Source organism: Xenopus laevis, chromosome 6S, assembly GCF_017654675.1.
Source record: "Xenopus laevis strain J_2021 chromosome 6S, Xenopus_laevis_v10.1, whole genome shotgun sequence".
Classification (NCBI taxonomy): domain Eukaryota; kingdom Metazoa; phylum Chordata; class Amphibia; order Anura; family Pipidae; genus Xenopus; species Xenopus laevis.
The window spans coordinates 93,309,688-93,598,045 of NC_054382.1; the positions used below are offsets into that span (position 1 = coordinate 93,309,688).

At 37.9% G+C, this 288,358-nt stretch overlaps 3 protein-coding genes and 1 long non-coding RNA gene across 9 annotated transcripts; 1 reads left to right on the top strand and 3 right to left on the bottom strand.

Moving 5' to 3' along the window:
- Positions 1-1,735: 1,735 nt before the first annotated feature.
- On the bottom strand, positions 1,736-81,136 carry emilin2.S (elastin microfibril interfacer 2 S homeolog). 4 transcript variants are annotated; one of them, NM_001097085.1, is given in 11 exon segments: positions 1,736-1,943; positions 16,726-16,857; positions 17,879-17,911; positions 19,796-19,831; positions 20,306-20,341; positions 21,383-21,412; positions 22,355-22,852; positions 30,292-32,199; positions 36,502-36,674; positions 58,838-58,960; positions 62,701-63,076. In NM_001097085.1, coding segments are annotated over 11 exon segments (3,123 nt in total). In that variant the 5' UTR covers positions 62,820-63,076; the 3' UTR covers positions 1,736-1,908.
- A 6,148-nt stretch (positions 81,137-87,284) lies between these two features.
- On the bottom strand, positions 87,285-95,506 carry LOC121395153. Of its 2 annotated transcripts, XR_005962291.1 has the most exons (7): positions 95,296-95,505; positions 92,313-92,393; positions 89,681-89,742; positions 88,397-88,484; positions 88,159-88,291; positions 87,631-87,801; positions 87,285-87,466 (listed from the first exon to the last, which is right to left on the bottom strand). It is a non-coding gene; the product is annotated as an uncharacterized LOC121395153 (long non-coding RNA). The 2 variants fall into 2 exon arrangements; XR_005962292.1 differs by lacking the exon at positions 89,681-89,742 and having other exon boundaries at positions 95,296-95,506.
- Positions 95,507-96,903: 1,397 nt separating this feature from the next.
- LOC108695257 (structural maintenance of chromosomes flexible hinge domain-containing protein 1-like) lies at positions 96,904-101,881 on the bottom strand. The gene is made up of 4 exons (XM_041568298.1): positions 101,691-101,881; positions 100,289-100,448; positions 97,957-98,039; positions 96,904-97,869 (listed from the first exon to the last, which is right to left on the bottom strand). The coding sequence occupies exons 2-4, from the start codon at positions 100,431-100,433 to the stop codon at positions 97,609-97,611; spliced, it is 489 nt and encodes a 162-aa protein (XP_041424232.1). The 5' UTR covers positions 100,434-100,448; positions 101,691-101,881; the 3' UTR covers positions 96,904-97,608.
- Positions 101,882-109,299: 7,418 nt separating this feature from the next.
- mettl4.S (methyltransferase like 4 S homeolog) lies at positions 109,300-175,962 on the top strand. 2 transcript variants are annotated; one of them, XM_018223646.2, is made up of 9 exons: positions 109,300-109,447; positions 120,545-120,780; positions 122,225-122,287; positions 133,926-134,298; positions 137,709-137,775; positions 140,660-140,834; positions 142,236-142,342; positions 142,462-142,553; positions 175,677-175,962. In XM_018223646.2, exons 2-9 carry the CDS (start codon positions 120,547-120,549, stop codon positions 175,820-175,822), a joined length of 1,257 nt encoding a protein of 418 aa, XP_018079135.1. In that variant the 5' UTR covers positions 109,300-109,447; positions 120,545-120,546; the 3' UTR covers positions 175,823-175,962. The 2 variants fall into 2 exon arrangements, with proteins under 2 accessions (XP_018079135.1, XP_018079136.1); XM_018223647.2 differs by lacking the exon at positions 109,300-109,447 and adding an exon at positions 109,908-110,670.
- Positions 175,963-288,358: the final 112,396 nt, after the last annotated feature.

Sequence of the window (288,358 nt, forward strand, 5' to 3'; positions counted from 1 at the left end):
ATCGTGGATCGGAGTTTGGTGGATACAACAGCAAGTTGAATACAGAAAACAAATGGCTACACCACCCTTAAAGGGCATGTAGAGTCTAAAATAGAATAAGGCTAGAAATGCTGTATTTTGTATACTAAATATAAACAATCGACTTACTGCACCACAAGCCTAATCAAACAAATAATTTATGCTTCAAATTTGGCTACAGGGGGTCACCATCTTGTAACTTTGTTAAACATCTTTGCAAGACTAAGACTGTGCACATGCTCAGTGTGGTCTGGGCTGCTTAGGGATCGTCATAAACAAAGCTGCTTGAGTTCTGCATGGATGGGAAGTAAGGCGGGGGCTCCCCCTGCTGTTCATAAGTATGATTGTTTCCCTGCTCAGCAGTTAGGGACCATCTGACAATTCCTATCAACAGCAGTAAATGAAGGGAGAATTTCACTGCATACAGTCAGGTTTCTTATAAAAACGGTACACATTTTTTAATTAAAGTATATTGGAGATAGGTTAAAATGGGGTTTTATTTTTTTGCCTTTACATGCCCTTTAAATTATCTATGATAACACATCTATGAAAGCATTGTCATATCGCTCACCCTTTCTCTTCTAGTTCCAAGCTAGATTTCAAAAGGATTTTCTAGTAGTAGTAGTGGTAGTAGTAAATGTTAGTGAGAATTTCATTATACAGCAAAATAGGACACGTCACATAGATACCAAGTAATACATAAACACACAGGAAAGCAACTATAACATTTTCAGAAGAAAAGTAAACCATTAAACCTCCTCCCCATAACTACACCAGTTTACATAACATTACTGCTTAGTTTTGTGCATAAGAAACGATTTAATTCTGACAGTGTTTGCCCTTGAAGGCATTGTGTCACTCTTTTATTGAAAACAAATGTTGCAGAATTCTGCTTCAACTTGCATTGTTTTCATTAGAAAGCTGCAGGAACGCTGCTGACATCAGCTCGAATGTACAGATGTAAAGGGGCCCCCTTTTTCCACCTAAGGCTGTTTGGTTAAAATGTAGCCCTGCCCCAGTAGTAGCTGTTAGCCCTGTATATATGTTATATATTTAATAATTGGTGTGCAAACTGGTGTATTTATATATGAAATGCAGCAGGGGAGAAGCTGGATTCCTCCATTTGATATGGGATTGCCCAAGGGTGGCAGTGTACTGGACAGAAGTCATGCTCTATACTAATATATCCCTATCCTCTCCTGGAATCAAGTCCCCTAAGACTTGCTTATTGGGTATTATAGATGAGGCAGTGCCCCTACAAAAATCCAGAACACTTTTACGGTCTATTTAGTATTATGCCAAAATAATAATAAAATGGATGAGCCCCAACCCCCCTACACTTCAGCAATGGATTGACTTATTAAATATTAATTACCCCCAAATTGGAGAGGCTTCAGATGGGATTTTTTGCCTTCCTCTGGATCAGCTGGCAGTTAGGCAGGTTAAAAAAAGTTAAAAGGTTGAACTTGATGGACCTGTGTCTTTTTTCAACCTAACTTACTATGTTACCTCTAATCAAACTGACGTACAATACTAGGGGAACTTTGAGAAAATATGGGAACCTTAGTTGGATGCCAACCCTCATGCATCCCTACCAGATGACTGAACTATAGGTTTGCCCCGAACTAAAAGCTGATAACCGGTTACTATGTTACATGCTCCTCTATGCTTCCAAACTGTCACTGTACATACAAAATTATTATAAACAGTAGTCAAGTAAGTGTCAAGCTTGTTTGTTGTTTATTCTTGTCTTTGGCTTTATGTTTACAAATGCAAAATAAAAACCTTTAAAAAAAAAATTTGTAGATAATAGCTAGAGCCTTGCACACTGGACGTCTGTTATTTATTCAATTTTATTGAACGTAGGGTCCCAAGTCTTCATGAATAGTCTCATGTCCCAAACAATCTGGGCCTTTGTTTTAGTCCTGAAGAAGAGCCAAAACCAAAAAGATTATTCTCTTTTATTTCTGCTATTATACTTGCTATGTGCCATAAACCCAGGGTACATTGAGCAGATGTTATGGCTTGATGACCCCTAGTAAGTCGTAAGGATTTTGTTTTGCCCTGTGGGTTTGTACCTATGGGAGAGAACACCTCAACACAGAAACAACTGATCACTGCCAATTTCCCTTGCATTAATCATTCGTGTATGTTTCCTTGAGTATAGTCCCACATGGCACAATGAAATACAGTTAAACTTATCCATCACATGGGGCCATATTTATCTTAGGCACTTCAGCAAAATTCAACAGGGAGTTTGAGTTCTATAGGAAATGGAGCTGTGGAGTTTGCTTGTGGAAATTGTCACCCTTTGATAAATCTCTCTCTCTGCATATATACCAGTTACATATATATATATATATATATATATATATATATATATATATATATATATATATATATACATACAGTATACTGTATATATTTATTTCCAGCTTCACTGAAGTGACTGAGCAATGGAAACTAAGGTCCCAAATGGGAACACGCATTGCCCATACAGACCGTTTATCCGTCAGCAGCTGATGTACACTGCTTTAGATTACTGGATTTCTGTGGTCATTTACAGGCAACTGAAGTTCTGTTTACGTTTACCCACAGCAAAGTCTTTCATTTAGAAAAAAGAAATATATCTCCGTCACTGGAGCACATCTGACACTTTTAGTATGTTTAAGCCCGTGTTTCCAGCCCCCGAGGGCACATATCATCCATGAAGATAATTATACAATGTCGAAGTTAGAAACACCTTCTTCTTTTTAAGAGCAAAAGCCCCTGACCTACAGCAGAAGAATACAAGGCTAATTGTGGCTGCTTCCTAGTATTGTATGAACAATAAATGAGCAAATATGGAAAGGGATATTGTACTTTTAATCATCTTTTCAATTTTAGGCAAACTTAAAGGGCATGTAAAGTCTAAAATAGAATAAGGCTAGAAATGCTGTATTTTGTATACTAAATATAAACATGAACTTACTGCACCACAAGCCTAATCAAACAAATAATTTATGCTTTCAAAGTTGGCTACAGGGATCACCATCTTGTAACTTTGTTAAACATCTTTGCAAGACTAAGACTGTGCACATGCTCAGTGTGGTCTGGGCTGCTTAGGGATCGTCATAAACAAAGCTGCTTGAGTTCTGCATGGCTGGGAAGTAAGGCGGGGGCTCCCCCTGCTGTTCATAAGTATGATTGTTTCGCTGCTCAGCAGTTAGGGGCCGTCTGACAATTCCTATCCACAGCAGTAAATGAAGGGAGAATTTCACTGCATACAGTCAGGTTTCTTATAAAAACAGTACACATTTTTTAATTAAAGTATATTGGAGATAGGTTTCTTTTTCATTAAAGAAAGTAAAAATGGGGTTTTATTTTTTTGCCTTTACATGCCCTTTAATCATATCCTGAATTCTTAGGATCTGGAGTTTTCTGGATAAGGGGTCTTTCTGTAATATGGATCTCGATTGCTACAAATCATATAAACATTAAATAAACCCAATAATATTGTTTGCCCTCAATAAGGGTTAATTATATCTTAGCTGGGATCAAGATCAAGGTACTGTTTTATTATTACAGGGAAAGGAAATTACATGTAATAGACAAGAAACAATGTAAATCTTTCTGTATTTAGTATCTAACCCCTCCATTGAAAAGTATTCATTTTACAACACATGGAGTTTTCTAAATAATATGGGGAGCCTATTTTCTGGTGGTCTGGTGGCAAACTTGGGAACTTTGTGCTGCAGTAATGGGAGACACCATGAAACATGGGATAACAATAAACAGTTCCTCCACAAAATGAGCTTCAAAGGCTACACTTACAAGGGGTGTTATATATTAAAAAACGATGAATACATACAGTATAGTAACAGAAACAAGTATAGAAAATTGAGAAAGTATCAGGCATATACTATAATAGTTACAACATCTACTGTATAATGGTGTCTTGTCTGTAGCTGGTCACGTGAGGGTCTTGTGTGGGAATGAGGACCAAGGATGATACTTAGGGGCATATTTATCAAGGGTCAAATTTCGAATTGAAAAAACTTCGAAATGCAAAAAGACCAACCGAAATTAATTAAAAGGTTTTACTGGGTCGAATATGTCTGTTTTCGATAAAATAGGTCCGTATTCGGCCGAATTCAAATCATTCGAATCAAAGGAATAGCGTATTTGATTGAATTCGATTCTGTCTTGTATAAAAAAGGGCATTAACTCAAGGGATGAAAACATAATTTTGCCTCTTTATAGGTCCCTGATGAGGCCTCATCTGGAGCATGCAGTGCAGTATTGGACTCCAGTCCTTAAGAGGGATATAAATGAGCTGGAGAGAGTGCAGAGACGTGCAACTAAATTGGTTAGAGGGACGGAAGACTTAAATTATGAGGGGAGACTGTCAAGGTTGGGGTTGATTTCTCTGAAAAAAAGGCGCTTGCGAGGGGACATGATTACACTTTATAAGTACATAAGAGGAAATTATAGACAAACAGCAGGGGACCTTTTTACCCATAAAGTGGATCACCGTACCAGAGGCCACCCCTTTAGACTAGAAGAAAAGAACTTTCATTTGAAGAAACGTAGGTGGTTCTTCACAGTCAGGACAGTGAGGTTGTGGAATGCACTGCCGGGTGATGTTGTGATGGCTGATTCAGTTAATGCCTTTAACAATGGCTTGGATGATTTTTTGGACAGACATAATATCAAGGGCTATTGTGATACTAAACTCTATAGTTAGTATAGGTATGGGTATATATAATTTAATTAAAAGTAGGGAGGGGTGTGTGTATGGATGCTGGGTTTTCATTTGGAGGGGTTGAACTTGATGGACTTTTTTCAACCCAATTTAACTATGTAACTATGTAACAAACCTTTGATTTGTCAAAGTCCACAAATGGGTTCTAGGAGGGCCCACATAGGCTAAAACAGCAATTCAGCAGGTTTTAGATGGTGAACGTTCAAAGTCGAATTTTTAAAGAGACAGTACATGATACATTTCAAAATTCGAATTTGGACTATTCCCTAGTCGAAGTACACAAAAATAGCTCGAAAGTCAAATTTTTTCAATTCAGAAATTCACCTCGAACTTTGATAAATCTGCCCCTTACTGTTCCCTTTCCATTTTATATACAGGTATAGGATCTGTTGTCTGGAAACCAGTTTTACAGACTTAAATAATTCCACATTTTTAAACATATTCATATACTGTAAGTCTTACTTGAAGCAGGTTATACGTTGCCAATATAACTATGATTTGCATGAAAACGTCAGACATGTCCTTTCTGCAGAGTATTCGCGGAGGTATAACTACATTTGTACTGCATTAGATGTATTTGTATTCCATGTAACCATGGAGTTATGTGTTTGAATTACGTGTCACTGGTGGTTGGACCCATGTTTGTTCAGATACTCAAGTTCTATTTATTATTTCCCTTTATCCAGTGAGTTACATAAATCATTAGTTATTTTTGTTGGCCAGACAGTAGGAATGAATGAGCTGTCTGCAAAAAAAAAAATCCTCTTGTACTCATGAGCAAGTTGTGCCAAAAAGAGCTTGGTGCCACCAAAAATGGCATTGTTTATAAATAAAAGTTCTTATTACTTTTCTACATATTTTACTACATTTCCAGTGTTATAAGAGGCAGGATCAACATGAGTGTATATAGTGTATATAGTGTATATAGTGTATATAGTGTATATAGTGTATATAGTGTATATAGTGTATATAGTGCTTGAGCTGAACATACTTTTTGCCTATTGTTTTAATTATGACTGGCGCCCTGCCTAGCAAATCTAAAATTAGAAATTGCACCTGACGCGTTTCACTTGGCAAAAGCTGGTACTTTTGCCTTAATGGGGAAACCTGTGGTAGGGAGGGCACTTGATTGGGAACGGGGGCGGTGGGGAAATCGGAAATAAGTGGGTGCAATGGTGCACTGGACCACTGCTAGACACCACCATAGCTGCCTATATTTAGTGGTGCCCTCATTGCTCGAACATAGAGACTGCCGCACTCAAGCCAGCTGACTGGATAGCTGCTAACTACATTTACCCCAAGGAGTTTTTTCTGTAACGCTACTGCCTATGCTGATTTTAATTCATCTGGACGCACTTATTTTAAAATGTAATCAAAGTTAAGTTTTATGGTTATATAGAGGAATCGGATGAATATGGGGGTGCAAATAATATGGGTCATTCTTTTTCCTTTTGCATTCTTGGATAATGAAATTACCAGTGTATGTCCCCATTCGCCCTTTGTTTTGATGTTTTTCTTTTAGCAGGAGTCCATTATGCATCGGGTGCACTGGTAATGTAATTAACTACCTCGTTAGTGCCAAACAAGGAGTAGCCTTAAACAAAAAAATAGATATTTTACAGATTAAAATAATTTGAACAAAAAAAAGAAGTATAGCCGGTTCTAATCCCTCATAAAACTGATTAAAAGCCATACATTTCTGTACTCTGCTTCCTTAGGTATATTGGGATTTGTTATCAAGAAAGCTCCAAATTATGGAAAAGCCATCTCCCATAGATTCCATTTTCTCCAAATTATCACATTTTTTTTTTTAAATGATTTCCTTTTTCTCTATAATAATAATACTGTGCCTTTTACTTGATCCAAACTAAGGTAAATTTAATCCCTATTGGAAGCAAAAACAGCCTATTGGGCTTATTTAATGTTAGCATTTTTTTCTAGTAGATTTAGGGGGTTATTTATCAAAGTCCGAATATACCTCAATATTTTCTGAAAAAAACTCCCCTCAGGTTTTTTGGGCTTATTTATTAATACAAAAATCAGATTTTCACGATTTTTTCGGATTTTTTGTCCGATTTTCAAATTTTTTTTCGGAAAAACTTCAGGGTATTGCCAAAAACCCAGCGCACATCAATAAATCATTGGGACTTGGGAAGAAGCATGCAAAAGACAAGTTGTAAAATAGTTCAATCTTTAATATTTAAAATAGTTATTCCAATTTGACATCAAAGTAAAAAAAACCTGGGGGAATGCATAGACGAGTAAAAGTGTAACTGCTTTGGTAGAGGTCAGGAAAAGGGGTTTCCCTATGGCAGAACTATACAAAGTGGTTGGCACAATGAGGCAAGCAGGCAGTTAAATCACAGTGGTGTGTATCTTACCACAAACACATATATTAACTAAAGACAACCTGAAAACATACATTGAGTCACTAAGAAAGGGCTTGAGTGCATTTTGGTTTTTAATAATCACAGACAAGCAAGAATGTTTCAGGAAAGCCACAATGTGATTGTACACTAAGGGCTGGATTTTACACCCACCAGGAAGCTTGCATTGGTTTCTACTCATGTTGAAGAGCTTGCCAGCAGATCTTGGCTGAATGCTCCAGCACTCCATAATGAAGAACATGTTACGGTGCACAGACAGAATTTCTATAGCACAATATAAAGAATTGAAGTAGCCTTAATACATATACATAGTTTATCTGCAGGTATACATACTATATGGTGATTTACCCAAGTTGGTGCAATCGTGAAGCTTTCTTGCCATTATCTCAAGGAATAATAATGCTCTCTTGCTTTCCACATATACATATTCTTTTTAATAAAGTTCAGTGAGGGGGTAGCCTTTAATTTATTGAATGGTTGTATTACACCCAGTGTTGGCAAGAAGAAGATACTAATATACTGTAAATGGTGAGTGTCAAATACGTGAAGGGTAACAGCATTATTATTTTTCAATTCTTTTTGAAATGTGGGTCTGTGGTTTTCCTGGTCTGATCGATACGTGAGTCTACCACTGTGCCTTGCACCAACTTATGTGTGCTTCATATACGGATTGTCCGCTCCCTTGAGCTGAGGGCCTGGGGCAGGAGCACCTGGGCCACGTTTCTATTGTGGTGAATGATTCCACAGTTTTATACTTAATATGCTTTGAATTATTTGTTGCAGACTGTGGTTACAGAGGGCAGTACAGTTTCCAATTGTTTCCTCTGTGATGCAAGAAGGAAAGGGAACATTTAAATAAACCATCGTGATCCCTGATTTCTACCACAAAAGCTCTAGAAGGAAAGAATAAGTAAACAGCACGAGTATAGTACAATCACTTCTCCCATTTACAGTAGATGCCTGATGCTTCAATACAGTAAATACAAAATATAGAATAAGACACATGAAAGCTTCTGTTATGTCTCCAGATAAGGTTAGGGCAGGCATGGCAAAAATATGCATTCCCCTTGCTGTTTCTATACAACTCCCTTAGGCTGAAGATGCTACACCAGGGGCCTCATCAATGTTGATTCCATACATAAAGCTTTAGGGTGGCCATTGCATTATTGCCGCCATTGCCTACGATAAATTGAATCCAGAGCAAGTTAGAAAGCCCAGTCTACCTGTGGCCACATCTACCTGTAAGTGCTTCCAGTGGTCACAGTGTCTGATATATTTGTTCCATTCATAAAGACCTTTGCCTGAACTTCTGGCTCCATCATGTTTGGCCCACTTCATTTCACCCAGCCAAACACAGATTCACGAGCCCAGTTCAACGAGAGCTCCTCAGGGACCAATCAGATGTTTCACTTTATAATTTTGTCTGTGCTGGATGAGTAAAACATAACTGCTGATTGGCTGCTAGAGATATCTGTCACAGCAGTATATAAGAATTTGTAAAAGCGCACCCTTTATACTTTGGCTACAAGGGTAGATCAGTTAGAGAGTGAGAAGAAATAGACGAAATATCAGACACTAAATATTAAATTACTATATTGTTGGCACTTGCTTAAACAAGTTCAGGATAATTTACAAAAAAAAGAAATATATATATAAAAACATCTTCAATTGAATAAAAAACCTCTTACATTCCTTAACAGTGCACTATGCTGTGTTTATAACAAAGTGTTCAGGAAACTGTTGCTAATACTGAGCACAAAGCAGACATTTATAGCCATGGTGATGTAAATGTATCAGGGTACAGAATGAAGAAAAAAAGCAACGGTTCACAAATTAAGTAATTTGTAAATATTATATATTAACACCCCCAACTGAACGGCAGTGAAGATCTTTCCTAAATGTCTCTTCTGTTTCATGTGGAATAAAATTATCTGTATGAAGATGAATAAGGATATAAAAAGACTCCACTGAATGTGGAATACATTTCGTCTGAGCTGGAGCTGGCGAGCTTGCCTCCGGTCTGTACAATACTGACTTCATCTCCAGATTTCAGATGCAGGATGAGATGGAAAGTGCCCACTCCCCCACATATGGGTCTCCCGGGTTTGTGATATTCCAGAATTTCTCTTCGGTAGCCAGACGTGTCCATCTGTGCCACGCTGATGTTGGACACTGACAAGATGGCCTCAACGTGATGGTCTTGTTCAGGAGTGAGGACTGCTGTAATCATGTAACGGCCCTCAATAGGAGCAGTGAAGATACCTAGCCAAAAAAGGAAAACAAGTAGCTGAATACAAATTGTCTTTATTTGCATATGAAGAAGGACGTCCATACTGTTTATTAGAGCAGAGCAATATGGGAGGGTATTTTCTGTAAAACAGGTTCTGTCGTCCTGAAGCAGTGGATGGGGGGTACAAGTCCAAAGAGCAATTAGAGTAAATGCTGCTTTTGTTGCCCTAGATACACATAGCAGCAAATTCATTGAGCGCCAAAAATGCGCTAGCGTCAGCTTCGCCACATTAGCCAGGCATAGTTTCGCCAGGGCTGCTCAAATTCACTAAAATCCAAAGTTGCGAAGGTGTGCTAGCGTTAATTCGTGAAGCAAAGTGAAGTTACGTGATGCCTAATTTGCATACGGCACCAAGTTAAAGTACAATGGATGTGTATGCAGCATAAACTACATCACACTACACAAGCCTGGGAAACATTCATTAAATAAAATAGAGGTGTTATATTGCCCTACACATGTACCCACTGTATAGTTTAGGTGCCATATGTTAGGTAATGTAGGGGAGAAGGAGGGTACCCCCAAAAAATGTTCAATCTTTTTCAGCCTATCATCCTGATAAATGTAAAAGACGCCAGCGTTTTTTGGGACTTGTAAAAATTTCAACTATTTTTGAAGATCCTCCTATCTACTCTATTGCACTTTGCCTGGTCTGAGCTGGCGAAGTCAAGTCTGGCGCAATAGGTAACGTTCAGTAAAATCCGCAAGTTAGTGAATTAGCGTAGTTACGTCCCTTCGACAGAGCGCAACTTCATCTGGCGTTAAGGTGCGAAGTAGCGCTAGAGTATGTCCACTTCGCTAGTGAATTTACACCAGCGGCCGTTAGTAAATCGGTGAAGTGCTAAAATGACGTCACGCTGGCGAATTTTCACTAGCGTTAGCCACTTTGCCCTTTAGTAAATTTCGCCCATAGAATTTGAGCAGTATATTGTTGGCAAAAAGATCTCAGCTGTATAACTACTGTATAACTAGTCCACACGCTGAAAATGAAGAAACATATTTTTGCTTTGAAACATTTGTGATACAGTCTATTAGTGCACAAACAAGGGATTCATTCACAGAAGAGGAAAACCCATTCCGTTTATATCTTGTGATTTCAAAAGTACAAATAAACAAGAAGACAGCAGCTAATCACATGGTAGATTTTATCATACTGTGTAAAACGATAAACACCAAAAAACGGTATAATAAACGGTGTAAAATACATGGTGAATTTATCAAGGTGTTTGGAAGACTAATGGGGGAATGTAATAAAAGTCGGTAACGGGAAAAAAAATTTGCAATGCGAAGAGTTATGCCTTTAGTTTAATATAGCTTTTGTGCTCTAAAAGATTATGAGACCTTCAAGCACTTCTTAAAATGTGCAATTAAAACTCACAATGTGCAATAAATATTTGCAATGTAATAACAGTTTAAAAAAGAATTTTACATTTCAAAATGCAAATTATTTGCGCAAATTGTTTTTCTCTTTGCAACTTTTATTATATTCCCCCATAAGAGCCTTTAGAAACAATCAGAACTTAAGGATAAAATGAAGTACGATTCTACAGGGCTGATTATAAACTCTTCTGCAGAATGTACTGGGTTATATGTTGCACTATATCTAAATTAACTGTCAAAGAGCAATGTATGTTTAATATAATATAGATGTACTGTATGTTGTGTGTTGTTCCCTAAGTTCAGGTAAGTGACAGAAGCCCAGAGCATGTAAATCAAAAAAAGGGTAGAGGGGAGCTTCTGAGGGCATATTCTTAGGTACAGTACCGTATATACTCGAGTATAAGCCGTCCCGAGTATAAGCCGAGGTACCTAATTTTACCTCCAAAAACTGGGAAAGCTTATTGACTCGAGTATAAGCCTAGGGTGAGAAATGCAGCAGCTTCTGGTAAGTTTCAATCAAAAAATTGAGGGTTCTGCTCCCATTGGAGGTGCCGGTGTCTCGTTTTTTGATGCCGGCGACCATTCTTGGACGCCAGAGAAATATTCTTGGAGACTATTCTTAGGCGCCGACGACCGTTTTCACGCTTGACCCGAGTATAAGCCGAGGTAGAGTTTTCCAGCATATTTTGGGGGCTGAAAAACTCGGCTTATACTCGAGTATATACGGTACATATCTTTCTATTTAAAGGGATACTGTCATGGGAAAACATGTTTTTTCAAAACTCATCAGTTAATAGTGCTGCTCCAGCAGACTTCTGCACTGAAATTCATTATTTTTCCTAACTGTAAAAAGTCCATTCCTTTGCTGATGTTGGAACTACCCATTCTTCACCTTCAGGGTATGCCCTCTTATGTTCTTATCTAACTGAAATGTTATACAATAATTCTTTATACCAAATATCCATCCACGCCAGAAGAAGTAAGGCTGGCCACACATGGGACAATTTATACACAATCTGATTGTCTATCTTAAAATCTTCTGATAGTACAGGTATGTGATCTGTTATCCAGAAACCCATTATCCAGGAAGCTCCAAATTACAAAACATAGACTTAATTTTATCCAAATTATCCAAATTTTCTTTTTCTTGGTAATAACAAAACTGTATCCTGTACTTGGTCCCTAAAATATACTGTTGTTAATCCTTAATGGAAGCAAAACCACCCTATTGGGTTTATTCAATATTTATATGATTTTCTAGTAGACTTAGGGCATAGACGCACGCTCAGATTCGGGGAGATTAGTCACCCTGCGACAAATCTCCTCTTCTTCGGGGCGACTAATCTCCCCTAACTGCCTTCCCAGCGGATAGAATGTAAATTGCCAGCAGAATGGCACTCGGAGCGTTTCGTATTCCGAAGTTGCCTCACAAGGACTTTGGAAAACGAAGTGCTCCTAGTGCCATCCCGCCGACTATTTACATTCTATCTGCTGGGAAGGCAGTTCGGGGAGATTAGTCGCCCCAAAGAAGAGGAGATTTGTTATCGGGCGACTAATCTCCCCGAATCTGAGAGTGTGTCTCTGCCCTTAAGGTAGGAATAGCCAAATTACCCAGGTCCCAAACGTTCTGGATAACAGGTTTCATACCTGTATGTGATGTGGCCTCATTACAATGATCTATAGAAACAGCAAAAGAGTAGGTTCTGTATATTTTTAATGACTGAAGGCTTAGACGTTAGTCTAAAAGCCTGGATAATCTTCCAACCAGATCTTGGGTTTGTTGGGAAAGGATTACATGCTTCCTAATCAACAATAAAAATCCCACTGGCTTAGGTAACTGTTCCTTTAAACAGTACAGCTTCCAAAGAAATCAGATCCACACAACCACTGCATAAACGCTTGCTTTTCTGTTCTTGTTCTTAAATTCTTACCCCCTCCTTGTAATGTATAGAGATCAGCCAGCACTGCACACAGACAGAGATGGAATGCAGTCGAATAATTGATGATTCATGCACTAATGTCCCACTAAGTGTTCCCGCATGGTGAATTCCTATATTTCACCAGATGAGGTAATGAGCTTTTCCTTTTTTTTTATTTAAATATAGACTCCACAGGAAAACGCACATTTATGAATACACTAGTAAAATTAAGGAATTAAAACGAACTACATAATTTGCTGAATTCTAACTTCTATATTCATCTGAAAAGTGAATGCACCTTTTAACAGATCGGGGTTGGAACTAGGGGTAGGCACATGGTGCAGGAGCAGAGAGTTTTGCAGGTTAGAAAGAAGAAAAGCCTGTGTCTTTTAGTGTTTTGTTTTTTTGCTACAGACACGCATGGGGGAGTGAGTACAGTCAGAAGTATTGCCTAGGGCACAATATTACTTAACCCAGCCCTGGCTGTGTTCTAAGGCTTATAGCATAATAGTCCTGTTGAATGTTGCTGCCCCTGGTGGAAAACAGTGAATCTACCCCATCATCACTCCTTATACTACCCTATTGGGCACTCAAGATGATCCTCAATACCAAAACACTCAAGTTAACATTTTAGTGCCAAGGTCAACCTGTCCCTGCTACGTTGTTGCGTCATATTAATTAGTATCGGGAGCGGTGGGAGGCAGAAAGATGTGTTTTGACCTCCACTGTTGCTGGAGTGCATGAGTGATCATAAGTTACATAGATTATTACTTCGACTGTGATAGCTAAAAGCCTAAGGGGTCATAAACGGGAAAAATCATTTGAATAAATCTGAACAAAAATGTGTATTTCACAGTGTAATATTGTACACTTGACATAAAACAATGTCATTTTTTATTAGGGTCGGACTGGGTCTGTGAGACATTGGGAAAATACTAGGTGGGCCCCACTGACCCAGGCCTTCTCCCTGTTTGTAAACTGTGACCGCTCCTCTGCAACCCATCACTTCCACTTGGAGGAAATAAAAGTTAAAAAGGTACATGAAGGGCGGAGGGTCAGCTTGTCGCTAGGGCGGCTGCAACTGGGCTTTCTGAGACGGCAGCCCTATACATTCCAGTCTGACGCTGCACATAGTGTATTTTTTAAGACCTGCTTAAAGAGATACTAACACATTCCTGTAAAAATCATAGGAACGTGTCAGTATCAATGAAGAGATGCTGCATGCAAAATATTCAAAGCCACCACCAACCCAGCGAACCCTTAGTGAAGGCGACTTTCTGACACAGCTAAGGGATCTTCTGAATTTGTCACGCTGGGCTGGGGGCTGCGCAATCTTTCTATTGGCTAATTACGAATGAAACCAGTACTCGAGCCTATGGAGCCATCTGCAGTGAGATAGTGTAGAACATGCACAGTGCACTGGCGCAAACAGTAGAACCCCCAATCTTTTCTCCACCGCTGAAAAGGGTCACACAATACTTTCTGGGTTTACAAAAAGTTATATTAAACAACCGCTTTTATTACATTCCCCCAGTAGACTGCAAAGAGCAACAAAAATATTACCAAACATTCTCCTTTTAAATAAACTGCCCCCACTGTTACATATACATTGACTGTTTTAGTGCTTCTAGAGCATTGGGGGATAAATACTATTAAGTAATATAGTAATCTCAGCTGATTTACGAAAGAGAAGTGTAAAGAGCTGTAAAGTTAATGCTTTCCATTGAGGTGACACTGACCTCTGCATATGTCATTTTAGCTGTTACTCATAAATCCAGGGGGTGAGTTATTAATGCTTGATATTTATAAGCAAGTAGTATTGATGGTGACAGGAAAACTATTGCTTGCATCCCACTTGGGGATTATTGATCCAGAGGGATTCTAGAGTTCAGAAATGTTACTGAGCTCTAACACCCCAAACATATCTGCATAAATCGGCCAGTTCATTAAGGGGCCGATTCACTAAGGGTCGAATATCGAGGGTTAATTAACCCTCGATATTCGACTAGGAATTAAAATCCTTCGACTTCGAATATCGAAGTCGAAGGATTTAGCGCAGATAGTTCGATCGAATGATTGAAGGATAATTCCTTCGATCGAATGATAAAATCCTTCGAATCGAACGATCGTTAATCCAACGATCGAAGTTAGCCAAGCCTATGGGGACCTTCCCCATAGGCTAACATTGACTTCGGTAGCTTTTAGATGGCGAACTAGGGGGTCGAAGTTTTTTTTAAAGAGACAGTACTTCGACTATCGAATGGTCGAATAGTCAAACGATTTTTACTTTGAATCCTTCGCTTCGAAGTCGTAGTCGAAGTTCGAAGTAGCCCACTCAATGGTCGAAGTAGCCCAAAAAAAACTTAGAAATTCGAAGTTTTTTTACCTTCGAATCCTTCACTCGAAGTTAGTGAATCGGCCCCTAACCCTTTATGACTTGTCAGGGAGAGACGACAGAACCTAAATTCAACTAAATAAATACATTAGTTGGTGCATATTATCAGTCTTGTTCTTACAGATCATTGTGTTAATAAGTAACTACTTAATTAAAATATGACTTGCAGCTAGGGTTGCCACCTTTTCTGGAAAAAACACCGGCCTTCCTATATATTTATCTTTTTTCCCTATTAATAACATTGGGATCAACAATCATTTTTACCGGCCAGGCTGGTAAAATACTGGTAAGGTGGCAACCCTACTTGCAGCAGGACTAGTTACAAACATTGGTGCGTCATTACATGCTGTGTATTAAACAAACGCATATTTGCAGTCAGTCCTGCTTCATATTTGCCTGAATTATTAGTTAATTGGTGAATCATCCTCGGTACAGTACATTCTCTTGGCAGCTGGATAAATAAGGATCTGGTTAAAGGACACAACAAAAACGCATTCAGTGAATATAAAATATGCTGCTGTTCTAAAAGAAAATTCTTATTTAAAGTCAGAAGGGCTCTACGGAACATGTCAGTAGTAAGCCTGGAATTGGGATTCATGACATTTGAATGAAATGAAACTGAGCTGAACAATAGCCATTAGTGATGGGCGAATAAATTAGACAGGCGCAAATTCGCTGTGAATTTCCATGTTTCACCGCTGGCGAATCAATTTGCGAAACTGCCAAACAATTTGCCAGAAAAAAATCTTCCGCATCAAAAAAATTTGGGCACGCATCAGCATAGTTGCGAGCATGAATATCAAAATTATTTGGACGCCCGTTGACTGTAATGCATTTGCCCAAAATAGGTGCACGTATAACAATTGTCACGGGAGTCGGAATTTATGTGCGTCAAAATAATTTTTATGCCCATTGACATCACAAATTTTTCTCAGTGTCACGGAAACGGGACAAATCCGCCCATCACTAATAACCATACATACAGGAAAGTAAAAGCGATTAGTCAAACTCTTAGCACATGTATATGTAAGCATGTTTGTGTAGAAGAAAGCAAATTCTCACCTCTAGGTATTGATATTAATATTTACACACGTGTAGCAGCCACGTCATAAAGGTTTTTTTATAACTATTTAATTGAGTGTATCCGCACATTTCAAGTAAAACATGTCAAGCCATTTTGTGTACACTGTTATTAAGACAAGCTTTAGATCATGCCAAAAGCGTGTTTATGCACCAAAATGGGGCACCTGATGCCAATGCCCTCGCACTGGCTACAAAATAAGCTGTTGAGGGCACGGGATGTGCGGAGGGAAGAGACATTTAGTAAGTGTAGAATGAAAAGCGAAAGTAATTGCCAAAGGCATAGCGGCAGGGCAGGTAGTATATGATTGACAGCTGAGAGTTTTAAATGTGTTTATAAGAGGTATGAAAGTTTTAATTAAATACGAATCTGGGTTTCATGTTTAATTTTAGAAGGACTTTAATATTAAAGCTTTTTTTATGTCTGGGTGACAGGTCCCCTTTAAAGAAACAAAGTATTGCAGTTCTCTCTAGCATTGATATCTTATCATAAAACCTGTTCATGTGCACATTACCTGTTAATGGATTATAGTGTTCACCATCGTTGACCAAAATGTTGTTAAAATGGATGACTCCAACCTCATAAGGCTCCCTCTTTCCATTCAGCCCAGCAGAGAAGGAAATCAAAGCTGTTGTTGTAGTGGCTCCTGGGAAAATGGAACAACTCATTATAATATCACCAAAAAGGAAAGCGCAAATATTGGTATATTGTTAGGTCAAGTTTAAAGGTGGCCATACACGGGCAGATAAAGCTGCCGATATCGGTCATTTGGACGAATTTGACAGCTTATCTGCCCCTGTATGGGGGCTTCCGACGGGTCTTCCCGATCGATATCTGGCCACGATATCGATCAGGAAGGTTTAATTTTTAACCGTCGGAGCCCCTTGGCGTATCGTAAGTTGATCGTTCGGCCATATGGCTGAACGTTCGAATTACTCCCGATATAGCCATGCGGTTAGTGGCATATCGGGAAAAGATCCACTTGTTTGGCGATGTCGCCAAACGAGCGAATATTTGAGTCTATGGCCAGCTTTAGTCTTTGTTCAAATGGGTGTTCAAAAACCAATTACCCACGGCTGGAACCGAGGCGTTCCATGACCACAAGCACAAGGCTGAACACTAAGGGCTTATTATTAGGAACGTTTCCCTGAATAGGCATTGTTAAAAATAGCATATGAGTATATAACATGACTAAAACGAGGTGAAGCTAATTAACATATCTTCCCTTTTCTGACCCAATGCAATCATCTTTTTGCAATCAAAATGACAAATCAAACTAACAAGAACCGGCTGCGTGTGAGAACTGGCAGTAGAATTTGTACAGAACTGTTGCCCAGCAATGATGAGATAAAGCAAAACACTGATTTTTTTTTTTTTATTTTCCAACACTTCACCAAGAAATCTAAGAACAGAGAGACGATTACTCATTGAACAGTCATGGACTGTGGAGCTCTGTAACAGTATTAGAAAGAGACAAAAAAGGGAAAAAAATTCTCCGCAGACGTTTCCAAAGGTAATTCTACTCTAACGTTACTAATGAGTGAATCAGTTTGCGTAACCCGCGGGAGTATTTACCCTCACTGAGGTTTTATTAAGGTCAATACACTATAACAATATGTAGCTGGGCTCAGTCTCTTTGTAATTCTGATAATACCTACAATCTTTACCTTGTGATTCCGAAAAGGATACTTTGAGATTCTCTGCAAAATAAAACAAAGTCCATCACTTACTTACATTTTATTTTCCTTGATGGTCATATGTCATTTAACTATAGAAAGAGTTTATTTAGGAATTAACCTTCAATGAACTAGCAACCATGCACTGATTTGAATAAGAGACTGGAATATGAATAAGAAAGGACCTGAATAGAAAGAAGAGTAATAAAAAGTAGCAATAACAATACATTTGTAGCCTTACAGAGCATTTGTTTTTTAGATGGAGTCAGTGACTCCCATTTGAAAGCTCGAAAAAGTCAGAAGAAGTCAAATATTTAAAAAAACTATAAAAAATAAATAATTGAATAGTTTCTTAAGGTGGCCATAGACGTAGAGATCCACTCGTTTGGCAATGTCCTCAAAAGAGCGGATCTCTCCCCGCTATCCCCAACGATCGGATCATAATGGATCTGATACGGTCGTTGGGATTGCGGGACCACATAGATGCACAGATGCAGCCACCATCCGAAGGGATTTTTTAACCTGCCCGATCGAGATTGATATTGATCGGGGAAGCCCGTCGGATGACCCCTCACACGGGCCAATAAGCTGCACGGCAGCTTTTATCGGCCCGTGTATGGGGGGCCTTTAGAATTAGCCATTTTATAACAGTTAACTTAAAGGTGAACCACCCCTTTAATCCATTACAAAGACTTAAGCCAAATACCACTGCCCGAAACATTTCCTACAACAAGCCCAGAGTTACATCGGTCCTATATCTATGAGGGTTTCCTACAGATCATTGTATAAGACCACTTACTTGGCCAGTCTTTATGACATTATATCACAAATAAACAGATCTATGGCACTTGGCAGGTCCACTGACAGACTTGGGTAGAGGCTAGGGTTGCCACCTGCCCGTTATTTTACCGGCATGGCCAGTAAAAATTAAGCTTGATCCCAATGTTATTAAGAGGAAATTCATGAAAATATAGGAAGGCCGGTATTTTTTTCAAGAAAAGGTGGCAAACCTAGTAGAGGCTAAGGGTAGGATATACATTATGAGAGCAGATTAGTTGTTATGCTGCATTCCTAAAGCAGCCCAGAGACATGGGCTAAACTTATAGGCAATTATAGTACTTATAGTGCCAGATTGCACTTGTTCTTTAATTATACACTTTAATCTTTTGGGCTATTGGGCTTATTCGGAATTCATATATATTAGGTTCACATGAATATACAGTATATGAACATATTTTTTTCTGCAGAACACACTTTGATCCAGAATAAGACTAGCGAAACCCCCAGTTGGACACTTCAGATTCATTTGTGGAGAGAAGAACCACTTCTTTTCTATTTCTTATGAACTCATGGTGTCAGTGCAGGCCTATGAGAGTAACTAGCCCACAGGACTTTGAGCGCTAAGTATATAGGGTTCAACCAACAGTATTAGAAACCCATTGTGAAGTTAAGATAGCTTTAATCTCCTAATGAGCCAGCATAATATTGCATGCTTTATCACAATATAAATAGGCTGAAAGTACTAGTTGAGCCAGTTGAGTGCCTTTCATGCACTCAACTGGCAGTTTCAGTACAGTATTTTTTCAGGCATTTCCTGTTGGGGTCAATGGGAGGAAAGGAGGGGGGTTACCATCAGAAAAGCATCCCATGTATCACCAACTTTCAGAGAGCTACACACAGGGCCATTTCTGCCATGAGGCAAGGTGAGCACATTTAAGAGCTGAATTTTCGGTTATGAAACTGGAAATTCATCTTTTCGCTCTCTGTGCTAGCGATGACCCCCGTCTGCAATCTTAAGGTAAGCGCGACGGGCAGGGGGCTGCATTGTGAACATTTACTGACTGAAATGCGCCTGGCTACACACTATATAAATATGTCTCTTTCTCTTAAATGCACACTATGTATTACCTTGTGCTTCTGAAAATGCTGGTATGTTAAAAAGATCTATTTAAAAGAAAAAAAAACAAATAATTAGCAATCAACAAACAGTCAAGACAGAAACAAGAAGCCAAACATATCAGCCCAAAAATGTTTGTAATTCCTTCGTAAGCCAGAACATGTATTTTCAACTTTGAATGAATGATCGTAATAAGTTAGGTTGAAAAAAATGATACACGTCCATCAAGAATAACTTTTGAGAACAACATTATGAACTCATTTATTCATTGCAGTGCCAAAAGAAAAGACTCATTTTAGTAGCCACTGGCCAGTTTGGAAAAGGCTAACGCAAACCTTACTTGGGCAACCTTTATACAGTATAAATAACAAGGGCATTCAACAAATGTGTTGAACAGTGTTGCTTTCTAGCTTTCTAGATATATGTCCTGGAAATCCCCCCTGTTTTAAGGGATAATACACCATATACAATACACAATGCCCTATATAGGTAGAAGAACATGTACAAATCTTAGGAACTACCTTGTGATGCTGAAACACCGGGTCTTTTAGCTTGATCTAAAAAGAAAAAAGAAAATAGAAATGTAATCTGTCAGTTTACAGTTTTTAATATTTTAAAAGCATAAGAAGAGTGAAGTGCAGTGAGGAGTGCTCGGACTTGTATGTGAAAGAAACGAAACAACCGTTACACAAACACATGGCGAAACACAGAAGAGCCAGCTCCTCTGGTCAGGACTGGTCAGCTTTCTATCTACATCTAAAGGAAAAAGCAGAGTCTTGGGGGCCCACAGGGAGCTGCAAAATGAAGGGTCCTCCTGCCAGTCCCTGGGGGCCCCCTCCTGACCTCAAAACTCCAGGCCTTGGTTCGCATGCACAAACGCCGACACGGCACAACAGCAGCTCTTTATGGGGCAGCCAGGGGAGCAGGTCTGGGCCAGCTAGTCTGACCCTGGAATAAATTTGAAGCCATTTTGGATAGGGAGGCGGATTGGTTCAATTGAGGGGTCAAAGAAGCCATATTTGTAAAAATGGAAAACCCAAGTTTGAACAGGGGGGTGCAATACCTTTTGTCTTCCACATACAATGCTTTTTCAGCACCTCTCCCTTGACACCTCATAGCTCTAATCATATTAATACAATCAACACTTCACCTCCATGAGGTTTCTGATCCCATGCTGGTCATACTAAACAGATTATGCTGATTAGAGTAAGAATTCAGGGTATATAAACACAAATATTTGTACAGGCCATTCTGAATTGTGAAAGCTAGTTGGATGACTTGGCAAAATTCAAGGTCTTCAAAGAAAAACATACAGCAAGTCCAGTTGATTTATTACTATATATATAACATGGCCTGGATGATTGAAAACAATCCTTAGCTTGCAGCTATAATTCGGACCTTGGTTGTAAACTTCACTGGGGAAGGAACTCATATGACTGATGTATAATCAGAAAATGTTGGTGATAGAAATAATAATAGGTGTTTTAAGACAAGGATGGGCATATTATTCCATATATGATGGCATTTATTGGACAACTACAGTTTTAAGTGACAATCATCTGGGTTACAGAATTACAGTTGACAAAAAATGACATTACCTCTTGCATTTACATTTTTTTGTGGATATCCTGAAAAAGAACAAACAAATATGTTAAAGAGATGATTTGATAGCAGTGTTGCATTTATAGAGGCTTTGACTAAGGACACACAGGGAACTCACCACTGACTGCTTTGCTCTGTAATCCACATGAAGCCTTTGACTAATGGCTCACATAAAATGTATTGCCTGAAAACTATTACCTTTAACTTTTAGTCTGACATAGAAAGTGGTATTTGAGACAATTGGTCTCTATTATTTGTGTTTTTTTAAATTATTTTTAAATTATTTAGCTTTGTTCTGCTGCTCTTCAGTTTGGAATTTCAGCAGCTATATGGTTGCTAGGGTTCAAATTACTCTAGCAACCAGGTAGTGGTTTGAATGTGAGAAGGAAATATGAATAGGAGAGGGCCTGAGTAGAAAGATAAATAACAAAAAATATATTTATGGACTACCATTTGAAAGCTCGAAAGAGTCAGAAGAAGAAAGCAAATCATTCAACAACTATAATAAAATGAAGTCCAATGAATTGTTGGTAATTATTGGCCATTCTATAATATGAGGATATGAAATGGAGTAGACATGCCGAAGATTAACAAAACAGGCCATCTAAAGGAAGCAGTAAAAAACAAATTTATATTTACACCAGGCTGTTTTAATAATGATATAAATAAAGGATTTTCTATTTGTTTACTGCTTCTTTTGGATGGCCTGTTTTGGTGATCTTCAGTGTGACTACTACTTTTAGCATCCTTTTGGTTTCATCCACTTCCCTCCCTGAGGGTCAAGGGCTTGAGCACTTTAAAATACTAGTGAGTTACTGACTATGAATTGTGTTTCAGTGCCTGCCTTTACTTTTCTGTGAATGCATCCTATAACACACATAATATACATAATGTTTCATTGCAAAACACGGAAAGAGAAAATGAAAAAGATGGAATAATTAAATGGAATAATTAATTAATCATCTCACCTGGTGCTCCTGCAAATCCTTTGGAAACTGGTATATCCTGTTGCCCATCTGCACCATGAGGACGTTCAGATCCAGACTTAAGTATTTTTGTTGCTGAGCCTGTTGACTTTAAGATTTTTTCCAGTCCATTTGAACCTTGAGACTGTCTTGACTCAGTCTTGATCATTCTTCCTGGGGGTCCAGCCTCACCAGTCTCAACAATGATGCCATCCCTTCCGGGATGCACAGGGATGGTGAAAACAGAATCTGGCAAGAAAGGTTGCCTTGGTTGTGATGGTTGCTGGTGTGGTTTTGAGACACTTGGTTCCTGAGGTAGCTTTGGTTGTGCTGCATGTTCTGTTACTTTAGGCTGTGTTGGGTACTGAGGTATTTGTGGTATCACAGGTTGTTGTGGGATATTCGGTTGTTGTGGATCTTGGGGATATGATGGCTTCTGAGGTTCTCTTGGTGGGAGCAGAGGTATAATTCTTGTTTGCAATGTCTGCTCTGGTTCTTTTCCTAGGTTATTAGAAGACATTATATTGTGAGTTAACACATTAGTGAAGAAGAAAAATGCAATCTGCTGTTTTTACTTTTTTAACACAAATTCAAAGCCAGTAAATATCTGGTAGACATAGTTGAATATATAAAAGTGCTTCAATATAAACTCTCAATTTTCCATGCATTGGTTTGGGCCTATTGGTATGCTATGTCATGGGTCTATTACATGCAACAACATGACTTTAACATTAAAGCTGAGTTTCCAAAAAAGAGAACATTTCAATACATACAAGTAGAAGTGGTAATGCCTCAGTTATCTTTAAAGTGACCTCTTAGAAATCACTGCATCAAAACAAAAGGCCAAGTGATTTCTCGAGGGTTGAACAATGCACCAGATTGTTTGCTCCTTCATGAAAAATACATGTTTTAATAATATGTAATAATATATTCCACATGATAATTCCATATTGAAACACTTTATAGATGTTAGTAAATGAGGGGAGGAAGCAATGTATGTTAAACTGCTCAGCTTCATCTGACTCTAATCTTAGCAGCAGAGTTGGTGATCAATTGATACTACAAATGATTTGGATGGAGGTCTCTGAATATTTGTTTAACGATTGTTTAAAACCACCATGTAAACACTGCCTGTCAGTTGATCAACACCGCTGGTCAAATATGAGCCAGTGATGTTCCAGACTGGGAAATGATGAGGTATAATGATCAGACTGTCTCACCCTCCTAACATGGCCAAATTACAAAGTATTTATTAGATTGTTAAACTATTGTGCCTATCACATATCAGGAGTCTAGTAACCATACAAGACTCTGTTAAGGAGTCTTGTATAGTCTTGGAGTGTGGGATGAAATCAAAGTACCCAGAGGAAAACCATTTAAGCTCAAGAAGAGCAAATCCTTGCAGACAGTGGCCTTGTTGGAATTGCTGTTATTTATTACGTAATTAGTGACCACATATAGCTAGAAAATCTAACTGTTGCCTTCACACGCATGGCATGTCTGATGCCAATTCTTTTTCTACAACAATGACATCTCTTAAGCTGGCCATAGACGCAAAGATCTGATCATACGAATCGAGGATTCGTACGATTTTCGGACCGTGTGTGGAGAGTCCAGAAATTTTTTGTCTGGCGGAGATCGGTCGTTTGGTCGATCAGACAGGTTAGAAAATTTCTGTCGGCTGCCGATAATATCTCTGCATGTATTGCCGATCGTATGATTTTCAGAGGGGACTGTCACCAGCTTTGTCGGACTTAACTTTCGTACGATTGCGATCTTTTCTACTTTATTTAATCTGAATGGTTAGTGGCAGGTCGGGAGATTGGGAAGTCCGATTGTACATTGATTCGTACGATCGGATCTTTGTGTCTGTGGCCAGCTTAAGGTAGCAATCTTTAAGTCAACTATATGCCAAGCTAATCTGTGCTGTCAGGTATATGACAATATCTGTGCATTTATGGCACAGACAATAGACAGACTATTAGAAGGCGTAGACTCAATATTCACTCACTTATAGCCTTGAGAAAGTGCTTAATGTAGCAAAACCAAATGAAATAGTAGCCAGGACACTAACTGCAAGGAATATGTATGTTCTATCTATGCTTATGTAGGATTTCTCCAGTTACTCCAGCAGAAAACACATACCTCCCAAAAAGAGGGACAAAAAAGTTGCAGCGAGTAGCGTGGTGATTGTGGCCACACCCCCTAATTACCATGTTCATTTCACAAAATTTGTCAGGTTATAAAATTTGAACATATTTCTGTGTTTTCTTTCAGTTGTCACAGTTTTGCTAATGAAGGTGAATTGCCCTTTAAGCTGTGAGCCTAACTTCTACCAAGGGACCTGTATATTGTTACAATTTCTTATTTGCTTCTCTCAAAATTGTTACAAAAGTATCTTATCGGCTGCTGTGGCTGTTCTGGGTTCTCTGCCAAAAGCCAATTAAGTTAGAAATTTTGTTTCTTTTTCTAGCTGTTCAGTATAGAGAAAAACAGGACTTTCCAGTACAAACGAGGGACTGTGGGTTGAGCTGTGAAAAGAGGGACTATCCCTCTAAAAACAGTTGGGAGGTGTGGAAAACATACTGGTAGGTTAACTGGCTCTGGATACAACAATCATAGTGTGTGAGAAGGATGTGTAATCTCTGTAAAGGGATACAGAATATGCTGCTGCTATATAAATAGGGCATAACAATAATAAACAATATACACTATAGGGCACATTTACTAAGGGTCGAAGTGAATTCTACATGAATATTTGAATTGAAAAACTTAAAATTTCTAAGTAATTTTTGGGTACTTCGACCATCGAATAGGCCAAATTCGACTTCGATTCGAAGTGAAAATGCTTTGATTATTCGAACCTTTGATAATCGAAGTACTGTCTCTTTAAAAAACTTCGACTTCGACACTTCGCCACCTTAAACCTGCCGAATTGCTATGTTAGCCTATGGGGACCTCCTAGAACATATAGCCAAGATTTGGCTACGTTTTTAGAAGTCGAAGTGAAATCGTACGATCGTACGATTAAATCGTTCGAATCGTTCGTTTTGAAGTATGATCAGAGTACGATCGTAGTAAATCTTTCGAATTCGACTTCGAATGTCGGACTAGCCTATTGAGTGTTGGCTCCAGCTCAATAAAATGACCTTTCCCCATTGCCCTTCAGATGTGTGTTCATCTAGCTCTCTTTTGTTTTGTTGTGGTACCTAGCAATATAACGCTTGCTGCATTTTGCAGTAGCAATACTGACTTCTAGGAAAGGGAAGGTGATGCCATGGGATGGGGTGGCTGCATCAAAGGATGTTGAATGGCCATATCAGAGGCAGAGAATGGGTGTTTGTATGTGTGGGAGCAGGGATGAAGCACTTAAAAAGCTGAGGAACAGTCCAAGTAGAGAGGAAGGGGTGAGTAATTACAAATTTACTGATAAGGGCACTGCATGTAATTTTATAATATAGGTGTGGCACCTGTCATCCAGAATTTTCAGAACCTGTGGTTTTCCAAATAAGGGATCTTTCCATGATTTGGATCTCCACACCTTAAGTCTACTAGAAAATCATTTAAACATTAATTAAACCCAATAGGTTGGTTTTGCCTCCAATAAGGATTAATTGTAACCTAGTTTGGATCAAGTATAAGGTACTGGTTCATTATTACAGAGAAAAAGGAAATCATTTTGGATTTTTTGATTATAACTGAGTCTATGGGAGACAGCCTTTCTGTAATTCGGAGCTTTCTGGATAATGGGTTTCCGGATAACGGATCCCATACCTGTACTGGTCCTGGCCCTAGTTGGTGAGTCCTGGCCCTAGTTGGTGATTGAATAGTCAAATACCAACTGGTTGGTAACCCTAGGTAAAGAGTATCTGAACTTTGACATAAATGCACTTCTTCAATAAATATTTGCTCAACATGATTCGGTTCATAACACTCAAAAGAAAATTATGCTATAAAGGAACTATGTATTGTGATGACATAATTCCTGTACTGTCTTCCATATAGTCTATGAAAAGTATATTGCATTGGTAACTCTCTCTTCAAAACTGATCTTCACCCAATACAATATGCTTCCCATAGACCTAGCCTGGTGTTTTTGCATCCCAAAACACAGTGCACACAGAAGAGGGCGGACTAAAACAGATTTGTTTAGTCTAGGTAAATGAAGAACAGAAATTAAAGTAAAAACTTTGTATTTGTAAACAGATGAAAAATAGATGAAACCAGATGAAAATCTGGTTCTTCGAAAGAACACCAAGTTCAAACAAGGACTGTTGAATCACTTGGCTTTGTCTATACAAAGGCAGAACTGTTTTATAGGAGGCAAGAAACTAAGAGGCTTTGAAGAACAAAGGATTCTGAGAGGAGACTGGAACAGCATTGCCAAATCTTGGAGATGAGCAGAACTGAAGATTCGGCAGTAAAAGTTATATTGAAAAATTATACTGGAGCCTTCTCTAAAAAGCCAAGATTGGTTAAAAGGGATCTTTTATATAATGAATAATGAAGTGGGAATCATGATTAGGTTGCACTGCATGTTATAATAAAACTCTTTGGGACCAAGGACCTAGGAAGGCCTGAAATGTCACCACTTAATCCTTTTCAGCCAGTTAAGCATAATCAGTCTTGACAAAGGGCCAAAACTTTACTAGCTATTCTATGCTGTTAGTAGAGTCCCCAATTAATAATTGCAGGGCCTACAGGTATATTATTATGGTAGAAGCACTCCAGCATACATTAAGGGCTGAACTAAACAGGAGATTTTCGTTACATTTTGTGGGTCAGATTTTATCTGATCTTGGCATGCAACATAATTATTATTATTTATTATTAACATGTATTTATATAGCGCCAACATTTTGCGTAGCACTGTAAAGTAAATGTGATTATACAACTAAATCACATGAATTATGTACATAGAACATATGGAGTAACAAACATCACAATCAATACTGGTACAAAAGGTGAGGAAGGCCCAATTCAAAAGAGCTTACACTCTATAGGGAAGGGAGTAATACACAAGGTGTGGGAGTGGGCAAGATCGAATTAAGTGGGTGAAAAATGTGGTACTGCATGTGGTGTTGCATTTGGTAGTTACGCAGAGTGAGGGTAGGCTTCTCGAAAGAAGTGCGTTTTAAGAGATTACTTGAAAGCAGAAAGGTTGGGAGAAAGTCGGACAGACCGTGGGAGAGAGTTCCAGAGGAGAGGTGCAGCCTTGAATGTGAGTATGTGAGGAGGTAATGAGAGAAGAGTTGAGTAGCAGGTCAGTAGAGGAGTGTAGTAAGCGGTTGGGTGAGTATATAGAGATGACTCCAGAGATGTAGGGTGGGGCAGAGTTATGAAGTGCTTTGAATGTCAGGGTCATTAATTTGAATTTGATTCTGAAAGGTAGTGGAAACCAGTGCAGGGATTGACAGAATAGCGAGATAGAGGAGGGGCGGTTGCGGAGGTGTAGGAGCCTCACAGCAGTGTTCATTATGGACTGGAGAGGTGACAGTCTCTGGAGGGGAAGGCCAATTAAAAGAGAGTTACAGTAGTCTAGACGTAATATGACGAGAGAGTGAATAAGAATTTTGGCAAAATCACGCAAAAGCACATGATTTTGTAGGATCCTACAAAACATGATCCTCATAGCTCTAATATTAAGTTGGATCAGTTAAAGTTGGATGATGTGGTTTGTTTACGCATCCCATAGGCATGTTGCATCAGATGGCAAATCTTTTTTTTATATCAGTCCCACTTTATTGTGCCCCATACAACTACATGTGACATGTAGGATGTGATCTATTTATCCAACACCATCCTACAAACTCTCCCCGTGTAGTTTAGCGCTTAAGGACCAACAACACAGCATTATTTTGTATTGTAATTAGTTGTGGTTTGGATCCTACTACTGGGTTGCAAGTTATTGCTGACTCTATTTTTGGTTTCTGGAGGGATTAGAGCACCATCATGTAATCATTCAGTCTGACAAGAGTACATGGGGCACACATTATATTTTCTTTTGGTTAGCTAGAATAATGAAACACAAGAAAAAAAATAATTTTCATTATTTAAAAGAATCTTTACAGACGCCTTCATGATGAGAGAGTGGGGATTACAATGGAGACCTTTTTATGTTATACTAGATTCAGTGGCAATAAATAAACTGGAATTAGTAGCAAACGACATTGCACCAAATAACCAAGTTTTTATTACAGAATGTTCAGCAAGGAACTAAAATGATAAAAGACACTATTCCCATGAAACAATGTTACATGAAACAGAGTCATAAAGAGATTCTCCCCATAATACCAAACATGGATATCCCCACGGTGAAGTAATATCAGATTTATTCTGTACAGGGACGTCTACCAGAAAGTTAAAACAATTGAGAACAGATGTGCCTTCCTGTAATGAGGATACCAAATTACAAAGCATTACAAATATGCAAAATAAATTAACATCCTCAGATATGTAAAAGCAATCAAACAGGAAACCACAGGGTATGCTGCTCTTATTACAGTAACACAGAAACTATTGCTTTATACTTATACCAATCGTTTTAGTGAATATATTCCTAAGAACGCCAACATGCAAAACTTACTGGTGTTAGCTTAAAATGAACAAATTCATATATATATATATATATATACACACACTATATTTTATATATATATATATATCTATATATATATATATATATATATATATATATATATATATATATATATATATAAATATACATATATCTATATATATATATATATATATATAAATGAACACACAATGCCACTGTTGAGGATGTAAGCCAATAAGATAGACTTATACTTATTATGAATAAGCCAGTGCTGTTGCGTTCATGAAGTTCCAAGGAAAGATATTCCTATACCCAAAAAAGGTCTTGTGTGCCAAAAGCTTTTGATATAAATGACTGCATGAAGGTCATTAGTCAAAAAGGGGTCTATTACATGCAGGATAAGGAAGTATCAACAACGGTTGCGTTGCAGTGCATATTATAACATATTCATAGGGGTGAAGGTGGCCTATTTTTACCTTAATTTAATAACAGGCATAGATTCCCATGTACATTCAACACTTCCCACAGAAATTGTGAAAAGTAAATGAGAAAGAGATCCGTTAAGTCTTACTGCTGAGATTATGTTTCTTGGCGCTTGATAAATAGGTCCCTTAGTGAAATTCCAGCCCTCGCCAATTTACTTGTGTCAATCCCCAACACAGCTTTATGAAGTTGCAATTCATGTTGGGCTTCATTGCAGGGCAAAGGACTGATAATTATATCAGTACTTTGCTTCACAATCAAGCCTGACATGAATTGCAGCTTCCCTGCTGTCTTACAAGCCCATCTTCAATCACAACTTTCCTGTTCTTACAGGGATTTCACAAGTAAGCAGCGGAGGATTTGGGGTGAAGGCATATGTACCTTACAAATGCAGGATTAAAGCTGAACACTAGTGATGTGCAGGGTCAATCCGATACTTGTAGGACCCGCAGGTTTGGGCCAACTTCTACACACATTTTGTGGGTTGCAGATGGGTTTGGGATGAGCTCTTCTTCAGCTCTCCCCACCCACAACCTTAATCTGCTGGCTTTCGGCTCCAGCAGCCTCCATTTATAGATGTACACCTGCCCCTCCCCCATTCATGATGTGAGAGATGGGCAGGTTGGGTGCAGGTCTACAAATGGAGGAGCCAACCAGGTTGGGTTGGGCTGCACATGCATCAGCCCAAAGTCATCCAAGAACAAAAGAGAGGAAGAAGAGCATCACCCCATGGTTCTCATTCAGTAGTACTCCAGGCCATTAAAGTTTTCTGCTAACTGAAGCACTGACCTGAGGTAAGTGATTATGATCACTGGGGAGGGGTGCATTTATCTTACTCTTCATATTAATGATATTACTGCACCAAAACAAACTGATATAGAGTGATAAAAACACTTACCTAATGCAGGTTGGCTCTTTATAAGATTGTCGAGATCAGAAGTAATTTTGGAGACCTGGCTGTGAAACACCTGGACTGAATTCTTTAGGCCATAAATGTCATTGGAATGTGACTTTACTGTTCCATTTATAGTATGTATACAGTTCCACAAACTGGTAACATGCTTATTAAGGCCATCTTTTATCCTCTGCATACTGCCGGAGATGGTGTCAAGCTTCCCACAAACATTCTCCAACTTTGAGAGTCTATCATCCACATTAGACATCTCCTTTTGAATTCCCTGAGTATGTTCAGTACATTTTCCTTTGTCAACAGTTATTTCACTGCTCAGTAGTTCAAATTTGCTCTGAAGGTCATTACAGCATTCATTGTTTGTTGCTGAGTATGAGGTATCTTTGCAAAGTCTTTCAACTTCTTCTACTTTTTTATGAAGTCCTGTTTCAGTATATTTAACAGTGGACTTTATATCCAGTAGCTGATTGTTAAACACACTCACCCCATCTTTTAACAGATTCAAATCCTCTTCATTGCTGTTTAGTTTATGCTGTAGTTTACGCAGGTCACCTCTCACTGTTTCTAGACCTACTTTGTTCAGCTGGATTAGGTCAAACTTCTCATTTATTGTGTCATTCAAGGATTTTAAAAGAATAACATTATCATTTTCTTTATGTCCATCATTGTGGTTGGAATAGTCTTCACTAGAGTGCAAAATGGAGTACATTTGGCCTTCAAGTTGTTGTACTGCATCCTTCAGGCCCTTTATTTCAGTTACAAGATGTCCACTGACAGATCCTGACTCACGGTGAGTCGTTGACCCAATACTAGAATGCACAACATCAGGAGAAGATGCATTTGTGATTTCCCATACAATGTCTTCCATTTTCTGCAGCCTTGTATCAAGTAGATCCTTCATTTCATTGGAATTTGCAGTAATTAGCGCCCTCAGAGTCTCCTCAATATAAAAGCAATGCTCCTCAGCATTCTTTTCTGTAACGTTAATTTTAAAATCCAATTCAGTCAATCTTTCCTCATAAATGCTGTCTGGTGATAGATTGTTTATACGCTGTATCTCATTGTCTATCCTGCTATTGAGAACTTTGTGTGCTTCAGAAATTCTCTCAACCTTTTGATCCAAGTGTTTTATTTTATTGTCAAGATCGCCATTATTTGTGCAACAGCTCTGACTGTCTCCTTGTACGCCTCCCTGGGACTTTACTGCATTTATTTCCTTTCTGAGTTCTGTCTCTTTCTCCCTAAGAAGCTCTATCACACCCAAACAGCTGGTCTCATGGTCCTCACATTGTTGCTGAACACTTGTTAATTTATAATCACAAGAATTTTTCATATCTGCCATTTTTATGTCCAGTCCATCGAACATTTCATTTCTAAGTGCTTCTAATTTTTCATCTATAGATTTCTCTGGTGCATTGATAATGTGCATTGTAGGGGCAGGTCCATGTGATGCCTCCTGAAACTGCCCTAAACGTTCTTCATATATATTTAATTTTTCATTGAGTTGGTCAATCAAAAGACTTTTGCTCTGCAAGGCTTCCTTCACCCCATTTAATTCAGAAATAATGTCCCTTACACCATCTTCTCTTTCTGTACTTCCAGAAAATCCTGGGAAAGTAATAGTCTCGGTTTTACCACCGGAGAAACTTTCTGGTCGTGGCAAGTTGTTGAGCAATGAAACTAGATTCTTACTCACATCCTCTTGAATAGTAATCTTTAGGTTCTCATTTACACCTGCCAGAGATGTTTGCATGTCAATCACTGTCTGGGTTAGACGAAGCATTTCATCTTCAAGGAACTGAATTTTTTTCTCTTGTGCTTCATTTAAATTCTGCAGTTCCTGCAATTCCCTTTTGGCCTCTTGTGGTTTTGGCCTCTCTGGTATTACCCCAGTTCCTGTAGAGAATAGAATAGAAAAACTTTTTTAAATCTTAGTTTAAAATTGATTGTGTATATATTTGCAAATACTGAGTTAACAGGTAGGGACAACATTTCTACATTTTCTTTTGGTTTCTTGTACTTATGTAAATTTGGCAAAGCACATTAAAATCCAAATGTGAGCACAAGTCCTAAACTTTGCCTAGTTTGGGCCACATCCCTTTTCTAATGTTTCCCTCAATCAAAGAGATTTTCCATCCAACCCAGTGATTATCTGAATGAGAATGGATTAGATATCATTTGGGCTACCAGATTAATAGCTCAGAAGAGCCACAGTCGGTGACCTATGACTTCCTGTTTTATAGGCACACTTAATTAATGGACATTGATTGGTTGGCTGAATGCCAAAAAATGCCTTGAAGAGTGAAGGTGCAAACTGTTCATTGACATCTGGTTGGACAGCCCTTACTGTAGGGAATGCACAAGAATTTGTGGGGACTGGTTGGAGAATAAGGCGATATTGACATCTGGCAAAGAAGTATTTTCTACTAAATTAGAAGGCAGGGTTCATTTTAAATAAGCAGAATTAGAAAGATCATTCTCATGATTTATACATATTTGACATGTTGATTGTGGGTTCATTTACAGGGGATTACATTTAAAATAGGACATCATTAGTGTAGCTCTTCTTCAGTAATTAGGCATCATGTTCTTATCAAATGAGTCGTTATTATATTTATATATATATATATATATCTATATATATATCTATATATATATATATATATATATATATATATATATATATACATAAATATAAAATAAATTTAGCATAAATATAAAATAAAGCCTAAACCTAGTCAGCAGTACCAGTCCTGTATAATGAGTTTATACCTGCCCAACCCAAACCCCATGATCTAACCAAATTAATTTATTTTAATGCAGACATTGTAAGTGTAAATTTGCTGTTGAACCCCAGCTCCTGTAGACATTTATACAGCATCCAGAGTAAAGCACTGAAAGCATTCAGCAGTTTCCTCTTTACTTCACATGGGTAGTTTTGCCAACCTCTACCACTGGGCATATGCCAATTATCAACCACACTCCAAGACAGAGAGATGGATATTTACACCAGTCAACAGTTTAGAAAGATAAAACGTTAACAAGGGAACAAAACCTTCTCCTACTTTTTTGAAAGGTAGGACCAATGTGAGGTGTCCACCCCAGCCATGTTATAGCAAATCACTGCCAGTTCCTCTAAACCAAATCTATTCCAACTAATGTCTATTTTTCTGCTAATTGCAATCTAAATCACCCCTAACCAGTCATCCTACCATCCTCTGCAAATCTCTGGAGGAACAAATTTAGAGTTCTGTCATCCCGTGTGTATCAGGAAATACTGCAGATGGGGATGTCGCTAGGTCAAGGCCAGTTCACACAAATATAACTGTGGGGGTGATTCACATTTCCCTTTTCCAAGTAACCTTAAAAATACACACACACACACTTGCAGGCCCCATTTAAACTGATGTGTTCTGTAACTCAGGAAATTACAGATAAAATATTACCAACGGAAATGAAGGCTAACGAAGAGCAAAATAGACCGAAGATTCATTGTGTGGAAAATAGAGGGGAAAGGGGGAAGCTGGCAGGAAGGAAGTACTGTACTGTTCAGAGAAAAAAGGACAATAAGGACAGGAGGCCATGCTCCCAAACTGGAAGATGCTAGACTTATGGGCAATATTAAGAAGTATTACTTTACAGAATAGGAAAAGTAAACATAACAGGGGAATTCAGGAATGTCCTGAATAGTATTAAGGCTCTCCTGAGCATGAAAATAAATAAAACATCAACGCTTGTTTTAGGGACCTGACAGACCTAATGAACCAATGTATTCATATCGTCTAATACAGTATAAGGTTTCCAGCTATCATACATTATTATTTTCTCCTAACAGCGGGTATACTTAGATCAAAATATATATATAATATATAATGTCTTTGCTTCAAAATCACTACCATTCAAATAAATAAGCTTGTTAGTTGCATTGAGGGTGGCCTTGCTGGGCTATAGTGAATGTTTCTCAGAGCAGGTAGCAACTAAGCTATTTATAATAGAATGGCATAAGCACCAAGATCATTGGCACCGAGGAAAGTCTTGGGCCCAACACGTGCGGTCATGACAAATAAAAATGCCACAATTCACCTCTCCATTGCCCTCTCTGAGAATTGCCTGGAAATATGCTTCTCATTGAACAAAGATTGAGCTTGATGGATTTTCCTTTTTTTTACCCCACCCTTTACATCTATGTAATTACAGCATTTAAAATAGAAAAGGAAATATTCTAGAGCCTTGTTTAGTGTTAAAGGACAGGAGATTAACTACTTCAAAAATATGTTCTTAGTCATAGAAAAACTGAGCCTCACAGTTTGAGAACACTGATCTACAGTATAGTCATGAAGAATCTACAAGAATCAAATATCTAGTATTTACTTAACTAGCAGTCAACCCACAGAGTTATAGACATGTGTTGAACCATTGATAGAGATGTTAACACCAACACATAATAATAGTATAAACTCATTGAATAAGTGCTGACTGATGAACATTCTACTGACATGAAAAGTATGAACAAAGAAAAATGTTGTGACATTATTATTATTATTATTATTATCGTAAAGTATTTCTAGAGCGCCAACATATTGTGCAGCGCTGAAGCATAAAATATACACTGAGTACACATATCAATCAGACTAACCTAGATTTTTACTCAAGGAATAACAGAATCAGCAAAATAAAACAAATACTTGAAATTGTTCAAAGAAACTCTTGGTAGTAATTGTTTGTACAGTAACCCTACTGGTTCTACTCTATGGTCTACAGCTCACAAATTCATCCCCTGCTGCCTGTTGTTTTTGATTTGGAAACCTGCTACCACTGGCACTTTTCCGGAGACTGTTGATTGCAATAGGGGCAATGTTTGTCATTTTGTAGCTGAACTGATAATCATTTGCGTGTGATTGTCCATTACATCATTCATCAATAGGAATGTCATGTATGGAACAGTACATATTTAGAAATCAGATCAAAAGATTAGCGAACCACTAACTAAACATAAAGGAATAGCGTGCAGGGACAAAAATCTTGACTAATGATGGAGAAAGCTGTGCCCTATTCAGTTAGTCTAATAGGCACAACTTTTATTGCATAATAAAAGTTAAGTCTAACATATATATAATTAGAAGGGACTGCTGCCTTTTAATATGTTGCTCATCCAAGTTACGCTCTTCCCAAAACATGAAAAATTAATGATATACTGTGTTAACTCTGTATTACTGCATTTCCCCCCATATGCATGAGAAAACAACAAGTTCAAGCTCCAATAAGTTCAAGAAACAGAAACAGAAATACAGGCAAGAGGAGGAATTTTCAGGGAGTACAATATACAGTCTCTGTGGCCCTATGTTACTAGGAGATGAAGCCATCTTAATAGGCAACTTGAAAATAGGCAAAAATTAACGTAAAGGGATACTGTCATGGGAAAAAAACATATTTTCAAAATTAATCAGTTAATAGTGCTACTCCAGCAGAATTCTGCACTGAAATCCAGATATTTTTATATTCAATTTTAAAATCTGACATGGGGCTAGACATTTTGTCAATTTCCCAGCTGCCCCAGTCATGTGACTTGTGCCTGCACTTTAGGAGAGAAATGCTTTCTGGCAGGCTGCTGTTTTTCCTTCTCAATGTAACTGAATGTGTCTCAGTGGGACATGGGTTTTTACTATTAAGTGTTGTTCTTAGATCTACCAGGCAGCTGTTATCTTGTGTTAGGGAGCTGTTATCTGGTTACCTTCCCATTATTCTTTTGTTTGGCTGCTGGGGGGGAAAAGGGAGGAGGTGATTTCACTCCAACTTGCAGTACAGCAGTACTTGAAGTTTATCAGAGCACAAGTCACATGACTTGGGGCAACTGGGAAATTGACAATATGTCTAGCCCCATGTCAGATTTCAAATTTGAATATAAAAAAATCTGTTTGCTCTTTTGAGAAATGGATTTCAGTGCAGAATTCTGCTGGATCAGCACTATTAACTGATGCATTTTGAAAAAAAATTTTTTCCCCATGACAGTATCCCTTTAATAAAATGCTCTCTCCCTAGGACTATAGTAGGAGATTTTGTGGCTAGTAACTGACAAGTAAAAAATCATATAACTGTGAAGTAAGACCCCTTTTGCGATTTCTCTCTCTCTGTCTCTCTTTACCAAGAAATACAAAATGACATTTGTTACTAATAGAAAAGTGCAAACTTAATTCTCACCAATATCTGTGTTCCCAAGGGCAGGCCTTGAGGTCTGCAGAGGAATATACTTGGGCTCTTCTGAAGGACCCTGTTTGCAGTCCACCCCCTTATAGCCAGGGCAGCACCTCCACTCTAACTCTGTGACAACTTTGTACGACGTAGTATATCTTGGTCGGAAGCTCACTTTATAGCTGTAGAAAAAAAGAATTACAAATAAAAGATATGAAATAACAAAATAGGCAAAATTGTTTCCATTATCTTCTCTTAAGTAGTTACAATAGATGCAGAGATTACAATCCAAGGTACAGGTCTGCAAAATTGATCTGCTTCCCAAGGAGGATATTTATTTGAATGCCAGAGAAGGTGCAAAGGGATTGTTCAAATTATACAAGAAAAATCACTTCCACAGAAATCAGAGGAATGGTTTCTTGTGATTAACAGTCAATGTCTACACCAGAATTACTATTGAAACATCGTGTATACATTGCCATGTAAATGGCAAATGCTTATTTTCAATATATGAAGAACTACCAACTTGCTAAGTGCGGATAAGAAATAATGTAAGATCAGATGATGTACCTACCTCTGCAAAATGCATGGTCAGACTAGTACCCTTGAAGGGTAAGAGTAGGCACTTAAAAAGAAAATGACACATACCGACATGACTGTAAGAGAACTGCAAGCCTTTTGCACAAATAAAATTTGTCACAAATGTACTGATGCAGAATTGGAATTCAAGTGATCTGGACTGAAACCAACCACCAAAATGCTTTTCCAGTCCGGAATGTTAAATGAGGAATGAAAGGAGCATATTTTCAAAGCTTTTCCTTTATTCCCACCGGTTGTGGTGTCAATTCCCAACTGACTTTAATCCTAGAAGTCTGTTCCCATACCCCATCCAAGATACATAATATGGTCAATATAAGCAGGTTGGGTGGAGACAGACCAGGAAAACACAGAGCTTTGCTGCGAAATATCCTTTGTCAGCATTTAATTTAGTGTCCAATAAAGGATATTTTGCAGCAAAGCACTGCGTTTTCCTGGTCAGTCTCCACCGAACCTGCTTATATTATCAAAGCTTGCCACTGTCATTTCCAAACTAATTGTATTTTTTTGTGCAATGACCTCCTAATTCTTCCAGGAAACTGCAGGGAAGTAGTTAAACTTAAACAATGATTAATGAAGCAGTTGCTCAGCCCTTGCAGTGGTGATTATAACAGCAAGAAATAGTTGATCTCAGGGGTGTTTCCTGTCCAGGTGTGATCTGCCTTTTATTATTTCATGAGACAGACTGAAAAAGAATGATATTTTACGTAGAGAAGACTTTTTTCATATAGAATATATGGACATCCATATGGTAAGTGTATCGGCATTACGTGGCTTGTGCCTTTGATAAAATGAACCTAAAAACATGATTATACCGTAGTGATCAGAACATATACATTGTTTCATGCATGTGGAATTAATGATGCAAAGGCAAAGGAGTGAAGGCAAAATCCCATTGGGGGTGTAGATTGAATGTATTCAACATATCTGACTTCATTTCCAGGAAATGCCATTCATCAGGTCCCACTCTGTATAACCACATTGACCTGCAACCCCTTTGGGCTCCTTAAAATGCTCCATTGGAAAAAATCAGATTCTTATTGTCTCATTCATGCTAACTGCAATTGTACAGTATACGAGAAAGCCTTGATAAGAAAATCTGTTTCCTCCACCCACAGATAAAGATGCTCTTATATCAATAAAGTGTCTGGGGGTATTTTTCCTTACATGCTATCTTATCTGAGACAAAGCAAGACTACATTTCATTTACACCTCTCTGACTGGTGAAATATTTGATAATGTGATCAGTGTAAATAGTAAATAGTGATGTATTTGTACATTGAGGTTACAAATTCAAACCCTTGGGAGAAAGTGATTTGTGCAAAGACAGCAGGATCTTAAGAGCTGGTTAATTTTGAACTCTTCCACCATAACACTGCCATTGTAAGAGCATTTAATCGACATGTTTTATGGCAATGTACTGGATAAAATGCCCATGCATAATGTTTAATTATACTGGACAATTGTCCACTATGTCCATTTCTGATAACAAATTCCCTTTAGCAAAAGGCAATGGTTTTTAATTTTTCCCAAAGTCATCTTATAAAATGCAGTCGCAATAAGAGATGCTCTCTTTTGAACAAAACATATTGTATCTGAAATTAGCAAAATATGGAACATTTTATCAGCCGTGTGGCCAAGTAGTTGTGGCTTTACAGTGTCAACCAGTAACGTGGCATACCTATGTCAGATAGGAAAATATAGGCCAACATTTCCTATTGGTTCCCAAATAAATTTATGGAGCCTGAAACAGTTTGCAAAAATCCTAGATTCATTGATGGTTTGTGTTATTTACCAAATATGGGCTTGTTATGTGGAGGTAAAAATGGTCATTGTTGAGCTTAGTCCTAGCTTAGAAAAGGAAGAAAGAGAATTACACTGGCCACAATTCAGACAGTTATCTTGTAGCTATAAATATATATATATATATATATATATATATATATTTTTTTTTTTTTTTACTGAAGTACTTCCAATAAAGGCTTCCAATAAATTCCAATTGGAATTGTGTGTGATCCTAGTTGGACTACATATATATATATATATATAAATATATATATATATATATTTTTTTTTTGTTTCCTCTGCACTCAGCCCATTATCAATATATTAAGGACATTGAAACATTTTGTGCCTTAAGCTACTAAAACTCCCAAACTTGGCTGCCCTTTTATTAGACACCGGCTGTACTGTGGGATCACCAACTATAGTCAGGGGATCCCACTGGTGTCTAATAAAAGGGCAGCCAATTTTGGAAGTTTTACTTTGAAAGCAGCAAGTAAGTTGCAGGTAAAACTTAGTCCCTTTGTAAAATGTATAATTAAGCAATTGAATTCTTAATGAATCAGATGAAAATTGAGCATAGGACTGGCCAGATATGGGATGACTTTGACGTAGTTGGCCAGTTTAAATATATTGCAATATATGGACAAACAATCCCTGTTTTGTTTAAAGGGTAAGGCATTTTTAGTAGCTTAAGGCACAAAATGTTTCAATGTCCTTAATATATTGATAATGTGTTGAGTGCAGAGGACTCTTGCATTTGTCTGTTAATTTTGTGGTCGCAGCCTCATTGCACCCCCGCTTAATGTTTTTAAAAATTAGTGGTGAGCACAACTTTCCTTTGTTTGTTATATCTATAAATCAGCCCAGAAGTCATAGAGGAAAAATCTTAAAGCAACGCATTGAAGTTCTCACAAGTTCTTTTCATTTCATTCTTTTTCATACAAACAATTATTAATATGTATTTAGATAGCGCCAACATATTTTGCATCGCTGTCAATGCTGGTGCCCCCCACAGCAGTACTGACAGGATAATCCCCTTAGTACTTACCCTCCCGTACACACTCGCAGGACTGAAAACCAGAACTGTTTATTATTTTAGTTTAAAACGTGTTTATTCGCCAAATCCCAATTGTACTCGTATACTTAAGTTAATGAAGTTAAAGGCAGGCATTTGTATTATGATAAAACTGTGTTGATAAAGACGAAGGCAAACCAACAACTGTAATCTTCTGTCAGTACAGTAATTATGTTTCAAAAGGGGACGCATGATTTAGAACCATTAAAATGAACTGGAGATATTTTACAGAATTTCTAAAAGATTTATTGCAGCTTTAAATATTCTGTGTTAGCAACCGACACAGCACATAATATGAACCTTTAGGCTGCAATAAGTTATGTCATTTTAAGCCATATTTATTGCTAGGGTTTTTTTCTCATTTAACATGCCTTCTATCTAATAAATCACTTCCTTTCCTTTAAATAAATGCTGACACATAGGGGCTGATTTATCAGTGTATGAATTAAATTATTTCCATGATTCAAATTTTTTTTGCACAAAAATGTACAAATTCGAAATGATGTTCTCAAAAACATGCATGTTTGGTATTTATTATACAGGTATGGGACCTGTTATCCAGAATGCTCGGGACCTGGGGTTTTCCAGATAACGGATCTTTCCGTAATTTGGGTCTTCATGCCTTAAGTCTACTAGAAATTCATTTAAAGGAAAACTATACCCCCCAAACAATGTAGGTCTCTATAAAAAGATATTGCATAAAACAGCTCATATGTAAAATCCTGCTTCATGTAAATAAACCATTTTCATAATAATATACTTTTCTAGTAGTATGTGCCATTGGGTAATCATAAATAGAAAATTGCCATTTTAAAAAATAAGGGCCGCCCCCTGGGATCGTAGGATTCACTGTACTCTCAAACATAAAAACAACCATACATGTTAGGTCACATGAGCCAATTAACAGACAGAGTTGTGTCTTTTGCTTCCACACTTCTTCCTGTTACAGTTAAAGTTGTAGTATTTCTGGTCAGGTGATCTCTGAGGCAGCACACAGACCATCACAAAATGGTGGCTCAAGGCAAGAGATGTAAAAGGGCAATATTTACTTAAATATATATTCCAGTTTGGTAAGATTCTTTAATATGCCACTTAATATGATATGAACTATCTGTTGCTTAAGTGTTCATTTTGGGGGTATAGTTTTCCTTTAAACATTAAATAAACCCAATGGGCTGGTTTTGCTTCCAATAAGGATTAATTATATTTTAGTTGGGATCAAGAACAAGCTACTGTTTTATTATTACAAAGAAAAAGGAAATCATTTTTAAAAATGTGGATTATTTGGATAAAATGGCGTCTATTCGGAGCTTTCTGGATATCAGGTTTCCGGATAAGGGATCCTATACCTGTACAAAGAAAACCCAAAAAACTCAAATGTAAAAGCTTGCGAGTTCATGCAGAAGTCAATATGAGTTGTCTTAATTCAAGCCATCTTTGTATTTTTTCAAGTTTCTTTTAGCTTGTAAACTGACAAATTCAACATATTAGAGTTTCTTTTCCAATTATTGTATTCAATCAAGATTTTTATTGTTGGAATTTTTAATAAGTAAGTAAACATTCAAGTTCATTTTTTTAATGGTGATTTTATAAAAAGTAGAAAAAACCTCTAAAACCTCACAAATTTAATTTTTAATAAATAAGCCCATCAGTTTTAACCTGTTAAAAAAAACCCAGGTTTCATATTATACGTTTTTCGGTTTCATGGAGTGAATTATGCTGTTGTTGTTAACAATAAGACTATATCCAAGCATTAGCATGTTTGCTTTTGTGGCTGCATGTCACGTTATGGTCCATTGTGTTGTTGTTCCGGAAGGCACAGGAGATAGAAAACGATCATGAGTACACTGGAAACTTCTACTGAAAAAACTTCAAGGGCAGAAAAAAACCCCAAACAGAATCAGTTGGTTGAAACATAAGTTGTGCAGGAAACCATCTGACCACAGAAATAGTCATAAAAGGACAATAGAAACCTGAGATATTTTCCCCAGTTGTTGCCAATTATTTGCTCAACAAGAAATGACACAGTATTCCTGTTTATTTCAGTAGTGACTCCACTATATTTTGTTTTATTAATAGAAAGCTATAAAGAATTAAAGGCCGCATGCCTACTGTCACCCGGGCACATCAATTGATTGAAATTTGCCATGACAGTAATTACAATTGCTGTGCCAATGAGGCTTCTATTTAGCCCTGAGTCTGACAGATAAGCCACATGAAAGTTCCTATGATGGCGTGGGCACAGACATAATCATTGGTTTATAGCTGAAGCCAGCCTGCTCCTCTTGGCAAACCAGCATCAAGGGCTTCCTAAGCCTCAGGGCAGGTCTGGGTAAGATAAAAAAAATAAAAAAGAGTAGCAGAAGCCTATTTTGTGACCCACTATCTGAGCCTCTGACCTACATCAGATCCTGCCACTCAACTTTGGGATGCTCTGTGTTTCACCCATTTATTTAGCACTTAATGACTTCTTGTTGCTTCTTATATTCTGCCTTTATATAGCAATATATATAGCAACCCCTAACACTCCAATGAAATGATTGTAGTAGGTACATCACCCTTTAAATGAAAGGAGAACTAAACCATAAAAAAAGAATGTGGCTAAAAATGCCAAATCTAATATACTGAACTTATTACATCAGCCTAAAGTTTCAGCTTGTCAATAGCATCAATGATCCAGGACTTCAAACTTGTCACAGGGGGTCACCATCTTGGAAAGTGTCTGCAACACTCACATGCTCAGTGGGCTCTGAGCAGCTGTTGAGAAGCTAAGCTTAGGGGTTGTCACAAATTATCAAGCAGAAAATGAGTTTGGTCTATAATATAAGCTGATGCTACAGGACTGATTATTATATTCTAATGCTAATTGTGCTGGTTTCTGAGCTGACATGTAGTAATTATCTGTATTAATTACTAATCAGCCTTAAATTGTGACATTTCTGTTCTATGTGTACTGTATATTGTGAGTGGGTCCCTAAGCTCAGTAAGTGACAGCAGGATAGAGCATGTGCAGTAAATCAGTAGAAAAGAAGATGGGGAGCTACTGGGGCATCTTTGGAGAAACAGATCTTTACTGCTAAAGGGCTGCGGTTGCCTTGGGCTGGTACAGAATCCCAAAACATAATGTACAACATTTCTAGCCAACGTGAGCTTTAGTTCTCCTTTAAACAATAGAAACATTTCCTGTTTCTATGCTCCCAGATTTCTGATGTGAGCTCATATATGTAAAGTCCATACCTCATTTTTGTGCATAATACATATTCTAGTTTTTTTTGTATTATACAAGATGTTCTGTATGTTTTGATTACAGGAAATGATATTATTATAAGGAGACATTCAGTAATACAAGTTACAAAAAAAAAACGTGTTAATATCCATTACAGAACATATTTGCCTGATTCTGGCTCACCCTTGGCTGGATTGCTTAGTGAACAGCACAGAAGGGCAGCACTGGGGCAACACTTATTGGAATGATTAGATGAAATGGAATACTTGCACTGATCAGTTTATGTAACTAATTGCAGGTCCAGCCCAGCATGTCCAGATGTTATCGAACTAAAAACATTCCTCAACAACCATCTGGGCTTTAGCATTAATACAGAGCTACAAGTTGACACCCTTTACTTATATTGTCAAAAATCCTTCCGTAAAGAGCATAACTATTAACTGGATATGGAATATATTCCTATATGGCCCCATCCAATTTCTGCTTTAAATAAATTGATATGAAAGAATGGCCATGGCCTTCTTTTTGTATAAGATTGGCACCATTCCTCCCCTAGCCCAACAGCATACAACACTGACATAGCAGAGGTTTCTGGAAGCAAAGTGCCAGTTGTTATCAGCCATACACAGGCCAATAAAAGCTGCCGACAGATTACGTTGGAGGCTTATTGGCCCAAGTATGGGGTTCTCTGATGAGCTTTCCCTAAACAATATCTGGGTGAAAACCAGGATGTTGATGTGGTCCTTGATGCAATTTTCGGCTAAAGGAGGGTTTGAAGATATATCATTAGTGAAGGGCGAAAATTTGCCTGCTAATTTTTGCCAGCATCAAAAATGTTTTGACGCTGGTGTCAATTCCGACGCCGGCAAAACTTCCGATGCCCGCAACAATTAAAGGCGCCCATTGACGCCCATTGACTTTAATGCACGTCGGAATTGTTGCCGGTGACACAAATTTTGGCAAAAATTGCGTTTCGCCGATTTTTTGCCTTTTCACAAATTTTCCAGGAAATTCACAAATTTTCGGTTGAAGCGAAATCGGAGAAATTTGCCCATCACTATATACAGTATCATGTCTATAACAGTATAGACAAAAAAGGGCTCTTCTGCACTGATGAGTATTACAGGGGAACATCCTTACTCTTATCTGGAAATTATATATCCAAGCTGTAAAAGCGCATTACATTACAGATTTTCTGTCGCTGAAAACAGCCATGGAAATTGATGAAACTGCTGTCAAACATTAATGTACATTTGCTATACAGTATACAGTAATAATGCTATCATCATTATGTTGGCTTTGAAAAAGCCAACATCTTGATCTACTAGTTCAGCTCGTTCTTATTATGTTGGCTTTGAAAAAGCCAACATCTTGATCTACTAGTTCTTATTATTATTATTAGCGCCCCCCGGTTTTCTAAACGCTACTCCTCCTACAGTTTTAGGGGTACAAGCGCCAAACTTTCCACTCCTATTCGCCTTATAGCAAAGTACGTTGCTTGTGCTTTAGTAAGCGATCCCACCCACTGCGCCCGTGCGGCGGACCACCGAAGACGCCGTTTTTCGTATTGACTTTGACAGGGAAAATTTTCAAATCGCTGCCGTTCATACAGTTTTGAAGCTACACTCCCCAAACTCGGACCGCATATTGTTGGTGCCACCCCGAATAAAAATATGTATTTTGGGGGGGCACCCCAAAGTGGGCGGAGCTACCAACAGCCAATGAAATTTTAGCAATTTTCTAAACGCTACTCCTCCCAGAGTTTTAGGAGTACAATTATGAAACTTTGCACACTTGTTGGGCTCATACCCGAATAGGTTGCTTGTGCTCTGTTAAGCAATCCCACCCTCCGTGGCCCTGTGGCGGCCCCCCAAAGACCCCATTTTTTCCCATAGACTTTCATTGGCAAATTTGTAACTTTTGCCACTCGTACAGCATTAAAGTTACACTCACCAAACTTGGGTCACTTAGTCATGGGGTCAACCTGAAAAGTTCTGTCACATTTTGGGGACTCCAAAAAGTGGGCGGAGCAACAAACAGCCAATCAGATTTTCCCTATTGACTTCAATGAGAAAATGTCAAACACTGTCATTCCCACAGTGTTAAAGCCAGAGACCCAAAACTTGGCACCATGGGTCACTGGGGTTAAAATTTGGAAAAGTGGGCAGAGTCTACCACAGCCAATCAAATATTAGCCGTTTGTTTCAATGGGAAAAGTTAAAGCTGTCGCCGCTCTTAGATTGTTCATGGGAGGGTCCTCAAACTTGGCACAGTTGGTCACTGGAGGACCGGGATCAAAATCTGGAAAAGTGGGTGGAGCCAAAAACAACCAATCAGATTTCTTTGATGATTTAAATGGGAAAAATTAAAATTGCTGCCATTTGCACGTTATTGATGTCATGGACCTCGAATATCACAAATGTGGTCACTGGGTGTTTGCACTTCAAAGTTAGGAAAAGTGGGTGGAGCCACCAACAACCAATCAAATGTCATTCATTGATTTTCAATAGAAAAACATAAAATTGCTGCCATTTTTACATGTTAAATGTCATGATTCCGAAACCTTAAAGTGTTAGTCACTTGGTGACTCTGGTTCAGAATTAGGAAAATATAGGGGGTGGGGCAACAACAGCCAATCGGATTTCAGCCATTGACCTTAATGAAAAACGCCAAATTGCTGCTATTATTACGGCGTCCATGCCAAGTGTCCCAAACTCTGCACAATTACTCACTGGGTGACTGTGGTCAAAATTTAGGAAAAGTGGGCGGAGCCAATAACAGCCAATCAGATTTTACCTATTGACTTCAATGTAAAAGTTTCAAATACTGCCATTCTCACAGTTTTAAAGCCAGAAGCCCCAAACTTGGTACAGATCATGACTGGGTGACTGGGGTTAAAATTTGGAAAACTGGGTGGAGCTTAAAACAGCCAATCAAATGTTACCTATTGCTAATCAATGTCAATATATAAGTTGCTGCCATTCTTTCACAGTTAATGGCAGGGACATCAAACTTGGCACAGTCGGTCACAGGGGGACTGGGATTCAAATTTTAAAAGTGGGTGGAGCCAAAAACAGCCAATCAGGTTTTTGGATTGATTTTAATGGTACTATTTGATCTGCTTCCATTTACACAGTTTTAAACCAGATTCTACCAACTTTGTGTACTCTCTATGCACCAGGGGCGACTGGCCCCAACACCTCTTGCGTTTCAAAGCCAACATCTTGTGGTTTCTTCAGAAACGACACCATCTAGTTATTATTATTATACAGTAGAACCCCCATTTTATGTTTTTCAGGGGACCAGAGAAAAATGGTGTAAAATCCAGGAAAATGTAAAATCAGGGAAATGTATTATGTATAATATATATAAATATATATAGGTTGGACCACAAAACAACAATGTTAAATGAGGGAAAACTTAAAATCAGGGAATGTAAAATCAAGGTTTCACTGTAGATAAATTATACTGATACAAACAGTGAGATCTTAACTATCCTTAAGAGAAATTGATTTTGACTTTGATTTGATAATGTCTGACATCTGGAATATATTTACTGTCCTATATTTCAAGACCCCCTAACAGGTATTGGGGGAATATGACTTATGAATAAAAAGTCACATAGGACTGTCTGTGTAGTATGGTTATACAGCAGAGGGATGATGACCAATCTAGATTACTCTGAAAGAGTTTATGATATGAAATTGGCAAAAGGATGTTAACTATGAGCTCACATGACTCTTGGGAAGTCCTGCATCTTTCAATGACCCCCTTGTATAGACTTAGCAGAGGAGGTGCAGTTATTAGTTCTGTGGGGGGGCTAAACTTTGCATCTTCCATAATGAAAGAAAATGTAGTTCTAAGTCACTTTCAAATGTAAATTTTCAATGATTTCCATATATAATGTAATTGCAGTTCACTTACCCCTTTCTGTTCTCTGAGGCTGACTCTTAAAGCAATGTAACAGTTGTCAGGTCTCCCCCAAATCTTTTAATGAGCTTTTTTGCAACAATGTTTTAGGAATCAGACCCACGGGTGCTAATAATGCGAACAGATGCTACACGTTTCCATTAACTTTAAAACCACTGATATTTTTTAGTGAATGGATATTGAAAAGTTTCTTAGGTTGACGCTTTCTTTCCCTATGCGAAAATTTTTATTTTTTTGGGTGAAGATCCCCTTTAAGAAATAGGTTTGCATTCTCAAATGGGAGGTTTGGGATCTGATGTAACTAATCATGTCTCTGCCATGACATATAAACTCATGATATAATTGCACAAACTTTATCTGCAATATCTGGTTTCAAAACCGAAAAGAGCATAAATGTTCTTGACAATTCTTGACTATTGAGGCTTTGGCGATTTTATTAAACTGTCCCTTTATGCATAGCTATTTTTCATAAGGGAAAAAAACATGTCACCGTACAGATTTAAATTGATTGGATTAAATACAGATTGGTTTTAAATTAAATGCACAGAACAGGGACCAATGCAAAGGACAGTCTCTGCTTTTGCCTCTTTGTACTTGGAAATATCGATGTTTTTTATTAACTGACCAATTGCATAGAGCCATTTCAATAACTGTGTTGCTAGAAATTACTACTTGGTGTTTGGCCTGACCTATGTTTATTGAACATAAGTGCTTATATTTTCGTTGTTTTGTTATAATAATATGCGTATTATTAACCCTTGTAGCCAATGTTTGCATGGCACAATGACCCAGTGGAAATGTATTTATATTATAGGCAACCATGGATCAAAGTTAGAAAAATTGTGTGAAATATGTAAAAATTATTACAGTATATCATGTTTTCTGTACAGTGAAACGTTTAATATATACAAGACAGAGAAATAGCAATTCACAAGCTGCAAGCCTATAGACTACTAACTCCATATAAATGGCATGCCAGTCCCAATGGATGAAATGAAGAGAAAGCTACACGTGTAAAACAACTGCAAGTTCCTTCCATTTACGACTGTTCCCTTATTGTGTTCATATGGAAGCAATTAGACCCTCTTAGCATCTTTCTTTCACAAACCAATATTTGCTGCTTTCGCAGAAAATTACCCAAACCCCATGCAAGTTATCCCCTTCTACAAGCTTAGGCTGACACTATAATTACACGTCGCTGCTGGAATGTGTGCAAAGACAGGCACTTATCTCCATTAACTGGACGTGCACAAGAGGTCACGTCATTGCATTATTTTAATGAGAAGGAATGCAGAATAGAAAGCAGAATAAAATTAAAATAGTAAATTTTTCAAAACTTTCCTAACGTCCTTGACCGACTTCCTTGTGGCAAATCGTGGGCAGTTTACGCCGCTTGGGAACATACTGTAGCAGCCGCCATTGCCAAGCTGTGCCTCTATGTTACAACCTGCAGCTGGAAAACGGTTCCAATTAAGCAATTTCTCCCAGCAGAGAAGGGAATAAACTTGCTAAACTTGCTATACATGTTTACAAATACTGCAGCCAGTGCCTTTACACTGGAGTTTATGTCAGAAGGTTAAACCCTGTTTTAAGCCCAACGTCACAGCTTTATATATAAGAATTTAATTTATACTCTTTAGTTGCAAAATGAAAACCAAATGTAGGGGACAAGAGGAATCCCCGTGTTTTTCTGCCTGTGACATCATCCAGCCCAGTTACAGGCTGGAGGGAGATCCGATTGGCTGGGCACCCCAATGCATCCTTGGGAGAGAGGGTATGCCTGACTTTGGAGCCAAATGTACGGGGTCTCCCAGAGAGCTGAACAGAGCCAGCACAAGTAGCTGTAAGTACAGAGAAGCTGTTAAATCTGTGGAATCTGTGGAGGTACAGATTGAGCCCAGCCTGTACCCTGCCAAGCTGCTAGAGACCCAGAAAGAGAAAGGTTTCACTGGTGAGATTTATCCTGCTGCAGAGCTGCCTGTAATCTCCAGTGTGATTTCCTCTGAGAGCACCTTGGTGAGTGAGCCACCCAAGGGAGAATACTGGCACGGATACAAGCGTGGGGCCCCAAAGTGAAGACAAGTCTTGGGTATTTACCTGCAATGTGGGAGCTGCTGCTAAATTCCAAAGGCAGAGGTACTTTTGGGAAATGATAGCGCTACCTGGGGAATAAGAGCTCTTGGGAAGGGACATTTCATTTGAACTGTGTGGTTATTAACCCCTTCCCGATGATTGGGACTTTGATATTAAAAAGGACTGTGTTGGAGCAACAGTTAAGTACCTAATAGTGATTTAGGTAGTGTCCCCAGTGTAAGAGTGCATGGTGTATTAGTTTGCCCAACTTTTACTGCAGTTTATATAAAGTTTATATTTCTTTCATTTGCAAACTGTGTGTTTTATTATTCCTAGTGGAATTCCCCTAAGGTGTGTTCCTCAGTGTTGCCTAGGTGGAGGCACTGCCCTGTAATTCCCATTTCCTGGTACTTTTCATACACAAAAGGGACTCAGGGCCCTTGGGTTGCCAAGGGTAAGTTGCTATTTAAAGATACAGTAACCAAATTAGGGTTATACATACTTTTAGAAATATGCCTCTGTAAAGGAATACAATATACAGGCGTTCCATGGCTTATGTGAATATTATGTGTTTGCTGTCACTGGTGAGAATATTGTGTGTGTGAATGTGTGAGTGTGTATAAAGTGTATGTCTGTTTTCCATGGCTAATGAGAAAGTTATGAGTGCATATTAGTGTTTGCGTATCCTGGCTTTCCTGATATGGAGGAGGCATATTTACAATATTTGCTAAATGCAGAAGCAGAATCTTGCACTTATCCTGCCCTGAACATTTCCAGACAGTCTTTAAAATAGAATTCTGCACAGCACCTACATATTCCTCATCAACGACAGATATATACTATACACAGAATTCTAAAAAAGTGCTGACCATGTGAATGCCTGTGATTCTGTTGCATTCAGTGTCTGGATTTGAAGGTAAATTGCCCTGTAACAATGACTCAAATAGGACTTTGTGCCATGTACCATGAAAAAATCTGCTATCCATCTATCCTATTCAGCTTCTCAAAACCAATTACTGAATCTCAGCTCTCTTATACATTTCTGTAGTCTCCCTGTTGATGCCTACCAAAACCAGGCATAAAGTTGGAGATGCCGCTCCCTTGGAATGTTTTATGCATGAAGTCCATCATAAAAAAAAAAGAAAATATACAGACCTTGGGTGTACTAGCAACTGCTAATAGCTATAGTTACACTATAACTCTCAGCAACTCCCTAAACAACACAGGCTAAAAGTTTCTCACAGTTTAAGGGTCTGGCCACATGGGCAGATTTGGGGAGATTAGTCGACAGGCAAGTAATCTGCCTTCCCCTGCCTTCAGCCGACTAAAATGAAAATCACCTCATCGGAGTGCTTCGTTTTCAGAAGTCGCCCCGTAATTACCTCACAAGGAAAACTTCGGACGACTTCGGAAAACAAATCTAATTTTTTGGCCCAAAACTATATATAACTATTCATTCTCCAGTATAATACCCTCAATTAGCAGCCTCCACAAAGAGAAGGGAGCTTAGGAGGTCTCTGGACAAATTAGGCAAGGTTATAGGGCTGGTAGCAAACTAGCAGTGATTCCACCATCTTTGTAGGGAGGGCTTAGAGCATAAATGTTTGTAGCATAACAGTAAAGTCCTATGGGGGTTGAGTTGAGGGCAACTTAATCATGTAATGCCAATAAAATAACTGTAGTTAAAAGCACCAACTAAGCTGCATCCCCTGAAGACAGTGTGAAGTTGATCACCATGTAGGAGTAGCTCCAAATTTGTGGAAGATTCAGTATTCTAGTGAGGGCAGAGCTAACCAGTGGGATACTGAGTGTACTCTAAATCTATAGTTCCTCTATATAGTTCACACCAGCTGACCATAAATTCCCAGATGTAATGGGTGCTTTGGCTGATTTCAACCATACTGCCCAACCATCTGTACATACATGGAAGGTTGGGGGTCCATTCTGTGATACTGGTGGATTGCACATCGTCTGCAGAGGTGACAGTTTTATTAGCCAATGCACAATGTTGTTGGTATGAAAATGAAGAAGAGCCAACAGCCTGAACAAATGGAACAATAGAATGTACTGTAGGTTACCACTTTATGGTCAGTTTAATGGTATACAGAAGCATAGTAGCATGTAGGTAGCCAACCACAACTCAATCTTTACAAAAGAAAAAATAAACTATCTAGCTCCTGGCTGCCCAACCAATGCCAAAGCTGGCACCTAAAGTGCAAAGTGCTGCCAGTTCTCCTACACAGCCTGGGAAAGCAACCATCATTATGTTAAAAGTTGGCTGGTGCTATCAGACTGAAGGAGGAAAAGGGCAACCTTTAAAAGACAAATTCCTTCCAGGGAAACACTTGTACATTACATTAAAAACTCAGTATTCATACATAGTATCTAAAGATATTTGAATCCATAGTAACATATGACCTTAACAAGGTAAAAATGCCAAAATGTGAAAGCTAAAACCGCGTGGAATACATAAAATCCCACTATGGAAGCGATATCGAAATCTTACCCAAAAGCAAATTTCCATCCTCTAGAATGCCAGGAAATACAATCCAGAGTGCCAAATTCTAACATGAAATCCAAGAAGTCAAAGAGCACTGAATAAAGAATGGCAATGAGATCAACATGGTGAAATGCATAATAGCACTAACTAATAATAACTAATAATGAAGAAAAGCAGTAGCAGAATATTCATAAATGAAAAACACAAACGACGATTGAGCAACTGTGATTTGGACTGTGGAGCAAAATAACTCTGCTTATCATAAACACATGAATGAATTATGAAGAAAACATTCCAAGCCCCAAAGTAATACACAATGATCTGCCAAGGGCAACAGAATCAATATAAGGACCGACTAATGGAGGATTAATGGCACCTAATAACAATACTCCTTTCTGCATATATTTTCTCAATAAATGGCACAAACAGATATAGCGCATGCTTCTTTTAAAAAGGCTGGTTTTAGCGGGAAATATAACTCAGACATGTTAGTAGCTAATAGTTGTCCCACTTTCCATGTTTACAACACAATCTTTGGAACAGGAAACTAGACTTTAAAGGAATAGTAAAAATAAAAAACAATCTGCTCCTACATGACACAGATAGTTTTAGGCTTTTCCCAAAAACCATAGTTAACCCAAGGAAAACAGCTGTCTTCTCCACTAATTTAAGATGAAGAGTGAAATATACAATGATTCAGACCCTTCCCCAATTCTCTCATTTTACAGAATAACAAATCCTACACCAGAAGTTGTATTGAAGCGAATGTGTCTGGAAAAAGGGCTGAATCCCTCCCAACCAGTGTGCAAAGTGGTACATACCTACCCCAAAGAGCTGCAAAAGCTGAGGTCTCAATACCTAAGGAAGCAGTATATTTAAAGGGATCCTGTCATCAGAAAACATGTTTTTGTCTGCACTGAAATCCATTTCTCAGAAGAGCAAACAGATTTTTTTATATTCAATTTTGAAATCTGGCATGGGGCTAGACATTTTGTTAATTTTCCAGCTGCCCCTGGTCATGTGACTTGTGCCTGCACTTTAGGAGAGAAATGCTTTATGGCAGGCTGCTGTTTTTCCTGTAACTGAAGGAGTCTCAGTGGGACATGGGTTTTTACTCTTGAGTGTTGTTCTTAGATCTACCAGGCAGCTGTTATCTTGTGTTAGGGAGCTGCTATCTGGTTACCTTCCCATTGTTCTTTTGTTTGGCTGCAGAGGGGGAAAGGGAGGGGGGTGATATCACTCCAACTTGCAGTATAGCAGTAAAGAGTGATTGAAGTTTATCAGAGCACAAGTCACATGACTTGGGGCAGCTGGGAAATTGACAATATGTCTAGCCCCATGTCAGATTTCAAAATTGAATATAAAAAAATCTGTTTGCTCTTTTGAGAAATGGATTTCAGTGCAGAATTCTGCTGGAGCAGCACTATTAACTGATCCATTTTGAAAAAAAAAAAAAAATTCCCATGACAAATTCCCCCTTGAGATTTAGAACTAATTATAGAATTCTATTGTTTCAGCACTGAAGTAAAAAACATATTTTATTCAGCAAAATGCAAGGATTAATTAATATAAACATTGTTCGCACTCACCGATGAGAACAGGTGGACGGGGTGCAGCACCCCGAACCCATAGCTTGGGTGAGATGCAAGGAAAAGGAAGAATAGGCACGCACTCCTGCAACACACCAGGTTGGTTGTCAGAGGAGTGCATGCCTATTCTTCCTTTTCCCTATATAAAATATAGCAATAACAATAGATATGTAGCCTTTCTAAGCATTTGTTTTTTAGGTGGGGTCAGTGACCCCAATTTCAAAGCTGGAAAGAGTCAGAAGAAGGCAGCAAATAATTCAAAAACTATAAAAAAAAATTAAGGCCAATTAAAAAACTGCTTTTTTTTTAGCCTTTCCATAATATACTAAATGTTAACTTCAAGGTGGCCCACCCTTTAAATACATAGTAATTACTTTAATTTTTTAAATGCGCTACTATGAACAGCACACGTCTGCACATGGGCGACTAGGGGACAGGTAAAATAACTTATTGCAATTATGGAGCAAAGCCACAATTTCATAGGCTTATAGAGTAAAATAGGTGCATTGTGACATATGGACAGATTCTTTTGTAATTGTTTGGAGGAAGCAATCAGTTTCTAAACATGTCATTTCCTTCTCCTTGTCACATGAGAATCCACATGAGAATCCATGGACATAATGCATAGCCCTGTAGGAAACTGGGTTGCGTGATTTTAACTGGTACCAGATGGTAACAGCAACACAGAATGAACAAAATTAGGAAAAACAATTATAAATAAGAACATTGCATCACAGTTAAATATTCAGTTGGATCTGTTTAGCATAAGCTTTCTGTTTGGGTCATCAACTGACATGATTATTAAAACCAATGGTCTCCGCACTGTGACAGCTCTCACTAATTAGTCCCAAGTTGTTTTAATGGTGCCACCGTGACTGCTTGCCTGTATAGTCATGTGCTTAAAGGGGAGCGGTGATCACAAATTTCCCCCCTCTGTTAAACTTACTATTCTTAACAGCACAGTGTTGTGATGTTTCCCTTTGCTTCCTGCAAAATATTGAGTTTTTATATAATTATTAATTTATATTTACGGTAAATGCCGTTTTATGCTCACAATTAACACCAAGTTCATGGACTGGTGTTAGCTGGAAATATTCATGGTAGATGTGGCATCTAGTGGGATTACATAAAAACACCACCATTGAGTATTGCTACACAACATTAGCCATCTGGCTTCTGTTATAAATGAGATATAAAGAAATCATAGTTAGTACATTGTACTTGATCCTGTTTAATTAATACAGAGAAAATGAGAACCATTTTTAAAAAAATGTATTTGAATAAAATGGAGTCTACTGGGCACCCTTTCCATAATTTGGAGATTTCTGGATAATGGGTATCCAGATAATGGATCCTATGCCTAATATTCTGCAATATATATACTGCTATACTTTAAAGCTATACTTTGCTATACTTAAACCTGAAGCTTCAGAAATATATATATATATATATATACATTTTTGGGCACAGACATATGTGATTCTGCAGATTTAAAGGAAACCACAATCATCATAAACCATAATTAATGGGTACCCCAATACCCCTTTGGCTAATTCAACACCTCCATCACCGTACTCTATTATTAACTGATGGATTTTGGCTTGAAACGACTTTGATTTCCATTAGTGGGATGGAGCACAGGAAGCAACTTCAAAGTCCCAGAATGAATCATTGAACAATGGAACAACACGAGGGAGAGGTTTATATACATTTTCATACATTTTTGGAAGTTCAAATAGTGTTTCTGCACCTTTTCTGCATGAGTGCAGTTGAGCAAGCTTTTGTCAAAACAGGGGGAGCGGAGTATATTTCAGCTGGCCATATCTATTCTGTGCAGGGCTTTTTCTGAGGCTACTGTCATGTAGTTCAATCAGATAACATAATGGTTGTCCAAACACAAATCCTGACTTTCCAATCATCAGTCAAAATAAACCCTATGCAGATAATCAGTTTTGGAGTTATACACTAAATATTCTATCCACAAAAGAGGGGGGGCCCTTTTCGCTCCAGCTCTGCTAGTAGTTAAGTAGTGTCTGTATCAATTTTATATTATTCCCCACTACATTCAAACTAAGCAAACTCCAAGTATTAATCTGCTGTTCTCTATGAGCTACTGTATATCTACATTATGTGGTCAAAAGTATGCAGCCACTCCTTGTAAAATGATAGGTCTTTAGCTAGAAAACACTCGCTGTCTCTGGAAGCAACCCATTTATTGGAAGCATGGGGGGTTTTATGAGCAGCTTTACGCAGGTCTAGCATCACCATGTCCAGTGCCAAGTGTCAGTTGTACTGGTGTAAAGATCACCAATACTGAAATCTGGAGCAGTAGAAACATGTTTTCTGGAACAATCAATCTCATTTCAGCATCTGGAAGTCTGACTGAAATGTCTGGGTTTGCTGGATGCCTGAAGATCACTACATTCCAGAATGCCAACCTATTGCCTCTTTGTACAACGACTTTACAAAATTGGAGAAGTAGGCAAAAAATTGGCAAGTTCATGGTTAATAAGTGCAAGACACTTTGGCAGAAATTGCATAAATGCTAATGGAGGGTGGATAACAACCATTGAGTATGCAGTGTAGCTTTGGGTTCCAGTCCTTAATTAAGATATTAATGAGCTGGTGAGAGTGCAACTAAACTGGTGAAAGGGATGGAAGATTTAAACTATGAGAGTAGACTTCAATATTATTTTCTGCAGAGAAAAGGTGCTTAGAAGGGCACATTATTACTCTTTGCAAGTAGATTAGAGGATAGGTAGATGGTGGGGGATATTTTTTCACATAGAAAAGAGCAAAAGAAAAAAAAAACACAGAGGCCACCCTTTTAGACTGGAGAAAAATAACTTAATTTGCAGCAATGTAGGTGGTTTTTCACAGTGAGGACAGTGAAGTTGTAGAATGCACTGCCGGGTGATGTTGTGATGGCTGATTCTGATTTTAAGAGGGGCTTGGATGATTTTTTTGGACAAGCATAATATCCAAGGCTATTGGGATCTTAAGATCCACAGTAGTTTAGTACACATATTTATACAGTTATAATGAAATAGTCGTATATACACACAACCCTATATATACTTTCAGGGTTTCAACCCCTGGAATCTCCTGGAGGAGTTTAAGAGTAGACAACAAGACTACTGTCTATGTGCCATTGCCCTAAAGGTGGCCATACACGGGCCGATAAACGGGCTTCCCCGATTGATATCTGGCCGAAAGTCAGCCAGATGTCGATTGGACGGGACTAAAAATCCCGTCGGATCGCGGCCGCATCTGTTCGTTGATGCGGTCCAGCGATCCGACCGCCCGTTACTCATCATTAGGATCCAATCATTGGGCACTAGGGCCCACAATCAGATCAGCCCGATATTGCCCACCTCAAGGTGGGCATATCGGGTAGAGATCCGCTCGTTTGGCGAGATCGCCAAAGGAGTGGATCTCTCCATGTATGGCCACCTTAAGGTTCAAACCTATAGCTAGTTTAGTGTAATTACACCCCCAGTACAACCAGTAGTTATGTCACGGGGCCAGAATGGATTGAGGACAGCTATACTATTGAAGTTGTAGACGCAAAATAGCGGTGATTAGAAACATACTGCAGACTGCTGTGTTGTTCAGTTGTATACCCCAAACTGGTTCTTTTCAAACGGTAAAATGTCAGGAATGACATTGCTTCCTTTTAACAATACTGCAAAACAGAGTCCCAGGAAAGAACGCTACATTTTGTAAAAAGATTCCCATTTTCATGGAAATCCTTCAAGCTGGTGCTCTACCGCTGGGCCTCAGTTAAATGTCTTAAAGCTAGTGTTATATTTGTTAAAGTGTATCAGTACAAGATGACTGCGGTTTCACACAAAGGACACCCCCATGCTGGGGAAGACATCTATAGAAGCGAGTTGGACAGTATGGCTGTAACTGGGCTCAATGGTAAACTGACATTTCCATATAAATGGAGGCAAATTGTGATGCTCCTTCCTATGGAATTGGTTCTTAGACATAAAAAAGAGATGGAGCTTTGGCCACAATGTGTGTCCTCCTTATGCTAAACTTATTATTTAAAGTTAGTTATATGCTCAATTTCACCAAAGAAAATCAGAAAATGTGACAATCTCTATGGATTTATGTAGAGGAGAATCAGCTAAAACCCTCATGGCTAAAACCAGTCTACTTGGATTGGGCTTTGCATTCACCTTTCACCAGGAAGGCACAGAAAGCCTAAAGCTGGCCATAGACGCAAAGATCCTCGATTCGAACGATTTCCGGATCGTGTGTGGAGTGTCCCGACATCTGTCGTACCATAATATCTCTGTGTGTATTGCCGATCTGACGATCTTCAGTTGGAGACTGTCACCAGCATTTATCGGACATAACTTGTACGATTGCTATAGGGGCAGAACATCGACTGATCTGTTCTTTTTCTACTTTATTTGATCTGAAAGTTTAGTGGCAGGTCGGGAGATGTGGAAGTCTGATAAGTCCGATCGTTCGGGGATTCGAACGATCGGATCTTTGCATCCATGGCCAGCTTTTTCGGTTTGCATTATGCAACTCTTATTTCAATATGCCGTATATTTGCAGATTCGGACTGGGACATTAGGAAAAATCCCAGTGGGCCCAGGCCCTCGTGGCCCATACCCTCTTCCTGCGCAAAGCGTGCTGTGACAGGGGCATGCTGGGGGCCACAAGACAGAAGTTTCGGTGGGCCCCGGGCCCCCAGTCCGATGTATATTTGGCTTGCTGAGGTCCTAGGCACTTACACTTCATGGCGCACATTAAGCAGTCATTTACAGCGTCATTTACCATTGCATCATACACCTCTAAATATAGAATGTATTATACCTTATATACGATACATTTAAAAGTTAATTATGTGTTGTTTTTATGTTTCCTCAAAAACCAAAACCCTTATTTGCACTTTCCAGCCAGGGTTCTCATCAGGAATCATAACCATAGCCCTGTTTCCCCTTAAACCCCAAACCTTTATAGAGAAGCCCCAGCCCTTTAGCAGCAGCAGTTACATAACTATAGAAGAAGCAATTGGGGGAACAGGGGGGCCCAGAACACGGGGTCTGCTTAGTGTAGAAAAATCCCCCATTCCCAGCTGCTCTCTTACCTATTCCAATGCAAGCGGATTGAGAAGGGGGGATGTGATTGAGTAGGTCAAGTAGGAGCTGCAGTGCACTGGACCCTCCTGAAGTTTTTTTGTGGGGGGAGGGGGCTAGGACCAGACAATTGCGGTTCTCGGCCTGCATTGGCTCCCCAGACGCTCTGCTCCTGCTCTGTCTGCACCCAGATGCATCATCTCCACTAGACAGACGCAATTTGCATTTCGCGCCAAAATCTGCCTGCAGAAGAGGGAGAGCAGCGGGGCAATGGATTCTCTGCTTGCGGAGAATCCATATTGTCTGGCCCTAGCCTAAAGGTCTAAAATACCCCACTGCTACAGGACAGGACAGGTCATTGCATTATTTTAAAGTCTACAAGGGACCTATTTAGCCATTAGTACTGGCAATCAAGTCATTTCCAGGCTTGGCAGCTTCACTCCTCCACCCATTGACTCCTTTTGTACTTACACCATTGTTGGCTGACAGTGGATCTGATTCCAGGCACATCTGTACTGAGGCTGCATAAAGCTCTCCGTCCCATCTATGACCGTGCAGCTGACATTCTTATTCACAATGTAGGCGCACCAGTTCCTGCAGAGAACAAAACCAATTAGCCGCACTCTTAATGGCACACAATGGAGATGAAGGCATTCTAATCATGCAAGAACCATGGCCACAAAAAAGGGGACTCTTCAAAGGAAGGTAAAAAGCTGTTGCCCTTGTATAGACTCACACAGACAGGGCCACATAAAAGCAATGATTTCCAGAGCGCTTGTACCTCTCTCTCTACTGTGTAATTAACCTGCCAAATACATCTGCACAGATAAGGATTATGCCAACTAATCAGGCAGTTTCAAAGCAAATTGCATGTGTGTATTTATCTTTCATCCAAACAAATATCAGTCTTTCGGTTTTCATCTCACATTCCACCCGTGGCTTTCTTTAGTCTAAACAGCCTTTTTGGGGCAGAATGCCATTATTTGATTATGTCACTGGTGTTGGAAGCAATAGCATAAAAATGAAGTTTAGTTTTGAAAAGCTTTACATCCCAGCTCCTCTGCCTTTTTTCAAAATAATCAGGTTTTATAAAGAGGGTATATTTATCTTTTTATTGTTTATACACTAAAAAATGTTAGAGTATGATGCAGTAGTAGGAACTGAGTGGAATTATCTGTAAGCGTTTTAGTTTGGTTCATAAGGGCAGAGACACACGGTCAGATTCGAGGAGATTAGTCGCCCGACGACAAATCTCCTCTTCTTCGGGGCGACTAATCTCCCGAACTGCCTTCCCCTGCCTAGAATGAAAATCGCCAGCGGGATGGCACTCAGAGCGCTTCGAAGTCACCCAAAGTTGCCTCACTAAGAAACTTCGGGCGACTTTGGAAAACAAAATTATTCGGTTGCCAGCCCGATGGCAATTTTCATTCTAGGCAGGGAAAGGTAGTTCGGGGAGATTAGTTGCCCTGAAGAAGAGGAGATTTGTCGCCGGGCGACTAATCTCCCCGAATCTGATTGTGTGTCTCTGCTCTTAACTTGGAAACCATATTTTAGGCTTCATATAAACACACAGCGTCTCTCTGACAGCAGTAGCAGAGGAAACAGGGATCAAGTAACAGTACAAACCGACTCCCTCTGTGAAAGTCAATAATCTCTTACAACTAACTGCTCAGCACTAGGCTCAGCGTTTGCACAGGCACCATTCAGGTGTTTAACTATGGATAATCCCAAAGATAAGGGGTTTAAAATAAACTGCACTCATATAAAAAGAAAGCAACTGATATTGTCACTCAGCTGCAGGCTCTTAACAGGGGAATAAGAAGCAGAGACATTCATTTACCCCTTATCATTAGCATGATCATCATCCAGTTATGCATTCCTTAAAAACAAATTCCACCTCTAACTCTAGGTTAGGGGTAATGGTACAGCACTGAATTCAATGAAAATACATACTTTTGGGTTTCCATACTGAAATCTGCTCTGTGTGTGCACTGACAGGCTGATGGGGTGCCATCAGTGCATTGAGAAAGGGTAAGTTCAGCATTTTGAACAGGGAAGATCACCTTGTAAGCCCTCGCCTAAAAATGCTTTTCATTGTTTGTTATGGGGCAAGTCACATGGATTAAAAGTTTAAGGTAAAATTGGGAAAAACGGGGAAACAGAAAAGCAGGATCAGTGGAAGCAGACTCCGCAGTTGCAGAGGGGCCCGGACTGTGGGGGTCTGCTTCCTCAACAAGAATTCGCCCTTCTCCAGCCGCTATCTTACCTACTGCGGAGAAGCAGAGCGACTAGGCATTGGGCGGATAGTGGGTGGATTCTAGGGGGGGAGTTGGTGGAGTCCAGGCCGGGGAGTGGGTGGGAGGATGAGGATCGGAGTGCACTGGGCCCCTCTAAAGATTTTTTTGCAGGGGGGCCCGGCGAACTCTAGTTATGCCGCTGAGCAGGGTTCTACTGTAATATGTTAAAGTGTACTTATAACCTTGGCACACTTAGACTGAAGCATCATATTGTGTAAGGCTGCTATAGTTTGGGTATAGTTGTTCATTCCAGTCTGTACATATTAAGTGCCCCTGACCTGACGAATAATTTTGTAATTGGTGCCTAATAAGACAATCAGAGCAGATAACAGCCTTGTGATTAGCAAAGTTGCTATTGAGTTCGCTACTCTAGCTCCTGTCATTCCTTGTTTCTATAAGGGCAGGGGCACACACAGGCAGATTCGGGGAGATTTAGTCGCCTGGCGACTAATCGCCTCTTCTTTGGGGTGACAATCTCCCCTGCCTTCCGCCAGCTAAAATGAAAAATCGCCTACGGCAATGCACTTGCGACGCTTCGTTTTCCAAAGTCGCCTGAAGTTTCCTTTGGAAATTGAAGCGTCACGAGTGCCATTGCGCTGGCATTTTCTCATTATAGCCGGCAGCAAGGTAGGGGAAGGCAGTTCGGGGAGATTGTCGCCCCGAAGAAGAGGCGATTAGTCGCCAGGCGACTAAATCTCCCTGAATCTGCCCATGTGCCCCTGCCATAAAAGAGCAAAACCCACCATTATTGACTCTATAAACAAAGTATATATTCATTGCAGCTGCTAAGTCGGAAGACTAAGGGAAGAACGCCACAAGTGTTTTTCGTTGGATCGATGCCCGCCGACAAAACGCACGCGACAAGTCGGATGGAGTCAGATGCGTCAAGATATAATTGGACTAAATGAAAAGTCGGAGGTAACAACTCTGACGCTGCTTTCTGCGTCCACACCAGTCAGTCGCGTCGCATCGGAAGTCATGTCGTTTTTACCTGCCAAATTTCATTCAGTCCAATTAGCATCTTGAGGTCATACATCCCACCACCAACTCCGACTTGTCTAGGGCTGCAGCGCTGACCAGTCTTCTACAAGATACAGGGCTGAAAGAGTTAACTATTAACATCTTGATCTCACACATTAACCTTACGCATGTGTGTGTGTGTGTGTGGTCTTATATTCAGTAAACCCACACAATAACTGTATTGTATTCACGGTTTGCCCATTTGCCTCGTTATTCCCACAAACAACTGTACAACACTTAGTACTTTTAGTCTTAGCAGAATTCTGCAAGGAAATGAATAGGAACACATCTGCTTTCAGGACCCACCCATAAGATAATGCCTCAATGGGCCAATGTGAGGAAAAGTCTGAGCTGAGAAAATCACAGTGATACATCCCTCTCCTAAATGAACTCCGGGAAAAGTAATGTGATTATTAAAGGAGATATAACCCCCCCCACACACAAATAACACAAGGTTATTTGTAAGTACAAGAAGTGCTATTGAAAGCAGTATTTCTCTGTCCTCTTCTCTTCTCTTCTCTCCCTTCGTGGTTGTGATTTTTAAAACAGTGTAGCAGAAGCCGATCTGTGAAGCAGCAAACGTGTTCCTACATTATCTCTGGAGTCAGAAACACCAGGGTAGGGGGTAGGACAGGCTTCTGTAAAACTTTTGGAACATTGGTAATGAATATATATAGGCAAGTTACTATGAAATATTTTTTTTTCATTAGGCAAAATAGTATTTTAGGGTCCAAATTCCCTTTATAAAGGAGGAGAAAAGACTGGAAAATGTGGAAAGTATAAGCTTTAACTGCTCACTTGTACTAATGTAATATTAGCTGCTCTATAGGATTATTACAGATAACTGGGGCCCTCCAGCTACAACTCATTTTGCCCAAATTCCCCCAGCAGCAGGGTCACAAGTTAGATACGTAGGGAATTGGGGTCTCCCATACAGAAGCTTTGGAACATGCCCATGCATGCATATACATAAAGACTAGTTCAGCCCATAAATACATATATGTCAGTGCTACTTACTTGCCCTTCTGGCCGGGACGCTGGTAGGTGAGATGCGGTGTGGCCCCGCTCAGCACGAGACATGCACACAGCAGCGCCACGAGAGGAGCCCAGGAGCGAGGAGCAGGGAACGGGATCATCTCTCAATGTTGCACGTAACTCTCTCAGGACCCAACAGAAGAACAGGAACACAAAGTTCCTCTATAAAAAAACCCCAAAAAGAGTCCAAGGATGAGGAACCATTCAGTGGTTAGAGAATAAATACTGGCAGTTGCAGAGTGGTACAGCTCAGGCTGGGTGTTCAAGGAATGTGAGGTGTCAGTGGAGATGGCTTGTGAAGTTCAGATGGAAGTCTGTCTCCAGGCAGATGGAAGGGAGTTCATGAGATCAGTTAGAGAGTTCCTCCCTATGTCCAGAGATTCCACACTATCCCAGTAAGAGCTCTGTGCTCTGCTTCAGCCTTCCTTTCCACTCCCCTTCTCCTCCTCCTCCCCCGAGTCCTGCATGAGGTCACTAGAGCAGATGAGCTGCCAGACTTGGGCACAACCAGTGCTGAGGGGAGACTCCTGCGCCTGCTGCAGTGGCATAAATAGAGGTTAGTGGGACCCCCCTGCAGACACACAAGGGGCCCCTTCCCCTTCAGAAGTCTAATAAGATACTCTCTGGCTGGCAGAATTAAATGTCCCAACATGTAAAAAAAGTAGAGTGAAATGATTTATGCATGGGGAAAATATTTACATGTCCACCTCTAAATACCATGCCCATTATACAAAAATTTACCCTTTTCCATGTTTGGAATGACTGCACAAAGTGCAGCAGAGGACAAAGTGCCCCCCACCATTTCATGACATATTGTGGCCCCAAGCATTCCACGGCACAAGGCACCTGCATTTCATGCCAGTAAGATCACTGCAGAATTGGTCAATGAAAACTCAATTAACCCCACCAGTAAGATCACCGCGGAAATGGCCGATGAGAACTCCATTAACCCCAAACTTATCCATAAGATCACTGCAGGAATGGTCAATGAGCACTCTATTAACCCCAGACTTGCCAGTGAAATCACTACAGGAATGGCCGATGAGAACTCCATTAACCCCAAACTCACCAGTAAGATCATTGCAGGAATGGCCAATGAGAACTCCATAGACCCCAGGTATGCCAGTAGGATCACTGCATTAATGATAGATTGAAAGCATTACGTTACACAAGTAGAATACCATAAATGCTGCCCAACACTGTCTTGTGTTTTCTCTGCTTGACAAAAACAGTAAAAAAAAAATCTGGCAGTGCATGCCATAGTGGGAGGGCCTTGTTTACACCACTGTCCCACTATCTTGGGGTTACTGCTGCATTTGTGCTCCCATTTAAGACAACAAATAAGGAACATATTTTTGCACCACTGGGATTATGTTCAAGCTCGCCTGGATAAGGTGGCTTGTAAGCTGTTTTTGCATTTATGGCCATGAACAGTGGTTTAAATAAGGCCCCTATAGCCCCTGGCCTTCTCACAGTTCCCCGGTTGACTGTAATGTGTGCAATGGCCAATTCTGCAGTGAACTTACTGGCAAGCCTGGGGTCAATGGAGTTCTCACTGGCCCGTTTTCCCAGAAATCTTTCTGGCAAGTCTTGGGTCAATGCAGTTCTTATGGCCATTTCTGCAGTGATCTTAGTGGCAAGTATGGGGTTAATATAATTGCTCATTGGTCACTTCTGCAGTGATCTAACTAGCAAACTTGGGGTTACTGGAGTTGTCATTGGTCATTTTTGCAGTGATCTTTCTGGCATGAAATGCAGGTGTCAATGCTTAAGGCCACAATATTTCTTGACTCAGTGGGGGCCACTTCTGGTGCACTTTGTGCCACCCTCCGGAAAATCGCTTCCGGAGGGTGGTGGGGGGCCAGCCTGCACCCAGACACTGCTTAGTTACGTTACTGCCCAGAAGATCATTATTTCACCTTATGTACTTTTTTTTTTACGTGTTGAGAAGTACAATCCTGAGTATACTTTATTAGGCGGAGTGGACCCGTCATGTTTATCTGCAAGGGGGCTCCGTGAACTCTTGTTACTCCACTGTCCATGAATGTAACAACTCTGGGTTGGCTTATGCTCTGCACTGCTAAATTCAATTGGTAGTACAATAGCAGGAGCTGGAACGTGGGACTGCTGCTTGGTAGGAAAGACTCTGGCAGGATTTAGTGAGAGCAGAGGTATGTTCCAAAGAGAACTAAGGGAGGATTTGGAAAAGTGCACTAAAATTTATGTTTACAGCAGAACATCATCCAACACCAAATTCCCAAATATCTTAACTCCATTTTCAGCTGTTACTCACCCTACCCAAAATAAGTTTGGGTTTTTAAATTTTGGAATAAAAGTTTTTTGGCAATTATTTGGCAACTCAATATTTCTGAGGGGATGAGATAATTTTGGAATCTAAGGTTCTATTTTTAATGACGATGGCAGACACTGGCAATGGCAACTGGGCACCATTTAAAGGAAACCAGGATTTACCGGGAGGTGTCTTACATTTTGGCAGAGCTGGACCAAGATGCAACTGTGCCCAAAGCACTGCCCACTCACTATCTACACCTTCCGCTTCTCACTGGATGCCACATCTCACTCTGTCAATCCTTCCCACTGCCACCACTGCTGCCGGATATATACTCACTGCCGCTTCCATTGCACAGATTGGATGTCCACCTGACCTTAGTCCCCAGGAGAAACAGACAAATGTTACGTTTGCTTTAAGCTGGTAGGTGTCAATCTTCTTCCTTTTCTGGGATCCTCTGTGAAGCTATGAATGCACGGAGTGAAAAAAAACTGTTTGTTCCAAGGAAATTTTTAATTCTATTGTGCATTACACTCAAAACAGAGAAAGGATCTATGAAGAAGATTGTGGTGTGAGGCTCGTACAGTAGTACCATGGGCTGGAGCTCTTTTCAGTGAACAGGAGCACCGACCCGGGATCTCAGGTATCTGATTATAATCACTGGCGGTTTATGCTCCCAGTGATAATGCCTTTCCTTCTCCTTTAAGGCCCTGGTAATTGTGGAAGGAGGAGTTTTAAAGCAATTATGCAATAATGTGAAGGGGCAGGCATTGTGGAATGCTTAATTTCCCGTTGGAGACATGGTTTTCCGCTAGGGTTGCCGCCTGGATTTCAGAAGGGCTGTCTGGGTGAAAAATGCCTCTCCAGGTTTCCAAATTACAAAATCCGCCAATTGACGATCGCCACATCATAACGCCACCCCCTACACCACGGGCAGAACTCCAGGCTGTCACCCTCCCCACCGCTGATGTCATCTGTCCACCCCCTGCCCAGACTACATAGAAGATGGCAACGCTACTTCCCGCCAGGCAATGAAATGCCCCATGTGTCAGCTCCCTAAGGCTGTGCTACAGAGCTAAGCAGTGATAAGAAGCTGGGGATAATGGAATTTTAACCCAGCAAGGTGGGTGGGGTGTTAAGAATGGGTCAGGTCCCTCATACACAGTGTTTATAGTAAATGACAACCAGTGCTCTGCAGAGGAATCTAAATTGGTATGGTTTACTAGTTCCCATTAATGTCACCTAAACATAAAGCTAATCTACTATTAGCATAACATATACAGGATCAAATGAGTGTTGCCTGTTGTTTCACATGAAGCTACTGTCTGAGCTTTAACTTCTGTGTTCAGTGTCATTGGATACCAACACCAGGGCCATCTTGGCTTCTTTGTTCTTTTCCATCACTGCTACTTCGCTCTTCTCCGTTGTCGCTTCTTCTGCAGCATGGCTTGGCCTCCCTGAGAAGCAGAAATCGCCCGTGCCCGGTACTACTATCACACCTGTGTCCCCCTAATGGTGGCCCTGGTCAATTCTGTGCTCCTAAAATTGTACACGCTAACTCCCAGCAACCCCTGACACACTCTGTAGGTCACAGGAGCTGTAAAAGAGGTTCAGGTTGCGCCATATGGGTTTTTCATTTCCATTTGGGGCTTTAAAACTTAAAGAGTCCTTGAATGTAAACTACATGAAATGTAGGATTTCAGGATATTACATAGTCATTTTATACAATGCTATATATCTACTAGAGAGGAGCCTTCAGTTATGACTCTTAGTATTGCTGATTTGATGTGGGAACCTGACACCATGCATGCTTCCATTAATTAAGCCATCTGTTGTTTAATGCCATGGTATGCATAAAAAAAGTGTGGGAATGCATGGGCTGCAATTGTTTCTCCATCGAATCAGGGATTTCTCATGTCATGCACTGGTGTAGCGCCCCTCATATTTTTCTAGTGTAGGTAATGCGTATCTTATATAGTTGGCATATCATCAGCAGAATTAGTTATGCACAGTCATTGCTGTTGTTTACTGCATGCAGGAGAATAATGGTGACTGACTATTTTTGGGGCCCAGCTAAGAATCACTGTACTGAGTGCTTACTATAATTATGTAAACATTTTCCATAAGGGAATACTGCAGTCAGGGGTCTTGTGACAGAGAGGGTCCCTGATAGAAAGGTGCGATCAACAGACTGTAAAAGGCGCAGGGCTTGTCAAAGTGGGCGGTGTCTGGGTGATTAGCATGTTCAGGTGTGGATCGGGGGTGTGACCATGCATGCAAGGGGCATTTTTTTTATTGGAGCCATGTTTTACTTGTTGGCAGGGCCCACTACACAAGGGACCAATAATACCCTGGGGGAAGGGCCCTGCTAATGGAGTAGTATTGGGCTCCATGATTATGGATCGAAGCCCTGTATTTACAGTTCTGCGTCAGATACATGCAAACCTAGCACTTTTCCAAATGGCTGCCATGCACATTCCCATCATGCTTCACAATTCAAACTGATAAATGTGAGAGTAAATATTCATCTGGAATATTAAGCCTCTTAAAAACTGCCCCTCCATATATGTGATTAGTGTCAGCTGATAGTTAAAGAGTGTATCACCAATTAAATTGCACCAATGCCAACAGGACCACCACCAGTAATCAAGGAGCCCCCCTCCAGTCTGCCCTAATTAATAGCGTACCAGTCACCTGGGCCCCCTGGGTTGTAGACCCTGCCAATCCATATAAAGGGACCCAAGGAAAAGGGAAATGCCTCAACAAGCACCAAACCAAAAATCCATTCATGTCCTGTCCTCTCACCACAATTCTAACCACCAAGTGACCTACATTTCCAATTTGGAGTCTCTTGGTGGCCCCCTGCCAGAATATATCCAGCAACCCGTGATGGCAGCCCTGACTGCCATCCATTAACTTACTAGCAGCTTTTCCCTAGGGATTAAAGTGTTTAGTAGCGGCCAAGGGTCTGTGGACAAATGTGGGTCTTCCAGTATACCTGGAATTACACCGCACACAGCTCAAAACCATAACAAAGCTTAGAATTCTGTGCAAAAAAAATCAGTTGGTCCAGGGCTCTAGGACAGGACTATATTTTAAATATTTTCTAATTAAAACACATTTATGAATTGAATATGTTTGAATTTATTCTGTTTATCTTTGGAGCAGAGAGAGGATTAGGTGACTAAGCTCCCTTGCTACAGATTCAGAACCAGCACCCAGGCATTCCCTACACAGCAGTAAATACAAGAGATACAGCTGACTGGTTATTAGCTACAAGCAGCTTAACATTTCACAGCATGTAAACTCTTCCTATGGCTTCAATACACTGATGACAGATTAAGAATTCCTAGAAAAAGAGGCTTTAACTGGATTTGGCCATAGCTTTAAAGGAGAACGAAACCCTAAAAATTAATATGGTTAAAAATGCCATATTTTATATACTGAACTTATTGCACCAGTCAGCTGTGGTTGCTCAAAACATTATGTACAACATTTCTAGCCTACTTCTTCAGGTTTAGTTCTCCCTTAAAGGGATACGGTCATGGGGAAATAATTTTTTTTCAAAATGAATCAGTTAATAGTGCTGCTCCAGCATAATTCTGCACTGAAATCCATTTCTCAAAAGAGCAAACAGATTTTTTTTATATTCAATTTTGAAATCTGACATGGGGCTAGACATATTGTCAATTTCCCAGCTGCCCCAAGTCATGTGACTTGTGCTCTGATAAACTTCAATCACTCTTTACTGCTATTCTGCAAGTTGGAGTGATATCACCCCCTCCCTCCCCCCCAGCAGCCAAACAAAAGAACAATGGGAAGGTATCCAGATAACAGCTCCCTAACACAAGATAACAGCTGCCTGGTAGATCTAAGAACAACACTCAATAGTAAAAACCCATGTCTCACTGAGACACATTCAGTTACATTGAGAAGGAAAAACAGCAGCCTGCCAGAAAGCATTTCTCTCCTAAAGTGCAGGCACAAGTCACATGACATGGGGCAGCTGGGAAATTGACAAAATGTCTAGCCCCATGTCAGATTTCAAAATTGAATATAAAAAAATCAGTTTGCTCTTTTGAGAAATGGATTTCAGTGCATAATTCTGCTGGAGTAGCACTATTAACTGATGTTTTGAAAAAAACATGTTTTCCGATGACAGGATCCCTTTAATGCCAAGTTGTGCAGTGGGAGGGATATCTGCATTACCTGTGGCAGAATTGCATTGCATGATGGGAGACAGATAGTGAGTTGCCAGTCAGGGAGGGTATGGTAAAGTGAACCCAGGACAACTGCCCTTCTTCCTTCTCCTCATTCATTCGTGATTGTGCTAATGTAACACATATACGTTTCTGTTTGGAAAGCAGCTAGTGTGTCAGGCTGTGGGTTTTTGGTTCTCCACATGTGACATTAGCCTTATACACTGCAAATAAACATTTCTCGCTCCCCACCCCAGCCACCCCTCCGCTGAATCAATATTAATGACCTCCTCTGTGCGTATCGTAGTGGTGGGATCAGGGATGTATTTCAGTACAGTGCTGCCCAAGACAGTAGAACTCTTCACCCCCATCTATAGATGTGCAATGATGTAAGCAAAAGTGACATCACGATTGTTGCGATGTGATGCATTTCAGTATCAGGTACCCCCATACCTCCCAACTGTCCCTTTTTCGGAGGGACAGTCCCTCTTTTGACAGCTCAACCCGCAGTCCCTCATTTGTACTGGAAAGTCCCTCTTTTCTCTGCACTGAACAGCCAGAAAAAGAAACAAAGTTTCTCACTTAATTGGCTTTTAGCAGAGAGCCCAGAACAGCTAACAGGTGCAAATAAGATACATTGTAACAATTTTGAGACACAAAAACACAGTTTAGATAAGGAGAAATATTTTCAAATTTTCATAACCTGCCAAATTTTGTAAAACAAACATGGTAATTAGGGGGTGTGGCCACAGAAAGGGTGTGGTCAAAAAATTGCTGCGCTACATGCGGGAAAAAAAATGTTGTCCCTCTTTTTACTTCCAAAATGTTGGGAGGTATGGGTACCCCTACTACCACCCACCATCTCTGCTGCTTAATTTTGTGGGAAGTATCTGTCAGCAGAGAAGAGGTCTTTCTCTTTAAATAAAACTTTTATTTACCATATAGACATCTGAGAGCTGCCCTAGGAACAGGCCCTTGTGTGCCTGAATGGAAAATACACCCCTGGCTGGAATCATTAGTTCAAAGAGCACAATTTCTCTCCTATACTACAAATTTTTTTTTTTTTTGCATTCTGATGTAAGGTTCTCACCTTCCCTCATAACAGAAGTGCCTCTGGGTCTCAGAACCTTTGCAGTGTTACAAAATACATTTTCTATGAGCCTTGATGTGTGTCCCATTCCATCCCATACACAATAATGTATTTGCAGAATTCTGTGAACCATAATGAACTCACTTTGTCGTTCTCTTTACCTAGCATTGAACTAATTTTATGTACATCCTCTAGGCTACACACAATGCATCATTTTCAGAACTATAAGAAAACGTGAGAGCCAAAAAACAAACTCATACTACAAATATTTGCTTTCTATTTAGATCGACTGCTCTGCAAACAGAAATGAATAGCAGGGTTCCCAATCTGTCTCTAAGTATTTTTGGCTGATCCGTAAGAGGAGAGAGTGGCCGTATTCTTTGTCTGTACACAAGTACTTTGCAAGTGTTTATGACAATTTCAAATAGTTTAGAGACATGCCAGTTGCTTATTCATTTCCTAGGAAATACCCAACTGCTGTACAGGCACAAATCTTCCCCTTACCCACCTGAGGGGGGCTTCGGCTGTGTTTCTCTTTCCACCTATTCTTCCACCATACTCCAAGGCCATTTGCTCTGTCCCAGTGTTTCTGGGGATTTTAAAAGAGTGAGCTCTACTACACCTTCTAGGCAAAAGGGGCCCCCTATAAGATAAGATTGTATCTAACTGTCAATGAATATCTGACACCCAACTGCTGCATGGAGACAGAATGAAGAGAAACAGATGCTGAAACAGTACAGAATATTTTATTGATTGTATTTAGAAAGTTTCTTATTTCAGTATGTTGAAACTTATATTAAATTTTCATTTTCGTGATAGTTCCCCTTTAAACAGAAGTGGCTAAAGTCGATGGATGTGTCTTTTTTAACCCTACTTACTGTGTTGCTAATTTGGCCCATCATCAAATCAAGCAACCCCACTTGTGTGTTGAATCAATGAATCTTCTACTGTATGAGCAGTCCTAACACATTGTTAGCCTGCACTTGCTGCATATGCTGCATAGAATACAATGGTTTTATTCCTTACAAAGAAATATAAGACAGCCTCAAATGCCATTTATAATTTTCTACAGGACCACTGAATGAAAATTTCCCTCATACACATTTATTTTTATTTCTAGGCGCTTGATTAACAGATACCGACTATAAATGTTTTCAGTTTATCTTGTCACTGGACCTTTAAACTTGATTCTCCAACTGGGGCTTTCTGCAAGAAGCATGACTGAATAAGCGGATCTCTGTATATTTTTTCTGTTAATGTGGTATAATTGCAAGCTTTTGCAAAACAATTTAATTTGGTGAGAAAATTGTTGACAGTTTTCCCTGTGTGGGTGTGGGATGCAAAATTACATACAGCTGAGCTATGTATAATAATCCACACAAAACCAATGCAGTCATTTTACAATTAGCAGCTCATGATCTGGTCTCAGGGTAAGTCTCAACTACTAGTAGAATGGTCTAGAAATATAGATCTTAGCTTTGAATAACGTGATCATGCACAATTAAAACCACACATACCCTAGAACAGTGCTGTCCAAGTTCTGTGGTCCTGAGAGCCAAAATCTTACTTGCCTATGTGGTGGAGGGCCGATAATGGAAGTCAGTGTTGGCCACTCCCCCTTTAAACCACACCCACTGTAAACCACACCCATGTTACCACAAAAACTTTTAAGATCAAGCCAAATGGCAGGGAAATCTCTCATCACTCATATGTAAAAAATTAAAGTCATGTAAAAAAAAATACCCTTAAATCCATATGCCTCATCCTCCCCTGTGGATAATACAAGAACCCCCCAACACATGATTAAACACCTTAGGGGCCCTTAACAACAATTTCCAAATGCTAACTAACCCCAAGAACAAACCCCTAACAGGCTTACATCCCACAGGTAGCGTAGAGCAAGCAGAGAATGGCACACACAAGCAGCACTGGGCAAGCAGAGAATGGCACACACAAGCAGCACTGGGCAAGCAGAGTATGGCACACACAAGCAGCACTGGGCAAGCAGAGAATGGCACACACAAGCAGCACTGGGCAAGCAGAGAATGGCACACACAAGCAGCACAGGGTAAGCAGAGAATGGCATACACAAGCAGCACAGGGCAAGCAGAGAATGGCACACACAAGCAGCACTGGGCAAGCAGAGTATGGCACACACAAGCAGCACTGGGCAAGCAGAGAATGGCACACACAAGCAGCACTGGGCAAGCAGAGAATGGCACACACAAGCAGCACAGGGTAAGCAGAGAATGGCATACACAAGCAGCACAGGGCAAGCAGAGAATGGCACACACAAGCAGCACTGGGCAAGCAGAGAATGGCACACACAAGCAGCACTGGGCAAGCAGAGAATGGCACACACAGGGAGGGAAGGCAGAACAGAGCAGAATGGCACACACAAGCAGCACAGGGTAAGCAGAGAATGGCACAAACAAGCAGCACTGGGCAAGCAGAGAATGGCATACACAAGCAGCACAGGGCAAGCAGAGAATGGCACACACAAGCAGCACTGGGCAAGCAGAGAATGGCACACACAAGCAGCACTGGGCAAGCAGAGAATGGCACACCCAATCAGCACTGAGTAAGCAGAGAATGGCACACACAAGCAGCACTGGGCAAGCAGAGAATGGCACACACAAGCAGCACAGGGTAAGCAGAGAATGGCACAAACAAGCAGCACTGGGCAAGCAGAGAATGGCATACACAAGCAGCACAGGGCAAGCAGAGAATGGCACACACAAGCAGCACTGGGCAAGCAGAGAATGGCACACAGAAGCAGCACTGGGCAAGCAGAGAATGGCACACCCAATCAGCACTGAGTAAGCAGAGAATGGCACACACAAGCAGCACTGGGCAAGCAGAGAATGGCACACACAAGCAGCACTGGGCAAGCAGAGAATGGCACACACAAGCAGCACTGAGTAAGCAGAGAATGGCACACACAAGCAGGAACTGGCCAAGCAGAGAATGACACACCCAAGCAGAGAGCGGCACAGAGAGCGGCACACACAGTCTTGTCTAAAGGAGGATGATGTGATCTCTTAGAGGCCTATTTATCAAAATTTGAATTTTAGATGAATTTTGTGTAATTTTAGCGTTTCTTTTAATACGTCACATTAAAAATCTAGAATGTTTGCTAATATATTAAAAAATACAAATATTTAACATCATCATCAACGTAAAACAATCAATTTTTGAAACGTAACATGAGTTTACGTTTCAAAAATGTTGAAAAACCCGAACAAATCGATATTTTAAATGCCTGGGACAGCTGCCATTGACTTATACATAACCTCGTAAGCTTTTTGATGTCAACGTTTTTTGAGATTTTTTTAGCTTAATAAAAACTTGATTTGAAGATATAATTTGAGTTTGTGAGTTTTAGTGCGAAAAACTTGTAGTGAAAACCCAAAGTCAAACTTGGTAAATCAGGCCCTATAGGAGATCTCTTACCACAACAAAGACTCCAAATACTCCAAATACCTATAGCTGCCTATGAAACGTATTACTGTACCTGCTAATTTGCTGTCTGATCCCATCAGAAACTATTTCTCACCTTAAAGTGGACCTGTCACCCCGACATTAAAAGCTGTATAATAAAAGTCCTTTACAAATTAAACATGAAATCCAAATTCTTTTTTTTTAATTAAATCATTCATAGATGTTGTAAATGCATTTAAAAATCTCAGCTGTCAAATATTGCCTGCCCTAGGCATAGAGGCGGGCAGACAGTTACTTTCAATTTCCATTCAGTACTTAACAGATATCACTGCTCTCCCCACATTCCCCCTTGCGCTTTACCATTTAATTGTGTAACCAGTGCATGGGGATGGACATCAGGCCCCCCATTGTAGTGCATAAACAATATTCTGAGCTGATGCAGGGCTTGAATTAATAACAGTGTCCACAAAATGGCGCTTGCCTGCTTGTTATAATTATGAGTTCCCAGACCGAACAAAACAAGATTCAAATAATTTATATAGTGTAATTAAAGTTTTATTTCGCTTGACTAATGTCATAAAATAGTATTTGGAATAATTTTTTTGGGTGACAGGTCCCCTTTAAATTGCTTTGATCTTCTCTTGCCATGCTTTTTGTTCATTATATGTGGTAACTGCCATGTTACTTGCACCTTGGGCTGCTGGTAATATTGTACTTTTCTGTTGAACTTGAAATGTTTTAGAACATAGACAATTTAATTTGTAATCTATTCTTTACAATGGCTATGACTATCTGAGGTCACATAAATGTAATTAAAAAGTCATAGCAACAACTCGTACTTTCATTAAGTGACAATAACTTCAATATTAGCCTAGTAAATACTTAATAATGATTAAAGTCAATGCTCCTTTGAAGTCAGCTTCAAAGCCATAGTTATCTGGTTATCTCTTCATATGGATCATGCTTATATGCCTACCACATTGCCAAAACTCTTGTTACAATAATAGCACAACTTGAACATCCCTTTTAACATTCTTTTCAGAATACTTCCAATTTCAGTCATATCTTCAGAGTAATGTGTCACTATAATCCCCCTTTGTTTGAGAGACTTTGATTTTTCTACGTAATGCATTATGCCAAAGCAAAGGTACATGTAATATGATCTAGTGCAAATACAAGTCATGTACAAGCTTCCTGTTCCAAAAAACAAGGGAAAGTTGCGGTGCAATGAGGCAGTGCCCACAAAATCCAAGAGGTCCTTTGCACTCAACCCATTATCAATATATTAAGGACATTGAAACATTTTGTGCCTTAAGCTACTAAAATTGTCTTACCCTTTAAACAAAAAATCTTTTTTCTTATTCCTAGAGTGAGCTGTTACAGATCTTTCCTAATTATGACTAATCCTACTGAGGTCTACCTTCACCGCAGGCCCTCCAGCAGGTCCAAAAAGAAGGAGAATATAGTGCCTTCCCTTTTTTAAAGACTAGGGACACCCTAAATACTGACAGCCCTGGCCAACTACAGGATCAAACTTTGACTTGGAAAGGACAGCAGCTCACCCTCCCATCAGTGAAATTGGCTTATCTCTGGTCTGGCTCGGTAGTATGCCATTTCTTGAAGAAGATCTTCATGGCAGTGAGTGTAGATGATTGTTACTTGCTTTGAGCTTCTTGAGACTAAGAGCACATTAATAAAGAAATGCAAATTAAGAATTACATTTTTTATGTTAAATAAGTTATTCATTAATTTTCTTTTAACCATGAGAAGCATCTAACTTTTAACCCTTCTGCTTCTTTACACAAGTAGGGGCAACAATGCAAGGTTAATGTTAAATGCAACCAGCTGCTTTCCTTTCTTCTTTCTTTGTTCTTCTGGAATCTGGAAATTAAAAATTATTTGTAAAACTTCTTCAGACAAAGGGAAGTTTATATCCAACCCAATTCCAACTGCCACTCTATATAATATGTAAATGCATCCTTGGCCCTTCTTTTCTCCATAACCTGTTCATCCATCACTATTACAAAAGAAACTATCAGGCATGTCAAACCCTAAATTAAGCCTGTTTAAAATAGCCTAGATAAAATAAATCAACTTGCTGTCTTAATATAAATAGTATATACACAAACAATGAAGCTCTTTGATGGGTTTAGCCCCACGACATGCCTGAATTCATGGAATTGATACATTAGAGCAGTGATCCCCAATCAGTAGCTCGTGAGCAACATGTTGCTCCCCAACCCCTTGGATGTTGCTCGAAGCAGGTGCTTATTTTTGAATTCCAGGCTTGGAGGCAAGATTTGGTTGCATAAAAACCAGTTGTGTTGCCAAATAGAGCCTCCTGTAGGCTGCCAGTTCACATAAGGCTACCAAATAGCCAATCACAGCCCTTCGTTGGCATCCTCAGGAACTATTTTCATGTTTATGTTGCTCCCTAACATTTCTTACATTTGAATGTGGCTCACGGGTGAAAAAGATTGGGGATCCCTGCATAAGAGGTTAAAATGAATTTAGGCTTAGAGAGAAAAGAGAAAGTACCTGACCGATGCATGGTACCTTGTTACACAAATACTATCAATATTCATTTGTTAAAGGCTAATAAGAAAGATTAATACGTATACATGTAATGCATTTTTGTTCCTTTTGTTACAGTGTTTATAAAAGAGGACAGGACATTATAGAATTAACAGTAAAGAAGGAGGCCAAAAGCTGCAGTTTTCCAATCAGTTCAAGCAATTTTAGTCAGTATCATAAGTAGAATGAAAGATCAAACACAGTACCCAACTTTGCAAAAATGTATGGGTTGATTATAAAAGATGGAACTGAGAGTCCCGCAGGTTTAATGTAGGATTCCCTGCCATTTTATCAATTTAGGATTTTTTCAAAAACCGATCCAAAACTGTAATTTTAGATATAGGTTTATAGGTTTGTAATCTCCAAAATGACTTGTGGCCTCAGATGCTAAACCCCATAGAAAGCTATGGCCTGTTCTGTTATTTTTTTCTCTTTTCCTTTTCTAGTTGATTCAAACAATTTCTTTAATGAAGGACCTGGACTCACTTTGACTGAAATGATTTCCCATAACACGAAGTTGGGGATTGGCAATATTATTTGTTTAAGCCAAAACAAATAAATCAACAAATATCAGGTAGAGTACAACATCATTTCATTTCAGATGTTACATTAATGTAGATCACCACCCCAACATTTATATAGCTATATGCCATCTGTAGATACCAGCTGGTTTTTGTTTAATCTTTAGAAAATATTTGTCTAATTTGAGTTCCACCTTTGTAGTTTCAATGTTTTAAACTTGAACTAAAAATTAACAAATAAGCAGGGTAGAAATGCTGCACGTTATATTTTGGGATTCTGTCAGATATAAAGTGGTACTGTTCCTACTACTATTTACACCTATTCTGGGCAAATAAAAAGATATTTATGCAAAAAAAGTTTGCAGTGTCGCTATTGAAAATGTTCAGTATAATAGGAAAGGCTAAAATGGTTCTAAATATGGGTGGCCCAGCACATTATTGGTAATGTAACGTGCATGTAATGTCTGGGGTTTTCATTATTTTGTTCACACCTATTGTGCCAAGCGTTAGAGTTTTCTTTTGCCATATTTCCTAGAACAGAAAAACTGTCAGTCATCAATCACCCAACTCCTGTACTCCATGTGTGAAGAGCCTATCTTGTTTATTTGCAATAGATCGCTAGCCTACATTCTTGTATCACTTTTTAGGTTTACTCTGTTGGAAGTATTTGCAGCAGGGGCGTAACTATAGAGGAAGCAGACCCTGCGGTTGCAGGGGGGCCCAGGAGTGTGTTTTGAGAAGTTGAAGGTTTTTTTGTAAAATTGTACGATCGTACGATTAAATCGTACGAATTGAACGATTCGAAGGATTTTAACTTAGCGGAAAAAATCTTTGACTTCGACTATCGTACTACACCTATTCGATGGTCGAATATCGTACTACACCTATTCGATGGTCGAATCTCGCAGTTTTTTCACTTCGAAATTCGACCCTAGATAAATCTGCCCCTTGGATTTTTCCAAAAATACGCAAACATTTGAAATTCGAGGTAGAAAAACCCTTGCACAACTCACAAATTTGATTCTTCATAAATCTGCCCCTTAATGTTTTAATTATTAGTAGTTATCAATGCACATATTATGGAAATCCCAGGTCCCAAGCATTCCGGATACCAGGTCCTATAATTGTATTGTTAAAGCATGTATTAATGCATAAAAAAAATCATGGCTATGATAAAATATGGAGAAAGTATGTGATGATAGTATACCTTTAACTGTAACTACTTGTCATTTTAACAGGTGTTATGAATGCAACATATTAAATGCATGTGGTTTTGATGGCTGCCAGCTGCTTCCTTACAGAGACTCCAGTGTACAGTAACTGTAAAACAGTCCATAACTGGCATCTAGAACTAAACATCTCTGTGATATTTGTCAATGAGATCACTAAGAAAATAGGATCAGTTAATTATACCATGGGAAATTTTGATTGCACGGTTGAAATGTTTTTGTAACTTTCTTGTTCTAGATGTTAAACCTCATTTTATAGAATATTGTATAGATTCTTTAACTTCAGTGCAGCCTGACTTGATGATCTGGAATTCAGAAGGAAGGTGTTTGAGCGTGATTATGGAGAGGGCAGACGACAAATCCTTTTTAGGCTAAGGCCACACTAGGCGATAGCGCCGCGATTTGACTCGCGGCGACTTTTCGCCGCGACTTTTAAGCCGCAATCGCTGGGGAAACTTTTGCGCTGGCGTCTATGGGGAATCGCGTAAAATCGCCAGCGTAAAAACACACGCGGCGATCTTTTCTCTACTGTCGCTCGAAATTGCCTCGCTAGGCGATTTCGAGCGACAATAGAAAAAAGATCGACGCGTGTTTTTACGCTGGCGATTTTACGCGATTCCCCATAGACGCCAGCGCAAAAGTTTCCTCAGCGATTGCGGCTTAAAAGTCACGGCGAAAAGTCGCCGCGAGTCAAATCGCGGCGCTATCGCCTAGTGTGGCCTTAGCCTAAAGCAATTATAGGGGGGAATGTACAAAAAGCACCCCATCTCCACATTGGAATCCTCCTCTGGCTTCTTCTTTCTTCTCGCGGCTGCGTATGTGCATTAGAGTGAAAAGCCGAACTTTAGCTATTTCATTCTACTGCGCATGTGTCTGCCCAGGAAATTTGAAGAAAGAAGAAGCCAGAAGAGGATTGCTCCGCGGTAGTCGCTGGAATAACCATGGGCCAGTGCAGTTTTCTGCTGATAGGAGCACCGGCCCGGGGTTTCAGGTAAGTAAATAGGGTGTGCCTAACATTTGGCACCCCCAAGTGGTAAACGACTTTCCTTCTCCTTTAAGGTTATAAAGCATTTCATAGTGCAGAAAATGATAGGCTGCTCAGCTAAAATGATCTCAAATGCTTTAAAATGGCAACCAAAACCTAAAAGACAGGGAAAACGACCATTCAAATGGATAGAAGAATAGCCAAAATGGCAAAGGGTCCAGGAAAATCAAAAAAGGTCTAAAGTTACCTGTGAGTACTGTTACAATTAGAAGACGACTATGTGAAGCCAAGCTATTGGCAAGAAGCTCCCGCAAAGTCCCATTGTTGAATAATGACGTGCTGAAGAGCTTACAATTTGCCAAAGAACCCATTGACTGACCTAAACAGAAATGGCACAACATTTTGAGGACAAAATACTTGAAGAGATCATGTTGCCTTATGCTGAAGATGAAATGCAGACACTGCTATTTTTTGGAACAGCCTAATATTTTTTCTTCACTTTCTGTTAAGCAATAACACAAATTTGATATTTTTTTCTTCATGCTTTGATTTAGAATAGAATGTGCAGTGTTCCCAATGCATTTGCATTTATGGAAATAAAAGCTATTATAAGGATTTTGAGCTTTAGTCACTTTTTTTTAAACACTATTATTCTAAAACCAACTCTGAGTCTGAAGAGGGACATCTGGGAAAGGTAGGTAAAATGGGGGAGCTACATTTTCCCGCACCAAGAACAATTTTGTCTTAAAAGGAGCTCTGACCCAAGGGAAGAACCTTAGTGATGTGATTTAGTTTAGTGCATGTCTGTGAATAGTCCAACCCCAGGGCCGGACTGGGAGTAAAAAGCAGCCCGGGCAAAATAATCAAAGCAGCCCACATGTAAAAACACTATGTTTTGTACTCATCCACACATACAGTATATTGGGGTAAAACTGCAAAAATGGTTATAGGTGATGTGCATAAAGGGCTGCCTTTCTTGCTTAACTGTAATTAATGTCAAATATTACCGTAATTAATTATTATTATTACATTATAGTACAATAAAACATTATTTAACGGCACCACATAAATCTAGTGTGTCTATATTAACCACTTTGTTGATTTGCCATTTATTATAAGCCTTAAACATTTTATTTAAAAATTACAAGGATTCAATAGTTCACCATTATAGTATGGGGTATATTACTTCTTATAATATGCAAGTGATACGTGATATGCAAGTGATACAATCTGGACTGTTGAGGGGGGGGGGTTTGGGGAGTTCTAGTTCAACAAGTGCTTTGTTTTTCAGTTTAACTGTTTATTGCTAATAATGTTTCGTGCAGCACAGGTACCAGCCACAATCTGGACTGTTGGGGGGGGGGGTTCGGGAGTTCTAGTTCAACGAGTGCTTTGTTTTTTGGTTTAATGATTGTTAACTAGAACTCACCAAGTTCCCCCCCCCCAACAGTCCAGATTGTGGCTGGTACCTGCGCTGCACGAAACATTATTAGCAAACAAAGCACTTGTTGAACTAGAGCTCCTCAAACATTATTAGCAAACAAAGCACTTGTTGAACTAGAGCTCCTCAAACCCCCCCCCCCTCAACAGTCAAGATTGTATCATATTGTGGCTAGTACCTGCGCAGCACAAAATATTTTTAGCAATAAAGTCAGTGATCCCTCTCCCAGGCTCCCTTCCCATGTCTATAGCTTTAACCTCCCCTACTGAACAGTACCTCTTCCCAGGAGCTCACTTGCCGACGGATTACAATGCAGAGAGGCGACGAGTCACATGACGAGCTGTGACGCTCCTATTCAAGCACACAGTCCAGCCAAGCACACAGTCCAGGGGGAGGGGGGCGTGCTGTCACAGAGCAGAGCAGCAGAGTCTCTCTCTCTCCTAATTATACAGGCAACCGAGCGGTTCAAGCTGGGCCGCATTTAACTCTGTCCTGCCCTATTGGTCTGCCGTTTTTTTTACTCTTGACTTCATTCAAGGCAACGGAGGGGGAAAAACACAACTTATCTCTCTGTTCAAGAGCGGCCCACTTGAACAGGAAATAGAGCGGCCCCACGGGCAATTGCCCGAGTTCACAGGTTGCCAGTCCGGGCCTGTCCAACCCCACTGTGAATTGGGATTCCTTGTCCTTTAAGAAGAGAGAGTCTAGTGGATGTGGATTGTATGAAAAGACAGAAGCTTTGAGAAGAACACAGAGGAGATGGCCAGGAATGTACAGGGAGACAAGGGAAGAAATATAGGGGTATATTTAGCAAAGAGTGAAGTTAGAGATTGCCACAGTCTGCTACAGTGAAATACCACCACTCTCCATTAATTTCTATGGGATTTTGAAAGGTGTATTTATCAAAGGACGAATTTTCACTTTCACCCATTGATAAATACTCTTTTAAAAATCCTATGGAAATTAATGGAGAGTGGCGGAATTTCACTCTAGAGGACTGTGGTGATCTGTAACTTCACTCCTTGAGAAATATACCCCATAGTGAGGAGCGAATGGCTTTGTGAATTAGTAGTAGGAATTTGTATGCTATTCTTCACTTAACAGGCAGCTATGCTAAAGATTTTAATTGAGAATTGATAGATAAGAGCCACACTGAAATGCAATGAATTAGGTCAGGGGAAAATATACTGTAGCAGTTACACTGCAGAATAATAAAGATGTCTCTCATCAGTATCAGTAAAACAACTGGAAATGAGGAAATATGAAAGGAAGCTTCCCTAAACCTGAGCAAGCAATAACAATTCAGCACAATACTGAAACAAGGATTGATGAATGGTTAGGATGGAGTGAATACCTGATGCAAACATGTTATTGGCAATATTTCACACAAAATCTTGCTAGCAAAAAAACAAAATCATCTCAAAAATATGATCAAAATTTGTTTATACGGGAAGAATAGCAGATACCAAGGGGCAAATTCACTAATCTCCAAAAATTCGCCAGCGACGGCTTCGCTCACAGCGTAACACTTCGCCAGGCGTAGATTCGCCAGGAAAATGCTAATTCACTAAAATCAGAAGTTGCGTCCAGGGTGCCGAACGCTGGCGAAGTTGCGCTAGCGTTGCCTAATTTGCATACGGCAGGAAGTTAAAGTTCAATGGACGTATAAGTTGAAGCAAATAAATTACATTACACAAGCCTGGGAAATAGAATGAAATAGAGTTGTTATAATGCCCTACACATGAGCCCAGTGTATAGTTTATGTGCCATATGTTAGGAAATGTAGAGGGGTAGCCGGGTACCCCAGAAAAAAATTTACGATCTTTTGTAGCCTATCACCCTGAAAAATGAAAAGTTGCTTGTGTTTTTTGGGCCTGGTCTGAGGTGACAAAGGCAAGTCTGGCGAAAGAGTTAACGTTCAGTAAAAACCGCATCTTAGTGAACTTGTGTAGTTACGTCCTTTCGCTAGAGCGCAACATAAAACTAGAGTCTATCTCCTTCGCTTGCGAAGTTACACCAGCGACCATTAGTAAATCGGCAAATTTTCACTAACGTTAGTCACTTCGCCCTTTAGTAAATCTGCCCCCAAGGGTTGCTAGCAAGTGAGAAAATACAAAGTTATTATAATAGAAAGCTGATGCACGAACAGGTCTGATTGCTCTTTTGGAGACAGGATGAAACAATGTTTTATCCCCCACTCAGAGACAAACCTGGACATGGGTTCAGCTTGGATTTTCCCCTTCTCTGGATCATATAGACATTAAATACACTTCACTTGTAGAAGTATTTGCAAATGCATGTATTATGTACAGTATGGGGCAGATGTATGAAGGGTCGAATATCGAGGGTTAATTAACCCTCGATATTCGACTAGGAACTAAAATCCTTCGACTTCGAAGTCGAACGATTTAGCGCAAATCCTACAATCGAACGATCGAAGGATTATTCGTTCGATCGAACGATTAAATCCTTCGAATCGAACGATTCGAAGGATTTTAATCCAACGATCGAAGGAATATCCTTCGATCAAAAACTCTTAGGCAAGCCTATGGGGACCTTCCCCATAGGCTAACATTGAGTTCGGTAGCTTTTAGCTGCCGAACTAGGGGGTCGAAGTTTTTTTTAAAGAGACAGTACTTCGACTATCGAATGGTCGAATAGTCGAACGATTTTTAGTTCGAATCGTTCGATTCGTAGTCGTAGTCCGAAGTAGCCCATTCGATGGTCGAAGTAGCCCAAAAAACACTTCGAAATTCGAAGTTTTTTTAATTCGAATCCTTCACTCGAGCTTCATGAATCGGCCCCTAAGTATTTAAACAGGGAACAAATCAGTGACAGTAAAGAATACCAGGATACAGGATATATAATACTGGGAAACTTAGGAGGGGGATTGGAGGCCTACAAGGAACAAACATGGAGAAAGCAGCAGGCACTCACAGATCCCACGACAGGCAAAGTAAGGAACTGCAAATTTTATTTTAGGCAAGGAGTGAAAAAACACATAGCCTTACGCATTTCGTGCATGCAGGCACTTAATCATAGGCTACAAGGAACAAAGCCTACAAACTGCTCCCTCTCTCTTTATTTCAGCAGTTTTCTCTTCCCCTTTTTCCTTCATCTCCCTATGTTCGGTCTCAGGATTCCTTATGCTAACACTTCTCACCTTCGCCATATTTTTTGCTCACAATTTTGGTTTTTGATTACAATTTGCTATTCTTTTTTTTTATTACTTTTCTGTTCCTCTCAGCCCAAGTCGTACATTGCCACCTTCTGGTCTTAATAAAGAATATGATTTAAGCCATATTTTCAGGTAGCAAGGACTAATATTCTGTATGCTTTATTCCTGTACAACATATTAACTTAGAGTAGCTGCATGGAGACTTCAGCAAGATGTTTTTTGTACCAATTTTTACCACAAGGTGGCAATCTGTAACAAATTATATATCTATGTCTGCATTAATGGTAGCTGGGTAAAAGACCATGCATGCCTGCTCTGTAGGGTCGCCAACTTTTCTGGAAAAAAATACCTGCCTTCCTCTATATTTATCTTTTTTCCCTATTAATAACATTGGGATCAGCCATCATTTTTACCGGCCAGGCCAGTAACATACTGGCCAGGTGGCAACCCTACTGCCCTGAAACGATTTGATTTACACCATGTAACAGAGAAGCTTATACAAGTGCTGGGTATTACCATGGTTATCTACTGAGTGTAACACAATTCCATACACACAAAAGCTTACATTTAGTTTACACAATGAAGCAGAAGAGTACTGTATAACTATAATCAAGGCAGCCAAATAGATTGACAGATTGTCATTGAAGGGCTAATGTTTTTAAATACTCTCTATCCATATAGTATTAATACAAATCTATTTTGTATTAATCTAATGCAGAGACTGTATACAGCAAACACATAGTCAAAACAAGAAAGTGTACTGGTGAAGTTTCGCTAGGGTTAATTTGTCAGCACAAGCAGTTCTTAGCGACCTTTCACAAATGTTTGTTTCTGACTAGCGAAATTTTGTTAGTACTCTTATGCATAGGTCAATTTGAATAGGGTAGGTACATATAGGTCGTGTAGACATTTTTATTTGACATGTGGCCACTTATTAAAACATGTCCAAGGAAGCAAAATAAAACAAGAGAGATCCTCTAATGAGCCCACCCTAAAACAAATTGTTTTTGTGTTAATACAAAAATCTTTAATAGTTAGAACTTTTGAAGACAATCCCGCTTTAAAACCTAAAAAAACGCTGGCATATTTTCATAACTTTTATGAGTTTCCGGCATACAGGATATGATGTCACTGACATAAGATTGAGGAGGATGTAGCTTCATCTTATCAGCATGCTTCCTACATAAATTTCTCATGGCCCAGGCAAAGAATATAGGTATTGAGGGTAAATTACATGAACTGGTTTTCACTGGTTATTTACTTCATCTCCTTACATGGGGTTGGGGGAATATTTTTTTTAAGAGTCCCAAGTTCAGGTTGAGAAGCTCTCAAACCCTTTCAACTATGGTTTTATGTTGAAACCACTCCAAAATTAAAAGCATATAGTTCTTTCTTAAAACATTTGGAGAGCTGCAGGTCTGGGTAATAGATATGTTTCCCATACAATGTGCTGTGTGCCACATCCTTAAATCATTAAAGGAATTTTTCAGTGTAAAAATAAAAACTGGGTAAATACAGTAGATAGACTGTGCAAAATAAAAAATATGTTTCTAATATAGTTAGTTAGCCAAAAATGTAATGTATAAAGGCTGAAGTGACTGGATGTCTAACATAATAGCCAGAACACTACTTCCTGGTTTCAGCTCTCTCGGTTTCCACTGGTTACCAGACATTAACCAATCAGAGACTTGATGGGAGGCCACGTGGGTCATAACTGTTGCTTTTGAATCTGAGCTGAATGCTGAGGATCAAATGCAAACTCACTGAACAGAAATGTACCATGTGGCCCCCCTTCAAGTCGCTGACTAGCTCAGAGTTAGAGAGCTGCAAAGCAGGAAGTAATGTTCTGGCTATTATGTTAGACATCCAGTCACTCCAGCCTTTATACATTACATTTTTGCCTAACTATATTAGAAACATGTTTTATTTTGCACAGCCTATTAACACAGTTTTTATTTTCCACTGAACTGTTCCTTTAAGGACAGCATTGCCCCATTAATACACAAATAGGAGTCTTATTCACCATAACTTTATGAGAACCTCAGCTTTTAAAGATCCCCTTAAACTCTGCTTTTGTACTGCTAAATGTAGTACATATTCTAGCCCTTATCTTACATTGATCTACAGATGGTCATTTAAGCTCCTCTGTTTGGAAAGGGGCATCTGACCATTTATATTGAATCCTTCTTTCATTACATCACAGTAACATTTACCAATAGAAACTAGAGGCTATGCACTAGAGAGCATCAACTGGTATATAATGCCGATTGGATTTAGGGGAGTTAGTCCCAGTACCTCTGTATTAGGGTGGTTCTTTAATACAGAGTATTCTCTCCCTCTAATAAAAAATAGTAATTGAAATGAGATGTATATTTGTGTAATACTGACCATGGATCTGATTTCCAGGCAAAATCTGGGTCCCTTGATAAAATGGATAAGAAACCCACTATATTAGAGATCTAGTGAGTTGATGTGCATTCACTCTCCCCTATATATATATATATATATATATATATATATATATATATATATATATATATATATATATATATATATATATATATATATATATATATATATATATATATATATATATATATATATATATATATATATATATATATATATATATATATATATACCAATGTGATTTATTTCTAATAGTATAGGTATAGTGTGACACATAAATTGTTGTTATCCCCTATAACATAATCATTCACTTAATGAACTTGGTCACTTATTGAAGCAATCCCTGTATTTGATGTAAGCATACCATCACATTAGCAAAAAACTGTACATAACATTTTGAACAATTATTTTAGAATGTAGAAGTCAATGGCACATGTACCTTTTACAAATGGAATTTTCTTGCCTTCATGATCTTTGAGGGTTTCAGGCATTTTGGTGATGATTTTCGAGCAATAATTCGAAAAAGTAACACAATTTGGATTTGTGGCACAATTTGTTTGCAACTTTTCCCGCGCATTCTTTTTTCGTTCGGATTATTTTTTAGTAAACTAAGTTAGGTTTGGAGTTTTTAAACAAAAATGAGGAAAAAAAAATACGTTTTTATAAATACCCCCTCAACGGTAATCTTTATAAAACTGCCAAATCAGCTGGGAAAAGCAGGCCTACTAACAAGTTAAATTAATGAATTATGAAAAAATATTGTGTATGTTTCTATTGACATAATCAATTTTCATAGTTATCAAAAAGATAAGACTTAATTTATAACTTGAAGCAAAATCAATGCCTGCTTAGAATCTCAGTATCCTATATAAGCTCTTTATTGACATTGGTAATATGTTCGCTGTGTCTCTCAAAGAAGGCTTACATGTTGAAACTGCATATTTCTGTTACAATGTGCATGGTGCTCCACATTTTAAAATGTGAGATATAATCTCCAGACAGCAGGATCAACGTATTTTCTTAGAACCATCTCATGAAACTTCAGCACACATTCAGTATAGCATTAGATAAGTGTATTAACAGAGAGTGGAGGCCTGAGCCTCTCAATAAGGGTAAAATGTCTCATTTTTAGTACAGACTACAGAAACTGAAACTACCAATACCATCAGAGTAGATGTTTGAAAGACAGATTTTATTAAATATTTCCAAAGCAATCTTCTCCATAATTTTACCTAGGTTCCATTTATTAAAAAATAATTACCATTGTAAAATATAAAAGGGATGTAGTATGGTTCAATTTTCTCTGCTTCTATTGCTGATGAAACCAAACTGAACATGATTTCATATTCCGTGCTATCTTTCCCTGGGGTATTTTCAGAAAGGATGAGGCCCTGTAATGAAGAAATGAAGAACAGTCAGTTCAGAAAACAAACACACACATTATATATATATATATATATATATATATATATATATATATATATATATATATATATATATATATATATGTATAAGTATTAAAGAACTAGCTTTTCAGCTTCCCAGCAATACTCACACTGATTTCAGCAGATCCATTTTTAAATGGAAACTCAGTTATATTATCCTTTGAGTCAAAGTGAGGTATTTCTGTGATGCCCTCAGATGGCCAAATGATCTTCACAGTGATTTTGCCATTCAGGTTACTTCCAGCCATATTTTAAATTCTCTTTGTGTGTATATCAGCAATCTAGACAGAAAGAGACCTCCTTCTTAATTTAAAATTAAATGATCTACAACACCTTGCACTTCAGTACTATTAACTAGTCAGCTCCACTGTGGGCTGCTGACTGCACAGTCATGCTAGGCCATGTAAATCATATTTTTGTAACTCTTTTACAAGTATGAACAGACTGAAAAATACTGATTGGATGTGTGAATGATATATACCGTATATATTCAGATGATACATATATACAGGTGAACATTTTAATAGCCTACTAAACGTATATCTCTGCCTAGCAGTCTCTGTATCTATATAAATCCATGTATACAAATCTACCTGCAACACATAAGTGAATAACAAAAACACCCTAAATTACTTAACCACAATTTTTAGCCAGAGGTTCTTCACCAATGTACGACTAGCTTCAAGCTTTAACATTACATACTGTTGGTGTTGGAGGCAAGGGATGTGGAACCAACTTCACAGGTTTGTTTGGAATAACATCCACTGTTATCTTTAAGAAATGCAAAGATGATAATTATTAATGCAAAGCAGAAGAAAATACAATAGTTACAAAATGATGCACAAAGTAATTTGACAATGCTTTATGTTAACAAACCTGCTCACTATAAAGTGTTGTGTTTTTCTCAGCCACAAATGCAAACTGAATGCAATACTTTCCAACACGATCTGGTATCACTTTATCCCTGGGAAAATAAAAAATATTCACTATTTTATTTTAAAAAAACAAGTTTTGAATATCTCACAATATAATAAATTAATTATGAAATGTAAAAAGAACTGATGCATTCAACATGTTCTGAATATGTTTTTTTAAGGAATATTGTCATTAACAACAACAATAATGTAACTGTGCAACAAAGAATAAATTAGAGCCGGTCTCTACTTGATTATTTCCAATAAATGATGGCAATTGTGCAGCTCGGAAACGAAAGACCTATAAGTAGTATTAGTGCTATGGCATTTGTTGCAGTTTCTGGTCTTTTGCCAGTTGCAGTTTTTCTGTGCTAAAATTCTGGCATCAAATGGGCATGAAGTTGTTACCAAGTGGACAAAAATGCAACTTTGCAAAAATGCTAGCATGCAGTCACTCATTTAAAAACCACTAATGTAGGAGTTTTTGCATCCCAAAATAAATCACAAAAGCATTTTTAAGATTCCGTAGTAAATTCCCGGATCTGCACACGCACTATTATCTGCAGTCGGGGACGTGGCCTGATGAAGGGAGGTTAAACCCCCCTCCCCCCGAAACTGATCTTGCTGGTGGTATAATAATAAAAAGAGTGGCCATGTCCCTGACTGCAGATACTAGTGTGTGTGTGCGGATCCGTGAATTTACTACTGTTGCTAAGGGACCTTGCCGGGTCGACGAAGGCCAAGCACCACCATTGCAGTAAAAGTGGAGTTTCAGTAGATATAACACATTACATTGTCATGATTCACTCAGGAAAAAGTAATAGCAATTTAGTGATCTGGGGTGTTTTCCCAGAGAATTAAAAGGGAGGAACATCACAAGTTACACCTGGCAGTTGTAAGTTGTGGATTAGTGATGTGCGGGTCGAGAATTTCTCGACCCGCACCTGACCCTAACCCACCCCTCCCGAACCGCACCCAGCCCTGTCCCGCCCTCTTTTTATAGACCCGTCCCGCACTTACGTCACAAAAGGGGCGAAGCGGGCAGAAGTCTAGAAATTCCGGCGCTGGAAGCAGGCAGTACTAGGTCGCTGGCGGGAAGAGCAGGAGAGGAGCTCGACCCGCACCCGCCTGTGACCCGAAGATTTTGTGCAGGAGTCGGCCCCAACCTGCCGGTTTTGAGCCGGCCCGCACATCACTATTGTGGATATATATGTGGATATATATATATATATATATACATACATACCTGAAATAAAAACAGCCTTCTTTGTCTCCATCTCTGAACATGTTACAAAACATTGGTGGTACCTACAATGAAATATACAGTTGTCTTTTAAATGTTTTGGGAAGGGGATGCACAAATGGCATTACTGGTGCTGCACACTCACTCTGACCACATTGAAGGAAAAAGCAACTTAAACGTATTATAGGGGGGCAAGTTTTCTGGCAGGAATGACAAAGCAGTAGTAGGCACCAACTTAAATTACACTGGTTGTGGTTTTAAACAAAGTGAATTGCAAAGATTTTCTGCACCTGCCCTATAACCTCCAAAACTACATACAGTGATGCTTGAACGTTTGTGAAACATTTAAAATTTTCTATATTTTCATTTGAATGTGACCTAAAACATCATGATTTTCAAACAAGTCCTAAAAGTAGATGAAGACAACCTACTTAAAGAAAAGAAACAAAAATTATACTTGGTATATTTATTGAAATAAAGTGATACGTATCTGCGTTTGGCAAAAGTAAATGAATCCTTAGGATTATCATATAATTTGAAGGTGAAATAAGAGACTGGTGTTTTCAGTTAATGGAATGATAATCAGATGTGAGTGAGAAACCCGGTTTTATTTAAAATATGGGGAGCCAGCAAAGCCTGATCACACATACAACATATTTGTGGATGTGTACCATGGCTCAAACAAAAGAGGTGTCTGATGCCATTGTAGGGATGTGAAAATCTTAGACACCCTTGCATATTACAGACAGGCACATCCCTAGTTATATGGACGCCTAAAAGGTCCTTATGGGGACCTTGTGCTTATGTAACCCCTGTATTCCACACAGTGTACAGAGAAGAGAAAAATCACCGGCACAACAGGATATTTCTAGCAGGGAAACCCTTGCTCGTTTATTTGCGGATGCAACGTTTCGGGGCGTAACCCCTTTGTCAAGCAAAGTGTACACCAGATGGCACTGTGTCAGAGTATAAAAGGTTTAGGAACCATGAGGTCTGGGTCCATTGCTTTAGCCCAACCAAGCAGGCTGGAAGGGAATGGGTAGTGTCGACCCTAGGCGCCTTGGCCCTAGTAATTAGACAGCTATACTCAATTATAGATCACTCTAGGAGTGATAGAGAGGTTATTTAGTTGAGCAGCTCAAGGCTCCGCCGAAGAGATTAGAGGGATTAAGATCCCAGGGTATTACTGACCCAGAGTAAGGACTAAAGTGTTGAGATAGGGATGATAGGAATTCCCCTAGTCTGCCACTGGAAGATATCCTGAAAACTGGGCAATACCCCTCACACGCTGCCAACTTACTCTCTGCTGTATATTCCCTAGCCTGTAGGGATTCAGCCTATACGTGCTGTGAGTATATGCTTCCTTTATGCTGCTGTGTATATTCTATGCTCCATTGTGGATCAATGTACTGAATGCTCTATGTGCTATTGTTCAAAAAATACAGTTCTATGTTCAATCATTAAAAAACTACTGGCGCCCATCATTGTGCTATCGCACATAGTTACAGTTACATTACACCCTGCCTCCACCGCGTTGCGAGGGCTTACCCCTGAGAAAGAGAGCTCATCTGTGGTATCAGCCCACAAAGGAAAGTAGCTAAAACTGCCCTCACACAAAGCAGTTTACTATAGCGCTACACCATAAAGCTGGAATAGGCTACAAGACTATCAATCAACAGTCAGACATATTGTGTAGAAATGGAGGTAATTCAAGACAGTTACCCTACCCAGAAGTGGCCAACCATCAAAGATAACTCAAACTGCAAGGCGTCTAATAGTCTGAGAGGTAACGAAGGAACCCAGGGTTCATCTTCAGTGAATTAAACCAATATGCTGAAAAGCCTGTCTCACATTGGTGAATGTTGACCAAAATATAATCATTTGTGTTTCATTTGTTTAACTAGGTTTTCTTTGTCTACTTTTGAAAATCAAATGATGTTTTAGGTCACATTCATATAAAAATATAGAAAACTTTAAAGGGATCACAAACTTTCAACTACCACTGTAAATACCATAATCATATTTTAGAAAATGTCTTATTTTGGTACATTGGCACAATTGACTCCCTTAAAGGAGAAGGAAACCCCCTGGGCGCAAAACCCCTCCCCTGTGTTGCCCCCCTCCCTCCTCCCCCCTGGCCTACCTGTCCCCCTGGGCAAATAACACCTTCTACAACACCATCACCTTCAACAAGGGCTTTAAATTCAAATGTATCAGATGCAGTATTGATATAAAGTGTTTGCATGTCATCTTCGATTTCTCTTAGGCTGACAATCTTTTGTGACTTTCCCTTTTCAAACATAGAGATCTGTACAATTGAAAAAAAATCTACGTGGTTCAAATTTGTAACAATAACAACACTGGCCAAAGTACTTCAGGAGAAAAAAAAGGGAAAAACAGTTATATGTTTTTAATAATTCACAGCAGCCCTGCAAACAAATAACCTACATTTAAAGGCTTGGAAAAAACAATATAAAACAAAACAAATATATTTCTCATTGTCTACACTATTACAAAAAATCAGCATATTGGTTTAATTCACTGAAGATGAACACTGCAGTTGTAAATGCTCAGCTGAAAACAAATAGTTTAGATGCATACATACAGTATAAGTATACATAAATATATGATTTACCTCAATGTGTACCAATGAATTGATTTTGCTTTTATTCAAAACATTTCCTCTAGGCCATGGATGTAGTAATGGTAGATATGCCTAAAGGAAAAAGGCTGATTAGAAATAAGATGAAACCATGTCAACAGAATCCAGACTAACTAATTATTAGAAGGGCCAACTTTTGGTAAATATCCCACATTTCTTGTAGATCATTCCACGAACACCCTCATGTTATAGTAATCATTCCTAGATATGTCATTGCTGACCCACATTTCCTTAGTTTAGTCCATGGCTGCTCTGTATCTATCCAAACCATCTTAGTTGAGGCATGTCTGTAACACATTTCATAATAAATTTTCTCCTGGATCAGCCACACATTTTATCAAACATTCACCCCATTTGTGCCCCAGAGTAACAGTCATCTATCTCTACTATACATTCCCCTAATTCAAATGTATCTTGACATCTATCCTACACTCACATGAAGGACCTATATTCATATTTGCCGTATTCAATCACCTCTGCACTAGTTTATTTATTCCCACAGCATCACCAGCCGTCTTTTTTTCCCATTTAATGAGTTATTTAAATGTTACCGAAATCTACTGTAAGCAGGGCAGAGTTATCTTAGGATTCGAGTAGGATTGAGAATTATGCAGTGGTTATACCCCCTTCAATCAAAGACAAAAGCAGAGACTCTACATGCCCTGTAGAGTATTTAATAACAAATATGATACACCCGAACTGTCATGGGCTTGTATGCTATACCTAGTTATCTTGTATTTACAAGATACATTTGTTTCATGTGGGTGAGTCAGTACCATGTGCTACAGGCTATTAAGTGTAAATGTCATACTTTTTTAAGGTGCAGTTTTTATTTCTAAATGAAACTGTTTACATTGTAAATAATTCACTCTACCATGTAAAATTAAATTACTAGCCGATAAAGTGTATTTTTTTTTTTAGTTGTAATATTGGTGTGCATACAGCCATCTCAGGTAATTTTGCCTGGTCATGTGCTTTCTAGGGATGCACCGAATCCAGTATTAGGTCCGGGATTCGGCCAGGATTCTGCCTTTTTCAGTAGGATTCGGCCGAATCCTTCTGCTTGGCCGAACCAAATCCTAATTTGCATATGCAAGTTAGGGGTGGGGAGGGAAATCACGTGACTTTTTGTCACAAAACAAGGAAGTAAAATTTTTTCCCCCATCCCACCCCTAATTTGCATATACTCTGGGTTCGGATTTGGTATTTGGCCGAATCTTTTACAAAGGATTCGGGGGTTCGGCCGAATCCAAAATAGTGGATTCGGTGCATCCCTAGTGCTTTTAGAAAGAGCCAGCACTTCAGGGTAGAACTGCTTTCAGGCAATGTATTGTTTCTTCTACTCAATGTTACTGAAGGAGTCGCAGTGGGACATGGATTTGTACTAAAGTGCTGTTCTTACATCTACAGGGAGCTGTTATCTGGTTACCTTCCCATTGTTCTGCTGATAGGCTGCTTGGGGGTGGGGAGAAGGGAGGGGGTGATATCACTCCAGATTGCAGTGCAGAACTAAAGACTGACTGAAGTTTATCAGAGCACAAGTCACATGACTAGGGGTACACGGGAAACTAACAATATGTCTAGCCCCATGTCAGTTTTCAAAATAAAAATTAAAAAAAATCTATTTGCTCTTTTGAAAAACAGATTTCAATGCAGAAATCTGCTGGTGCAGCGCTATTAACTGATGCATTTTGAAAAAAAAACATGTTTTCCAATGACAGTATCCCTTTAAATTATTGTGTAACTTGGATAGTAAGCTTGTTACATCCCTCAGAGGCATTGTTCCTATTCGGTCTGCTTAATCTAATATCTTTCAATATGGAAATTTGTGAGAATTTCCTGGCTAAACATTGGTTATTCCTTCACCCATAAAGCCCAGAATGAGGATCATAACAAAGGCGTGAAATATTTCTGAAAGGAGGTGTGTGGAAAGCAATGGTAATATGTTCTAAGAGTGGGCTGTTAGCAGAAAGAATTCTGGGAAGCAACTGGGACAATGGCTCCTGAACCAAATTAAAGGAACAGTAACATGAAAAATGAAAGTGTTTTAAAGGAATGACAATAGAATGTATTGTTGCCCTGGTGTGTTTGCTTCAGAAAGAACATTATAGTTTTATAACCAAGCTGCTGTGTAGCCATGGGGCAGCCATTCAAGGACATGTTAAACAGTAGATAACAGAGAAACTCTATAGAATGTAATTGTATATTAGATAGATTATATGGTATGTATCCTATGCCTTTTCTCTTTTTTCAGCTTTGAATGGCTGCCCCCATGGCTATACAGCTGTGTATATATAAACCTTTGTACTGTTTCTGAAGCAAACACACCAGTTTTACACAACACAACTTTATAGTTTCACTACTTTAAAACATTTCCATTTTTTGGTGTTGCTGTTCCTTTAATGGAATAAAAAAAAAAAAAACAGCTTATTCACTAATAGGAGGCCCAGAGACTGACATTTCTCCCAGTATTGACTTCTTTCAACTCTTATGGAACTATCAGATACTCTACATCTGTGCAACCTGGAGAATTAATAAGATCAAGGGCTGCAGTATGCCAGCCTACCTGTGGCTTGGTTATATATTGACTATGTGTGGGACACTAAATAAATCCTGCCGATTGATGGCATGAACTGTTGTGAAATTATGTCTTAAAATGACACCATCGCCATGTGCTTATTGCTGAATAAAATTGCATCCCTGATTTAGGTTCTCTTTCTCTAAATATACAACTTATTGTTTATGGGTCATGAAGGTCTGTTCCAATTAATATGCACAGAACCATATTTAATAGGTTAATTCACCCAAGTGAAAGGACAAATTGAAATGTGCAGCTCTAGACAGGAACAAGTTTAAGAGTTTTCCTACATCCTTATGTCACATTATTTTTAAAATAAAACATATTATAATAGGTTACATAAATGGGCTATTCACTAAGAAGTCTCTTTGTACTCACGCTAACTGCCTAGTACACAAATGATAATCATTCTTTAAAAACTGTACATGTACAGACTGAACGCCAGTTATTATCACAGCTGTAAAATTATCTTTTCCATCTTCTTCCATGATTAGATTGTGAAGAAAACGGTCATCTTCTGTGACATGTATAGAATCGGCTGGCTATGAAAAAGAGAGGGAGAAAAAAAATAGAAAGTGATGCACCAAATCCACTATTTTGGATTCTGCCGAACCCCCGAATCCTTTGCCAAAGATTTGGCCGAATACCGAACCAAATCCTAATTTGCATATTCAAATTATGAGTGAGAAGGGGACAAAATGTTACTTCCTTGTTTTGTGACAAAGTCACGCAATTTCACACCCGTCCCTAATTTGCATATGCAAATTAGGATTCGGTTCTGCCTTGCAGAAGGATTTGGACGAATCCGAATCCTGCTGAAAAAGGCTGAATCCTGGCCGAATTCCGAACCGAATCCTGGATTCGGTGCATCCCTAATTAAAAGGTATCAGATTTATTATTTGGAAAATTGTTAGCCAATATGCTCTAAAATACAGTAATGCCATTTTCTAGAAGTCCTATTTAACCAAACAACTCTTAAGGGGAACATGTAATGCCAAATGGAGACCTAATAAGCAGCTGTGGGAAACAACGTTTCCATTATTTTGAGAGAAATTGCTTTCACTTTATGTTAACTGAGCTCCCGTGTGACATAATTTATTGTTCAACGTAGAAAGATGTAGTTAATATGACTACTTATCAATACTATAAGACATCCGGGTTGTTATACTGTATGAGGCATGATCAGTTTTTTTTTTTGTGCATGGCTATTAGTGTAAACCATAGAAACTAGAAAGAAACTTTATTCATGTCTCCAGTCCTGTATATGTCTTTGGTACATTATTTTACTTTTGCAATACAAGAGATTTGTACTTAGGACATACTGTGTTTCTCCCCAAAAGATGCACATAGTTTAAGCTGTTGTAAACTTACCTTTGACTTGATTAAAAAATAAATACTTAAAATAATTGTGAAGCTAGACATTTTTAAAGAATTAACCTTTCCAAATACATATATGATATTTTGGGGTTAACTGTTTTTTTTAAGTTACATAAAGTTGGTTTTAGTACTTATTGTGGCATTGTACTTTCGGGCTCACCTACTACACAGTATACCTAATACACCTATCACACGTGTGGCCAGGAGAAGAAGTATAAACCATTAAACTTTTTTCTTTCTTCTCAAAATCTTCTTTAGAAAGAACAAATTCATGAACATCTTGTGAATCTGCAGTTTTAGTTATGATCTTTAAAAAAAGGGGGGTTGTGGATGATTATTAAAGAAAATATGCCTTCTCTAAATTTATTTTGAAAAAAAAAGATAATGATAGATGATGATTATTAAAGGGGTTGTTCACCTTTGAGATAGCTTTTCTTATGATGTAGAGAGTGATATTCTGAGACAATTTGTAATTGGTTTTCATTTTTTATTATTGAAAGTTTTTGAGTTATTTAGCTTTTTATTCAGCAGTTCTTCAAATTGCATTTCGGTTGCTAGGGTCCAAATAACCCTAGCAACCATGCATTGATTTGAATAAGGGACTGGAATATGAATAGGAGAGGCCTAAATAGAAGGATCAGTAATAAAAAGTCAGAAAAACAAAGAAAATAAACAGAAAAGATGCACATGTATAAATAACACACCAAATAAGGAAACACACCAGTGAATTAAATTGCAAATGTTTTTTCATTAAACTGGTGCTACTTTTAGGAAAAATACACCAGCCTGGGGAAAAGTAGCACTATATTAACATCTTGCAGATTTAGATTTGCCTATGAGAGATGGCAATCCCATTATTCAGAGATTTTGAGTCTTTGCTAGGGCAGACTGGGGTGTGATCAGGTTCCAGGATTATTTTTCATTGGAGCCCAACTCTACTTGTTAGCAGGGCCCACCGCCCAAAGGGCTGAGGTGATTGGTAGGGTAATAACGGTCAAGATGAGGGCCTTGCTAACTTAGTAGTATGAGTAGTAAATCTAATGAAGATGCTGTTCTCTGCATATTAAAACACATATATTGATATGTATTTTGCATTTGGCATGCAGTTTAACATATGCACATTTAAATACCCACATTTAAGGAACCTAATAATTAGTCCTGTTATGCATCTAATGAAAGGCTCTCTGACCCCAGCCTAAGTTCTGCATTTAAATCTCACTTAATTGCCACTCACTTTAAACAGCAATAGCCTAAATGCCTTGATGCTATTTCTGACACGCAATTATCATTCGAAAAACACAGTGATCAGCAATTTCAAATTGCCATCATTTCGTCATTTAAAATTGTGCCATAACCCTTAACATGATAGAACCTCAAATCATGGAAAGAAGCATATAAACAGTTGATATCAGTAACAGAATTAAAACAATTCATATACCCTAACCTTAAGGCAGCAGCACCCCTTGTAAACTTTGACAGGCGGTATATGGCCCAGTTTTTAAGCTGTGTTGAGTTCATTCCTTTTCCATTATCAATAACAACAACGGCTGGTTTTCCCTGAGTCTCATCAAAAAGCTAAAGGAAACAATTTGTGAAAATTAAAGTATTAAATAAATTATTAACCATATCTTAATAGATTTTAGCAAAACGAAAACGCCTCACCAGTCTTATCTGTATGTTTCGGACACCTGGATTCTGGGCAGTGGCTGACAATGAGTTGTCTATTAACTCAGCCAGGGCAAATGCTTCATAAAAAAAAATTAAATAAAAGTCAGTTAATACAAATTGTAAAAATGCTACCAACCATAACTAGAATAAGTAATTTTTATTTGTATTATAATTTAGAATCCAAGCAGAAATTAAAGAATATTGGCACATTGACAATCCAAACACTATGGTTATAATTTATTAAAAATTCAAGATGTTTTTTTTTTTTTTTGCAGACAGTTAGGTCAATACTGACATCAACTGCAGCATTCCTGGTAAGAAATCAACTAGAAGTTGTACAATATGGTGTCTTACTTTCCTTTTTTTTTTTTTTTTCTTTGTTTCTAGAAACTTTTCATTTTTAATTTTTTTTAAAAGAAATATGTTCACCACTTAAAACCTGCCAAACATTTTATTTTAAAAGAATAAGAAACTATTGTGGGTGGGGGGGGGAAGCAACCAATGCAAAAAAACATATTAAATATAGAGAACTCGCACACTTTACCCCCAAAATGAATATCTAAGCAAAAGCTAGTTTATATCATACTAAGTGACATATTAAAGAATCTTACCAAACAGGAATATATAATATATATATATATATCTGTATTCGTCTGGGTGGCACACCGTATCGCATCGATTACCCGGGTGCACAGTAAGCTTCATATACCTATTCCCAGTTCTATATTCTCATTTCTATATTTGATTTTGTTTTGTTTTGGATTACTACTATTGCCATTTGGGAATATTTAACTTAATTTAATTTAAATGATGTGTAACGTAAAATAGCTTGGCCTCCGATAAATATTTAAATATATAAATAGACAAATACAAGATTCCTCTGCACTCAACCCATTATCAATATATTTAAGACAGAGACATTTTGTGCATACTGCTACTGAAAAATGCCTTACCCTTTAAACAAAACAGGGATTGTTTGTCCATATATTGCAATATATTTAAGCTGGCCAACTACGTCAAAGTCATCCCATATCTGGCCAGTCCTATGCTCAATTTTCATCTGATTCATTAAGAATTCTATGGTTTAATTATACATTTTATAAAAGGGACGAATACGTTTTACCTGCAACTTACTAGCTGCTTTCAAAGTAAAACTCCCAAACTTGGCTGCCCTTTTATTAGACACCAGTGGGATCACCTGACTATAGTTGGAGGGGGTGGGAGCTACAACATAGAGCTGGTCACTGCTCTTGTAGAACTATAACAAACAAGGGAAAGTTGTGCTCACCACTAGTTTTTAAAAACATTAGGCGGGGGTGCAATGAGGGTGTGACCACAAAATACATATAGACAAATACAATATATTTGCAATATATTTAAGCTGGCCAACTACGTCAAAGTCATCCCATATCTGGCCAGTCCTATGCTCAATTTTCATCTGATTCATTAAGAATTCTATGGTTTAATTATACATTTTATAAAAGGGACGAATACGTTTTATATATTGCAATATATGGACAAACAATCCCTGTTTTGTTTAAAGGGTAAGGCATTTTTCAGTAGCAGTATGCACAAAATGTCTCTGTCTTAAATATATTGATAATGGGTTGAGTGCAGAGGAATCTTGTATTTGTCTATATGTATTTTGTGGTCACACCCTCATTGCACCCCCGCCTAATGTTTTTAAAAACTAGTGGTGAGCACAACTTTCCCTTGTTTGTTAAATATATAAATATATAGATATACAGTGGGATGGATACTTTTGGGTTTTCTATATATATTTCTCAAGATATCGCATATTATATAGTACGATGTTCTTCATAATTTCGAGCACCACCATGAATTTTAACGTTTTAGGTATCTGCTATTGTATTTTAATATTATTCTATTTATCACAGTGAGCACTTTGACAGATTAATGTAATTTTTATCCATTTTTAGATATTTAAATGGTAACATTATTACTTTATAGCACTTGTCACTTTTTGATGATGTAATTTCCTTAATTGATTCATCACTATTGGCTACTTATACCCCTATGGGTATAGGGTGGAGTTGCCTTGAGAAAGGTCCTAGATTGGACCGAAACGTCACGTTGGCTGTACTGCACATTTAATTATATAAAGAATTTTTCACAGAAATCCCTGGAGTTGCTGGTCATTTGCACAATATATATATATATATATATATATATATATATATATATATATATATATATATATATAACCCAGATATGTAAAACTTTAAAGACTACTAGTACGTGAAAAGGAAAAAAAAAAAGAAAGAAAGAAAGAAAGAAAGAAAGAAAGAAAGAAAGAAAGACTTACGTGATGGATTTTGTCCTTCACTAGCATAATATTCATACATTCCACTTTTAACCAGTATCATAATGTGGTAAAAAGTAAATTTTTTCTTTGGTTGGAGAAAACAGCAATTGGTCTGGTGATTTAAGAAGATATAAAGTGACACCATCTTGAACAATCAGATCTACAAAGGCACAAGAGGACATAAGACATAGCATACAGGCAGCTGCAAAGAAGCCATTTCTACACAGTCTGCATTAAACACTAAAAAGACTTTGAATAGTTATAAAGTCAATGTATATTAACAGAGATCAGTGTTATGCTTCACTCATTCCTATACAGAGCAGTTCGAAATTAATTCAGCTTCTATATAAACACACCTAATCCAGGACACCACAAGCCAAAACTACATGGGTCTCAAGCACACCCAGCCCATAAATTTGCATGAAAAGAAGAATATAAAGTGCTTGGTGTGAGGGTGCAACACACAATTCCAGACATGGTTGAGTGAAAAATGAAAAAAAGTGTTTGGGTTGAATATGGAGGAGTTCCCATGCCATCTTCTGAACTGCTGCCTATGGACACCACTGTGCTTAAGTATATTAGTTCTTCTGCATTATTAATACAACTCTAGCAGTAACTTTGCTGCTGCACTCTCCATGCACCCCCTTGTCACTCCTGATGCTGGCAGGCAGGGACAAGCTACTACTCCTTACATTTGATATGTGAATCACAAGGGATAACCATCTCCTGAAACAACTACTGCTCATTTCAAGACAAATACACTGGAGAGAGTAATAAAGTGGAGCTCTATTTAAAGATGTTTTTTAAAAGGTAATAAGCATTTCAGTAATATGCACTGACAAATAAAGTATAGTATAAGGCAAAGCTATGTCCCTTTTATACATAGATAACTTATTAGTAAAAAAGTAATGCCATGATGCCTTCTAAAGATCTGTCCTGGTTACTGTATTAAATTATTTTGGTTCTTGTTAGATTAAGTGATTTTATGCATTAAAGTGATACTGACACATTCCTATAATAATCTACTGGTCAGTCATACTGGGGAAGTTTAGAGATCAACTTTTATTTAACTTTTTTTGTTTAAAAATGCCCCCATGCCACCCCAGCCCAGTGATACCTGCAGTTGGTAATGGGAAAGAGAGATGTAGACACCACACAGTTTTCTTCAATCACTCTGGGCTGGGGGCAGCGCGTTCCTTGTGGAAGTTTTGCTTGATTCACAGAGTAAAAAAAGGACCATAAACTGTGACCGAGTGTCCCCTGAAGTAAGTAATGCTGGGCTAGGGGGCCTTGGTTTTTAAACAGAAAAAAGTTGATACTAAAACTTTCCTATGGGTTTTATAGGAACATATCTAATTTGAGGATAAAGTATTTGAGTGACCAAAATATCACTAAAACTTACCAAAGTTTATATGGGTGACTGGTTTCCTATTTGTAACGGTTCCTATTTGTAACTGTTCATCTGTGTTGATGCCAAAAGCCTTTAGTATCAAAGAAGAAAGGATATTATTGAAAAAAAACAAACAAATTAAATATAGAACTTATTTCTCATAATCTTACTTAAACATATAAAACACAATAAAAGTATAGAAGATGATTTTTACATACCCCCTTATAAACAGGTTTAATGCATGGAATGAACTACATTCAATTTAAATTGATATATGAAATGTATTCTCTAGCTTTTAACTTAAAGGTATTCTGTTATGATTTTTATGATATGATTTTTATGATATGATTTTTATTTCTAAATTACACTGCAAATAATTCACTCTAACATATAAAATTTCATTCCTGAACCAAGTGTATTTTTTTTTCATTTGTAATATTGGTGTGTAGGCAGCCATCTCAGGTCATTTTGTTTGGTCATGTGCTTTCAGAAAGAGCCAGCACTTTAGGATGGAACTACTTTCTGGCAGGCTGTTGTTTCTCCTACTCAATGTAACTGAATGTGTCACAGTGGGACCTGGATTTTTCTATTGAGTGCTGTTCTTATATCTACCGGGATCCGTTATCTTGTGTTAGGGAGCTGCTATCTGGTTAGCTTCCCATTGTTCTGTTAGGCTGCTGAGTGGGTAAGGGAGAGGGTGATATCACTCCAACTTGCAGTAAAGAGTGACTGAAGTTTATCAGAGCACAAGTCACATGACTGGGGGCAGCTGGGAAACTGACTATGTTTAGCCCCATGTCAGATTTCAAAAAGTAAATATAAAAAAAAAAATATGTTTGCTCTTTTGAAAACTTTCAGTGCAGAATGAATCACTATTAACGGATACTTTTCCCATGAAAGTATTCCTTTAAAGGAAAACTATACCCCCCAAACAATGTAGGTCTCTATTAAAAGATACTGAGTAAAACAGCTCATGTGTAAAACCCTGCTTCATGTAAATGAACCATTATCATAATAATATACTTTTTTAGTAGTCTGTGCCATTGGGTAATCATAAATAGAAAATTGACATTTTAAAAAAATAAGGGCCGCCCCCTGAGATCGTAAGATTCACTGTGCACACATACAAACCACATGTAAGGTCACATGAGCCAATTAACAGACAGAGTTCTGACTTTTGCTTCCTCACTTCTTCCTGTTTCAGTTAGTGTTGTAGTATTTCTGGTCAGGTGATCTCTGAGGCAGCACAGATAGAGTCACGAAATGGTGGTTCAAGGCAAGAGATGTAAAAGGGCATTATTTATGTAAATATATATTCCAGTTTGGTAAGATTCTTTAATATGTCATTCAATTTGATATAAACTATCTGTTGCTTAAGTGTTCATTTTGGGGGTATAGTTTTCCTTTAACAAATTAAATTGACCCATGAGTCATTCTAGCATTAACTGCTGAATGAAAAAATGAAAATTTGATACAGGTATGGTATCCATTTTCCGGAAACCCATTAGCCAGAAATCTCTGAATTATGAAAAGGCAATCTTCCATAATAATCCTATTTTTCTCTGTAATAAGTACTTTGTGCTTGATTCCAGCTAGGATTTTAATGACCCTTACATAGTTACATAGTTAAATTGGGTTGAAAAAAGACAAAGTCCATCAAGTTCAACCCCTCCAAATGAAAACCCAGCATCCATACATACACCCATCCCTACTTTTAATTAAATTCTAAATACCCATACCTATACTAACTATAGAGCTTAGTATCACAATAGCCTTTGATATTGTCTGTCCAAAAAATCAATTGGAGCTAAAACAATCTTAGTGGGTTTATTTAATGTTTAAATGATTTTTAAGTAGACATGGTATAGAGATCCAAATTACAGAAAGATCCCTTATCCCAAAAACACCAGGTCTCGAGCATTGTGGATAACAGGTCCCATACATGTATAATCTTTCTACCATGGGAATAAAGTTTCTAAATATAAAAAATTACCAATTCTGTAACTCTGAAAACATAATTCAGTAGTAATAAGGGAATCTGTCCCCTTTCGCTGAAAAATTCACAGAACTGCTAAAAGAATTGTGAAATGGTGAAAAATGCACAAAGCACACTGAAGTCAACAAGAGACAATTTTTTTATGTGCGACAATTTTTATGAGCATAGCAATTTTTTCTCACTCACTGAATATTTATGCTTTTTAACTTTTTTGTCTCCGACTTTTTTTTGTCTCTGCAACTATTTTTCAAATGCAATAATCTCAATAGGGTGTTTTTTCTTATGGCAACTTTTTTGTCTCAACGACAATTCTGCGTGACAACTGTTTTGTCACAGTGAAATTTCTCGAAGCAAATTTTTGCCAGTTTTGGAAAAAAAAATTGCAGGTAGCAAAATGTGGAATTTCGTTGCAAATTCATACCTAGTGAAAAAATTCCTGTATAACTAGAATTCAGAGCTTCTGAAATCAAGTGACTCCACTCCTTTCATCTCTTTTCATTCTCTCTACATGCTGAATTAAGGGCCAGATTTTGATAGACAGGTCCAATATATCTTCTGGGGGGCTCCCTTTGCTATCAGATATATTAGAGCTAACTCAGATCACTATCTGAGTAGATCCACAATACTGTGAAGTGGGCAGTCTGATTGGTCAGATGAACAGACGTGATTTTGGGGTAAACCAATTGCAGATTTAAGTTCTGAACTTTAGAAAATCCCCTGTTGTGTGCATTTGATCTTACCCAAGTATTTGTGATATTTGATTAGGAAGACAGAATGACAGGCCAATAGACGAATGATTTTCAAGCCCAAAGTAGTTGCTTATCTTCCCCAGATGCAAGTACAGTTCCTAAAAAGCTTTGTTGAATTTTGTGTTCAAATTAAATAACATGATATACAGTTCATGTGGGGACCCAATGTTTGAAGTTTCATTGCATTTGGTCATACAGTGTACAAACCCATAAAGAAAATCCAATCAAGCAAACAGACTTTGATTATAAAAAAAAATGACACATTTTCTTATATGCATGGAGGCTACAATTTTGACATTATTGTTATTTTGTGATACTTATATTTCCCTTATCCTATTCATCTTCCAGTCTGCCATTTAAACCAGCAGCTGGTTGCCACCAGAAAGCTGCTGAAATTCCACACTGCAGAAATGCTAAAAAAAAAAAAAAATGCTAAATAATGCAAAAAAAACACAAAATATTGTAAACCAATAGTAAATATTCAAGATTTAAAGGAAATCTTCAAGATTTAAAGGAAATCTTCAAGATTTAAAGGAAATCTTTACCCCCAAAATGAATAAAACAGGAACTCTGGCTTCCAAACCAAAATTTGATAAAGAGGCCCACATAACACTGAAACCCCTAATATATCCATCATAGTTACCGGTTTCTTCAAAAAGTGAATAAATGCATCATTTGAAATCCTGGCAGGGAAGGAGGGACTAAACACTGATGTAACAAATTGTAACAACTTCTCCACAGTTTACAGACAACATGCAGGAACTACACATCCCACAATGCATTGCACTGTGATGTTCCATTCCTTATTGAAATCACATGTGCAGGGAATAGTGGGGTTTGGAGGAGGCAGGCTAAGGACAGATGGCTGCTGATACAAAGTCAAATACAAGAGTCCTCTGCACTCAACCCATTATCAATATATTTAAGACAGAGACATTTTGTGCATACTGCTACTGAAAAGGTCTTACCCTTTAAACAAAACGGGGATTGTTTGTCCATATATTGCAATATATTTAAGATGGCCAACTACGTCAAAGTCATCCCATATCTGGCCAGTCCTATGCTCAATTTTATCTGATTCATTAAGAATTCTATTGCTTCATTATACATTTTACACAGGGACTAAGTTTTACCTGCAACTTACTTGCTGCTTTCAAAGTAAAACTCCCAAACTTGGCTGCCCTTTTATTAGACACCAGTGGGATCACCTGACTATAGCTGGGAGGGGTGGGAGCTACAACATGGAGCTGGTCACTGCTCCTCTATAACTATAACAAACAAGGGAAAGTTGTGCTCACCACTAATTTTTAAAACCATTAGGCGGGGGTGCAATGAGGCTGTGACCACAAAATACATACAGACAAATACAAGAGTCCTCTGCACTCAACCCATTATCAATATATTTAAGACAGAGAAATTTTGTGCATACTGCAGGTAAAACTTAGTCCCTTTGTAAAATGTATAATGAAGCAATAGAATTCTTAATGAATCAGATGAAAATTAAGCGTAGGACTGGCCAGATATGGGATGACTTTGACGTAGTTGGCCAGCTTAAATATATTGCAATATATGGACAAACAATCCCTGTTTTGTTTAAAGGGTAAGGCATTTTTCAGTAGCAGTATGCACAAAATGTCTCTGTCTTAAATATACTACATAAACAAAGGGAAAGTAAACAAAATGAACGTTGACTAGGGAATAGTCCAAATTCTATTCGGATTTGCAAAAAATTCAACAGGTAGAATATCAAAATATATGTAATGTCTCTTTAAAAATCTAACTCTCACCATTCCCCATATAAAACCTGCCAAATGTGCTGTTGTAGCCTATGAGGGACCTCCTAGAACCTATTTGGAGTCAATTGGTGGACTTTGAAAAATCAAAGTTTTTTTTGGGAAAAACTTAGAATCAAATTTGATCGAATGCGCTATTCCTTCGATTCGAATTTGGCCGAATGTGGACCTATTCGAGCAAAAACTGACCTATTCGATCCATAAAATACTTCTTCTTAATTTTGGTTGGTCTTTTTGAATTTCAAAGTTTTTTCAATTCGAAATTCGACCCTTGATTAATATGCCCCTACGAGTAAAAAAGCAAACAGACTTCTAGCAGCCCAACTCAGAGCTAGACAAGCCCAATACAGAATAACCTTCCTTATGGATCACAATATTAAAATTTCTGTAAAACTAAACTCTTGTAAATTACCACAACCCACACAAGAGCAAAACGAAGTGTTAAATGCACCAATTACCATCACAGAAATAACCCAGCCAATTAAGATATTAATACCAGTGAAGGCACCAGGTCCAGGTGGCTTTACAAACATCTATTATAAGGTATATAAAGAGCTACCGTACTTATTCCACATCTTTTAAACCTTTTCCGGAACATAATAGAAACAGGACACATTAACCCAGAGTTTTTACTAGGGATGTACCGAATTCAGGATTTGGTTCGGGATTCTGAATTTTCAGTAGGATTTGGCCGAATCCTTCTGCCAGGACGAACCAAATCCAAATCCTAATTCGCATATGCAAATTAGGGGTGGGGAGGGAAATCGCGCAAGTTTTTGCCACAAAACAAGGAAATAAAAAATGTTTTCCCCCTTCCCATCCCTAATTTGCATATGCAAATTTAGATTTGGATTCAGTTCGGTATTCGGCTGAATCTTTCGCAAAGGATTCGGGGGTTAGGCCGAATCCAAAATAGTGGCTTTGGTGCATCCTTAGTTTTTACAGGCACATATTTCCTTGATCCCCAAGATAGGAAAATCACCAGACGTTTGTCAGAATTATAGACCAATATCCTTGACTTTAGAGGATCATGCCCTTCCTCATAAATACGGATCAGGTTGACTTTATATTAGGACGTCAAGTTCAGATAATGCTAGGAAAATTCATAACTTCCTACACATGGTGAAACAATATAAATACCCAACGACACTACTCTCTTTGGATGCGGAGAAGGCGTTTGACAGGATTCACTGGGATACTTCAAAAATTCTATTTAGGTCCTGGGTCCTATTTAGGCATCTGGGGTTGACTTGAGTCAATTGAGTTTTACCAGGTGTCGTGGTATAAAATCAACTTGAGTAAAACACAAGCATTGAATATTAAAATTTCTAACCAAGAACTTGCAGGGTTTTACACATGAGCGGTTTTATGCAATATCTTTTTATAGAGACCTACATTGTTCGGGGGGTATAGTTGTCCTATAAGTTAACTTCCTTCTTTTTATAGGTGACTTTTTTTCTGGTTTCTGATCAATGTATGTAAACAATGATTAGACAATCCAGACAAAAGGTTGTATTCTGTAGATGAGGCCGTTGCATTATGTATGGTATGTAGCTACAAAATTTAGTTGACTGGTTCTGTGCCCTCTGGATGAGAAAAAATGTCTCACCGACTAATGGGTCATAGGCTAGCAACTGCACAATGAGTGCTCTTGAGGTACGAATAGTGGAACTATGAAGGGAACACCAGAGTAGAAAAATTTCTGCTACAGCTGTGTGGGTTACTCCCCCCATTTACTACATTGTCTGGAGTTAAGGTGTACACCACAAATTATTCATTTATGTCTAAAGCCAACATACAAGATATGGTCAAATATACTAATCTGTAGACCAAGCAATTTGTCGTTGAAACAATTTAGTTTATTTACAGGTAGATATTAAGTACAGGGAAAACTAACCAAATTGCCTTTAGTGCTAAATATGCCATATTTTATATACTGAAAGTATTACACCTGCCTAAAATGTCAGATTCTTAATAGCAGCAATGATCCAGTACTTCAAACTTGACACAGTTTCACCATTACCAACAGGTCCAGTATTATGATTTTAAAGGACAAGGAAAGTCTAAAATAGAATAAGGCTGGAAATGCTGTATTTTGTATACTAAACATAAGCATGAACTTACTGCACCACAAAGCCTAATCAAACAAATAATTTATGCTTTCAAAGTTGGCCACAGGGGGCTGTCATCTTGTAATTTTGTTAAACATCTTTCCCTGACTCTGCACATGCTCAGTGTGGTCTGGGCTGCTTAGGGATCGTCATAAACAAAGCTGCTTGAGTTCTGCATGGCTGGTAAGTAAGGCGGGGGCTCCCCCTGCTGTTCATAAGTATGATTAGCAGTTAGGGACCATCTGACAATTCCTATCCACAGCAGTAAATGAAGGCAGAATTGCACTGCATACAGTCAGGTTTCTTATAAAACGGTACACATTTTTTAATTAAAGTATATTGGAGGTTTCTTTTTCATTAAAGAAAGTAAAAATGGGATTTTATTTTTTTGCCTTTCCTTGTCCTTTAAGGTATGTTCCTGTGACTCTCTCTCTCCTGTTGAAGAACCTATCAATGATCCATCGACAAATCTTTGCTACCATCTCCACAAATCCCTTGAACAAGGCCAAGGACACAAAAGTCAGTTTACCTTTTTGTCATAAGGATTACCTGTTCTTAACCAGGTACAGCGTATAATTTCCTGTTCAGTCAATGCGAGGAAAAAAGTCTGTCAAACACATACTTATGGCCTACAACAGCCAAGGTGTTTTCCCTAAAGTTTTGGGTTCAGAGTTCTGCAGCCACGGTGTTATGGGTTTGATTGGGACTCCAGTATGACAAAAGCTGAAATTACAAACCTGCCACTATCCTGTTATTGTTGTACTACAAGTTAATCCTTGTCCCCAACACTATTTGGCTGCTTGTGGGATGCTGGGGTGCAGTGGCAGGATTTGGGGTGCACTAAGGCCCACCCCCTTGAGACCATCCAGGGATACAGAGGAACACTAAAAACAGTTATTCACTTTACTCCAGTTGACGTCTGAAAATCTCAGGGAGCAGCAGAATGAGCTTGTGCCTTCTACCATAACCTGGGCCCTCTAGCGTTTTTATTGAGCACAACAAGCTACTTGTCTGTGATTGGGTTAAGTCCTCCTAGAAAACAGCAGGCAGCCATTGGTTGCTAGATATTCCACTAAAAGAATCTGACAGGAGAACGCAACGAGTACACGTTCCTTATCCGGTGAGTGACAGCGAATGGAACACGTGCAGCCGAAGTGCAGCTCCACGCACGAACTCCCTCCGCCGCGTGTTTCTTTTCATAAAGAAAATGCGCGCAACCCTCCCACACAGCGCGCACTACCCACCTGGCACATATCTGCACGGAATTCGGCATAGGCACCGCCGCTACATACGCTCACTATTTTCTCTCCGTACTCTGTTTGCTCCCGGCGCCTATCAAACACAGTCACCACGCGGCCGCTCTTTAAGCCGCTATTAAGACCCGGGAGGTGACTCTCCATGTTTAGGGCCGGTAGCTAGGCACCCCGGTGGCAGAGGCAAGGATAGAAATGTCTTATTCCCTCGCTTTTTGAGTGTCTCCGTGACTATACAGGGAAACGTTAAAAGATCCCGGCAAGAGGTTCAAAAGCGGGCCCGTGACGTCACGTCCGCCCTGGAACGCAGTTCTGCGGGCGCGGAATGGAATGGGTTGCTGTCTGGTGGCAGTAAGCGAGGGCTTATTTTGGTCCCTTGGCTGTGTAGTTGGTCAGCCTTTACCAAGCTAGTAGTAGGCAAGCGTTGCAGGGAAACAAGGCCCCTCCAGAAAATACAGGAAGTAACACGTGCAGCTGCTGTGTAACATTCAATAGAAACCTGAAGTATTCAATCTGGCTCTTGTTACAGTTATACTATCAATATCTCCATCTACCTGTTTATTTATTATCCACAATGCTCAGGACCTGCAATGTTCTGTAATCGGATACCTTAAAGGGCACCTGTTGGCAAATAATATCCCCAACCAAAAGTGTTGGCTAATAGATTCCGCACTCTGGTAACTAGGGTTGCCAACCGGCCGGTATTTTAGCAGCCTAGCTGGTAAAACACCTACCAAGTAGGGTTGATGGATCAACCATCATTTTTAGTTGCCAGGTAAACTAATTCCAAATTTACCAACATTACATATTTACCGGCAATGTAGCTGCCGGTAGATTTGAATACCCCTAACAAAAGCCCTTGGCCCGCCCCCAATCCCCTCAAAACTTACCTTTTCTCCACCTTCTGGCCATCATGTGCTGTGGCTCCACCTCCCTTTTACATCACAGCCCGCCCCTTTTATGTCACGGTCCACCCCTTTTGTTTGAATATTGTTCGCTCTTTTTCACTATCACTAGGAATATTTTCTTGGAGACTTGTATTTACCTTGAAGGACATCTAAGATTTCCTAAATAAGACAATTGGCAAAAAGTATGTTTTTGTGTTTGTGCAACACTAACCTGGTGCAGACAGACAGGTATCACTGGAGAGTTTGGTGGCGGTAATGACTAGAGGGATGACCAGTGGAGGAAGATTGCTTCAGTTGGGTGTGCTTAAGGGTTTCAGGACATTTAGCTAACACTTGCCCTGCGCCGGGCCGTGATCACTGATCTTACCTGCTTGTCCTGGGTAAATGGAGTGTGTTCAATGGCCATTTGTACAATTATGTTACTGGGTTGTCTAGAGTGAATGGGCTTGTCATTGGACATTTTTCAGGGATTTTACTTGTTTGTGGTTAGTGGAGTGCTCATCTGCATTTTTTACAGTGTCTTTTACTGGCAAGCCTTGGCTTAATATATGCTGATTACCCATTTTCTGACGTAATTATACATCTGGTGTGTGTTTTGGTGAAATGGGTGTGGTATTTAGAGGAGTGATCAAAAGTGGGCATGGCAAAATTTCACCACACTGCAAGGCAGATTTTTTCCGGTCCTTCTGTTTTCAAATGTTGGGAACTATGCATTTGGTGAAGGTATAATAACTCTGCACCTCATGATTCCAGTTCGGAATATAATATTGCTTGGTATTTACCTCCTGCTGGTCTGGTGATTGTGCATACTACTATACAGGTAGAGGAGATTTCTCTTTACATCATTTGCACAATGCACTTTATTATAAATAATTACACTAGTAGTGTGGCACTTCAGATATGGTGATATTTGTTTTATTAATATAATACTCAAATTAGTTTATTATTCACTTAAGCCCAGTTAGAGGAGTGTAATAGAAGGAAGTTGCAAAAAATTCAACGTTTGTTTCTCTCCCTCTCTGCCCTGTTTATTTAACCCCTCTCTGCACTGTTTGTTTTACTTCCTCCTACCCCCTTTCTTCACTGTTTGTTCCTCTCCCTTGCCCTGCTATGACTGGAAAAAACTGAAGCAAACTGCTGTATAATTAAAAACATACATAGACCTCAAAAAGAAAAGGACGGCACTACGGTGCATGGAATATGCTTTTATTCCAGTTTGAAACTACCCGAAACGCGTAGGGCGTTGGATCCTAGTTTCAAACTGGAATAAAAGCATATTCCATGCACCGGAGTGCCGTCCTTTTCTTTTTGAGGTCTATGTGAGTTTCCGCAGCGGGGACGCTGCGGACAGAGCACCCGATTGGAGCAGCAAATGGGAGTGTAAACTGGAGCGGTCCCCTTTGATAAAGTCAGTAATTAAAAACATAACCTTGCTACTGAAAGTATTTTATTCTTTTCTAGGGGCAGTTAGTGTAAATAACAGTCATTTTCTACACAGTATTATGCTGTATACAAAAAGCAATCAGCATCTTTTGGGTTTCCTATGTAACTCCCCGCATCTGGTATTATATGTCATACAATTCCAGAACATCAGCTGCATTTATTCCCTTGCAACTCCCTACACTTGGTCATAAATTGTTCCACAACAGCTGCATTTTCCCTTGCAACTCCCTGCACCTGGTCTTAAATTGTTCCAGAACAGCTGCATTTATTCTCTTGCAACTCCCTGCACCTGAACATAAATTGTTGCAGAACAGCTGCATTTATTCCCTTGCAACTCCCTGCACCTGATTATATATCAATATGCAGGAAAACAAACCTACAGCTGCTGTTCTGGAATTTGATACTAGTAAATACTAATGTACACTGTTTGTATAACTTTTATAATTTAATAGAGGCAGGGAGTTGCATAGTGTATAACAATGTATTATGGACTATAGATTATGTCCAGCTGGGCATATACATTTGTGAATAATGCCTATTTGCTGTGGAACACAGGAGCGTACTGTTGTACTTTAAATAAAAGAAAATATCAGTATTACATTTTTTACAGTTCATATTAAACGTAACATCTATTGCTTTATGTTGAACATTTAAGGTATATTGGTATAAGTGAATGATCAGGCAACACAGTTATGTGCAGGCTGGGAACACACAGGACAGAGGTGTGGGAAGGGATGGGTTTACTGGCAATTAAAACACATTGTAAGTAGTATAAAACTCAGTGGGGACATATTTATCAACAATGGACAAATTTGCATCTGGGCAGTAACCCATAGCAACCATTAATTAGCTTTGTTTGGTGGAATGCAGGTACTACAACGAAAGCGTGGTTGCTATTGGTCACTGCTCATGTGCAGATTTGGCCAGTGTTGATAAATGACTCCGTACAGAGTATTAACACCCCAAGCACCTTCAATGAAATGAGTGGTTGCAGGCACTGGCAGGCAATGCACATTATGTACAGTGAGAAACCGTGGGTATTTGTAGCATAAGTACAGTATACAGTGAGAGGCAGTGGGTACTGACACTCTAAACACATTCCCCCACATGTAATAAAAGGCACTAAGTTTGCCCAGGAGCAGTAACCAGTAGCAACCAATAAGATGTTTGCTTGTGACCAGGAAATTCTACCAGCTGATTGGTTACTATAGGTTACTGCCCCAGGGCAAACTAAGTGCCTTTACTTACATAACCCCAATTATATACAATAAGAGTGAATTCTGGCATCCTGAGCATTTTGTATGCACTGAAAGATAGTGGGTACTGGCACCACACGCACATTATATTCAGGAAGAGGAAGCAGATACTGCCATAAAAAGATTATAGAGAGTAAGAAGCAGTGGTCATGGCAACCCAAGCATCGCTCACCCCCATCTCAAGAAGTAAGGTACCAAGTTTTATAGCACTGCCACTGACTAATCAACAGGAGAAGGAGCCATATGGCAATACGTGGGAGATTCAAACTGGTGCCCTGCACGACTGTTCCTTCTGCCTGTTGGACCGCATACATTTATCATTTTATAAAGAAAAGTACAGTTATGTGGGGCCAACAATGGGCCCTTAGTCATATAAATTATTTTTATTCTCCTCTCAAAATAAGTTATGTTTGGTGTTACAATTTGTGCAATTTAGCACCATGTTTTTACTAGGAATGTGGAGTAAGTGTGAATATTTATATAATTGTAAATAAGAGTAACCAATAACATTAATGATAGAGAAGAATGCACCAAGGTCAGACAGCAAGGAAAATGCTGCTATGAAATGGAACCTTGCCAAAAACATCAGGATATCAATTGCTTTATAGTCTAAAGCTGGCCATAGACTCCAAGATCTGATCATATGAATCAAGGATTCTTACGATTTTCGGACCGTGTGCAGAGAGTCCCCACATTTTTCGTCCGGCGGAGATCGGTCGTTTGGTCGATCGGACAGGTTAAAAGATTTATGCCGGCTGCGGGTAATACGGTATCTCTGCGTGTATTGTCGATCGCACGATTTTCAGAGGGAGACTGTCACCAGCTTTGGTCGGACATATCTTCCGTACGATTGCTGTCAGGGGCAGAACATTGAACTGATCTGTTCTTTTCTACTTTATTTGATCTGAATGGTTAGTGGCAGGTTGGGAGATGGGGAAGTACGATCGTACGTTGATTCGTACGATCGGATCTTTGCGTCTGTGGCCAGCTAAAGGAGGAAGTGCAAACAGCACTCACTGCACACCAAAACTTATTTCATGCTGTGGTAATCAATGAGAGTTGGAGGCAGGGGTAAATCGACTTCCCTTAGTCTTTGGTACTTACAGACATTTGGGGGGTTATTTATGAGAATGAAAAAAGTTCTCACTATTTTCTGAAAACTATTCACAAACTTGTTCCCCAATTTATCAATACATTTTCACAAATATGTCTTGTGCGGAAACCGTCACAATAAAATCATTAAAAAATCCTATGATTTTTTTTAGGATTTTGCACTGAAAACCTATGATTTTTTTGTAAAATCACCTGAAATCTACTATTTTTTTTGAAAATCATCCAATTGTTGTCGGGACATCTGCCATTGACTTTTACATGTTCTCGGCAGATCTAAGTTGGAGTACTTTTTTTTAACAATTGTGATCTTTTTCTCCAAAAAAAATAGTATTTTCCCCTTTAAAAGTTTGACCAGAAAAATTTGGAGCTTAAATAACCACCTTGGACTTAACATGTTCAGATGAACTGATGACTATTCATGTGTCACACTTCTTGAGGAAGTCTGTGAAACACATAAGGTTAAGTAACTCTGTTATCTAAGTTTTAATATGGGGAGGCCTATTTATCAAAGGTCCAATTTAAAATTCATGAGTTTTTTTTAACTCTAATAAATTCACATATGATCGAAATTTGAAATGAATCGAATAATACCGATCTAAAAACTTGGATTGAATTTGACTAAACTTGATTGTCAGGAAGGCTAATAACATTTTCAAATTGGTCACTTGACCTCTCCCGTTGACTTATACATGAACTCAGCAGGTTTAAGGTGGGGAATAGTTGAATTTAAATTATTCCCAGGGTATAGGTTTGATAAATCTCAAAATTTAATTAAAATTCAAATCAATTTTGGATAATTCACAATTTGTTTTGACCCAAAAAAAAAATTAAAATTAGAATTTCCTATTCGACCCTTAATAAATCTGCCTCAATATAGTAATATTTATTGCCAAATGTTTTTATGGATTTGTATGTGCCCATAATGGAGAACTGTGAATCAAATCTGCATTTGGCCTGACTGAGATGCATTTACCTTCTTTTAAAGGGGTTGTTAACCTTCCAAACACTTTTTTCAGTTCAGTTGTTTTCAGATTGTTCCCCCGAAATAAAAACTTTTTTCAATTACTTTCCATTATTTTTATTATTTTACTGTTTTTCCAAAATCTAAGTTTAAAGTTGAATGTTCCGATCTCTGGCAGCTCAGGAATTCATTTAGTTGATACATTTCTCAGCAGCATCTCTGGAGTATTAGCAACTATTGTATCAATTCTAACAGCTGCCTGTATTGAAACCCAGAGATTCTGTTTACAGGGTCGGCGACCCCCCCCCTCCCTGAGCTGCGTTAGAAGGTGAAAAAAGACAATTTACACTTCAATACACATATAAAAAAGAAAGTAATTGGAAAAAGTCGTTATTACTGGTGATCTATTGGAAAACAACTAGTTGTTTGAAGGTGTACAACCCCTTTAATGTCAATAAAATAGAGCTACAAGTCTGCAACATTTTTCTTTCTGTCTATTGATTTACATTGTCATGCTGCCTAGAAAACAAGAATAGTCCTCGGTTAATGCTATTAAGATCATAAAGTGGAATTGTCTTTAAGTACCCAATCTTAAAGGAAGTGACATTATCTTCATCTCCATCCCCATTGATCACCACGCTATTAAAAGACTTTTGGTGTGTGAAGTGTGCAGAAAGTGATAAGTTAAACTTTTTACTTGCATGTTTCTGTCATTTTGGCTGTGGCCTTTGTAGTTCCCCAGATGCACTATTAGATGGTTTTTACTTTCTCCTTAGACTATAAAATGATTGAGAAACTATAAAATTAACAGTAATTTCGGTAGTGATGTATTAAATTGGTATATTATCAATGATCACTGTAAAAACCTTTAGATAGGAAAAGCACTGCTTTAGATATTCATTACAATTCTGACATTCAATCTTCAAGTAATTTAATAAGGCAGTTTTCATCCTGTCTTGAGAATTGCCTCCAGTTAAGTTACATATGTATGTATTAGTGAAAGATCTGTAAGTAAGTATATTTTTGTGTATATTTCAAGCTTTCATTTCATTTATCAGTCCACAAAAGAAATTTTATTCACTGTACTCAATTCTATTCTAATATGAAGGCAGCAAATACCTCATTAACTGCAATAAATTATTGTTCTGCTAAAGTAGTGACACGAGGAGATGAAATTGTAGAGGGGCTTACCTTAGGCATAGCAACTTGTTTCCTTCATTAAGTACTAATGTAGAAAGCACATGTTCAAAAATAGAACCTTATAATTACCATCAGCTTTAAGGCAGACATTAGTACTAAACTCTTTGTTTTAGATATTGCACACATCATCCATATTCCTTAGTGTCTGTATCCAGGGCCGCCATTAGAAATCACGGGGCCCCGTACAACAACATTTTTCGGGGATCCCTGGGCCTGCCCACCCTGGCGCCAAGCCCCGCCCCAGACCCCGCCCACTCCACATCACAGTTAAAAGACCACACATCAGAGCTAAAAAAGTAACCCCCCACATACGCAAGTTATAAAAAGCTATTGATGGTCAAGGCCCCCTTATAAGTTTAAAAAAAAATAACATTAGCGCCAGGGCCCCCCATAAAAGTTTTTTTTTAAAAAAAGCATTGGTGCCAGGGCCCCCCTTACAAGTTAAAAAAAAATTGTGCCAGCCCAAGTCAAAAAAAATTGGGGCCCCCAAAAAAATATTTTTTAAAACAACATTGGTGGCAGGGGCCTATAGAATATTAAAATAATACATTGGTGGCCAGGGGATAAAAAAAAACAAACACAAATTGGTGTTCAGTAGAATTGAACTCGTGGCTTCAGGACTTCAACTTCGCCTCCTTTCGTGACTTTGGGTCTTTTCGCCACTTCGGCTTCAGCTGTTTTCGTGACTTTGGGTCTTTTCGCTGCTTTGGGACTTAGGCTTCGGCCGTTTTCGTGACTTTGAGTCTTTTCGCCGCTTCAGGACTTCGGCTGTTCGTCACTTCCGCATTTTCAGCTGTTCGGAATCAAAAATGGCCCGGCTCTTTTAAAAGTGCAGCACTGCCGGGCCCCCCTTCATGCCCGGGCCCCGGACACTTCTGTCTGTATCCATATAAATAAATAGTAAAAGCATCAAAGCTTGTTCAGACGGTTATGTGGTAACCTTCGATTTTAAATGTTATCAGAATTAAGAATGAAATTAATTCCTGGAAAAGTGGTCTCAGCAACGGATTATTTTAATTAATAGACAATAAAAATTAAGCATTGTTATAATTAAAACTGTCTCAAGGATATAAAACCTAATCCAAGGGAAGATATGTGTTGGTTAATCAAAGACATTAAATGGCAGATTTCAATGATTACAGTTCTCATAGAAGGATAAAACTCAAGTTGCTAATGCATAATAGACATGAGAATAGAATATGTAAAAAATGTTCACCCCACAAAAGTTTTTTTTATTTTGTTAAAAATAACACAAATATTAGGCTTTAAAGTAGAGTAAGAACTCTACAGTATGGGAGATATTTATTAACATTGAAGACAAACATCACCAGTAATGTTCCAGTTAGATCTTTGTTTTTGTAAATATTGCAAGCTTAAAGGGGAACTATCGCGAAAATGAAAATTTAATATATGCTTCAGCATACTGAAATAAGAAACTTTCTAAATATAATCAATTAAAAATTCTGTACTGTTCCTGAAATAATCAAGTTCACCTTCACTATCCCTCTATCAGCATCTGTTTCTCTTCATTCTGTCTTTGTGATAGTTCCCTTTTAAAGCAAACTTTGCTTTAATTTTGTAATGTCTGCTGGGATTGATATGGCGGAAAACCCTTCTGACTAGCATCTGGCACTTTTTTCAGCTCTTATCCTCTATCTCCTTCGTTCTAACTTGTAGGTGACTGTTGACATCTATCTGCTAATTGGTTGCTATGGGCAACATCACTGGTGATGTTTGTCTCTGGTGTAAATAAATACGCCTGGTATATGTGTGGGTAGGACATATATAAAGTGCTATATGAAATATACTATGAAGCAAACTATAGATGATATAGGTCCGTAATTTACATTTACATTAACTACATCTTTACCTGTTATAAAGTCACCTAAGGTTTGCCTACTGGACCTTTTGATGAGACAGTATTGTTGAATAAAACTAGGAGTTTTATCCAATCAGAATAACTGGAGTGAAGCCATTGTGATTGGATGTTGGTGATGGTATTACACTCATGGGCTAATAGAGAAACAAATGCCATCTGTAAGCCACCCACTTTAGGAGGGAGCTCACGGATTTGCACGAGTCTCCTGGCTTGCTCATTATATGCATGTGTGTAACATTACACATGTGCATAAGGAGTCAGAATGACACTATAACTAATGCGCCATCATGGCTCTTTTAGTGTGCACATCCAGTGGGAGAAATACTTTTTAACAACAGGTACCCTTTTAAATTTAAAAATGCAAAAGAGTTTCACCACTAAGTTGAAGTGAAGAAGTTCCTTGGATGCCTGGTGAAATTCCAGTTGCTTTAAACTTACCACTACTAGATACCTTTTTGTTTCTTTTGCTGCTTTATTGGTTTTTGGCCCTTGCTTATTTGACAACACACTTTGTTCCTTTCCTAACTGGTAGCTGACTTTGAATTTGCATCAGCCTGCTCTGTTTTGTTGGTCTGATCTCTCATGTGACATGGGCTGTAATCTCTGCCACAGAATGTTCTTCGGCCCAAAAAGGATATCAATGAAGACCATTATTTGCAGAGGTCCTCTGCTTCACTAAATTGTAGGATGTTTGCCAACAGTCTATTTAGGGTTCTGCTACACAGAGCATATACAGTACAGGTATAGGATCCCTTATCCAGAAACCCGATATCCAGAAAGCTCCGAATTACGGAATGGCTGTCTCCCATAGACTCCATTTTATCCAAATAATTCAAATTTTTTAAAATGATTTCCTTTTTCTATGTAATAATAAAACAGTAGCTTGTATTTGATCCAAACTAAGATATAATTAATTGCTTATTGGAAGCAAAACCAGCCTATTGGCTTTATTTAATTTTTAAATGAATTTCTAGTAGACTTAAGGCATGAAGACCCAAATTATTATCCAGAAAACCCCAGGTCCCGAGCATTCCGGATAACAGGTCCCATACCTGTACAGAGATACTTGGGACTGATTTAGCTCAAATAAAAGTAGATTTACAATCCTCAATTTAACCATTGCAAAGTAAAATAATTAAATATATATTTCTCTCTTCAAGAGAAAGCATATGGAATAGTTAAGAGCACTCACGGGTAATGTGATAAACGGCTTTTATTGGAGTATTACAATCTACCCCACATCAACGCGTTTCGGTTCTCTCTGAACCGTCGTCAGGATGCATCCTGACGACGGTTCAGAGAGAACCGAAACGCGTTGATGTGGGGTAGATTGTAATACTCCAATAAAAGCCGTTTATCACAATACCCGTGAGTGCTCTTAACTATTCCATATATATATATATATATATATATATATATATATATATATATATATATATATATATATATATACTCCAAGAAATATAATATATATATTATTTTTTTTTCACCATAATACTTAAATCAGTCAGACAATAACACAGCACCACCTAAGTTTGTAAAATACATTTGCATTAAAAAATAAAATACAGGCATAGGATCCTCTATCTGAAATTCTTAGAACCTAGGGTTCTGCAGAAAAGGGGACTTTCAAACCTTATCATAAATCCACTAAAACACATCTTAGCATAAACCCAGTAAAATAGTTTTTCCCATTCAAAATGGATATATTTATTTTAATTATCATCAAATACAATGATACAAAAATAATATTATTACAGATTTTGAAAAAAAATATTATAATTAATTAGGAAAAATAGCCTGTGCAGGATATGACCTTCCCTTAATTCAGAGTTTTGTTCATAACAGGTTTCCAGATTACAGATTTCATACCTGTTCCTATATATGTGACAGCAGTATGTGTTTAATTTAGCATTTGTAAGCAATAATGCTAGTCTTAAATGCCATGTGCTGAGAAATTACATATGAAAATAAAATAACTAAAAGAAAGAATGAACTTTCATATTTAACAGGTATTCCATGTTAGAGTGGACATGTATGTATGTGGCTGTTATGTTAGTTCTGGTTTGTGTGAAAATAAAAGGTACAGTTGCAAGTTCTATGTGTTACTTACGATGCACCTCATACATCTTTCTGTGTTGTATCAATAGATTTTGGAACTATGGGGCTCTTTAACCCTTACCTTATTTGCTTTTAATTTACAGTCATGTCAGTGGTCTGTGAGACTTCTGCTGGATGGCTGGTAGACGAGCTTTCACTGCTTAGAAAATGGTATCAACATTCAACCTCATGTCAGGATGCAGCCCATAAAAAGCAACTCTATGACATCAAAGAGGACCTGTTTCTGATCCTCAGACCTCATATTCCAGTGCAATCTACCCCAGCACCACTTCCAATACTTTGTCCAGAAACAAACCCAGGCACCATCAACCAGAGAAAGGTACTTTATTATTTTACTTTACTATGTTCTTCCTGTCTCCTGCACATAGAATAGTACTGGGAAGTTTGTATGAGCTGAAGCACTAAACACTGTCTTCCTTCCTTAAGATGCATAATATCCATTGCATTATATTATTGTTTCCTCTTGTGTAATCATCTTAGGTGTACTCTATTACAATCCTGTTTGAGGTATTATGCATACGGTCCATTGCACTATATTACAGACTTTTTTTGGTGAAATATGTATAAGGCAAGGTTTACTATCAGGGAGTAAACAATATGGGATGTTTTAAAGGAACAGTTCAGTGTAAAAATAAAAAACTGTGTAAATAGGCTGTGCAAAATAAAAAATGTTTCTAATATAGTTAGTTAGCCAAAAATGTAATGTATAAATGCTGGAGTGACTGGATGTATAACAGAACAGAACACTACTTTCTGCTTTGCAGCTCTCTAATTCTGAGTTAGTCAGCAACTTTAAGGGTGGCCATATGGGACATAATTGTTCAGTGAGTTTGCAATTGATCCTTAGCATACAGGCCAGATTTAAAAGAAAACAGTTATGATCCATGTGACCCCCTCAAGTCTCTGATTGGTTACTGCCTGGTAACCAATCAGTTGAAACCAAGGGAGCTGCAAAGCAAGTAGTGTTCTGGCTATTATGTTAAGACAACCAGTCACTCCAGCCTTTTTAAGTTACATTTTTGGCTTACTAACTATATTAGAAACATTTTTTAATTTGCACAGTCTATCTATTTGCCTAGTTTTTATTTTTACATTGAACAATTCCTTTAAATTTATAGGAGCAGAAAAAAACTGTTTGAGGGGAACTTCCCACAAACATAACTTAAGCTTTTTGAAAAGTAAACATAATTTCTAGCACCTTTGCATTTTACATCAATTAAAAACTATGGGATTTATAGTTCACTTGGGAGTTGTGGAGAAGTTGTTACAATTTGGATTCAGGCTAAGGACAGATGGCTGCTGATACAAAGTAACAGTAATCAGACAGTGAGTGAGTCTTTCCCTTAATTGGAAATAGTGACACAGTTATGCAAAAACAATAAAGATGATTGGATGCCACTGGATCAGCCCTATGTAAGAAGACGTAGTTAAATTGTAACATGCTATATTGATAATTGTTCTTACACATCCTCATGAGCTTTCAAGACGTATGGAGCCCTGATGTGGCAGCCCTGACCCTGCAGTTCGACCCTGTACAAGTCATATGTCTGGGGGCACCTGGAAAACTGACAATATGTCTAGCCTCATGCCAAAATTTTGAAATTAACTATAAAAAATCTATTTGCTCTTTTAAAAAACAGATTTCAGTGCAGGATTCTGCTGGAGCAGCACTATTAATTGATGCATTTTGAAAAAAACATGTTTTCCTGCGACACCATACATTTAAATATTGCTAACAATTATGCATATTTGATTTATTTCAGAAACGTAAAAGATCATGTGCTTTTAACCAAGGGGAACTGGATGCAATGGAGTATCACAAAAAGGTACTTTTTTTTACTTTGATTATAGGGCACAAACCCTAAAATCACTGAATGAGGGACCAATATAGGCACCCCACAAGTCAATTTCCCATGTCATTGATCCTAATTCTAGCCTGGGGAACAAAGTAGTGCAGCTCCACCATGTTTATTGCCTTTCTTGTTCATCCCACGCAGATTTACATATGCTTTACTGAGTCAGAATAGTGATAGGACAAGGTGAGAGACATGGCCGCTATTAAAGCAAAATACCCCCATAAGTGAATACATACAAATTATAATTTCTTATTTATATAGTGCCAAGATATTTTGCAGTGCTTTACAAAGACTATAAATTATGTGCCTCAGTCCCAATGGAGATTACAGTCTAAGGTTCCTATTGCATTAAGTATAAATTTTGGTTGCTGATATATATATATGTGTGTGTATATGTGTGTGTGTGGGAAGAAACTGGTGTACCCATGCAAAAGCAGGGAGAGCATACAAGGCGCTTGCAGATATTGTTCTTTTACAAACCCCAACACTATCGGTGTATATATCACACCGTGTTAAATAATTAGTGCCAGAAAAACAGTTTAAAAGGCTCAGCTATGTAAAATTAATGGTGCATTTATCAAGGTGGGTGTTTTATGTTATGCTGCCCCAGTGCTGGATTTGACACAGTTCATTTTCACCACTTCAGACCTTGCATTATTCATAAAAGTCAATGGAAAAAATTCAAGCAGCAAGTAAGTTCCTCCAGAAAAAAAAGCTGAAAAACCATAAAGGATGAATGTCTTCATTTCCTGCTGCATTTTCAAATGTCTGCTTCCATTTACACCAGATTTTTACATAGCGGTGCATGACTTCTGGAAATCAATGCACAGCTTGATAAATACTCTGTTTTTACACAGTGATGCCTGGTGATGTGTTGTGTTTTTTGTAGCCATTTTATTACACCACATGATACGTAGGCCCCAATATGGAATAAGGGGACAAGAATACAGTAGGGGGTGATTTACAAATGTGATGCAGTACATCATTTCAGTTAGCCATAGTACCCAAACAAATTTGTACTTTCAGTTTTTTTTATACTGGCAGTAGAATAATAAATCAATGTCATGGGTAACTGTACTGCTGCTATGTTAGTAAATCAGCCCTCACAAAGCACAGGGGATTTTCTATTGAACAGCTATTGAGCTTCCCACCCCCAACATCTTTGGCAATTGTAGGTTTGCTGTTAAACGGACATCCAGTCCAAGGTGCACATTTACTAAAGGGCGAAGTGACTAACCCTGGCGATGATTCGCCAGTGTGATGTAATTTCTTTACTTCGCCGATTTACTAACGGGCGAAGGCGTCACTTTGTTAGCGAAGGAGATAGATGCTTTTTCGCTCTGGCAAATGGACGTAACTCCGCAAATTCACTAATATGTGGATTTTACTGAACGTTACCTCTTTCGCCAGACTTGCCTTCGCCAGCATGTTTATATTATAACAATTATATTTTCTTTATTAAGGTTCCCTGGACTTGTGTAATGTAATGAACAGTATTTGCTGCAACATATACGTCCATTAAACGTTATAATTTCCAGCCGTATGCAAATTAGCCTGAGCAAAGACCTCTAACAAAGTTGCGCTAGGCATAATTGAAGCTAGCGCATCTTCTCTTTGATTAGCGACTTAACGATAGCGAAAATTCACCAGCGTTCGGCTCCCTGGCATTTTAGTAAATTAGCGTTGTCTAAGCGAAGTGTAGTGGTTGGTGCGAAGCCGTCGCTGGCAAATTTTCACAGATTAGTAAATTTCCCTACCAAGTGCTGTACGGTTTGTCAGCCTGTGTCTTGTAGTTTATTTTTAACACTTGATATTGGTGCTTTTCTTTAAATTAACATGGCAGTTTGGCACTGGTTTCGCACCTACCACACAATGCCATTGTTTTAATAACAAGCTAAGAGAAGTATTCTTGTGTATGTGCAGGACAGGCATGAGACAGAAAAAAGCAATCATAGAAAAATAAAATAAGTTGTGAGATCCCTCATCTGGAAACTCATTATGTAGAAGCAGAATTACTCATTATGGGTGGCATCTTGCATAGGATCCATTTTAAACAAATAATTCTAAATTTTAAAATTGATTTCCCTTTCTCAGTGTAATAATAAAGCAGTCCCGTTTACTTGATGGCAACTAAGCTGCATGAATCCATATTCGTCGCAAAACAGTCCTACTTGGTTTAATTAAATCATTTTTATCAGATTTAAGGTATGGTGATCTAAATTACAGAATCATCCCTTATCTGGAAAATCCCATGTTCCAAGTATTCTGGATAATAGATCCCATACCACAGACTCTTGTGTTTACTTTGACAGTGTACTTGGGATAGAACACTCTTTGTTAAGTGTGCTTTGCTCGCAGTTTGTGTTCAGTCCCGTAATGTATTTAACTTGATATACTGATCTTCAGATGCTGTTGAAAAAATTTTTTGTAAAAAAATCTTTATAGCGTGTATGCTACTCTTCCTTTCAGCACTCAGGAGAACAATTTGGCCTCTGTTTCATTAACTTCCTTTGTTATAAGCGGCTGCAAAATATTTTTCATATGCTGAATGTTTTTCTAGCACTTGCGTCAATAACACATACAGGACTATATTAAATCAGTAACTTACTAGTAATTGTTGTTACAATTCACACTATTTGTTAGAAACGTGTGTGCGTGTGTGCAGAAATCTGTAACAACAGAAATAAGCAGAAATCCAACAATCATTTTTAGAAAAAATGCTGCTTATTCTTAATAATGATAAACCAACATATGCATCTATTAACCTGTGTGTGTTAAACCCCAGGGTTTATTGTGTTTTTAGAAATGTCAAGGTACATAATACTGTGCTTTAAATACTTCTAGTCAAACTCTCACAGTATTAAGAGTGGCTTGGGTCACCAGGTATACCCCAGGTCCTGCTCGTACAGCCAATGTCCTACTCCTGTGGCTGGACAGGTGTAATTTACAATAGGCTGGAAAAGGCACTTATCAACTAAGGGGCAAATTTACTAAAGGGTAAAGTGACTAACGCTGGCGAAAATTTGCCAGCGTGACGTCATTTTAGAACTTTGCCGATTTACTAACGGGCACAGGCATAACTTCGCTAGCGAAAGAGACTGACACTGGCGCTTATTCGCACTCAATCGTCAAGCGAAGTTGCGTCTGGCGAAGGGACGTAACTGCGTAAATTCACTAAGATGCGGATTTTACTGAACTTTACCTCTTGCGCCAGACTTGCCTTCGCCACCTCAGACCAGGGTAGATAGGACTTCGTCCAAATTTAGTTGGCCAAAAAACGATGGCGTCTTTTCCTTTTTTCAGGGTGATAGACTGCAAAAGAGCGTAAAAATTTTTTGGGGTAACCGCTTCCCCCCTACATTTCCTAACATATGGCACATAAACTATACACTTGACTCATGTGTAGGGCAATATAACAACTCTATTTTCTTTATTAAGGTTTCCCAGGCTTGTGTCGTGTAATGTATTTTCTGCAACATATACTTCCATTGAACTTTAACTTGCTGCCGTATGCAAAATAGCCAACACTAGCGCAACTTCGCTCTGCTTGCCGTATTAATGCTATTGCAACTTCGCCAGCGTTCTACGCCTTGGACGCAACTTCGATGTTAGTGAATTAGCAATGTCTGATCGAATTTTCGCCTGGCGAAAAGTTGTGCTGGCTGCGAAGCCGTTGCTGGTGAATTTTCGCCGCGACCGCTTCATACAGCTTTTTAAATGTGTACACAAAACAACATTTTAGTGCACAATAACTTCACAAAACCAGAGAGGTTACTGGTGTTCGGTCAAATAAGTCAGCACTTTTTCACTATGTATTGAACAGGATACTCTGTTTTTTCTGTTTTCATATTGTTTCATATTTTCATATTGTTTTTTTCTGTTTTTATATTGCTCGTGTACTCTGCTATTATTCACTGTGGAGGAAGGGAAGTGCATTTTAATTACTGTTAATCATGATAATATAGTATGATCTGTAATGATCAACACCTTATAGATTACACTCCATAGGAGTTATGTGCTAATTATGGTTTAGCCTTAGCCATGGTGTTTAATAAAGGCCCGTCTGATGTAATAAAACTCAGCAAACAAGGTCTGTGTAAATAATAAATGTTGCTGAATTTTTTATTGACTGAAATACTGAATGTTTTCTAGATGGGTTCTGTTGACACATGCATAATTTAGAGGGTATAATGGCTGCTGCTTTTACAGGGAAATATCTTGAGGATGCCTGAAAAATGAATATGTGGAATGAAATAGTTTTAAGAGAAGAATACATTTAGCCTCTTGTATATTTAGCTGGTTGTGCAATCATGTGTTTTCCCCCACAATGCAGAATCCCAGCTTCATCACACTTGCAAGGGGTTGCACATGATGCAATTTTGCCTGGTTTGATAGAATAAATGCAACTTAATCTGAATCCATCTTTCACATAGTATACTGTTTGAATCCATGTTCCTGACTGCTCAGCAACAGTACACCACCAAGCACTGTTGGTTCCATTATCTAGACTTTTTCCTGACTTGCAACAGTGTAACATCCAAGCATTACACCTTCTGTCTGTTTAATGGAGAACAAAAGACTAACAAAATAAGTAGGCTAGAAATGTTGTACATTATGTTTTGGGCTTCTCTACCAGCCCAAGGCAACCACAGCCCTATAGCAGTAAAGATCTGTGTCTCCAAAGATGCCCCAGTAGCTCCCCGTCTTCTTTTCTGCTGATTCACTGCACATCCTCTGTGCTGCTGTCACTTACTGAGCTTAGGGACCAACTCACAATATACAGTACACATATAATATACATGCCTTAATATAAGGCTGATAGTTTACTAGTTTAATAGTAATTAATACATATATTTACTACATGGCAGCACAGAAGCCAGTGCAATTAGCATCAGAATTTAATAATCGGCACTGGAGCATCATCTTATATTACAGGCAGACCTAATTTTCTGCTGGATAATTTGCGACAACCCTTACACTTAGCTTCTCAACAACTGCTCAGAGCATGTGAGTGTCGTAGACACTTTCCAAGATGGTGACAGGTTTGAAATCCTGGAAATCTATTGAAAAGCTGTAACTTTTGGCTGGTGCAATAAGTTCAGTATATAAAATATGGCATTTTTAGACATATACATTTTTTAGTGTTTAGTTCTAGGGTTTAGCCAGTCTTCCTATTAACATGTATTACCATGTATTTTTAGAGCGCCAATATATTGCGCAGTGCTGTAAAATAAATGCAAAAAAGGGGGGGTTGTGGGTGCACACCTAAGGCCAATTTCAAAATATTTATTTAAAGGTCTGTCAAGTAAATATGCAAGTGCATGTAATTTTAAAAATAGGGTTTTTTTGTTACAAAGTTATGATCATAAAATTGATAAGCCACCATACCACGTCAAGGTAAACCCCATACAGTGGTCCCTAACTTGTTTACCTATAATCATAGTAAAAAAGTTATTTTAACTCTCTGCTTAATAGCATTACTTTGTAAGAACATTTCCTGTGCCTTGGTTTCAAACTGAGCTAAATCCTCCCCCGCTTTAGCCTTTTTATTTGAAACCAACGCCTGTGAAACATTCATTATATCTGCTGCACTTGTCACTAGGTAACACTTCTGCACTAACTCACATACTGTATATTACACCTATTACACTCCACATTTAGCTTTTCCTTTTCTGTTCACATCTATACCCACACCTGTACTTATACCTATACTCACACATACACACACACACAAGTGTGTACCTATAGATATATATAGATATATATAGATAGATATAGATATAGATATATATATATATATATATATATATATATATATATATATACAACTTTACTTTGCCTTTATTATAATCTCTTCATTATCAAATTTTTTTTAAAAATGGGCGTTGGTTTGGGCAGTCTCCCTTTTGAAAGCCGCATATACAGGTGGTGGGGGAAACCAAGCTTCAGGATATTTTTACTCCAAGTAATGCTGTTAAGCAGAGAGGTATATGACCTTTTATATTTTGATTACAGGTAAACAAGTTAGGGACTGCAGTATGGGGTTTACCTTGACGTGGTATGGTGGCTTATCAAATTTATGATCATAACTTTGTAACAAAAAACTCGGTTTTTCTTTTTTTTTTAAATACACGCACTTGCATATTCATTGAATTATTTAGACAGGGGATTATTGTACTTAAATATGTTTTTATATGGCCTTAGGAGTGCACCCACAACCCTCCTTTTTTGTACCTGTAAAATAAATGCCTTTATACAAAGAAATCACATGGATTACATACAGAGAACATACAGAGTTACATACATGATGACCAGTACCAGTACAAAGGGTGAGGAAGGCCCTGTGCAAAAGAGCTTACTAACTAAAAGGACACGGTAATGAGATGCAAGGTGTGGGAGTGGGCAAGATCAGAAATACAGTAAGCGAGGTGAGCGATGTAGCATATGGCATTGCATTTGGTAGCTAAACATAGTATTGGTTCTAATCTATTCTCTCTATCCATTTGCTTTATCCACTTTATATCTGTCAAACATATCCAGACCAGTACTCCTTCCTTATCCTGTCCTTCAAACCAGTTCTTTGTTTGAAAACATTTGTTTCTGTTGTATGATGGTATTCTGTCATTAAAGGAGAAGGAATCCCTTTTGCAAAAAAACCCATACCACCCACCCCTGGTAAACCCCCTCCCTCCTCCCCCCAGGCAAACTTCCCCCCCCCTGGGAAATGCCCCATACTACATACTTACCTCTTGGAGCAGATTCTTCCAGTGGAGTTCCACGCATCCATCTTCCGCGTCCTCTGTAAGCTGACTGTGAGATCGGCAATTTCTGTGTAATTCTGCGCATGTGTTGTAAACCAGCAAACTGCTCCAACTGCACATGCGCAGAAATACCGTTCTCCCATTCAGCTTACAGAGGACACGGAAGATGCAAGATGGACGTTTCTGTTCACTATTCCTCTCTCAGCATCTGTTTCTCTTAAAGGAGAAGGAAACCCTTTCGGCACAAAACCCCTACCTCCCCCCGGGCAAATGCCCCTAACTGGTTAGTCACCCCTCCGTGCAGGTCCTCTCTTGCCTAGTTTACTGGCGCCATCTTCATCCAAGCGCTCTTCTTCCTGTAAGAGAGAGACTAACAAGTTAGGGGCATTTGCCCGGTGGGGGGAGGTAGGCCGGGGGGGGGGGGGGTTTGTGCCGAAAGGGTTTCCTTCTCATTTAATTCTGTCTTCATGCAGGAGTTGGGTGATAGATATTCATTGTCAGTTAGATCCAATATATCTTATGGGGGGCGGCTTACTTTCCTAGCAGATGAATTAGAGCTCACTCAAATAACTGATTCCAGTACAATCAAAATCTAACAAAATAACTGCCTTTTGCACAAATTCTGCATGTAGAGACAGGACTTCTTGTGATCTTAAAAGAGTGAGCTCTAATGCATCTTCTAGGCAAAAGGAGCCCCCCTATTAAATATATTGGATCTAACTGTCAATTATTATCTGACACCCAACACCTGCATGAAGACAGAATTAAGAGTAGCAGATGCTGAGAGAGGAATAGTGAAGATTAACTTGATTATTTCAGAAACAGTACCGCATTTTTAATTGATTGATGTATTTAGAAAGTTTCTTATTTCAGTATGCTGGAGCTTATATTCAATTTTAATTTTTTGTGATAGTTGCACTTTAAATGTCATGTTATAGTGTTCCTGTACTACCAAAGAATTCTCATTGTAAACCAGAAGGCCCAGACATTTTCACCTTTTCCTTATTGGTTTCAGTTAATATGCGTATTCCCTAGAGAATCCACTAGTACCACCTTGGGACTAATGGCAAACGAATGTTGAGTGAAGACCTTTCTAATCCAGGGTTGCTCCTGACTCCATTTTTCCTAAATACATGCTGAAGTTTGTATGTATTAATGTGTATAGCTGATGAACAGCAAATATTTATATAGAGTGTATATATACTCAAATTATAATAGGGATGCATTGAATCCACTATTTTGGATTCGGCTGAATACCGAACTGAATCCTAATTTGCATATGCAAATTAGGGGTGAGAAAGGAAAAAGTGGAAAAGGATTCTGATTCGGTTCAGCCAGGCACAAGGATTTGGCCGAATCCTGCTGAAAAAGGCTGAATCTTGGCCGAATTCCGAACCGAAACCTGGATTCGGAGCATCCCTAAATTATAATGAATACTTTAAAAAAGGTATATTATTAAGTTATATGGGTGTGTTAATTATACATTTCAAAATTCAATTAATAAATTACAATAAAAGTGTTGGTAGTAACAATAAATGGAAATGCCATAGAATCCTTTACACACTAAGTTCACATCTGCTTTTTTTAAATCAAATTGTGCATTATTTCAGTAATTGTTATTTGAAAATACCTACATACCTACCTAAAAATATACCTACATACCTAAGTACATGTACAACATATTTACATTTACAGGATAGAAATACTAATTATCTTTTGGTGTTACTGATCCACATTTTAGACTAATTTTTAAGGTCATGGTATGTAGGTGAAAAGCCTCAGAGTGATGGTACTAAGGTTTAATACTTTACATTGTAAATTAGAAGATTTAGCGGATTAGACTTTCCATATTAAACTTTTTGGAAACTCATGCATTTTTTCTGTTTGTGATTCATGTGTGTAATTCTTTTTCAATTCTAAAAACTTCAGTGGTTCATCACAGGTATTAACATTTCTAACTACAACTGAAAAAAGGTTTAGATGCAGTTTCCAAAATGCAAAATAAAGGGATTTCCTGAAAGGTCTTATGTGTTTTCAAACATTTTCAAAAGACAATTCTCTCTCTGTATCCTATCTTTTATTATACTCTAGCAAGGAATGAGAGGGCTGCCTTTGAGAAAACAACACAGGTCTAAGTCATGATGTGAGCAAGGAATAGAGAAGATGGATTTGCTATAAGATTTATTCTTCAGTAATTTCTTTTTATTAAAGAAATCCTAAAACCAAAATTGAGGTAGGTCAGCTATTTTAACATTAGCAGGCACATCTGTATTACTCTTTACATTTCTTTATCGTAAGAAATTTTAATATAATTAAAGTCAAAATTAAAGCTTTTAAACAGTAAATGCAATACTGTATAACTAAAGGAGGAATAGAAAATGACAGAAAAGGGTCTTTTTGGGCCATCATTTCTTAGTTCAGTCATCCACCAGCATTTCAAATACCAGATAGCGTTTATATAATTTTATTTTAAAATCGGACAGCATTCACTTCTCCACTACAGTATCTAGTACAATTAAGTCAAAGGCAACTGCACATTGAGTTTTTCTTGAAAACGTTTCACCACTCATTCAAGTGGCTTTTTCAGTTCAACTGAAGCGGTAGGGAATATAAACCCTTGAGGGTAGTAAAGTCACTCCATTGCCCTTAACAACATAGTGCTCCTTAAAACAATTTTGAATTTAATTGAATGTAATATTAGTTAATTGCAGGAACAAAAGCAATTGACAGCAACAAAAGGTTCTTTTTGGGGTTTTGTAGGATGGAAATATGGAGAGCGCCCCCACTACGGAAGCCAGCATTTATATTTCTTTAAATAACAAGCAGTATGCTGGGACATACAGGTATGATATTCGTTATCTGGAAATGCATTATCCGGAAACATGTTATCCATAAAGTTCCCGAATAACAGGAAAGCTATTTCCCATAGACTCCTGTGAGAATACCTGGTGGTCTAGTGGTGAGACGCGAACGCCTGCCACATCCTTCCTCCTTATGCACCGATATCTAAATAATGCTCGCACTGGTTCCGGTTATTACAAGGCACTGTGTCTGACATCATCTCGTATTAGCGCTGCCTGTCCTGACTCTTGCCTGTTTTTTGACTTCTCTCTTGGATAACAATTCTGCAATGCACTACTGGTGTGTTTGACCCGGCCTGTGACCTTGACTACTTTCCACGCTCCTAATTCCCCGTTCTTCCTGTTAACATGTGCTTGCCCAGAACTCTCTCCCTGGTCCTCTAACTTTAAGACCTGGCGGCATCTGAGTAGCGGAGGGCTCCTCCCGAAGCAAAATTATTATAGGCGGAAGCATGAGCTGAGGACAGGACCTTGGGGATTATTGTGAGTTTGGGTTGCCTTACACCACAGCAACTCCATTACAATCATATAACTCAGATTTTTTTTAAAAAAATGTCTTTTTTCTCCGTTATAATAAAAAAGTACCAGCCGACCCTGTAAACTGTTCTAAATTGATACATTAAGTTGATACATTTCTTATCGTTGTCCCTACTGAGTAGAATTACTGAGCTGCCAGACTCAAACACCAGAGACAGGGAACATTAAACTTTAAATTTAGATTTTGGAAAAAAGTAAAAAATAAATAATTGAAAGTAATTGAAAACAGACTTTATTTCTGAGGAAGTCTGAAAACAACTGAACTGAAAAATGTGTTTGGAAGCACCCCTTTAGGGTATAGAAATCCAAATTATCGAAAAATCCCTTATCATTAAAACTCAAGGTCCCATCTCTGTACTTATACTTCTTGTTTAGGCATGTGTGTTTTTCATTTTTTTAAAAATTTTGTGTAATATTTTTCAGCTGCCTTATTGTGAGGAATGCAGAGAGATATTGCTTTCCTCTGCCTGCTCACAAGTACCAAAATGGTGTTTTAAAGTATATGTGAGAAATAATTAATTGGTGAAGGAAGTCTTACAAAACATTTATTAACCACTGCAAGTGATATATATATATATGATACAAAAGTATTTTTCTGAGTGGCAAAAATAGCACTTCAGTAGTGGAATGCTCTGACAATTTCAGGGTGGAAATTTTTAGCAAATCTCTACCAACTAAACTAAAAAAGCATTATGATTAAAGCCAGCCAGTTTGAATAGTCTTGGGGCAAATTTAGTAATGGTGGAAAAATTTAACTTTGGAGTATTTTCATCAAAAATTTAAATTCCCCACAATTGCCAATTTACTAAAAGGAGAGTGTGACAAGTTTTGGAGAAACTTCACATTGGTGAAAAATCTCTCTGCATTGCCGTATATTTGCATCTTTTCTACAGGTGAAATTTCTCTAGTGAATATTCTCCGGTTTACTAAGGGTACAAGAATGAATATGCTCTGCATGTTGGTAGTAAATTAATGAAACTGCATAAATAAAAAATAAACCTGCAATAGTAGAATCTACTGCTTTCACATCAGTACTGTAAAGTCTACATTAGTTAAGGTTAACATTAGTAAAGGTTAAAGGGCAAGTCATCCCCAAAATAAAAATTTGCCTAATAAGCAAAAACATTCTAAGCAACTTTCCACTATACAATTACTGTATTAAAACTTTTCAGAGCAATACATATACAAATATACAATATTACAAATAATTTGTAATAAATGTATATTAGAAAGTTGCATAGAATGATGTTTTACTAGGCAAACTGCTATTTTGGGGTTGATTTGCCTTTTAAACAATAAGCACAAAATAAACCTACTTTCTGATGCTGTAATACACACTAGAATGTAAATTTCATAAAAGTTTTCCCAATGCCACAAAAAAGCCTTATATTAGTAGTTAATAATTTGTGTAACAATTACTAAATTTTTGTGCCTCTATTTCTTTTACAGATAATTGATTTCATTATGGAAGGCACCCAACCCCTACTTCAAGAAGGATTTAAAAGACTATTTCTTAGACCGGTTTTAGTAAATGATGATGATCATTCTCAAACTGAACCTAGGCTGTGCAATAACCCCTGCCAGTTGGCAGAATTATGCAATATGGCTAAATGTATGCCTTTGTTAAACCCTGGTGAACATGCTGTTCAAGTCCTAGAAAGGGGAATTTATTTACCTCAAGAAACAAATGTATTATCCTGTATCACTGAAAACAAGTCAGAATGTCCAGAAGTCATACAATTCATGGGGGAGAAGTACATTATACCACCCAAAAGCACTTTTCTTATGTCAGATGTTTCCTGTATGGAACCGCTCCTACATTGTAAGTATTTTTTCTTTTTCATTAATGACAAATTTAAAAAAAATTATTTAAAGTAGTGTTAAATTCACTTGCAGGCCCAGCAGATGGCAGGAGAGAATATCAAAAACAGAGTTAGATAAATCTGCTTTATGCAACATATGTTATTTATAGGTTGCATTTGTCTATAGCAACATTGAACAAAACGTGAATCTTGATCTGTAATGTTTAATTATATTTATGTCTGGGCTAATTTTTAAGTAACTGTATATAAAAAAATATTCAATTTAATATTTGGATGTAGAATTCACATTTTGTCTATTTGTTTTAACATGTAAATTGGTCAGAATTAAGTGTTGGGAGCATTAGCTAATTCTTCAGTAAACAGGGATGGAAGATCATGCTTCTAAGTCTAATATGCTTAGGAGAATGGTGTTTGGATAAAGGCTATTACGTAGTAACTGGTATTGGTTGGATTTTAGAGAATTGGTGAAAAGAGTTTGTCTAAGCCACTGCCCTTAAGTATTAAAAGCATTCAACCTGGGTCAAGAGAGTAGCGGGAAAGAACTGAGGGACTAGGGCCACATCTAAGGAGTCCCTAAAATTTTCCAGATTTGTTCACCAAGGCTAAAACTGGAGAACTCAACATAGGGGCCAGAGACCTGATCAGCCTTAGCAGGGGCTCAACCGTTAGGGCAAATAGAAGCAGGGACATTGGACCACCATGCCTAGTGCCTCTAGTTATGGGAAAGTAGTGAGATAGGTTATTGGTTAGCCTTACACATGCCAACAGAAAATGGCAGAGAAACAGTATAATAAAGTTATCTCCCAGCCAAATCTTTGCAGAATTTCAACAAAATCAAAGGCTTTAGCAGCATCAAGTGACACTATATTTACTTAAATAACACAGTCACCAACATCCAATCAGAATGGATCCACTGAACTTATTTAGGCAGGTGTTAGTTCATATTTGATTTTGTTAAATCCATTAAACATGGTCTACCTGTACCAGAAATGTGTGAAAATACTAAATTATACATTCTGACCTGCGTACACAGTTTTTAAAAATGCACACACAAGTTTCAAATGTGCTCACAAAAGATTTTTTTGCGCGCATAGTGGGGATGGCTCCCCATCTTGTGTATACATCCTTTCTTAAAAGTACACATAGGGGTAAATTTATCAAAGAGTGAAATTCCGCAGCTCTCAATTCATTTCTATGGGATTTTGAAAGGCGTATTTATCAATGGGTGAAAGTTCACCCTTTGATAACTACGCCTATAAAAATCCCATAGAAATGAATGGAGAGTGGCGGAATTTCACTCTAGTGGCGGAACTTCACTATTAACTTCACTCTTTGATAAATATACCCCATAGTGCTTAGCAGCTAATGCATATTAAAATAGAATTAAACATTTTTACAGGATTGGTTGGAACAACATTACACACATTGCCCATCTGATTCCTTTTTCTTTTTGCCCCCTTAAATAGGACTAGGGAGCTCTTTATATTTTCCTAAGCAGGTTAAACATGTTTTCTATTACAAAACTTCCTAAAGGCTGCTAGACAATTGATTCACTTGGACCTGCATTTTACATTGTTTTATCTACATGTGCTTGGATACAAAAACAAAAGATCATAAATATGAATGACATGGGCCTTCTTAATATTATGGGTTCTATTTGATGTTAAAAATGCAAAAGTTGACCTGTTATATTTTATTTCTCAATAATCCAAATATGCATTCTTAAAACTGTGGAAACTCACAGTATTTCTGAAAATCAAATTAAAACTTGCACTTTACATATCTTAGCACCCATATGTTCTTGGATATACAATCATTCAATACAATCATCCAATATGAGCTTGAATCATTCCTGGTAAGCTCTTACTAGTAATGTCGCCTCTTTAAACTATATATTTTTTAGAAAGTACAGTTTATGAAGAATTCAAAAGGAATAAATGATGTATTTTGTACACCAAAGTAGCAGATCTTTGCTACATTTAAGGATTTTTAAAAGTTTCAGGAGAATTTATCATTACAGTGTTGATTTAATGCTTTTCTCGGCACGAGTCAACTATAACCCTTTTTTGTTGTGGACTGATTACACATATGTCTAGGTAGACTGGGGCAAGGAATACAAGTGGTCACAAAGAGAGAACAGGTTTAGAAACCAAATCGGAGCTCACCCCTTCTTTAGATGAAACGTCTCCCACTTCGACCGCAGCTCTCGCGGGATCCTCCTCACTCCGGCAAGGAAGCAACAATCAATGCAAAATCCTACCCCGCTCCACGGCGCAGATCGAAGACAACACAGGAAGCGATATCTTTCAAAATTCTTGTGGCTTTATTCGGTACATCTTAGTGAGTATTTGGCAGTGGGTTGGTGTAAAGAAACCTACGCGTTTCGTGCCCTCCCTCCAGGACCCTGACGAAGTGCCTGGAGGGAGGGCACGAAACGCGTAGGTTTCTTTACACCAACCCACTTCCAAATACTCACTAAGATGTACCGAATAAAGCCACAAGAATTTTGAAAGATATCGCTTCCTGTGTTGTCTTCGATCTGCGCCGTGGAGCGGGGTAGGATTTTGCAAGGAATACAAGAGCAACCAATCCTGGTTTTGGAGAAATGTCACACTATATCTATCCATCCACCTGGCTCTCCTGCCAACACCCAAACCCCCCCCCCCCCCCGCTGCCTCTTTGGCATCATTGTTCATTGTGATGGTTACATTTTGGAGACTCTTAAACAGATTGCTTTCATATTATGCAAGAAATGTATTGTCCCGTGGTAGATGGAGTCCGATCACCCACAAGGAAGACATTCATAAAACTTAGTAAATGGAGTACTACCAATTAGCAAGCTCCCATTCTTGGCCAGAGGTTGGTAAATCAAATTTGGTGGATGAATATAAATGGATTGTCCCTGACAGATCAATGGAACTTGATTATCAAAAGTCAACTAGGATATGGGATGACCCAAGTGCTATAAAAACCCACTTTGCTTTACTTCTTGAAATAAACGAGAAATGCATAAGCATAGAATTTAATGGACATATGCCCAAGACACAATGATCTAGCAGTTTGAGGTAAAATGTTCCATTATTAGTTGTTTTGTTTAAACCAAATCAATGAAAATAGAAGCATCTTGTATTTTGCAGCTTGGAATGCTTATTGTGTAAGGCCTGAACTTTTGTCTAACACAAATAATTTGATGCAGCCATTTCACTGTTATGTGCAACAACAGCATCTTCAGCCAAGAGTTGAATTTCACATAAAATGGAAACTGTGAATTGCATTCCATTTTATTAGAGAGAACAAGAATATATCTACAACACAGTTTTACATTTGCAGTTTCTAGTTTTGCTTGATATGTCTGGACAGGAGGCGGTTCTTTTCTGATACAGTTCAGATAATCAATTTTTCCCCACAGATAAAAGGTATAACATCATTGTTATGGATCCGCCATGGGAGAATAAGTCTGTCAAAAGAAGCAAAAGGTAATTTCACATGAGTCGTTCTTCTTCCTTTTCTTGTTACTGTGCTGTTTGCACTGCGCAACAGACCTCAATATCATTCTAAACAAACAAACTAGCTAACCTGACAATGCTCAAAAAACAAATGACATATCCCAGTTGAAGTAGCTTGGTGCCACGGATGTGGCAATGTTTCCATCCTGCCTTAAAACAAAATCATCAGCTGTTTCCAAAGCTGTAATATTTTCTCATTGATTTGGGCTTTGTTTGCAAGTGTAAATATTAATCTTTTTATGTATCTAATGTTTAAGACAGGGGTGTTCAAACGTTTTGCAACGAGGGCCAGATTTGGTGAGTTGAAAATGTGTGGGGGCTGACCATTCAGCCTGATATTCTTTGAACCATTAACATCATTTAACTCATTTAAACAAGGAATCGCCTAGCCGTAGCAGTAATATTTGGGCACATTAGTGAAATGATCTGCCACTTGGTCTATATTGCTGCCTGTGTGCTGAAAGTGTTAGCAATAGACACATACTGGCATGTAGTTTACTGTACTGGCACGTCAGTACGTCTATTGACACCTTCAGCCCTACAGAAGTATGTGACAGCGACGCATCACTATGTGCCAGTACGTGTCTATTGCTAACTTCTTCAGCACACAGGCAGCAGTATAGTCTGCACTGGAATTAGCCTGAAAATTGAACTATTTTGAATGTTTCGGCAAAAGAACAAAAAATTGAGTGATTTGGGGGAATCCTGATCCGATTAAATTGTGCTTTTTAAATAATAAATAAGGTCCAATCGTGGATTCTAGTTTGGTCGGACTTTTTTAATTAAAATACTCCAAAAAATTCGGATTCAGTAACTACTGCTAGGATCCAAATACTTTTCGAATGTAAATTGTGTTTTGTGCTGTAAATTGCTTAAATGTCTCAGTTGAAGGGTCACTATAACCTCACATTTTCTAGCAGTTCTGTGTTTAGTGCATGGGAACAAACAGATTACATGGTGGGTCCTATAGTAAATTAATTTACGAGCTATAAGAAAACCCAAAAATGAGCCCTGTGGACAGCGATAAACAGTTTGTAATCATCCTGCAAAAAGACAATGGCTGTTTCAGAAAGGCTTAATCTGCAAGATGAATAATAATTTGACTCTTTGAAGAAACAAACCAACAAAAACAAAAAATGATTTCCCCTTTTACAAAAAAAAAACACTGGCAAGTTATGTTACTAGGCGAATAGTTGAATTCGAGTTTTTAAACAACAGTAAACTTTGGCTTTATAAAATGAAGAACGAGAAGTGGAAGCAGCCAAGCAGATTTAAAAAGTATTGGGTCCCTAGCTGAAGTACCCAACAGTGCCTGGCACAACACTATTGTTCTTCATTAATTTAAGCCTTAAATTTGAAATACTAAGGATAATGATTAATAATAAGTAGCATTTCATAAAACATTAAGGGGCAAATTCATCAAGGGTCGAATATCGAGGGTTGATTAACCCTCGATATTCGACTGGGGAATGAAAATCCTTCGACTTTGAATATCGAAGTCAAAGGATTTTGCGCAAATACTTTGATAGAACGATTGGAGGAATAATCGTTCGATCGAACGATTAAATCCTTCGAATCGAACGATCCAAAGGATTTTAATACAACGATCGAAGGATTATCCTTCGACCAAAAAAAGTTAGCCAAGCCTAAGGGGACCTTCCCCATAGGCTAACATTGAGTTTGGTAGCTTTTAGGTGGCGAACTAGGGGGTCAAAGTTTTTTCTTAAAGAGACAGTACTTTGACTATCGAATGGTCGAATAGTCGAACGACATTTAGTTCGAATAGTTCGATTCGAAGTCATAGTTGAAGGTCGAAGTAGCCCATTCGATGGTCAAAGTAGCCAAAAAAAAAACACTTCAAATTCGAAGCATTTTTCTTCTATTCCTTCACTCGAACTTAATGAATGGGCCCCTAAGGTTTTGGAACCAATGAAGGAGTGTTGTGCCAAGATTGCATAGAAACATACATGCAAATATTACAACATGATTTATTACAGTAGCAGCCTTGCACTTCTGTTGCATGTCAGTAATGCTATTGTATCTGCAGTGGCAGTGGCTAAGGAATTTTGGATTCTTTAAGAACAGCCCCCTATATTAAGAACAGACCACAAATAGTTGTCAACTTTCCTCCACTGGCCTCCGTTAAGTGATCATTGTAGTAGCAAGTGTGTACTAGGCAAGACTGAACACATAGGGGCACATTTACTAAGCTCGAGTGAAGGATTCGAAGTAAAAAAAACTTCGAATTTCAAAGGTTTTTTTTGGGTACTTCGACCATCGAAGAGGCTACTACGACCTTCGACTTTGATTCGAACTAAAAATCGCTTACACTTTTCGACCATTCGATAGTCGAAGTACTGTCTCTTTAAAAAAAACTTCGACTACATACTTCGCCACTTTAAACCTACCGAGCTACAATGTTAGCCTATGGGGACCTTCCCCATCATTTTTCTAAGGTTTTTTTTTATCGAAGGAAAATCCTTAGATCGATTGATTAAAATCGTTTTTTTCCTTCGATCGTTCGATCGTAGGATTTGCGGTAAATCCTACGAATTCGATATTCCAATTCGTAGGATTTTACCTCTATAGTTGAATTCGAGGGTTTATTAACCCTCGATATTCGACCCTTACTAAATGTGCTCCATACTGTAGGTATATACTAAGAACTGTAGAACAGTATTTTATATCAAAATCTCTACTCAAGGTAAAGGTATTGCCATTAGGTGTCAGTATTGCCTTTTTGTATTTACTGCAAATAATTTCTGGCAATTTTCCTTCAGTGTTCTTAAGACTGTGATTTATATAAACTTTAGTATTTTTTCTAAATTAAAGTTCAGTTTTAATGCAATGCTAGGTACAGTTCTTTATCACCAAATGAAATTCAGCAGCTTCCTGTACCAGTCCTTGCTGCACCCGATTGCCTGGTGATCACGTGGGTCACCAATAAACAGAAGCATCTACGATTTGTCAAAGAAGATCTTTACCCTCATTGGTCTGTCAAAACTCTTGGAGAATGGCACTGGGTCAAGGTAGTAACAGAATGCTTTCTTTTTTACGTTTGGAAATATGAGTATTTGAGAATGTCAGTTAAAATATCAATAATTGTAACAAATAGCTCTTTGACAGTGAAGTTGTAAGGATTGCACGACAGAAATTCCTGCAATTTTTTTAGGTGGCTTTGTAATGATGCATGTACAGGTACGAAATCACTACTCAGAAACTCAATATCCAAGATGAATTGAAATACAGAAATGTATTTGCCATTTCCTACTAAAAATGGCCAGTCTAATATAATTATTGTCTTCTATAATACATTTAAAGACCCAAGTGTCTGGGAATAAATGCAAATTAAATATATACTTCAGTTGGATTCTTCAGTACTGTTTACAGGTATTAAATTATCTATAAACATTCAAACGCCTCATCTATAAACATTCAAACCAACTTGGTACAGGTATGGGACCTGTTATCCAGAATGCTCGGGACCTGGGGTTTTCCGTATAACGGATCTTTCCGTAATTTGGGTCTTCATGCCTTAAGTCTACTAGAAATTCATGTAAACATTAAATAAACCAAGAGGCTGGTTTTGCTTCCAATAAGGATTAATTATATCTTGTGGGATCAAGTACAAATCTGGATAAAATGGAGTCTATGGGAGACAGACATTCCGTAATTCGGAGCTTTCTGGATATCTGGTTTCCGGATAAGGGATCCTATACCTGTTTTACCGTTTTTTATTTCAATGAATGATTCTTATACAGGTATGGGACCTGTTATTCAGAATGTTGGGGACCTGGGGTTTTCCAGATAACTGGTCTTTCCGTAATTTGGATTTTCATATCTTAAATGTACTAGAAAATCATGTAAATATTAAATATGCTCAATAAGCTGGTTTTACTTACAATAAGGATAAATTAAATGTCAGTTTGGATCAAGTACAAGGTATTATTACAGAGAAAAGTTAAATCAATTTAAAAAAATGCTATTTTAAAAATGATAAAATAAAGTCTATGGGAGACAGCCTTTCTGTAATTCAGAGCTATCTGGGTAACAGGGTTCTGGGTAACGGGGTTCTGGGTAACGTATTCCATACCATTAATCCATGCTCATTCTAAACCTTTTTTTTTTATTTTGAATCTTTTTTAATTGTTGAAATGTATTTAGAAGCTCTATGACATGGTGATCAACATTATTTATGTTATGTCTCATAACTGTACATTATCTTCTAACTTGAAGTTTCAAATGTAAAGACCATCTCATTTAAATAAAAAAAAAAGCTTTAGAAATGTAAATACTGTCATTGATCTGCTAAATCGAATAATGTGTATAAGTCATGATTTGTTTGCACTGCAGATTTATGAGTTTTCTGTCAGCCTAGATTACCATTCAAAGACATTTAATTGAATTATCTAATGGATGTTCTTTGTCAGATAACCAGATCTGGGGAATTTGTATTTCCACTCGATTCTACCCATAAAAAACCTTATGAAGTTTTGATAATAGGTCGATTCAAAGGCGCAGGGAATTCTACAGCAAGGTGAACTAATATTTTACATGTGTTTTATATGTTTATTTAAGATTGGCTTTATATCTGGGGTGTATGTGTGTGTTAATGTATTTTTTTTTTATTTATAATACATTTTTTTCTGTTCATAGAAAATCAGAGATTTGCCTGCCTCCAATTCCAGAACGGAAGTTAATAGTCAGTGTTCCATGCAAACTTCATTCCCATAAACCACCACTATCTGGTATGTCCTTTATCTACATTTTTATTCTTCTTTATAGCTTTTAGGATAGCACAGTGTAAAGAAACCCTTTAACATTTAAATATTGAGAATTGAGACAATTTGCACTTGATATTCATCCTTTTCCCCTGTTTTTATACTACTTTTTTGTTGCACGTTTCTTCAGTATTATGCAATTTGCATATTTGGTTGTTCAGGTTATGTACCCTAGCATTCAGGAAGTGGTTAAATCACAGATTTCTCTGCAGCAATAATGGATTCTGTTCTTTTTTCACTTGCAGGTTGAATGTGTTATTTAGATTGTTCACTTTAAATGCAATATGACTATAATATTGTGATCTATTATTTCTTTTAAACATACTGTACTATAAAAAGGATGGCATTTTCTAGTATTAATGTACTAGTAACATAACTTGCCAGTGTTTTTTTTTTTTTGTAAGAGGGGAAATAATTTTTTGTTTTCCAGTTGGTTTGTCTCTTCAAAGAGTCAAATTATTATTCATCTTGCAGATTAAGCCTTTCTGAAACAGCCATTGTCTTTTTGCAGGATGATTACAAACTGTTTATCGCTGTCCACAGGGCTCATTTTTGGGTTTTGTTATAGCTCGTAAATTAATTTACTATAGGACCAACCATGTAATCTGTTTGTTCTCATGCACTAAACACAGAACTGCTAGAAAATGTGAGGTTATAGTGACCCTTCAACTGAGACATTTAAGCATTTTACAGCACAAAACACAATTTACATTCGAAAAGTATTTGGATCAAAGCAGTAGTTACTGAATCCGACTTTTTTTGGAGTATTTTAATTAAAAAAGTCCGACCAAACTAGAATCCACGATTGGACTTTATTTATTATTTAAAAAGCACAATTTAATTGGATTGGGATAAATGAAGCGAAAAATAGTTTTTTCCCCCGAATCGCTCGATTTTTCGTTCTTTTGCCCGAAACATCCAAAATAGTTAATTCAAGTGCAGACCACAGAAACTGCCAAATAGGATAGGGACCTCTTCCACTGACTTATATGCAACCTCGGTAGGTCTGAGATGCTGGATTTTTGAATTCTGACTTTTTCCATCCTTAGGGTATAATAAATCTCGAAAAAAAATCTATTTTTTTCCCACTAAATATTTGGATTTTGTAGTAAAAAAAACTTTTTTTGAGTTTTTGGCATTTGGAATTTAATAAATAACCCCCTAAAAATCTATTGAAGAGGCATATCTGACCTGGAGAACTCCAGTTGGTCTGCGCTGGGTTAGAAAGTCTATGCCTATTGCATGTGTGTGTACACTTCTGTATATGTACTGTTCCAGAAAACCTCATTTATAATCAGGACAATTTGGTTTTTTTAAAACCAAAACATTCATCTATATGGAATTAATACAATTATTTTTTAGCAAATGTTATTGGATGCTGTAAACATTGAGGGGGTTATTTATCAAGGTCCGAATTTATCTCAATATCGGCTGCTACAAACTCCGATCTAACCCTCTTGGGTTTTTAACGCTTATTTATTATTACATTTTCCCGAAAATTTGCTTTGCGGGAAAAGCTCAGATCTTCACGAGTATTTAGTGAATCTTCCGAATTTTTCTGAGTTTTTTTTTATGCAACCTCGACAGGTCTGAGATGGACTTTATAGCCCTCGGTGTTTAATAAATTCCGAAAAATAAAATTTAGATTTTATAAAAAAAAAAAAATCACAAATTTTTCGGATTTCGGGGAATTTTGGGTATTCGGAGCTTGATAAATAACCCCCTAAGTTTTTCATACGCTTACATTTCACTGAGGGATAGAAACAAATTGTCATTTGTGAGCTACTATATTTCTTGTCTCTGTCTGAGCTTTCTCAACAGACTACACACAAACTGTGCCATACATTTTAATGATGAATAAATAGTAAAGTTCTGTTATGTTATTTGGAATGCTTTCATTTCAGCAGTCAGTATGAAAGCTCTAACATTTATATATAGCTTAATCAATTGGATCCAATAGCATTGTTCTATGCTGCTTTGTTGTTTATCTGGTCTGCAAGGTTTAATATTTTTGATTGGCTTGGTTTTATTGAACAGTTATGTATGTCTGTGTACTATGATTTAAATGATCACAGAATGATCTATTTAAAGAGTTTATTCTATTAATAGCCATTTTTTCATATATGGGTGACCTATCTGATAACAATCTATTTATTTTCATAGACTTCATTTATATGGGTAGCTTGTTATTAATTTGAACAATCAATCAATCATTGATCTAAAGAAATCGCATGATATAGTACAGTTAACTTGGCTTTCATATGGAACAGCACTGCCAAAAAATGTTTATACAATCTTTATTTTTAAAGAAAAACATTCCATAGACTGCTATTAATATTCAACTATCACGGACGTGTCAGTAAGCTGGTATTTGTATTAGCAGGAGAAGTTTATATTTCAAAATAATTATATATTTAAAATTAAGTGTGTGTGTATATATATATATATATATCTATATATATATATATATATCTATATATATATATATATATATATATATATATATATATATATATATATATATATATATAATTTGTGACTAAGCTGATTTAAGTTGATAAGTGAGTTGTAGCTGATGTAATGTTCAGATCAAAGAACAGAAGTGTTAATACTGTGTGTGCAATAAATCAGCAGGTAATGTTCCTGCCCGAGGCTTAGATATAATGAAACTATTAAAACAATGCAAGTGATCTATAAATCTGCACCACTTAATGGCATTTCAGACAAGTGTTTGACAAGAAAAAAGTGTCCATGCTGAGTAGTGGGTGTTGCAACTTGTGAAAGGTTTATATGTGTTTAAATATAACTTTCTTATACTGTATGTAAAAGGATATTTGCACCGTTCAAAATATATTAAGTAGAATTGAGAAAAATGCTTAATTCAAATACATATATTAAACATATATTTATCCAAATGTACATGTTACATCGATCCTGGGGTTCTTGATAGGGATGCACCGAATCCACTATTTTGGATTCGGCCGAATACCGAACCGAACCCTAATCTGCATATGCAAATTAGAGGTGGGAAGGGGAAAAAGATTTTACTTCCTTGTTTTGTGATGAAAAGTCACGCGATTTCCCTCCCCATCCCTAATTTGCACTCGGTTCGGCCGGGCAGAAGGATTCAGCCAAATCCGAATCCTGCTGAAAAAGGCAGAATCCTGGCAACTCCTGGATTGGGTGCATCCCTAGTTCTTGATCAAGATGTTGCATACCAACAACATACCTCCCAACTTTCATTTTCTGTGGTTTTCCCAACTTTGACAGCTTCTTTGATCTGCACTGACGCCAGAAAAAGATACAACATTTCTCACAATTAATTAAAGTAAGAGGCTTTTTTGACAGAGAGGCAAGAACACTGACCTATTGCACTTTAATAAATTGGTAAAAATTTAAGATAAGCAAAGATAACATTGTAACTATTTAAGATAAGCAAAGATACCAGTGTATCTATTTAAGATAAGCAAGTCTCTTGGGAGAACTGTGACAGTTTATAGGGAAATTTCAGCTTCATTAGCAAAACTTATATAACTTATAACACATAAAACATAGCCCTAAATCGCCCTAAATCTCCCAGAAATGTGTTCAAACTTTCATAACCTACCACATTTAGAAAAATGGACATAGCAATTAGGGGGTGTGGTCATACAACGGGCATGGTCAAAAATTGCTACGTGATGTTATGATTCTGTGGTAAAATAAAATAATTTCTTTGTGAAATTATACAGCATTGCTGAATCATTTTCCTTGACAAATAAGTTGTTAAGCCAACCCTTGAATTCACACTTCAGTTTTACTATTATACTTTTGATATGTGTATCAATACCAATGGGATATATTTCTGCTTTCTTAGAGGATTCAGTAAGGTGAAGACATATTAAAACATAATAGGCATTAAAGGAACAGTTCAGTGTAAAAATACAAACTAGATAAATAGAATAAAAAATGTTTCTGATGTACTTAGTTAGGCAAAAATGTAATGTATAAAGGCTTGAGTCAGCGAATGTCTAACATAATAGCCAGAACACTACTTCCTGCTTTTAAGCTCTCTAACTCTGAGTTAGTCAGTGATTTGAAGGGGGGCGGGCACATGGGACATAACTGTTCAGTGAGTTTGCAATTGATCCTCAGCATTCAGCTCAGATTCAAAAGCAACAGTTATAACCCATGTGCCCCCCCCTCAAGTCACTGATTGGTTACTCCCTGAGAGCTGCAAAGCAGAAAGTGGTGTTCTGACTATTATGTTAGACATCCAGTCACTCCAGCCTTTATACATTACATTTTTGGCTAACTAACTATATTAGATACATTTACCTAGTTTTTATTTTCACACTGAACTGTTCATTTAAGTGGGGTTTTGCCTCAAATCCTCATACTCATACTCATCTCATTCAAATAACATCACAAAAACTCTTAATGAGGTGTATATGGCAGATGGGTCTACATGCTAGTAAGTTACTCGGTCAGTCCGACTCCCGACATGGAGACTGAACTCCCATGACAGGGCAGTATGTTTTGTCTAAGTACTATAATGGGCATTGCCCTGTACTACACTCTAGTCTTTCTGTGACCTTTACAGAGAGCACCAGGGACAGGCTGGCTCTGTTTCCATATGGCTGTCGGTGCTACCCGCTTGCGGTGTGAGTTATTGATAGGTGTTGCCTAGTAAAAGCACGCTGCACAGGTGCTGGGTGCGCACGGACATCCACCAATTCAGGATTTACCTAATGGTGTTGGGGAAATACTTAAAGGGGAACTATCTCGAAAATGAAAATTTAATATAAGCTTCCTCATATTGAAGTAATAAACTTTGTAAATACAACCAATTAAAAAATCTGCATTGTTTCTGAAATAATCAGGTTTATATTCACTATCGCTCTCTCAGCATTTATTTCTCTTCATTCTGTCTTCATGCAGCAGTTGGGTGTCAGATGAATGGTCCAATATATTTTATAGGGGGGTTTCCTTTCCTAGCAGATGTATTAGAGCTTACTCAAATGACTGATTCCAGTACAAACAAAATGTAACAAAATAATAGAGGGACAGAATTTCTGGTATTTTTAATAGAGTGAGCTCTAATGAATCTGCTAGGCAAAAGGAGTCCCTTTTTTAACTGATTACATTTATTTTACATGATTATGTTCTTTGTTAGCTCTTGTGTATCAGTAAATGAGACTATAACCATTGGGCAAAATGTGAATCCTAAATACAAATGCCACAAGATAAAAATGCATGACTACGGGCGACAAAATTCATGTGACTTCGCAATAAGTAGGTTTTATAACTGGTGATTTCAGTTATTTCCAATTGAGAGGCATTTTCATGAGATTTGTCACCTGCAGTGGCACATAAATAATGAAGTGTAGCAAGTGAAGCATGTGCACACCCGAGCTCTTCAGAGATAATTAAACCAGGTGCACGGACCCTGGGAAGTCGGCACTTCCCCCCCAAAGAGACAGGAACAGAAAGATAGGTACCAGCACTCGTGGCAAGCCCCTTACATGTTTATTTTAGCGTCCCGTGACGCTAAAATAAACATGTAAGGGGCTTGTTCCCGGTTTATCAACCCCATAATGAGCATTTTTTGAGATATATATATATATATATAGATAGATAGATAGATAGATAGATAGTTTTTTGGGGTTTTTTGCAACAACGGCCTACCAAGAGGAAAAAGATTCTACAGGGTTCTTTTGCAAGTTCTGTTTTACATGGAGTATAGAGATTTACAAAGTATAACACTGAACTGTATTCAAGCTTACTGCCCATATCATGGTGACTCTTTTTGGCAAATGCTAAACATTTAAGTAAAAAGACAACTGCTTGGCACGCACTCCACAGGACTCCAGGTAGCGGTAAAAACTTATTTCTTTATTGCACAAACATATGTTTGCATGCATGTTTGTGCAATAAAGAAATAAGTTTTTACCGCTACCTGGAGTCCTGTGGAGTGCGTGCCAAGCAGTTGTCTTTTTACTTTGATGTCTCCCCCATGCTGAGGGTTCGGGGCGCAGCACCCGGACCACCGAACAGGAGCGGTGAGTGACCCACAGTTTTACCACATTGGAATATTTTAAGCGGAGGGCCCGGGGCAAGTGCACCCGAGCCAATTTGAAACAGCGGTGAGCGCATTTGCATTGAATGATATAATATACCGCTACATAGAAAGAGTTTCCAACTTGTGAAATTAAAGTGTGGCGGGTGGTTTGAGCGCTTCTGCCTTTCTTCTCTAAAAGTAAATGCTAAACATTTGCTACACATCTCATGATGCTTTGCATCCCCCTACTTTAGTATGTATGCTATTCCCGCATTTTTATTGCATGCACAATATAAATATATATATATATATATATATATATTTTATAGAGTGTATTTCTTTTAGCCATAAACAGGTTAAGTGTCTTCATTTGCAGCTGTTTTCTCCCCAAATGGGTAGCTCACAGCTTGCATAGGAGACATGCCTCCTTCTGCCAAGCACTCACTCATTTAGATAGCAGCTGTAGCGAAAATTGTCATTCCCGTTACTATTTAGTAGGAAGAATTTTGCTTACAAAAAAGTGCTACAGAAGTAAAATAAACTTTATTCTCTAAAAATGGCTGTTTGGCTATGTATAGGTTTTTGTTAGCGTAACTCTAGATTAAGTGACCTTTTTATTTGTGGATATACTCAGCAGTGGAATACTATTGTGCATTGATGACGTGCAGAGCCTGAAAATAAGAAACCTGCAGGTTTTGTAAGCATTTTGTCCCTCAAGAATTATAATGTGGATGCAAGGTAAAGTCAGCTGCATCCAGTTCACTTAAAATATACTGTCCTTGATACTGTTGTTGCTAAACTAAAATGCATACACCTGTCCATTCACAAAATATTTTTTAATGCAAGATATTGTATCTGTAGAATGTTGGTGGTTTCATATGTGTGTTAGTGTGCGCAGGGCTGCCATCAGAAATCACGGGCCCCACACAACAAAATTTTCGGGGCCTCCCTCGCCACCCCTCCCTCGCCCATTAGTATGAAGGCCAAGAAAGACACAAGCACTAAAACATTAAGTGCCCCTCTACAAGTTAAAAAAAAGAACTTTGGTGCCCAGGGCAAATTGTCATCAGATTCCTGTGCTCTGATTCGCTAGTGAAATGTAAGTCCCAGTAAAGCCGCATGGTGATTGGATAAAGTGGAGGGGTGGTTCAAACTTCACTCATCCAATCCCCATGCTGCTTTACCGGGACTTATGCTTCATGGCGAATCACAGCACAGGAAGCAAGATGCAGCCATCTGAGCTGCAACCCACCCTCCGTTCTGAAGTCTGCAGCTCACTGATGGCAGGGGCCCGGCAATGCAAGTAAGTGCAGCACGGCCGGGCCCCCCCTTAACTCCCCAAATCATCCGGGCCCGTGACAACAGTGCCCCCTGTCCCCCCCTGATGGCAGCCCTGTGTGTGTGTGTTTGTGTGTTGGGTGGGGGCAAACTTGCATTAATACAAAATACAGCAGAACAATTCTATTTTAATCTTACAAAAAAGAAATTGTTCCAACCAAAGCTTTTGTGCAGATCAAACAGAAAAAATCTGATTTCTTTTGGGAATAACACTAGAAAATGCTGTCAGTATTTTTATCAGCCCTAACACTGATATAACACTTAAATCTGAAGCGCAATGGCTTTCTACTTGCATGCTTTTAAACATGTTTGTTGCCTCTGCTTTCCACAAGGATTGTCACTTGGGGCAAATTTGTCAAGGGTCGAATATCGAGTTTATGGGAGTTTCTAAAAACCTCCATCGACTCCCATGAACTCGAAATTTGAAAATATATGACCTATCTAAATTTATTTAAATTTTGTTTTAAAAGAATGGGTGAATAGGATCGAGCTGCAAATTCAAATCGAATTGGAATGGAATTTGATCGAATTCGATTCGAGTTTTTTCACCAACTCCAAATTGATTGTAGGAGGTCCCGCATAGGCTAAAACACCAATTCGGCAGGTTTTAGATGGCGAATAGTCGAATTCGAATTCTTAAAGGGACAGTACATGATACATTTCGAAATTCAAATTTTTTTTAAGCTCGAATCGAATTTGGTCTATTACCTAGTCGAATTACACTATAAACTATACTATAAACTCGAAAATTCAAATTTAAAAATTAGAATTTTCAATTCGACCCTTGATAAATCTGCCCCATAGCGTTCAAAAAAACAGTCTTTGTACAACTATGAAGGCCTGTATCAGTACTGTTCTATAGATTCTGAATTTCTCTACTTTCTTCAATTTCTGCATTTTGACCCATATTGTTTTTGGATATAGTTATCCTTTAAAAATAGATTTATTTAGGTGTTTTTGGGATAAGATCTCTGTCCAGAACAGCTTACAATCTATTAGGTGAATCTGGTGATTCCCAACGGTGTGTAAAGATAAGAGCTTGATGTGATATAGGTCTGTTGTGGAAAACTAAGCTTGGGGGTACCTGGTTTAGATATGTGTTATAGGCACTGTATGAGCATACCGTATATACCCGAGTATAAGCCGAGTTTTTCAGCATCCAAAATGTGCTGAAAACGTCTACCTCGGCTTATACTCGGGTCAGCGGTACCCGACCCGAGTAGCTGAGATTGCAGTCACTTTTAATCATTCCTATACCAACAGTGCACTTGGGGAGAGACTGCAATATCCCACAATGCCCTCTGTTGGTTATATGAAAGAATAACAGTGACTGCAATATTACACAGCGCCATCTGTTGGTTATATGAAAGAATAACAGTGACTGTAATATCACACATCGCCATCTGTTGGTTGTATGAAAGAATAACAGTGCGCCCTCTGTTGGTTATATGAAAGATTAACAGTGACTGCAATATCACACAGCACCCTCTGTTGGTTATATGAAAGAATAACAGTGCGCCCTCTTTTGGTTATATGAAAGAATAACAGTGACTGCAATATCACACAGCACCATCTGTTGGTTATATGAAAGAATAACAGTGACTGCAATATCACACAGTGCCCTCTGTTGGTTATATGAAAGAATAACAGTGACTGCAATATCACACAGCACCATCTGTTGGTTATATGAAAGAATAACAGTGACTGCAATATCACACAGCGCCATCTGTTGGTTATATGGAAGAATAACAGTGACTGCAATATCACACAGTGCCCTCTGTTGGTTATATGAAAGATTAACAGTGACTGCAATATCACACAGCGCCCTCTGTTGGTTATATGAAAGAATAACAGTGACTGCAATATCACACAGCGCCCTCTGTTGGTTATACGAAAGATTAACAGTGATGGCAATATCAAACAGCACCCTCTGCACATGGTAGTGGGACAGTGGGACAATGCACACAGTAATTCGTTTGGCAATTCTCTGTCACCATCAACTTTGCAAAGAAGTTCGGTTGATCGCTGGGGGGGTCGCTTTGGCAGAATGTGCGCTGCTGGGAGACAGGGCTGTAGTTGTGTCTTGGCTTATACTAGAGTCAATAAGCTTTCCCAGTTTTCGTAGGTAAAATTAGGTACCTTGGCTTATATTCGGGTCGGCTTATACTCGAGTATATACGGTAAGTCAGAGAAAGCTATGGAATCTATGCAGCCTTAAAGGGATACTGTCATGCAGAATTCTGCACTGAAATCCATTTCTCAAAAGAGCAAACAGATTTTTTTATATTCAGTTTTGAAATCTGACATGGGGCTAGACATATTGTCAATTTCCCAGCTGCCCCAAGTCAAGTGACTTGTGCTCTGAAAAACTTCAATCACTCTTTACTGCTGTACTGCAAGTTTCCCCCCCCAGCAGCCAAACAAAAGAACAATGGGAAGGTAACCAGATAGCAGCTCCCTAACACAAGATAACAGCTGCCTGGTAGATCTAAGAACAGCACTCAATAGTAAAATCCCATGTCCCACTGAGACACAATCAGTTACATTGAGAAGGAAAAACAGCAGCCTGCCAGAAAGGATTTCTCTCCTAAAGTGCAAGCACAAGTCACATGACAGGGGCAGCTGGGAAATTGACAAAATGTCTAGCCCCATGTCAGATTTCAAAACTGAATATAAAAAAATCTGTTTGCTCTTTTGAGAAATGGATTCAGTGCAGAATTCTGCAGGAGTAGCACTATTAACGGATACGTTTAGAAAAAAACATGTTTTCCGATGACAGAATCCCTTTAAGAAACAACAAGCAGTGTCAGTGAGTTCATTGCCCCAGTGATTAACCACTAAAAGGAGGAAACAAAGAATTAGGTGAGAGATGCACCCCAATCCTTCCAGGAGGTTCCCATAAGCTATCACCCTGATTTCTGAGTAATGATGGAGAATGTTTGTTGACTGTTTTATGTATGCTGTTTAATAAAAGTATATAAAGGTATGGGATCCATTCTCTGGAAACCCATTATCCAGAAAGCTCTGAATAACGGGAAGGCCATCTCCCATAGACTCCATTATAATAAAATAATGAATTTTTTTAAAAAGTATTTCCTTTTTCTCTGTTTTAATTAAACAGTACCTTGTTCTTGATCACGAGTAAGATATAATTAATCCTTATTAGAGGAAAAGTTCTATTGGGTTTTAATTTTAAATAGAATAAGTGTATGGAGATCTAAATTATGGAAAGATCCCTTATCTGGAAAACCTCAGGTCCTGAGCATTCTGGATAACAAGTCCCATGCCTGTATATGTTTGTCAGATAAAATCTGGATATCCCTGGAACTATGTGCAGGTCTAATGGCAGGAATACTGTATGTATATATAAATGTCTCTGGCTGATACATTCATTAAGAATCTTGGAAAGCTACAACATTCTATGGGATTTACTTTAGCTAGTATTTTCCAATCTTGGGTGAAAAAAAGCTTTTTTTTTATCCTTAATAAACAAATACTAAATTGTAGCAGTTTCAGCAGCTAGAGTTTCATTATTTCTGCTTTTGTTTTTCCGGTTACTAGGCTTTCCTTTAGCAAATGGCTAATAACATTAGGTGAAGGCTCCTTGAAATAACAGTTTTCAGACAGAAATATTGCTGCCATTCTAACTTAATAATGCATTCTTCTATAAATGTAGCTTCATAACTGGCCAGCAGGGTGCGCCTTAATCACACCAGTAATCTATCTGCAAACAACAGAAACATCCAAATGTATTAATGAACAGACACAAACTTGATGAGTCACTTGCATTCTTTATGTATTAGATATAAGCAGGGATGAAAAAATGGGGAATTATTTCTACAGTCAAATAGTTTGCTTCTGTTTTGACAAGCAAATGAGAGTACACTCAATCTCTTTCATTGTATCAATGTATTCCTCTGACTTGCATAAATGGCCTGGTTAAAATTAAACTAAGCCATCACAGGCAGATTAATTCCTGCAAGTCTGTCAGCAATGGAAGAATCACTGCAAAAGCCTCTTGTGACATATGGTTTGTGTTTTGAGCCCACTGTCCTCATACTGTATGTCTGCTGCGAATATTAATTGCCTATTTCTTATATTCCTGTAACAGCAAAGCATTCTCTTTTTTCCTAACTGTTTTTATCCCTAAAGACATTAACATGAGTTTAGCAGAAATACATCAATTACCTGGAATTCTGCTATCCAGAAAGCTTCAAATTACGGGAAGGCCATCTGCCTATAAACTCCATTTCAAGCAAATAATTTACATTTTTAGAAATGATTTTCTCTAATAACAAAACAGTACCTTGTACTTCATAGAGACTGAGGTATAATTAATCCTTATCGGAGGCAAAAACAATCCTTTTGGATTTACTTCATATTTAAACGATTAATTAGAAGATGGGGTTGCCCATTTATCAATACTGAATTTTAGTGGTTTTTGAGGTTATTTAAATTAACAAAAAAAAAACAAACAGTAGTGATGGACGAATTTACTTGCCAGACGAATTCGCGAAATTGGCTTTAAAATTCGCCGGCGACTGCGTGAATTTTTTGCATCTCACGGGACAAATTTGCCCATCACTAAATATTAGACAATGTGCCAAAAATATGATAATCTCTAAAAATTCTATTTTTTCGGGCAGTTACTATTGAAAAAAAATCAGAAAGCTTCTAAAAGTCTGAATTGATTTGAAATGGTCCAATAGGATCAGGGCAGCTGCCATTGACCTCGACAGCTTTTATATGGTGAATTTTAGTATTCTTTGGATAAACTCTTCTGAGTATTGCACTAAACCCAGTGCAGATCAGGATATCTGTCACGGTCGGCACCCTAAATCCAGAACCAATGCTAAGCACCCTGTTCACGGCTCTTGCTTCTTTAACAGCCGCCTTTCACCTCGGTAGGAGCCCTCGGCTAATCGGATGCCGCCAGGTCTTAATAAGAGAGGTGCCAAGCTAAGGGTTCTGGACGAGCAAAGGGGCACGAACGTAAAGCGAAAGTCTTTTGGGCAGAAGGTTGGAGTACAAGGCGTAGGCAGAAAGCGTAGTCAAATCAGGCCGGGTCGGGGCAGGCAGAGTACAGTGGAGTCAGACAGGCAGGGGTCAAACCAGGAGATCAATCAGGAGGGATACGGATATAGAAGAGTCGGTTACCAGGCAGGGTCAGGATTTCAGAAGTGTCAAAAACAGGCATGGGTCACAGCAGGTATCAGATAACAGAAGCTTTACAGCACAGAAGCACCAGGAAAACTCACAAAGAAGATCCTATAACGGGCAATCACAAAATGTAAACTGTCTCTTTAAATACCTTTGAATTTTTGCAGAGGAGCGGCGTGGCGGTGTCCCTGACTCACCGCTAGATCACCAGGGCGGTAAGTTATTACAATATCTTTGGGACTTGTATACACCCTCGGCAGGTCTGAGATGCCGGATTCAAAGTTTACCATCCTCGGGATATAATAAATTCTGAAAATTAAAGTTTTTTTTCTTCACTAAAAATTCAGATTTTATAGTTTTGCCATTTGAACTGTAATAAATAACCCCTTAGTGTTTTTTGTGGTTTTTACACTTAATACATCTCAAATGTTTTAGAAAAAAAAAATTAAATTTTAGTAATAGGCCCCTAAAAGTATGAAGATCCAAATTATGGAATGATCCTTTACCTAGAAAACCCAGAGCATTCTGGATAACAGCTCCTATACCATTGCTATTAATTATTTTGGTTGAAAAATACTCTTTATAGTGCACGTGTATGACATAAACATACAGTGATAGAAAGCCTGGATTCCTCAGTATTTGGGAAATTTCTAAATTCATATACAAATGCTGCTGCTCACAACATATAATTGGTAGATTAATATAATACCTTAATTGGCTATGTTTTAGGTAATGCCTTAATCCTTAACCTTTTCATATGATAAATACACAAAATTTACATACTAAATCACTTGGGTGTCACTTCAAATTCAGCTGCGGATTCCTTTGCTACTGCTAGACAATAAATAAAAATCTCTACTCAGGCCCGTTGTAAGTAGACTTTGTGTGATCTCCCTGTGTTTCAGTTGCCATCAACGCTGGAGAGATAAGATTGCTGAAACTGAGCAAGGAGAATGTCATGAAAGTATTTCATTAGAGGATGATCAATACATCCACATCTGGCTGAACATTTATGCTGTGAAAATGGATCCTAGAGTCATATCCCATACATAAATCAATCTTCAAATGCACTTCTTGGTGGCAGACACTAGTATAATTATGATACCCCAAAATCTTTTATATCCTTCCTACTGTATGTAATGAAAATATTCTCACTTTATCACAAACATTATTACTTGCTAGAAATATTTGACAGGCAATAACCGATCTTTTATAATAACCCTGTTCACTGTAAGGATTGTTGAGACAAGAAGGAGTGGGTACTTGTAGAGCCTGATTGAAGCAACCCATATTTGTATTTCTGCTGATCACGTTCTTTCTCTTGAGACGTGCACTTTTTTCTCAATTATACATTTAGGGGCTCATTTATTAATGTAAGTATTTTTTTTGTTTTCACAAATCAAACTTTTTAACACTAAAAACCACTGAATTGTGAAATTTATTAGGAGACAGATTTATTAAAGGTCTAAATGATTTTTTTATGGTCAAAACTGTCAAATTCGACTAGGGAGTTATCCAAACTCAATTCGAGTTTTTTAATAAATTCGAATTCGATTTTTGAGATTTATCATACTCTGGCCCTTTAAGAATTTGACTATTCACCACCTAAAACTTGCGAGAGGTCCAGGGATCAATTTGGAGATGTTTGCAGCCTTTCTGACGTTTGAGGTTTTTTTTGGAGAAAAAACTCAAACCCAGTTTGATTGAATTCAATTCGTCCGAGCTGGAAAAATTTGATTTTATTAATAAATTTCAGTTAGTTGAATTTCGAATTTATGGGAGTTTTAAAAACCTCACATGAATTTAAATTTAAACCCTTGTTAATTGTGCCTCTAAGGGGCCGATTCATGAAGCTCGAGTGAAGGATTCGAATTAAAAAAACGTTGAATTTCGAAGTATTTTTTGGGTACTTCGACCATCGAATTGGTTAAATTCGATCGAATTCGAACGATTCGAAGTAAAAATCGTTCGACCATTCGATAATCGAAGTACTGTCTCTTTAAAAAATACTTCAACCACCTACTTCGGTAGATAAAACCTACCGAAGTCAATGTTAGCCTATGGGGAAGGTCCCCATAGGCTTGCCTGTGATTTTTTGATCGAAGGATTTTCCTTCGATCGTTGGATTAAAATCCTTCGAATCGTTCGATTCGAAGGATTTAATCGTTCGATCGAACGAAAAATCCTTCGATCGATCGATCGCAGGATTTGCGCAAAATCGTTCGACTTCGATATTCGAAGTCGAGCGATTTTAGTTCCCAGTCGAATATCGAGGGTTAATTAACCCTCGATATTCGACTCTTGATGAATCGGCCCCTAAGTGTAAAAGGCACGAAAAACTCGAATGCTTTTTAGAGCCGTCTAAAATCTGGCAAAGTCATGCAGAAGCCAGCGGGAGCTGTCCGTGTTAGATTGTAAAACCTCTATTTACCTCAAGGTTTTGAGTTTTTAGAATTTTTTTCCGCTTGTAATTGTACAAAAATTTCTTACAGATACAAGGAATTTGAGGTTTAGTTGTGGTCGTAATTGTTCAGCATTTTTATTTGTTCACTTGCTTATATATTTATGTACGCAATTAAAATAGTCGTAAAATGTTTACACATTTTTTCTTAGAGTAACTTCCATCAGAAGCAGTGTAAAATAGCGCTGGCAAATCTGGCGTTCACATGGTATAAAATTACACACACAAAATTTGCCATTTATTTTAAACAGCCTTTTACATGTACCAGCATACAGCATAAAAAATAATAATATTATTATAATAATAAATATATCTCTAATTATAATTCAAAGAAAGCAAAGCTAACCTGTCACCCTAAGAAATAATTCCAAAATCTTTTCTATTGTGTTTGTTAAGAAAGATAAACTTTTCTTACTTATATACTTTACATCTTTTTTCACCTGCAGTCTTTGGGGCAGATTTAGCTAGCGACAATTCACCAGAAATCTTATCAGCAGGGACATCACCAATCTACTAACAGGCGTAGAGGTCAATTCGCTAGCGAAATAGACCGTCGCTAGCGCAGTTTCAGACCATATCGCCAGGCGAATTTCTGCTCAGGCAAATTATCTTTACTCTGCAAATTCACTAAAGTCTAAATTTTACAGAACGTTACTTCTTTTGCCAGAGTTTCCTTCACCAACTTAGACCTGGCGAACTGATAAGATGAAGCTACATCCTCCTCAATCTTATGTCAGTGACATCATAAAAGTTCTAAAAAACTTTGGTGTTTTTTCATATTTTAAAGCAGGATTGCCTTAAAAAGTTCTAACTATTAAAAATTATAGTGTTAATATTTTTTTCCCAACCATTTCAGGGGCATGCCACATTTGTTTTAGGGTGGGCTCATGTCTAGGGCATTAGAGGATCTTTTGTCTTTATTTAGCTTCCTTGGACATTTGTAATAATAAGTGGCCACTACAAGCATCTCCAATAAACACATCTATGCAACCTATATGTACTGCCCTATCCAAATTGACCTAAGCGTAAGAGTATTAATGAAGTTTCAGTAGGCAGAATTGACCACTAGAGAAAGATTGCTTGTGCTGATGAATTAACGCAAGCGAAACTTCGTCAGCGTTCGACTGCTGAGACGCAACTTTAGACGCATTTTAGTGAATTATCGTAATGTTAATGAATTTACACCTGGCGAAGTGTGGCCAATTTTCGTGGTGAAAATTTGCACTTTAGAGAATTTGCCCCTTGGAGTTTAAGGTCACAGCAAGTAGAGAGCAGCCATTTTGTGGACACTGTTATCAAGGCAAGCTTTGTATCACCCCAAAATCTTGTTTACGAGCTAAAATAAGGGACCTGATGCCCACACACAGGCTACACAATTAGGGGGTTAGCATCTTTGTTTGGCAAATATTAACAGCATGTTAAGTTTATAAGTTAGTGGTGTAGTAAAACCTTTATTATACTATATATACTATATTATGCACATACACATCAACATCAGCAGCACACAGGCTGTGTAACCATCACAGTTTACCGTCAGCTCAGTGCTTCCCTAAATACGTTTGTCATATCTTTCTCAGCTTTCCAGAAATAATAAATCACATCTTTATTTATTCCAAGTTAAAATAGAGCAAATATGTGGCATAGTATAAATACTATATGGGCAAAAGTGTCTTGACGCATGTGCCCTATAGGATCCAGACTTTATCTAAAATGATATGACCTCTGATAAACTTTACTACTTAACTGTCTGGAAGCAGTGCTAGCACAAGAAGTATTAATAGGCTGTGGGAGGATGTTATTGGTAATTAAAGGCAAACAAGCCTAACATTACCTTGTGCCAACCATCTTTTGAATTGGTGTAATAATCACCTGGACTCTGGAGCAGTGACAAATAGCATTTCACCTCCTGGGAGTCTGATGGAAAAGTCTGGGTTTGGCAGATGCCACCAGTAATTCATTATGCCATTGGTAATTATTAAAGTAATTTAAGGTTACAGTGTACAATTATACATTTTTGTGTAATATATATAATTATATTATATGTCAGTTTCTTGCTTTAGCACACTAATGCACCCTTGTAAAAAGGCTGTATAAAATGGGTTTGCTGAGATGGGAGTGGAAGAAAATGAGTGGCCTGCACAAAACCCTGACCTCATCAAAACAAACAAAAAAACCTTTTGGATGAACGGAAACATCAACTGCAAGCCATGCATGATCTCCAAACTCACTGATGCTTTTGTGTAAGAAATTCCCATCACCGTTGTTCCAAAATCTAGTGGAAAGTCATCTTCCCAGGATAGCAGAGGCTGTTTTAGCAGCAAAGAGAGGGCCAATTTCACATTAATACCCTTGGTTTAGGAAACATTTAATAGAAAGTAATAGAGAGGGGGTTGATATCATTTGTGAACAAATAGTTTTTTTGCCAGAAAATATATCCTTATCCTCTGTCCTTGCTCATATATATTGAGGATATGAAAATATTTTATGCATAAAGCTACTATAAATGCCATCCACGTAAACAAAAACATCAATTATATTCAAGCTGGACAATTATGTCAGCTGGAGTCATCCCTGGTTTGGTCAATCCTATATATATAGGTTGGTTGCCTATATATATCTATACATATATGTACCCAAAACACTTTTCCACTAATTAAAAGCATCAACATTATTTCACATGTTACATGGGTTTTTGCAGTTTCTAATTTGAAAGGTCACTTGAATTAAATTAATTAGTTCTCTGGAAGACTTCTCTTTACATGTTTTCAAACCTTCTCCTGTAGAATACTTGACAGCATGCACATTGTTATTTTTTATTTTTGCTTGTTATTAGCTGACCCTTTGAAATATTTGCTCCTTAGAAGGCAATTTATGGATTGTTGGGTTTTTATTTCTGTATTTACAAACAACTTTATAAAATGCAATGCATTAGAATGCCTCTGGTTTTCACATAAGCAAACTCAATATTTCTTGTTAATATTGTTCTTATGTCTGGTTCCACACTTATTTTTAATTGATTCCATTTTTACTGCAGTTTCCGTGTAACTAGTACATTATTTCAATTGTTTATTTAAAACATAATTTTTTAAACCCTGAAGTTCACATAATGGCAACAGCTAGTGTCAGAAATAACTACTAGAAAAAAAAGTATTGTTTGCTTTGTTAATGTGTATTGTTGTACTTAAAGTACAACGTAATTCTCCTGGGCAAAATGGAGACGAGTTTAATGGCATACATATTGGGTCACTATGGGGACACAGCTATGGAATATAGAGCATGAGATATGACACTCAACAGTCAGCAGGGTAAATACAACCTTTTATGGGTTGGCCCCTCAGAGCCACTGGCATCTCTGAGTTGTAATATATTCACATGGGGACAGAGAGCGAGAGGACTCCAGCTCCTTCTCCAACCAGGGGGCTAGCTCAATCACTGATCACCGGAGTGATATCATTGACATCAATGTTGCTGCATATGAGTGCCAAGATTGGTGTTAACATTCTTAAGTATTTAACAACCCCGCAACCCAGACTCTATGGGGCAAATTTACTTACCTCCCTAGTTGCACCAGCGTTGGCTTTGCTGCACTCCAGCACTCTTCGACAGCGTTAATTCGTCAGGCAAAGCGAAGTTACGCTAGCGATGCCTAATTTGCATTCTGCGCCAAGTTCAAATCCAGTGGACGCAAATAGAGCAAGTACAAAACACTACACAAGCCTGGGAAACCATTCTAAAATAAAGTTGTTCTAATGCCCTACACATGTCCCCACTGTATAGTTTAGTTGCCATATGTTAGGAAATGTAGGGGGGAAGGAGGGTACCCCATTAAAATGATATGATCTTTTTCAGGCTATCACCCTTTAAAAATGAAGCGTTTCACACCAGCGTTTTTTGGGACTTGTAATGTAAACTTTTTTTTTTTACAAACTCCTATCTACTCTATTGCACTTTGCCTGGTCTGAAAAAGGTGATGTTCAGAAAAAAAAACGTAGTAAATTTGCGTAGTTTCGCCCCTTCGCCAGAGTGCAACTTTGCCTGGCGTTAGGGTGCGAAGTTGTGCTAGTTTATCTACTTTGCTAGCAAATTTTCGCCAGGGACACTTTTAGTAAATTGGCAAAATGACATCACACTGGTGAATTTCCTCCTATATCTCTTTGTACTCTTTAAGCCTCAAAACTGTGCTATCCCATTCAGAACTTAACACATCAATTCAGATCTGAAAGATTATTTCTTCCATTGCAGTTTCCAGATCTCACCACAGGTGTTCAATTGGATTTTCTTCTACGTCCCTCCATGTCAGTACACATGGGCATTGCCCCTCCCAGACCTGGAGGTAGGACCTATAACATAGCCAATCAAAATGAATCATGACCTATAAGACCACATGACTTCCTCCTCACCACAGTTATTTTTTGTCCTACTGGACAGGGAGGTAGGATCTCCCTCCTCACTTTTTATTTTTTGTTGAATTTTGAGAGAAATCAAACACAGTTTTTCTTTTGCATTTTCTTTTTGTTTATTTATTTATTTATTTTTTACCTCTGTGTAGACACAGAGGGATGATTCCCAGGTAATGGAGAAGATTTTACCTGATGCCTCAAGACGCATAATCTGTAAATTATCGCTTATTGGGAAGAAATGCAGGTGTGGGCATATCCATGGTCCTAGCCCTGTGCTAAAATAGCCCCCCTGCTATATGCCCAGCGAGGCACAAGATTAAATCTAGTGCTTTTTGGGAAGAGACACAGTTGTGGGCTTCCCACATTATTACCTGTGAGCCTTTTGTTTTTTCTTCTGTATTTTTATTTATTTATTTATTTTTGCTTATTTTTTACCTCTGTGTGGACACAGAGGGATGATTCCCAGGTAATGGAGAAGAATTTACCTGATGCCTCAAGACGCATAATCTGTAAATTATCGCTTATTGGGAAGAGGTGCAGGTGTGGGCATACCCATGGTCCTAGCCCTGTGCTAAAACAGCCCCCCTGCTATATGCCCAGCGAGGCACAAGATTCAATCTAGTGCTTTTTTGGGAACAGACACAGGTGTGGGCTTCCCACATTGTTACCTGTGAGCTTTTTGGACTCCCCTTTTATTTTGAGTTATGTGAGACTTTACAGAACTCTACAGAACTTCTGCAAAAGGGCCGTGGGTATGTATATGGGCTAGTTATAACAGCCTGAAGCTGGTGAGTATGATTCTTCATTATCTACTGTGTGTAGTGCACTGGGAAGTCTGCATGCTAATTAGCTAATTATGTCCCTCAGCTGAGAGCTATTGGGGCTTTGGCTGGAGTTTCCATCCAGCTAATTAGCCACTCTGATAAGGTGCAGGTGTGCCTTTGCCCCGTTTTGCTATTGCTGTTTAATATTTTAAGCCTTGTATGGGTGACCCTGCATCCTCTGTGCAGACACAGAAGTTATATTGGCAGCTCCAGGAAGGGCTAGAGGTTGCACTGCTCAAGTAGTATGGCACCTCCTTCCTTCTTATGAGTCTGCTCTTAACAAACAGTGTTCCACCTGGATATTCCTGCTGACAAGCCTGAGCTATCTGGTAAGGTGCCTGTGTTCCCCTGACTTCTTGTATTATCTGAAGTCTTATGTTGTGAGCTGGCGTCCTCTGTGCAAAATACAGTATTGGCTCTTGCTACACTTTAAGTACTGGCTGGTGAATCCCTCTGCCTAAGCAGTGTGGTACCTGAATCCAGAGATTTTGATTTCTCAGTATCCATTGTGTATTTGAAACATTAATTTCACTGGGAAGTCTGCATGTTAATATGCTTAATATGTCCCTCAGCTGAATGCTATCAGGGCTTTGGCTGGAGTTTCCATCAAGCTAACTAGTCACTATCTGGTAAGGTGCAGGTGTTCCTTTGGCCCATTTGCTATTGTTGTTTAATATTTTAAGTTTTGTATGGGTGAACCTGCATCCTCTTGGCTGACACAGTGGTTATATTGGCTCATGTGCTCAAGCAGTATGGCACCTCCTTCCTTTCTTATGAGTCTGCTCTTAACAAGCAGTGTTCCACTGGACTGGATATTCCTGCTGACAAGTCTGAGCTATCTGGTAAGCTGCCTTCTTATATTATATGAAGTCGTATGTTGTGAGCTGGAGTCCTCTGTGCAAAATGCAGTTACACAAGGTACTAAGTCTGCATGTTAATAAGCTAATTATGTCCCTCAGCTGAAAGCTATCCGGGTTCTAGCTGAAGTTTCCAATCTGCGGACTTTTCATTGCTATCAGGTAATGTGCAGATACTCCTCAGTTTGCTTCTGTTGTTTCTATTGTCCTCTGTGCAGACACAGAGGTTATATTTGCCTTTTATTACACTGGGTGCTTGCAGGGTTGGCTGGAGGCTTGCACTGTTGAAGCAGTATGGTAGCCCCTTCCTTACATTGAGTCTGCTCAGTGCTGTAACCTGATGTCATCCAGAGGTTGTGCTTTTTTTACCAATACGTATTGAAATTGCTCTTTATTTGGGCCTCATGGGTCCCTATACCTTTTGGGCCCACCTGCAGCCGCAGGGTCTGCTTCCTCTTTAGTTACGCCCCTGAGTCTGCTCCTTAGAAGCAGTCTGCCACCAAGGATCTGTCTGGATTATTCCTACTGTCTAGCGCATATTATCTGGTTAGGTGCCTGTATTCCTCTGACTTCTTGTATAGTTGTCATCTGAGGTCTTAGGTTTGTGAGCCCGAGTTCTCTTTCGCAGACACAGTAGGCAAGTGTGCTCTTATTACACCTGGTATTTCCAGGACCGGCTAGGGGTTTGTTCTGCTGTAGCAGCATTGTACCCCATTTTTTCCTATGATGTTTCCACACTTAACAGGCAGTGTTCCGAATTATATGGTGTCTTTTTGTGTGATGTAAGCCTTCTCTTAGATATTCTATTCCCATCTGGTGGCTTTTGTTGGGAGCTCAGTTGTAGTTATACTACATCTACTGAGTTTTTGTGACTGTAGGTTTCCCTTCTTTAATTGTTGGTAGATTAAAGGGCACTTACTGTTATGTCTATTGGCACCTTAACATGCTTGAAGCCAGCTTGTAGTCTATGGCCCTTTGTGTGGCCTCGGGCATCTCGCCAGGGAGCTGGGTTTGTGTGGCCTCTAGCTTTCATTATGGCCCTTGGCTTGGGTTAGAGCCCTTGTTTTGGTCCATGGCTTTTTACCATGGTCCTCGGCTCCTGGGTCTGCTGGCCTTTTACAAGGGCCCTTGTTCTGCTGGCCTGTTGCATGAGCCTTTGGCTCATGTGGTCTTTTACCCGTGGCACATTTGTTTGGTTGTCCTTTTACCTGGGTTATTATGGCTGCGGGCCTTTTCTGTGGCCCCTGGCTAAAGTGGCCGCTAGTTTTTATTATAGTCCTTGTGGGCTTGTGGCTGCCAGTCTTGGCTGTGACCTATGGTGCATAGGTCACCAGCCAGGCTGTGGTGGCTGATAGGCATGGTTACTATTCTTGCTGTGGCCCTTGGTGGGCATGTCTGTTTGCCTTGTGGCAATCCTTGGCAGGACAACAGCCATTGGTTTTGTCTTGTCTGCAATCCTTGCAGGTATGGTTCTGGTTACACAAGCAGTAGGCATGATTGACTATTTGGTTGGATCTAGCATGGGTTGTACCATCAGCTGGTGTTTGCTCTGAGTTTCACAGCCCATAGCTAATTTTGTTGCTGATTGGTATTCAGCAGCTGATGTTGGTCATATGTTGGCTTACAGCTAACCTTTTCTTCTGCCTTACATGCATTGTTTTTGGTCTTGTATGCCACTGCTTATTATCAATAAGGCTGGCTTGTGGACCAGGGTTTTGCAAGTTCAACAACTGACGTGCTCCGTTGTTGCATGTATGGAAATTGACTTTTGTGTCAGGTGCCAGTGCAGTTGGTTACCTTGTCCCTAAGGGTGGCATTCACAATAACTGGCTTATTTACTATTGCTTGTGTATTCGAATTCCACTCTGTTTTTTTGCAAACACTTCAGCTGACGGGCATCTTGGCCTGCTAGTGTGACAATGGCCTTGCACATCTATGTTGGAATACATAATAGCTGGCTGGTCCACTACTGGTTGCATGTATGGTGGCTGGCTCTCTGCCAGTGGATTGTGCATCATTGCTGGTTGGTACCAGTTTTTGTAGGCTATAAGCTTCTGGCATGCCTGATTTTGGATTGTGATCCCAGCTGTTGGCTGGTTCAGTAGCTTCTATGTATGGTCACAGGTTTGGTTGAGTTTTTGCATAAACTGTAGCATTGTGCAGCTTGAGCTGTAGTGGCCTCGGCTTTTGTGGGTGTTTTCTAGAACTGTAATTGGCTTGGGTCCCATTGCTTGCTTGTGTAGCAGTGGCTGGGGCAACAGCATAGCTTACTGGTAGATGGCTTTAAGTCACATTGGTTGGTTCAGCAGCTTATCCTTGTGCTGTTGTATACCCAGTTTAGATTTGGTGGTTGGTGGAGCTACTGGGCTGTACCAGCTTGGCTCTACAATGGTTACAATGATATGCTGATTTATGATAACCCAGAGTTGGTGTTCATTTAGTTAAGTCTTCATTAGGTATTATTAGCATGGAGTTAGTGGATCTTGGACTGATCTCTGGTGTAGAGGTGACTCCGGTCAGCACTGGTTTGAGCTGCTTCCATTAAGATGCAGGACCAGGCTAATGTGGGCCAAGTCTTTTTAGGGCCACTTGCTATTGCTGAGGATCGTGTATTTCTCCAGCACTGGTGATAGATGCATTTAAGTTGTGTTTAGTTTCTGATCTGATTGATTTCCTGGTGGTTTCTAGGGTGTTTTAGTTCTGAGATGGCTATTGCCATCATTCTGGTTTTGTCCTAGGCACCTTTTTTGTTTTAACAGTTGCAGGATTTTTGTTCTTCCCCAGGTGGGGTTTTGTCAGATAACCATATTGCAGGTATCCCTCTAGTCACTGAGGGAACCTTTTTAAACAGAATATGTTTATTCTTAATCTGCAATGCTTGATCCTCAAGTACCGGTCTCTGTAATTTTGTGGTTGATTTTGTAGCTCTTGTTAATCGTTTACCATGTCCTAGGATATGTTGTTATTGTGCCTTTTATCTACCCTTTTCAGGAAATATACATTTATCAGCTCCCCTGTTGGATGGATGTGATGCTGGCCTTTTCTCAGGGCCTCCATAGCATCAGTTTGGTTTTTGCATTATGTTGGTTATTCCCACCCCTTGTTTTCGGTGCATGGCTTGGTAGATCCCATGTGTACTGACATGGAGGGACGTAGAAGAAATAGAGAATTTTACTTACCTACTTGACGTAAATTCCTTTTCTTCTAGTCCCGACATGTCAGTACAGGGTTTCCCATCCCAATTATTTATTTTGGTTACTGTACTGCTATGGCAAAAGTATAACTGTGGTGAGGAGGAAGTCATGTGGTCTTATAGGTCATGATTCATTTTGATTGGCTATGTTATAGGTCCTACCTCCAGGTCTGGGAGGGGCAATGCCCATGTGTACTGACATGTCGGGACTAGAAGAAAAGGAATTTACGTCAAGTAGGTAAGTAAAATTCTCTATTTGTTCTGTATTCACTACTGGCCTCTTTATAACAAAACAACATTTTGTCTTCAATTGTTCCATGCTACTATATTCCATTGTCCTGCTTTTGCTATGGAGACTCATCTTTCTGAAACTTTGTCCAATTTTGCACTCTACAATGCCTTGGTAATCACAAGATTTTATGATGACCTATAAAAAAATCAAATGAAAAAATCCAGTAGCACACTGGTAATGTTGCAAAAAATCTTCAGTGATTTATTAGCCCATATACAAACACACAGAAGGGCAACGTTTCGGGCTTGAGAAAGAGTCCAGTAGGGCCCGAAACGTTGCCCTTCTGTGTGTTTGTATATGGGCTAATAAATCACTGAAGATTTTTTGCAACATTACCAGTGTGCTACTGGATTTTTTCATTGGATGTAAAAGTTGACCCAGCTTGCAGGCAAAGGTCTTCCGGTCTAGCACCTGGACCTGTACAGGTGAATATAAGAGGGTAGAGCACTCCTAACTATTTGCTATAAAAAAATCAAGACACCCAGTTTCTATGGCAGATAAGCAAACATCAGTGAAGCTCCTCCAATTGTTATTTTCCACTGTGAACAAACACTTGTACTTTACTAAATAACCATAATTACTAAATAGCTCTTATTTTTTTTTGTCCACAAAACATTTTCCCAAAATAATTTTTGCTTGGTCAGGTGTGTTTTAGGGAATCTAGTCTTGCCTTCTGATGTCTCTCTGACCATACTGAGGTCTTCCTACCTCTTCTAGATCACAGTGGATAATGGGAGTTGATTGTATCTTGTGCCAGCTTAAATCTATCTGGCAGTTCACTGACATTATTTTACAACATTTAAAGCAAGCCTTCTCTTTGATATTTTTTTTCTGATCTCCACATCCATTGAGATTGGCAACTATTCTATGGTTCTCATAATTTATATATAACATTTGTGGCAAACTGGCAGCTTGCACATGTAAATTTTGGGGGGATAAGTCAATGGTGGCCAGGCAGCATAGGACAAAGGAATTAGTCAGTGACACACTGCTCTTCAAGGAAAACACAGGTTTATTTTCCCACTTTGAAACAAACACAGTCAATTATGCACAGGGGTGATCATTGTGGCAAAAAAACATAAATCATAAAATAAAAACCTTGCCCACTGGGTACTACCTTCACACTGTGAAGCAGTCCCTGACTAGACTGGGCCCTTTTTGGATGACCAGCAGAACAAACAACCTAGTTTGGCTCATCCCTCTACTGACAGGACTCTTTCCTGTAAGATTTCAGCTTTCTGGCTTCCTTCACTCATGTTGCCAGACTCACAAGCTTGACCAACTCAAGGTCCAGGTCACTTTCTGCTTCAGGCAGACACAGAGAGCATTCCCAGCTCCTCTGGGAGTTCTTTACATAGCCGGGTCTCCTACCTGCTGTGCCCTGCTGATAGACCCACTCTCCCATTCTAATTAACTTTAAATAGCCTTTCCACAGGACAGCTGTCCTGTGGAAGGTGTACTCCAATGTCTGGACTGGATCTGCAGAATGGAGTCCCTGGCTACTAAAGTCTTCTCTTTACTCTACCACACATTGCATACAGAGGATGCAGGGTCAAAAGGACCTCTAGCCTTCAGATTGCCAATGCTTTCTTAAAATTTTCAATCTCACCTCCTTTTTTCTTTTCTCCATGTTGAAAGTGATACACACAATCAATTCCAGCTGGTTGCATGTGTGCTTCTTATATTTCAGGCACCTGCAACTCATCACGAGTTTACTTCTAAAAGATGCCGCTATTTTGCCAAGTCCATTTTAGGATTTGTGTGTGGAAAAATTTACAATTTAATAATTTTTCCAGAATTTTATGTGTTTTACTGTAAACAAATAAATAGATATGTTAATAATATGGCATTATTTTCAAGAATTTTCTAGCAGAACTGGTGCCTTAATTTAAAAAGTTGTAAATGTGCATTTTTTGGCCATAACTCTTTACACATCTAAAGCATCCATGTTTACATATAAAAAAGGGAAGAAAAAAAAAAAAGGTTGAACTCGATGGTCATGTGTCTTTTTTCAACCTTCCTTCTATGTTACTATGTTAAAATAGTGGTACATCAATTTGTTGTCCTCTTGGTGTATGCTTACCAATGAAATCAGGTTAAATTAAATTCCAGGGCGTTGTCTTATTGTATCAGCTATAGGATTGTTAGCCATCACTATCCATTTTAACATCTGTCTCACATGCTTTGATTTGGCCAGCTTTTGCTCTGTCCATTCAGTAACTGCTTTGAATGCTGTTGCATACAAGGGGCACACTGGGGAAAAAACCCAATCGGCCCTGGTCTTCATGGGCTCCACAGACCCAGGCCCACTTCACCACCCACACCGTCCCCATTTCAGCTGCAATGATGGTAGTATGTGGTGGTGTGTGTGCATAGGTAGGGGGGAGGAGGTGGGGAGAGCAGTGTGAGTATGGTCACCAGAAGGGTGACCCTTCAGTTCAGTATGGAGGGTCCTTCAAACCAGGATCCTGATGGGCACTGACGTCCCAGTTTGACCCTGTTTCTACTGATTCACTTCACATGCTCTGTGCTGCTGTCACTTACTGAGCTTCGGAAGCTACACAAGATACTGAATATATATTTAATATAAATGTCACAATATAAGGCTGATTAGCAAATAATTATTGGTACATGGCAGCTCAGAAACCAGCACAATTAGCATCAGAATGAATAATCAGCCCTGTAACATCAGTTTCTATTGATGATTTGCAACGACCCATAAGCTAAGCTTCTCAACAGCTGCTCAAAGCACACTGAGCATGTGCATGTTGCAGACACTCCTAACAAAATCCAAGAAGGGAAACACCTTTTAAACCAAAGTTGACAACTTTGAAGGTCTAGAATTTAGATCATTGCTACTATAGAGATGTATATGAACTCCTGCCATACTTTTAGTTCCATTTTCGAGGTGGGTGGCTGTTCCTTTTACCTATGGTTAAAAAGTGAACCATATACATTTATTTATCATGGGGGATATAACCCTCTTTGAGGAGAGTTTAATCTTGGGTGTGCCCTTGCTAAAAGCCATTTCTAGACATAGTATGATCTTGCATTTTGGGGAGACTTTCTTTGCACTTTATCGAGATTTGGAAGCCATCATGCCCTTGTTGGTAAAGGGCTATTGAAGGATTATTGGTTTAATTTTTGTGGGTTTCTCCGGTTGTCCTGTCTAGAGTAAATGTTTGATTGAATTCAAAGCATGTTTTGGTATTATTCAATGTATCTCAGTGTGTGGGTATGAAATAGCATGTTAATTCTGACTGCCTGTGTAAAATCCTTTTGTTTGTGGGTCCTTATTTCGCTTTTGTCTTACAACAGCCTATTAAACAGTGTAATTGTACTGTTAGACAGTACATTTGACTCTACGCATTTTTTCTCATGAAGACCTTGTGAAGTTCAGGGTTTGCAGAAGCAGCATCTACAGTACATGGTCTTCCAATTATTTACATCTATTTTCCAGTTCTTTCTCTAAAGTGCTTCTTTATAAAACAAGGCCATATTAAAGCTGACGTCTGAATGCGTCTAACACTTGGCAGCTGCTCTTTGCATTGCAGTTGGGAAACTTTTGTATCCATGGCAACAAACCCTTTCAAACAACATCCTACAGATACACGACTTGTTTCTGCCTTGCATATCTACCTTGGCTCGGCAAAGACAGACTTTTATAAAGATGACCTTCTTTTAACATGGGGCATGCTGATTCTGCTAACTAAAATCAGTCCATTAAATTCATCCTCCGATATGTTTTTCCTTCAAACAATGTAGTAGTATACTTGTTTCCCCCAGCAAAGATTCAATGTCCCTCAATACAATACTTTACTGAAGAATGTAAACTTGACACGGTTCTATAGCATTTACTTTTACATATAACTTTACAAATATCTTTAATGAATATTTATTGGAAATTTGTTTAGAATTCTATCTTAATTTAATATGCAAAGAAGTAATTTTTTGATGGAGAACACTTTTAAGTAAACATACTTGCTAAATGTATATGTCCAATAATCATATACAGGTATGGGATTCATTATCCGGAAAAACGTTTTTCAAAAAGCTCCAAATTACAGGAAGGCCTTCTCCCATGACTCCATTTTTACTAGACATAGGGGGTTATTTACTAAACTCTGAATGCAAAAATCATTTTCAGAATTTATTAAACCCCAGGGATGAAAAAGTCTGAATCAGAAAATCCGGCATCTCAGACCTTGCATTTAAGTCAATGGGAGAAGTCCCAATGATTTTTTGATGTGCGCTGGGTTTTGGGCACTACCTAGGACTTTTTGGAGTTTTCGGGAAAATTACTAAAAAAAACTTGAAAATCGGATCAAAAAGTCCAAAAAATTCATGGATATCTGATTTTTTTTTTTCCCACAAAGCAAGTTTTTAGGAAAATGTAGTAATAAACAACGTAAAAAACCCTAGCGGATTTGATCGGAGTTTGTAGCAGAAAATATTGAGATAAATTTGGAGTTTGATAACTTTACAGAAGCACCCCTTATATGGAAAATCCCAGGTCCCAAGCATTCTGCATTATAGCTCCCATACCTGTACCATCTAATACAAAATAAAACAAAGTAAAAATACCAGGTTTTAGAAAAAAAGTGTTAATAAGAAGTAGGATATAATATAGTGTTATATACAAAAGAATTTTGGACTCCGTATTAGTACTATTTACTATCACCTCATAATCTTACTCTTTTTTTCCAGTTGTTTTTTTATGATTTACAATTAAGACACAATGAATTGTAATAGCTAAATAACAAAAATTAAAAGTAATATATCAGTACCAAACAAAAAACTCAATTATATGGAAGCTTACCCATCTTTAGTAGAAAGAAACTCTACTCATAATTACAATGGATCTGATAAAGAAATAACCTGAGGCAAGAAGTGGGTAGAAACTCAAAAAGTCAAAAATGTAAATCCTTAAAATCACGTGACTTTTCACGGAACCCTTCCTTAGCATAATTTGCATATTCAAATTAGGGTTTGGATTTGGATCAGGATTAACCAGAATCTTTCATGAAGGATTCAGCCAATTCCCAAAATAGTGAATTTGGTGCATCCCTTATTCTTTCCTACATATATTGATACTAAATTTGATTCTTTAACAAGTACAAAATCTACCTGAAACAGTTAAATATATCAGCCTATATGGAGAAAATTGTTTTTATCAATAATCATGTAATTGTTGGTGATTTGTGCAATGGTAGCACAGTCAAACTGTGTTACAAAGTTAATTGCAGTCTGACTTTTAGGCTTTTAGTTCAGTTTTTAATAGTAATTTGTTTTACTTCTATATGGTATTCCCCAGTGGGAGATTGTAAACTCATAATAGGAACTCATAATAGCTAAACAGAAAGAATGTTTTCTCCAGTTAAAGGTATTCTGTCACAGTTAATAGTGCTGATCCAGGAAAAATTATGCACAGAAATCCGTTTTTCAAAAGAGTAAACAGATTTTTTAATATTTGATTTTGAAATCTGACATTGGGCTAGACATGCTCTTAGTTTGCTAGGTGCCCTCTTTTATGTGACTTGCCACTGGAGTGAGCTTTCAAGAGGCCAAGCAATTCCCCCAGAATGATTTTTGGGGTTGCCTCAAATATTTGTTTTGGCTGCTAGTCCACAAATGGCCCAGTATAGTGAAGGAACATGTGTTAGAACCACAAAGATGGCAGAGCTATTATTATGATTTGTGTTTGTATGCACAAATGTAGAACTTTTAACACTAGTTTTCCATTTGCCGATGGGCTGAATAAGAGCTCCCCCTGCACTTCTTTAATGGTGTCAAGTTTGTCAGGGGCCTGGGTGGACTTGCTTTAGTGGAAGAGTAGGCCCCCCTTGCCTTATGTTAATGGATGCCCATCTCAACGGGTACCCGTGGAAGGGCTGTAAAGCATTTGGTTTCAGGTGGAAAGTCTCTTATTCCCTGACTGTACAGGTGGTCCACAGGTTCCCTGCCTGGATACCTGGGTAAAATGCAGGCCTTTATCCTCTGAGGAAAAAGTTTTTTTCTTGGCCTGGCATTTGGCAACTGGAAGGAAGAGTTAAATCATTAGCATCCTAATAGTATTCATTCAATACTGTGGCACTTAGGTGCATACAGTGTGTGTTTATTGTAAGCAAGGTTAAAAAATTAGTACCACATTGCTTAGCCAAGCTAGGAAATGATATCCCTGTAGTCCAGTTCAACACTGTAAATCAGTAAGTGTACTTTTAAAATATATTTTTATGGTATAATGATTTTTTTTTCTATACAACCAAAATATATAATTATTCTATTCATATTCTTCCTATTCTGTTCTTTGAAATACAGAAGATATAATTCTTCAACTTTTTTGCAGTTTTGCAATGCCATTTTCTTCTGTAGGTATGGCAAAATTTCAGAATCTCTCACATAGAGGCTGAACATGCATGCTTTTTAAAGTGGAATGCCACCCAAAAACTGTTGCATAATGGAAGAAAATATAATTTGAAGCCACGTTGCAGTATTCCTTAATTTAGCATTTTCATGTTCATGTACGTGGGGCGGTGTTGTTTGCCATTGCTGCCAGTGCTTGCATGCAACAGTGAGTGGAGTGAGGTATTTGTTTTAGGCGCAAGTACTTCTTGGCCTGGTGCTGATACCACTTTATTATACCTTATTACACTTTTATTTATACTTTATTATACTTTTTTATTATATTTCCATTATGTTAACAGTTGAAGTAGCTGATCTGAATGGCTTTCTTTTTACCACCTAATAAAACTAAAAATAAATCATACTATTTTGAACATATTAAGTAGTCATTTATGACTGCAAGTGCTGTGAGCATTTCAGGTGCAATCTCCATATTTTTTCCCATAATGCAGCGTTGCACTTCCCAGGGGGAATTGCATCTGACGCAATTGCGCTAGCATTTTGATGTAAAACCAATTGTGCTGAAAGTTTTCCATGTGTGAGTGGCATCATTTCTGATGTTTAGGGTGGGTGTGACATGTGAGCACTGTACCTGTTGGCTGTGGTGGTGGCTCTAGGGTTCCTCAGATTCAGTTTGCACAGCGGCGCTTGATTCAGAGTCATTAGGAAGGCAGTGGCTGCAAGTGCATCGATACGTGCAAGGGCCACATTTTGATGCAAGTACCTTTAAAGAATGAGGTTTTACACACAGCTGACTGTGGGGAATTTTGTACAAATTCAGCTGTTCTTGTGGTTTTGACCCCTTTAGTCTTCAAAGTTCCTATATAGAGCTATAGAAACAAGGTTTGTGCTACTGCCACATCATAGCAAATAACTATGGTACCACTCAATAAATGAATATTAAATCAAAAATACAAAATAAAGTAAAGAATAAAGGAGAAAACACTCACAGTTCACCTCAGTCCCAAGGTGCAAAATCAAAATTACTGTGTCCAAAAGGGATGTGAGGGTCTCCAAAAATAAGAAAACAAATGTAAAAAGTAGAAAAATGTATTAGGACATGAAACCTAACGCGTTTCGTGCCTATTGGGGCACTTACTCATAGGCTCATGAGTAAGTGCCCCAATAGGCACGAAACGCGTTAGGTTTCATGTCCTAATACATTTTTCTACTTTTTACATTTGTTTTCTTATTTTTGGAGACCCTCACATCCCTTTTGGACACAGTAATCCTATATAGAGCTATATAGAAAACTATGATAAGACTGCTGCTTCTGTAAAGAAGGTACAAAAATTAGAAACGAAACCTAAATGTTGGTATAACAACGCACTAGCCTTAGGTGGAACAGGCACCGGTTTTATTCAATATTTCTTGCAGGAATCAATGGCTGCATAATCTGTCGAGTTTGACAAACATAAGTAATGAATTATGTTTATACATGTGTGAACTTACATTTCAGTCAGGTGAAAAGATTGACTTCTACACTGACATTGTGTATGAAAATAAGAAAAACACTTGATACGCTGCACTTACAAACACTCCCGGGGAGAAATAATTTTAGTATGTCACAACATCAGCATGTGTCTTTGTGTTCCAAAGAGGTTTTTTCTTATTCTTTTAGAAAGTAACTGTTGAACTGGAGCCTGCACTTACTGCAGTAAAACACAATGCAACTATAGTAACATGTCGTGGTCACAGTCCTTGTCCTCAGATTTTTAACCTGATCATTCTGTTCTAATTGTTCCATCATTTGCAGAGTTGTATTGTACGGTAAACTTTTAAAACATTGTCACAGCTTGCTCAGGAGCACAATGATAACTCTATTGAAAAATTGAAAAGTCTGTGTAGGCGTTAAAATCCTCATTCCCTGTCTCTAAATAAAAACCGATAAATCAGACCTTTTAAGGCTCCGACTGTATTGTTCACAATCTCAAAAGTGCCTATTTTAAATGATTTCCTGACTATAAATAGCAGAAGCTGTTGAAGAAATCCTTGAAATTAATTTGCTGTCTTCTTTTTAATGAAATACTCCAGTTTTCCCATCTCCCAATAGCTGAAAGAAGATTGATTTTTGTTCTTCTTCATCGCTGTCTTCTTCTTTGTCTTTCTCATATTCTGTGCAGAGATCCTGAAAGAATATGTCAAGCCAGATCTGGAGTGCTTGGAACTCTTCGCACGCAACCTTCAGCCTGGTTGGACCAGCTGGGGGAATGAGGTTCTCAAATTCCAGCACATAGATTATTTCACCCCCGTGGATGTTGAAGACTGACTCCAGGCTTTTATCAGCTGTTTTTAAAATACTTTTGATTTGCATTTTTATTTTACCTATATAATGAAAACTGCTCCAAGGGAAATAAAAGAATACTAAATCAACATTATGACTTAAAATAAAGCCAGTTATTTTTTTGACAATGTTTCCATTTTCTTATTGGAAAATAATGTTGCTTTGGTCCCACAGCTTCAACATACTGCCTGTGTAAAACACTGACCAAAGCTGGTATTATTAAGAGTGTTTGTACCTTGCCCAGCTCTGCTGTCAAAGGTGAGTTTCTCAACTCGCCTCATTGGTGCAGCACCCCTGTATACTATTATGCTAAATAAAGACCTTTTAAAGTAGTATAGAGGGGGGCACTTGAAGAGTTTGACTACATTACATCTACATAAACAGATGGCTTTAGTTTTTTCACACACTTAAATTTTGGCATGGGAAAAAAAATTGAAAAAAATACTTTTTTTTTTTATATTTTGTATTATTATCCAGGGAGAGTAACACGCTTGTCTTCTATTGCTTTAATGCTATGGATGTGAATAGGTTCATATGCAGTTTAAATTTAAATATACATGTTCCTCCTTAATTGGGGCTTTAGCATCTGTCATATGACCACTGATGTAGCATGGGGTTGGTTGAGTATGTGTTTTTTTTTAATCTATTTATATATGTAGCTTTTAATCAGCAGTTTATGGTCTTGAGAAAGGTCTTAGATACAGACCAAAATGTTGACCTGCTTTTTAATATGTATTTAATAAAAAGTATGACTTTATATATATATATATATATATATATATATATATATATATATATATATATATATATATATATATATATATATATATATATATATATATATATATACACTGTATACACACACACACAAAGAAGAGTGGGCCTGGTGCACCCAGAGAACTAGGTCACTGCCCAGGTGCTGGAACAAAAAATTGTACAATCAATGAAGAAAAGAGTCCGCACTCATGGGTCTTTATGATGCAAAAAAATTCTTAGTGTTTATTCAACGTTTCGGCTCCTGAGGACGGCTCGTGTTTAGGAGCCGAAACGCCGAATAAACACTAAGAAGTTTTTTGCATCACAAAGACCCATGAGTGCAGACTCTTTTATTAAAACTGCAGTTTTTAATGTAAAGGGTACAACTAAGATGCAATGTTATCACCACTGGAGGCATGCAAAAATTTATCAGGTGGTGGTATCAGGTAGACCTTCCTCAGGATAGCCCCTGAGCCCAGTGGTGGGATGCTGAAGCTGTACTCAATCACATCAGAATACCTGTCGTTTCTAAAAACTAAAAAAATACTTTTGCATATGTTAGATTTATCTAATTTGGAATATTCTGTGTCATTTTACAATATGATAAATGCATGTTATGTTCTACAAGAAGAATTCCTTGTCCTCTTGTTATCCTCAATAACTTTCCCTTAGTTCATGTCATATTTAAACAATGTAAAAACTATAACAATTATTAAATAGGAGTAAGCAGCTGGTCTGATTAATATTTGGAAGTTCAGGTAAGTCAACAAAATATTTGCAGCAATGGATTTGGATTTTTTTCTGACAGATATGATGGTTACATTTTAGCATTTTTTTGGTTGTAACATAAGCTGAGCTTTTATAAGCGCTGAATCGATAAATGAATAAGCATTAAATAGAACAAGCTCTTTGACTGAAGAATCTGTATCAAACTTTTTTTTTAATAAAGATAGTCACATGCAGGCAAACTGTGTTATTCAATTGATTGGGGTCAGAGTAGGTTGGATATATATTGTGCAATTTGGTGGATTCTTAAATTAGATTGACATAATGGACCCAGTTCTTGAAAAAAAAAAGTGAGTTGGCTGAACAGGTCATTCTGTGGTAGGCCAGCTAAGTCATGCAACTAGTATAGATTAAAAAGATATATACTTTTATTTTGCAAACATAGTTTTTAGGCATTGCAGCAGCACAAACTTCTAGTCTTGAGAGGTGGATAACTGGCAGTTTCCCCATAAACCAACGACTGTTATAGTGGGCTATAATGCAGAAACAATTGAAAAAAAAATCATTACCATGACCTAGGGATAGTATTTGATAGTACCCCTTTTTTACATATTTTTATAAAAAAAGTTTTTTACACATTTTTATTCATGAGTTAAAGGCACAAGCTTACAAATATTTTCAACCTTAAGATATATAGCTTAAATATACATGTACATGCTGAACAAATCATTCAGTTTGTTTAACAGTACACTCTATTCCCTAATAAAATTCAAGGGTCCTTAAAATCTTCCCCAGGGCAGAGATGAATTGTTTCTGTTTGTATGAATGTTAAAACATGTGGTAGAATAGCCAAATATAATAGAACAGGGAAGTTTAAATGGCACAGTTTCAAATTCTACAGCATTTCATTTTCAAAAAAAGGGGAAAACATAATTTCTGATTTCCCTAATGTGTTTTTTTCTTTGTGCTGTGTTCAGTTTAATTTGGGTACTCTGTTTATTTACAAAATTGTTTTTGCTGTTAGCCCTTTGTAGAGTGCCCTCATAAACCCCTAAATTGCACTGGTTATTTATTCCTCAAATTCATTTCCATGTTATTAAAATGCAGTTTTTCCTTTAGCAAGATTTCGAACAAGCAAAACCACATCTAAATCAAGTAATTTGGCGGCACCAAGGGTGCATGAAGCACCAAGGGGTTTCAAGCAAGATAAATGACTACCAATTGCAGTACAAAGTAAAACAAATGATACAATCTGACAATTACATTTACATCAGACTTTCCAGAATGCTATTAAAATGTAACAAAGTTATTGATGAACTTTTACTTCAATTATCAATGCTTAGAAATTATTTCCTAATGAATAACAGTACTAAGTATTATCATCCCATAGACATAACTGCAGGACTGTGGGTGATTTAACAAGCAAAAGTCATTATAATTTTTAAATAAAATAAGCAGGCAAATCATTTGTCACTGAAAGAAAATAGAGCATTCGATGCTTTAAAGATTAATAAAGCTATAATAATAAAGAAAGCAGATAAGGGAGGTGCAATTATGATCATGCACTGCACCATATATTTAAATGAGGCTTACAGGCAACTTAACGCCCTGGCCATTATGAGAAAATCGGTTATAAACCCACAATTAAGGTTAAAGATATAAGTAGACTCCATGGTGACAGAAGCCTTTAATAATAACATCATTCCCCTAGAATACCTGTTTAATATCTGTTGCCAAAAAATAATAAAAACTCTTGAGAATCCACTTGGTCAACCAATAGTTTCAGGGCCAGCGTCAGTTCTGGAACCTTTGGCACAATTTGTTGATGCTTTCATGCAGCCAATTGTAACCAATATAACCATTTGTTTAAAAGATACAAATGATTTAATATGTAGATTGGCTGATAATGTACGTAGAGAAGACTCTGTTGAACACCAATATAGATAACCAGTTGATTTATTTTTACTGGATTGTTTAACTGGTTTTACAGAAAAAAATATTTTAAATTTGAAAATGAGTTTTATTGGCAGAAGCATGGGATATCCATGGGTGCTTCGGTCACTCCTTCCTTTGTAATCGTCCACAAACTAGAAGAAAAACTGTTTTTAAAACATAGACTGAGCAAGTATATTATACTTTATTTGAGATTTGTGGATGACATTTTGTTGTTATGGAATGGTACACAGGAATTGTTATTAGAAATGGCACAAGAGGCTAACTCAAGTCATGATACAGTTAAGTTTACAGTTGAATTATCAGATAGTGAACTGAATTTTCTGTATGTTAATTTGTCTATTAATAAGGGGGAAATTACCACTTATTTGTACAGAAAAAACCCCAGATAGGAACAGTATACTACATGCAAAGAGTTTTCATAACCCAAAGGGCGATCAAAAGGACAATTTTTGCTTTCTAAATGTATTATGTCCCTAGATAAAGATTTTGTATGTTCTAGTGATGACTTACATTCACGTTTTGTGGAAAGAAGTTATGAACCATCAGATTTGTCAGAAATTAGGGCAGATGTGAAAAGGGATCTTTTGCACTGCAATAAAAAAGAGAGTACAAATAGAATCCCGTTCATTTCCAAATATGTTAAGCACAGTAAAGAAATCGAAAAGGTGTTTAGGAAATATTGGCCAATTCTGTAAGGTGATATTAGTTTTGGTAGACTATTTACAGAACCCATCTTATTTAGTTATAAGAAAGGGAAAAGTATTAGGGATTTGTTATGCCCAGCTGTACCTTTAAAGAAAAGGGATTCCAAAAAAAGGAACATCCCCATGTTTAAATTGTATTTGTTGTCCTTCAATTATAAAATGATTGGATTGATCACATGACACAAGGCACTAGAGTTACCCTTAGAGATTATGCTACGTGCAACTCTAAAGGAGTCATTTATATGCTTAAAAGCCCCTGTGGGTTAGTATTTGTAGGACAAACTGGAAGGAGTATCAAAACCAGAATAAAGGAGCATAAGAGCCATATAAGGAATTTTACTTGAAAAAGGATCCATGTAGTCCGAAACATGTGGTGTTAAATAAAATAATTTGCAGCAGATTCTGCATTTGGTGTGCCCCTTCCTATCCTTTCGTTGATCCAGATCATTATAATGTTTTATTGTTCTCAGTCAGAACAGTGCAAGGGCATGACCATTATTTTGTAGGAATACTGTATGAGAATGTTACTACACTGGTTCCTTTTAAGCTGTAACAAAACCAGATGACAAATAGTTGTGTCTGCATTCTTCTTTACAAACTCAAAGATTCACTTTATAAACTGAAAAAAGCGTCAAGATTTTGCCTTCCTTTGAATCAAAGAACTAATATTTAGATGTATAAGCAGTGTTTCTGAGAACTGCTGCACATCTGTGTTGTATGGAGTCCACCAACTTTTGGCACCTGATAGATTCCACAATTCTTCTGCATTTCTTGGTTTTGACTTAGAAACAGCATTTTTGTCACCCACACATTTTCTATTGGATTAAGGTCCAATGATTGGGCTGGTCTCTCCATAGTATCAATCTTGCTGGTCTGGAACCAAGATGTTGCTCATTTACTGGTGTGTTTGGGGTCGCTGTCTTGTTGAAACCCATTCAATGGGAATTTCCTCTTCAGCTTAAGGCAACATGGCTTCTTCAAGTATTTTGATGTATTGGCACTGATCCATGATCCCTGGTAGATGATAAATAGGCCCAACACCATAGTATGAGAAACATCCCCATATCATTATGCTTGTGCCATCATGATTCACTGGCTTCATACTGTACTGTGACTTGAATTCAGTGTTTGGGTGTTGTCTGACAAACTGTCTGTGGCCCCTAGACCCAAAAAGAACAATCTTGCTTTCATCAGTCCACAAAATGTTGTGCCATTTCTCTTTAGACCAGTCAATGTGTTTTTGGCCAATTGTAAGCTCTTTAGCACATCTTTTTTCAACAATGGAACTTGGCAGGGGCATCTTTCCAATAGCTTGGCTTCACATAGACATCTTCTAACTGTAACAGTGCTCACCGGTAACGTTACACCTTTTGTGGAGCTGATTAGCTGACTCTTTGCCATTTTGGCCATTCTTCTATCTGTTCAAATTGTAGTTTTCCATTTTCTACCATGTCTTCTAGGTATTGGGTACCATTTTAAAGCATTTGAGATAATTTTAGCTGAGCAGCCTACCAATTTCTGCACTCCTTTATTTATTGTCACCTTAATCAAAGTACACTGTTCTGAATAATGTCTAGAAAATCAATTTTTTATTTGCAGAGAGAAATGCACTATGACCAGCATGCACAACATTTTCTGCATTCCTTCCTTAAATCAGAGCCGTAATTGACACCTGTTTTTTCGCAGAATGAATGAAACTCCACATTGCTATTATTTGGAACAAGCTATTATTATTTTGAACACTGCTATTATTTGGAACAAGCCTAAATTACTTATTCAATTACACAGAATCAGCAGCATGCATGTCATGACTGTTTGTACTGTTGGTTTTCTATTACACCTACTAGTAAATTATTTGCCATGTTGAACTATAATTTCTGTCAAAAACAGTGATTGATCAGGTTAGTGACGTCAGACTGCTATTATTCTGAACACAACTGTACATTAATTATCACCCTAGTACCTTGCCAGTATAAGTTCATCATACCCCTGTACCAATATGAAATATAGTTTACTATGGCTTCTCTCTCCATCTATACAAGCTTGAGCCATGTGTCGAACATGCTGTTCTATGCAGAATTAATGATATAAAGCTGTGGATACACTAAAAGATATTCTCATTTGGAAAGGTTGATAAAAATTCTCCATACGCCAGGCATTATTTTGTGGCGAAAATGTGTATTTATCAAAATGTGAAACTTAGACTCGCGAAATAAATGCTGGTGTGCTTTTCTCTATCATTACTATCTTCCTAGTTAAACTTCGTAAACATACTTTCACGTACATCAAATTAAATATGGCAGCTAAATAATTGTCATATGTATGTCTTTAGTAGTGTCCACTTATTATTAAAAATGTCAAAGGAAGCAAAATAAAGACAGAAGAGATCTTCTATTGCCCAAGTCATGAGCCTACCCTAAAACAAATGTGGTATGAGCTTCACATGGTTAAAAAGCGTAAATAACATATTTAAGAATTACAATTTGTAAACATATTCCCACATTAATATATGAAAAAATGCCAGAGTTTCTTTTTTATCACTTTTTTGGAGTACAGGATGTGATGTCACTGACATAATAATGTTGAGGCTATAGCTTTATCTTATCAATTCGCCAGCCAGAACCTGCCAAAAATAGACTTTGTAGAAAAGGGTTACGTATACAAAGGTTTACTCTTTAAGAAATTTGCGGATTAACGATTGTTTACCTGGGAGATAATTTGCATGGTAGAACTGAACTGAGCACTGAGCTTTTTCCCTAGCGATTTGTCTTCTTCACCTTTTAGGAAATTGGCAGTGTCCCTGTGAATTGTCATTATGGAAAATTTACACTAAAAAAACACTTCGCTCTTTATTAAATTTGCCCCTTTGGATAATGGCCTTTCAGTCATTTGGAGCTTTCTAGATAGCAGGTTTTAAATTGATGAGCTGATTTCTATCAAATGCCACTTTGTTTGCCATTCAGATAGATTTGGTGCTGATTGCAGCAAGCAGCAATCTCTTGTATTTCTCTTTTTTAAGTTATACTGTATTTACCCTCATTTCTATTGTTCATTGATTGGTGGTGCTTACTGATTGAGCACTGAAGCCAGTACATTTGCTACTAATCTAAAACTGTAATGGCTACATTCTGACGCTACACTCCCTGGTTTTTATCTATTTGTAGGCATCAAGAATGAGAAGAATAGAAAGTCGTCCCAAGGTCTATTAATAATCTAAATTAGTTCAGCATTCTAAATTACTACATATATTTTTCCTCATTGTTTGTCACAGGCTAGCTTTGCATTTGGTGTAACTCTGGCCATATAACTATTGTGCTTGGACAGAGAAGAAGGCATTTAGCCAGGTTATGACTCCTGCAAGGCAAATTAAGACGTGTATACTCTAAACGGTAGTACATGCAACATTTTTTTCAATGGGGATGTTAACCCTGTGCCAGGAATTGGATGGGGCACCTCTGCCAAGTGTCTGTGTTATTGAACCTTCATTTCAGATATTGTGCTCTCTTTGAGATCCCTTGGGCAACTGTCTGCATCTAGATGAGGATCAGCTTCTTTAGCTATTTGTCTGACAAGCCTTCAGATCATATGAATTTACCAGGGGATGCTTCTGTTTTCATACAGAAATGTTTAGAAAAATGATCAAGCTTTTTAAGCTTATAAATTTCTCTTAATACTTATAGCTGTAGGAATCCATATTTCACAACACTATACTAATATTCCATATCACACAACAATAGAACCCTTACATTGCTCAATTCTGACTAAATGATTTAATATGAAAACATAAAAGTAATCTAGATTCTTATAACAAACACACACAATTTTTAAAGTAAAGGGTTTTTGCTTCAGAATAAATACTATTTTAAACTGTGCTTTCCTGTGCCAAGAATCCTGTCTATTCTTTCTGACACACCCATAAGAACTGTGTTTCTTTCATTGGGATCCCAGCAGGACACAGTATTGTACCTGCAGCTATGTGTCATAAGAACGTCTGTGCTTCCTAGAGCTCGATTCAGAATTGATTTACTTTAGTTTTGCACTTGGTCAAAAAACAGTCACATTTATCAATGAAAATGTCGGTTATATAAATGAAAATACGTCAGTTCACTGCAGGAAAACCAATGTAGAATGTCCTCTGCTGTGTTCCTTTACTTATAAGCTCTTTGTCACATAAGAAAGATGTCACATTGTGTATAGATATGCACTACACAAAAGTTAGCAGCTTTTGACTTTGGATAACTCGTCATTTAGACACACATTTTTGCACCGTTTTAATGGATGAACAAAACAAAAAAAAACACAAAAAAAATGATGTAAAAGTGCCCTACAGACATAAATACAAAATAAATGTCTTGTTTTTTTTATTATTTTACTATTGTCTTGTTTAAAAATGTGATACGTGCTCTGTAAATTAGTAGCACTAGGCAAATATAGTAAAGTAAATGGTAGATAAGAGGAGGTTACACACATACAAACTGAGTACTAAAATTTACATTGACCTATGATAAAGATATTGAATTTTTTTTATTTATGTTACAGTATATTGCCTTAAGGCAAACAGAAGATCTAGTGTATTACTATATGAGCTCATTTCGAACTTAGAAGCCAATTTATTTCAGCTTTTATTTACCATATATGATTTCCTGTGGGTCAGAGGTTTACACTTTTGAAGGCATAGATCTTCCCCGCTAAAGGGCTGTGGTTGCCTTTGGCTGGTACAGAAGCCCAAAACAGAATGTATAACATTTCTGCCCTACTTCTTTAGTTAAAATGTAATCATCCTTGTGGGACCCCCCACATGAAAGCCCACCTGCTGGCATTCCTTACCTTGTGTAAGTGTTAAAAGGTATCAGCATTGAGATTAATTGGCACCTGCATTGTTTACACGTCAAATTCATATAGTAATCCTGCATTGTTCACACATGTATAATCCCTCCTGTGTTGTTCACACCTCTAACACCTCTATTGTTCACACTTTAAAGACCTGTACTGTTCATTTTAGAGTGATCCTGAGCCTTACCCTTTAAACAAAACAGGGATTGTTTGTCCATATATTGCAATATATTTAAGATGGCCAACTACGTCAAAGTCATCCCATATCTGACCAGTCCTATGCTCAATTTTCATCTGATTCATTAAGAGTTATATTGCTTCATTATACATTTTACACAGGGACTAAGTTTTACATGCAACTTACTTGCTGCTTTCAAAGTAAAACTCCCAAACTTGGCTGCCCTTTTATTAGACACCAGTGGGATCACCTGACTATAGCTGGGAAGGGTGGGAGCTACAACATGGAGCTGGTCACTGCTCCTGTATAACTATAACAAACAAGGGAAAGTTGTGTTCACCACTAATTTTTAAAACCATTAGACGGGGGTGCAATGTGACCACAAAATACATATAGACAAATACAAGAGTCCTCTGCACTAAACCCATTATCAATATATTCAGCCTGTCCTATGCTCCCTGTGTGTGCCATACTCTGCCTGCCCTACTCTGTACCCTGTGGGTTTGTTGTGGGGGTTTGTTAGCATTTGAAAGATGTAAGTTGTTTAATTATGTGCTGGGGTTTTGGATGGGATGCTATTTTATCCACAGGGGAAAATATATCAAGGGTATGACTTTATGTATGTGTATAGTATATTAAGGCTATGCATTTTCGGATATATGAGCGATGAGTGATATCCCTGCAGTGAGCACCAACCATTTGTTTTTTGGTGTGTGCCCACCATTAATGTGGACATGGTCCTAAAAGTTCTTGTGATAATATGGGTAAGGTTTAAATGGGGGTGGTTTAAAAGAGGGGGTGTCAACACTAGCCAGCAAAATTCCGGCTCTCTGTACTAGGGATGCACCAAATCCAGGATTCGGTTCGGGATTCGGCCAGGATTTGGCCTTTTTCGGCAGGATTCGGATTCACCCGAATCCTTGTGCCTGGCTGAACCGAATCTGAATCTTAATTTGCATATGTAAATTAGGGGTGGGTAGGGAAATCACATGACTTTTTTCCTCTTTTTCCTTTCCTGAATCCTAAATAGTGGATTCGGTGCCTACTCTGTACCACAGAAGTTGGACATCACTGCTTTAAGCCATTTTAAGTCATTGGAGGTATCCTAGTATGCTGGAAGGCAGAGATGAAACCAAACTGGCTCATGTCTTGAGGAATTACTTTAATTTCTACATAATCCTCATTCTTTATAATACCACCAGTACACCAGTCCCTCCTCCAGAAAAACACCTCCACAGTGCAATGTGGTCATCTCCATACTTCAGAGTTGGGATGGTGTTGTATGGCTTTAAGGAGAAATATAGCTCAACAAAAGAAGTTGTGAAGGTTGTACACTTTGAGTTATGTACCAGCCCAAGGCAACCACTGCCTTTTACCAATGAAGCTCTGTTCCTCCAATGATGCCCCCAAGTCAGAGGCGTCAGAACCGGGGGTGGCCAGGGGGCCATGGCTTCCACAAATCCCCCCCCCCTTGGATTACTAAGGTTCCTGCTCACTGCTGCTTTCTTTTTTTTATTGTAGAAGCAGCAGTGAGCAGCAGCTAGAACAGCAATCAGCATGCCAGAATGGCATCATTCATTTAAATATTTAAATGTATGATGCCATTCTGGGATGCCATTGCAGGTTACATTTTTGGTTTCATCTGATCAGAGAACTCTTTTTCAAAAGGCTATATCTTTGTCCTGTTGATCATCTGCAAACTTCAGTCTGGCTTTTGTTTGCCAGGCTAAAATTGGGAGCCTTTCAGGCCATGGTGATGAAGGATGTTTGGATGCCTCCATCGCTTTTACCAGTGCCTTTTTGGTAATCCCAGGATTAAGATAAACCTTTCTAAGCAAACTTTGTTCATAATTCTTCTTGAACAATGCAATGTATCAAGATTTTTATATTTGCATATAATTGCACAGATGTATACACACACCTGTTGCAGTTGTATAGTGCTGTGGCAGTTAAAGAATAGCTTGGCCAAATAATCAATCCCCACATAAACTTGATGATGCTTTAATAAATGTATCAACATTTGTTAAAAACTTTCCTAACAGTCGAAAACACTTACAGAATTAAATTGGAAAAAAACATATAATTTTAATAAATCTGACCCTAAATTCTGTTCAGATGCAATATTTCTATATAGTTTTATCACTGAAATGATAATCTGGGACATGAATAGGTAAAGGTTTCTGTCTGGTTTAACTAGCAGCTAGCGAGTTGTGTTGTTCATTAAATATGTAGAAAAAATATATAATTGTGTTGTAACTAAATATAATTGTTCTGGTGAGAGCCAAGTCATTTGATTGGAAAATGTCAAATCTGCATTTGACCTTTACTTTTCCTATGCCTTTATTACTGTGATAACGTACATTTTCATACCATTTGCAAACACTTCTAAACTCTCTTCTAGTTCAAGTTATCATGTTTTATATAGAATGTATATTATATATTGTGTATAGAGTGTGTGTATAATCTTTTCTACTTAGTTAAACTCCCTTATGATAGAGCCATGGCCCTTGACCCTCTTATATGTAATAGAAGTGCAGCTATTTGTCACCTTCTTCTCCAATTAAACTGACTGTTCCCTCAAATGATCCTATACTATTTATCACATTCATTTACAATTAAACTGACTGTTCTCTTAAATTATACTTGTAAATCCCAGCTTCCTTATTTTATCAACATCAAAACTGGTTAACCATACAAAAAGCTCTACCACCTTTTCTTGCCTATTTCTATGGGCAATAAATAATTACTATTTGCCTGAATCTTCTAATCATTTAAAAAAGAATCAATAACATCATATCACTCCTTAAACCATTCCCTAAAGGTGTTGTTTGACCTAATAGTGCTATGAGTTGCCAATAAACTTCTGGCATGGCATAAATCATAGAAGAACGGGAAATGTAAAATTTATGGCATGAGCAATGAATTCTCCCACACCAGAACCATAACATTCACCCTGACATATAATTGGAAAAACACTAAATTGGAGCAAGCTCATAATTTTTTCTTTTTTGCCAATATAACACATGTAATCAAGGTTATGGATGAGTAAAGTTTTTCACCCTGTACAGATTTGCCCAAAATTTACAGTTTCACTAGTGGTGAACTTTATCACAACTCTATGCTAGAATTTCTCTATTGGTCTGTTTTGCCAGAAACAAAAATGCTGATATTATTATTATCACATTGTCTCTTACATCAACTAATGGAGTTGGAACCTTTCCTATCCTTCCCCTTGAAATAGTATATTCTATTGCAAAGCTATAATTTCCTTAACTGCAATGTAATTTGCCTTCCCATTGACTCCAATGCAATTTTGAGGTTTGCCACTCAACACTATTCAAAGTGTTACACCTGTTACTCACAGCAACATAAAAAAAACTTGAGTTTGTAAATCCCACATGGACGGTCTCATCCTACACTCTCTATTTCCATTGTATTTCACAGTTTTTATAATTATATCTTTCTTACTGTTGCTTTCTTTGCTCATCCTTCCCCATATTCAGATGTAAACTTGTCCTGATTTCTACAACATTCCACATTTTATTGCCTGCATTTTAGGCTCACTGGCTTTCAAGATATTTGCTATTTATCATTATATCTTAAAAGATAACAAACCATTAGCAAGCCCTGCTATCTTCTCAAAGAAATTGAATGGGTAAAAGCTGTATGCTTCCCTGGTGTAGATGAACTGTTAAATCTACTTCATGGAGTATAGATAAAGGGGAAGATGTTTAAGGCTAGATGCCATTGAAACATGGATTGTGAGTAAGAATGAGCAGGAAACGTGATTGATGTATAAGAGGCGCCACTAGATGCACAAGACGGAGTATGTCAAGAAATGTAGCATTGTTAGTGTTTTCAAGATAAGTAGAGTTTCACGTTTACTCTCAATGGCACACCAACCATACAGCAGGTCAACAAGAGCTCACAGATAAAGGAGATTAAAGGAAAGCTATTTTCAGATCTACAGATCTACATTTAGGAACATTATCTCAAGTTCAGTGCAGCAGTTATGTTTAAAGTCTCTATAAAAAAAACCATTGCATTTTGACATGAATAGAGAGCTGAACATAAAGTAATGCATTTATTAAATTCCACTTCTTTAGGGATAATAGACAATTGCTGTGGACTCAATAAACAACACAATAGACACTGTAAAACTGAAAGCCCTGGAGCTATAAACGCAGGGGCTGCATGACAAGGGATCCGAATGGCCAGCAGTCAGATTACACTGGTTTATATTTAAAGATTGGCAGAATCAGATGTAGCTGTGAGTGGGTGAGAAGGAATGAGTTAAGGCAGGGGAAAGCTGGGCTGGGGGTGGATAAAGAGAGGGATGTGATGTCAGGGGAAGAAGCTGTTCACTTCCTTATCTTCTGAGCAGGTAGAAACCTCCCCCCTTTTTTGCATATTTTGTGAAATGTCAGGAGTTTCTCTTTATGTTCCCATATTATCTATTCATAAGCAAATGTGGAGGTATTACTGCATGTATATTGTGGGCTATACAGTATACACATGAGAGTGTTTGCATGTTATAATTCATGCTAAATGAATGTCAAATGCTTGATCCAGGGAATGTTTCCAATGGCCATTGGGGTCAGGAACAAGTTTTTTCCCTCTTGAGGCATAATTGGCACTGGCTTCAGGCTGGGTTTTTTGCCTTCCTCTGGATCAAAACAGTGGCTATATGATAATGTATTTTAAGTTTTTATTTGTCAAAGCAACGGTAGGACCTTGCCAGAGTACTGCACAGGTAAATTTAGAAGAGGGAGAAAGGAGGTTCTCTCCTGTGACTGCACAGTGGCTTAATTGATACAGATGCTACTACTGCTTGTGCTAGGTGACAGCTTGCTTGGATGTCCTATCATCGACACACTGCAGATTCAGCAGGGCTACTGAACTTCTCTCTAGGTGGGAGATGCAGCTCCTGCTCGTAACAGAGTTTGGGGCCATCCTCTCTGTAGGTAGAGGCAGCCTAATACTCAGTGGTGGATATAATGACATAGTGCTGATCTCAAGTGAGGAGCGGCAGAGCATAGTAGCGATCCCTTATGGAATTCTGGCTTTGAATATTGCCTTGGGGTGAGGCTGGCAAGGTCCTATTTATTTGATAAAATGTTAATAAATGCTGTGGCCATTCTCACCATTTCTGGCTCCTTGTGTTTCATTACTGTATGTAACTAAGGGGTTCAATGGGATGGCTGAAGGTGAAGGTTCAATTGAGGAGTCCCATTGGCAATGGTCTAATAACTCCTCGTTCCTTCTATTTCACACTGGACTGGAGGAAAACCTCATGAAGCCAGTCATCGAATCATTATCCATGTCAACATTGCATTATAGTTATGGTGTTGTGATTGTGTTGTTGTGTTAATATGGTATACAATTAAAGTATTTAATGGTAATACTGGACCACACTTTGAGTACAAGATATTAAACAAATCAATGAAGTCATTTAGACCCATTTAATCACTAGTTATATTTTTTTGCATTACAGAACGTGGATTTTGATTAAAAATTATTTTAATGTAGCCCCCTTGAAATAAAGTCTGCACTGTGGGCTGTGGGTTTATAAAGCTGTGTCAAAAAACAGAAATCATACTGTATACACCACACAATGGGGTCTGAATGGCAGGCAGTGCCGCATAAAATCCACCATATTGATAAAGCTGTGTATTGATTTTAGGTCATCGTGCACCACAGAAAAAGCAATTTGTACTCAGATACTTGCAGAACAAGAAGAAATTACTGATATTTGTTTACCTTTTTATATCTATGTAGGCCCTGTGTGGCAACACCATCTCAAGCGGCTAACGCTAGCGCAAATTCACCAGCGTGATGTCATTTCGTTACTTTGCCGATTTACTAACGGGCGCTGGTGTAAATTTGCTAGTGAACTGGACCTACTCTAGTGCTACTTCGCACCCTTATGCCAGGCAAATTTAGGAGGATACCCTAAAAAAAATTCAATCTTTTTCAGATACTTGCAGAACAAGAAGAAATTACTGATATTTGTTTACCTTTTAATATCTATGTAGGCCCTGTATTTCACAGCATGTTTTCTTATTTTTTTGCCAGTACCAAATACAGATATTGTATCTGTTATCCACAAAGCTCCAAATTATGGCAACACCATCTCACATAGGGGCAAATTCACTAAAGCGCGAAGCGGCTAACGCTAGCGCAAATTCGCCAGCGTGATGTCATTTCGTTACTTTGCCGATTTACTAACGGGCGCTGGTGTAAATTCGCTAGCGAAGTGGACCTACTCTAGTGCTACTTCGCACCCTCACACCAAGCAAATGTAGGAGGATACCCTATAAAAAGTAAAAGACGCCAAAAAATTTAAACTTTTTGTGAACCATCCCTATCTACTCTATTGCACTTCGCCTGGTCTGAAGTGGCGAAGTAAAGTCTGGCGCAACTTAGTGAATTAGCGTATTTACGTCCCTTCGCCAGAGTGCAACTTCGCCTGGTGTAAGGGTGCGAAGTAGCGCTAGAGTAGGTCCACTTTGCTAGCGATTTTACGCCAGCACTGGTTAGTAAATCAGCGAAGTGGCAAAATGAACTTTGCTAGCGATTTTACGCCAGCACTGGTTAGTAAATCAGCGAAGTGGCAAAATGATGTCATGCTGGCGGATTTTCGCTAGCGTTAGCCACTTCGCCCTTTAGTAAATTTGCCCCATAGTCAGAAGACAAATATAGTGTAAACTATTTTCTTACCATACATAAAGAGTTATATATCATCATGTGTTTTGTTTACTTGTTTTTTTCTTTGGCTTTTAATTGATCCCAATGAGGATTTTGTATTTTTGTCTAGATAATTTTGACTGATGGATTTTTCAGTTGTTTAAGTTGCACATGTTGTTGAGAGGCCATTATGACCTGACATATCATTGTTTGGAACAGACTGTATTTTCCTAAGATAATAAAAGATTGTAAATTTCTTATTGGTGAGGCTGGAGAATTTGGCCCGAAAACATTTTAATCCGGTGTTGTGCATGTGCCATTTATTGTACTGCCATATTGTTTGCTATGTCAGTATTAACAGAAATCTATAGAGCATTGCTTATACATAAATATGACAATGTTTATTGTATTTATTTTTATTTAAATATGACATTGATATAATGTTATGCAAAATGCTAATAGATTACATAAATATGTGACAGGAATAACCAGAATTTGACACTCTAGTTGCAGAATCAGATTGCACCAATATGTGGCAGGAAAAAGCAGGGAATTGCAATATGACTGGTGTGGAAAGGCTGCCTGTAGTAGCAGACTGCCTGTAGTAGTAGATATGTCAAAACAAAAGTTAATTACTCTTGAGAAACATGCATGATTTGCAGCTCAAGATGTTTTTAATATTCTCTAAATTATGGAGAAAGAACATGAACTATAATTTCCAACATCCCTGGGCAGCCGATTCATACTGTAGGTAATGAGACTGTAGGTACTGCAGGTTAAACATCTTCAGTGTGTTGATATTCTTTTTTCTATTCACAGTCATAGTAACATACTGTAGTAAGTTGGGTTGAAAAAAGACACACACTAGTCAAGTTCAGCATTTTATATCTACAGTATAAATAACCTGCCTAACTGCTAGATGATCCAGATGAAGGCAAAAAACCCTTCTGATGCCTCTCCAATTTGCCTTAGAGGGAAAAAATGAGGATTCTGATTTTGTTACTTCTTTGTTTGTGTGATGAAAAGCAACATGATTTTAAGGATTCTGTGCCACGTCCCCTTTATAACAAGTTTTAATTGAAGGGAAGTTTTGTTACATTTTATATATATATAATACACAATATTCTGTAAATGATATCCTTATAAACGGTGAGTTCTGATGACATCAGTTAAAAATGGTGAGTTCTGATGTCATTTCTGTCACATGACTCATTGAAATTAGTGTATTATAATAAATAAAGTACCCCCAGTTGCAAAATATGAGGATATTAGAAGTTACCTCTGAGTTCTATGACCTGTATAAAAACATGGTCATGAAACTCCTCTGTAACTTATAATATCCTTATATTTTACAAGAGGGAGTACTTTATTCACTATATATTGATCACATTGCTTTTCTGTTCATATACTCTGACAGGCCTTGTGAAACATATCATGTGTGCAATTTTTCTACTGGCTTACAAGCTTCAATACTTATTATCCTGTGCAAATACTACACAGTTTGTCACAAGAGAATACATTGAAATAACAAGTTTAAAAAGTCAAGTGTTACACTGGCCAAAAAAATACCTTACAGCTGGTTTTTTCTTAGGTCAGTAACCAGCAGAAATAACGATTAGTACTTCATCCAGCTTGAAAAGCACAAATAATATACCATACTGGTAATTAATTACAAATAGTAGCTAATATGGTTCCCCTAATATTTATTGAAAATGCTGTCATTTGTTTTAAATGTCAAAAAAAACCAATGTCAAAATACCTAATACTTTGAGGGTTATTCTGAATGCCAAAAACTTGAAAAATGCAAGTTTTTCTTTACTATAAAATCCAAATTTTTAGTGGGAAAAAAACCCTCAAATTTTTCGAGGTTTATTATACCCCGAGGATGGAAAAAATCAGAATCCGAAAATCTGGCATCACAGACCTGCCAAGGTTGTATTTAAGTCAATGGGAGAATTTTTGGGCAAAAATCAGAAAAATTTGTGCCTTTTCCCCTGGAAAAAAAATTCAGCGATTCGGGGAAAAAACCCAGAAAAAATTTTATTATTTGGATTTTCGCTCAATTTTTTCACGTTTGTCCCAAATCCCTTTAAATTGTGCTTTTTTAATAATAAATAAGGTCCAATCATGGATTCTCGTTTGGTCTGACTTTTTTTATTAAAATACTCAGAAAAATTTGGATTTTGATAAATATGACCCTGTCACCTAGACATAAAAAGCTGTAAAATAAAAGTAATTTTCATATTAAACATTAAATTCAAATTCTTTTTTTATTGAAGCATTCATAGCTGTTGTAAACTCATTTAAAAATATCAGCTGTCAATCAAATATTGCTTGACCCTCCTCTATGCCTTAGGCATAGGGGAGGGTCAGGAATTACTTTCACCTTCGATTCAGCACTTTCTAGATATCACTGCTCTCCCCTCATTCCCCACACTCTCTTCAACTTTTGATTGTGTAAGTTGTGCATGGGAATGGATATCAGGTCCCCCATTCTGTTGTACAAACAAGATTCTGAGCTGATGCAAGGCTTGTCTTAATAACAGTGTCCACAAAATGGCTCCTGCCTGCTTGTTATAATTATGAATTCCCAGACTGAAGGAAACAAGATTCAAATAATTTTTCAGTGTAATTAAAGTTCATTTTGCTTGACTAACGTGATAAAATAGGATTTGGAATAATTGTTTGGGGTGATGGGTCCCCTTTAAAGTATAAAAAGAATTAGTTAAATTCAAAAGACAAACCTGGAAAAGGATAGGTGAATATTTTGCATGGGGTTGGGGTTTAGGGGGCAGAAAAACAGACAATACCATAAGGTTTTTTACGTTTATAAACAGTTATTATCAACAGAGAAAGAAGTACCGTTAATAATAAAATGATCGGGGATGCTCAAATCTAAAGAATGTCTTTTGTATCACACAAATTTAAATGTTTTAAGTCACATATGGAAGATTGGAAGTCTATACTAAATATCTTTTATTTTAAAATCTTTGTAGGAAATAACATTTATTGTAAAAGTGAAAGTTTAATTTAAGCTTTATCAAATGGAAATAATAAAGTTTCTAAAATAATCAATGAAAAATTCTGTACCATTTCTAACAATAATCAAATTGATCTTTACTATCCCTGTCTCAGCAGTCTGTCTCTCTACCTGCAACTTTGTGTTAGAGTCCGTTAGAGCTATAATATATTGTCTAGGCAAAGAGAGGCCATGCAATGTCTATCTCACAATCATACTCTGACTCATGAAGAGAGACAGATTGCTGAGAGGGGGATATTGAAGAGTAATGTGATTTTTTTTAGAAAAAACACAGAGTTGGTAACTGATTACATTTAGAAAGTTCTAGATAAACTCATAATAAATTTTAATCTGCACTTTAGTTCCCCTTAAATTTCATTTACACAAATCAAACAATCCATCCTACTTATGGATTTACCATATGACTTTGGCTCCAAAAGCTTTTTGTAGTGTGATACGCCAGATGATAATAATCACTAAAATTGGCCTTAATCAAAACTGGTGAAAAAAACCTGTGCCTTCTCATCATAGGTATGTAATCAGATCCATGGTATCTCACATTATACATAGGAAGGGATTATGGCCCTGATAATCCTAAATTAATATTTGTTGCACAAACTACTGACCCCTTGTGTTTTTTTTTTTTATATTAGAATGCCTTTTAAACATACTACAAAGGACCAAATTTTTTTACTTTTTGTATATATTTTTTAACTTTGCATCACACTCTAAGGGGCAGATTTAAGAAGGGTCGAATATCGAGGGTTAATTAACCCTCGATATTCGACCAGGAACTAAAATCGTTCGACTTCGAATATCGAAGTCGAACGATTTAGCGCAAATCCTGCGATCGATGGAACGATTAAATCCTTCGAATCGAACGATTCGAAGGATTTTAATACAACGATCGAAGGAATATCCTTCGATCAAAAAATCACAGGCAAGCCTATGGGGACCTTCCCCATAGGCTAACATTGACTTCGGTAGCTTTTAGCTGCCGAAGTAGGTGGTCGAAGTTTTTCTTAAAGAGACAGTACTTCGACTATCGAATGGTCGAATAGTCGAACGATTTTTAGTTCGAATCGTTCGATTCGAAGTCGAAGTAGTAGTCGAAGGTCGAAGTAGCCCATTCGATGGTCGAAGTAGCCCAAAAAACACTTCGAAATTCGAAGTTTTTTTAATTCGAATCCTTCACTCGAGCTTAGTAAATCTGCCCCTAAAAGTCATCATTGCTATTGTTGTTGTTCCCTAAATGTATGTTCGTATTTTTTTTTCAATTTTTCTTTTGGGTCTTTCCTCCAACTATTCTTTGCTTTTAGAGGTGGATTTTCTGCCTCTTTGTAAGGAGCTTTTCCTACGTTAACCTTCTTTTTATTTTAAAGTTATGTTTTCAGTCTACACTCCACTTTTGCTTTTATAGAAGGCAATGTGCAAGATATTGATATGGAGCAATGAATTGTACATACTTTCTCAATGAATACTCCTATTTTGTAGAAAGGACAATCTATCAATAAAAATAAATGTAGGGAAAAAAATATTTTCCAGTAAACTTTATACAAATTTAGTTTAAGCACCAATTTTAGTATTTTCTAATTTAGGAGGACATATCCTTTGCTACAACTACATGAATAGTTTAAGCAGATAGGTTTCTTATATCATATCATCTAAAGCATTTTAATAAAACTAAAATAGGATTTTGTTATATGTTTAGGTTTTATATGGATGCCCCTATTAGAGGTACTGTACTATATGGGAAGACTTTCTGCACTTGGATCAACAGCATTACATGCCTAGAAACTGCTGTTAGTTACTTGAGACTGACTTACCATAGAAATGGGAAAGTTGTACATAGTTACATATTTACATAATCTATTAGTTCTTCTTTAAACAGCTATAATGTACCATTGACAGATATATGCAAAAATATAGGTTTCATGCTGCAATAAATCATTGCCCATAGGAGCAATTTTTGCTCTTACGGGACCCATTGAGGGCATACATTATGGTTATCTCCAGTGAAAACAAAACTATAGATTTCAAGCTTAGTTTTACAAAATTCACACTTGTATGTATGTAGTATCTTAAGTGCCATATGGTAAGAGAAAAAATGAAGGTTGGTCCCTGCCCTGTAGAGATTACAATCTACGGTTAAGTGGGTGGATAACATACATGCACAAATTGGTAGGAAAAAGTGCACAAGGTAAAGGCATAGGGGGAAATTTACTTACCTCCGAAAATCTGCCAGCGTTGTCTTCCCTGCACTTCATCGCACTTCGACAGGCGTAGATTCTGCAGGAAATCGCAAATTCACAAAGATCCGAAGTTCTGCACAAGTTACCGATCGTTTGCGAAGTTGCGCTAGCGATGTTACGATCAGCGGTCCAAAGTTACGCTAGTGAATTCTAATTTGCATACGGCTCCAAATTTAAATTTGAATGGACGTGTATGGTGCAGCGCATACCTTACACTACACAAGTCCAGGGAAAGTGAATAAAAGTATATAGGGGTGTTCTAATGCCCTACACATGTGCCCACAGTATAGTTTAAGGTGACATGTGTTATCAAATGTAGAGCTGGAAGGTGGGCACACTAAAAAAAAATTGCTCTTTTTCAGCCTATCACCCAAAAAACGGCAGCATTTTTTTGGGACTTTTTTTTTCCAAACTCCTATCTACTCTATTGAACTTCACTTGCTCTGACCTGGCAAAGTAAACTCTGACGAAGGAGCTAACGTTCAGAAAAAAAGCAGTCTTAGTAAATTTGCGTAGTTTCACCCCCTTCACCAGAGTGCAACTTCGCCAGCGTTAGGGTGCGAAGTTGCGCTAGGCTATCTACATCGCTAGCGAATTTTCGCCAGGGTCACTGTTAGTAAATTTGTGAAGTGCGAAAATGATGTCACGCTAGCGAATTTTCGCCGGCGTTAGCCAATTCAATTTAGTAAATTTGCCCCATAGTCCCTCATGTACTAGGTCTAGACTAATGTTCTAGTGCTTCAAATGGTAGAATATTAGTTTTTTTCTTGAAAAGATTGAGAGAGCACTCAGTTGTCGTAAGATTTTTGTAATGCTCCTCTAGTGTTGATCCAAACACTAAAATATAATCAGTGAAGTTCTCCACCAAATAAGGTTAGTACCTTCAGCGGCAGAAGGTAATCACTTTTTTATATCTCCAGAGTCTCTTGTGTGTATTGATTTAGCCATATATTTGGTGTTTGGCTGCAGCTCAAAATAATAATAACCTGCTTTAAAAAAATGTTTTGCATGCATAAGATTGTGATAATAGCCATGTGTGATTTTAGTTTAATATATGTGAGAACATTGCCAAGGTCATTAGGTTTTGGTGCTGTTCCCATTAGGAAGTGGGCTCTTTTTCCATCTTCAATGATATCCTGCATATTTTTCAGTCCCCTTCAAAAACTGTGCTACAGGGCTTAAAGTACCAGAGACAGCACCATGGTCATGAATTGACCACATATAGCAAATGTTCTTTCTGTTATTTATGTATATACTGTATCTTAATACAGCTTGAAATATTTTAGCTGTGGTTTAAGAATTTTAAATTCACAGAAGTTTTTCCTAGCAGTGATTCTAGTGTTTTTTTCACTTGTAGTTGCACGGTTTTGTATTCGGAATGGCCTTAAGTACAGATTCATTTTAATCACTAGTCTGATGCTCTTATGCTGTGTGGATTGTAACTTTCCTGCAAAACGATTGGTTTTCTCGCATTAATTTACTGCATCTAACAAATTAATTTTAGTACAGGTATGGAACCTGTTATCCAGAATGCTCAGGACCTGAGGTTTTCCGGATAACAGATTTTTCCGTAAATTTTGACCTGCATACCTTAAATCTACTAGAAAATCATTTAAAATTAAATAAGCCCAATAGGCTGTTTTTCTTCCAATAAGGATTATTTATCCTTACAATGTACATTATTATAGAGAGAAAGGAAATCATTTTTAAAAATTTGGATTATTTGGATAAAATGGAGTCTATGGGAGGCATACAAAGTCAATGCAGGGGATACAGGTATAAATGGCACTGGCCTAGCCACTCGCCAGTAGTAAATCCAAATGAAGAAAACTGCCAATACCTGTGCTTGCAAAAAAGGTGATCCCAAATTTATTCAATGGTGCTTCATAACACTTAACAAACGATCAAACGTTTCGGGACCACATGGCCCTTCCTCAGTGATTAGTGGAGACATCATTTACACTACATGTTTTGGCTTAAACCCAAGCTCTGGTGAGGGTTTAAATGTCGAATTGCTTATGTCACTTGTGTATGTACCTGATAAAGGATAAGCCGAAACATGCAGTGCAAATGCTGTCTCCACAAATAAAACCACTATGTTGAGAAGATAACGGATTTGGTGCTCTCCTGGTGAATCTCTTACCTATTTGCAAGTATTGGCAGCTAAAATGGCACATGCAGCCTGTTGAGAGGCACTTACTATAATATACATTGAGACAAAAGGACTAATTATTTTTGTGAAGGACTTGAGAGCTCTTTGCTTTTACCCATCATGAGATGCTTCTTGTGTGATACCTTGGTAATGAGAAACCTCTTTCATAGACCATCAATTAGGACTAAACCAGCTGATATTAATTTGCACTGATAGGGGGCAGGATTGATTTCTAAATACTGACCGATTTCAGCAGGTTTCTTGGATTTCTATGCCTTTTTGCACCTCCTTTTCTTCATTTGTTTAATAGTTATTCCCTGTGTCATTCCACTTTATTCCACATAACTTAATGTATAGACTTATTTGTTTTGAGTTTGTATGTGTGAATTACTTGGGTTGTTACCGACAACTGATTAGAATTACATGTCAATAGCCCCATTAGAAAAATATTTACTGAGAAAAACGTTGATGTGATCCATACTTATTTCCACTGCTGGTATTTATATATTTAACTTTCAGTAACACCAACATTCATTCAACACTGTACGACTGAAACTTCCCAGTAGCTTATTTTAAAGAATTTGGGATTCATTTACCAAGTGCAATTGGTGCTCTGTAAGCGCAAGGGGCTTTTGAACCCATTATCGCTCTTGCACTTGCAGAGATTTACATATATATAGTATTCCTATGGCTTATTTATGCTAATAAAAAAGATAACTTACCTTTTCTGCGTTATATAGTCAATCAATGATTTGGCCTAAGGAAAGAAACTGTTATGCATTGCTTCCTTATTTAACAAGATTATACTTTCTAACATTCAGGCAAATACCATCATTAATTTTAATTCACTTCAGCTAATGCTAAGAAGAATACTTGATTGATAACATGAGGACAGGGAAGTTACCTTGGGAATATTCAGCTATTTGTTCATGTATATGCTCACTGTATTTTTTTATATTGTTGATGTCATTTCATTCATATCATAGATTGCCGAGCTACTGTACATTTAACACGTTTAGCTGCAATATACAAATGGAGTGTATAGTGTTGCAAGCAAAATGAATATGTGGCCAGTGAAATTGAAATGATTATGTTTAGGATTTGCTTAACCCCTTGATCTGTACATTAAGTACAGATTAAACTACTGTATTTTTTAAAGTCTACCAGGAGCCTGGGTTAGAAAGAGAAAAATAAAAATGTTATTTAAGCAAAGAATGGTGAGACACAAAGAGGTGATGGAACAGACATATTTGCCTTGCTCCCAGCTTCATGGCTTTATGTCACTTATGTATCTGGTGGTGTTGTGTACAAATAAAAGAATCCAAATTTTGTAAAATGTTACTGGGTTAAAAATCCAAACTGTGAAAATAAAAAAATTGTACCTTTGAAGCAGAGCCTTATTTGGTTTAATTTATTTTTTAAATGATGAGAATTAATTCATCCAAGGCCACCTCACATTGTGATAGCTTGTATTATCTTGTGTTCACTGTTCACATTCAGAAACTCTAAAAATCCTGCTAGTGCATAACTGCAATTTATTTTACTCTTAACTCTCTGTCAACCAAAAGAAAACTAAAATAGAAGCCATGTCTCATATTTTGCTGACCTCTTCATTTGCAACCACCAACTAATTGTTTACTCCATCATAGGGATTCTTAACCTATGGATTGTGACATATAAATTGGCCCTTATATACTGTAGTTTCTGTTTTTTGGTGGTCATGAGGCTAGTGTAATAATTGCCTAAATCCAGCTGCTCCCAGGCAGAACACATTCTGTATCAGATGAGCCTCTGCAGTATATGGAAGAGGGGGTGAGAGGTGGCTGGACTGTAACTCACAACATACACACAGTGCACAGTGAAGCAGTAAAGGGAGTCAGTGGTTATTGAACCAATTAAATAAACAGGTAGAGTTCTTACCATGTATAGCCACAAATGTATGACTGGCAGGTGCTGTGAATAACCAGCATTTAATGAAATAATAAATGAAGATGAAAAAAATAGAATAGCAGACAGAAGGCAAATCCATAGAACAGATTCAAGATCAGGGTTGGCAACAAGCTGAGAAATAGGTCATAATCAGGCTGAAGGTCAGGGCAGGCAGCAGGCAACAAGTTCATATACAAAGAGAGGTGTCAGAATTACCCACTAAATTACCAGACATGAGCTAATGTGCTGTTTAACCAAGTGCAAACTCTACAGAGGTTTGCGTTTAACAAAAGTGTTAATAAAAAAAAACAGAGAAAACAAAGACCTCTCCAGATATGAATATAAGAAACTGGTAGAAAACAAAGTCCAGGTTCAGGGACAAGGTTAAGGCAGGTGACAAGCAAACAGAGTCCAAGAACAGGCACATGGTCAGGGGAGAGGGCAAACAAAGTCCACATAACAGGGAAATGGGGAACAAGGCTGGACAGGAACTGACTTACAGGACAGTAAATCAAAATAGAAGTATTTGTCTTAGCAGGATAGGAAGAGAATAAATAGTCTGTTAATTATACTATTGCTTGCAGCTGGATCATAACAGGCTAGGAGTAGCCACCTTGTCGGTATTTCACCAACCTGGAGAGTAAAATACCAGCCAGAACCTGGGCCGGAATTACAAATGTACCAGCAATGTTCTTCATCCAACAATGGGGGGGGGGGGGGGTCGGTGATCGTTAGTGGAGACAGACCAGTGTTTTAAGCCTGAAAGTTGTCTTGTGGGTTGCTCACATCAGTTTCAGGCTGTCTCAGGGGTGCTCCAGACAGATTAAAAACAGAATCCCTGAATCCCTACAGCTTGTGAACTACATGTACTATGTACTCCTACTTTCACCCTTAAATTAAATATTGTCATTCTACCCTGGGCCTTCCTGAGTTATTTGGGGAATTAAGCCCTTTGTCCGGGTAGTCCCGCTAAACTAGCTTTGCAACTCATTTTCTCATAGGCATGCCTATGATTAAGGGATTGTATCCCGAAACGCGTAGGGCCGTTTGATCCCTGCATGTGCTTGCTATAAAGACTTTTTTTCCCTCTTCAAGTGGAGTGCCGTCCATTCCTTTGGCACAGTTCGAGTAAAGTGGTGCGGACAGAGCACTCCATTGTTTCATAACTGGAGATAAGTTGTTTAGGGAATGGTGATATTAATGTGATTTTTGTGAAAATGTGTGTATTTGATCCTTTTATATCTGTGTGAATCAAGGTATGACTTCATAACATCTATAACAACATATCAAGTGTGCCTGTCTCATAGTATCCTGGTCTTTAGATCCTTTGCTAACACTACATGTTACTTTATTTATATATATATATATATATATATATATATATATATATATATATATATATATATATATATATATATATATATATATATATATATATATATATATATATATATATATATATAAGAGAGATAATCAGGAAGCCGGCACAGCACGTCAAAAAGTCATCGCTGCCTGGGTGCAATATGCCCAAAAATTAAGTAGACAAGTGAAGAAGCTCGCACTCACAGGACTTATCAAAATCAAAAATGGTGTCTCTTTGAGAAAGGCTTGAGTGCAAGCCGAAACGTTAGTTACTTATATTGAAATAAACACCATTTTTGATTTTGATAAGTCCTGTGAGTGCGAGCTTCTTCACTTCTCTATATATATATATATATATATATATATATATATATGTATATGTGTGTGTGTGTATATATATATATATATATATATAAATCAAATTGTGTGTGGTGTCCGCACTCCTTAGCTTGTGATCACGAGGTGCACGATCAATGTATCATATATAGAGGTTGGAAGGATCAGCACACTCCATTTTGCGATGAAAAAAGTGTTTCTTTATTAAACACACATAACTCCAACGTTTCGGTTCCGCCTGGGAACCTTTATCAAGGATCCTTGATAAAGGTTCCCAGGCGGAACCGAAACGTTGGAGTTATGTGTGTTTAATAAAGAAACACTTTTTTCATCGCAAAATGGAGTGTGCTGATCCTTCCAACCTCTATATATATATATATATATATATATATATATATATATATATATATATATATATATAGTGATATGGGTCTGTATTCACAAAGAATAGGCAAAATATATAAAGTAAATTTAACTTGTCAGGAAAATGGGTCTTTTGAGAAAGCAACTAATGCACTAACTGGAGATACCAAACTTGTTTTAAGGATTAAGCACTACGGTAATCACATATTCATTTGTTGTTATTTAAAATAAAACAGATACAATGATGGGAATAGTAAGTAAGGGAAACTTACCAAGTTTTTCTCAGCAAGATGCTAGGACCTGCTAGCAGTTGGTGGGACCATGACATCAGGTTCTGTCAAGAGCCCTTGGTACCACAGTTTCTTGCACATATAAATATTCTGTTCAGTTTTAGATTAATACTTAAAGGGATTCTGTCATGAATTTTATGGTTCACTTTTCATTTCTAAATTACACTGTTCACACTGCAAATAATTCACTCTACCATAGATTTTTTTCTTGAAGCAACAAATGTATTTTTTTAGCTGTAATATTGGTTTGGAGGTAGCCATCTCAGTGTATTGTGCCTAAATCTGAGCTTTGAGAAAGAGCCAGCACTTATGATGGAACTACTTTGAGACAGCTACTGTTTCTCCCCTTCCCACTGTATTTTACCACAACCTTAGTTGTGCTCCCACCTAGTGGTAGACATGAGAATAGCACCCAATATCTCCAGGGTTTTTCCAGCTTGGGAAGGGAAGGGAGGGGGTGATATCAATCCAACTTGCAGTATAGCAGTAAAGGATGACTGAATTTTATTAGAGCACAATTCACATGACCTGAGGGCACCTGGGAAACTGACAATGTCTAGTGCCATGCCAAATTTCAAAATGAAATATTAAAAATTTGTTTGCTCTTTTAAAAAATGGATTTCAGTGCAGAAGTCTGCTAGAGCAGACTATTAACTGATGCATTTTGAAAAAAAACATGTTTTCCTGCAACTGTAGATATTTTGTCACAATGGTTTGAGGAGACATATTGGTAAATTAAAGGGATGTGGGTTTGGGAGTTTGGTCCAAATTTTTTTTAATTATAGTTAGACAAAATTGAGTTTTAGCAAATACCCCCCTAAATGTCCATGTTGCCTTATTTATGTAGGGCAGTGCTTTTCAACTGGTGGCATGCGACCCCCACTTCTGTGCCCCCCACGTGAAAGTCTGCCTGCTGTGATTTCTTACCTTGTATAAGCTTCGAAAGGTATCGTGCACGGGTGCAGTGACAAAACACAGGAGACAAGTAGGATGTAGTCGCAAACGTCAAAATATGATTGTACTGAACAAAAAGTCACAGGTAAAAACTACGTGGTTAGACTGTCGGATGAAGACGCTGCTTTCTGCGTTCACATTGTAGTTTTTACCTGCAACTTTTCATTCAATCCAATTAACAATACATTTGTAGCTTTACAAAGATTTTGTTTTTTTAGAAGGGGTCACGATGCCCATTTGAAAGCTGCAAAGTATCAGAAGAAAAAGGCAAATAACTATAAAACTATAAAAAAATAAATAAATAATGAAAACCAATTGAAAAGTTGCTAAGAATTGACCATTCCATAACATACTAAAAGTTACCTGAAATGTGAACCACCACTATAATTGTATTTCCCACCTTCCATTTTTAACATTACCATTTTCTTCTACTGGAGAGGACATATTTGTAGGAGTAGAGTTGTTCTATATGGCACAGCAGATGAATTTATCAAGTCTTTTAATCCAATTGATGTTTTGAGTATTAACTCTACTGGAATGGAGGTGCAGACATTATTTAGAAGCCTATTTACGTTGAAGTATCTTATAATGCATTAAACACTTTATTATATCTAGCATTTAGACAGACAAACCTTTAAAATACTTGAGTTTGGATCACTTGATTGTTCTGGACATAGAATGGATTTTATTTACAGCTCTATTGCCACTTTTATACAGTGGGTACATTTTGTTATTATGACATTCATATTTTGTATCTTGATATTGAGACACAAGCAGGATGAATTAAAACCTTCCCCTGCATTTTGATATTAACTGTACTATTTACATCTTTCTCTCCCTTTCATTACATTTGCACCTTTATGAGTGCTGGGATTTCATAATGCAGGTGTTATTTCATTTGATGGAGGCTCCAACTGAATAAATAGATCAGTCTTGGGTGTGGGTGGGAAAATGCCTGCAGATCCTGTGCTCTGTTACAGTGCATTCCACCAGAGACTTTTCTACCACCAGCAATATCAGCTTGTTCTAACTAATAAGTTTGTGATCCTGGAATGTCTCTTTGCAATAATGAACAGCTGCTTAAATTGCCTCCCTGCTCCCAAAATTCTTTCTCTTAGAAAAGAAATCATTATAGGAGAGAAACTAAGGCTTTGAGCTCCTCAAGGAGTGTCTTATTTACTGTACCACCATTTCCCTTCGATCTCTATGATTTGCAGTGGCACACTGTTGGCTTGGCAGCTGGGTAGCAGTTGTTGTCTAACTGCTTGCACTTGATGGCTGTACTTTCTGTGCAACTCCCCCACCAGCATTAGCCGCCCACCCACCCATTGCCTTAGGTTGCTGTAGCTGCGCCTGCTTACAATGGCATGATTAAGGTTTCATTGTAGACAAATGTTCCTTCCCTTTTTCCTTTTCTCAAATTTTTATTAAAGAACATGGTTTCTATTCCCATGATAACAAAACGGAGCTCCTTGCCTCTGTGTTCAAATTTTCATTATGCTAAAATGACTTCTTTCAGGGGAGGAAAACATACTAAAATGTAACATTACATTTAAGGCTCCCAGCGCAGTAATGAGAAAGCGCATAATAGCACTTGTTTTCGTCGTTTTTACTGTTTAATCATTTGTGAAATACTACCCCAATATAGACATAATTGTTTTCATTTTAAATGTTGGTGCAGGATATTTATCTTGAGACCAGCTGTGACACTTAAGTATTTCCTGCTTTGAAGAACCAGACTAACAAATAATCTAATTAGTGCCTGACGAGGAACAGTCAGAAGTCTCATAGCTTCTCTTGCTTATTAAAAAAAAAATCAATGATAGTAAAATGTAAAAAAAGTTACTGTTGCTTGGATTCTGTGCAAATATATGTGTTTTCTTTTGTGCTGGAAGAGTATCTCTTTATGTAAAAACACCTATTCTGCTTTAATTTATCAGATTTAGAAGATGAAGGCCAAGGCCCTATTAATAAAATATTGCCCCCTCCCCCCAAATAACTCCCCACAGCCAAAAGTGTCTGGAGGGGGGTACCTCCCTCTTTGTGATTGGTGCAAACTGTTCTGCAGATGTGCCAATCACTGATCACCTTTCTTTACCTGCTCATTTGAAATGCATAGACTTTACACCTGAATATTCTGAAGTAGGAAGAACAAGTTGGAGGTGGGGATAGGGTGGAATAGTGACATGTCCGGTAGATTTGGGGGCTTCCCTGGGCATGACAAGAGCAGCCAAGAATCACTTGGATCTGTTCCAATTTGGGTTGGGATCTCTGGAGAGCAAGGTGGCAAGCTGTGATCCAAAGCCTAGTGCTGACCTAAATAAAGCCGTGGTTGCAGACTGATAAAAGGCCAGGATATGAATACGAATGATTCCAAAACATGTAAAATAATGCATGTGTTAGGTCCAATTCAAATATCGGAAATTGTCTTATTCTCTTAATTTAATCCTCCTCTTTCAGAACTATGCAGAGGAGTAGTTGTAGTGGAAAGTTCAGCATTTGCCTGGGGCTCCCATTAGGTAACAATTAACGTCCTGAATTTTTATTATTTTTAATTATATTTAATTTGTTTTAGAATAATCCCTTATATATATATAAAGTTTTATCCTACATCCCAATATGCTTCACTTTAGGGGGCAAATTTACTTACCTCAGAAATTACGCCAGTGACGGCTTCGCTGACATTGCAACACTTAAAGTGGCCACTTATTATAACAAATGTCCAAGGAACAAAAATAAAGCAAAAATAGATCCTCTAATGTCCTAGACATGAGGCCACCCTAAAACAAATGTGACATGCTCTTCAAATGGTAAGAAAAAAATTTAAAATAATTATATTTAACAGATATAACTTTTGAACACAATCCCACTTTAAAATATGAAAAAAACAGTGTTTTTTTACATCCTCCTGAAAAATCAGGAGGATGTAGCTTCATTTTATCAGTTCGCCAAGTATAACTTGGTGAAAAACGATTGTTCACCTGAGCGAGAATTCGCCTGGCGCATGGCACAAAACTTCATTAGCACTGAGCTCTTTCGCTATCGAATTGTCCTCTACACCTGTTAGGGAATCGGTGATGTCCCTGCAGATTGTCTTTCTGGAGAATTTTCCATAACAACGGCCATTTATCCCTTTAGTAAATTTGCCCCTTAGATGGAGGGTTAAAATGTATAAATACATTGGTTACAATTAGTCCCAGGGGTCTTAATGAGATGATCTCCTATGTATCATTTTATTGAACTTGTGATTGACTTTTTCTAATTTGGCTGGGGTCGAATGCCATCATTAAAAGATTTATTTTATTATTAACATACTTGTTTTTATTTTTTATAAAATGAGTGTCCACATAAGAGTATATTGCATATTTCTTTATTCTACACACATGGGATTTTCTTGGGACTACTATTTTTTATTTCTTCTTATACTTCGCTGTTTAGTTTTGTTTCTTTTATCTATTGCATTATTATACATATTCCATGTTACATTACACAACAGTCCAAAAGCAACCTCATTTAAAGGATTATTTACTGGTAGCGCATACTTGGAGTGGGGCTTGTGGTCACATGATGCCATTTCATTGGGTGTAAGACACAGGTCAACATCCAGGGCTGAAATATGCTGTGTTAATATTTTAGGCTTTTAATATTATGGGCTGATATAAACTATGACTAACACTCTAGGTGATTTTCATTACAGCATTAACCCTGTACACGGTATGATATATATATTTTTTTGGGTTGACTACATAACAGTTTGCCCAGGGACCCACAGGTGGGGATGTCTATTGCTGTTTGCTTTTATCTGACTTGGCTATTTGTAGCCCTCTTGCAGCAACTTGCAGCGGTTCTCTTTTTTTTTCTTCCACTTGATCTTCTCTATGGTGGTGTGTTTCTTCTCTCTTTATTATTCCTACCTTTCAACTTACAATAGTGGCCGACTCTCATTTATTCTTGAGCCTGATTATACCAGCGCTTCAATATATCAACCTATCTGATCAGATCATATACTTTGAGGATGTGCCCACACAGACTTTGGCAACATAATAACATTCTTATTGGTGATACGGTATATTTTTTTAAACTTATAACTTTGTAAAAATATAAGTTTTTAGATAGATAGTTTACAACCATTGCAATACACATTTCTTTTTATTTTGTACCTTGTAAAGATTTAACATTTTTGTAAACATTTTATAAGCTTGGAAAAGCTAATCAAAAACAGTGAAGTCACATTCTGACCATCATTTTCAATGAGATTGCCAAATTTAAAATCCACAGCAAAAGCTAAAAAAAAAGCTTGAATTTTGCTAATGTGGCTCCCAGTGATTTCTACATGAACTCACCAGCCTTTAGATGTTGTATTTTTATGTTCGGGTTCTTAATTTTTTTTTTTTTTGCACTTAGGGGCTGATTCACTAAGGGTCGAATATCGAGGGTTAATTAACCCTCGATATTCGACTAGGAATTGAAATCCTTCGACTTCGAATATCGAAGTCGAAGGATTTAGCGCAAATTCTGCGATCGTACGATCGAAGGATTATTCCTTCGATCGAACGATTAAATCCTTCGAATCGAACGATTCGAAGGATTTTAATCCAACGATCGAAGGAATATCCTTCTATCAAAAAAACGTAGGAAAGCCTATGGGGACCTTCTCCATAGGCTAACATTGACTTCAGTAGCTTTTAGCTGCCGAACTAGGGGGTCGAAGTTTTTTTTAAAGAGACAGTACTTCGACTATGGAATGGTCGAATAGTCGAACGATTTTTAGTTCGAATCCTTTGATTCAAAGTCGTAGTCGTAGTCGAAGGTCGAAGTAGCCCATTCGATGTTCGTAGTAGCCCAAAAAATACTTCAAAATACGAATTTAATGAATCGGCCCCTTAATGTTTAAAAATTGAATTGCGGTAAAAAAAAGTAACATTTAAATATAGATTCGTTTGCCCCTTTAAATCACATTTTCTTTCATCATGCAAAGAAAAAAAACATTTAGGGGTGAATATCTCCTTCAATAATTTTTTAGCATCCAGACTTGTATTATAAAAATAGTGAAAGTACTTTGTCAAGACTGCTAAGCTGTGAAACTCATGTTTATGTTTTCATTAAATGATGAAGATTAATCACATGGAACAAATATTCTTAATTTTTTTTTTGCACTTAATGTTTAAAAATTGAATTGCGGTAAAAAAAAAAAGTCTAATTTAAATGTTGATTCGTTTGCCCCTTTAAATCACATTTTCTTTCATCATGCAAAGAAAAAAAAACATTTAGGGGTGAATATATCCTTCAATCATTTTTAGCACCCAGACTTGTATTATAAAAAAAGTGAAAGAAACTAAAAATTGACAGGCAATTGTAAGAATATTTATAATAATATTCTAGAAAAAATAGCCTATAAATAGAAATTTCTGCATATACAATGGAAGAAAACCAGAAGGAAAAGCCTGCTTTTTCCCCCGCATGTCCTATTTCTTTCACGTTTAGTACTTTGTCAAGACTGCTAAGCTGTGAAACTCATGGGTATGAACTTTTCCCCAATTAGGAAACACAGGAATAGATTTTCTGTTGCTTGAACGAATCAGTCATTTACTGATTTGCTAAATCTAAGATTGATGTGATTGGGAAAAGGGATTTTTTCACACTGCCACTCTGTATCTTGCTTGTGCTGTCAGTCAGGCTGCAGGAGCGACAATAGTTATACATTTCATGTAGAAGAGCACAGAAGACGCCCAGATTCATCTTATTTGTTTTCCTTTTGTTTCTTTTAGACGCCAGATGCATTGGCAAGATAAATCTCTTTTGTACGACAAACTGTATTAGTATGGGCAAGAGAGCAGACAGAAGGCAGGTACGGAATGGAGCGCCATAATGTATGGAGCTGCATCTGAATTATTTCTCACCGGCCATGTTGTCCATGCGTCAGATGCAAATGCAAAAAGCATCAGGTTGGCGTAATAAAAACAACATTATTTTTCCCTGGATTGATTTTTTCCTGCTTGCCTTCATGCCAAACAGATGTCAGCTGGTTTCAGTTTAGCATCAATATCAATCAGCCAAAATGAATTCGGTGGAAGAGGAGGAGATAAGCATTTTTTGTTATGAAAAAGAATAATATTAGGATAATCATATTTCAAGTGTCTTCAGATGTTTATGTTTTCATTAAATGATGAAGATTAATCACATGGAACAAATATTGTGACTGCATTTCAACTGGAGGAACACAACTGTCTGTCTTAATTACTTGATATGGGAAATAAAAGAACAATACAAATGTGTTATGTTTCAACTATCTTCTTCATTAGCTGAATAATAGAAAATAAAATCAAACCTGCAAATTCACTTATATTTTCACTGTAGATAGTATTTGTTATTCTATGCACAATGAATGGATTTCTTATTTGCATGACGTTTTTAATATTGCTTTCTGGGTTGTCATAGATAAGGTAATTGTCTGCTGGGAATTGAGCCAGGGACCTTTGGGTTTCTGGCTTTGATCCTTAACCTTTCGGCCAGATGAACAGTCGGCAGGCTGGCTCACTATCACCTGGTCTTTCTAGCCCTTTCCCAGCAGCAGCCTGATTGGTGGGTTGGGGTCAGCCAATAAGGACTGACCCTGCCGCATATAAAGCAGCCCTCCTCGCCCTCAATGCCTGAGCATTGGCCTTCCTGAGCACTGTGGCTTGCCCCTAGATCTGGTTTCCTGCTCTAGCTTTTTCTATTGAACCTAGCCTTGTTTCTTGTATATTTTTCCTTGTTCCTTTGCTTGTTCTGTATGAGATTTGAATCTGGCCTTGACTTGACATTGCCTTGCCTTGTCTGACCTTGCTCCTGCTCCAATCCTGTTCCTGAATTTGAGGCCAGCGTAAAAGAAGCTACCCTACTGGCAGAAATATGGCAATTTGGATCTGGAAATTGCATTTTTAACTATGCTCTGAATTTGTAAATGAGGCTTAGAGGATGATATTGTCAGTTTTTTTTTTTTGGAATACTACATTGTGATGTCTATGGAGAAAGAAATATTGATCTGATGGCCTGCAGCATCAATAAATCATATCATTTAGGTATCTTGATGTGTGCATTGGTGTGTGGGGTAGGTGGAAGCTCTGTACATTGATTTGTTGTCCAAATTCCATAGATTTCTTAAATTGTAGTACCAAATTCTCATCAAACATCCTAAATCTACAGTGTCAATGACATTTTTATGCTGTTGTGGGTGGAATTTAATGGGTTATACAGTTGAATAAAAATATGTGTTCACCTCATTACCACTATATTTAAACTCTTCTTGCAATGTCTCTGACATTTAAATTATTTGTTTTCAATCCTCTACAGATCTCAGAATGTTATTTGCATCCAATAGAGTACTCGGCAAGCTATTTTAGGTCAAAATAAATAAACGCCAAGGCACCTGGCATTGCAGCATCTTGGGGCAGATTTATCAAGGGTCGAAGTGAATTCGAAGGAATTTTCGAAGTAAAAAAATTCGAAGTCATTTTTTGGATACTTCGACCATCGAATAGGATACTACGACTTCGAATTTACTTCGACTTCGATTCGAAGTAAAAATAGTTTGAATATTCAATAATTAAAGTACTGTCTCTTTAAAAAAAACTTTGACTTCAATACTTCGCCAAATGAAACCTGCCGAAGTGCTATGTTAGCCTATGGGGACCTTCTACAATCATTTTATAAGTCTTTACACATTAAAGTAAAATCATTCGATCGTACGCTAGAATCGTTCGATTCAAGCGATTTTACTTCGTTCGTTTGATTGCAAAATTCGGTGAAAAATCCTTCGACTTCGATATTCGAAGTATTTTAATTCGATGGTCAAATTAGAAAGTTTTTTTTACATCACCCGTGATATGAGACTATAGCTATGAGTGTACTTCTACTGCAGGCATATCACATGACCCTTGGTTAAAAAAAAAAAAAATGTTTAATAAAAGTGTGGGATTGGGCATTCCTCTGACCTTTTCCTATTAATTTTGCATACAATGTACAGTTAAAGGTCACATGCTTGTTAGCTTTCATTTGACACAACATTAATTTATGCCCCTTAGAAATGTACAGTGTTCAAAATCCTTTGCAATTTCTACTTGATATTTAGCATGTTTGATTCCCTTATTTGCATAAGTAGTGTTTTTTCTATCACATTCTTACTTTCCAGTAAAGAAGCTAATTGAATAATCTACCCTCATATCAGACCTTATGATCTGTCTAAATCCTATCATCCGCCAGGTCCCTTTTTTTTAATTATACTTGAAATATTCACTTAATATTCACTTTTATTCCATCTGCCTCTGTGAACATATATTTGTTTATTCTCCATTAGAGATATCTTCTGTCTCCAATCTACAGTTTAAGCTGTGTGTAAAACAAATCATCTTGCAGTACATATGGAAAATTTAGCCTAAACACAGATAACAAAATGATTCACATAACAAATAATAAGCAATTCACATAATATATTGCTAAGCATTCCCATAGATGTATTGTTGCACACAGCTGTCACACAGTGCCCTCTTTCTGCATAAAAAGGAATTTTGGACATATATCTTAGGAGCTATTACATACCGTCTATAGCTGCATTGTTTTTAATAGAACAATAATGATCTATCCACATTAGGGAATCATATACCTGCCTCCTAACAATATTGTAACTCTCACCACTACTTAATGCAGCCATACAAATATTTTAATCTTTGCAAAATACTATATTTTTGCTCAGTTTTATTTTATCAGAAATAATATCAACATACATTTAATATAAATGATTTCCAATGTATAACAATTTATACATTTCAGGCATTTCAATATAACCAATCAATGGGATTTAAACTCTCTCCTATATTAAGCTTAGTAAGCTTAGAAAATATTGCTGCAGTTACTCTCTCTCTCTCTCTCTCTCTCTCTCTATACAACTCATTAATAAATTAATCCTTCATAAGTCAGAAGGTTCCCCTTGTCCTGGCCTGATAACATTCTGCTCATGTTCTGTGTGTGTACAGCTTGCTCTATGTTATCCTCCCTGAGCACGGCTGCTTTCTTTAATTGCCCAAGAAGCCATGTTTCCTGCTGTGGACTAGCACCAGGCCCTTTCTGTTTAAAACTATTCTTTGTATGACCCAGTCTCTCTCTTCCCTCATGCTCTGCTGAATTACTTGATAAATTGGAAATAGATCTTTTACTTCTGCACATGAATAGATCTAATTCTTTTGGTGGTTTCTGCTCTGAGACTTGCTTTGTTGTCTCCTATTACTCCTCCAACCTGCAGCAGTTACTGTATTACCTTATTGCATTGTATTCTCTAGCCATAAGTTTTCTATGGTGTTTTATTAGTCTGTCATTTATCTTTATCCCTGAATGAAATATTTTTTTCTAAACTATATATATGAGTATTTCTGCCCAGATTAATGAACATTTCTCAATGACATATTAAAAAATCACCTGTACCTTCCCTATATACTCTGGATGACTCTTGTAGACTATGGGGCAAATTGACTAAGATTCGTAGTTGTGCCAGGCGTAACTTCGCCTCACTTCGCCACACTTCGCCAGGCGTAGTTTCGCCAGCGCTCGGCAAATTCACTAAAATCCCAAGTTGCGCACAGGGGTAGCGTAAGGTTGCGAAGTTGCGCTAGCATTGATTCGCTAAGCGAAGCGAAGTTACGCTAGCGATGGTTAATTTGCATACGGCGCCAAATTCAAATTTCAATGGAGGAATATGTAGCAGCACTACAAATGCCTGGGAAACCTTCAAAACATCAAATAAAATTTTTATTTTGCCCTACACATGTGCCCATAGAAAAAATTTGAACTTTTTTTGAAGCAATCCCTATCTACTCTATTGCGCTTCGCCTGGTCTGAGGTGGCGAAGGAAGTCTAGCGTAAAAGGTAGCATTCAGTACAATGCGCGCGTTAGTGAATTTGCGTAGTTACGTCCGTTGCGCAAATTCGCCAGGCGTAAGGGTGCGAAGTAACACTAGCGAATGTACGCCAGCGTTCGTTAGTGAATTTGCGAAGTAACGAAAATGACCAACGCTAGCGAATTGACGCTAGCGTTAGGCGCTTTCGGCGCTTAGTGAATTTGCCCCTATTATGAATATCTCATAAATAGTGATGAATAAAAAAATACGCAAAACTGCGAAAAAAATTGCAAAACACATTGAAGTCAATGGGCGCCAACATTTTTTTAAGCGTGCCACAATTTTTCTCGTTCCAAATGCATTGAAGTCAATGGGCGGTTTTTTCTTATGTTGACTTTTTTTGTCCAAAATGCATTAGTCAGTGGGCTTTTTTTCTTATGGGCACATTTTCTTGGCGACATTTTTGTCGCGCTGAATTTTTCTTCAGTGAATTGTTGCTGCAGTTTCATGGAAAAATTAGCAAAATCTCAAAATGTGGAATTTTGTCACGAATCCATGGTTGGAAAAAAAAATTCACTCATCACTACTCATAAATATTACTGTTTGCACAAACTATAGGTTTATGTATGATCATGTAGCTCTGAGGTTACAGGTGTGGCTGTTGATCACATAGGGTACTTCACAATAGGCTTATACACTGGAGACAGTGAATATTGTGTCCTATGGTTAGTCCCACTGGCACACCCATCCTTGGCACCAAGTAAGTAACCGGTAAAAAATAAGAGAGAAGGACTTTATTGTAACCCACGCAATAAAGTTGCACTTCAGCAGGGATTCCTTCAGTGTCCTTCAGTGCCTCTCTCTTATTTGTTCCCAGTCAAATAGGGTCACTTAGGTCCTGCTTAATACAGCTTGATGGAAATGATGGGGACACACCTTTAAAGGGATACTGTCATGGGAAAAAAATGTTTTTCAAAATGCATCAGTTAATAGTGCTGTTCCAGCAGAATTCTGCACTGAAATCCATTTCTCAAAAGAGCTTTTTTTATATTTAATTTTGAAATCTGACATGGGGCTAGACATATTGTCAGTTTCCCAGCTGCCCCCAGTCATGTGACTTGTGCTCTGATAAACTTCAGTCACTCTTTACTGCTGTACTGCAAGTTGGATAGATACCATCCCCCTCCCTCCCCCCCAGCAGCCTAACAACAGAACAATGGGAAGGTAACCAGAGAGCAGCTCCTAAACACAAGATAACAGCTCCCTGGTAGATCTGAGAACAGCACTCTATAGTAAAATCCTGGTCCCACGGCGACACATTCAGTTACATTGAGTAGGAGAAACAACAGCCTGCCAGAAAGCAGTTCCATCCTAAAGTGCTGGCTCATTCTAAAAGCACATGACCAGGCAAAATGACCTGAGATGGCGCCTACACACCAATATTACAACTAAAAAAATACACTTGCTGGTTCTGAAATGAAAAGTTATATAGCAGAGTGAATTATTTGCAGTGTAAACAGTGTCATTTAGAAATATAAAATGCATCATAAAAATCATGACAGAATCCCTTTAAGCTCTGACTATTGTTAATTGGATCAGCTTTGGGCTTATCATACCTTCTGTATATTTTTACATAGTCTCTTGTTTAGAAAGAATGGTATCACTATCCATGATAATTAAAATTACAGCAGCGTCAGAATTAATAATAGTTCATGCCACCTATAGATACCATTGGGACCACATAGATTTCAGTTATTTATCTACTCACACAAATCCTGGATCACTGGAATCTCTTACATATTCCCATGGCACTTCCTATCTAAAGCACTGCTACTCATACCTACCACCTAGCTATCCAGGAACCTAGACTGCAACCATAACCTAGAAGGCCATATGTTGATGGAGGACAAACTACAAAGATGCCTCAACACTTCTCCGATTTTGCTGCCTGTGCCCCATTTACTTAACCTTAGACTGTTAGAAGTGTGAAATAAGAGCTCACAACAGTAAAATTCCGCAACTATGTATTCATTTCTATAGGCTTTTTAGAGGTGAATTTGTCAAATTAACTTTGTGTTCCCACTTTTAAATCCGAAGCCTATTTATCAAAATTTAATTAATTATTTATTATTTATTGTATAAAAACTTAAACCTTAAAATCTGATTGCTTAAAATGTGAGGAAAAAAAAAAAACACTCAAATGCAGTGCAAATGCTTTCTATTCATCAATTTCCATGAGCAAATTTGAAAAACCTTGAAAAACTTGAATTAAAAATTCTTTGCTAACTACCTGCAATTTGCAGAGTTTTTTTGCATTTAATGAATTACCCCTAACTGTTGTGGGTTAATGTGCCTTCATTCTAAAATTGCTTGCAGCATTTATCTTTTGTAAAAAAAAAAGTCGTTTTGTGAACAGAGTTAACAGCAGTTTAGCTGAGGAGAAGAACTTAAATAAAAAAAAGAGAAGAAAATATAGTCAAAGATCCATAGAAAAAATTGGAACAGCTGTCAAAATAATAATTAAAAAAAACAGAGATTAATTCAAAATTTCAGACTTTTGTTTTAAAATAAAACCTAATTTTTAACATTTTTTAGAACAGTTGTATTAGTTTTTGTCTGCTTTCGCGTTGGAATGTCTAACTAGAATATATTATTAAAAAAAGCAAAAAGAAAAAGATTAACGTAAAAAGTAAATGTACGCCTTTGTTCTGGTTTCTTTCTAATGCCTATGTACAGTGTATACGCAATATACATGACATGATAATGTATGCATTATTTCATTATAAGAAATGGTTTGAGTCAAAGAATCTATTTATACATTAAAGCAATGTGATGTACAAGGCCAGCTTTATTATATAGTCACCATTCATTATTTATTTAACTGCGGGAACTCAAGGCCCATGTGTGGATTAGCATTCCTAACACCTGACTACTTCACTTTGAAAGAAGTGCATTAGTTGTACAAAAGATAATGGCTGCTGGCATTCACAGAAAGGCATAGAGGCATTGGTGACCTTGAAAGCATTTTCACAGTGTAAGGAACATTTCTATGGGCCTTCCTTCCTATACAAATGTTAATGTAATTGTAGTTTTATAACATTCACATCTCTGTGTAAAGAACAAATCTATCTATAAACCAATTATCTATCTATCTATCTATCTATCTATTATCTATCTATCTATCTATCTATCTATCTATCATCGTCTGTCTCTCTGTCAGTCTATCAATCAAATCAAATAAGCTTTATTGGCAGGTCCAAATACTTTCAACATTGCAAAAGCCTGTATAGGGGTGAAATTGGAGAGGTTTGGGGGTGAGTTTAAGGGGTAGGGAAATGTCCTGTTTCTCTCATCCTCTTACATATTGTGCAGCTATTGCTACATTCAGTGCCTCTTCTCCCAGTAGGCGGTAGAGTTTCCTCTCTAAGTTTGTGGATCTGAAGTCTGGGATGTGACAGTAGAATCTCTGGATGTGGGTGTCCCTCAGTGCTGAGTATTTAAAGCACTGTAGCAAGAAGTGGGCCTCATCCTTCACTGCCTCCTGGTTACACCAGTCTGCTCTACCTGGGCCTGTAGGTCTGTCTGTGCCATACTAGTTCAAACTCCAAGTTGTGAGCACTCAGTCTGTACATACAATCTGTTTGTCTTTGGGAATCTGTAGCCTTTCCAGATCCAATCTGTATTCCCTCACTAATTATTGGTAGATGGAAAGTTTCTTGGAGTTTGATATTTCCTTCCTGCAATCACAGACATATTGCTCTTTAGATTTGTTTATTGTTTGTGTTACTTGGCCTTTTGTCAGTTGGTGGAAGTCTTGGGTGGGCAGGGTGCTGTTGAGTTGTTTCAGGGCATATGGTTTGCCCTGGGTCTTGTTGTTCAGCCAGGGTTTATTGTGATAGATCTTCCCAGCTTGACTCATCAGGCAGAGTTTGAGGTGCTTTGCTTTTTGCTTTGTTTGCTCTTCATTTAGAACACTATGACCTTTGTTTTGTTTGGGTTAATGGAAAGTGCCCATGTTGTGCTGTACTTCTCCAGCAATAGGAGATCATCGGCATATAGCAGGAACTTCACCTCGGTGTCATGCAGTTTCAGTCCTGGTGCTGAGGGGGAATCTAATGCTGCCAGTTCATTAATGTTTATGTTCAATAGTGTTTAACTCAGGCTTCAGCCCTGTCTGATTCCTCTGCTCTGCCGGAACCCTACACCTCTTTTCCCGTTAACCTTCACGCTGCATTGGTTCTCAGTATATGAGCTCTTTATGACATAATATGTCTTCCCTCATATCTCACTCTCCAGAAGTCTCAGGAATAGTCTTCTCTCCACACTGGGTCAAAGTCATATCTGTCAAGTAGCTATTGTAGATCCCTCTATATACTGTAATTAGTATTAAACAGTTTAACTGTAGAAACTATTTCTACCAAATAAATAGCAATATAAATATATAAACACCTAGACATTAATGTCTCATTGGTTGGGCCATTTGAACTCATGTTTTGACATATGATTTTTCAGTAACAGTTTTGCTTCTCTGTCATACTGTGTGTGTCTCCCCAATTCATTGTACAGCTGAATATGTTCATGTTCTGTAAATAAGCTATAATTCCAATATCAATGGTAATTAAACAAGAAGCAATGTAATCATTGAAGTGCAGCAATTATGAAAATACACCATGCATATAGCATGAAAGCAGGCAAATAACCAAATGAAAGCTAGCCACTGCTTGGTAATAAGTTGTAGAATCAGCTGTCATGCACTGAAGCCATTTCAGCTGCATTAATAAATTTTGTTTGGGATTGGAACACTACACTAAATAGGCGAGCAACTGGCAGTCTGGCATAGCCCTGAATCATACCTAGGTTTGGGGGGAGGGTTCAGTAAACAATTCAGTGGAAGACAGGTTAGATGAGGTAGTGGGCAAAGGAAGGGAACATGGGGGAGGAGATTTGGTTGGGGTACTGTTAAGAATAGGGAGGACCACATGTCATATATGCAATATGGTACCAGTATTAAATGTATGTTTGCAAATGCAAGGTGTCTGACTGGTAAAATGGGAAAGCTGCAGGCGCTGGCGCTGGAGGGAAGATACGATTTGATTGGTGTGGCCAAAACATTGCTGAATGAGTCGCATAACTGGGCAGTTAATATCAGTGGCTATACTTTGTTTACAAGGGATAGAAGCAATAGGAATTTATAATGGGTGATTTTAATTACCCAGATATTGACTGGAGCAACAGCCCTGCCAGGAAAATTAACAGGAACAAGTTTATAAACTTGTTTCTTGACAATTTTGTGGCACAAGTTGTTGAGGAGCCAACCAGAAAAAATGCTATACTGGATCTAGTGATCTCTAATGTACCAGAACATATAGCAAATGTGAAAGTAATTGAGCCCCTGGGTAATAGTGACCATAATGTGATCTCATCTGGTGAAAAAAAACTAATTTACACTGGGGCAACAACAACACTTTTATTTTTTTTGTTACTATTCCTTTAAAAAAGTAAATGGAGAAGCACCAAGAACCACCCTATGTGGCTTAATATAGAAGTAAAGAAGTTAGGAAATAGGAAAGAAGAGAAAGGCAGATTCTGTCTGTGGGGACAGAAGCTGCATTTAACAAATATAAACACTATGATAAATGTTGTAAAACAGCAATCTGGAAGGTAAAGCTAGGAAATGAGGAGTAAATTTTGGCAGAGGCTAAGACTAACCCCAAAAATTATTTTAAATATATTATTGGAAAAAGGTGCAGGTTGAGAGTATTGCTCCTTTAAATAATGCTACCAGTGGGGTTTTAACAAATACAGAAAAGGCAAATGTGCTAAATCAGTTATTTTCTTCAGTGTATACAATAAAGGAGTCAGAGTTTTCAGACTCACCTCAAAGCTGCACTGTTGGCTCAGCTCAATCTAGTCAGTGGCTGATTCAGGATGTGGTTCATAAAGCTTTAATAAAAATTAATTTGAACAAGGCACCAGGTTTAGATGGAATACAGAACATAAGGAAGCAGAGCTGACCGGCACTAAAACGGATCCACAAGACCAGAGATATTCAGTTAAAAATATTTTTATTAGTAGAAAAATTAAAAATATAGCTGCATCTCCATCCACCCTATGCATTTCGCACCTTTTAGGGTGCTTAGTCATGGGCTCCTCAGATGGAATACACCCCGGGATTCTAAGAGAGCTTAGTTCAGTTTTAGACAGGCCTCTATTTCTGATTTTCTCTGATTCACTTTCATCTGGTATGGTACTTATGGACTGGAGGAAAGATGATGTCATTCCATTATTTAAAAAGGGATTATGATCTCGGCCTGGAAATTATAGGCCAGTAAATTTGACATCTGTGGTGGGCAAAGTATTTGAAAGCTTGTTAAGGGATCACATTCAAAATTGTGTCCTAGTGAATGGTATTATGAACAGCAATCAGCATGGTATTATGAAGGATAGATCATGTCAAGCAAATTTAATTGCTTTTTATGATGAGGTAAGTAAGATGCTGGACAGCAGGGGAGCAGCAGATGTGATCTATTTGCTTTTTGCAAAAGCGTTTGATACAGTGCTCCACAAACTACTGCTTTCTAAAATAAGGTCTGTTGGGCGTAATAAAGTTGTTTGCAAATGGATAGGAAACTGGCTACAGGATTGGGTACAGAGGGTGATTGTTAATGGTTCATTCTCTACTTGGAGTAAGGTTCTTAGTGGGGTCCCTCAGGGCTCGGTATTGGGACCACTTTTATTTAACTTGTTCATAAATGACTTAGGGGAGGGTATTGTAAGTAATGTATCAGTGTTTGCAGATGACATAAAACTATGCAGCCCAATTAATTCCATCCAGGATGCAGCAACCTTGCAACAGGATCTTGACAAACTGCCAATCTGGGCAGCTAAGTGGCAGATGAAATTCAATGTTGATAAATGTAAAGTCATGCACCTGGGATGTAAAAATATGCAAACCACGTATACCCTTAATGGGACTGCACTAGGCAAATTCATAATGGAAAAGGATCTGGGAGTCCTTGTAGATGATAAACTTGGCTGAAGCAAGCAATGCCAGTCAGCATCAAGGGCAAATAAGATCTTGAGCTGTATTAAAAGGGGCATAGATTTGAGGGAGATTCTTGTAGATGATAAACTTGGCTGTAGCAAGCAATGCCAGTCAGCAGCATCAAGGGCAAATAAGATCTTGAGCTGTATTAAAAGGGGCATAGATTCGCAGGAGGAGGGGGTGATTCTTCCACTGTCCAGTGCGCTGGCAAGGCCCCATCTAGAATATGCTGTAAAGTTTTGTTCTCCAGCGCTCAAACAGGACATTGAATTAGAGAGGGTACAGAGAAGGGCCACTAAGCTGGTAAAAAGTATGGAAAATCTTAGCTTTGAGGAAAGACTGGCCAAGTTGGGGTTGTTCACGCTGGAGATAAGGCACGTAAGGGGTGATATGATAACTAGGTATAAGTATAGAAGGGGAAGATATAAAAATCTCACTAATGCTTTATTTACCAATAGGTCTTTCCAGCTGACACAAGGTCACCCTTTCCAATTAGAAGAAAGGATGTTCCGCGAAGCGGTGAAGATGTGAAATTCTCTCCCTGAATCAGTCGTACAGGCTGATACATTAGATAGATTTAAGAAAGGGCTGGATAGCTTTTTATTATGAGGGAACACAGGGTTATGGAAGATAACTCATAATACAAGTTGATGCATTGGCTGGTCCGATTGCCATCATGGAGTCAGGAAGGAATTCTTCCCCCCATCTATCTGGGACTTGAACCTTGGCCTGCATGTTATTCAACTTATGTTTTCTTCCTGAGCTACTGGAGGCAGTTGGAGTTCACACTTTGGACTGTCCGTTTAGACTAATAGTCAACGTTAGTATTGCCCAGAGGTCGATACTTTGGGGGGGTTAATGTCAGGACTACTGTATCTGGGACTCAATCCCTGGCCTGCATGTTATGCAATTTGTGTTTTCTTGCTGAGCCTCACACTGTCTGTATAGACCACTTATCTCATTAAGGCAAAGTGTCCGTAATCTTATTATCAAGGCCCTAATATAAGCCATTACCTTCTTGACAACTATTGCTGGATCATTAACTCATGTTTGTGTTCTAGCCCCCTTTGTGCCCAAGTTCCTGATTTCCTTGTTCCCTGCTACAGATTTGCCTTCTTGTTACTGCTTGTCCCTCGGTCCTGTTATTCCCTTGCTCCTGCTACCCAGCCCTTATTCTGATCTCCTGGTTTTGACCCCTGGCCTGTTCCATGGACTTGTATTGCCTGTTGCCTGACAAAGATCTCTCGCCTGTTTACACTAACTTGCCTAAGCTTGCAGCCTGCCCCCAACATCTGGCTCATTATATGGACTTAGCCTCACCCCCCCTGAAGCAAATTGGAAAGGCTTCAAATGGGATTGTTTTGCCTTCCTCTGGATCAACTTGCATTTAGGCAGGTTATATATTGACTTAAAAGGTTGAACTTGATGGACATGTGTCTTTCTTCAACCTAACTCACTATGTTACTATGTTAAGAGATGCCATACCTGTACTGTTATTGGCAGTAGCACTCCGATCTTTGATTAAACTTTTTATTCGTGCAAAAAGTTCAGAGTGCTGCTGCAGTGGTTAATTTCATGTAGAAGGAACCTAGAGTGGAGTACAGCGTGCACCCGAGGCTTCAAACAGCGAGTAGTGTGAGTGTGGCACTTTACTTTGACTTTTTATAGTTATTGGCAGTATTTACATTTTTGTGGTTTGTACTCCAGCATTCCTTTGCAATCTAATCATAAAGCAACATCCTGCCAAAATCTTCTTGTTGCTATGTGCTGTATATGAATATAGGTACCTGAACTATGTCAACAATTTCTGCACCTTACATACACACATAGCCAAATAAAATGCTGCTGAGAAAGATCTTCAGTGGCCACAACATAATTACAAGTTTTAAAGGGCATGTAAAGGCAAAAAAATAAAACCCCATTTTTACTTTCTTTAATAAAAAAAGAAACCTATTTCCAATAAACTTTAATTAAAAATGTGTACCGTTTTTATAAGAAACCTGACTGTATGCAGTGTAATTCTCCCTTCATTTACTACTGTGGATAGGAATTGTCAGACGGTCCCTAACTGCTGAGCAGGGAAACAATCATACTTATGAACAGCAGGGGGAGCCACCGCCTTACTTCCCAGCCATGCAGAACTCAAGCAGCTTTGTTTATGACAATCCCTAAGCAGCCCAGACCACACTGAGCATGTGCACAGTCTTAATCTTGCAAAGATGTTAACAAAGTTACAAGATGGTGACCCCCTGTAGCCAACTTTGAAAGAATAAATTATTTGTTTGATTAGGCTTGTGGTGCAGTAAATTCATGTTTATATTCAGTATACAAAATACAGCATTTCTAGCCTATTTTTATTCTATTTTAGACTTTACATGCCCTTTAATGCAACAAACAGCATAATAACCATCATAAAAACAGCTGAAGTTTTTTATTTAACAATGTTTATTAATAAATGTGGAGTGATCGGCACCATATGAAAACAGGTGTGGCATTTGACAGGGATTGATTAATCCCTGCCAAGAAATCAGATTCTGGAAGGGGCATTTGCATTGAAAAATGGGAAGATTAAGGTTAGTGTGTGGTTTTATTGCATCAATTAATGTCTTTCCATCCAGACAATGACGTACATTATCACTATGCATTCATTTCATTATTTAAATAATCCAATAAGAGTGGATTTGCTACTTCCTAATAAAATCAATTTCTTTAAAAATGACTGAAATATGAAAAGCAGATCCCCATCACTTGTTTCTATTTTTACAAGTTGTCTAGCTGGTGTATTTCTTCTAGAAACGTCTGGCTGAAATGTCCTGGTTTTAAGAGAGGTGATTTTTCAATATGTGCATTTGGAACCTTCATTTGACACCTAAAAATAATTCAGACTGAGAAGAGTAAAAAAAAAAAAAAAAACTTACGGCGTAATCACATCAGAGCTGCAATGCCATATACCGGGAGCATTTGTTTAACTTAGCCCAGGCACATTCAATTATGCTTAACTTGCAGAAACATGCGGAATCTGAAATTTCCTTACAAAAAGCAATTTAATTTTTTTAGTGCTTTTAGCAGGCAATGTGAATATGCAGTACATAGGAAAGGAGCAGAATGTTAGGAAAGTCTCTTCCCATTTCTATACATTTTATTGGATAACACTAATTGCTCTCCTTTATTTTAAATATGTTTTAATGAAGTGTAGCGCTATAGTAAACTGACTTGTGCTAGGGCAGTTTTAGCTACTTTCCTTGGTGGGCTGAGACCACCGATGAGCTCTCTTTCTCAGGGGTAAGCCCTCGCAGCGGGGTGGAGGCAAGGGTGTAGTGTAACTGTAACCTGATGCGATAGCACAATGATGGGCACCAGTAGTTCTTTAACGATTGAACAAATAACTGTATTTATTGAACAATAGCATATAGATCATTTAGCACATTGATCCACAATGGAGTATAGAACATACACAGCAGCATAGAGGAAGCATATACTCACAGCACGTATAGGCTGAATCCCCACAGGCTAGGGAATATACAGCAGAGAGTAAGTTGACAGCATGTGATGGGTATTGCCCGGTTTTCAGGATATCTTCCAGTGGCAGACTAGGGGAACTCCTGACATCCCTATCTAAACACTTGGTTCCTTACTCTGGGTTAGTAATACCCTGGGATCTTAATCCCGCTAATCTTCTCGGCGGAGCCTTGAGCTGCTCAACTAATTAACCTCTCTATCACTCCTAGAGCGATCTATAAAACGAGTATAGCTGTCTAATTACTAGGGCCAAGGCGCCTAGGGTCAGCACTACCCATTCCCTTCCAGCCTGCTTGGTTGGGCTAAAGCAATGGACCCAGAGCACATGGTTCCTAAACCTTTTATACACTGGCACAGTGCCATCTGGTGTACACTGTGTGAACTGCAGGGGTTACATAAGCACAAGGTCCCCCACTGAGGTGTCCATATTACTAGGGATGTGCCTGACTGTAAAGTGTAAGGGTGTCTAAGATTTTCACATCCCTACAGAAGTATGCTTTTCTCTGTAAACATTTATATGCACATATATATTTAGTATTATTAGTTGAATTACAGTGCTGCCTTCTATCTGTATATCACTTCCTCTCTTCCCCTTTCTCCCTCTTACATTATGCCCTTTCCTCAGAAACGTTTACAGAATTTAAAAAATAACTTTGTTTTCCTTGTTCTTCCCATTGCCAGTAATAACGGGGCTGTGTGCCTTTAAATTTGTTTTTAATATGATGTAGAGAGCAGCATTCGGAGACAATGTGCCATTGGTCTTCATTTTTTTATTTGCAGTTTTTGAATTTTAGAGTTTACTTTGTTCAGCAGCTCTTGGGTGAAAAGTATCATTTAATGTAGTTGACTCAAAGCATACCTGTCATTAAGCCATAGATTGTACTGGTAGTCAGGCTTGCCATTTGGTTGGCTAGGTCCTTGGAATACAGTAGAATTTTGAATGGAGCCATACAAAGGCATTTATATGCAGTTGGGCAGCTTACCCCATATATTCAACCACCAAAGTATCAATGTTTCGAGGGTTACACCCTACCTTCATCGATACACTTCCAAATGTTGATACTTTGGTGGTTGAATACATGGGGTAAGCTGCCCAACTGCATATAAATGCAAAATTCTACTAGGATCTAAATTACCCTAGCTACCAGGCAGTGGTTTGATTGAGAAATTGTATTTTGAATAGCAAAAAGGTTAAATAGAAACATAAACAAAAATAAGGTAACAATAACTCTGTAGCCTCACAGAGGAATAGTTTTTCACTGAAGGGGTCAGTGATCCTTATCTGAAATCTGGAAAGATAAAAATGAAAACCAATTAAAAAGAAATGGCCATTCTATAACACATGCATCTACAGTATCTATAGTAAATGGCCATTTAAACAACAGGCACAAGGGCTCATTTATGAATATGCTAAATGACAATTCATTTCCGGTAGTTCTGGAATCTATTAGAAAAGACTATCTCTTGGTTCTGGTAATAACTAAGAATACCAAATTCATCTCCAGAGTTTGAGCATTTAGGGCACCGTAGTTATAACATGGTCCCCATTGAGACAACCTTTTTTTTTACAAGATTAAACACAAAAAGTAAATGGAATTCTTTAAAATTCTGCTTTTCAAATATACCTGTCAGTATATTCTCTTAGTAACGTAGGAAAAATGTTGCAAAGCAAAACCATTAAGGTCTGATAGAAAGGTTTGTGGTGAGGTTAGTAAACATGCATTTAAGACACTCAAGTTAGCTTTTATTAGGTACAAAAATGTATGAGGTATAAACATGGTAATAAAGCATGCAGACAAGCTAAGACAGAGTATGAAAAGGGAAGTGTGGCAACTGGCAAGTAGTAAACTCTATCCAAGAATATTTTTAATAGTAAAACAATGAGGCAAGAAGTGGTGGGGCCATTCATATCAGAGGGAGGTAAATTGTCTGATGAGAAAAGGCAAAAAAAAACAAATATTGGGAACTGTTATTTGTCTATGTCTGTATAATTGAGGAAACTGCTAAAGAAGGCTTCAATAGACCCAAATCTAATATTTTTTTCCAAAGTGTATTTATTGGGTTTTTTCATTTACAAATAATATTACAGCTATGGGCTATTAAAATCTTCAAATGGTTCAACGAACCTCTGCCATTGACTTCTACATGAACTTGGCAGGCTTTAGGTGGTGAAGTATCGAATTAAAATTGTTTCCAGGGTCAAAGTGTGATAAATCTCACATGCAAATTCAAATTCGAGTTGGTGGTTCTTATTTCCAAATTTTGAGTTTTGACCAAAAAAAACTATTCGAAAATTTGAATTCAAATTTACCATTCGACAATACTAAACCTGCCCCTAAATGTCTGAACACAGTCTGAAAGGGTGCCCTTGATAATGATTATACCAACATTCAATCACAATTCAATGGTTACTTGATAAGTAAATCTAATATTGTAACCATTGGTGGCTTTTTAACTTGGCGGCTTATGAAATTTAAAAGAGATCAGAACATATGAAAGTAAACTAATGCCCAGGGCTGGTATCCATCACATGTTACTAAAAGAGCTGAACTCTGGAATTGCCAAATCACAAATTTCGCCAGATTCTTTGATATCTGCCATGGTGGTGGGTGTTACGAACGCCGCCCGGAGCAGTTCCAGGAGCTCTGGGCGGCGCGTCTATTCCTTCCGGCGTCGCTCCCAAAATGGCGGCGCCCATGGCCGCCACGTGGGTAGCAGCGCCGGCGCAAACACGCCAGCACATCAACGCTGGCATCAGGACGCCAATGACGTCATTATGGCGCCAAATTTGAACTTAAAAGCGCAACCCAGACGCCAGAATGGCAACCAAGTATAGGAAACATTTCCTGAGTGTATCCTGGGTTCCCTGTGAGCTGCTATTGTTTAATCTTGTTCCTGATTGTTATCCTGACCCTTTGCCTGGACTTTGGACTTTGCTGTTATCTGCCTGCCCGTGAACTCTTGCCTGGATTCTGACTACTCCTTCGATTAACCCTTTGGACACCGCGACCTTGCTCCCTCAAGAGGGCTTCCTCCTCGATCCTGACTACCTCCCTGGAGGGAGCTCCCTGCTCCCTGACAGTGGGAGATTGAGACCTGTTTTTTCATCAGGAGTAAGAAAGCTTTTGGATTGACATATGATACTTCACATTTATGCACTTTAATAGACATAATATAAATGCTAGTTATTCATTAAATTCTAGTGTATTTGGGGCCTTCTTAATTGAGAAGGAATTGGGGCTTTTGAGGATAATAAATCTACTTTTGTGCTGTGTCAATCAGTGGCTACTAAAGCAAATAAAGCACTGTCTTGCATTAAAAGGACAGAACTTGAAAAAATATAATTTTGCTTCTATATACTGTAGATCCCTGGTAAGGCCTCAACCTTTAATATGCAGTGCAGTTTTTGGTCCCAGTCCAAAAGGACATGGAAAAATATATACAGTACATAGATGTGCAAAAAAAAACAGGTAACGGGAATGGAAAAATTAAACTATGAAAAAAAGATTTATTCCCTGGAAAAAGGCACATGTGAGGGGAAATGATTACTCTCTTTAGAGTAGAGGACAAAGCAGACAGATTGTTTGGGGAATCTTTTTTTTACATGTAAAAGAATAAAGAGTGACAGTCCTCCCTTTTAGACTTGAGGAAATAAACTTTCAATTGAAGCAGTGAAAATGGTTCGTTACAGTGAGGACAGTGAGGATGTGGAATGCCCTGGCAGGTCATGTGGTGATGGCTGATTCTTTTAATGCCTTTAAGAGTGTCTTGGATAACTTTTTGAACAAGCACAATATTAAAGGCTCTAGTGATCTCTAGAGCTACAGTTTAGCTTGGTTATGTCTAGTTAAAATATTTTAAGGCAACAATGCCATTTATTGAAGACTTTTTACTGTCTATCCTACACAGAGGCAATACAATATTCATCATGCTAAGACCCAGCATTCAGTTAATGTAAAACAAAAATATATTTTGCCTAAAGCTGATTTTTCCTTTATTCTTACCTGCTAAACACTACAGTTAATATCAAACAAAGAACCCATTACTTTGCCTTAGGCCATTACTTCTCGATTCATGTTTGCTAAAAAGGGGGACATGATCTTCTTTTTTTGAGATAAACAAAACATGACATTAAAATCACTAGGGCAAATCGGAGAATATGCTGTACAGAAATGGAAAATGGGTGTGAAAGTAAAGTCAGAGGCTGCAAGTTCCTGGCCTTCAAATATTAATGGTACTTTGTTCTTATCATCTCTGACTGGGCATATATCATAAATGTTAATAGAGGGTCTTGTGGAGTTCTTACCCCCTACCCCGAGGAACATGAGTATGCATTATGGATTGTATTCTTAAAGATCCGCTTAGAATAATATTAAACTCCTGTGTGTTTTTATGTTTCCTATGATATTGATTAGTGATGGGCGAATTTGGGGCGTTTTGCTTCGCCTAAAAATTCGTGAATTTCCCGCGAAATCCGCAAAATGTTTTTTTTGATGTCTGCAAAATTTGGCGGCTGTTTCATGAATTTATGCGCCGGCGGCGCGAATTTGCGCCTGGCAAATAAATTCGCCCATCACTAATATTGATTCCACCATCAATATCATACAGAGTATTTGTTCAATAACAGCCTTCTTCATGCACCAAATGTGTTATGTTTTATGTGATGTATGCAAATAATTTTTTTAAAATGTTTTCGTCTGTCTACAAGGCGATCAGGTTCTTACATATATGGCGAGGACACAACAAATTTTCTATTTTATCTTTGTTTGTTTTTGTTTTTTTATGTCAGAATAGAAATCTCAACTTTTTCATTTGAATCAAAAATCTGATTACATCTAGTCAGATTGATCAAGATTGACTGTGCATCCTTCCCTTGATAGGTTAGATAGAAAAGGTAATTGGGGCATGCTCCTATTTAAGATGTGTATACCTGTCACTGCCTGTTTCTCCTCATTGCTTTCTCTTATGTCAGATTCCTCATTTGCACTACTTACCATAAACAGAAGGAGAAGCAATAGCTTTTGTGGAACGGGACCTCAGGGGAAGCTATCAATCATTTGCTAAACTGTTATTTATCTTTCACAATGCAAATCCGATATGGGTCTATACTACACATTGCAAGAAGAGAAAAATATGTTTTGGTTCGCAGGGCTGGAATGTTACTGGGGCATACCTCCCAACATTTTGGAAATAAAAAGAGGGACAAAAAAGCTGCCGTGTGTAGTGCGACGAAAATATTTGGCCATGCCCATTTTTGTGACCCCCTAATTACCATGTTCTTTTTACTAAATTTGGCAGGTTATGAAAGTCTGAGCATTTTTCTGTGTTTTTTTTTCCAGTTATTACAGTTTTGCTAATGAAGGTGAATTGAAATTTAAGCTGTGAGTCTAACTTTTCCCAAGGGACCTGTTATCTTATATTGTAATATAGTAACATAGTAAGTTAGGTTGAAAAAAGACACACGTTTTGCCTCAGAGGGGGAAATAAATTCCTTCCTGACTCCAAAATGGTCCCTGGATCAGCTTTGAGTTATCTTTTGAGTTATCTTACAATTACTTATTTGCTTATCTAGAAATTGTTACAAAAGTATCTTATCTTCTGCTGTGGCTGTTCTGGGCTCTCTGCAAAAAGCCAATTATGTTAGAAACTTTGTTTCTTTTTCTGACTGTTCAAACTGGACTTTCCAGTACAAATGAGGGACTGCAGGGTTGAGCTGTCAAAAGAGGGACTGTCCCTCTAAAAACGGGACAGTTGGAAGGTTTGCTGGGGGAATGTAATAAAAGTCGGTAACAGAAAAAATATTTGCAATGGGAAAAGTTATGCTAACATATTTTCCTTTGTGCAAACTGAATATAGCTTTTGTGAACCCAGAAACTGTTTTCCGACAGTGGAAAAAGGCTTGGGAATTTTATAGTTAAAAAGTTATGTTTGCTCCAAAAGATTACAACACCACCAAGCACTTCAAAAAAGTGCTCAATTAAAATTCACAATGCAATAACAGTTTAAGGAAGAATATTATATCACAAAATGCCAATTTTTATTACATTCCCCCATTAGTCTGATTTTGTGCCTCTGTTCTGTTACTTTAGTACTTTAGCACCACCTTTTATGTCCTAAAAGTGTATTTTAGTAAGCATTTATAAGATGTTTATCCTGTTTTTCCAGCTGCACTTCAACTATGTGTCAGGCCTGGCATTCTTTTAGATTTCTCTGTCTAACTATTGAGGGGCAGATTTATAAAGGGTCAAAAAAATGTGAGTTTTTTTTGAACTCCCATAACTTCAAAATTCAAATAAAAAAAAAAGACCAACCGAAATTTATGAAAAAAACAAATCAAAGGTTTTTTTTGCGGGTGAATAGGCTGTATTCGATCATTCGAATTGAAGTATTTTGAAAAAAAACTTAGATTTTTCAAAGTCCTCCAATTGACTCCAAATAGGTTCTAGGAGGTCCCCCATAGGCTAAAACAGCAATTCGGCAGGTTCCGGTGAATGGTCTAAGCTGAATTTTTAAAGAGACAGTATATGATAAATTTAGATATTCAAATTTTAAAAAAAAAATTCAAATTCAAATCGAATTTGGACTATTCCCTAGTGAAAGTACTCAAAAATAGCTCGAAATTAGATTTTTTTTTACTTTGAGTTTTCAATTTGACCCTTGATAAATCTGCCCCCAAATGTATCCTAAGGAAAGTCTCCCTTGAAAGGTTGATGGTGCATTGTAGGTGGCAGTAAATGGGTAAGCTTCCATGTACTAGTCTAAGGTGATATGTGTTTTTAGCATTTGAGAAAAGACATGGTGAAAAAATGTGGATGCGAGTATACTCAAATGTAATGATACCTGGGACATCCTCTTTCTCTCTTCTGTATGTCGACTTCTTCCTTGGGCGTGTGGCGCTTCTGGGTTTGACTCCAGTATCTATGTGTGTGCGTCTTTTCTTCTCTGCATGCACGTGACATCATCGAGCTTGGCAAAAATTTTAAAAAATTAAAGGCACCACGTGCATTGCACAGTACATGTACAGTATTTCCTCATAGTTCCTGGGTGTGATTCAAGTCTGATTATCTGTTTTTCACCCTTGCCTGTCTCTGACTTCTGCTGATTCGCTGCATGCACCGACCTTTGCCTATTACTGACCATTCTCTCGGATCCTGACTTTGTACTACTTTACTGATTGGTTTTGACCCCGGCCTGTGTCCTTGTCTATGCCCCTGGTTTCTGATTCTATACTGCATATGTCTGTTTGATATTGAGCTTGGCCTGTCCTTCCACTATGCTTCCTTTTCCCTGTTCCCCCTGTCACATGTTACGGTTCCCTTGCCTTGTAATTTTGAAAAACGGTCCGCACACACCAATGTTGCAGTCAGGGATTGTGCCCCTTTTATTAATGCCACCAACAATCAATAATCAACATTTCGGGGGGACACAGCCTCCCTTCTTCAGGCTTAATAAAAGGGGCACAATCCCCGACTGCAACATTGGTGTGTGCGGACCGTTTTTCAAAATTACAAAGCAGTAAGGAGACCTGGCAGGGTCAACGGAAGACCAGCACCACTACGCAGATAAGTGGAAGGAGGTGTGCGGTAATAGAAAATTTCATTGTACGGTTCCCTTGCCTGCCCAGAACTATTGCTTTGGTTCTCTCACTATGAGACCTGACAGTATCCGAGTAGCAGTGGGCTCATCCCAAAACTAAAAGCAGCTGTTACAGACAGAAGCGTGAGCCATGACTGGGACCTTGGCATTTGTTCTGGGTTTTGGGATACCATACATGACACCAAGAACATAAAGAACAACGTGAAAAGTCACCAGAAAAAAATCATCAAATAAAACCGTTGAGTTGAAATATAAGACAAATTTATTTAAAATTATTTTCCCCATGGAATTGCAGGAGTTTTGTTGAGGTTTTGGGGAGGCACCCTTCCCCTCCCCACCTTGTAAATTAGTAAGTAGGCCTCCAAGTGTGCTGCTCCTTGTGTTGTTTCTCTGAGTAAAATTGGTTGTTTTGCTGCATCCAAAGAGTAAGCCAGCACCAATGAGCTGCATCTGAATAATTTATTGCTCATATATTCAATTATTTACCATGATATAATAAATGACTATTCTGCTTATGTATATTTTTTTTTATTAATCATAATGTCATTCAATTTTTACAATCATGTTATACTCAAAAACAATGGAATACTTGGAAATAAGTCATTGAGTACAGCCTGTAACCTTGGCATGGTACCTTAGAGCCAGAACCTTTTCCTGTTCTTTATTGAGTTATTTATTTATTTTAATTCTGTTATTCTATTTAATGAATAGCACAATATAATGGCATGATCTGAAGTGGATTAGAAAATGGAACATGGTGGAAATTGTTGCAATTCAAATAGAAGAGGAAGAAGGTTGAAGAAAGGTGGACAGTCTGAAAGGAGAAGGGGGATTGTCTTTCTAATAGATATACCGTATGAAAAAAACTTGGCAAGCTTTGCTGAACCAATGACTTATCATGTCAATTTTGCTGGATGGGGTATAGGCTAGACAAAAACAGAATGCAAGTAGGTTATTACATGCATAACAAAGAGCAAATATAGGCTCGTATTAGTGACTTGGACATTATCATCCAAAGAATAAAGAGTGTGATGGAAAATTGATTTGGGATTCCTGCCTTAGACCTGAATGGCAGTGAATCGCAAATTTTGGTGTGACAACATGTAACTAAGGTTTTTTTGGACCGAAATCACAAGAACAGCTTACAATAAAATATGGTACCAATATTTAAAAATAGAATATCCTTAAATAAGCAGTAGGAAAACAATCTGGTGGTATATTAAGAGCTCTTCATGAATTTGCTGATTATGCGTACTTAGTTGGATATTACATGGTGCATTCCCGGGGTGCTCTGGTGCAAGGGAGCTATTTTCTGCCCATAGTTAATGCCAAATTGTGCATGGCAACTTGCACTTGTTGGTTTAATTTTGCACCATGCCCCATGCATGAAAAATGACCCCCAAGATGTAATTTTCATATTAGATACAGTAGCTTATTAGATACGTTTAAATGTGTTGAATAAAACACAGGAAAATATATAAGATATATATATATATATATATATATATATATATATATATATATATATATATATATATATATATATATTTATATAAATTGGGATAATAAATTCCCAAACTTAAGCCAAAACCACACCAGTTATGGAGTTATGCAAATTGTATAACAATGAGAACTAAACACGGGGAGACACATTTGTTAAAGTTTGAATTTCGAATTCATGTTAGGTTTTTTTAAACTCAAATTCGACTATACTCGAAATTCGAATGGGGGGGGGTTATTTATTTAAAATCGAATATCTAAAACTCGGACTAATATTCCTGGCCAAAAAACTCGAATCAAATTTGATTCGAAGTCGACTAAACTCAATTCGAGTTTTTTCTCAGAAGAAAACTTGAATGTCAGGAAGATTGCTAACAGCATAAAAATGGTCACTGGACCTCTTCCCATGACTCATACATGAACTCTGCAGGTTTTCGGTAGCGAATAGTCAAATTCAAATTTTTAAAGTGCCAGAGTTTACTAAATCTAGAAATTTGAATTCGAATTAAAGCTCGAATCGAGTTTGCATAACCCACTATTCAAATTTGAGAGTTTTGACCATAAAAAAAATTCTAAAATTTAAATTTGAATTTTCAATTTGACCCTTAATACTGTAATCTGCCCCTTAGTGTATATGTGAACTAAGTGATACTGAGAATACAAATGTACTAATAGCTTTGCCTTGGTGCCACTTGTACAATGAAGCACAAAGAGGATTTTGGTCCAAAACATTGAAACAAATGTAATATTTGCCCTATATTTAATCCTCCACAAATGATCCAGTGGAATTCTGAACTGGATCTGAAACCTAATATATGTAGCCATATTGGATAAAAAAAAACTTTACACAAATTACAATAATGATGAACAAAAAATTATCTTCCTTTATTAGAGCTGCAAATAATATAATGAAATATGTGGACTCTTCTTGCAAGACTTATTTTAAAGTAGAATTTCTTTTTGCTAAGTGCTCGAAAATAACAATATTTATCCAAAACACACCAATATCCAGAGCAGAATGAATCAGAACATCCAGTATCTTTATAGCAGCTTATGTCTTGCGGGCATAAAAACAAGTGAGGTGCTTCTTAAAAACAACAATAGATGCTTCATATGTATCAATACACAATGGTCAATTCAGCTAGTTAAGTACTTATATAAACTGATTGATCTGCTTTCTGGTTCATCCACTGATCTATTCTGTATGGTGTTCGAGCTATAGAATCCAATGCCTTTGCTATGTGCATTCAACAACTACTCTCTCTCTAGTGAATAGAAGCAGAGCGTTAAATGTACATACCAATACATATGCCTGTTATAACATGTGGCCAGGTAGCAAAACAAATCCCTTAATGTATTACTTTACAATAAATGGAATTCTTTGTCTACAAAACCAAACTAATAACCATAACAATAAAAAAATTTCAGATAATGGTTGGAAATGAATACAGTGTCAATGCAAACCAGTTCTATATAAGCTGTAGGATGGGCTAATCTTATAGTAAGGGGCAGATTTATCAAGGGTCAAATTTCAAGTTCATGAGAGTTTGTAAAAACTCCCATGAGCTCCCATGAGCTCGAAATTAGAAAAAAACCCAAAATTTTAATTTTTCAAGTTTGTGTGAATTGGATCAATCTGCAAACTCGAATCAAATGCGATTCAAGTTTTTGCTCCAAAAAACCTTGATTTTCAGGATGTCTCGAAACAACTCCAAATTGATTCCATGGAAGTCTCCCATAGGCTAAAATAGCAATTTGGAAGGTTTAAGGTGGCAAATAGTCAAATTTGAATTCTTAAAAGGCCAGTACATGATACATTTTGAAATTCAAATTCTTTTAAAAACTCAAATCGAATTTTAACTATTCCCTAGTCAAATTACACTAAAATAAACTCAAAAATTCGAATTTTTAAATTTGAAAATAGAATTTTCACTTTGACCCTTGATAAATCTGCCCCTTAATTTTAAAATACTTATGCCAACATATTTCAGCTGATAACATTGAGGGGTCTATCAAAGTTCACGTTTCTGTAGTTGAGTTTTTTTTAGAGAAAAAAAATGCCAGTTTTTTAAAGATTTATTAAGCCCCAAAGCAGCAAAAGATTGGAATCCAAAAATACTCCAGCTAAAACATGTTGAATTCATGTAAAAGTCACCATTTAAATATGTTTTTTGTCCTCACGATTTGGTTTTCGCTCAAAAACTCAAATAATTTTAGTTTTTTGTGTGATAAACATGACAAATTCAAGTTGGTTAAGGGACAGTTCTAAAAAGTTGCACGATTTGATTTGATGCTCGATTTTCTTTGTATCCAATTATATAAACTTGAATTATTAGTAAATTATCCAAATTCGAGTTAGGTCAACTTTGTTTTATTCAAATTAATGGAAAAAGTTGAGTGTTAGTAAAGAACCCTCTTACATTTTTTGGTTCTGTTTATGCCCTTCTTCTTTGTTTCCCTTGTTTTGATATGCCATTTATTTGTCTGCATTAATTTGTGTATGGAGATAACCAGGCAGTGTCATATCATAAAGTGTTCTAGCCAGGCGTTTATATACCGTATGGTTCTTCATGGTTCTTGGATGTTCCACATGTAGCCAACAGTGGGAAAAGCAAGGATGCTGTACACTCTGATTCAATACATAAATAATGTTGCACCTGTTTTGTATTTGCATAATATGCACTACTGTGTATTTCTCCTATACTACAGAATGCTGCAATGTCATTGGTCAGATCATTAGACGGGCATCTGACCAGTCTTGTCAGGCACATGGACCACATACCAAGCTGAAAACTCCTAGGAATATGTTTTCTGTTTTGCTACAATGTGCTGCTGCGTAGTTCTCTGATATTATCGAAGGGTGTAATGTCATTAGTTAGATGGGTAGACAGCAAGTAGTCAGCACATTAATTAGTCCAAATTCCAACGCAGTGCCAGTTCCCCAATGGCCACTTTCCACTGGTGTGTAGATCTACATTCAGATTGGAACATCACCCCCAGATCTCTTAAAGTTGTAGATGCCTTTATTGCATGTGTTAGGACATTACAGCAACATTTCAGGCTTTACTTGACACTTTTTCAAGCTCGATAATGGGCCAAGTAAAGCCTGAAACATTGTAATGTCCTAAAACTATGCAATAAAGGCATTTTAACCTTAAGAGATTAGTTAGATGGGTAGGCATGTTATTATGGGGGGGACAGATAAAAGAATGAACCTTTGCCACATTACTCATTGCTTAATAGTTTTGTAATACGATTGAATGGCGCAATCTCTTTGGTTAGATTTGGTTAGATTGGTAAGCAGGTTTATGGCAGGCAAAGTCTTGATGCTCCCCCAGATAAGAGGATGGTTCCTGACATATTTTGCACGAATTTTGCTGTACCATATCAAATGCCAATATCTGATTGTTGGTCCAATAGTTTGGTTATGTCAACTAAAGTAGTCATTGACCTCCTCCCAGATGAGAACGATTTATTGCATTCCATGTCCAAATGAATGATATGTGATAAAATCAAATAACAGTGCAGGCTGGGAAACAAGATGATTGCGTTATACTGTGTCCGAACACATAACAAAGAACAAAGTCACAAAAATGGGCAAACCTTCATTTATAGTGATATGAATTGGTCCCCTTTCACTTTCCCAAAAAATTTGCGAAACGGCAATTTTTATTTTCGAAATAACAAAAATTCTGTGAAACACGTTGTAATCAATAGGTGATAACATTTTTTTACACGCAAAATTTTTACTTGCGCAACTTGGTCAATGGGCGTTTTTTTTGTCCAAATGCATTAAAGTCAATGGGTGTTTTTCTCAAGTTTTTTATCACTTAAAATTCATTAAAGTCTGCAATTTTTTTATGGTGACTTTTTTTTGTCTCAGTGACTTTTTTTGTTGCGGTAAATTTTTGCTGCAGTTTCACATAGAAATTCACAGATGGCAAAATGCTAAATTTCCCAGTGAATCCATGCTGGGTTGAAAAAAACTGCTCATCATTATATATAAAATATATCCAAAATGTAAATAGAAATATCGATTAATAACTTTATGCATAATCTGTCATCTAAAACAAACTAATCTTCAACCAACAAAAAACTCTGCTTAATTTCACTTCACTTTTCACTTTTTAATTTCACAGTAAGGGGCACATTTACTATTGGTCGAATATCGAGGGTTAATTAACCCTCGATATTCGACTATAGAAGTTAAATCCTTCGACTTCGAATATCGAAGTCGAAGGATTTACCTCTATTTGTTTGATCGACCAATCAAAGGAATAATCGTTCGTTCGAACGATTAAATACTTCTAATCGAACGATTCAAAGGATTTTAATCGATCGAACGATTTTCCTTTGATCAAAAAAACCTAGGAAAGCCTATGGGGACCTTCTCCATAGGCTAACATTGCACCTCGGTAGGTTTTAGGTGGCGAAGTAGGGGGTCGAAGTTTTTTTTAAAGGGATACTGTCATGGGAAAACATTTTTTTTCAAAATGAATCAGTTAATAGTGCTGCTCCAGCTGAATTCTGCACTGAAATCCATTTCTCAAAAGAGCAAACAGATTTTTATATTCAATTTTGAAATCTGACATGGGGCTAGATATTTTGTCAATTTCTCAGCTGCCCCTGGTCATGTGACTTGTGCATGCACTTTAGGATGGAACTACTTTGTGGCAGGCTGTTATCTCTCCTACCTAATGTAACTGAATCAGTCTCAATGGGACTTGGCTTTTACTTTTTGTTGTTCTTAGATCTACCAGGCAGCTGTTATCTTGTTTTAGGGAGCTGCTATCTGGTTACCTTCCCATTGTTCTTTTGTTAGGCTGCTGGGAGGGGCGGGGAGAAGGGTGGAGGTGATATCACTCCAACTTGCAGTACAGCAGTAAGGGTAGGGACACACTGGGCGATTTGGGGAGTTTTAGTCGCCTGGCGACTAATCGCCGCGACTTTTCTCCCCGAATGCCTCCCCTCGCTCTGCGCCTGGCTAAAATGAAAAATCGCCTGCGCTAATCACACGCAGCGATTCGTTTTCCGAAGTCGCCCGAAGTTTCCTCGTGAGGCAACTTCGGGCGATTTCGGAAAACGAATCGCCGCGTGTGATTAGCGCAGGCGATTTTTCATTTTAGCCAGGCGCAGAGCGAGGGGAGGCATTCGGGGAGAAAAGTCGCGGTGATTAGTCGCCAGGCGACTAAAACTCCCCAAATCGCCCAGTGTGTCCCTACCCTAAAAAGTGACTGAAGTTTATCAGAGCACAAGTCATGTGACTGGAGGCCACTGGGAAACTGACAATATGTCTAGCCCCATGTCAGATTTCAAAATTGAATATAAAAAAATCTGTTTGCTCTTTTGAAAAATGGATTCCAGTTCAGAATTCTGCTGGAGCAGCACTATTAACTATTCATTTTGAAAAAAAAACATGTTTTCCCATGACAGTATCCCTTTAAGTAAAGGTCCTTGAAATCCACTTATCTTATATACGCTGAGGATAGTGAAGCAATTGAATGATTTAACTAAGAAGTCTGTTAGATTATATAGATTTCATATGGTTGGGATTCCTATTGCAAAACTTCTACTTCCAATGCACAAAGAACAGATTTCCAAAGGAAGCTAACTGCACCCTTATTAGCACTGGGCAAGTATTTTGTAAACAGATAATCAGATGTCAGACAGATGTCAGACAGGGACACTGCATGTTTAGTGTCTGTATTTCATTGAGTATTCTGCCCAAAGATAGATAGACAAGCTTACGGCAAAGCCGATAGATAGACAGAGACTGATTTTATTGCCATTTGTACCACAGTACATTTGTCATGCAAAATAGAATGCACAAAAATCACATAAAATAAAAGTTTCCTCTAGAAGGACCAACAGTGAACTGACAAAATAGAAAAACACTTTTATCATCAGTTTAGTTGTATTTCAGCTCCCAGATCTTGCCCTTGTTTCAGTGCCACAGGTCACACAGAGAGAGCTTGTATCTGTCCCAGTCATACTCATTAGTGCATGCAGAGGCAAGGAGGCTGCAATTAAAAATAACAGACACACACAATGTTGTAGAGAAATGTATTTAAGTCTTTTATTCTCTGTAAAAAGAACTTGACTTTTCACTGTACTTACCAGTTTCTGTGGCTCAGAAGTGAATAGTACCACCGGAATTTTTTACTCATTAGCTAAACAAATAAACAAACGTCTTCTCTGTTATATTTTTTGCTACTTCTACTTAAATTCAGCTTTATTGAAAAAAATGATATTACAGGTATGGGATCCGTTATCCGGGAACCCACTATCCAGAAAGGCAGTCTCCCCTAGACTCCATTTTATCCAAATAATCCAAATTTTTTAAAATGATTTCCTTTTTCTCTATAACAATAAAACAGTAGCTTGTACTTGATCCAACTAAGATATATTTAATCCTCATTGGAGGCAAAACCTGTTGGGTTTATTTAATGTTTACATGATTTTCTAGTAGGCTTAAGGTATGAAGATCCAAATTACAGAAAGATCCGTTATCCGGAAAACCCCAGGTCCCGAGCATTCTGGATAACAGGTCCCATACCTGTACTTCTTGTCTTTATAGCTTTCAGCTGAACCTCTTACAATGCAGGTTGGGTCTTGCAGGTTTTACAAGGCTTTCTGTTTTCAAACCCCCCAAGTAGTCCAGGATTTTTTCATGGAGCTTTAAGCTGTCAAGCTCTAATATCCTGTGCAACAAAAATGTATTGATACTAAGGGCCTGATTCTAAAAGATCTGTGCATGCTGGAAGTGTCTGACCATGCTGCTCATTGGCTTTAGTAAGATTTGCTGCTTGTTCAATAAAAGAGCAACGGACGTCATAGCACAGCATCCCCGGGCACTTCTCTACTGTCGAGCCACAGTGCAATAAAAAAAACTTCCTGCACAAAATCAGCTGCTGCCAAGAGATCTTTATAGATTATAATTATTATAGTTTATAATTTATTTGTGTAAAAAAAATCAAGACACAGGAGCTGATTTATCAAATATTGAACTGAGGAATCCTGGAGGATTTCCAGCATATTGAGATTTTCCTTATTTAATAAAACTTTCCTGACTTTTATGAAAGGAACCTTTTTAGAGATCTAATTGACACCCTAAATCTGATACCTGTGGCAATCTGATAGAATGTGTTTGGCTGCTTTACACAGGCAAAAACCATTCTGATCTCTACAGTGATAATTCTCATTGCTGCTCAGCAGCCGCCCTGAGCACTCAGTCTGAATCCTTGCTCTCTGTATATCAGTATAGTATGCAGGCAAGGATTCAGACAATAAGGGGCAGATTTATCAAGGGTCGAATTTCGAAGTTAAAAATACTTAGAAATTTGACCATTGAATTGAAATACTTTGACTTCGAATATCGAAGTCGAAGTTTTTTTCAGTGAATTTGGGTATCCTGCAGTCCAAGTAAAATCGTTCGATCGAACGATTAAATCCTTCGAATCGAACAATTCAAAGGATTTCAGAGATCGATCGAATGATTTTACTTTGACTTCCAAACGCTTAGAAAAATGCTCTCGAAGGTCCCCATAGGCTAACATAGCACCTCGGCAGGTTTAATTTGGCGAAGTATTGAAATCGAAGTTTTTTTAAAGAGACAGTACTTCGATGATCGAATAATCAAATATTCAAACTATTTCACTTCGAATCAAAGTCGAAGTCAAAGTCGTAGTATCCTATTCGATGGTCGAAGTATCCAAAAAATTACTTCGAATTTCGAATTTTTTTACTTAGAAATTCCCTCGAATTCACTTCGACCCTTGATAAATCTGCCCCTAATTGTTTGGACTTTAAAAAATGTACAATAAATGGTTAAAAAAAGCCCACACTCCTTAAATTAACATATATAGTGCATAGAGTGAAAAATATGAGGGAGGTGGAGTATATGACGGTTAACATTAGGAGCCGTCAGGCAAATTGAGAGAGTAGAAAGTCCAGACTACTAAACAACTTCCACGCTTCCACGCCCGGAAACATAACTCGACTTTATCAAATTGCCCCACCCCACACCCCAATTCTCCCAAAATTTGTGAAGGTTAAAAACATGGTTAAAGGTACAGATGCCATTGACTTTTACATGAATTCGACAAGTTTTAGTATTTTTGGATTCAGACTTTTGGAGCATTGGGGCATTATGAAGTTATAAAAATTTAAAAAGATTCAATTTTCACTAAAAAAACTTGACTAATAAAAATGAAGTTATAAGAAATAACCCCTAATAGAATGTTAACAAAGGTTATTCTACAGCCTTATTGAACTCACTGAGAAGAACAACTTGGGTTGCCTAAAGTGAAAGTTCAGTTCCTCGAGTGTAATGGGTGGCCTCTTTTTGATCTTTTTTTTTATTGAAAAAAGATGCCCCGTTATGTGTTGATCATGTGCTCTAATGTACTCTTATCTAGTGATGGGCGAATTTGTCCGGAAAAATTAGCGAAACGCATTCAATTTAATGGGCTCCAAAATTATTTTGATTCGCGTCAATTTCAGCGCCTGGGACAATTTTTATAGGCGTGTCTATTTTGTCCAAATGCAATAAAATCAATGGGCGTCCTCATAATTTTGACACGCAACAATTTTTATTCTGACGTGTGCCCAAATTTTTCCGACACGCGGATTTTTTGCAGGCAAATTTTCTTAGCAGTTTTGTGAATTTATTCATCTCAAATTCAAAGGGGGGGATGTAATATTGGTCGCTAGCGCCAAAAATAATTTGCAATTTCATTTGCAATGTGAAAAATGTTGCCTTTGCCGACAGTTTGCCCCTTACACAACAGTAAGATAGTGACTGCAAATTTTATAGTTTGCAAACGTTCGCAGTGTAGGTAGTAAAATTTCCTAATAGCGAAACATTTTTTTCGACATAATATTTACCAAAACTGCCGAGCAGGTGTCAAAGATTCATAATGCAATAAAAGCCTAATGAAGAATATTACATTGCGACAGGCAAATTTTTATTTGCAAAATTTGGCTCTTTGATAAATTTGTTACATTTCCCCCTTTGCTCCTGCATTGTTCACACACCTGTAACACCTCTATTGTTCACACCTCTAAAGCCCCGTACTGTTCACCATTCAGACCTGGACTGAAAATGCCTACATTGTTCACCTGCGCCGATGGACAAATCTCTAGCTTTTCGCTTCACCGAATAATTAGAAAACTCTGGAAAAATTAACAAATTTAAAAGTTTTTGGCATGCGTTTGACTTTAGGCGCGCAACAAAATGTTTTCAAAGCATAATGCACTTGAGTGAAATTAAATTAGAGTCTATGGCTGTTTTGTTTGTGGCACATTTTTGTCGGGTTTGGGGTTACCAATACAACATTTTTCCTTACAGAGGATGTTACTGTAGTTGCAAAAATATGATATATCTGTATCATACACCCCAGGAAAACTGATCACTATTACCGACATATTATCCAGAGCATTTGGAGGTACAGGTGAGACAGGTAAGTTGGCAGCTCTAGCTTCTTTATTGAATTACATTTTACTTTAACTCCAGCAAGGTGAACTACAGGATAAATATTCAATGAAAATATTCTGCTTTTTATAAAATCATGTATATATGTTTTTAATCATTTTCATTTCCTTGTATGACTGGCCATTAACTATTTGGATACACTTAACATTCAGGTCTTGAGAACTGATGCAAGCCATAAAGCATTTATCTCAATTTTATTTTATTTTCAGGGTTAAAAAGCTTTTTTTTCCTGTAAGAATTCTTGCTTTCTTTTGCTTTCAATGTTATTTGCCATATTGCCTAATCACTGTGAACACCAATCAACAGATAGTAATGATCACATGTCTTCAAGCCAATGTAAATCAGTTTAATATAAATCCAATTTCTACCACTTCAACGTTTAATAACAGAGCGTAGAGGTTTTTTTTCAAAAGATACATTCACTTTAATGAAACTCCATAAACATACTGTTTTTCAGCCACACGTGCATATCCCCAAGGAGCCTGACTGAATAATGCTCAAGGAAGGGTTAATTTTAGAATTACCTCTTTCATCAATAAAACATTTATACTGTAAATGAACTTATTTACAACATGAACGCAGGAATATGAAATGGCCCACAAATCATTTGGTTAAAAATACAGTGACTATAAAACTATGAATACGAATTTGGTCTAGACCAGGGATCCCCAACCTTTTGAATCTGTGAGCAACATTGAGAAGTAAAAGGAGTTGCGGAGCAACACTATAGACAAAAGAGCAAAGAAAGGACCGCAAACAGCTCACCGCTCTCCCCTCAGGCCAGGTGCTCAGTCAAACAGTGTCCCCACTGTACACACAACAAAAATCGAAAAACAGACGGCACTTCTGAAAATGGGGTTTATTGGAGTTCCTGCTGGAAAGACCTGACGCGTTTCGGGAGTTATCCCTTAGTCATAGGTCATATGACTAAGGGATAACTCCCGAAACGTGTCAGGTCTTTCCAGCAGGAACTCCAATAAACCCCATTTTCAGAAGTGCCGTCTGTTTTTCGATTTTTGTTGGGGAGCAACACTAGCATGAAAAATGTTCTTGGGGTGCCAAATAAGTGCTGTGATTGGCAATTTGGTAGCCCTATGTGGATCGTCAACCTACACTGAAGCTCTGTTTGGCAGTGTGGCTGGTTTTTATACAACCAAAACTTGGAATTCAAAAAATAAGCACCTGCTTTGAGGCCATTGGGAGCAACATCCAAGGGATTGGAGACCAACATGTTGCTTATGAGCTACTGGTTGTGGATCTCTGGTCTAGACAAACCAAAACTATAAATGCATATTATTAAAAAATTAAGAAATAATACAGGGTAAAAAAATGTTACTAGTAAATGGAGTGGGGCCAGGGCTGAGATATCTTATCGAGTTGTGCTGGTTGCAGGGAATGAGGGAAGGGCGGGGAAGTAATGCATTTACAATATACTCTTTACTAATATTACTTCCATGACCTCTTAAAGATTATTATTTTAATATTTTGTAATATTATTTTTTAATCTTTAAGCCAAATTACATTAGGTGGTTGTAATATTATTTTTTTTCTGTCACAAGAAAGAGACTGGAAAAACAATGGAAAGTAGACCTATGAGAATGAAAAAAGCCAAATCATGTACAAGTATGCAAAATAATTTATTGGAACTTCATTTGAACCTTTCTCAGGATATAAGATCTAAGATCTTTAAAGGTACCTTTTGTGCACTATGTCTAACAGGCTAAAAGAGCAAAAATACAAGTATATAGCTAAATGGTATTATACCTCTAAATGTCTCAACAAGCAAGTTGTAATTGTTGGAGATATAACAAAAGCCAAGGTAGATACAGTATATAATTGGTTTACATGCCACAGACTACAGAAGTTCTGGAGGGGAATGAACAATTTATTTAAAATGGATGTTGTATGGACTCACCCTATAAATTTATTTCACTATGATATAAGTCAGGGCACCCTGATCTTGAAACTATCACTATATTAGCTATTACCAGGGCCAGACTGGGAGTAAAAAACAGCCCTCAGAGCAGCCTACATATATACATTTGACATTGGCGGCCAGCCCACTCCCACAGGTAAAAAAAATATTGTTGGCCATCGTCCCAAACCCATAAAAGTTAAAAAAAAGACATTTATGGTCAGCCCCCCTATAAAAATTAAAAAAAATGGTGGTCAGTTAAAATAATCATTGTTGGCCATGGTTCCCCCCTTAAAAGTGAAAATAAATTGGTGGGCTGGAGGTTAAAAAAAACAAAAAACACTGGTGTTCATTGGAACTTACCTATAAAATTTGGCAGTTGGTCTTCCTCATCAGCAGCTTCTTCACTTAAATTTGTGGCTTTGGTTCCTTCGTTGGCTTGTCTTTGTCTCTTTTCATTGGCTTGTCTTTGTCTCTTTTCATTGGCTTGTCTTTGTCTCTTTTCATTGGCTTGTCTTTGTCTCTTTTCATTGGCTTGTCTTTGTCTCTTTTCATTGGCTTGTCTTCGTCTCCTTTCATTGGGTTGTCTTTGTCTCCTTTCATTGGCTTGTCTTCATCTCCTTTTGTCTTTGGGTCCATTCTTCTGCTTGTCTGCGGGTCCATTTGGCAGATTGGCGTTGGGTCCATTTGGTGGTTTCTCTTCAGGCCATTTGCAGACTTCTGATCCATTTGGTGGTTTCTGCTCAGATCCATTCAGCGGCTGCTCTTCAGATCCATTCGGTGGCTTCTATTTGCCTCATTTAATCAGCTTTCCAGGGGGGGGGCACTTGAAAAAGAGAGGCCGACCAGGCATTTGCACGAACAGACATTGCCAGTTTAGGCTGGACTCTTAGGGGCAGATTTATCAAGGGTCAAAGTGAATTCAAGGGAATTTTCGAAATTTTAAGTAATTTTTTGGATACTTTGACCATCGAATAGGATACTACAACTTCGAATTTACTTCGACTTCGATTCAAAGTAAAAATCATTCGAATATTCGACCATTCGATAATCAAAGTACTGTCTCTTTAAAAAAACGTTGGCTTCAATACTTCGCCAAATTAAACCTGCCGAATTGCTATGTTAGCCTATGGGGACCTTCTACAAACCGATCGTACGCTAAAATAATTCGAAACTATTTTTATTCGATCGTAGGATTGCCAAATTCGGTGAAATAAACTTTTCAATTCGATGGTCGAATTTTGAAGTTTTTTGTAATTCGAAATGCGACCCGTGATAAATCTGCCCCTTACTGTTACTATTGCTAAAACTTTTAGCAGCAAGGAATAATAAGCTATAATTAATCCTTATTGGTGGCTGGGTTTATTTAATATTTCATTTATTTTTTAGTAGAATTAGGTTATGGAGATCCAAGTCATAGAAAGATTCCTTATCTGGAAAGCCCCAGGTCCCGAAAATACTGGATAACATGTCCCATACCTGTAGAAGAACAATCCTTGAAAGAAAGATTATTCATCTGCCAATGGTTAAATAGAAGGTTGGTTAAACCTAATATAAAGAGCAATAGTAAAAGTAAGGGTTGGACCTCTGTATTAAAGGGGTCGTTCACCTTTAAGTTAACTTTGAGTATGTTATAGAATGCTTAATTCTAAGCAACTTTTCAATTGGCCTTCATTTTTTCTTTTTTATAGTTTTAGAATATTTTGCGTTTTCTTCTGACTCTTGTTAGCATTCAAATGGGGGTCACTGATCCCATCTTCAAAACAAATGTTCTACACATGTATTGTTATTGCTACTTTTTATTACTCGTCTTTCTGTTCAGTACCTCTCCTATTCAGATTACAGTATTTTATTCAAATCAGTGCATGAATGCTAGGGTAATTTGGAACCTAGCCACCAGATTGCTGAAATTGAAAACTGGACAACTATTGAATACAAAGCTAAATAACTCAAAAAACACAAAAATAAAAAATGAAAACCAAAAGCAAATTTTCTCAGAATATCAATCGCTACAATATAGTAAAAGTTGATTTAAAAGTGAGCAACCCCTTTAATTGCATTACGGAAGCAGACAATACTTAGGATGCTTAGTTGCTATTTTCACAGGACACCTAAATAGTTAATATATAAAATAATCGTTTATTAGAATGGGTAGAAGCACCAAAATTCAAAGGTTTTAAAGCATAAGTCCATATTTCAGAAATATTGGTCACGTTTTTGCTCTGTGTGATAATACTAAGGTATTTTCTAGTATAGAATACAGTGTTTGGAAAAGAAATAGTTTTTATTTTCACTTTCTTCCCCTTCCTTTTAATTTACCTGAACCTTGAGAAAAAGATTTAGCTGGGAGATATTAATACAGCACACTGCGATTCCCTGCCTGCAATACATTCATGTAGAGTACGGTAAAGGGCTACAATCCCGTTAAGATAAAACATATTTCTTCTTCAGCTTCTGAACCACTGAACAATTTAATTAGCAAAAGGTGATGCCTGAGGGGAGCAGGATGTTGTTCTGTAATACAGTTTTTTTGGAAAACCCCAGGAACAGAGATACGAGGAGCTTGGAAAAGTCTCTTGGGGTTGATGCTCATGTGTAACAGATCGGATTTGCTAACATGCACTGGCATAAAAGGATCATAATATTTACATGATAATGCATTTATAAAGAGCTGTGAAATTATTATTAAAACAATATTTAATGCTGTGGTGGATTTGTTAATTTCTATACCTGTCATATTCAGATTTTCAGCACAACAACTGAAGGGAAATTATTATAAACAAATATATGAAAGCCCTTTTATACGGTATATGCTGATTTGTAATAATGGAGCACCGCAAGCATATTTACGTTTAGGCCTAAAAGTCGCCTTGGCATGTTTTTTATTAACAACACAACATTTCTAGAATTCCAGGCTAACCTTGTACAGTCATTTGCAAAATGGGGAAATGTAAGAAAAGGTTGCTACTGCTCTAATCACTTATGAACCAATTAGCAGGAAGTATTGATGAGCAAAACTCCCCTGTTTTGCTAAAATATCTGTGAAACTGTGGATAAAATCCCAAAATGGTAAAATGTTGCCAAAAGTTTACTGGTTGCATTGGAGTCAATGTGCTGCATTTCTACCAAATGCATTTGTTCCAAGAGGCATTTTTTCTCGTGTTTTTTTTATTTTTATTCAATGGGTATTTTTTCTGGTGCCAAATGCTCAATGGCCGTTTTTCAGATGCATTGAAGTCAATAAGCGTTTTTTTCACACCTAATGCAATGGAGTCAATGGGCAGGTTTTCTCATGCTTGATGCACTGCAGTCAGTTTTTCATTTTTCATGCTTTTTTTTTAATTGTAGCGCAGAGTCACAAAAATTGCCATGAAGAGGAACTGACTGGAGACTTTTACAGAAATTGGGGATTAAGAAGTGAACAGAATTGTTTTGGCTGCATATCAGTGAAATGTATTCTAATGAATTGACAGGTTCCCTATGGTTTCATAAATGTGTAAATTTGTTAAATACTCTTCTGTCAAGAAAGTGTTTAGAAAGGGGATATGATTTAAACTGCTAGGAAGTTCCAAGTTGTTATACCCCCAGTGACTATAGTCATTTAATGGCTACATGGGCTGACGCTCTTCTTCTTCTTCTTCTTCAAAAATGCACCAGCCGGAATACTGTATGCTAAGTGCCACACTGATATTTTTTAGGAATCCCCTGCACCAAGTATATTTATATTAAATATTGCAGGTTCTCTCTTGCTCCAAACAATTCAAGTCCTTCATGTTCTTTTCTGTTCAGTTACTTTCTTATCTATTACCAAGCGTAGCAAGGAACTTTATCACAAATACCACTCCCTGCCACCAGAGAAATCTGTAGAAAATAAATAGGATGATCCATTTCTTGTTTCTTTAAGTTATCCATACATAGAGTGTATTCTGATTTATTTTCCCATATACATATGGAGCCCAAGAGGGTTCTCTTAGGTGAATTTCTTTACTCTGGAACAACGTCATTCCATCTGGAACTGTGTAGTGAATTTACAGACAGAGGATTATATTTATCTTCAGCCTAATTTCATATATTTTATTTAAGCAGAAGTGCACTAAACATATATCGCTTCATTAATTGTGCATTCATTTCCTTCAGATTTGCATCAAAGCCATATAAAAATAGAAATCCTAACATGAGTAATGCAGGAAATCCTGGGTGCTTATTTGGGATGCCATCTCTCAGTATTCAGAATAGTATTTGATTATCTGTCACAATCTCACATACAGAAGTATAAATAGCAAATGATTTTTAAGAAAACTATATTTTGAAAGTGTGCATATGGCTCTATTTACTATACTCTACACTGTATAAATGCTATCACATATATTTTTGTGCATTAAAAATATAGGGATCATTACAGATGCCCCTGCATGCACTGAAGCTCTAAAATGAACTCAATGAAGAGTATATACTGATGCCATTGATTAGGATACTAATTGATGCTGAGAAACACTGGAGCTTCTGATACGTTGGACTTGGCAGTAGCTCCAGGAGCAGGGCATTTGGGAGATTGCATAGTCCAAAACATACTGTATATACACTGATGCTAATGGAAATGATGGATTTTACATTAATATTCTATTAGTGATAACATGATATAATATACATTGCTGGTGAAGGATCATTCTATCCTACTGACTTATCACCTGGCTGTAAACCTTTTAACCCTTCTTTATCTGTGAAAACAGTAGAAAAGGGAAAAGTTTGCAAAGTTGACTTGATCATTAAGATCTTTTGAAGAAGGTGGTTTAGTTGCATTCTATGTATGTCTTTGGTGACTGTTCACGGATCTGCCATGGTAGCTGAGCACCCTGTTGTTGATGCTCATTTATCAATAAATTTTCGCGAAAAAGTATTGTGCAGGAAAAGACTCTATAAAATCATGAAAAATCCAAATTGTGCGTTTTTTTCTGTCTTTTTCGGATTGATGCCCAAAACCTCCTACTTTTTCAGATATGACACCCAAAACTACGAAATCCAGCGCCATTCAGGATATCTTCAAAATGTCAACAGGACATCTAAAATTGACTTCAACATGAACTAGGCAGGTCTGTGTTGGAATACTTTTTTATTTGGACTTTTAACACTAGAATAATTCTAGTTTTTTCTTTTATGAAAAAATTGTGTTTTCCCCTTTAAAAGTCCAACTTTTTTTTTTTTTATAGAAAAAATCGGACTTTAATTAATAACCCCCTGAAGTATAATAATCATAATTACGGAAAGATCCTTTATCTGGAAAACCTCAGGTGCTGAGCATTCCTGATAACATGTCCCATGTCTGTATAAATGAAGTATTTGAAGTATTTTTTACTTTGAAATTTGACCCCCTGATAAATCTGCCCCATGGTGTCTGATTTATATAGTACTATGGGGCAGATTTATCAAGGGTCGAATTTCGAAGTGTAAAATACTTCGAAATTCGACCATCAAATTGAAATACTTCGATTCGAATATCAAAGTCAAAGTATTTTTCACCGAATTTGGGCATCGAACAATCTAAGTAAAATCGTTCGATCGTATGATTAAATTGTTTCGCTTCGAACGATTTTAGCATACGATTTTACTTCGATGTGTGAAGACTTAGAGAAATGGTCTAGAAGGTCCCCATAGGCTAACATAGCACTTTGGCAGGTTTAATTTGGCGAAGTATTGAAGTTTTTTTAAAGAGACAGTACTTCGATTATCGAATGGTCGAATATTCAAACGATTTTTACTTCGAATTGAAGTCGAAATAAATTCGAAGTCGTAGTACCCTATTCGATGGTCGAAGTATCCAAAAAATTACTTTGAATTTTGAATTTTTTTACTTAGAAAATTCCCTCGAATTCGCATAATACTTTATAATCTCTCACTACCTAGCTTGAAGAGTTATTTTGATCTTCACAAGGTCCACACCAAAAAATGAAAGTGTATTTATATATAACACACTGCTACTCCATAGTAGTAAAACCTCATGTTTGTTTCAGAATCAGTTAGTTGCTGCGTATTCAAGGGGCAATTGTTCAAGCTGAACAGGACAAAAATATTCATGTTTACACATGATAACAGATAAACTGTGAAGAATACAATGGTTTTGGGAAGATAAAAAGGTGTCAAATGCCAGTCATGGATCTCTACACACCTATAACATAAAGACCATTCTGTATAAAATAGGATGTTGTTTGCCAAGAAAAAGTGTGTTTGTCCAGATACAAACTAGATATGTTAAAAAAAAAAAAAACACTGGCCCTTTAACCTCTCTCGTAGTTAGTTAATTTTTACAATATAAATACATTTAAAATATGCAAATATGTTCTCCCCGTGTCCCCTTTGTAGGTTTTAGGTTTAAAGGAGAACTAAAGCTGAACAAAAAAAATATGGCAGGAATGTTGTACATTAAGGGACAGATTTATCAAGGGTCGAATTTCGAATAAAAAAAACTTCGAAATTCAAATAAAAAAAGACCAACTGAAATTTATTTTTTAAAAAATCGATTTTTGGTGAATAGGCTTTTTTCGTTCAAATTCGAATCGTACGAATCAGTAACATCGTATTTTTTTCTAAAAAAACTTTGATTTTTTAAAGTCCACCAATTGACTCCAAATGGGTTCTAGGAGGTCCCCCATTGGCTAAAACAGCAATTCGGCAGGTTCTAGATGGCGAATGGTCGAAGTCGAATTTTTAAAGAGACAGTACATGATAAATTTCGATATTCGAATTTTCAAATTTTTTTACTATTGAGTGTTGTTCTTAGATCGACCAGGCAGCTGTTATCTTGTGTTAGGGAGCTGCTATCTGGTTATCTTCCCATTGTTCTTTTGTTTGGCTGCTGTGGGGGAAAAGGGAGGGGGTGATATCACTCCAACCTGCAGTACAGCAGTAAAGAGTGATTGAAGTTTATCAGAGCACATGTCACATGACTTGGGGCAGCTGGGAAATTGACAATATGTCTAGCCCCATGTCAGATTTCAAAATTGAATATAAAAAAATCAGTTTGCTCTTTTGAGAAATGGATTACAGTGCAGAATTCTGCTGGAGCAGCACTATTAACTGATTCATTTTAAAAAAAATGTTTTTCCCCATGACAGTATCCCTTTAATTCTCTGATGTAGTGTCTATTCAGTAGTATAGAAAGCACTCTTTTTCCTGCCAGCTTCTGGGGTTTTCACTGTGCGCATCTGAGAATAAATAATTGGTTGTAGAAGGAATGCTTATGCTGCCATTCTGTTTATACTGACGTACAACGTGCTAATTCTGCCATCAGTGGCTTCATTCTGTGTATTACAGACCAGTGATCCATAACATTAATGAATATCAAAGTCAAATGAAAAGCATTCACACTATTTTGAATCAGGCCATGCAAATTTTATTTTAGCGAAACTTCTTCAGGAATTTGTTATATGGCATTATTAGTATTATGCTTCTTTTTGTTTCCTCTTTCCTTTCTTATTTCTTACATTTTAAAACTGTATAGAAAGAAATTGATTTTATTCAAGTTGTAGTATGTCTCTCTTCTGCCCTATCTGACACTCTGGGAACTTTTCTGTTTTACTTTTTGCCTTGAGCTTGTCTGCTGACTCTCAAGAATTCAGCTCTTTTGCCTGTACTATATTTTGGACCGGTTCATTTTTCCAAACACATACTTATGCAGTTGCAAAAAGCTGATGTATAATACATAGACATACAATATTCAAAAGCACCTGCAATCAAACTAATTATCAATTCTCCCGCAGCTTAATACATTGCACAAATACTTGGTATTTGCTTAAATAAATGCTATATTTAAAGAGGAGCACATTAAAAGGAAGCTTTCATATCCCACACACATATCACACTAGGGATACAATTCTATCAGAGGTCATACAATCTGCTAAAGGCCATAAAAAAAAAACCTCATTAAAACATACTGGCACAGTTTCCCTATAGTATAAGCTTCCGGCTGATGTGCCATTCTTGCTGATGCCTCTTACAGTATGCAAACTCACTGATTTATGATTTTACTGGATTTCATTTTAGTTTAAAAAACACATCACAACACATTGTTTCATATAGAAACACAATAACACAGATATTGGAGGTCAACATGGTCTTGCAGCTAAACGCAGAACCAGCTTTATTCAGAGTCACCAACATATAAGTCCCACGGTTATTATCACTAACACAGAGCAAGGATTTCCAGGCCACTAGGAATGCCTGTTACCTAGTTTAAGTTACTAACTCACCGAGTACCTGTCTATTGAGGTACCACCAGGGCACTGGCCCCTTCTTTGCTCCTCATTAGAGCCTCAGATGCTCAACTAACTGGCCTCTCACCATTTAAAGTGAGTGCCATGCATCTAGCCAGTCACTATCTACTCTATCTATTGACACCTTCAGGTACCTCACTGAGATGGCAAGTCTCAGGCTTCCTGCCATCATTACTTCTTCTCACATCAGCCAAAGTGGAAGTGGCATGCTGTTCTCTACCTTAAATAGCCTCTCTTGGGAAATCCCTTCCAAGTACCACAGAGAAGAACCTGCTATAGAACGTTCCTAGGGAGATCATGTACCTAACAGCAGTCACTGGAACCAGTTTATTACTATTTGCATTTAATAAACATGTTCTACTCCTTACAACCTCATGGAAGAGTTACAAGAAGAAGAGATGTGGAAGAAGGGAACAGACAGAACATGAGGTTCAATGATAGTATTTAACTTATGGCTACCTGAAAGAGTGGAATGAAGCACGGATGTTTGTAAATACACCTGATTATATTTTCAGCATTATCCGACTTAGTTTGATTTGGTGTTTAAAACATAAAGTTTGGAAGTCAAGTCCTGGAGTTAATAATGAGAGAGGCTTTTAAGGTTCCATTTGCAAAGCTTTACTCTACTGTTGTCACGGTCGGCACCCAACATCAGAACAAACACCAGGCACCCTGGTCTCGGCTCGTGCTTCACCAGTAGTGTGACCACCTTTGGGCCTCAGGAGGAGCCCTCGGCTTACTAGGATGCCTCCTGGACTTAAACGAGAGGTGCAAGATGAGGGTTCTGGATAGGCAGAGGGGCACGACTGTAAAGCAAAGTCTTTGGACAGAAGATCGTAGTACAAGGCGTCAGGCAAAAGAGTAGTCAGATCAGGCCGGGTCGAGGCAGGCAGAGAATAAACATTGTCAGGCAGGCAAGGGTCAAACCAGGAAGTCAATCAGAGGGTTAATCAGTAGAGGTAGTCAGTAATCAGGCAAGGGTCAGAATCCAGAAGTCAGAATAGTCAAAATAGCCAGGCAGGGGTCAAAACAGGAATCAAACAGGTTCAGGATATAGCAATAATAGCACAAGGCTCAGTAGCACCAAGAAACACAATCCTATCATGGGCAAAGTCCCACAGCCCTAATGGGCTTTAAATAGTGTTTCAAGTTGGCAACCAGGTTGGGCCTGACCAAAAATTGGCCAGATGTCGTTTGATTTTCCAGTGGGATCAGGGACCACCTTGGCTAGCTGAGACGGTCCACGATCTAATAGCTCATATATCAACTGTTGTAATCTGATGTTTGGCCTAGGACTAACATTCACATTAAAGACCAACATTTTCTACCTTAGATTGGCTTATTTGGCTACCTTGCCAATCGAGCAGATCTTATAGTGTATGGCCACCTTTACACTTTCAGCTTTCAGTAGTGGCTTATTTACAGCTGCAGAATCATAGGCTTCTATACAAACAGAAGTGGGATTAACTTGGAGGGAGAATCTGGTTAAAGTTCTTTTACATATTTGTAGATCAAGTCCTGTAGGTAGGGCTCAGGCTATATAGAGATGCACATTACAATTCTAACTTTTTTTTGTTTTTTTGTTTTTTTTACAATTCTCTCTCTGTTTCACTGAGCTTTGTGGTACTCATTCATTTTGATTACATTTTTTGTTGACTGGAGGAGTGCTTTTTAATTCTAATAAGGCAGAAAGCTGTCACCCGTAACATGAAAATGAGAGTATATTTATGTTTTCACTCAGCCCTTTTGTTAATCTTGTCTAGAAAAAATGCTCACAGCACAATTACAGTCCCATTGCTTCACAAAGTAATAAAAAGGTGATGGAGCATTACTGCCTAGCCAAAAACCATGCTTCTTACAGCTGTCAATGGGAGCCAACATATCATTTCTTTTCTTTGTAGCAATATGCTATTAGCAAATGGGAAATGAGATTAATTTTCATTACATTTGATTTACATCATTCTTTCAACCATTACACACTAATTAAACTCTTGCCGATATGCTGGAATTTTTGATCACACAGTTATGATACAGTATCTCCAGCGTTAACTGTCTTGTTGCAAAATTAATTAACAGTTTAAGAAATGTTTTCTTTCATCCTGGACCTTTACTGATGAGGAATGTACTGATCTTGAAGTGTACAGACCCTTAGATTAGGCATGTCAGACTCATGGTCTTCCAGCTGTTATGAACTTCAGATCCCAGCATCCAAAAGCATAGGAGCAGCTAGAAGTATTTGTGCGTAATACCCAGAATTGGATTGTTATTTTAAGGTATTAAACAAAATGTGTGAATTCTATAATCCATTTTAAAATAATGGTAAAACCTACTAAAACCATTGCATCTTAAAATATAAAACAGTCAAGCACAGAAGACAATATATAAAGAATATGATTCAAAATAAATGGCCTATTCTGGGTCAATTCTTAGAAAGAAGGGCTTAGAAGGGCAGATGGGGAGAGGAAATAACAGAATGGATCCCAGGAATTAAAACAATAAACATGAATGTAGAGAACCAAAGTGGAACTGCATATACCAAATATAATCAAAACAGAAATTGTCAAGTAAATACACAGTGTCGGACTGGCCCACAGGGATACCAGGAAAAGTCCCATGGGCCCAGGTGTCAGTGTCCCCTCATGCTGCTAAACATTTGGCCTATTTCATGACCATTCCCTATTTTTATGAGAACAAAGAGGCTAAATAGATGGAATAATAGATTATAGTATTATAGTATGTAAAGAAAAGAGACTAGGAGAATAGCGGCTGAGTGAGGAGAGGAAAAATAATACTACTAAGAGTGGGCCCCTGGTCTATGATTAATTGGTGGGCCCCTAGTCAAAGATTTTTGGGTGGGCCCCTGGTGTCCCAGTCCGACACTGTAAATACATCTCAAGTTGATGGGTATGTACTATACAAGTGTTGCACATATGAAAATGAATTCAGAGTGTGTGGGTAGGTTATTAGAGAATTAATTCCATTTATTTCAGGGATCTGAAAGACAACAGGAACATTTGCTTAAGCCTGCACATGAGAACTGGTGCATTGGTGCCGGATTACCCACTAGGCGCCCTAGGCACCTCGCTATGGCCTGCCTAGTGTTAGGCGCCCTAGGCAGCCCAGAAATCATTAAAGTTTAAAAATGGTGCAATGCAATCGCATCTGAGGCCCACCTCCGCTGCCTGCGATTAAATCCTCCTTGTCTCCAGGCTGTGTGCATCCAGGAAGAGAGCAAGTAGGCAGCAGAAAGAACAGCTAAACAACTGGAGGTCTTTTTACAGATTCGTTCATTTGAATTTCCCTCCCAAACATCGGGTTCTGACTCCTGAACTGCGGGGAAAGAATTTTCATGCTGGACCCGGCAGCTACTTTCCAGATTCTCAAACCCCCCCCCCCCCCGGGATCCAAAAAGAATACTGGTAAGAATTACAGCCATAACTCTTTCCTTGTCAGCTCTCATTTTCTCTGACAATCTGACATTTATTTATTTTTATATATGTGCTGAAGTTGTTTTACATAAAAATAACTGTGCTCGGTGGGTATCATTTGATGAATTTGGCAATGTGCCTGTCATCCTGCTATGAGTTGTGGTGGTTATTATACATGAAATAATCTCTGGGTCATTCTGCTATGAGTTCTGGGGTATTTATACATGAAATAATCTCTGTGTCATTCTGCTATGAGTTCTGGGATATTTATACATGAAATAATCTCTGTGCCATTCTGCTATGAGTTCTGGGATATTTATACATGAAATAATCTCTGTGCCATTCTGCTATGAGTTCTGGGATATTTATACATGAAATAATCTCTGTGCCATTCTGCTATGAGTTCTGGGGTATTTATACATGAAATAATCTCTGCGTCATTCTGCTATGAGTTCTGGGATATTTATACATGAAATAGTCTCTGTGCCATTATGCTATGATTTCTGGGGTATAATACATGGAATTGCCACTGTGCCATCTTGCTATGAGATCTGGGAGTATAATGCATGGAATTGACACTGCATTCATTCTGCTAAGTGTTTTATTGACATTCCAAATCCCTGCATGCATCAGTCACTTTGCCTAAGAATGATGTGGCTTAGCTATCTTTATATTCAGTGGTGAGTGGTTTATCAAGATTTATCTCCAAAAGTGGGCGTGGTCAAAAAATTTGAAGCAGCGCACTGCCTTTTGCCCCTAGCCCCAGGTTTCACTCTGAAAATCTGGTAGCCTTAATCTGACAGGAATTGCTATCCCCCTATTCTGCGCAGCACTTGTAAAGGTGTGTCAGCTGTGGACATTGGTTGCTTCTCCAGTAGCAGAGCATGAAAATATAGTCTTACAGGAAACAATATGTAAATAAAAGATGGGTAATAGTTACAAGAAACTGCTGATACAATAGAAGGATAATTTTAGTTCCATTTAATCTCAGTAAAAGCTTTGTGCGTTAAATGTCTTTTTTTAAAAATCGAATGGTAACAAACAGTAAGGGTAAGGTTGCCACCTTTCCGTGGCCCACGATCCTGGCAGGGGGCGGAGCCATGAAATCAGAGGAGAGGGCCAGTGACGTTGCGGGCAGAGTGAGCTACGTGACAAAGGTAGGTTATGACGTGGCGATCAGTGATTGACTGATCGCTATATCAATGAAGGGAGATCCTGCCCAATTTTCCTTATTTCGAAAACCGGCCAGACTATCTAGACTCCGGCAGCCCTTCTGGAAACCAGGCTGTCTGGGTCAAATCCGGTGAAAAGGTGAAAAGCCTAAGTAAGGGGGTTATTTATTAAAGTATGAGTATTTCTGGTTGGAGTTTTAAAGGGGAAAACCACAATTTTTTAAGTCTGGATAAAAAAGTACTCCATCTCAAACCTGCCGAGGTCATGTAGAAGTCTATGGTAGATGTCCTGTCTACAATTGGAAGATATCCTGATCTGCGCTGAGTTTCCTACAATAATCTGAAGAATTAGTAGATTTTGGGCAATAATCTCAAATATGGTACAATTTGGATTTTGCCATGATTTTATTGAGTACATTGATAATATGATAAAAATGTGCATGGGTGTTTGGTCAAAGTGATTTTTAGAGGATAGTGAGAAATTTTTGGATTTTAGTAAATAACCGTCTGAGTTAATGTTTCCAAACAGATTCCTTTTAAGAAACTGGTATTTTAAGAAAATGTAAAAATGATGTATACTTATGAATATACAAGAAACATTTTAGACGTCAGTGCATTTGGGGTTTACTTATTTTCTAGTGTTACTGGCACTTTAAAATATTTTTGTAAAGATTGAATCGTCTACATATTTTATTTTTAATTGGGGTCCATAGTCTGATTATTATAGATGCATGCTAGTGTGCCTATTAGCTACTTCATTTATACCTATAGGAGGTAATTTAATAAATTGTCTTTATGTTTGCTGCTTGTCTTGTAACCCATAGCAACAGGTAGCATTTACTAGTGAGCTGACTGGTAGCTATTATATTCTAGATAGATATATATATATATATATATATATATATATATATATATATATATATATATATATATATATATATATATATATATATCTCAGAATATAGCAAGCTCATATTTAATATATTAATATATCTGTACATCTACTTTTAACATTTACAACATTCTGTAGTTTATTCAGCTTTTAAGTTAATATAGCTCAAATAATTTTGTTTATAGGTTTATAAGTCATTAATAGTACTCCCGTTGCTTACATTTACAGTATAATAATCTAAAGGGGTAAAAATCAAGACATCAAATACTAATTAGTCAAACACTATTTAAGACACACAGAACATTGTATTTGAACTAAGCAGAATGGCTAGGAATGAATAATTATGTTGTAAATAGTACTCACAGTAATCTATGCCTTGCATTAATTATTAACACATTTGATACTAATGATGGTGAGATTTTATAGCATTGCATCTGTTAATGGCCACATTAATTCACACACTCTTAGAAGGTTTTATTATGGCATAAACTTGCTTTTTCCCTCTCCTACAAAGGTTAGCAGGCAGCAGAAAAATGAGAACCCAAGGAAGCCATTGCATATTTATATTTTAGAAACCTATACATTGTTAGAAAATAGCAAGAATAGCTAACTCAGAAAGTTTTTGTTATCCATCTGAGAGAGAAATGCAGATTGTATGTTTATGAGTCTAGATGTGCTGGGGTTCATTAGACGAAAAATAATGATTAATGAGAAGCCTCCTGTTGGAATACATACTGTATTGCAGGCATATTTTACTTTACAATCACTACAACATTAAGGTCTAGGAGGGTTATAGAGCAGTCATCCCATGTTATCAACTCAACTAAAGTAGCCTAACTAAAGAAATGCATCTGTGTTGCCTTTATGGTGGATTGGTTTGTAAATGTTTAAGGAGGGTAAACGTTTGTTGGACACTTCACCCACATAGGACACCAACTCCAAGCGGGCAGATAAGCAGGAGCAATGTGCACACAGTAATTTTCACTCCCCATACATACATTATATCCATTTGCTTTTCTGAATGGCAGCACAGAAAGAAATATCTAATGAGATTTTGGCTGTTGCCATTTATGGATACACAGGGATCTCCAACATTTTTTTTACCCATTAGTCACATTCAAAGGAAAAAAATGTTGGAGCGCAACATAAGCATGCAAAAATTCCTGGGGGTGCCATATACTTTATAGGCTGTGATTTGCTATTGGTAGCACTTATGTGTACTGGCAGCCTACAGGAGGTTCTGCTTGGCAGTACATAGGATTTTATGCAACTAAAGCTTGCCTTCTAGTCAGGAATTCATAAATAAGCACCTGCTTTGAGACGACTGAGAGAACATACAATAGGTGGGTGAGCAACATGTTGCTCGTGAGCCACTGGTTGGGGATCACTCAATTAGGGGGAGGAAAATGTAACCCACAAGGGCGCACATTTTCTGGAACTCATGCATGACACAGAACATATTCTTTAGACATCATATCCACACATACACTTTGTCTATATCAGCAACTGGCTGTCAATGCTGTATTTGACTTGGCTATTTCCTGTGCATATAATTTGGAACTGCATATTACATAATAATGATACTAAAGACATCACCTTGGTGAGCTGTACTTTGACCATATAGTTACACAAATTTCAAGAAATATATTTAATAACTACAGTTCCCAATAACTGTGTAAATCTAAGGTAAGGGAACGCCCGCCGCTTCCCCTGCAGGGTCACCCCCAACCTTCTTCTTAGGTTGTGCACTCATGCGTGTTCTTCCTGGTTAGACCCGTACCTCCATGAAAGTGTCTTTTTTTTTCGGGCGCGCCACTTGTGATGTTGTGCTTTGTGTGAAATTCAAATATTTAAAGGTGCCTTGTCCTTTTGCTCACTGCTCAATGTAGGTCTTTTGTACATAGTGGTTCTAGTCTGGTTTCTCTGTTCTTTGACCCTTGCCTGTCGATTTTGCTGCCTAAACCAACCTGTGCTTGTTATTGACTAGTCTTCTGGATCCTGACTCTGTACCGCTCGGACTAATTGGTTTTGACCCTGGCTTGTTTTACTACTAGGCTTAGCTCTGACCCCATCTCTCCTGTCACATGTTAGGGTTCCCTTATCTGCCCAGAACTTTCACCTTGGTTCGCTCACGTTAGGACTTGGAGGCATCTGAGTAGCAGTGGGCTCTTCCTAAAGTAAAAGGTGGCTGTTATAGATGGAAGCATGAGCTGAGACCAGAACCTTGGCATCTGTTCTTGGGTAGATGAATGAAAAGCATCATTGCAAATCTCCAGCCATGAATCCACACTTCAGGGGATTCGAACAGTTCAGCTCTATAAAAGGCATTTATTATTAACACAGAAGGAACTAGACTCAAAATGTACAATATCTGCTCATCCCCACTACTAAACATGAAAGAAATAATACACCACAAAAAAGTGTTCAGCACAAAACTCATCATAAATAACAGCCAATGAAAGCCATACTACTGTGATTAATTGACAGTTAGTGTTGCCTTGGGAACATTGTAAACTGCATACCTATAGCCTTACAAAACAATTTGATTAATTGCAAGAGTAATTTATAACAAGGTAAATATAGATCTTTTATTTCAGTGCTTTAGTGCTGCATGCTCTATCTGATACTCATATAGTTAATCTCTATTAGCTCCCTATAGATTCCTAAATTGAGTATTAAATGGTACTTTACTCATTAACCTGATTTCATGCATTGATAAATAGATTGAAAATAATATTCCATTGACTGAAGGGTTGAGCCTTATTCATGCTTTTATACATTCCCTTGACTTGTCCTTCTTGTATTATGTCTTTATTTGAATAAGAAATGTATACAACTGTGGATTAACCAACACTTCACAACACTTGAACTAATATACTGTGATACTCCTGACTATAATTTCCTCTCTCGTCTCCAGTCACTGGTTTATATATAAAGAATAGTAAAATAACTAAAGCTGCACTGCATGTAGCTGATGCAAATAATGATATTTACAGTCAAGTCCAGCAGACAACATACTGTATATTTATAACATAAGTACGAGCCCTGTGTTCGAGCAAAGTGGATGAATAGTTATTATTTTAGTCTAAATGTGGGACCTTTATCAACACTATTACACTAGTAATATATATATAGTACATGAAGCCTGATGCCAGAATCACATGCAGGAACCCGTCCCCTTATTTTCTAAAATTATAGAGTGACTTTTAGTGGCAAAAGGGATTCTGGCTCATTGCAGTCATAGGATACATATGATTCTAGTACCAGTTTAGGTTACGATGAGTAGTTCTTGCCTAAATCAGAAATAATTCTTTAACAGGCTGTAGAGATAAGAAAAGGAAAAGGGATATTATAATCATCATAATTATATCAATGCGTATCACATTTTCTTATCTACTCCACTTTTCTTGTGTAAGAAGTCATAAGGGCAATAATGCATATAGCACTTTGTTGTCTGAAAATAACCTGTTAAAAGAATGGGATTGCCATATAAAAAACACTTGACAGGAACAGCATTCATTTAACGGGCCCCTCCCAACAACACCAAGCTCCCCCTCTTTCACTACAATACGTCACTAAACTACATAATTACTTTGGGTAAAACAAGCCACAGCTTTTTTATGAACACATTTACATGTCCTTTCCACTGGACCCCTTCCATTACTTTTAGGCCAGGCCTGACCCCTGCTACCCTAATATGATACCATCACCTGATTTACTACACCTCTGCTCAAGTGATGGTGGGCAGGAGATGTTCATGGTAGAGGAGAATGCCCTCTTCACTTCCTTTCTCCTTTAACCCCTCCTATCTGAAATACTGTATAATGGAATATTATGGATATTTGGGGGAAGGGAGAGATAAATAAACAAAATAATAAACTAATCTAAATTAGCAGTAGTGTAGACCCACAAGGGATACACACAGATGGACAAAGGCAAACAAAAATAGACCAAACAAGGGCTCTTGGATGTCATGGGTGAGCAGGGAGGCAAAAGAGGTAATACAGGATACTGAAATCCACAACTTGCACTGACTCAAACAGCTCCACAAACATCTACTCTAGCTAAACACCATAAAACTCTCTTAGCTCCTGCTCTAACCACAACCAACAACATTACCAACTAACGGCTGACTGTGCTCCTTATATAGAGAGAGTGGGACGGGTCCCATCCCATTGGTTGATGTGGAGTGAGAGGAGACGGATAAAATGACTTAGGGCTGAACTCATAGAAACATCGCAGGTTCAAACTACATGTATCTGACGCAACATGACTGTCGGATGTGAACGCCACACGCTGCATCTTCATCCGTTGTGTTGTCTAGTTAGGCACCTCCGACTTGTCGCCTGGGTTTCGATGCCGCACAATGAATTGTTCAGAATCGTTCCGTGGAGTTCAGCCCATATACGTTTGTCACACATCTTTTTATGTCGTTTTGCTACAAGTCACCTATCTAATTTTTGCAGTGGGTTCCCAAAACTTTTCACCACCAGCAAAATGTGGAAGTTCGTGGCTAATCTTTACATGGCAAAAACTTTTTTTACTCATCACAATCAATAACTATCAGGCTGTAAGTTTGCTCTGTAAAGCTAGATTTTTCCTTCGAGCAAGACAATACAAATTCTATTGACTGCCCCCTCACTCATCCTGAGGATTTTTCTACGATTTTAGGGCTGAAATGAGTTTCAACCAATAACCAACATATACTGTATTTAGTGGGTTCTTTGTTTAATATTAGGCCAGTGTAGCGTACACAGGGTTTTTCATATTGATAAATGGTTTGTTATTTTGGAATGTATTTTATCTTCCTTTCCTTTAAATCTTATGGTAGATCCTAATCATGATAAGTGAGTAGGCATAAAGGAAGTGCTGAGGTTAAATTACAGCTTTTAATTGCATTTGATTACATACTGTAACTGGCCAATTAGGAGTCTTTTCTGCTCAGCACCCAAACAGCAGGCAAGTTTAGGGTGCAAAGAGCACAAATGAAGTTATATTTAAGAGCTGCACTGAAAGTGACTCAAAAGGTGACAATAGATCCTTGCACTCAATTAAATTTCAATGCACATATATCAATTAGGTGATGCTTTGCTTATAGCTGGAGTAATTAATAGGTTCCCCCTCACAGAGTAATAAATAATGAACAGTGAGGTCAATGAAATATTAATGAAGACCAGTCCCACCTTAATGTGCTGCCTGAGTTAACAGCTGTAGAAGACCACCTATTTATGAGTGTTCTAAAAGACTAGTATCAATATCTAAAATCAGGGAACAAATTCACAGCCAGGATTACATTAAAAGATTTCAGAATTACAGGGGGGATTACTTGTGTCATGGGAAAAGCTTTCAAAGGGGTATCAAACCATACTATTTCACTTTTTACTATAGATGTGTAGGAATGTAAAGGTTTTCCTATGCCCCAGGGAATGTGTTAGCCAGCTAGGCTGGGTCCTTTTTCCCAGAGGGGAGGAGGAGTAGTTCCTAGAGGTTATAAAATGGTATACTCCTATGTGTTAGGCCTCTCTTTCTGGTGCACCCACTCGCTGGAGGTGGTGGTGTGTGCGTGGGAGGGCCTGAGGTGGAGGTAGGCCTTAGTATAGGAGCAAGCAAGTGTCAGGTCAGAAACTGTAATAGGTCACTATAGGAGTGACAGATAGGTTCAGGAAAGTTAGCGAGCAGCTAAGGCTCCAACAAGGAGTTTAGTGAAGGGTTAGCACCCTGTGGTGACAAGGACACCGGGTTAGGGACTCAAGTGGTCAGGCTCAGGGATAGAGAGATCCTTGGAGTGTAAAACCAGCTGGGAGATTAGCCTTCAATGGGAATTGTGCACCAAAGGCAGGCAAGGCGATATGATATGATATCTCTTTAGTGAGTTTCTTCTTCTGATAATTATACTAGATTGTAAGAAAGTTATCGTCATTATATTCATCAATGGATTCAGACAAACTGACCTTATTAAACTCAACCTTTATTATCTTTCTTCATCTCAAGTATAGCCTGGCACTGTTTAGCACCTATTTTAGCTGAAGCTTGTTAAATAATACAATTTCAGATAAGCCCATTAAATACAATTATACATTTAAAAATGATTTTAAAAAAAAAATCACATTCATGTAAATATATTTTACCAGCAAACTCATTAGTGTAATTTAAAAAAAAAATAAAAAACAACTTTTTAAACCTCATAATAACAAATAACACCAATATTCTTATTGTATGTGCATTTTTAGGCTATGTGACAAGCCTGTCTGTTGGAAGCCCAGATAACTGGCTCAGAATACTAGAATGAAATACTTTGGTGCTATAACAAACCTTTAAATACACTGTATCTGTTTGCAGAAAGGCAAAGAAGTCTGAATCACCACCTGGAAATATCTCTGAACATCTGCTTTCAAAACCTGAGGTGCATTTACAGTTATTACTCACTATTCTCTAAGGTTACAAACTGTGGAACAGGTGCTAATGATGGAGGAGAATGTAAATATTTAATGTGCACAAAATATCCCCAAAGAAACAGACAAGGAACATTCTCTCTGTAAAACTTGTTTTTAACTAAATGGAAAAGCTACTGCAGATAAAGTACACTAGTTAAGTTCTCAGGACTGGTTTTAGGGAAGCACAAAAAGAGCTTTTGTCTTGGGCCCTTAGCATCAGAGAGGACCCTGGGGAAAAAATAAAAGAACATACTTTATCCTGTAATAGATTTTACTGCATAGACTGGGCATCCTCAATTTATGCTACTCCCTTGTCTATGGATTTGCCAGGGGCCCATTTCCTCTGACTGTTGCTCTGAAAGTTTTTAAACAGAGATTATATAAAAATGCCTTAGTAAAATAGGGTTAATGAAGTTATGTATACTGCATGCATTCACATCTACAGTCTCTCTTTTTTTACTTCACTGACAAGTTATTAAACAATTTAACAATGCAACACAAAATTGCTCTCACATTAATGCTCCCATGTACACTCCTTGCACTTGTGAGTACAGGTATGGGATCCGTTATCGGGAAACTCGTTATCCAGAAGGCTCTGAATTACAGAAAGGCCGTCTCCCATAGACTTTATTTTATCCAAATAATCCAAATTTTTAAAAATTATTTAATTTTTCTCTGTAATAATAAAAGAGTAGCTTGTACTTGATCCCAACCAAGATATTATTATTCCTTATTCGAACCAGCCTATTTGGTCAATTTAATGTTTACATGATTTTCTAGTAGACTTAAGGTATGAAGATCCAAATTATGGAAAGATCCATTTTCTGGAAAGCCCCACATCTCAAGCATTCTGGATAACAGGTCCCATACCTCTACTTCTTGGTGCTGCGAATTCACCCTACCCAGCATCATCTGACGAATAGTACCCAAGTGCATGCATCAAAACTTGGGTGCAGATTTATCAAAGTGTAAAATTAGTGCCCACTGCATCATCATCATTTATTTATATAGCAGGAAATAAATGGTGGATAATAAACAAGGGTTACAGAGTATTAGAGGACCCTACAAATTAAAGTTTACAAACTAAAGGTTAGGGTACAATTGAGACATTCGGGTTTTAGAAACAATTTTGTGATTTATGATACAGCAATGATTGATTAATTAAGATGTGAATAAGCTTCTTTAAACAGGTGGGTCTTTAAGGAGCGTTTAAATGTTAGGAAAGAAGGAATAAGTCTGACAGCTCGAGGCAGAGATTTCCAGAGAAAAGCAGAAGCCCGAGAGAAGTCTTGTAGACGAGAATGGGCAGAAGTGACCAGAGGAGAAGCGAGGCAAAGATCAGAAGCAGAGCGAAGGTTGCGTGAAGGAGTGTATTTGGAGATCAGAGATGAAATATAGGGAAGGGCTTCATTATTAAGGGCCTTAAATGTAAGTGTGAGTAGTTTGAATTTGATTCTAGAGGAGATTGGGAGCCAGTGAAGGGACATGCATATGGGAGCAGCTGATGTTGAGCGGTGAGATAGATGAATGAGTCTAGCAGCCGCATTTAGAACAGATTGGAGTTGTAAAAGGCGACTTGTTGGAATACCTGCGAGAAGTAGGTTGCAGTAATCAAGGTGGGAGATGATAAGAGATGCTATAATAAAATCTTGTGTGCTTCCTACAATAAAGTTTTACCAAAAACGTATTTGAGACTCTCCCACTCCACCGAAATGTGTGTCTCTTCTGGGGTTCAGATGTAACTTTTGCTTTCTAGTGTTTCTTGTTAATGATCTCAAGCTTCACCGTCCACACCTCTCCGCTCCCCTCCAAGACAAAATGAGTTACAGAAAACAATTGTGCGTTGCCGTGACGCAAAAAAAGAGCCCCTGTATGATTTGTACTTTCAGGATCCTTCCGGTCACAGTCGCCACTATGTTATTTGTTATCCACACAGTCCATTGTCGCTGCTCGTTCCTCTCACCCACGTTTGCTGTTTACTTCTTGGTTCTCTCCCTTCGTCTACAGATTAGCGAAATATACACGCGCCCGACAGACCGGCTCCTCGCGGGATACTCACGACTTTATTAACACACCCGGAAGTCCTGGGCCCATGTCACGGCAACACACAATTGTTTTCTGTATCTCATTTTGTCTTGGAGGGGAGTGGAGGTGGGAGGCGAGAGAGGTGTGGACAGTGAAGCTTGAGATCATTCCTGAGAAACACTAGAAAGCAAAAGTTACATCTGAACCCCATAAGAGACACACATTTCGGTGGAGTGGGAGAGACTCAAATACGTTTTTGGTAAAACTTTATTGTGGGAAGCGCACAAGATCTTAATATAGCATCTCTGTCTTTTGGGGTTGGAACCCTATTTTTGTTGGGCATCCGACTTTTGTGAAAGTGTAGGGTGCAAGTCTATCTATATAAGGGAGATGATAAGAGACTGAATAAGTGTTTTGGTTGATTCTGAACTAATGGGATAAGATATGGTCGTATTTGGACAATGTTGTGCAGTTGAATACGACAAGATTTTGCAGGTGTTTGAATGTGTGGTGAAAAAGACAGATGTAAGTCTAGGACAACTCCTAGGCAGCGTGCCTGTGTGGTGGAATGAAAGGTAATGTTGTTTACTGTGAGTGATATCTGAGGGACAGTAAAATGCCACCACTCGCTGTTCATTCCTTTGGGATTTTAGAGGGGTATTCTTAAAATGGTGAAAGTTAGAGTTCACCATTTTGACAAATCTCCTATGGGAATGAATAAAGAGTAGTGGAGTTTTACTGGGGCGAGCTCTAATTTCCCAAAAGAGCCATGGAATTAACCACCAGCCTGGATGTGGCTTTAGTTCTAGAATTCCATTTGCTGGTTGTGTCAATAGCTAATATTCACTTGCACTGAGGAAATCTCACACTAATGATGTTATTAATGCTGATAGCATTGGCACACTAGAAGTGATGCCACCCCCTCTGCAAATGCTAGCTACAACTTGCACTGAAAAATGGCACATATTTTGGTGCATTACATGCAAGCAGCTCAGCTTGCATGTGGATTTCTTGGCAAAGAAAAAACCGTACATTGCATAAACTTCAAAAACAAAGTGTTAGTTACTAACCTTAATATTAACTAATATGAATAGCAGCACTTAAATTAGTATTTTCAGTTACTCCCTGCCGCAGTGGCTGTTTCCAATCACATTCTCTCCAACTCAAGTGCAGTAGTAGGTCAATTTCAAAATGTCACGTTTGATGATGTCTGAACTTTTCATTGCCAAGAGTAACATTATTGTGCAGAAGCTGAGCCAAGTTCATCTTCTAGATCTGCATACACATATAGGGGCAGATTTATCAAGGGTCGAATTTTGAAGTAATGGGAGTTTTTTTGAACTCCCATAACTTCAAATTCATATAAAAAAAAAGGGGGCACCTGAAAATTTAATCAAAGTTTTTTTTTGTAGGTGAATAGGCCGTTTTCATTCAAATTCAAATCATACGCATTGAAGTAACATCGTATTCGATCAAATTCGATTCAAAGTTTTTTTTTAAAAAAACGTTGACTTTGAAGTCTACCAATTGACTCGAAATAGGTTCTAGGAGGTCCCCCATAGGCTAAAACAGCAATTCGGCAGGTTTTAGATGGTTGAAGTCTAATTTTTAAAGAGACAGAATTTTTTTTCAAATTCAAATCGAACTTGGACTATTCCCTAGTCGAATTACACAAAAAATAGCTCGAAATTCGAATTTTTTTTACTTTGACCCTTGATAAATCTGCCCCTTACTGTGTATAGAGCTTTCTTCTACTATTTTGTCTTTTTGGATCTTAAATCTTTGAATCTTGTTGTTTAAGATGATCAAGTTCCCACCTGTGATGCACATTACAAAAATATCTGTTGTGCAGCACCATATAAAAATGGTTTGAGCCAGTAACGTCCCTTTGGTTCCCTAAGCTTCCTGATACAACATTTTTCATGGCATTCTTGGGAGATATATTATCAAAGCGATACTGGTCTGATTGCCATCTTGAAGTCAGGGAGGATTTTTTTTATCCTTTTGAGTTAAATCAGATTGGCTTTAGATTTGCTTCCTTCTCCTGGATCACCAAACAATCAGTAGGCTGATTTTATATAGACTAGTGATGGGTGAATCTGACCTGTTTCCTTTGACAGAAATTTGCAAAACTGTGACAAATTCACTGAATGCATTGAAGTCTATGGGAGACACATTTTTTTTGATGTGCGACAAAAATTTTTTGACACTTAATTTTTTTGACACTTAATAATTTTTTTCACCCGTTGGAATCTATGGTTGTATTTTTCAAGGCGAAACATGGAGAAAAAATTTGCTTCTCACTATAGGCTTAAAAGCTTGAAATGTGACGTGTCTTTTTTAAAGCTAACTTACTATTTTTTTATGTTTCAATATGTTAATGGTATGAATAAGCAAACATATATGTGCAGTTCCTTAGTGAGTCTAAAAGGGTGGCAGACAAAGAAGAGCAGTTTGTACCTACATCCTGCTTATGGCTTCAGTATAAGTTTCCCTCACACCCCACTTTTAATCCAGCACAGGGTCCAAAGCATAGTAGCCAGGTGCAGCTCTTTAGTGCATAGGGCTCTAATAGTCTCCTGCAGTTGCCCCGAGCCCTCTGTGTGCACTATTACACTTTACATACAGTATGGATCCTTAAATGATAATAGCTCATCTCTAAGCAAGAATTCGGAATCTAATGCTATGGAGTTTAATACATAAAATAGAGAAGGCAAATAATGTTGTAATTGATTTTACCTATAGACTTCTTGAGCTGGAATATTATATCTGTCTAGGAAAATGTCCAGTTTATTACCTTGTTATGTCATATGAAATGATGGACAGGAGAAATCCCCTCTCTATCCACCAATGAAACTGGTTAGATTACAACAAGAAATTAGGATTATTAAACATAGGCACAAGAGGGTTGTATTTAGATAGTTTAGGTATAGTAGCCTTGTTACAGATGGAACACCATATACAAAGGGGGTTATTTATCAAAATCCAAAAAGTTCTGACAATTTTCTGAAAACTACTCCAATCAAATCCGCATGGATATTTCCTCATATTTATCAGTAGAATTTCCAGAAAATTTCTTGTGCGGGAAAAAGACTATAAAATCGTGAAAAAATCTGAAAAAAATTTTCTTATTTGACACATGAATACCGTGACTTTTTCAGATTTGACGCCTGAATTCCGTGACTTTTTCAGATTTGGCGCTTTGTCCGAAACCCAGCGCAAGTCAGGATATCAACAGCACATCTGCTATTGACTTCTACATGAACTCAGCAGGTCTGAGTTGGAGTACTTTTTTATTTAGACTTTAAACACCATCGGGATTTAATAAATCACGAAAAATTTCCACAATTTTTTTTTTCTTTAAAAGTCCAATAACAAAAAAATTTGACTTTAATAAATAACCCACTGAGAGTGTAAAGAATCATTGGATTATGTAATAGGGTATGTATAGTGAGTCCAGAGGAAGTCATCCAAGCAATCACAATGCCATATGGCATTCTTAATTTAACAATCAATTAGGAAAAAACTCCACTCTCAGTCAAATTGAAAAAATAAAATAAATAACTAATTAAGTAAAGCAGCACCGACAAGATATGAGAGGACCCACGTGTCCACGTTTAGAGTATATATAAAAGTTTCAGTGTGCTAAGAGTTATGTGCCGTATTCACCAGTCCCTAAAAGAGAAGAATACGCTAGATAGTGTGTTAACTTTTTAAAACATGGCTGTGTTCTGAATCGGATCTACTCACATTGGGAAACTTGATCTAGTGTATATTGTGGAATTCTTGCTTCCTCAACGTATCTCCTTAGTGATGTGTTGTCTGTAAATCAATAATATTTCTGAAGGCCTCACTTTTTCAGTTGCAAGAGCAATTCAGTGCAATAGGCTGTCCTCGTGTGCGGATTTTCGAAAGTTATTTTCTTTTTGCTTCAAATGAGTTGAATAATGCAAATAAATGGCACATTTTGTGGAAACTCTGGTTTATTTTACTCATATAAATATTTAATACAGAATACTTTGATTGATACCAACACATTTATAGATTTGTTAACATTCTTTTCATTTTGCATTTATTATAGCTGTGCTCTGGGATACTATACACTCATTTTCATAATGAGTGCCTTGTAGGATAGAAAAGAATTTAATATGGGAAGGGAGCATTTTGCCATACACTTATTAGATCTGTCAAATCACCCAGAACTCACTTCATTTGAAATCTGCTGCTAAATTTATTTGGGAAAAAATGTAAATAGCTGTGTTAGTTATGAAAAGCAAAGGCCAGGGTAACATACTGCAATCTGATCAATGTCAGCAAATCTTTTTTGCAGTTTCACAGATGGCAAAACGCAGAATTTTAGCATGAATCCATGGCATCGCCCATCACTAATGATGTTATATAGAGTATAGAGTATGTTGAGCCAACTGCACCATGAAAGGTTACGCCAGGCGTAACTTTGCCGCATTTTGCCGCACTTCGCCAGGCGTATTTTAATCAGCGCTCCGCAAATTCACTAAAATCCGAAGTTACGCTCAGGCATAGCGTAAGGTTGCGAACTTGTGCTAGCATTGATTCGTTAAGCGAAGCGAAGTTACGCTAGCGATAGTTAATTTGCATACGGCACCAAATTCAAATTTAAATAGAGGAATACGTAGAATCACTACAAATGCCTGGGAAACCTTCAAAACATCAAATAAAATTTTTATTTTGCCCTACACATGTGCCCACTGTATAGTTAAGTTGCCATGAGTTAGGAAATGTAGGGGCAGGCCCGGATTTGTGGAAAGGCCACCTAGGCCCGGGCCTAGGGCGGCAGGATTTTAGGGGGACGGCATGCTGCCCAACCACACCCACATCAGTTCAAAAACACTGGGAATGCGCTGGAGATACAATCCTTTTTTAAAATTTCCCATGCGCCAATCCCCATTGCTCCTCTCCCCCTGGAGGGGACAGGGGCGACGAACGGCAGTGGGCCTAGGGGCGACCACTATGTAAATCCGGCCCTGCGTAGGAGGAAGGAGGGGAGCCCCAAAATTTTTTTCGATCTTTTTCAGCATATCACCCATAATATAGAAAATACGCCAGCGTTTTTTGGGACTTAGAAAAAATTTGAACTTTTTTTGAAGCAATCCCTATCTACTCTATTGCGCTTCGCCTGGTCTGAGGTGGCGAAGGAAGTCTAGCGTAAAAGGTATCGTTCAGAACATTGCGCGCTTTAGTGAATTTGCGTAGTTACGTCCGTTGTGCAAATCCGCCAGGCGTAAGGGTGCGAAGTAACACTAGCGAATTTACGCCAGCGTTCGTTAGTGAATTTGCGAAGTAACGAAAATGCCCAACGTTAGCGAATTGACGCTAGCGTTAGGCGCAGCTAAGTCACAAGTAAAAGGTGCAAAGGCAGTCAGTCCTGATGTTGGATACTATGGTGACAAGGAGCAAAGGATTCTGTACATCATTTTTGATATGCAAATTTGTGAGAGGTTTTGCACCAAGAACTGTATCTCCTAATAATAATTAGCGACATGAACTTCTCATAAACGGAATGAAACTTGTTTGACTTGCTTGGCTATATAATACTCACTAGAAGCTAAAGTACTGTAAGTGACTAGTCAGCAAATGAAAAAGTGAAGAATCTTAACATTATACAGGATGCTTTGATCCACATTGAAGAGTCCGATCAATAGGAGGATTTAATCACCAAGTCATTGTTTTCATTTGCTCTTGCTGGATTTTTAGATGAAAGAGACAATGATTCCAGTGTGGGAAAGAGACAGAAAATGCCTGGCACAACTACTGGCATCAGCATCTGATAACATGTATCAGAATCACTCGCAGCATTCGTTTTTAATTGCTATATCATCTGATTAATCCTTCTAACCTTTGAAAAATGGCTGGGTGGATTTATATGAATAATTACTTGTCTCTCTTGATTTCACGATAGAAACAAAACAGACGAACTATATGTAATTCAAGTGTGTGATTTGTTTCATGCTGGGGAAGATATGCTTCTGGGACTCGAGGATGCCATGTAGGCTAGTACAGCTTTGGATTTATAAATCAGTCCCCAGGATTTAATCATGCGCCTGTGTCTAAACCCAGTGCCATTCACTATGACTTCAATATCCTTAAAGGGGATCTATTGCGAACATTAATATTTTATATGAGCTTCATCTCATTGAAATAAGACATTTTCTAAATATAATCAATTACAATTTCTGTTCCGTTTATGAGATAATCAAGCTAGTTTTCACTCTCCCCCTCTCAGCAGCCAGTCTCTCTTCATGCAGTAGGTGGAGTCAGATTGTGATTGACAGTTAGGTCTAATACATCCTTTGGGGGTTTTCTCTTTGCCTATAATATGTATTAGAGTTCACTTTTCTGTTTCTCTGCATGCAGGGTGTGACAGTTACGTTGTTCGATTTTGTTTGTGCTTGGGTTAGTTATTTGAGTGAAGTCTAAAACATCTGCTAGGAAAGGGAGCCCTCTCTAAAAGATGTATTAGACCTACATGTCAATCAAAACCTGACCTGGACTTCTGCATGGAGACAGCATGAAGATGATACATTGCTCAGATAAGGATACTGAAGATAGTGAAGAAAAATTGATTATTTCAGAAATGGTACAGAATTTTTAATAGATTATAGTTAGAAATTGTATTTCAGTGAGATGAAGCTTATATTAATTTTTTATTTGATAGATCCCATTTAACAAAAAAATATGTAATATAGTTTAATGTGATTTTATTAATGCACTTTCTAAAAAAGTATTTAGAGGTCATTCACCAAGTCCAGTGCAAGGTGTAAAGGGAAAAAATGGGCACATTTTCTAAATGTTCACCCTGCCCAAAATTGCTGCTCCAAAACAAAGTTCCCTCCATCAAAACATTACTGTTTTCATCAGGAGCAGTCCAGTTTTGCACTCAGGCTTCCCCCCTCCTGCCTCTTAATTTTGCACATCATTAAGTTTAAGGAGTACTGGTGTGTGCAAGCTTTGTACTTACCCTATGGACAGGGCAAGATTTTGTTATCCTGTGTGGGATGAAGACTACAGCTAGACCCCGGATGCAAATGCTGTATGTATGAGCACTAGGACCATTCAGTTTGTGCCCTTCAGTGCTCTCAAAACTGTGTCCAGGGTTGCTATAAATGATTTCCTTTGTCTCATGTAGAATCATAGATCTGACAGCTGGAGATAAAACAAGTTTAAAATGAAAAGCAGTAAACAAAGATATGTGGCACTTGATTCCCTACAACCTGTAATCTGGGCCAAAGTCCACATTTCTGACAATTAGGCCAACAAACAATGCCATTTCTCAGTCACAGTACTTACTTTAGTCTACAGATTGCCAATTTAGTAATTCACAGTCTATTGAATTGATTTAATTTGGAATTATGAATTTTTGCAGATCAAAGTGTGTGTGTATAGTGAGGGATTTCCATAGGATCCAAACAAAGTAGACTGTTCTGGATTTTACCTGTTGTCCCTTCTTTTGCTGAGCTTCCGTCATTGATTCTGTTGGCACTTCCAGTAACGAAACAATTTACTTGGTTCCGGAAATCTTGATAGCAATGCAGGCATTTAATTTGAAATAAAGTAAGAATGCTCACAAGGCATGACATATAAATATTTCTATCAATCTGCTTATATTTGGACTTGCTTATAATGCTTTTTCTCCATACGTGAAAAACTGCTGGGGTTATAAAAACCAGCAAAACTGTAATGTATGTTTTATGAATCTGTTGCACAAATAGTTTTTTTCCAAATTGATTCTTATACAGTTAAAAACATGTATTTGTGAATTCATCAATCAACACTATTATGCTGGGAGTTGCTGACAGATTTCATCTGATCTAACTGGCTGATTCCAACGTGAGTCAGAAATTTGCAGCACACTACTGACATAGAGCATGGCTGAGTTGTTTGCAATAGGAGAAACATCTAGGTTGATAAATCACACTAATAAAGCAATTATTTCTATAAGGCTAAGTGGGCAGGACTAGCTCATTGTTATTGGCATGTCAACTGATAAAACATGGTTCATTAACTCACTTGCACTTTCTAGCATTATTCTTTTTGTTCAATCGTGTTTTTTTAAAAAAGCTCAGGAAGAGTTCCCTTTTTTGGAAAAAATGGTGAACAATCTCCGTAAAGCACCAGGTAACCATGTCATTGCTGAATAAATAATAATGTTATTCAGTTCTACGTTTCTGCTTTAAAACACTACATGCATCTTTAAACATTGTGAATATACATAATACATCCCTCAAATTGGATTCTGACATACATTATACAACTCTCAAATCAGATATATTGCAGAGCACTTCCCATGTTATATTTGTCATTTCTAGAACATTTTGCAATTTGTTGCATTTGACAAATGATTTTGATAGTTGCAGCACGGGCAATGCCTCATTCTCCTTATAAATATGGAGAATAATTAAAAGAATTGAGCCCTTCCAAGGAACAAAGAACTACTCATCAAGTAATTAAAACAAAGGAGAAAACGTCTATCCAGGATCTGCCATCCATTTACCCCAAAGTCATATACAGTACCTGCCATTTGGCCAATGAGGCTGCAGCATTCCCTAGTATCAGAATTGAACTTAAGGGGGAATGTAATTAAAATTTAAATATCACATTGAAAAAGTAAGCGTTAATACCTGCTCTGGAATTTCATTAAATATTTTGTTGCAAAACACGCTTTGTGATTGCGAAATGTTATTACATACACTGCACATGTTCGCAAAAGCCATTTGGTTGCAAACTTTGACAGGAAGTCGTTGAGGTCTGTAATCGGTCAAAAAGGATGCAAACATGGTCCCTAAGATTCCCAATGGTCTTTGCATATTACATTCCCCCAATAGTGTCAGAAGACACAATGTGGCAAATGAGAAACCAAATATGTTTTTAATTGTGTTGAGTTTGGTTATGCAGTATATTTAGACTACCAGTCAGTGCTTGATAAAAGCCCTCCTACAAATTTACCAATGACATTGCAGTATTTTATAACATTGGATCATGTTTTGCAAAGTACAGTGCCTTTTTAAAAAAAATATTCTATTATTTTAAAACAACCAACTTGACACAAACTTGTACACAAACAACATATGTAATAAAGTTATTAGACAGGGCAGGCCCAGACTAGGGGTAGGCAGAAGAGGCACATGCCTTAAACACAGTGAGGATAGGGGTGCTGGCCACTTAGCTCTTTTGTCTGACTACCCCTAATCTGGGCCCTAGTCCGCCCACTGCCTGCTCGTCCCACTGCCGGCTTGCTCCCTCCCCCGCCATGGGGGGGGCAGGTGGTGGCTGGCCAAGTTGCCTACTGCACCTGGACAGCTTGACCTGACACTGTTCACTTGTAATGTATACCTAATTTAATTTTTTTTTTTTTTACATATTCTCTATATCCCCTTATATCCCCTAAAGTTCTTACCTAGAATACTGTAGATTGCTAAAAACTATAGGGCTAATTTCCAACCACAAGTGCAGTTTCTTATCCACAATGCAGTGTTTTCCCTACAATTTGCCAGGAGTTGCACCTGACACAGTTGCGACCTATGTGTTAAAGTTGCACTAGTCCAATAGGCATATTTTCAGAGGTTGGCATGAGAGTTGCATATGTACATGACTCTTTTGGTGCATCTGTGTTGCAGGTAAAAACATGGCCAGCAGGAGCCATGACTGCTCTTCATGAGTGCACTGACTGGAACATGTTTATGGAGGCTGCAACCTACAGCAACTGCATCAACTTGGATGAGTATAGGTCAACTGTAATCAGCTACATCACAAAGTGCATTGATGATGTCACTATATGATGTCACTCCGAGTGCATCACTATATGCCTCAACCAAAAGCCGTGGTTCACTGGAGAGGTACATGTGTGACTGAGGGCCCGAGACTCTTCTTTCAGGGAAGGTGACGAAGTCACCCTGAGAACAGCGAGAGCCAAACTTTCCCATGCCATCAGAGTAGCTAAGCAGGCATACACTCAGAGAATACACAGCTTCTTCCAGGAGAATGGCAACATATGGCGCATGTGTCAGGGCATCCAGGCTATCACAAACTAAAGGACAACACCATCTGCCTGTGACAGTGACGCCTCCATTGCAGATGCACTGAACGACTTCTATGCACGGTTTGAAGCACAGAACAACACGGGAATGAGGAAGACCATCACTCTGCCTAGTGACCAGGCACTGCGTCTGAGAGTAAACCCACGGAAGGCTGCAGGACCAGACAATATTCCTGGCAGAGTGCAGATCAGCTGGCGGATGTTTTCACTGACATTTTTAACATCTCCCTGAACACCTCCACTGTCCCAAAGTGCTTCAAAACCACCACCATTGTCCCCGTGCCGAAGAAATCATCAGTGTCCTGCCTCAACGACTACCGTCCTGTTGCACTCACCCCCATCATCATGAAGTGTTTTGAGAAGCTTGTCAAGAAACACATCAAAACCCTGCTGCCACCAGCACTGGACCCCCTACAGTTTGCATACCGTCAAATCTGGCCCTCTCTCATCTGGACAGAAAAGACACCTATGTTCGAATGCTGTTCGTAGACTTCAGTTCAGCATTCAACACTATCATTCCTCAGCATCTGATAGAAAAGCTGAGCCTGCTTGGACTGAACCCTCCCTCTGCAGTAGGGTTCTGGACTTCCTGACCAGGATTGGAAACATCATCTCCAGAACCACCACACTGAGCACCGGAGCCCCTCAAGGCTGTGTGCTTAGTCCTCTACTGTTCACTCTGCTGACGCATGACTGTGCAGTCACGCACCACACAAATCACATTATAAAGTTTACTGATGACACAACCGTGGTGGGCCAAAAGCACCAAATTCCTTGGTGTCCACCTGGCGGAGAACCTCACCTGGTCCCACAACACCAGCTACTTAGCCAAGAAAGCCCAACAGCACCTCTACTTCCGCGCAAGCTGAGGAAATCCCATCTCCCACCATCCATACTCAAAACCTTCTACAGAGGGACTATCGAGAGCATCCTGAGCAGCTGTATCACTGTCTGGGCTGGGAACTGCACTGTCATGGAGTGCAAGACCCTACAGAGGATAGTGAAGACAGCAGAGAAGATCATAGGTGTCTTCCTTCCATCATTGACATTTACACCACTCGCTGCATCCGTAAAGCCACCAGCATTGTGGCTGATCCAACACACCCCTCACACTCACTGTTCACACTCCTGCCATCTGGAAAAAGGTACCGAAGCATTAGGTCCCTCACTACCAGACTGTGTAACAGTTTCTTCCCCCAAGCCATAAGGCTCCTGAATACTCGGGGACCGGACAGATCTCACACACACACTTACACTCCATCTGACCTTATTGTATAAATAAATAGCCATTGGATACAATTGTTCTCTATGAGCACATCTGCACTTTATCATGTTCTTTATCATGTTCTTACTACTATCATATCACAATGATGCACCCATCTGACGTTTAGCATTATTTACTTAACATATTACATCTGCACTGTCTTGTCCTGTCCCTGCACTATGCTGTCCTGTTTTGCAGGAGTTGTATATTTTTGCACTTGCACTTTTTGTCTGTTGTCCGGTACATCTATGTTGTGTGTAGCACCATGGTCCTAGAGGAACGTTGTTTTGTTTCACTGTGTACTGTACAAACGTATATGGATGAAATGACATTAAACTCACTCTTGACTTGACTCTTGACTTGACCAATTGACACCTATTAAAACCCTAAAGCTGCCACTTAGTTCAGAGGCGGCAGTGGCAGTTCCCCTGTGTCAGTATACACAAAACCACCTTTGATTTGGAACAGGAGGCAGAAGAAAGCCTGCCACATAGAGAATAACTACACAAAAGTGCAAACAGTGCATGTTGACACACGTGTTTTCGTTTTGGTGTTTTCAACTCAATTAAGCACATTGATGGCCCTCAACTACACTTGTATCCATAATTATATTTTACATCAAGCACAATTACATGCAATAACCCATTCTGTGCATGCACTGTATTTTAACATTTTGTACCCCATTACCTAAGCAGTTACAACAAGGTTATGGTTTCCAGTGCCCAGAGAGGGACATATAACAAGTGAATGGCATAAAGAAGAACTAACCCCTTGAAGTTCCTGTGGATTTACCCAAAAACAGGTAAGAGCTTAGAGACAAAGCTAAGCAGAAGACACATACTGTAGCAGCCATGTATGTTTACGTGTTTTGGAAGTACAACTTCTTTGACCTAATCATTTGAAGAACTCATATGTGAAAAATTGCTGTTTTTATCTCCTCAGAGAAGCTACAAGAAATAGTTGGTTATTAGTATTTTTTCCTTAGGTGGACAGCTCCGACTACTGACAAGTGATTTGCAGGATAAACAGAGAATAACAAATGCAACGCTGCTCTACTTGCAGGCTCCCACCTTTAATCCACATAAAATACAGTCAAAGCAAATTCTTTAAATTGCTTCCCAGAGATCTATATTATATTTGTTGGAATAGAAAACTTGATAAAAAAGCCACTGTATGGTACAGTATTTAGAAAATAGGAGCATTAAATTAAACTGCTTAAACAGAATGGGACTACTGAATCTCTGTAAGCAGCTTTTTGGCTCATGCATTGTTAGGAGGTCATTAAGGTTATACAGACCCTGCACATTTATTGATAATATATGTTCTACAAGTACCATGATATTGATAATTGCAGATCTTATCAGATTATTTATCTCTTGTTAAATTACTGTGTAACCTATGCTGGAAAAAAAACTTATACCAATATAAATCTCAACAGTCTGTTCTGTGATTTTTTTTCCCAGTAAAGGCGACTGGAAAGTTTTTGGATGATACAACACAGTCAGGTACACATTGTAGTCAATAGATGGCAATTTTCCCGAGTTCTATTTCCACTACTGTCCCCAGTAAAGTTGTTAAGACAATAAAAGGTCACCTGCAAATGCAAGAGCTATCTGCAAAGTGTTCAAATGGAGGAAAGATTGAGTTCAAATATCGCTATTGAGAAAAGTACTTGGCGGGTCAGCTTGCTCTGATGAATTACACAATTGCCTGCACGGAGGTAAGAGAACCCTGAAATTACCAACTGCCTAGTCCTGCTGATAGTCTTCCCTAATTGGCTTGTGTTGATAAAAGTAAATTATAGGCTAATGCTGTAATTGACTCAATGCTCATAGGCGCTCTGGATATTTTCCCCACTACAGAAAGTAGTTACTGCAACCTGAGATCAATTTTCCTGAAACAGATACGTCCATATTGGTCCAGGTTGTCATGGAGACTCCTTAGTGGGCACCAACAATAATGCTGGAATTCTAATAAAAACCACTGCATTGCAAGTAAAAACATTTTTTGTCTGAATCTTTACTTCTGCACGATATACTGTGTTTGTAAATGAGCTCTGCAAGCCTTGTTTACCGTAGCATTGAGAGTGAAAAGGTTTTCCGCTGTAACTGTATCGCCAGTTTTGCAAACATGAATCTTTATAAATATGTCTTGAGCTTGAAAATCACTGTAAAAAAAGCAATGTGTACCTTGTCCTGAAATGCATTAAACAAAAGGGCATGTCTTTTCAATTCTTATTTGGATAATGGGAAGACCAGCCATTGAGGGGAAAAACAAAGACATTTCGGATAAACAAATATCACAGTGAACAGATAACAACATTGACATTTAAATATTTTAAAATGTTGCATGTCCTTGTCTTCATAAATAGTGATGTGCGAATAAATTTGCCAGACATGAATTAGCGGTGAATTTCTGTGTTTCAACGCAAGCAAACTGCAGCGTCAATTCGCTGGTGAAAAATCCACCGCATGTGCATAGAAATTTTTTGCTTGTCAAAATTATTCAGACACCCATTGACTTTGATGCATTTGGACCAAATAGTCACACATTTAAAAATTGATGCCCATTAAATTCAATGCATTTTGCTAACTGGACAGATTTGCCCATCACTATTCAGAAATAGAAACTTTGTGCAACCAAATTCCTGGAATATTATGAACTAAGAACAATACTTGCCAAGACTTATTTATAAACACTGAAATGGAAGCAAAAATAAGAAGCCTTTAATACCATTCCAGAAAGTTATTTGCTTCCCTACATGGTCCTTTGTAATTTCTGAGTGCAAGTGTGTGCATTTGGGAACCATGGATATATATTATCAGCTTGGACCTGTTAGTTCATTAAAGGGATACTGTCATGGGAAAAAAACATATATCAAAATGAATCAGTTAATAGTGCTGCTCCAGCAGAATTCTGCACTGAAATCAATTTCTCAAAAGAGCAAACAGATTTTTTTATATTCAGTTTTGAAATATGACATGGGGCTAGACATATTGTCAATTTCCCAGCTGCCCCAAGTCATGTGACTTGTGCTCTGATAAACTTCAATCACTCTTTACTGCTGTACTGCAAGTTGGAGTGATATCACGTGATATCACTCCCCTCCCTTCCCCCCCCTAGCAGCTAAACAAAAGAACAATGGGAAGGTAACCAGATAACAGCTCCCTAACACAAGATAACAGCTGCCTGATAGATCTAAGAACAACACTCAATAGTAAAAACCCATGTCTCACTGAGACACATTCAATTACATTGAGAAGGAAAAACAGCAGCCTGCCAGAAAGCATTTCTCTCCTAAAGTGCAGGCACAAGTCACATGACCAGGGGTAGCTTGGAAATTGACAAAATGTCTAGCCCCATGTCAGATTTCAAAATTGAATATAAAAAAATCTGTTTGCGCTTCTGAGAAATGGATTTCAGTGCAGAATTCTGCTGGAGTAGCACTATTAACTGATGCGTTTTGAAAAAAACAAGTTTTCCGATGACAGGATCCCTTTAACTCCAAGGATCCCTTCTCAAGTGTCAGTAGCTGCAACTGACTTGCACCAAGTGAACCCAGTGCCATTAGCTATAAAATATACCAGCAGGGATGCCGCGCACACACACATACATGGGATAAAATGCAGCATGACTTTAAAAAGGAGGTTAATTTGCATCCATACTGGTGTATAACACGCTAGTTGCAAAGGACACAACTACAGCAAAAGTTCCTTTCTGATTCTGAGATGGCAACTGGACTTATCCATTGATTTGTACTAAGCGCTGTTTTTAATAACCTTGCACAGGTATAGGATTTATTATATGAACCTGGATCCCAAGCATCTCAAGGATTCCAAGGATCTTTGAGTAATTTTGACCTCCATGCTAAAAATCATTTCAACTTTAAGCAAACCCAGCGGGATTATTTTGCCACCAATGTGGATTCACGCATCTTAGCTACAAGGTACTGCTTTATTACAGAGAGAAAAAAATAATTTCTAAAAACTAGCAGTCTATGCTCTGTAGTTTAGAGCTTTCTGCATAACAGGTTTCCAGAGAAAGGATTCCATACCTGTATTTTTTCACTTTCTAAAGAGACCTTTTTTTGAAGCTATCTAATGTAAATATCTAACGTGGTAATCATGTGGGGAACACTCTTTGCATTTTCAGCACAATAATTTATTTTATAAAATAATAATAATTTTTTTACTATTAGCTAATGGCAAATGTGTTCTGAATGTATGATGAAATATTTGGAGTAAAAATACTAAAACTCCATGGCATGTTCAATACAATATATATGTAATGTATATATTTATTTTTCACAGCATTTGGCAGTGCTTACTGTTCCTCTTTGAAGAACAACCCTACTCGCATCATTTTAGTCTGTAGCCGAACAGGAGTGTAGTGGTGTTGCAACTAAAAGCGAAAGAGGAACATTTTGCATAATGTTCATTATGCAGAATCCTATTCAGCAATATCTGAAAGGCTTTTAATGTATTTTATGTATTATAACTTTGTGGAAAATAAAATATTTAACCAAAACCTAAATGCTCCCAGGACTGAAATACTGAATACATTTCAATGAAAAGGCTTTGATAAAAGTTCAAAATAGCTTTTTATTGAAGAAAACATTTACAAAAATCAGCTTTTCAGTTCTTTTATTCCCGTAGTATAAATATACCGACCCTTCATGAAGCAGAAGCAAATAGCCGACAAAGTGTTTATGTTACTCAAACAAATACTGAAAACTTGTACAGGGTGTGCTGGGAGTTGGATAGGGCAAATCAACTTATAGACAATTTTAGTGCATTTGTCTGAAAAACAAAAAAACTAAAATATTATCTAACTGGAAGAGTCTCACTTGCTTTGTCTACTTTTAAGGGTGAGGATTATGTTGTACTTGTACATTTTTTGCACCGTAGTTTTCTCACAGCAAATCATTTTTGTGGCAAAATGTTGCTGTGGTTTCGAGAAAACATTCACTGATGGTGAAACAGAGTAAAATAGATTAAAACAATAGCGATGGAAGTTGAAAAACAAACCACATTGCAAAGGTATAGTTCAAGAGCAGGTGAATCTCTTTAACAAAGCCCTTATGATTTTAACTCTAGGATAGAACTCCACGGTCGATTTAAGTGCAATACCGTCCGTTCCGACATGCTGAGATAAATCGCAGGTGTCACATCGGATGCGCGAATCTAAGGTGAGTAATAGGAATGTCGGATATTGTCGCTGTGTGCAGACGCGACACGACTGTTCGATGTGAACGCGGTATATGTTGTGTCTTCATCCGACAGTCGTGTCGTGTAGGATGCGCATCGATGACGTCCGGCATTCCTATTACTCACCTTAGATTCGTCTCATTCAACGTGACGCCTGCGATTCATCTCAGTGTGGCGGAACAGACGGTATCGCTCTTAAAATCACCTGTGGAATTCTACCCTAAAGGTGGCTGCTCAGTAGACTCTAAGGGGCAAATTCACTAAGATTTGTAGTTGCGCCAGGCGTAACTTCGCCGCATTTCGCCACACTTCGCCAGGCGTAGTTTCGCCAGCGCTTCGCAAATTCACTAAAATCCGAAGTTGCGCTCAGGGGTAGCGTAAGGTTGCGAAGTTGCGCTAGCGTTGATTCGCGAAGCGAAGTTACGCTAGCGATGGTTAATTTGCATAAGGCGCCAAATTCAAATTTCAATGGAGGAATACGTAGAATCACTACAAATGCCTGGGAAACCTTCAAAACATCAAATAAAAATTTTATTTTGCCCTACACATGTGCCCACTGTATAGGTAAGTTGCCATGAGTCAGGAAATGTAGGGGGAAGGAGGGGAGCCCCAAAATAAATTTCGATCTTTTTCAGCCTATCACCCATAATGTAGAAAACACGCCAGCGTTTTTTGGGACTTAGAAAAGTTTTTGACTTTTTTTGAAGCAATCCCTATCTACTCTATTGCGCTTCGCCTGGTCTGAGGTGGCGAAGGAAGTCTAGCGTAAAAGGTAGCATTCAGTACACTGCGCGCGTTAGTGAATTTGCGTAGTTACGTCCGTAGCGAAAATTCGCCAGGCGTAAGGGTGCGAAGTAACACTAGCGAATCTACGCCAGCGTTCGTTAGTCAATTTGCGCAGTAACGAAATTGCCAAACGCTAGCGAAGTAACGCTAGCGTCCGGCGCTTCGGCGCTTAGTGAATTTGCCCCTAAGCCTTTTACAAGCATATAAAATCTTAAACACCTGGCAGTTCTAAGTCAGTCAATTATGTAACAATTCAGTAGCCTTCTATCATGTATTATTAGGATGAAAATATACTCACAATGTGGGAGGGTATACAGGTGAATCAATAATCACGAATGGTAAAAGGCAATAGAATTGTTTTCTGTTTCTGTCATCCTCTAGAGCAGTGATCCCCAACCAGTGGCTCGCGAGCAACATGCTACTCACCAATCCCTTGGATGTTACTCCCAGTGGCCTCAAAGCAGGTGCTTATTTTTGAATTTCTGGCTTGGAGGAAACATTTGGTTGCATAAACACCAGGGGGGTTATTTACTAAACTCCGAATGCAAAAATCACGAAAAAGTCGTGATTTTTTTTATAAAATCACAAATTTTTCGGAATTTATTAAACCTAGAGGATGGGAAAAGTCAGAATCTGAAAATCCGGCATCTCTGACCTGTCGAGATTGCATACAAGTCAATGGGAGAAGTCCCAATGATTTTTTGATGTGCACTGGGTTTTTGGCAATACCGCAAAGTTTTCGGACAAAATTCTGAGTTTTCTGGTGAAAAATCAGAGAAAAAAACGAGAAAAAATCCGAAATCGGATTTTTCCTGAAAACAAAATTTTCGGCAAAGTGTAATAATAAATAAGCTCAAAAAACCCGTGCCGATGTGGTCAGAGTTTTTTTAGAAAATATTAAGATAAATTCGGACTTTGATAAATAACCCCCCAGGTGTACTGCCAAACACAGTCTCCTGTAGGCTAACAGTCCACATAGGGGCTACCAATCAAATCCCTTGTTTGGCACCCGAGAGACTTTTATTATGCTTATGTTGCTCCCCAATTGTTTTTACTCTTTTGAATATGACTCACAGGTAAACAAAAAGGCTGGGGATCCCTGCTGTAGAGTCTACAGCACACATTGAAATAAATTAACTGCATAGAATGTGGATCTGATATTAGTTTGCATTTAAAGGAGGTGATTCAGTAACCCTATATTTTGCTTATACAGGTATGGGATCTGTTATCCAGAATACTCAAGACCTGGGGGGTTTCTGGATAACGGATCTTTCTGTAATTTGGATCTTCATTCCTTAAGACTACTTGAAAATCATGTAAACATTAAATAAACCCACTAGGCTTGTTTTGCTTTCAATATGGATTAATTATATCTTAGTTTGGATCAAGTACAAGGTACTGTTTTATTATTACAGAGAAAAAGTAAATCATCTTTAAAAATGTGGATTATTCGGATAAAATTGAATCTATGGGAGATGGCCTTTCAGGAATTCTGAGCTTTCTGGATAACAGATTTCTGCATAACGGATCCCATACCTATTATATTACCATACCGTACTATATATTAAGATTTAAAATTCACTTTCTAGCAAAATTGCTATGTTTATATAGATATCATTTATTATGCAGGCTGTTAACATGCTTTAGGATTCTGGCAGCGAGAACAAAACCAGAATGAATGTTCTTAAATTCACATAAAGCATGTTTAATTTATTTACTGTAGATATGTCGATTCTGCCTTGAAATATGGATCAATTCATAAGGTTGCCAGCTAAGGCCTTAATTACAGATGCTTATGAAACAAACCTGCAGCACTGCAGTATTACAAAAAAATTAATCTCTCACTTCCGATATAATTTGAGAGCATAATACGGACAAATAATCCCTACCAATTGGCAGTTTTTACGCGACACACTAATTCATTTTTTCTCTATACCTACATGGAAAGGATATGTGTGCCTTCTATCATTATATTTAGTATTTTGTGGACATCTCACCCTATACCGAACACCCTATAACGAATCTCCCTGTTTACTCTATTATTGTTGTGAGAAGGTTATTATCCAATATGTACCTGCGGGACCCACGGGTCGGCCGACCTCGCACTCCTCTTCGCGGGTGGCTCTAACCGGCCACCTCGTTGCAGCGCCGGCTTCCAACTTTCGGGTTCTTCTTTCATTGCAGCTGCGTCTGCCTGCCCCGCCCCTTTTGTGATGTCATCGGTGGGTCGGGTGTGGGTTTATAAAAGGAATCCGGAAGTTGGCTGAATTAGGGCGGGTTAGGGTCAGATGTGGGTTTGGAAAAACCCGACCCGCAAATCACTAGTACCTATACATATATAGGTGTATTTGTTAATTTATGCATAACTACTATTAAGTACAGTTATTTTGGGGCAGATTTATCAAGTGTCAAATTTAGAGTTCACGGGAGTTTGTAAAAACTCCCATAAACACCCATAAACTCCCATGAACTCAAAATTCGAAAAAAAACCCTCTTTTTTCAAAAATGAATGGGAATGGGATCGACCCACAAACTTGAATCGAATTCAAATCTATAAAAAACATAAAAAACCTTGATTTTAAGGAAGGCTGCAATCAACTCCAAATTGATCCCAGGACATCCCCCATAGGCTAAAAAAGCAATCTGGCAGGTTTAAGGTGGCGATTAGTAGAATTCGAATTCTTAAAAGGCACTGCAGTACATGATACATTTCGAAAACTGAATTACATTTTTTTTTTAAACTCAAATTGAATTTTAACTATCCCCTAGTCGAATTCCGCTTAAAAAAACTCAAAATTTCTCATTCAAACTTCAAATTCGAATTTTCACTTCTACCCTTGATAAATCTGCCCCTTTATGTGTGCATGCAATTCTAATGCTGACATAGGATATTTCTTATTGAGTTTCTTTGCGAAAATCTCTGTCCTAAAACAGAGGAAGAGAGCTAAACTGTGGTGCCAAACAAATATATTTATGAGACAGAGATGTGTTTATAATTCTAGTAGCCTAGAGTGTTTCTTTGTTGCAGTTTAAATATCCTTATAGCTGGATGCCGTGTACTTGCTAGATCCTGCCATTCATTGCTATTGCCTAGCAACATATGTGATCACACACTCTGGGGAGCTACTGTTACCCACAGTAAAATAGAAGGGGAATGAGTCTTATATATAAAAATAACTTGATTTCTTCTAATATACAGTAGTAGGCACAACCTTCTAATTATTCACCGAAAATGTTTAAGAACAAAAATCTTTTTTTTCCACACCTCCCATCATTAATAGTAACAGTTGCTAGAAATGATATTGCATCATATGAAAGAACCTTCAGCTACTGGAAATAGATGACATGAAATATATCCTTCTCCACCTAAAAGTCAAAGTATTATTCTTTAAGTGGATTTTATTCCATTGCCTGTTGCAAACTTGGTGATCCATGGGGGCATCCCCACAAGGAGATTACTGTTACACATACCTTAAGCCTGTCATTTGAAGCTTTCTGGAAAACCTAGTTTCCAGATATATATATATATATATATATATA

Bases quoted from the DNA above. Each gene is read 5' to 3' on its own strand.
- emilin2.S (XM_018268524.2), bottom strand. From the start codon at position 62,819: ATGATCCCGTTCCCTGCTCCTCGCTCCTGGGCTCCTCTCGTGGCGCTG. The intron at 20,342-21,382 runs GTAATGTCATTT...TTTTCTTTTTAG, and splicing joins AAAAAATGTAAATGCAAGAG to ATCAAGCTAAAAGACCCGGT. The intron at 19,832-20,305 runs GTAGTTCCTAAG...TCTTTTAAATAG, and splicing joins CGGTGTTTCAGCATCACAAG to ATCTTTTTAACATACCAGCA.
- LOC108695257 (XM_041568298.1), bottom strand. From the start codon at position 100,433: ATGGTGTCACTTTATATCTTCTTAAATCACCAGACCAATTGCTGTTTT. The intron at 98,040-100,288 runs GTAAGTCTTTCT...TTTTTTATGAAG, and splicing joins TGAAGGACAAAATCCATCAC to CATTTGCCCTGGCTGAGTTA. The intron at 97,870-97,956 runs GTGAGGCGTTTT...TGTTTCCTTTAG, and splicing joins GAAACATACAGATAAGACTG to CTTTTTGATGAGACTCAGGG.
- mettl4.S (XM_018223646.2), top strand. From the start codon at position 120,547: ATGTCAGTGGTCTGTGAGACTTCTGCTGGATGGCTGGTAGACGAGCTT. The intron at 122,288-133,925 runs GTACTTTTTTTT...TTTCTTTTACAG, and splicing joins CAATGGAGTATCACAAAAAG to ATAATTGATTTCATTATGGA. The intron at 137,776-140,659 runs GTAATTTCACAT...ATGCAATGCTAG, and splicing joins TCTGTCAAAAGAAGCAAAAG to GTACAGTTCTTTATCACCAA.